The sequence below is a fragment of the Rhinolophus ferrumequinum genome, chromosome 13, assembly GCF_004115265.2.
Source record: "Rhinolophus ferrumequinum isolate MPI-CBG mRhiFer1 chromosome 13, mRhiFer1_v1.p, whole genome shotgun sequence".
In the NCBI taxonomy this organism is placed as follows: domain Eukaryota; kingdom Metazoa; phylum Chordata; class Mammalia; order Chiroptera; family Rhinolophidae; genus Rhinolophus; species Rhinolophus ferrumequinum.
Window position 1 is genome coordinate 17,780,462 of NC_046296.1, and position 288,358 is coordinate 18,068,819.

The 288,358-nt window shown below is 44.9% G+C and overlaps 7 protein-coding genes and 1 pseudogene across 12 annotated transcripts in view; 2 read left to right on the forward strand and 6 right to left on the reverse strand.

Annotated features, from left to right (window-relative positions):
* The window catches only part of MTHFD2 (methylenetetrahydrofolate dehydrogenase (NADP+ dependent) 2, methenyltetrahydrofolate cyclohydrolase), a 10,914-nt gene extending 4,872 nt beyond the window's left edge, over positions 1-6,042 (reverse strand). Inside the window, exons 1-3 of the mRNA XM_033124196.1 lie at positions 5,894-6,042; positions 1,728-1,912; positions 311-433 (exon numbers count right to left, since the gene is read on the reverse strand). Of these exons, the coding sequence (XP_032980087.1) occupies positions 311-433; positions 1,728-1,912; positions 5,894-5,994 (409 nt within the window). The 5' untranslated portion in view covers positions 5,995-6,042. The remainder of the gene's footprint in view (positions 1-310; positions 434-1,727; positions 1,913-5,893) is intronic.
* Positions 6,043-22,793: 16,751 nt separating this feature from the next.
* On the forward strand, positions 22,794-40,156 carry MOB1A (MOB kinase activator 1A). 2 transcript variants are annotated; one of them, XM_033125001.1, is made up of 6 exons: positions 22,794-23,044; positions 26,566-26,732; positions 30,498-30,591; positions 32,357-32,490; positions 36,253-36,416; positions 37,537-40,156. In XM_033125001.1, the coding sequence occupies exons 1-6, from the start codon at positions 23,031-23,033 to the stop codon at positions 37,612-37,614; spliced, it is 651 nt and encodes a 216-aa protein (XP_032980892.1). In that variant the 5' UTR covers positions 22,794-23,030; the 3' UTR covers positions 37,615-40,156. The 2 variants fall into 2 exon arrangements, with proteins under 2 accessions (XP_032980892.1, XP_032980893.1); XM_033125002.1 differs by having other exon boundaries at positions 26,569-26,732.
* A 6,807-nt stretch (positions 40,157-46,963) lies between these two features.
* Positions 46,964-59,333, forward strand: BOLA3 (bolA family member 3). Of its 3 annotated transcripts, none has more exons than XM_033125474.1 (4): positions 46,964-47,096; positions 49,677-49,800; positions 51,602-51,690; positions 56,132-59,333. In XM_033125474.1, the coding sequence occupies exons 1-4, from the start codon at positions 47,043-47,045 to the stop codon at positions 56,156-56,158; spliced, it is 294 nt and encodes a 97-aa protein (XP_032981365.1). In that variant the 5' UTR covers positions 46,964-47,042; the 3' UTR covers positions 56,159-59,333. The 3 variants fall into 3 exon arrangements, with proteins under 3 accessions (XP_032981365.1, XP_032981364.1, XP_032981363.1); XM_033125473.1 differs by lacking the exon at positions 56,132-59,333 and adding an exon at positions 55,549-56,117; XM_033125472.1 differs by lacking the exon at positions 56,132-59,333 and adding an exon at positions 51,911-52,126.
* Positions 59,334-77,350: 18,017 nt separating this feature from the next.
* On the reverse strand, positions 77,351-77,481 carry LOC117033522 (uncharacterized; annotated as a pseudogene).
* A 5,983-nt stretch (positions 77,482-83,464) lies between these two features.
* On the reverse strand, positions 83,465-183,607 carry TET3 (tet methylcytosine dioxygenase 3). Its single transcript, XM_033124410.1, is given in 13 exon segments — positions 83,465-85,631; positions 86,303-86,639; positions 91,114-91,251; positions 91,738-91,827; positions 94,723-94,873; positions 96,039-96,247; positions 100,255-100,348; positions 105,957-106,047; positions 127,958-128,861; positions 128,864-130,099; positions 168,199-168,255; positions 181,943-182,671; positions 183,493-183,607. Coding segments are annotated over 12 exon segments (5,388 nt in total). The 5' UTR covers positions 182,246-182,671; positions 183,493-183,607; the 3' UTR covers positions 83,465-83,853.
* A 22,073-nt stretch (positions 183,608-205,680) lies between these two features.
* DGUOK (deoxyguanosine kinase) lies at positions 205,681-234,607 on the reverse strand. Of its 3 annotated transcripts, XM_033124485.1 has the most exons (7): positions 234,397-234,603; positions 223,726-223,838; positions 216,250-216,437; positions 211,267-211,414; positions 208,124-208,239; positions 207,421-207,520; positions 206,749-206,977 (listed from the first exon to the last, which is right to left on the reverse strand). In XM_033124485.1, the coding sequence occupies exons 1-7, from the start codon at positions 234,536-234,538 to the stop codon at positions 206,951-206,953; spliced, it is 834 nt and encodes a 277-aa protein (XP_032980376.1). In that variant the 5' UTR covers positions 234,539-234,603; the 3' UTR covers positions 206,749-206,950. The 3 variants fall into 3 exon arrangements, with proteins under 3 accessions (XP_032980377.1, XP_032980378.1, XP_032980376.1); XM_033124486.1 differs by lacking the exon at positions 208,124-208,239 and having other exon boundaries at positions 205,681-206,977; positions 211,267-211,323; positions 234,397-234,607; XM_033124487.1 differs by lacking the exon at positions 223,726-223,838 and having other exon boundaries at positions 206,748-206,977; positions 234,397-234,569.
* Positions 234,608-240,254: 5,647 nt separating this feature from the next.
* Positions 240,255-262,710, reverse strand: ACTG2 (actin gamma 2, smooth muscle). Its single transcript, XM_033124484.1, has 9 exons — positions 262,571-262,710; positions 253,649-253,810; positions 252,619-252,747; positions 247,876-247,986; positions 247,536-247,620; positions 245,768-245,929; positions 244,907-245,098; positions 242,973-243,154; positions 240,255-240,476 (listed from the first exon to the last, which is right to left on the reverse strand). The coding sequence occupies exons 2-9, from the start codon at positions 253,772-253,774 to the stop codon at positions 240,333-240,335; spliced, it is 1,131 nt and encodes a 376-aa protein (XP_032980375.1). The 5' UTR covers positions 253,775-253,810; positions 262,571-262,710; the 3' UTR covers positions 240,255-240,332.
* A 19,704-nt stretch (positions 262,711-282,414) lies between these two features.
* STAMBP (STAM binding protein) overlaps positions 282,415-288,358 on the reverse strand; it is a 26,041-nt gene continuing 20,097 nt past the window's right edge. The window contains exons 8-10 of the mRNA XM_033124366.1: positions 285,188-285,300; positions 284,469-284,568; positions 282,415-283,072 (exon numbers count right to left, since the gene is read on the reverse strand). Coding sequence (XP_032980257.1) covers positions 283,016-283,072; positions 284,469-284,568; positions 285,188-285,300 — 270 coding nt within the window. The 3' untranslated portion in view covers positions 282,415-283,015. The remainder of the gene's footprint in view (positions 283,073-284,468; positions 284,569-285,187; positions 285,301-288,358) is intronic.

Consider the following 288,358-nt stretch of genomic DNA (forward strand, 5'->3'; position numbering starts at 1 on the left):
ATGATAGCTCCCTTCCTGGAGCAGGTCCGCTATCTAAATTCTTTTAGGCCATTAGGGGGAAGGTCAAAGGTTTTCCCTGAGGCTTTTGTTTCTTAATAACCAGCTTAAAGTAATCAATATCCAAAAAGGCATATTTTTAGGGTGGCCAACTGCTTCCTTCCCCTCAGTAGGTCTGTCCCATATCTAATGAAATATTCAGTCTCTTGAGTTTCCTTCCCCTTAAGTCAAATTCATATGAGGGGCCAGCTGTATAAAGTGACCAAGTCTGTCCACTCCTCAGAAATTTTAAATGGTGGCGCCCAGAACTCACCTGGAAGAGGCAGCTGAACAAGGAGGCCGTCTACATTATCATCATTATTCAGTTTATGGATTAAGTTCAACACTTCTTCCTCTGAAACTGAAGCTGGTTTCACAATTGTCTCACTGTTGATTCCTATTAAGAAAATTTCAAGGTTAAAAAACATTGAAGCATTTCACGAGCAATGCTATAATATGTTGCCTGCCACAGTCTTCTACCTTTGAAGTTTTCTATTATCACACCCACCCTAGTGGCTGAAAAGCTTGAATTGGCTCAAAAAACAGCCTAAAACAGTAACTTCACAAATATACACACTAGAGAACGCTGGCTTGCCATTTTCTTTTTTAAAGATTTTTATTAAAAATATAGTTAACATATAATATTGTATTAGTTTCAGGGGTACACCATAGTTATTCAACATTTATATAACTGAAGTGATCACCATGAAACATTTTCTGTACATATTCTATGTAATCCTCATTAACCTCCTTTATGGGCAGGAGACTGAGGCACAGCAAAATGGAAACAAAAGCCAGCTAGTGACGAAGCCAATCTTTCCAGTTCCAAAGTCCCTGTTCTCTCCACTGCACCATAGTACCTCCCAATGTCTTAGAAAGTCATGGTTTGCTATAGAGGTTCTAAAGGTTCTCAATGAAAAGGGCAGGAGGTTTCAATCCTCAGTAATACAGAAGAGTACACCAAGGACAGAATCCAGTAACACTGCCCAGCCATGCCAGTGCTGTCACAGCCCTTCAGCAGGGCAGGGCATCTGGCGCTCAGACTACTGACCCACAGAAAGCCCACCCACCTCTGGTCTACCACCACACGGAGTCCATGGCATAGCGAGATCTAGAACACAAACCTCCCATCGCCCAGGTCCACGCCTTCTGCATTCAAAACTCCAACCACTTCTAACCTGCAGAATGTCATTGGCCTTTGAACCAATCGGTGAGGAAATTGAAGCTACTTCACAGAAGTCATTCATTTCCTTCAAATCTGTCTACGTCCTAGGCTACATCACTGAGGTCTCCTCCATCGGCCCCCCAACACTCTGTTAAACCTCCAGTACTGAAACCTCAAGCCTTAAACCTCAAGTACTGAAACACCTCAGTCAGGGATGCTCACATCATGCTTAAAGCAGATGTCAACTGTGTCCAAGGCCTCCTGTCCAACGTCAAGACTAAGAATGGCAGGCAAAGATCAGATAAACTAAGAATTTAGCTTACTTTTCAGAAGACACCAAGAATACCAGCCATGTTCCTTCTGTCCTAGTCTATAAGCCTCCCAACTGATAACAGCCTGATTTCATTATGACAAAGTTTTGGCTACAGTTCAATCACATTAGCCTCCTCTGCTTGGGTTTCTAATCAGAAAAACAGAAATAATAAATTACAATGGAGTTGGCCTGGGATCTGAGAGTGACACATACCCACATCTGCAGCAGCCCTGGTTTTGTTGAGGACATAGGAATGACTTGCAGGATTCTCACCAACCAGAACCACGCTCAGATGCGGCCGTTTGTTGCCCGATGCCACCCACTCATCCACTTCCTGCCGCACTTCCTGCTTGATCTGCTGGGCAAGTTTCTTTCCAGAAATAATAACAGCTTCATTTCTGCAGAAGACAGGAGTCACAAAACCAAATACTAACTTGAATTATTGTAAAAAGTGAAAAATCAGACTACAAAAAAAGTGTTATTAAATACCCGAAAGTTGGGGGGTGGGGGAGGGGAATTGGAGGACGGTGGTCAAAAGGTACGAACTTCCAGTTAGAAGATAAATAAGTACCAGGAATGTAATGTACAACGTGATGACTATAGGTAACACTGCTGTATGATACACAGAAAGTCATTAAGAGAGTGGGTCCTAAGAGTTCTCATCACAAGAAATTTTCTGTTCTTTTTATTGGATCTTGATGAGATGAAAGATGTTAATTAAACCTATTGTGGTAATCATTTCACAATATATGTAAATCAAACCATCGCGCTGTACACTTTGTGTCCTCAGTGTCATGAGGAATGCTCTAACCTCAAAACCAATGAATCATACAATTGTTTGAAACATTGAAACAATCTATTCCACCTTGTGGCACATATTTAGTTCTCAAAGATAATATGTATCATGGTACTGGATGTCTTGTATGGTCAGATATGATTACTTCTCAAGGCCTGTTAATTTAAATGGAATTTAAACGTTTTAACAGTCTTTAAGCCTTCAATGACTGCTTTTTACTTGCATTACAATGAAATATCTACTTTAAACCAAATTTCAATGTCTTAGATATAATGCTGTAATTTTATATCTAACCCTTATATTAATCTGTATTTGCATCTTGTGAGGTATTAAGAAGATAGCATAATTTTATAGCAAACCAAATACTTTTACCCAGATTTTATGTAATGATACTAGCACAGCACAAAATAATAAGAGCATTTTATGTACACCCATGGCACATTAAGGAATGGCAAACATGTTAATATTTACAAATTCATTTCAGAATTAGAGTTGAAGGGGACTTCATCACAAGGGCTTTGTTGCTACAAATACCCATGGCAACATTCCTTATCTATATAGCCCCAGGCCAGAAATACATTCCCAACCCTAGGAAACTATAGAGTGAAAGACTATTTACAGAAGGCTTAGGACACTCACTTATGTTGAATGAAATAACATATATAAAGCTCCAAACACCTATATATTCAATAAAAATCAATTTCTTATTCTCTTTTGTTGGTTAGATTTATATCTACATATACATAAACATGTATCCTTAATACGTATATTTTACACACACATACATATGTATGCTTAACATGCAGGAGATATATTTTATACATTCATAAGGAAAAAACTGTATTAAAATTGTAATACGCAATATATACCAACAAAAAATGAATACAAGTCACGTTTGACTTCTGCAATTACAAGAGGTGCTCAAAGTGATTACCGTCAGTGTCCAGACACTTCTGATTACGGCGAACTACTGCTTGAACAACGTTGACCAGTGTCCACTTGTATACATTTTTTTGGCATCCCTGATATATATATATAGTGTGTGTGTGTGTGTGTGTGTGAGTGTGCGTGAATATATATAATATATATATTCAGTAAGGATGATTTCGCTTGCAATTCATTAAAAAATTCCTTTTGACTGCAATAAACTTGGAGAAAATGGTAGCAGCACATTTGGGCTCAGAATGACACTAAAATTAAGGACACAGAGTTCTGGAAAAATTCAGTGTTCCAAGTCGCAAAGGCAGGTTCTGGATGTTATGCCAATTTGCTTTAAAAAGAAAAAAAAAACTCAAAAGTAACAAGAACCAAAAAAAAAAAAAAAAAAAGCCACAATGCACTGTGCCTGAATAGTTCTCATAATGTAATTATTTTAGACTCCCTCTGCATACCACACAACTTTGTAAAATGTGAATGAAACACAGTCCTGTGAATGAGTCATTACCTAATTTCCCATCATCCCTTTTGCCAAAAGGCAGAAAAAGTAACTATCACCCCAAAACAAACAGAAACACAGACTTAGCTCAGTCCCACAGGAATCCAAAATGTATTAGCTAATAGTTATTTTTCAATTAAATGCTCTCACTGATGTGTTTAGAAAATTTTCCATTAAAGTTATGAACTAGAACAAAGTCAAGAGGATTGTTCAAATAAAATTCAAAACTAAAATCCAAGTCAGTAGCATCTTCACTTTCCTCCTGATGCAAAAGCTTACAGTACCGTAATTTTCCATGAAAAATTAGCATCGGGTGCATTTTACAATTCATGATTATGTTCTTTTAAAAAGAGTTCTGTTATCCACTAATTAATGGAAGCAGATACCAGTAAAGAAAGACACAAAGGGGAATGGCACTAATATCTGTTAAGTACTAGTAGGTGGTTTGCATGCTCTCAGTTACCTTGGGGCTATTATAATAACCCTGTTATTCAGAAGGGGAAACTGAGGACAGTAGAAACAAGATACAAATACAAATCTCTGCTTCCAAATTCCATTTTTCCCTGTACCCCACTGTCTCCTAGACTACAGTACTCTAAGGGCGGATTGAGGTTCCTGAAACCCTCACACCACCTCCCTCCAAAAAAGGAATACATGTAAACTCATATTTAAAAAAAAAAAAAAATTTGTTTTACCAGCCAACAATAATCAAAGCAATACAACAGAACCGTGAATACCAAACATAGGACTGCCCTCAGGTGTGGAAGACTACTTATTCACTCAGAAAGGCAAGTGAAAGGAGGGCAGTAGTTACTGCAGAGTAAGCCAACTGGTCCAGTACTCGAGGTAATGAATTAGAGGATCTTTATAAATCTCTTTTCAGTCATGAAAGCCACAGGCACACGTGGCCAGTACTCAGGAAGTCGGGAAGTGGGAGAACCATCTAGTAATGAGAGATGGGGCTGGAAAAGCAGGTCAGGCTCAGACCAAGAAGAGCCTTGAGTGCCCCCTCCCAGGTCTTCTTTCAAGAGCGCAGATATCCATCCGCATTCTGTGCTTCACCGGCACCTTGGCAATGTATCTAAACACATTTTTAGAATGAGTGGAAATTACACATGTGTTCTGCCCCCTGACTGCTAGGTGAGTTCCATTAAAGAACAGCTTTTATCATCCCTGAATTTGCATAGCCTAGCCCAGCGCCTGGGCGAAAGAAGGCGCTGCTTGTTACAAGGCTTAGGTCTCTGGCGATGCAAAGGCTCTAAAGATTTAAGGGAGAGTGCACAGACTTAGGGAGAGAAACCACAGCCCGCCCCCCCCCCCAGCTCCCTCCCCCGCGCAAAGACTTCAACCTAGATTTAAGAATGAGAGTTGGAGGCCCAGAAAGATGAGGAAAAACCTATTACCTCTCCAGGTAAACTCAACTTCCCTTCTCCTCTCGGGTATTTATCACCTCAATTTACTCAGCCTGGCACTGTCCAGCTGAGTGGGCTGCAGTCAAAGCCCTAGTGACCAGAGCAAATTTATTCTCGTCGGAGGGAAATGGGCAGCGTGAAGAGCAGCGCGAGTCACACTTACCTGGAGGAGGAGGGAAGCGCGGGTACCACGGGAGCAAGCGGGCTCAGGGATTTCATCAGACTGCACCAACCCCCTCCGCCGCTAGGGTCCCGGGAAGGGACCGCTCGCTGAAGGCAGCTCATTCAGAACCCTGCCGGCGCTCACCAAAGCTTCTCAGCTTTCTCCAAGACCGTTCAGCATCACCGCCAAGGGCGGCGGGCGGGTTCTGGCCGGTGACCTCCGTTTGTTCCCGTAAATCGGGGCATCTCAGAGCCCGCCAGTGCCTTTGCTGGGTACCCGTCCCGCCCGCGGACTGGTCACGGCAAAGGGACACGCCGCGAGGCTGAAGGAGACCGGTTCCTTCCGAAAGGAGGGCTCCAGGTAACATCCCACCCCGTCGAGCGAGCGCCCCGGTCCCCGGCTGCGGCCGCGCGGGGCTGCCACGTCGCCCCGCCACACCCTTCCTGGTGGCCACCACCGCCCGCGATGGAGATGCTCAGGGAAGAAGTCCCTCGGCTCCCTCTGGAGCCCAGGCGGCCCCTCGCGCTCGGTTGCCCTTGGTTTCGGCGCTGACCCAGCTCCCGACCCTCTTACCGAACAGCCGAGAGGTGGAAGGGACGATGGCGGAGGCGGCAGTTCTGGGCGGGCCGAAGCAGCCGGGTGGCCAGCGTGGACACGAGGGAGGCAGCAGCCATTGCCCACGCGGGTGTCTGTGCAGGCAGAGAAACGCGGGCGCGGGCCGCGCGATTATTCGGCTGGCGCGTGTCAGGCCCCGCCTCCCGCCGGCACCCATTAGTCCCTGTCCGTAAAGCCCTGCTTGTGATTGGAGCAAGAAGAGCCCGGAGCGAGGCCCTGGAAGGCTCGCAGGCCTCGGTAGCATGCGGTGATTGGCTGAGGAAGGCAAGCCCCTGCCAGACGCAGTTGGTGTTGCCCAAGCCAACACTAGCGTTTGTTCATTCATTGCTTAAACAAATATCTGAGCGCCTTCTGTGTGCAAGGCGCTGTAAAAGAGTGTATGAAAAGATAGATAAAATACCAACTAATAAATGTAGACGAATGATGGAGTTAGAAAAGAACTATTTGGCAAACCATAGTAAAAATTGATTCAGAATCATCAATGGATGTCAAAACAACTGGGTGAAGTTGGATTTGGAACAAGATATTCTCATAGAGGATTCCCAGATCCTGAAAATAAAAATACAAGACGCCCAATTAAATTTGAATTTTAGATAATTTGGGAGGAGAGTCTTACTTACACTAAAAAAAGTTTTCGTTGGTTATGTGAAATTCAAATTAAATTGGACTTCCTGTATTTTATCTGGCTGCCCTATTTGCGTAGTCTCAAAGTGTCTCTTCCACAAAATTCGTACTAATAGAAAAGGTAAATTTACAGCCGAAAAACCTGACAGTCATCACCTTAAACACGTGATCAAAGTTAACACCACCAGTAACGGGACACACACTGGTGTGTGTCCCAAGATATGACGCATTGGACACACCACTTCAGAATCTTAACAAGTCTGAAAATTGAATGAAGTGGTTAGCCTACACTATTGAGTCCCCTAAAAAAATGTTACTGATTTTCCATTTACACATCGAGAGAAGAGATGACAGACCTGAAATGTTAAAACAATCCCGTAAAAGGCCATATTCCTGAAATTTTGAAATATTCTAATAGATCATAATTTAGTCTTGAGGAAATATCAGACTGTCGCTAGAGGCTCACGGGGATGTCCAAGAGAGGACTCGACCCGGAGCAGGGGTGACCAGGTTCTCGTCTTCAGCAGGAGAAAGAACTCAAGAGGGAGACAGACGCGGGAAAGCACAGGAACTTTATTGAAAATACACACTTGAGAGGGAAGTGCTGGCCAACTCAGAGATTAAGATCCGCAGCGGAAATCCTGACCAGGGTTATTTATACCTCTCTGGGAGCAGGTTTTGGTGAAGTCCCATTGACAGGCTCGTCAGTTTCCTCCCAGTAGGTGGGATCCTTAGTTCCCCGCTCTTTCTTCCTTATTTGGCTCCTCTGGAACTGTCACAGAGTCAGATGCATGCCGGGTGTCGTAGTAACTGCAACGTAAATAAGATTATAACAACATAATTAGCTAAAGGTCACGTCGGGTGGGGGATTAGCCTTGCTGGATGAAATTGGTTCTTGTTCTCCAGCTGCAGGTACAGTCACTGACTGCTTGTATAACCAACCAGTGAGGTTCCTCACGTTGTATCCTGGAGGGGGTTGTCAATTTCCCAGGACATCTAGCCTGCCTCAAGAGAAGCCCAAATTGAGAGCTGTTCTACAAGAAAAGTAGCCTGTACTCTTTGAAAATGTCAGTCATGAAAGACAAAGAATGAGGAACTGTTTTAGATTAAAGGAGTCTAGACGCGACAATTAAATGCAATGTATGATTTCTGAATCAAAAAATTGTGCTTTTTTCCTCTTTTATTCTGTTTTTCTCTCTGTCTTTTGCTACGAAGGACATTATAGGACAATTGGCAAAATATTGATAAGGTCTGTAGAACAGCTAATAGCATGGTATTGTCGACGAAAAAACATCCAGGCAAAGAGAAAGTTTATAAGACTTTATTTGAGCCAAACTGACAATTGCCGGGAAGCAATCTCAACAGATGAAGAAAATGCTCCGGAAAATGGCGGTTTTGCCACTTATTTTATACATTAGAATCAAAGGAGGAGGGTTACATGAAATCCATTGGTTGTAAATTAAGGAGGTGGGAGAAAGCAAAATGTGGAAATCTTTGAGATTGGATAAAAAGTAAAATGGAGAGGCACACACTTCTTTTACATTGGTTGGTACAGGATAGTTAATAGCATTTTATAGTACATAGAGATAGTATAGGGGAGGAGATAACAATGAGGGATTGTGTAGTTTCCAGCTCAGATATGGTGAGTTATGCCCTCTGTGGGGTCCGGAAAAAGGGATTACTCTGACATTCCAAGGGTATGTTATCTTAGATGCAAAAACACAACAGGCAGGCTCACTTAAGGTAAAGATTGACCTTTGTCAAGGAAGCTACAGGCCAAGGATGTGACTACTGGCCAGACTCACTTTTAGTTAGGAATTTTTATGTTCAAACCATCTTATGTGGTTATTTTCAGCCTCTTGAGCTTGTCAGGTTTGACCTGTGGTCCCTTTTCTGTCCACAGTATCAGTGTTAATTTCCTGATTTAACTAGTCAATTGTGGTTACCTAAGAAAATGTACTTGCTTTTAGAGACAAAAGGGCATCATGTCTGCAACTTACTTTCAAATGGTTCGAAAAAATATGTGTATATATAATATAATTTAGCATAATAAAATATAAATATTAGTTTGTTAGGGCTGCCATAACAAAATACCACAGACTGGTTGCCTCAAACAACAGAAATTTATTTTCTCCCAGTTTTAGAGGCTGGAAGTCCAAGGTCAATGTATTGGGAGGTTTGTTTTCTCTTGAGGCTTCTCTCCTTGACTTACATATGTCTACCCTCTCACTGTCCTCATGGCCTTTTCTCTGGCAGCATATCTCTGGTGTCTCTCTGTACGTCTTAATCTCCTCCTCTTATAAGGACACCAGTCAGATTAGGACCCATCCTTAAGATCTCATTTTAACATTATTACCTTTTTAAGGCTCTATTTCTAAATACAATCGTCTTCTAAGGTACTGGGAGCTAGGGCTTCAAAATATGAATTGGGGCAGGGGGACACAATCCCATCCATAACAATGTATATACATAAAGAGAAACTGATAAAGTATATGACAAATGTAACATCTTAAAAACTGGGGAATTGGGTGAAGAATACACAAGCATTCTTTGAACTTTTCCCACAATTTTTCTGTGCCTGAAATTACTTCAAAATTAAAAAACAAACAAAAAAAACTTCAGCCCTCATGGTGTTTGGGGATAAGGCAGACATACAGTGAACAACAAAAGAAACTAAGAAAAAGAACCCCCAAGATAGCAGATGTGAAAGGCTGTATAGAGTCAGAGCATTGTCCTGCAGAGGGAAAGAAACCAGAGGTGTCCAGATTTTAAGATACCTAACCCTCTCACCACTCTGCAAAATTTTAAAACTTCTCTTTTTGCAAAACGTGAACTCTCAAGAGTGAAACCATAAGAACGTTGTTATATGTATATATTTTTTAATTTTTATTTATTTATTTTTTTAGGAGGGCGCAGCTCCCAGTGGCCCATGCGGGGATCGGGGATCGAACCGGTAACCTTGGTGTTATTGGCACCATGCTCTAACCAACTTTTATTAAGCATACTAAAATTAAGCATGCTCTAACCTTTTATTAAGCATACTAAAAATATATAACCGGCCACCCCTATAATATATTTTTAGTACGCTTAATAAAAGGATTTGCTTCTATGCTCCCACAGTATTATATTGAAATATCATTTGTTTAACAAAAATACTTCATGGTGCGATTTTTAGTCCAAATTCTGTAGGGGGAAGATGGTCACTCCCTTCTACACTGGGGCCCCAACTAGCCTGCCTTCTTAACTCTTTCTTTGCTCTGCCCCTCTCTGAGCACATCCTGTACTTCTGTCTGGGGTTTGGTTGCCCTTCTCTCTCTGCTCCCCAGACCACTGCTACTTATCCTTAAGGCTGCGCCTTCAGGCTTCCTGACTTATAATAAAAGCTTTGCCTGTAGGCCTCCACTTTAAGTAGCTCCAATGTTTCACTGACACATAAGGGAGAATCAGGATCGCACCCTGGCAAAATAGTATTTTTGCTTCCAACACAACACAGTTAGGCAGAATGAATTGCCCTCTCCTCTGTGCAATCGTAGTATATAGGAATACTCCTATTTCAGCCCTCAGAATGACATCTTTTTTTTTTTTCATTTAAATGTGTTTTTCTGGGACCCATCAGTTCCAAGTCAAGTAGTTGTTTCAATCTAGTTGTGGAGGGAGCAGCTCACAGTGGCCCATGTGGGAATCAAACCAGCAACCTTGTTGTTAAGAGCTCTCTAACCAACTGAGCTAACTGGCAGCCCCTCAGAATGACATCTTAATATTATTCGTGCACCTGTCTATTTCCCCAGTATGATGCAGGGTTATTTAACCAAGACAATTCATATCTCATAACTCACATCAATCATGCAAGCACAAAGCACAGGAATGACCAAACTTCTATTAATAATCATTTTAATATCTAAGCTTTAATGAACACTTACAATGTGTCAGACACGATTTTAAGCACTTTGTGTATATAACACTTTTTTTTTTCTGGAGAGGCAAGCAAGGTTTAAGCAAAAGCAATTTTATTGTAAAAGCGTAAGACAAAAAGCGCAAGAGAAAAACAGCTCTCCGCAGATCGCTGAGAGGGGGATTCGAACGAAATGCCCCCTATATTACCCTATTGAATTCTCACAATAACCCCATGAAATAAATTCTATTATTATCTCCATCTTACAGATAGGGGAAATGAGGCGTAAGGAATGTGTCCAAGGTTACAGAGCTAGTAAGGGGAGAAGGAGGGACTGACCCCAGAGAGGCTGGCTCCAGAGCCCATGCTATACTATTATTTACCATCTATTAAGCACTTATTCTGTTCTAGGCACTGAATTCAACACTATCTCCTTTAATCCCATCAACCCTGTGAGGTAGATATTATTTTTCCCATTTGAGTTGAAAGAAACGGAGACTCAGAGAGACGCTCTTTGCCTGAAGTCACTCACTCAGTAAGATGAGGCTGCGCCCCCAGATGGACCTGACATGAAAGCCTTGCCTCTAGCCTTCCACTTCGCATGGGCCTGAATGTTTCATAGACACATAAGGAGGAATCCAGACCTCACACAGGCAAAATCACCTAAAACTACAAATGGGTAAGAGAACAGTTTCACAAGAGAGGCCATGGTTGTGGAACCCACAGAGTTGAAAACTAAACTACAACAGTGTTCTATGTCTGGAAGGAACCACAGAGTTTATAAACTCCAACCCACCCTACCATGGATCAAACTTCTATTTTAACTGACTAACCTGAAGAAATTAAGGAACATTTATGACCTCAGAGCGCTTTCTAAGCAATGATTATGCCTGGCACCAAAGTTTCACCCCTCATAAACTGGAGCTTATAATTAGTCAACATGCACCAGGCAGGATAGCCACTGCAATTGTGAACATATCGAAGTTTTCCGTTCCAATTGATGAAACTTGCTCTCCCAAGCCCTCTGTCTACCATACCCTAGGACTCCTCCCTAGGGAAATTAATATTGACACCTGGATCATACTCCCATTTTCACACTCGGCCGGCTTGAACCATGTCACATCCCTTCCATAAACCCTGAGTTTCTCTCGTCTCAGAACACTCTAATTCGTGGCCAACATGCCTGCTATTTCAGTTCCACTGTAGCAGCAGCGCTAAAGCAGGACAGCCCAGTCTCTGAAATACCCAGCCAGAAGTAGCTATATCTTTTTTTCTTACTGTAAAAGCAATTCATGTTCTTTGTTTAACACACACGTGCATATACATTGGAAACAACAAAAATGACTAAGGAGCAGAAACAAAATGACACCCATTGCATCACCAATCAGAGACACCCAGGATTAGATAAATGGCATTGTGCTTGGAAGTAAGGATATAAAAAAGTTAAATTAGAGGCAAACTTGTCCTAACCAGGTTTCTGGCCCTGTGGGATGGAAGACAAATCCTGTTAGTGGTTCAGTGGATAGAGATGACACAGGTATGCCCAGAGGGTTTGGGAGCTTAATGGAAGGACCTCTGACTCACAGAAACGTCCTCTCCTTGCCTTTAAACTGTAATCACCTTTATGGCTACAGTGGATGTTTAGGTTGGGAAAGGAAGGGGAGGAGTACGTTTAGCATTTTTGGAAGGATCTTAAGGGAGACAGGAAAAAGGAGACCTTGAGGTTCATAGGCAATGCATGCCAGCTCATAAAAAACTAAGAACTTCATACAGAAGAGCGCACAAAAGTCTTCAGTGATTTTCAGACCCGTTTGCCTATCTCCTTCATGAACCATTGTGGGGGGTTTGGGGGTAACAGCTTATTAAAGAACCTGTGATTGGAAAATACCAGCCTCAGAATTTTTGGGATTTAGGTTCTTCGATTTTTTTCCTTTTGTCTTTTGAACTGAGGGTGCCTTCTTTTTAAGGGGCTCCTCTAGATCTGGGAGGAGTCCTTGTGGAGGAGATGCAACTTAGTTTTCTTCTAATTTCAAGGAGAAGTGAGGACACTTTACTTGTTTGACGGGATAGGAAAAGGCACAGGGAGTGAGAGGGTCAGGAAGAAGGAAACTAAATTCATCGCCCACTTGCCAGGAACCGTGCTCCATACTTCCCCACATTTACTCATGTAATTGGAATGTTCCTGTGAGGTCATTATGTTATTATCTCTGTGTTACAGAAGAAGAGACAAATTCACAAAGGTAAAGTAATTTGCCCATGGTCACCAGCTAGTAATGGTCGTACCAGGATTAAACGTAGATTTGTCTTCATCCAAACGCATGTTCTTCCACAAAACATGATTACCACGGTCGTGTTCGTCCAGACTGAAGACAGGCCTTTGGCAGAATGCAGTGACCGAATGTGGGACGAGGAACCTTGACATGGTTACAGAACATCTAAGAAAATGATTCTCCTTTGAAGGTCGTACTCTAACAAGCCTTCCTTTCTCTCCCTCCTTCTTAAACCTCCTGTCCTCTATTCCTCCCATCCTGCCTTCTTCCCTCCTTTCCCTTCTCCCTCTCTTCCTTCTCTCCTTCCTTTCTCTCCTCTTCTTTCTCTTCCTCCGCCTTCTTTTTCTTTCTTCTTGGCCTGCTAAAAGGAACTTATTAAATTTTAACCATTTACAAAATTTTGTATGATTTTTTAAAAGAATGGAGAAAACTTACTGACAGCAGCACCAAAAATTGTCAAGGAAAATATTGTTTGTCTTCTGAATTTCCGTACTTAGATGCCAATCCATCGTGTTTTTTGCTTATTATCTCTTTATTAGTAATTACATATCAACATATTTACATGTCATTAGTAAATTACAACTTGTGTTTTATCACGAAAAAGATTCTATTTGTCCTAATTTTATTACATACAAGATTAAAGGTGGTAGTAACATTGAGGGAAATGATTTGCTACAGAGGACAACATAACTGCCAGTCACTGTTCTAAATTTTTTGGATTATAACTCATTTAATTCTCACAGTAACCCTATAAAATAGTATACTAGTATCCCCACTTTATAGATGAGGAAACTGAGGCACAGAGAGGTTAGTAACTTCCTCAAAATCATGCAGCTTGTAAATGGCAGGTCTAACTTTTAAATCCATTTCTTTTCCTTTATTTTTTTAAGACACACACACACACACACACACACACATACACACACACCACACAAATAGTTTTTGAACTTTAAGAGAAAAGGAAAAAAGTCAATAACACAAACTTTAGTTTCTGAGACTAATAATAATAGCCAACATATATTAGACACTGTTCTGAGTACTTTCTATATATTATCCAACCCTCTTATCTGTTTTAGTAGTACCCCTATTTTACAGATGCACAGCTAGGTGCACAGCTAGTAAGTTAGCAGAGTTAAGATAGCAAAGGAAAATGGCAAAACATGTAAGAGAAAAGGCATTAAAAATTGTAGGGTTGTTGGGGTCTCTCCATGGCTAAAAGAGATATGACCTAAATTTTTGTCACCATTTCTCACTCAAGAGCACACTTTCAGAGAAGGCCTCTTTAGTGAGTGCTGCAGGACATGCCTGGGCGACAAAGGTTTTCATCAGTACATCTGGTTCCTGCCTGAATCCCTGTCCCCACAGCTGTGACATTTACATGGCTTCCATCCTGACTCACGGCATGAAGAGGGCATGAAGATGAGAACGCTGCCAGAAGACTTCCCCACTTTTACAAACTTTCCCGTTAGTCCTCATCTTACTGGAACTTTCAAGATCATTCCAGAGTCGACCCCTCTCTTATTCCTCAACACTTTGCTTTTGCTTTTTTAACATCCCCTCCTAGTTTCCCTCCGACTTCTCTAACTGTTGCTTTTCAACCTCCTTGGCCAGTTTTTTCTCTTCTATGTGGCCTTTAAATATCAGGGCTCATCAAGTTTCTCTCCTGGCACTTCTGTCTCTCTACCCTCCCCTCAGCTATTTTATACACTGCCATGGCTGAAAATATCTATATGCTGATAACTCCCAAGTGTATCTCCATCCTGTTCTCTTCTCTGAGCCCCAGATTTGTACATGTCAACATTATCGACATTTCAGAGTTAACACATTCAAAACAGAATTCCTGATCTACCCCTAAAGCTGCTTTTCCTCTCAGTCTTTTCCATCTCAGTAATTGACAACAACCAGCTACCAGTTAGTTGTTTGTGCCAGAAACATAGGAGTTAGCCTGGACTCACATCAAAGCTCATTGAAACCTGTATATACTTTCTCCAGAATAGATGTCAATTCCATCTACTTCTCTCCATTGATTTAGTCCAGATCAATTTCATCTCCTGCCCAGACAACTACAATAGCTTCTTAACCGATTCAGTGTTTTAAAGTGTAGATGGCGTCATCTTTCTCCTGAAAACCTTTCAAAGGCTGGCCACCTTGCTTCAAATTAGAGCCAAGATTCTTGGTGGCTGGTTTCAGTTCCCTTCACTTTCCCCCCTGCCTGCCACATTCTCATCACACTGGCTTCTTTCATTTCCTTGATCATAGATCCTGCTTCAAAACCTTTGCACATGGTGTGTTGACTTTGAGTAGAGCCTCTTCCCTCTTTCTTCATTCAGTTAACTCACCTCCTGGGGTCTTGGCTTAAATAACATCTTCTAAGATCTCCCCAATCTCTCAGGTCTCCCCTGTTACACTCTGTTAATGTTTTTAATGCATTCAGTGCTTTTCCTCCTAGGGGTTACTATGTAATTATTTGACTAGGATCTATCTTTTCCAACTGAATGTGAGCTCTGGGATCGCCATGTATTTTATTCACCAATATATATAACTGATAGAGGTCTGACCTTCCACTTCCATTTTCAAAGTGCAAACTTTCCTAAGGCTTCTTTGCTGAGTGTGCTTTCAGCGTCTGATACCTTGATATTTCTTTTTCACAATCTGTGACCTGAGTCCTGAGATAACTGGCAGGGACAGCTTAGGAACCATACTTTTTTCACCCACTGTGACAGGGTCTAAAACACTAGCTGCCCCAGAGAGCATCCACCAGCTGAGAGGGACAGGAACCTTACTGTGACCAAAGTGGGAAGAGGCCCTGCATGGGTGAGGTTGTCAGGGTAAAGCTGGAGTTTCGCAAATGATGAGACAGGACACTTACACAGAATGAAAATGCAAGGTTGCAAATCCTGCTGGAGGGAGCTGGAAAGGAGAATTGTGTGATGAATGGTGTGTGCAAATGGGGGTAGGGTGGGAGAGGTTCAGAAAAGACAGTACTGGTGGCTTTGTAGTTTGCTGCTTAGCTTCTGTTTTCAAGCATCTGCTGTGACCAGATGGTATGCAGTGATCTCTCTGGCCAGCTGAGCCAAGGAAGGAGCAAAACCTGCCCAGTCTTTGTAAGGTATAGGTTTTGTCTCTGGGGAAAAAAATGCCCTGTAGCAATTAGCCATCTTTCTATCTCTAGCTCTATTTCTCTCGGCCTCTCCCTGTCTCTCTCTCTCTGTCTCTCTGTCTGTCTCTCTCTGTCTCTGTCTCTGTCTCTGTCTCTCTCTCTCTCTCTCTCTCTCTCTCTCTTTATTGATATCCTGATCAAATATTGACTGATCACAAATGCCTGCGGCTCCCTGCCTCCTCCCCAAATTTAGCTGTCCTGAAAGATTTTCCTAATACATAGCTGGTTTTTCATATCCTCAGTGACTCTCCAACTTGAAAAACAATACCATTAAAAGGAGGGGTGGAGACTTTCATGAATTCCTTTCTCCCTATGCAGTCTGAAAATATTTTGTATGACAATTATATTATTTAAATAATATAAATGATTATAAAAGTATAATCAATAAATGTCCTTATGTTTGTAGCTTTCATACAACTATCAAATCAGTTATAAATGAAACCCCAATAAAACTACAAAATTTCAAATCAAAATAATAACATTACTTAATGTGACAGATGATTTTTCAGATGAAATAAAATCACCTGCAACATGAATATGGGAATATGGTAGCGACAGGTACAGGGTAAGTTCTTTTGTGCTGGGCATCCTGCATCACCATTTGCTGAGCTGTGATTTGATTCTCCCCCAGTTTTCCTTTTCTTGCTTTCGTCATTCCACCAAGGTGTCATGTGGCTGTCACTTGGTGCTACTATATATCATTTTTGTATTGTATGCTTCTGATAATGTTTCATTAGATCATAACTGTCATGCAGGACAGCCTGCGGGGTCTCTGGTCCCGCTCCCCACATAAGAATGCAGGATATGGTGAGGCCAAAAAGGATCACCCATGGAGCTATACGTAGGGGAGTCATATCACTATAGTCTCACTGGTGGCTGGGTTGGAGACACAGGAGGCAGGAGCCACATTATCCACAACCACTTCTCTCTGCCAACCAATCTCACTTGCTAGCAATCCACTTCTCTGCAATCTGCAATCCACACTCCGCCGCTTGCTAGCTCAGCCACGATCTTCTTGCTGGCCCCCATTTTTCTGCTAGCGAAGCCATGGCAGTTATATTAGTGGCCAATGGCTCACTGGTTACAGCTAACGGCCAACTAGCCACAGCTGATGGCCATCCAATCACAGTTGATGGCCATTTACTACCTGAGCCAGCACCTTTCCACATGAGGCCGAGAGCCTGGAAACTGCTCTCTGGGGCTCTGTTCCCACACTCCACCTCTACAGGGTCTCGCCTCACAATCTACACGACGAGCGTCTTTCGCAAGGAGCCCTGTGCGAGGAGCCTGGAGGTGAATGCAATATCCTGGACACAGCCAGGCTCTCTGGGCACAGCCAGGGTTTCTCAGGGCACCACCAGTACTTCTGGGCATAGCCAGACTTCCTGGGCTTCTTAGGGTACCACCAGTTTCCCCGGGCACAGCCAGGGCCTCTCAGGGCACCACCACTCTCTCTGGGCACAGCCCGACTTCCTGAACTCAGCCAGGGCTCTCAGGGCACTGCCACTCTCTCTGGGCACAGCCCGACTTCCTGGACACAGCCAGGGCCTCTCAGGGCACTGCCACTCTTTCTGGGCACAGCCAGACTTCCTGGGCTCAGCCAGGGTTCTCAGGGTACCACCAGTCTTTCTGGGCACAGCCAGTCTTCCTGGGCACAGCCAATCTTTCTCACATATTCTCCACGGCGTCTGGTCGAGACACAAAAGCAAACATCCGCCAGTTCCACTACACATCCGCCAGTTCCAAACAGACAGTCAAGCGGTCCATTAAATTAGGGATGGAAGGCAATTCCCCATAGTCCATAGTCATTCGCCAGGGCTGTCCTGGGGGTGAGAGACAACCTTGACCTCACCCTCAGCTCCCACGGAGGACTCAGCAAGTGTTTCCTCCTGGGACTACAAGTCCTGCATCCGGGCTGCCTCAGCAAGCACTTCCCAGCCCACAGGGCAGCAACGACCTTCGCTTTCTCCGGCCTCTGCTGGTTGGGGAACCGTCCCTGTCTTTCCACCCCTCCATGGAGGTCCAGCTCTCAGGCAGCTGCTCCTCCTGGTCTTCCTGTGATTGAGTGTTCATACGCACAAACTGCTCTACCGCCCTTCGGAGGGCTTTGGCAGGCACCGTGCCCTGCTCGCTGCACCATTTGTCATACAGGAGACCCTGCCGACTATGCCATGTGTCATGCAGGACGGCCTGCGGGGTCTCTGGTCCCGCTCCCCACGTAAGAACGCAGGATATGATGAGGCCAAAAAGGAACACCCATGGAGCCATAGGTAGGGGAGTCACACCACTATAGTCTTGCTGCCAGCTGGGTTGGAGACACAGGAAACAGGAGCCACACGATCTGCAACCCTCACTCCGCCACTTGCTGGCTCAGCCACCATCTTCTTGCTAGCCCCCATTTTCTGCTAGCGTAGCCACAGCAGTTATATTAGTGGCCAATGGCTCACTGGTTAGAGCTGACGGCCAACTAGCCACAGCTGATGGCCATCCAATCACAGTTGATGGCCATTTACTACCTGAGCCAGCACCTTTCCACGTGAGGCTGAGAGCCTGGAAACTGCACTCCTGGCTCTGTCCCCACAATAACAATTTGGTACTTTGGTACCAACAAGAGCAAGCACAAACGGACTGTGGTACTGAAATTGTGTTTAGAATGAGAAAGTACTCTCTGGGCAAACAGATAAAACTACTCAAGCTACACAAAACTTCTGAAATTCAGGGATTGCATCAGTTAAAAAATTGGTCTAAAATAATATTTAGGCAAAAATCCAATCGCATTCATTTAGCAAATATTTGCTGAGTATCTACTCTGATATAAGGCCCACAAGAGGCACATGTAAAATACAAGTAAATAGGGATTTACTTTCCAAAAGTTGGTCATCTGATAGAGGTGATAAGACATGTCAAAATTTCTTCCTATTAAATACCAAATGTTGATTTAGAGTATATATGTTCCAAGAACTGTCTAAGTGAATTCTATACCTTAAATCATTTAATTCTCACAACCCTATGAGATTGCCCCCCCCATTTTACAGATGAGAAAACTGAGACAAAAGGTTATAAAAATAATCAAGGTCATATGGTTATTAAGTAGCAGTGGCAGGGTTCAAACCCAGACCATCACCTCCAAAATATAAGCTTTTTAGTCACTATTCTATCTTGATTCTCTTAAAATAAAATAAAAAGTAAAAAATAATATAAGTATGTGTTTACTAGAGAAAAAATGGAATTTTCAGAAAAGCAAGAGAACATAAATCCTGAAATTCCGACTCCCTAACACAAGAGCTATTTAATATGAAAATACTACTTTCTAAAAACTTGAATTGTGATTGTACTGGGGGTGACAAAAAAATGTATACAAGTGGACACTTTGGTCAATGTTGCTCAAGCAGTAGTTCGCCATAATCAGAAGTGTCTGGATGCTGATGGTAACCACTTTGAGCACCTCTTGTAATTGCAGAAGTCAAACGTGGCTTGTATTCACCTTTTGTTATCAGTATATATTGAGTATTACAATGTTAATAGTTTTTTTCCTTTCTTAAAATGTGTATACATTTTTTTGGTACCCTCTGTATGTTGTAAGAAGGATATAAAGGTCTATAGAGGAAGGAAAGAGGATTTCTGGCTGGATCTTAAAGGACAGGGTGTGATGAGGATGTTGGGTCATTCCAGCCAGAAAGAATTTCAAGAACAGGAGCAATGATTCAAGGAGGTCCAGGGTTTATTATGGAAATAGGAAGGAGTTGTTTGGCTGGAGCACAGCCTTGAGCAATGAAGCTAGAAAACCAGAAAACTAAAGGCCAAGTCAGAAAGAGCACTGAGTCACTTTGTCTTTCATCTTATCAGCACTGGTAATACTGCACTGATTACCACTTTTCTCTCTCTCTCTCTCTTTTATTGGGGAAGGGGAACAGTGTGTTTTTTCCAGGACTTTGTTGGGCAACAGTGTGTTTTCCCCAGGACCCATCAGCTCCAAGTCAAGTTGTCCTTCAATCTAGTTGTGGAGGGCACAGCTCAGCTCCAAGTCCAGTCGCCATCTTCAATCTAGTTGGGGTGGGAGGGGCCAGCCCACCATCCCATGCTGAAGTCGAACCGGTAACCCTGTTGCTCAGAGCTTGCAATCTAACCAACTGAGCCATCCGGCCACGCCGGATTACCACTTATTTCTGTATCAATCTCCTCTATTAGACTGGGATTTCCAGTCTACATGTCCATTCATTCAATGAGTAGTTTCTGTGTACCAAGCACTGTGCTGAGCATTAGATTAAATGAACAATCTATATCTCTGCCACTAAAGGAATTCACAATCTAGTGGGAAGAAAATGTAAGATAGTTCTGATGGAAATATGAACAGTGTGGGTTTTTGTCACTTGCTACCAAAAACACCTAGCTAAAGCAGACTATTACCAACAAATCTGGCCATGGTCTCCCTTTCTATATGTCCACACTCCCACCATATAGAAGCCAGATCATAGGGAGAAAACAAAAGAGGTTCTTAAAAAAATAAAATCACTGTTATCAAATGAGGACTCTGTTAGGATCGACCAGATACAACTAAGTGGTGGGGGCCGGCCCGGTGGCTCAGGCGGTTAAAGCTCCATGCTCCTAACTCCGAAGGCCGCCGGTTTGATTCCCACAAGGGCCAGTGGGCTCTCAAACACAAGGTTGCCAGTTTGATTCCTCGAGTCCCGCAAGGGATGGTGGGCAGTGCCCCTGCAACTAAGATTGAACACAGCACCTTGAGCTGAGCTGCCACTGAGCTCCCGGATGGCTCAGTTGGTTAGAGCGTGTCCTCTCAACCACAGGGTTGCCAGTTTGATTCCTCAAGTCCCACAAGGGATGGTGGGCTGCGCCCTCTGCAACTAGTAATGGCAACTGGATCTGGAGCTGAGCTGCGCCCTCCACAACTAAGACTGAAAGGACAACAACTTGACTTGGAAAAAGTCCTGGAAGTACACACCGTTCCCCCAATAAAGTCCTGTTCCCCTTCCCCAATAAAATCTTCAAAAAAAAGAAAAGAAAAAACTAAGTGGCAAGTAAGACAATGACTGAAAAATGCCCATTGGATTTAGAAACTAAGACAGTGGAGATCTTGGTGAGAAAAGATTTTGTGGGAGGGTGGGCAGGGTGCAGAATCTGGATGATGGGTGCTGAGGAATAAAGGGATGGTGATGTCATGGAGACACTGAATAAAGACTGTTATTGTACCAGAACCCCTTTCTGAGTTGTTGGATGGTTCTTTGGGAGGGTCTGAGGTAACTTTAAAGTGAGATAAAAATAAATTTGTTTCAAATGGCCAATAAGCACATGAAAAGATTCTCAAAATCAACCAACAGGGAAATGCAAATCGAAATTACAATGAGATACCACTTCACACTCACTAGGGTGGCTGTAATAAAAAAGACAAATAGCAAACGTTATTGAGGTTGTGGAAACATTAGAACCCTCAGATATTTGCCAGTGGGAATATAAAATGGTGCAGCTGATTTGGAAAATAGTCTGACAGTTCCTCAAAAAGTTAAACATATAGTTACCATATGACTGTGGGGGAAGAAAAAATAATTTTCCTCCTACCTTTCTAAGTTCTTTTGGCAGGACTAATAATCGAATTAACATGAGACAGAGTAACAGAAGAAAATGACCAAATTTATTACGTATGTATATATATGAGGGCTCCCTAAGCATGTAGGACCAGAGTACAGATGGACACTTAAGGCTTATATACCATCTTGAGCTAAGGAGAAGAGAGGATTATAGTTGGGACTTCCAATGATATGAAGACAATTCACATGGAGATGAAAAAGCAAAAGTTTGGTAAATAAATGTTTCCTGGGTCATTTTAAACAATGGGACACAAAGAAAACTTTGATCAAAAGGCCTTGCTAGGTTCCTTCCTGTCTATCACACTTGATTCATATTAAATTATCGTTACGTATGATAATAGTTCCCATTTGGAGCAGGTTTTCTATCTAAATTCTTTTAGGCAATTAGGGGGAAGATTAAAGTTCTCTCAGAGTCTTTTATTTCTTGAAAATAACCAGCTTAAAATAGTATCCTAAACGGCATATTTTGGGGTGGTAACGTCTACTTCTCCTCATGACCAACCGGTACAGAAATATTCATAGCAGCATTATTCATAACAGGTAAAAAGTGGAAACAACAGAATGTCCATCAACAGATGAATGGATAAAATAAGGTATAATATATTCAAACAATGGAATATTACTCATCCATAAAGAGGCATGAAATACTGGTATATGCTACAATACAACATGGATGAATCTTGAAAACATCAAGTTAGGTGAAAGAAGCCAGTCACAAAAGACCATATATTGTACAGTTCCATTTATAGGAAACGGCCAGAGTAGGCAAATGCACATAAAAAGGTAGACCAGTTATTGCCAGGGGTTGGGAGGAGGGAGGAATGGCGAATGACTGCTAACGGGTACTGGTTTCTTTTGGGAGTGATGAAAATATTCTAGAATTAAAGAGTGGTGATGGTTGCACAACTCTGTGAACATACTAAAAAAACACAACACTGGAGCATTTTTTTAAAAGTGTGACCTCTATGCTATATGAAATATATGTCAATTTAAAATTACATTTTCACAATTGCAGCATTCATAGACGCTCCATGCTATCCAGGGAATGTAAACCAAAAGCAACAAATACAAGGCCAGCCACTCCCCCTCACAACCCGCACCCCACATACCCCCAAACCCCCATCCCCCCCACGCATACCCCCACCCCGTCCAGGGCCGCAACACTACCATCCCTGTGGGAGAAGCAAGGCCCGGATTGAGGGCTGTGACTGGGAGAGGTGATGACTGGGTGAGCTCTAAAAGAGGGCGGGGTGAAAAGGGGCGCGTCCAGTCCCTGTCGGCGAGGGGCGGGGCAGAGCGAAGCCTTCTCTCGCGAGATTATGCTGGTTCCGCATTTGAGATCTCTTAGGTGGGGGAGGCCGGCGAGGTGGGCGCAGCATCTTGCACCGGCTTATACCGGCTCGACCCCGGCTCGGAGCAGCAGAGGCCAGTGCTTCTGCTGTCGGCGGGCTGAGGACTGTGGGCTCCGTCCCGGTTTCCGCGCCGGCTCCGAATCCTGACCGCGGCGGGGGCCAGCGGCCCCTCCCGTCCCCTCTGAGGATAGAAGATGAGCTTCCTCTTGTGAGTGCGGCTCGGCTGAGGGGTCTAGACCTGAGTGCCGAGGGCGGGTAAGGGGGAAGAGCAGGGTCTGAGGCGAGGGCCGGACCCGGCGTGGCCGGCGCTTGCTTTGCCCCGGCTGGGGGCCACTGGGCAGGCCAGGACGTGGGCCGAGGCTGACGGTCGAGGCAAAGGAAGTGGAGCGAGAAGGCTGGGGAGCAGAAAGGCCCCGAAGCCGGTAGGGCCTCCAAACTTTTCCGCCTGAACGCCCCTGAGGTCGGAAGGACGATCTGGGGGCGGAGCCCCAGGCCCTACCGCAGGCTCCCCATTTCTCTAGGCTGGTGTCTTTTCTAGTAGCGATTCTTTGCTGACTTAGCTTTTTACTCCACCGTTTGTCCAGCTTTATTAACGTCAGTATTAAATGAACCCAGCGGGAAAATGCCGCCCCAGGAAAACGTGGAGTGCTGCAGTTTGAGAAGCATTGCTCTAACACCTTATTCTCAAGCGGCTCCCTCTACGTAGTATATTGCTTAAATATGTGTTGTATGGTTGGATAAATATCCATTTTAAAAAAGTTACGGACATCACCCACATACGTGACATTTTTATTAAACTTTATTAAGTTACATATTTTTTCATAACTAGAATTTATCTACATAGTTCCTTATTGTGAGAAATTTGGATTCTTTCGCTATTATAAAAGAGCACTACTGGAAATATCTTTGTCCAAATCGTTTATCCCCTCCTTTTGATTATTTTTTAAGGGTATAGGCTCCAAAGTATGTCAGAAAGTCTGTATGATTTAGATTTTAATTACAAATTTCTATATTACTACAGCAGTCCCCCAAGTCTTATGAGTTAATGTTTAGTTAGTGGTTTGTTTGTGGACGCACAGTTGCTTGGTTGCTCATTAGACCTAAATGTAAGGCTGTTTGTTTGTTTTAAACCTTGTTTTGTTGATGGACAGTTGAGTTTCCACTTTTGGCTTTTATGAATAATGATGCTATGAACTTTTGTGTACTACAGATTTTTGTATTGGATGTATGTGTTCGTTTCTATTAGCCATATACCTAGAAGTGGAATTGCTGAGTTACATGGTAACTATGTTTATTTAACCTTTTGAGGAACTGCCAAACTTTTTCAAATCACTGCACCATTTTGCATCCCACCGACACTGTTTGAGTTTCATTTTCCCAGCACCCTAGCTAGCATTTGTTAGTTGTCTTTTGGATTATAATCATCCTAGATGGTTGTGAAATGGTATCTCATTGTGATTTTAATTTACGGTTCCCTAACGACTGAGAAGGTTGAACAGCTTTGGGTGCTTATTGGCCATTTGTAAATTTTTTTTTGGAGTAATGTCTTCAAATCTTTTGACCATTTTTATTTTTAATTATAGTTGACAACCTTGGATCATTTTTAAATTGGGTTGTTTGTCTTTTTGTTTTTGAGTTGTAAGAATTCTTTATCCTGGATACAAGTCCCTTATAACATCTATGATTTGCAAATATATTTTCCTATTTTGTGGATTGTTTTCACTGTCTTTTTATTTATTTACTTTTTGGTTTTTCTTTTTTTGTTTTGTTTTCACTGTCTTGATAGTGCCATTTGAAGCACAAAATTCTTAATTTAGATGAAGATCATATTGAATCATAAGCCATCATTCTGTTAGTTTTCCATATGTAGCTTCCTGTCATTCACAGCTTTCTATTTGTGAAGGGTCATTCCTTCTAATTTAGTACTTCCCTATTAAATGTAGGTATTTAGCATGTTAAGAATTTTCCATGTTTGATTTTTACTGTTTTTGTTATTCCTTTTTACTTCTTAATCAGCCTTATTTAAAATTCAAATTACTCGGGTAAAGTGAAAGCCCACAGTTTTTGTTCCCTTACCCCTTCTTAGAAGTAATCACTGTATCTATTCTTTTTTTTTGTTTTAATTTTTTTAAATTTTTATTGGGGAATGTTGGGGAACTGTGTGTTTCTCCAGGGCCCATCAGCTTCCAGTCAAGTCGTTGTCCTTCAGTCTAGTTGTGGAGGGCGCAGGTCAGCTTCAAGTCCAGTCGCTGTTTTCGATCTTAGTTGCAGGGGACGCTCGCTGCCCACCATCCCATGCGGGAATTGCTCACCATCCAATGTGGGAATCGAACTGGCAACCTTGTAGTTAAGAGCTCACGCTCTAACCATCTGAGCCATCTGGCCGCCCCTAGGTGTATCGATTCTGACACTTGCAATGCATTTACAAAATGGGTTCTTGCTATACATTTGGATTTGTGTTTAACCATATCTTGAGATCTTTCCATGTGCATAGATGTAGTTCTATCTTGTTCTTGTATCTTGTTCTTAACTACTATATAGTACTCTATGATACAGATGTATCATGGACATATCATAGTTTTATTCATTCTTCTAATAAACCTTAGGATTGTTTCCAGGTTTTTTACCATTAAAAGCAATCTTGAAAAACGCATCCTTGTTTATATCTTAAGATACCTAGAAGTGGAAGGGACAGATTGAGGAGCATTTCAGTGTTAACATATACTGCCATATTGCCCTCCCCCAAACACCTAACACTTTCACCAATAGTGTATTAAAGTACGAATTTCTCTATAACACATTTAATTAGGTGGTTTTAATTTTTGACACTCAGATTAAGGAAAAATAAATCTTACTTTAATTAAACAGCCTTTCAGATGTTCGTTGCTCAATGTTATTTTTCCTTCTTAATTGCTTGTTCATCTCCTTAACCTGTTTTCCTAAAGGGTTCCTTACCTTTTTCTTAACAGATTATATTTTTATTATTCAGCCCATTGTTATCCAGTTTATTCTTTGTAATATGTGTTGCTAGTATTTTTTTTTTACTCTGTCTTCTTGCTCTTACTGAAATTTTAATTGTTATGATTTGAAATCCATTTTTTTTTTTAAGGTTTCTGGGTTTTGTGTCATGTTAGGAAGACCTTCCTTATGGATAGTGTGAGATAGGAATACAAACTTGTTTTTTTTTCCCTCAGTAACTAGTTGTTTCATTTATTTTTCCTGCTGAAACCTTCAAAATGTGTTACTTCCGCTGTGGTTTGCTTTGTGGCATCCCAAATATTTTAATATAGAAATTGGAGTTTTGAGCTATGTGAACCGTAAGGCTGCCTCCCTCCCAGCACCATTTTTTGCAGGTGGAAATTGAGGCCAAAAGGAAATTTAAGTTTCTCAAGCAGTCACAGAGGTAGTGGCAGATCAAGGACTAGAATCCAGGTTTTTTCTTCTTTTGGTTAAAGTGCCCTTTCTATTACACCAGACTGTTGCATGAGACATAGTTAAATTGCCTTCTTTGTGAAATTGTGCTGCTAATCCTGTTTCTTTGTGAGGAAAGAAATTTAAAGCATTCTTTCATTGTGATCCCGCCACCACCACCACCACCACCACCACTAATTCTGTCACTTTCCAGGCAGTATTTTTTACTTTATTTTGCAGAGCAGTTTAATGCCTAAAATTATGCCATTCTGCTTCTAGTCCTAAAAATTGATACACTTTTTTCTTTTAACCTAATAGCAGCAGCCGCTCTTCTAAAACATTCAAACCAAAGAAGAATATCCCTGAAGGGTCTCATCAGTATGAACTCTTAAAACATGCAGAGGCAACTCTAGGAAGTGGGAATCTGAGACAAGCTGTGATGTTGCCAGAGGGAGAGGATCTCAATGAGTGGATTGCTGTTAACAGTAAGTTTTTCATAACATTCAACTTTGCTGGTTTATAGGAGGATTTTCCTAAAATCTTTCTTTTTAATGAATTTTATTTTACAGGTATAATGGTTGTAATACAGTAGAGTATCTATAAAGGAACATGTACATCTAAAACTGTAGTTCTCTTCAGAGTACTTGGTTGGTTGTAGCTTTTGTGGTTGAGTAGAGAGACCTGAGGAGAAATGAGGAGTGCTTTGGGGTAATTTCTAGGGAGAATGGAGCTGAGTAGGGTCAAATAAAAGATTGATAAATGCAAAGATTCTATCTGTGGTGAACCATGACTTTGCAGGGAATCCATCTGCATAGTTGTGTTCCCACTCCCAGCAGCTCTCATCTGCCTGTGTACACAGAAAAGTCAATTGCAGTTTGGATCACCTGTCACTTGATTGTTGTGAGTTAGGAATAATCACAGGAAATTGAGAGATTGGGAGAAAAAGGAAGGACCCAGGAGCTGAAAGTCACTCGAGTTCAAGAAGACAAAGGCGTGACATGGAAGGATATGCTGAAGCTAGAGATTTGAATGATATCATTTCTGAGATGAGATCAGTTCTGGGCGATAAGGTTTAACTCTATTAAGAATTTCAGATGTTCCAGAATATTTAAAACTTTTTAATGGAAATTTTCAAACATACAGAAGTAGAGAAACTTGTACAGTGAATTCCCAGGTATCCATTATCCAGCTCCAGTAATGATCAATTCATGGCCAATTCATGATTCTTCTATGTATCTCACCCTAATTCTTTAGAAATGAATCCCAGACATATTATTTTATCTATAACTATTTCAGCATCTCTAAAAGATAGCTCCCCTTTTAAAGATAATTACAATACCGTCATTCCTTTGTTATCAAATATCCAATCAGTGTTCACATTTCCCCTGATAGTCCTATAAAATTTTTTTTTTAATGTATGGTTGGTTTAAATTAGGATCCAGAAAGCCTGTACATATGTTTCTTAAATCTCTAATTCCTAGGTTTCCCCTTATTATAGTCTTTTTTTTCCTTGCTGTTTTGTTGTTCTTGAAGAAATCAGTTCATTTGTTCTCCACAGTGTGTTTTGTTGATCGTATCCCCAAGGCATCCATTATGATGTTCTTTTCCTCCTTTTATTTCCCGTAAATGTTAGATCTGGAGCAGCACTGTCCAGTAGAACGCTGTCTGACGATGCAATGTTCCATATCTGCATTGGCCATTTAGCACTGGAAATGTGGCTAATGTGACTGCAGAACTGAATTTTAAATTTAATTTCATTTTAATATAAGTAGCCATGCTATGTGGCCAATGGCTACCATGCTAGCACAGATTTAGAACTTGGATCAGTCAGATTTGATTTTGTTTATAAGACTACTTCATAGGTGGTGGTATATACTTCCAACAGTGTAGATACTCCCATAGTGTCTAGTTGTCTTTTTATGTGGTATTAATCAGCTGTTGATAATTGTTGCCTTCATCAGCACTGTCTGATAGAAATATAATGTGTAAGCTACAAATGTAATTTAAAATTTTCTAGTAGACACAATAAAAAAAATTTTGTTTTTCTCAGCTCACTAAAAAGCCATTGTGCATATTGCTGAGATTAAAAAAAAAGGTGTAGAACTATGTAAGATGTTATTTTTTGTGTAAGACAGGATAAGGAAACAGGGGGCAGGAGACAAAGGGAGGATTTGGAGTGGTTGGAATTCAGATTTTTTTCACAGCACATTTCTATATATTTTGATATGTGAAGTATATATATTCAAAAAAGACCCTTTTTTCAAACCTTACTCAAATTATCATCTTTTATTCTGAAGGCATCTGTTGGCCTTCTTCAGCCTTAGATTTTTCTTTGAGACTTATTGCCCTAGATCAACTGTTTTCAATCCTTTTGGTCTCAGAATCCCTTTATTCTCTTAAAATTTATTGAGAACCCCAAAGAGCTTTTAATTACTGTGTTTCCCCCAAAGGAAGACTTAGCTGGACAATCAGCTCTAATGCGTCTTTTGGAGCAAAAATTAATGTAAGACCCAGTCTTATTTTACTATAAGATTGGGTATAACATAACATAACATAACATAAAACATAACATCATTAATATAATGTAATATAATATAATGTAATATAATATAATATAATATATAACATAATATAATATAATACCCGGTCTTATTTTACTATAAGACCGGGTATTATATTATATTATTTATATTATATATTATAATATAAATAATATAATACTGGGTCTTATATTAATTTTTGCTCAAAAAGATGTATTAGAGTTGGTTGTCCGGCTAGGTCTTTCGGGAAAAGGCGGTATTTAGGTTATGTCTAGTGATACTTACTGTGTTAGAAATTAAAGCTGAGAAATTTTAAATACTACTGATTTTTTTTTGAAAGAATATTATTTAATTGGTTAAAAGAAAAAAGGCAGCTCTTAAAGGTGTAAGTTTTAGGTGTTCGGAAAACTTACTCAAATACTACTTATTTTTTAATTCATCTAAAAATTGCAATAATATACCCATTACCTGTTAACTTTTTTTTTTTAATGAAAATGAGTATTTTCCAAAATAAATCTTAGAAGTATGGCATTGTTTTTATATGTTTGTAAATCTTAATGTCTGACTTGATCGGAAGCAGCTGGATTCTCATGTCTGCTTCTGTATTCAGTCTGTTGTGGTGGAGCCTCTGGACAACTCCACTGTGCCTCCTGAGAGAATGAGAGTGAAAAGAACAATTAAAATAGTTCCAACCTCACAGATTCCTCCCCTGAAAGGGAATCCCTGGACCACATTTGGAGAAGAGCTGCTTTAGACCAATAAGCTGGCACACCATCTGGGCATACTCTTTGTTTTGAATGAATATTGAGTGCTTAGTATTACTTTCTTAGAAACATGACTAAGAGAAAGGTTTACTAAAGGGAGTTTTGTACAAAATTCCTTTTGACAAGTGGAACTTTTTAATCTCATTTTAAGAAACTTGAAGAAGTCTTAGTGGATTTTTAGGTACTCCTTTTTAGACAGGGAACTAAAACATTTTTGAAAACTTGTGTGGTTTTAAGGCTTATGTCGTTCTCTTTGCACAAGAGTGTATGTCTCTCTGATCCCCTTCCTCTTCTATTTTCTTCTAGCTGAAGCTCCTTTAGGAAGTACTCCCTGACACCCTCAACTCATCAATATGTTGCCTTTTCTCTGAACTGTCACACTTATTTTGGCCTTTGGATACTATCTTCTCATATGTTGTGTGATTCATCTCTTATAATTGTGTCCCTTCTGTTAGCTGGAGACTCCAGGGCAATGAACATCATCCCGTGGCTTTTTTATATCCTTAGTATTCATTAGGCCTCAATTTTTTATGGTGAATTAGATTTTTTAAATGCCTATTAATAGCTGATCTACTGCCCCCCTCACAATATATTCTATAACTCTTGTAACAGAGATGGTATTGTTTGGTCCAGATTGATAAGAAGCTATGGATTTTTTTCATTCCCTGGATGGAATCATTCTCTAACGATGTAGTAGGCACCATTAAGTTAGAAGTGTCTAATTTTTATTTTTCTGCTGTTATATACTGGTTAAAAGCTTAGTATATTTGAAAGTTAACTTCACTTGGGTATGAGAACTTACAAAGAGAAAAGAATTTACAGTATCTCTCTGGATTGTTAAATCTCCCAAGGATTTGCATTATCTATTTATCCTTCAACTGAGAGGTCTGATGTTTTGTTGTGCTTACACAGACATTTTAATACAATTCTGCTTTTATCTTTCCAGCTGTGGATTTCTTCAACCAGATCAACATGTTATACGGAACTATTACAGAATTCTGCACTGAAGCAAGCTGTCCAGTCATGTCTGCAGGTCCAAGGTATTTGTTACTGCCTAGTATATAGGTATTTGAATTACTAAATAAAGCTGATCACTAATCGATAGAAATTAAATAAAGACTTTTTGTTTTTCTTATCTGACTGCTTGTGTAAAAACCGTCAAATTTTATGAAGTCTTGAATACTTATGAGCTTTTAGTTATTATTAAATACTTTGGCATTTGGTACTTAGGGTTTGATTTTGTAATTGCATTACAGTAAGTGTGAGTGTTCAATTGTAGAAGTAAAAGGAAAAAAATTTAGATAGGTTTACCTTGCGTTGCAAAAGTTATGTTTTGTTTTTCAATTTTATTACAGTATGGTTCTGTTTCTGTTTTATTTTTTTAACTGCTATTTGTGTAATTCTTTTTTTTCCCCTTCTTCCCCCAACCCCCTACTCCGGTTCAAGCTGTTGTTTCTCAGTCTAGTTGTGTAGGACACAGCTCCCTGGCCCATGCTGGTATGATGAGCCTTGTGGCCCCACCCCCCGGCTGAGGCAGTCGGTCTACAGTCGTTGGCCAGCCGCTCAGCGGCTCACGGCAGCTCTCGGCCGGCTGCGGGCCGCTTACGGCAGCACACAGTCATGGCAGCCTGCCGTAATTTACACCAACGTCTGGGTGCTCACGGCAGCCCAGCTCCAGGGAGAGCTGTTGTTCACAATCTTAGCTGTAGAGGGCGCAGCTCACTGGCCCATATGGGAATCGAACCAGCGACCTTGGGGTTAGGAGCACAGCTGCTGTTTCTGGTTTTTAAATCAATTTCTTGAAAGAGTTTTTAGTTGCTTCTTTAGTATTTGATTATTTTTTTCTTGTGCTGATTTTGTGTTAATTACTTCCAAATAGTGCTGCTTCAGTTATCTGGCTTAAAGATGCTAGAAAATTTTTTTATAACAAATTTCAAGAAATATTTGAGAAAGAGGTGGAACTCTTTGTCATCCTTAATGTTGGCAAAGTGTGATGGGATTAATGTTTCAGTGTGTTTCCATCTAATCTTTTTCCTATAGTAGATGACTGATTTTGTGTGATAATAGATGGTATCAAGATATTTACCTCTTGGGAAAAATTGTCTATTCTGAATTTGAAGTTGGCTACAGGTATAAAGGGTAAATAGGTCCCTAACGAGTTTGGAGTCCTATTTTTATTGTAGTATTTCAGGAGAGATGTTTTTATTTTGTGTTGTTTTAAGTTTCATTTCTCAAACTTTCTTAAAAGAAATTTAAGTAAAATAAGTAGGAAAATTAAAGTTATCTATGGCTTAAATGCTTTACACAGTGAAGTTTGTATAAGTTTTGTTAATCGTTCTAACTCAGCAAAGGTGAGGAGGGGAAAATGCATGCCTAACTAAGGGTGTGTCTTTAACACCCTTTTCACGAAACAGGGTTTTATAATCGTAACTCTCTTGGTGATAACTTGATGGCCAAGGAACTCAGAATGTGTTGATCCATCAGCTCCTTCCCCAGTCCTCTGCAGCTTTTGCCTAACAGACAGGAATGCAGTTCCTTTATTTTTCCCAGGGCTATGTTAGAAAACATCCATTCTGGCACTGCCAGCTGCCACATCGTCTTCCTTTCCTCTTCCTTTCCTCCAGTTATAACCATCACATTTCAGAATCATTCTATAGGAAACTCAATAATCTTCAGTATATGTTTAGGTAATTTACTAAAGATACGCATAACTTCTGTTAACAAAATGTGAACCTACTTTGATTATAAGTTGCACATTTGTTGATGTTTTTGATAACTTGATCAGTAAAACCTTTCTCTCTTCAGATATGAATATCATTGGGCAGATGGTACTAATATTAAAAAGCCAATCAAATGTTCTGCACCAAAATACATTGACTATTTGATGACTTGGGTTCAGGATCAACTTGATGATGAAACTCTTTTTCCTTCTAAGATTGGTGAGTTAAGGTTGTAGAACTGTTTTTCTTTTTAAATAATAAATGTGTTCTTTTTAAAGCTCTGTTACTTTAAGAAAATGTAACAGATTGCCAAATTTCTCTCCAAAAATATTATAAATGTATACTCCCTTCAGACATATTTGTGTCTGCCTATGTTTCTTCACCAATATTGGTAGTAACCATTTTTTAAATCATAATTTGGGTAGATACATTTGTTTTAAGGTACATTTTAAAAATATTGATGAGATTGAACATTTTGTGGTTTATTAATCATTGTGTTTTCTGTTTATATCCTTTGTCCATTTCTTTGTATGTTAAGGATATTAGCTCTCTGTCATACATGTTGTATGTATTTTTTTCCAGGTTGCCTTTTGTCTTGTGTTCATGAAGTATTTTTACTATATATAACTTTTCTTATTTTGTCCTATTAATCTTTTCTTTAATGATGTCTAGAATTTAATCAGTGATTAGAAAGGTGTTCCCTCCTTCAGTATTATAAAAATATTTGTCCATATTTTCATTTTAGTACTTCTTTAGTTTTGTTTTCACATTTAAATCTTCTGTCAGGAATTTTTTTTTTCTCTTAATGTTCCCTTCATTTTTTTTTCCTATTATAAATGCTAGTCAGTTTGTCCAGTGCTATTTGTCAAATACATGTGCCTTTTCTCCCGATTATCACAGTGCTACATATGTTGGAGTCTTTTAATCCCTTTATCTGTTCCTGTAGAAATTCCCCACTGTTTTAATTAACCATGGCCATACATCTTTGAGCGTCTTGTAGGGCTAGTCTCTCTTCCTTGCTCTTCTTTTTCAGAATATTCACGGTTATTCTGGGATATTTGTTCTTCCAAAGAACTTAGAATCATTTTGTTAAGGTAAAAAAAAAAAATCTTTGTGAGATTTTGATTATGATTTCATTCAATTTTTAGATTAACCATAGGGTTTCTTGTTCTCTTGACAATACTGTCTTTCTAAGAACAAGGTATATTTCTTCATTTATTCATGTCTCTTATTATTCCTCTTGTAAAATTCTGTAGTTTATTTTATTCTAATCCTTCAAGTTTCTTAAGTTTATTTCTAGGCATTTAATGTTTTTTTATTGATATCTGGTTTCTAACTGGTTATTGTTTAGTATAAAGATGTTGATTTTTATATAAATTTTATAATTGACCATCAGACTTGGATTGTTTCTGTTGATTTTCTTGAGTTTTTTAAGAATACAGTTACATCATACTGAGATAATAATTTTGCCTCTTCCTTGTGATATGTATACTTCTTGTGTAACTCTTACCTAATTGCACTGACTGGTATTTTTAGAGCAGTGCTGACTAATAGTGATGACAGCAAACATCCTTTTCTTGCTTCCTTATACCGGGGGTGCCAAAAAATGTATACACATGACTTGTATTCATCTTTTGTTATCAGTATATATTGAGTATTATAATTTTAATATAGTTTTTCCTTTCTTAAAATGTCTCTACATTGTTTTGGCACCCTGTGTATGTGAGTGCTTCTAGTACTTCAGCATTAAGCAGGAATCTTGCTTATGGTGAGAGGTGTGTGAATTTTTTTAGGTCAGGTATGGTTGTAGAATTTTGCCAGATACTTTTCCTGTATCTGTTGTTGATGAGCATAAGGTTTTTTCCATTACTTTTTTAATGTTCTCCTGGAAGAGTATTTTTTATTTGCTAATACTTGGATTAAGATTTTGGCATTGGTATTCATGGATGACATTAGTCCTTGTCATTTGCAGTTTAAGGGTGTCTTACGAAGAGCATATTGTGGGATTCTGTCTTGTCTGTTCGCGCCGCTATAACAAAAATGTCAGAGGCTGTATGGCATATAAACAACGGAAATTTATTTCTCACACTTCTGAAGGCTGAAAGTCCAAGATCAGGGCGCCAGCATGGTTAGGTTCTGGTGAAGGTCCATTTCCAGACTGCAGACTGCCGACTTCTCACCTAGTCCTCACATAGAGGAGGGGCAATCTCTCTGGGGCATCTTTCATAAGGGCACTAATTTCATTCACGAGGGTTCTGCCCTCGCGACCAATTCACCTCCCAAAGGCTCCACCTACTAATGTTATCACCCAGGAGGTTAGGACTTCAACATAAGGATTTTGCTGTGGGAGGACACAAACATTCAGACCATAGCAGAGTTCTTTTTTTGCAGTCTAATCAGAGGCTCTTTCGGGAGAAAAATTTACATCATGTCGTTACACTTGGTCTGTTTGCTGTTGGTTAGGTTTTCCGTTCTATTAAACCTTTTATTTCCTTTCTCACTGATTCATTATTGTATGTTGACTACGCGTGACTGTTTCTGTTCAATTGAGCTTGGAAAGTGCTTAGATGAAAACAAATTAGATTGCTTTATTCACGTTTTCCTCATGGAGGATAAAGAATATTTTTGACTTTATTCTCTTTTCAGCTTCCCATTCTACAATAATTTATCCTAATGTTCTGAAATTCTTTTCTACCTAATTATTATCCACATCTACTTATGCCGGTTATTTATTCATATTCGGTGAAACTTCATTATTCATTTTAACTAATATTTCCAAATTATTACTGTTCCTTTCATTAGCAAGATGCCCATTTGTAAATTCTGAGAGAAAAGGAATTTGACTTAGAACCCATTTATAATACAGAAAAACAAAATCCCAGTTCAGAAAAAAATGCCCATAAGTTTCAGAATAAATGTTTGAAAGGGCAGGTTGTCACCCCAGACTGGGGGTGGGGTAACCCCCACAAAAAATCAGCTTCTAAGAGCAAAATATACTAAAGTTCAAGCTATTGAGGACTGATTGAGAAATAAAACACAGAGAAGGAGAAAGGGTTTTTAGCCTTTATCCTCTGAAAGATTAAAGAAAGTTTCTAGAGTAATGTTCTGGAACAGACGTTTAAGGCCAACTAATCTAGGTTAGCAGATGCCTTCTTCTGTGTTTATTTACTATACTCAGTGCCATTTGTCTTGTCTTTTTCCTATCCCTGCCTTCTAAGAGACTTTGGTCTTGTCAACCAAAATTCTCAGCAATGTAACCAGTCACATCCCCACCTGCACTGTTTGGAGAGATTACCAAACCTGTTCCTAATACTTTTTCTAAGGAAGTGTTTATTTTCTTTGATATAAGGAGCTGCCTTTCCTCCTTTTTTCAGGAACAAGAAAATGAAAATAGCACTTTTAAAAAATTAAAAAGTTGGGGACTTCTCGTTTAAGAAAGAAAACTAGCTTTTTGGAGTAATTCAGAAGATAAAATACTTTTTATTTGTGAATAGTAGATTATGATGTCTCAGAGTGTGCTCTGTTTTTTTTTTTTTTCTTTTGCTTAGGAGAGTTTCCAGTCCTGGCTGAGTATGTAAAAAAAAATTTTAGAGTTACAAATAACAAAGAGTAAAAATTTTCTATTTATAGTCAAAATGCTTATTCTTGTTGCAGTTAAGCTTAAGAAGAAACTCTTCATTATTAAACAACTAAAATTATGTTTATTTTAACTTTGATTCAGTAGCAGCTTACATAACTTTTGATACCTGTGCCTGCTATTTTAAGGCAGTTAGAAAAAGTGTGGTATGTGAACATAACCTCATATACTTAGGTTTGGGATTCTGTTTTCCCTTTTCTTTGAAAAAATACATGAAAATATCGGCTTGTATTTATTTGTGAATGTGTGTGTTTCTGTGTTGGAGTTGCTCGTGGCTGTGTCTAAACTTGTTGCTGTTCAATTAGATAAAAGACTAATGGATATATATGTATATTTGATTATAGGTGTCCCATTTCCCAAAAACTTTATGTCTGTGGCAAAGACCATTCTAAAGCGTCTGTTCAGGGTTTATGCCCATATTTATCACCAGCACTTTGATTCTGTGATGCAGCTGCAAGAGGAGGCCCACCTCAACACCTCCTTTAAGCACTTTATTTTCTTTGTTCAGGTAAGTTGAACCTGTTGACTTCTGTGTCCTTTGAATTGGATACATTTGACTTGGTAACTTTATTTAATAAAGAGCAACTTATAGAATCTTATTTATATATGTAGAGCTAAGTATAAGCAGGGTTCTCTTTTCTGCATTGTTTATCTTACCGACGTGTGTAGCAGCATAGAAAGCATCACCCCCCATTTTGGGCTTTCTGCCTCTGGCTGCCCAGATCTCTGGTTAGGATACGACAAGGAGCACTGAAACCCCAAGAAAGCTTGTCCATACCCTTCAGTTCCATTGCTACTGCTGCATGAAGGGATGCTATGAAAAACACTTGCAGTTGGCTTGTTTCATGAGATGTTTATGCCTGGAAGAGAAACTTTTAGAAGAACCTGTTAGCTGCTATCATGGATTGAGTTTCCAGAAGTCCCACCTCAGGCCAAATCTTATGAAATCAGTAGCTAGAAACTTAATAAAGGGTCACCCCTTTCAGAAATGTGGCCCATTGCCTTATGGGCCTTAAGTTGGAATTGGAACTTTTAAAAATCAAAATAAGTCACATTGCAAAAGAAATCAAAGAATTGGGATTTCTTTAGCCTCACTTTAGGGATATATAATTAGCAAAATACAAATGTGTCTAGATACTATTTTTTGGTGGAAAAACCAGTAGCTTTGTAGTAAGTATTGTGTATTAGAATTCTATGTATCACACAAAGGAGAATGTATTGTACTCTTCTCTGTCTTCCTTCTGAGATTGTTGCAGGGCATAGAAATATATATACAATATAGATATAGATACAGATATATGAAAGGAAAAGATTCACTGCTCAGAGGTGGCCACTATCAAAGGTTCAGTGTATAGTTTTCAAATAATTTCTATGTAAATGCAAACATACAGTTTTGATTTTAATGTTTTACACAGTGAGCATTATGGTAATATATACAATTGCTTATTTAGTAAGTTCCTTATATTTTAAAAAGGGGAGTAAAAAAAATCACATTTTAAAATGTTCACAGAGATCATTTCATCATTCTTTCAGATTTCAGAAAACTAGGGTTGAGTCCCTTCTCTGAATGGTATTGACAGAGTTTTAATTTAAGATCTATTTTTAAATTTTATTTTTTCTCTTTTTAGGAGTTTAATCTGATTGATAGGCGTGAGTTGGCACCTCTTCAGGAATTAATTGAGAAGCTTGGATCGAAGGACAGATAAATGTTTCTTCTAGAACACAGTTATCCTCTTGCTTCATCTAATGCTATAGAGCTATCTCGTTGCTATCTGTTATAAACTAGTGATATAAACTTTAACAGGATAAAAAGACACCAATTGTTTGAGTCTACTGATAAAAACTGTCCCGAAGGTTGGTTGGCCTAGTTATCTTCAGAGTGAGAAATGCAGGACACAGCCAAATCTGAGGCACTATGTGACCACTCCTGTTATTGTCACAGAATCACACTTGATTTATGTGATTATTAACCTGTAGTTTATCAGTTTACTTACTATTCTTTTATTGAAGATTTAGTCTTTTTCAGGTTACAGTATAATGGATATTAAGAATTTCCATCAATAATTTATTAATAAGTTTCCACAACAAATTTCCTCATAACACAATCAGATCAGTTTTATTCTGCTTTTATTTTACAAATAGAAGGGATATTTTTAAGTTTCCTTAAGATTTAGAATATTTGTGTCACTTTGGATAAGCTTTTAGTTTGAAGTTGTACACTAGTGTTTTTATAGAAAATACATGTATGTATATTTTTTCAAAATCCACGATTGCAATTTAAATCATCATATGATGTGTGACAGTAACCAAAGTTATTTCAAAAATTACTTTATTTTTTAATCTTTATTTGGGATTTTATTCATATATGAACCTAAATGTTTAGGAGTGTGTATCAGAAATAATTTTTTAAGGCATCTAAGATGGTCTTGTAGATTTTTATTTTGAAATACTTCATTCAGATTAATTTTAATACGCAGCTTCAGGCTGAGAAAAAGAAAACTTGCAAAAATTAATGACAAATTTAGGTCTCAAAACCACTATCTTCATTCACGTTGTCTTTCAGAGGCCTTGAAATTCCAGATGAGAGAATGGAACAAAGTATTCAGATTACTTGATTATTTTGTTTTGAGTTTCCTTTTTTAAAAAAAATCACTCCTATATGTTTTTATTGTGACTTGAGACTTAGTTAAGAGTAGTGTAGAAATGCACAAACTTTATCCCAATAAGGATAAAACTTCAGGAAAACCGTAATTAAAAAAAAAAACCTTGAAAGGTGTACACATTTTATACACAGCTAAAAGTTTGGTGTGTTACCTATTTGTGTGTGTGTGTGTGTGTGTGTGTGTGTGTGTGTGTGTGTTTAAAGGAGACAAAAATGGGAAGAATAAGTAAAAAAAAAAAAAGTCTGTTGAGCCCCCATTGGGGCTTCATCCTGTTATAATTGTTTTTGTATCAAAACTTGAAATTATTCTGTTTCTATTGGGATTAAAAGAATCTTTCTCATTTGTGAAGAAGAGATCTGATTTTCATTAGGTTTCTGACAGTTTAAAAATGTATTGACCACAAGTATACTGAAGACTTGCAATATTGGCGCCACTTTGTCAGCATTCTGTCGCAGAGCTGTGTCTTTTGCAAAGTACTCACCAACTTCCTTGATGGCTTTGACAAAGGTTAGTTTTGACAGGGTTTTTTTGATATTTATTTTTATTATTCCACTAGAGTATAAAGAAAAGAATTGCTTAGAAACTTCATTTTTATAACAATTTCAATAAATTCTTAAACATACAGAATTTTAACGGAAACAACATTTTATTTGATTTAGGCAGAAACCATACCTCATTGTTTCAGGAATTAAAGAGTGGAATAATCAACTATGAAAAAAAGAGAAAAGCCTTCTATGGGAAATTCCACAATCCACAGTTTAAGTTTATTCAAACTTATGTCAGGTGGTTTGTATGTTTATATTGATCATTTACAAACAAGAAAGCAAGTTTCTAAATGCCATCTAGAGTGTTAACTGCCTCTTGACTTTAAACATTGTTGGCTTTAATTAAGTCTGCAAAGAATGAAATTAGATTTAACTACGGTTATACCCTCATCATCATTTCTAGTATTTCAGATATTCTCAACAAAAGGATTCTCACTTTTTCCCATTTATTTTCAGTGATAGAAATCCTCCCTCTCTTTATAACTCAGCCCTAAAACGAACCAAAGATGGTCATGTTAGAATAGTAGTAAAGGCCTCTTATTAATAAAACATAAAATTGTTGGTAATTTGAAAGTCAGAATGTCCTCTTTTTAACAAAAAAAAATTGAAACATTACCAGGTTCCCAAGCTAATCTGGCTTAACCAACAATGCATCTAAACATTAGTGTTAACATTATTTGTTTACCTCCAATGATACGGAGTTGAAGACGGAATTGGAGGAAGGGGAGAGGATGACACTTCCCTGACTTGGCTGGAGAGCCAACCTTTGATAAGACTTGGAAGAAATCAGTCTGTCTTTGACTCCTCTCACTTTTGATTTAGCTCCCTGTGCCCAGGGGTCTCCCTGTTCACAACACTCGCTCCCCTGCCCCCTCCCAATCATAAGTAATCTCTCAGTGTCTGTCTGATTCGCTGCTCCTCACACAATAGTCATGGGGTGGAGAGTACTTTGTAAATTACGCAGTTAATCCTTTGGTGCTTTTATTTCCAGGCCTTTAAAAAAACTTTTGGACAATGAGATGCAAATTTTTGTTTGAATATTGAAACTCCTTGTACTACAGTTTTTGTATTGACAGCCAAATGTATCCTTCTCCAGACTGAATAACGGGATTTTAGAGGGCTGCCAGCTAACAAAGTATTTCCTTTCATTTTAGACTTGTAGAGCCCTAGCTCATGTAGCTGCCTGCTCAAGAAATGCAAATCTGTATTCATCATAACTCTGATAACAACAAAAGGAAAGTTTTCTTAGTGTGAGACAAGAGGAGCAATCCTGGTGGTGATTTGAACTTTCTAATCACTGTTGTGCTTTTCTCAGAGCAGTGAGGTTACACAAGGAGTGGAGCTTCTGAACTTAACATTATTACCTCATAAGCGTAAACAAATCGGGCCCAGAGTGTAAGTCCTAGAAATTTGTGTCCAGGCAGCCCCAGTCGTGGCGCTGGTGTTAACCTCTGCCTGGTTATATAGGAGGCTCTCCTGCCTGTAGAACTCTGGCCTGAAAAATGCCGGCTGGGACACCAAACCACCTTCAACAGGAACATTTCCTCCTCATATCTGTTCAGTAAGTGGATTTGATTTTTACTGTTTTTGAATTCTGACAAAGGGAAAATAGTTGTCCCTCAGTCTTCCTGTGTTTTTGTGATATTTCAGTCTGTTAAAGGCTTTGAAGATATTCCATGCGATAGTAGTAATTTTATTGAAGCAACTGCATTGAAATTCACTTGGGTTTTCTCATCACATTCTGTTCCAAACATACTCTGTAAATCCAAATGGATTGCTAGTGTGCTATAGATTTATTATAGCACAACATTCTATGGTCTACATCAAAAAATAGCTTGCATAAGTGTTTTGGTTATCATCGAAAATATTCTTAAATGTTCTTTACATGAAAATTTATGTTGTATTTTTAAACCTTTAGGGGCTTTATCTATTTTTCTAAGTCAGTTAACTGTACTTTAAAAAAAAAGTATTTTGTATCTACTTTTGTAATTTCATCAGAATAAAATATATTGAAAGAAAAATGACTGATTAAAGTGTCTCAGCACACGTACTTGTGAAACTTCAGATTCTTGCAGCTTCTGTGGAAAGTTGTTTTTGCATATGATTTAGTAACTAAAACATTTTCCTAAATCTTAAAAGAAAGGGAAGTTCTTAAATGAACTAAATACCTTATAATACCAGGACCCCCACCCCCAAGGAACAGCAACTGCCGATTACAGTAGCTAAAACACCCCAGACAAAATATAAGTCGTCTCCTTCCTACCATGCTAAACAAGCTCTTGACTTCTTGTACATTTCCTGGCAGTGAGATTGAGAAAAGGGAAGAAGAGAGACTGGACTCCTTAATTTTCTGAACTTGAATTGAGTACTCAGCATATTTGAAAGACAACTCACCCAGACAGCCATTTTTCATTATTATGGGAAAAATAGTTATTTTTAGAGGTCCAAATTATAGATACCTACTCGCAATTTTAGTTAGGTCTATTCAAAATAGCAGTGCTAGAGATGTTTTGACCTTTTTTGAGTAAAGTTAAAAACTTAATAAATAGTACGGATTAACACTCATTGTGTATAAACTATGGGTAAACTACAATCTGTTTTGGATTTTTTGGACAGTTATATTTCAGTAGACTTAATTAAAATTGATCATAAAAATGTTAAGTTTATATGCGTGTCTAAATGACTAAATTTGAAAGCTATTTGAAACTTTATAAATGAGTAGTAGAATAACCCAAATAATCTTTGGAAGGGCCAGAGTTGGGCTGCAAAGCTGCACAGCCAGAAACTATCCAAACTATGGCTTGGGCCTACCCCATTGCTGTAGGGCTAGGTATGGACACGACATCCTGCACTGCTATCAGTGGGCACTAGATGTCAGTCTCGGTCTCAGCTCCTCCCAAAAGCTACATGTGTCTTGACCAGAATAAAGGATTTTACCTACCACTTCCTTTTATGTGTTTTCCTAATCAAAAACTTGCATGGATGCCTCTGACTGGCAGGTCCTAGGTCACATACCTCTGTCCTGGCTGCAACAGAGGCTGGTTAAAACTCTGGATTTTACTTAAGGGTTCAGAGCTCATAGCAAAATTGTTTAAAAGATGCTGGATGGTCCAAAAGTTTGGACTGGCTGCCGATATGTGAGCTTCAGTGCACTGTTTAGCTCAGCTGATACATATATATATTTTGGGGGGCGTAGTATATTTCCTAAATGAAGGAAGTAGATTATTGATTCGGATTCTGGCCAAGCTAATTATCTTGTGGTTGACCAGCACTTTGAATATCCCTTCCTTAGAGGAACCTACCTGTTTTAGGGGAGTCCTTTAGCATGTTATTTAATCCTTACAGCAACCTGAGGAGTGGGTGGCAATTGAGAGGTATATAGGAATTTTTTGGTGTTTTTAACAGTGTCACGAAACCTCAGACTTCAAATAGCTAGGTCATAGTGAGGCAGGTCTCTCTCTGTTGCATTTGTAAAAATTCTGTGTTCAAGAGTGCTAGAAGGCTCTGAAATTACTGCCATTAATTTTTTAGCAGTAAGGTAAAAGATGTATCTAAGGGGATTCTATCTAAGAAGTTTTCTGCAGTTAACTCAGATGTAAATATAACTGAAAACTGGGAGCGATCATAGACCAATATAGGTGAAGATAAGAGAATCTCGGGGCAGACCGGTGGCTCAGTTGGTTAGAGCGCGAGCTCTGGGCAACAGGGCTGCCGGTTGATGCCCACGTGGGCCAGCGAGCTGCGCTGCAACTAGAATGAAGTCAATGAGCTGCAGCAGAGCTGCCGGAGGGTCTGCCAGATGGCTCAGTTAGTTGGAGCACAGGCTCTCAACCACAAGGTTGCCGGTTCGACTCCCGCAAGGGATGGTGGGCTGTGCCCCCTGCAACTAAGATTGAAAGAACAACAACTTGACATGGATGGTGCTGGTGTAGTCCTGGGAAAAACACATTACTGTTTTACAATAAAGAGTCCTGGAAATACACACTGTTCCCCTTCCCCAATAAAATCTTAAAAAAAAAAATCTCAAGTTCAGGGCATAAAAATAAAATGCAGAAGAGATAGGCCCATTTCCTGGGTCTAAAGGCATTACACTTATCATAACAAAGTAAAACTGGCCTTTTATTTGCTTCTGTCATTTAAAAAAAAAAATCATACTTGAACTGTGAAGTTGGAACTAATTTGGAAGCCCAAGATTGGTGAGATTGTTCTACACATCTTTTCTGAAAAGGTTCAGATTCAGGCTGTGGAAGTAGAATTGCTAAACCACTGTCAGTTAAGTAATCACAGGGCACGCACTCTGTTCCATGGCATGCTGGGCCACTGACATAGATGAATACAGCAGGATCCTGTCTGGAGCTCACGGACCAGTGGGAGAAACAGACGCATAAACTGATAGTACTAAAGGGCCACATGTGCAATAAAAGTTATACAGGAGTCGTGGGCCCTTAATTTACTATGGGACAGTCAGCAGTGGCTTCCTGGAGAAGACAAGGCGTTAATTGGCTTAAAAGATGGGTAGCTACATAACCAAACGTACCATAGCTTGTACAGGGATGTACAAGCAGTCCAGTATTAGTGAAGGGTGGATTTCAGTTGGACGGCTAGGTAGGGGTTAAATCGTGAAAGAACTTGGGGCTTTCCCTATAGGTGATGAAGAGTCTAAAGGATTTTAAGTAAGCAAATAACGGACATATTTTCATCTCAGATGGCTCTGATGATAGTGTGGAAACGGCAGGGGAGGACACGAGGGCAGTGACAGTAGTCCAAAATAACAATGTGAGCAATTGTTAAAAGTATGGGTGGGTGTCATGCAGGGACTCATGCGGGGTCTCTGGTCCCAGTTCCCACATAACGCAGGACATGGTGAGGCCAAAAAGGAACATCCATGGAGCCATAGATAGGGGAGTCACACCACTATATTCTCACTGGCGGCTGGGTTGGAGACACAGGAAGCAGGAGCCACGCCTGACGTCCACTTCTCTCTGCCAACCAACCCCACTTGCTAGCTGCAAGTTGGAGCACAGGTTCTCAACCACAAGGTTGCCCACGATTCCTGTATAACTTTTATTGCAATCCGTGCTTGGTAGCTCAGCCACCATCTTGCTAGCCCCCATTTGCTGTTAGTGTAGCCACAGCAGTTATATTAGTGGCCAGTGGCTCACTGGTTACAGCTGACGGCCACTAGCCACAGCTGATGGCCATCCAGTCACAGTTGATGGCCATTTACTACCTGAGCCAGCACCTTTCCACGTAAGGCTGAGAGCCTGGAAACCACTCTTGGCTCTGTCCCCACAATGGGGAAGAGGAAGTTTGTATATAAGCAAAAGTACTGATTTTCAATAAATGAAAGAAGGAGGAATTATGTAAATGTAGATTAGTGAGTTTAACATAGGACTGTCTCTTAGTTACAAATGACAAACCCAATGTAAACAATATAAACGGAGCCACTTTAAAATGGAGCCAGAGCTGCCATACCAGAGGAACTGCCTTGCATGTCTTATAACTCAAACCTTGGAATATGACCTTCGGACTGGGCCTAAGCAGCCTTGTTTCCCAAAGAACTGTTTGCAAAGATAACAACAACAACAACAACAACAACAAAAAAGTTACTGGACGGCTGGATGGCTCAGTTGGTTAGAGCATGAGCTCTTAACAGGGTTGCCAGTTTGATTCCCACATGGGCCAGTGAGCTGAGTCCTCCACAACTAGATTGAAGACAACGAGCTGCCACCGAGCTGCGGGAGGAGCGACTGGATGGATCAATTGTTTAGAGCTCGAGCTCTTAACAAGGTCGCCAGTTCCAATTCCCACATGGGATGGTGGGCTGCACCCCCTGCAACTAAGATTGAAAACAGCAACTGGACTTGGAGCTGAGCTGCGCCCTCCACAGCTAGACTGAAGGACAATGACTTGGAGCTGATGGGCCCTGGAAAAACACACTGTTCCCCAATAAAAACATTTTTAAAAACACAAAACCCCCCAAAAAAACCCAGTTACTATGACTCCTGGACCAAAAATTAAAAACACTTTAGAATTAACATCACTATGTTATCTGCACCAATAAATACGCCTTCCTTTTAATGATGTAATTGTTCTCCTTCCCTATCATAAATAACTATTGCTTCTGTCTCCTAATCGGAACATTATTTGGGCTTTTGCCTAAATTAATGATTCCCGAATAGCTATTCCTATTGATCTAAAACGCTTGTTTGCCTCTCACTTTGAAAGGTCTTTTTATTTTTAAGTTAACAACTAAAATGACTTTAGTGCTCATTTCTGGCACTGCTGGTTTCCAGTTGCACAAGCAACCTCAAACTTCTGTCTCCTCTCAGCTCTGCTTTCTTCTGTTTCTGTTTCATTTCTGAAGTGGCGCTACCCACATGGTTGCAAAGATGGCCACCAGCAGTAGGCATTCTACCAGTTTAGCAATCCAGTTGCAAATTATCTTTTCTTTAGTTCCAGAGAAGTCCCTAGACCATCTGTCTTTGGTCTGGCTCAAATCATGTGACTAACCCTAAACCAATCCCTATGATTGATTGGCCAGACCTCGGTCTTGTGATCACTCCTAGAACAGGGTTGGGTCTAGCATCAACTGAACTATGTGGTTTGAGGAGGAAGGGAGTGGTTAACCACTGCACCAGCGGATAAAATATTGTTTGGCAGTTTTAATTATTGACATGAGTGAAGAAAAATTAAAAGTTAGCAAATTATCCTTAATTCCACCCAACCATAATTTTTAAGGAATCAACCAAAAATGTGAAAGGCTATTACATTAATCTAAAGGAGAAAGTAATGAGAGCCAAAATGTGGGAGTCACTCAATACATGAGTGGAATGAGCATATTTTTAGTTGATCACTTTAAAGAACAACTAGGTCCAACTAACACATCCATTTGAAACGCTGATGGTTATTGATTGGATAGGTTGGAATGAAATACCAAAAAGACCTGGTAAAGCCCGCAGGGTGTACCAGACCACATGCTACAACTACAGCTAGAGAAAGGGCTCGGTAGAATTTCGGCCTTGATTTCTTTCTGTCTGATGTACTCCAGAGGCGGGCAGGTTAGCTGACAATCTTACCATCCCTCGTGACATCAGCTTCCACTACATTCTTAGGACTTCACGGTCTGTGGAGTCTACACGTCCGATGGGCGGTATCCCGCATGCACCTTCAATTCAGGCAAATCCAAAGCTGAATTTGTCGCCTCCCTTCACGCCCAACCTGGCCCTCCCCCTATTTCGTTGTCCAAGCCAGAAACTTAGGAGTCATCCTAGATGGCTTCCTCACCCTTTACCCACCCCAATCCAGTCACTGCATTCCACTCAGCTCCCAAATACCTCAACCCACTTCTCCCATCCCTCCAGCCGCTGTTGCTCCAGTTCAGGCCTCAAGTCGCACCCGGACCACTGCAATAGCCTCGGAACTTACGTCCTCGGCTCTAACTCCAGCTCCTACAGTCCTCCTCCTCGCAGTTCTGGAACTCTTAATGCTTAAAATCCTGCCCCCCCCCCCCCCCCCCGCTCCCTTTTTCTGAAGAGAGAAACCCAAACTCCTCAGTTGAGAAGCTGGGTTGCAGGTGGAGGGTGGGGAGTGGGGAGTGAAGTTCCACCCAGGGCACAAGGGGCACTGGGACGAGGGAAAGTCAGATCGGAGGGCCAGGGGCCCGGGTGGTGTTTCTAGGCCGAGAGGGAACCGGCTGGTGGAACGAGGTTGCGGGAGTCCAGCGGAGCGCTGCACCGGTGTGGGGGCGGGGGGCGCCCTGTGCGGGCGGTGCGGCAGTTCTCGGGGTGGCACGTATCGGGGTGAGCGGCCCGCGGCCTCCGGGCGGCAGGGGGCGGCCTCGCCAATGGCCGCGGCTCTCGGTGCCGGGCTCCGCGCCTTTCGGGCCACACGGCGACCTCGGGCGGCGGGTCGCGTCGGCCGGGCATGGCGGCGTGGAGCCCGGCCGCGGCAGCGCCTCTGCTCCGCCAGATTCGCCGGGTGAGCGCGGGCAGGCACCGGGTGCTCCCCGCGGGGTGGGAGCTGCGGCAGGGCCGGGGCAGGGGGCTTCCCTTTCTTTCGTTTATTCAGTCGTTGATTTGTTCCTTCAGTGGTACCGGGCAACCGGCATTCGGCGAAGTGTCAGGTCCCGGCGCGCTGGGGGACCTCCCTAGCCGGGTGGAGGTGGGGCGAGAACAGACACCTAAACAGCCACAATACAGAGGGCACGGGAAAAGCGCTGTCGGCCTACCGAGCCGAAGACGGGACTCCTAGCCCAGAGCCACGGCGTGGGTGCCGGGCTCTGTGCCGGGGTCTGGGATCTGGGACTGTCCGCCGGGCCTCCTTGACCTTGACCCTCCCCCAAATCCCACGCACCCGTTGTCGAAGTCCAACAGAGGACACTCACCACGCGTTCTCCTAATTTTCTCTCCCCGTTCTCATTCATCCTTTCCACACTTTATCCACTTTATTTCCTTGCCTCTCACATTCTTCCTTCTCCCCTGATGGTCTTGGACCTGCCTCCCCCAAGCAGTTGTACTGATGACTTTCAGTGTGGACCTGCGGGATCGGGATTTTGTCGGTAGATTGCGGGTTTAAAGGCCGCTGCCCACAAATCTGCTAAGATGAAGGAAAGACTTCTCCTGAGGAATCTGCAGTGCTAACCACCCTCACCTCTTAGTGATTATGTGTCTGCCTGCCCCCTGGTTACCCTCTGCCTTTGCCCTGCAAGGTGCTGTCCTCAAAAAAGGCTCCATCCCAACTCACACCTCGGTCTTACCCAGGTCCTCAACATCAAGTTTCTCTCCCTCTACACAAGGCTCAGACAGCCTAAGTCCGGATCTTTCTACTGACGTGTATTTCAACTGCCTGCCAGACTTCTTTGTGGGTGCCCAGTAGGCATGTCCTGAATTGTGGGGTTCTTCCCCTCTTCCCCTGCTGGTCCGGCTGGCCGTCCATCCATCCATCCATCCATCCATCCATTCCCCCATCCCCCAACTCCTCCAGAGGGCCGGCCCTGAGCTCGACTGGAAGCCTGCAGTGACAGGACAGACTCAGTCTTGGCCTTTGAGAGGAGTTGGTGGAAGAGCCAGTACCCAAGAAAGTGCTCGGAGATTCTATAACATAGGACCCTGCTCTGGGCCATTGGGAAAGGCTTGAGGATGGGCAGGACTGAGGGCAAAGGGGAGGTACCTTCAGCACCAGCTTGATGAACAGCGCTGGTGTTCTCCCACCTAACCCCCTCCTCCAGTCAGGGACCCAAGCTGGTGCTACTCCCTTTGTAACCAGGTATGTTTCCTGACTACCATGTTTCCCTGAAAATAAGACCTAGCCGGACAATCAGCTCTATGTCTTATATTAAGTTTTGCTCCAAAAGACTCTTTAGAGCTGATTGTCCGGCTAGGTCTTATTTTCGGGGAAACACGGTAGCTTCAAAAGGTACTAGCTTCAAGACGTCTGCTAACTAAGTCCAAAATCTTTAGCGTGACATTCAAGACTTGCCATGCTCTGTTTTCAGTCTCCCGTTTCAGTGTCAACCCAGCCAAGGGGCTGCTGACCTGGTTTTCTGCCCCTTTACCCCTAAGGGTTGAGACATGTTCCCCTCAGAAGCACTGGCTCCCTGTGGTTGCCTTTGGGGGTGGAAGAAAGAGTGGCCAATGGCAAATAACCTAAAAATGTTCCTCCTTCAGGTCATTTAATAGAATTCTGCTTCCTTTCCCCGTGAGAATTAGTACATGTTGCCAAGGGTAGCTGGCTTATTGGGCAGTAGGTCACACGGTCGTATCTCACTGGAGAGACTGGAATGAGAATCAGGTCTAAAGGGTGGGTGACATTTGCCCCCACCAGTGCATAGGCAGGGGCACACTGACCCAGCAGGGCACATCTGAGGCAGGCTGCCCAGCCTCTCCCAGCTCTGCATTTTACTAACTGATTCTGCCTTGGACATATTATTTAATGCCTCAGTTTTCTCCCTATAAAACTGCTGTCATGATAGTATTTCTCATGGCATTATCATAGTAAGTTAAACATCAATTGAATAAAGTTTGGGGCCTTGTCTCTAGGGTAAAAAGTGAGTTATTAGGTTGGTGCAAAAGTAATTGTGGTTTTTGCAATTATTATTATTTAAAAAAAATTTTTTTATTGGAGAATGTTGGGGAACAGTGTGTTTTTCCAGGGCCCATCAGCTCCAAGTCAAGTCATTGTCCTTCAATCTAGTTGTGGAGGGCGTAGCTCACTGGCCCATGTGGGGATCGAACCAGCAACCTTGGTGTTATGAGCACTGCACTCTAACCACTGAGCCAACCGGCTGCCTTTTGCAATTATTTTTAACATTTTAAACTGCAGTTACTTTTGCACCAACCTAATATTTACAATCTCCTGACCCCCACCCCAAGAAAGTTTATTCTGCCTCCTGGGAAGCTTAAGTAGACATCTGACACCATGCACACAGCCCCTCTGACTTAGCCCATGGCCATGCTGGCCCTGCCTCGCAAGGGAATGGCAGGTGGGGCCTGCACAGTGGCCCGGCCAGCCTGGGCAGCTTCATCGTACTCGCCATGACTCTTCTTTGTTCTGTGGCAGCTTTCTCTTCCCCACTGTGCCCAGCGGATGTTTGCCTCGCAGACTGAGGGGGAGCTCAAAGTGACCCAAATTCTTAAAAAAAACTTTCCTCGAGCTACAGCAATCAAAGTCACTGACATTTCAGGTAAGGTTTTCTCTCATCTTCCCCATGGAGTTAAGTAGAATTTTGCCCTCTGGAGGGGCAGAGGGCAGGGGGCTTGGCAGAAGGAACTTGCTATCATGGCTTCTCAATATGTGTGTGACTTTTGGGCAGATGTGGAAGTGGGGATACAGAAACATTGAGGGCAACTGTGTGTGGGGACGAGGTCCCTCTCAGTCACCTTGAGGCTCTGGCCCACAGTCTTTAATGTGACTGCAAGATGGGTGGGCTTTCCAAAAATGTCTCCACATTCTTCTGACACCCTTGAATGTCAGAGCTGGAGTGGACCCCAGGAGGATTTTGCGCTTTTGAGGAAAGTAACTGCCTCACTTTCCACATGAGGAGCTGAGCCCAGGGAGGCCAAAGAGCCTGCCCAATCCCGCTCAAGGAGGAGGTAGCAGAACCAGAACCAGGACCCATGGCAGACTCTGGCTTGAGCCCAGTTTCCTACCCCAGCCAGGCCCTGCTTTCTTACATGGCTGCTGGCACCTCAGAAGCTCAGGCTGGCTGTGTGTTAGGAGCAGGCTGGGCAATCACCTTCTACACCCACAGGATGGGGAAGATAGGGCCTTTATCGAGACACACCCGTGGAGCAGCTTGGCCACGGGCGTCTGCCTGACTCCCCACACCCAGACGTGGTCTTTGCCACTCTGCATTGCCATGATTGCTCACTAGCTTCTCTGAAAACATAACATTTACAAGGATTGGGGGAAGGGTTAGAAAGTAGTTTTCATTCTGGAAAACTAAGGAAATGAATCAATATAAAGATCGTTTGGAAAGGCAGGTGGAGTGAGCACTCTGCAGGGGTCTCAGGCAATGCTAAGGCCTGATGTCACCAGTTCTGTACCTGCCCCAGGCCCAGGTGTGGCAGAGCTGGAACGTGACCTCCTGTCTGGCTGCCCAGCCCTAGACCGCATGCAGAAAGGGAATTGAGGCTGGGAACCTTGATTTAACCAAAGCGTGGACTGACTCCTAGAGCCCTTCAGAGAAGCATAACAAAGAACTTCTCATACAGTGGCCTGGTGTTAACAGCACAGGGGACATTTTCTTTCTAGCCCAGGTTGTTTCATGCTAGGGCAGCACGTTTTCTCATTAGTCATCAGCATTAGCTCTCCAGCCTGTGGAGACTTGGTAAGGGGCTGGATGAGTCCACCACAAGCTCTGCGTCGAGAGCTTCCCCGGAAAGCTGCTCCCTCCCTGCAGAAGCCCAGGATGAAACGCTCAGTGTTGCTTATAGAGCAGGAGGTGCTGGAGAGCCCCAGCACCCCAATGAACTGTGTGTCTGCAGTTTTTGAAGTCTCTACCTCACTTCCGTGTTCCTTTCCTTTTCTTTGGGATAGTAGTACACAGTTTTCAAACCAAATTTTAGTGTATTTTTGCACTTAAAAAAAAAATCCCAATTGCTGATATTTTCTGAAGGTGGAACATTGAAATTCAGTCCCTCCCACCCTCTTCCATGGCATTTGCTGGCTTAATAAAATACCAGGAAAGCCTACATTTCCTAGGTTTTTCATGCTTTGTGCCTCCTCTTTCCTGCCCCACACGTAATAGTCCTGTTGGTACAACTGCCTTGCAAAACGAAGAGCACGTTTTTGATCAGGGTAGCCTGCCAGGAAAAGTATGTGGTCAGATTGTCAGCCATGATCTTTGTCTAACAGTCTTAGCAACTTTCTACTGAATAATAATATGCAGACCTTCTTGAGATTGTGCGGTACTTCCAGGACACATGGGACCGTGGCTGCCCTAACTTCGCGACTGGAACACTTTCAAATTGCATTTATTTCAGGAGGCTGTGGGGCGATGTATGAGATCCAGATCGAGTCAGAAGAATTTAAGGAGAAGAGGACTGTGCAGCAGCACCAGATGGTAAATCAGGTTAGTAGAGGCAACAACGCTCCTTTGCCACCGTCTCCAGCCTCCGCAACGGCCTGTCAAGTGGGGATGGTATTTTATCGGTAGTTACTTAGATTGCATTTTTTTTGTATAACGTTACCAGTGTTTACTGTTATTGTCACATATTGAATAGTATTTGTAAATGCAGGAGTATCAAAAGATATATGTGCGTTTTTGTAGATTCGAAGGTTTTTTTTTTTAGCCTCTCTCTAGGACTGCTTTACAGATGGGTAAATTGAGGCTCGGCATCATTAAGAATTGCTCCAGCTGCCCCAGACCCAGTGACAGACAATAGGGGTCTGAAACATCAGCTTTAACGAGACAAGGCCAAGTTTATTCATGATCTACACTTATTTTACTTGGAATTGAGGCCCAGCCTTGACCCCTGGGCCTGTCTATAAACTCACTCCTTTCAGCAGAGGTGTTTGACATCATTCTGGAAGGTCTTGAACACTGTGAACGCTTTGGTCATGAGATTCCCTCTGTGACCCCTCACACCTCGAGTTCAGGTGTCCCAGATTGCTATTCCAGACCTCCCCCACCCTTCTGGGCATGCACCCTCCCTCAGCCTCTGCCTCTTGGTCTCTGTGCATCTGGACGGTTGTCCGGATGAGACCTCCTGCAGGGTTCCGCTCCTCCCTCCTCTGCCCAGCTTAAATGCTGCCTCCGTACCTGCCTTGTGTGGAAGAATGCCCTCCACCCTCTGACACCAGTGTTTTCTGCCTTGTGTCCTGGATACTTACCTCCGTGCCTTCTGTCCCTTGGCCCTGTCAGCCTCGTGTGGGCTGGTTCTCTTCTGGTTCCATCTTCGGATTCTCCTGGAGCCCAGCCCTTCACTGGCATGTGGGCACCGAAGGCATGCTGATGGTCTGCCCGGGGAGTGGGGGTGCAACAGCTTCTATCCCCACGTGATCTCAGGGATTGGAGTCAAGGTAGAGAAGCTGTGACTTACCCAGCTTATCCCCAACTGACCGGACTGGGTTTTGTTCGGGCCACCTCGTACAACTGGACTCCTAGGGGTGCTGTTAATTTGAGTGCATCCTCTGCTGTGAAGCCACAATTAATTACAAGTGGTTAAAGATGCAGGTTCAGGAGTCGGAATCCGCACATTTCAAACGTAGGCTCTGCTACTTTCTAGCTGTGTGACCTTGAGCAAGTTACTCTACCTCCCTGTGCCTCAGTTTCCTAATCTGTAACACAGGGAGAGGAACAGTACTTGCCTCCAAGGGCTGTTTTGAGGATTAGTGATTAAGAACACACAGAGCCCTGAGAACAGTGGTTGGCACATAGTAAACCCTCAATAAATGTCAGCTGCTGCCACTGTCATCAGCATCTAGGACACTGGGCGGAACCTGCGCCAAGTCCCCGGGAGGGCAGCAGTTCCTTCGGTTTGGGGGAAGGTCACCTACATCGTCTTGTGCTCAGGGTTTCCCCTGGGTCCCTGCGGAACGTGTACTCCCCCCACACCTTCCCAGCGGGAGGCATCGCCCTAGAAAGCCGATTCTAGGCTGGGCCTGGGTCTGTTTTATTCACCGCTCTGTCCCCCACCACTAACAAATGACCTGGCACATAAAGGAGCTGAGTCACTACTTGTTGAGTTTGCAGACAGTTAGGAGAGCTGGCCTGGGCTGGGTTATTGGCTTACAGAGAAATGACACGTTCAGTGCCTAAGAAGTGTCCCATTTCATAGAATCGCCCTCTTGGCAATGGTGTACTTTTACCCGGGGATACCACAGCGGCCCCTTTGCCCACGCGAGCACTGCTGGTTATGGAGCAGGTCCTGTGGTCCTCTAGCCAGGCGCCCACAGCTGCCGGAGCGGGGTTGGCAGGGGACGAAGGGCCTTCAGCTGGAGCAGAGGCTCTCGTTAGCCACAGCTGGCTGTTAGGGCTCTGACGTGCTTGTCTCAATGTACTGATGTGCTCGAGGGCATTTGCAGAGGATTAGATTACATGGGCGGGTGTTGGCTGTGGGAGGAGCGAAATAAAATGACTTTAAGAGCGAGTCTGTTGGCCTGTAGGCATCTAGCTGGGACCTGGCGTTAGTGGCCCATCTTTTGAGGTGCCGGGAATTGGGGTCTGACGGGCACCCCACATAGGAGGAGGCCAATCGGAAGTGGAGTGGAGAAAGCAATGGGTCTGTTCCCCGAGTGCTGAGTGTGTGGGTTCTTGGGCAGTGGGTGAGAGTGGGGGGAGGTGCTCCGTCCAGATGCACTGGGTGCCCAGGCTGGCACGTGGGGGTCTGGTGGTCCTGGGCCAGGGTGAAGCTTTCCTCATCAATCTTGCCTGGTCACCCTAGTAAAATTGAGACTCTCAGGCCCAAAGGGGCCAGGAAAGGCCTCCTGGTTCATCTGATGCAGGAATACCCTTCTCATCAGACAGTCCCTCCTGGATTCCCTGGGGACTCCTGGGTGCCCCTGCCACCATGACTCACAGCTGCTCCACCCTCCGAAGCAAACTCACTGTTCCTCTGGGACCTGCCAGCTTGTGGCCCAGCCTCTCCCAGCTCGCATGGTTGATTAGGCTTCTCTTCTGAAATAATCACCGGCATCTGCTTTGGGCCAGTCCCCAGGGATGCCAGGTGACAGGTGTTCCTTCCCCATCCATCCTGTCCCCTCTCTGGGGAGCAGCCATCGGGAGGACAGTGAGCACCGACTTCCCTTTTGTGTTGGACAGAGCTGGGCCCATCTTGGCTCTCAGCTCACAGTGAGATCTGAGCCTCAACTTCCTCTTTGGCAGAGATGGTCTGAGGTATTGACCACACGTGCCCAGCCTTGTGCTGGCGTGTGGAAGGCATTTGGTAAGTAGCAGTTGCCCTCTCCCCTTCTCTGGCCTCTTTCCTGTCTGGTGCCTGTCACCCTCCCCTAAGGGAGTCTCCACCCATGTCTTGCCAGCTCAGAGCCCCTCACTGTGCACCCTGGGGGCCCAGAGTCCAGGCCCACCCTCCTAGCCTGAGATTCCCGATCGTCTGTGAGCTCTGCCTTAGTCTTCCACCCCATATGCCTCGCTCAAAGCCAGGCTTTTCCGGGTGAGTCGTGGTATGTTCCCAGCCTCTCCTCACCTGGCACCTGACACTCCTGGGCCCAGTGCTCTGTCCCTCTCTGCCCATTCCACTCTCAGCTGTCCAGCTCCTGGGCTGTCTCCTCCCTGAACGACCAGTGTGCTAGCAGGCGCTCCCTCCTAGGACACCCACAGCAGTCCCAAGCTGGCCTGCCGTCTGGCAAAGCCCATCACTGCTGAGTCCATTTCTTGTGGACCTGTGTTACTTCCCTTACCTTTCTCGTCATTTCTCCATACCTTTTTCATCTGAGCCCCTAGTACCCCAGCATAATGCTGTGGGCATAGCAGGTGCTGAAAAATGTTTATCCAAAGTCACTTCCCCACTAGGGCCTCCGTTTCCTCAACTGTAAACAGACCTAGGTGATCTCTAAGGCCCTCTGTAGCTGTGAGATACTGTGACCTGTGCTGGGGAGTCCTCAGGGGGCTGGAAGGGAGCTGGGAGAAGGCACAGCTCAGGGCACAAGGCCTTCTGTGTGAAGGTGTGACCTCCCTCAGCTAGCCACGAAGGCTCAGGGATTGTGGCCTTGGCCCAGGCACAGGGACAGCCTCTAGGGAGCATTCTGTGCCTGCAGAAAGCAGAGCGAATTTTTGATTGTTGAGCCAGGTTAGATTCTCACTCAAAAAAAAACAAAAAAAAAGTTTTCCAAGAAAGGAAAAACTGCTTAAAGGAAGTGTGTGCAAAGTCTCCTACAAATATGGAGCTATGTAAAAATACCCTCAGAGGGACTTACTGTAATCAATGTCAAATACAAAAGAAATGATGATTTTCTTTTACTTATTTAGGCCCTAAAAGAAGAAATCAAAGGAATGCACGGATTGCGGATATTTACCTCTGTCCCCAAACACTGACTACGCCTTGGCTGCATAAATACTGCTGCTCAAACCTTGGAGGGACTTGACCAGTCTTTCCTAGGAGTTTGCCAAAAGATTATCTATTTTGTTCATAGACATGTCCATATTATAATTAAAGAAGAATATGTTATCTATTTAGATGGTAATTAAAGGCAACAGACAAGTTAGGCTTTTGAAGAGTCATTAGTAATACTTCTAGTTCCTTGAGTGGTCTCATCTTTGGGTGGTTCTGTCTTGCTGCTGTAGAGACAGAATGGTGTGCAGGCTATTTTTGTGTTGTCAAGAGGTGTTCCTATTTCTCCTCTATAAAACTGCTCAGGCCCCTTAATCTTACCAAAAAGAAAAGAAAAGTTCCTTTGGTTATGCTGTTCCCATAGTTTAACCACTCAATTTCTTTCCCTTCCCCTGCAAACTTCTTACAAGAATGATCTTGGACCCTCAGTTTCTTACTCCCTGGAGGGGCCTCTGAAGATTTGGAGCTGCCTGGATAAGGATCTTTTTCCTTTGTTTAAAGATTCCCCCACCCTTTGCATCTTGGTGAGAAGTGGAGCCTGCCTCCCCCAACAGAAGCTAACAAGGCCTGCTTTCCTAGCTGCCCTGCAGATAAGGCACCGGCATATGGCGGGGATTCAGCCAATCAGACAGATCTGCCCTGGACTTTGAATTGGGAGCAAGTGATGCCCAGAAGCGGGGACAGGGGTGCATTGATTCTGGCGACTGCGGCAGTGGTGTTCTGGGTGGCGGCAACGGCAGTCGGTGCTACGAGCTGCTGTCTCGTGTCCATGGTGGTGGGCGCGGTGTCGGCATCTGCACTACCATTTGCTCTGGCCACAGAGCCTTCCAGTTCCTGCCCATTTTCAGAAGCTGGTTCGCCAGTGTTCCCAGAAATTCTGTGATTGCCCCCATATTCTTCCCTTAAATTCTTTTCTGCTCATATCAGCCTTGCCAATGCCTGTTGCTTGCACCTGAGAGCCCCGATGGGTTCACTGGCAGGGTGGGTCCTGCCCTCCCACCCCCACTGCCCAGCGGTACAGCTTTCTGGAGATCCCAGGGCCACTGTTGCTCTCAGTCCTCGGAGCCCCAGTCACTGTGGCGATGGCAGGTGGGTCATCCATTCCTTCCTCACACTCCTCCTTTGTCTTTCCTGGAACCGACCACCAGTGGTCACTATTGGTCCTGTAGGGCCCTCAGACCTCCCTAAGAAATGAGTATGTAGGTAAAACAACCTTGGGCCGCAGAGTCTTAGAGCCACACAGATTTTAAATACCCTGTTCACATACTTCATCCCCATTTTTTGTCTTAAAAATAGTCTATGTTTTCACAGTAGGGGGAAGGGATTGGTGTTCTGCCAAGGCAGAGCTGCCGCTTACATGGAATAGTCACTCAGTTGTATCAGAACTGAGAAGACGGGCTAAAACAGAACTCCTGAGGGCCCACGGCACCTCTGAAAGAGCTAAACACCCCAGAGCCCAGCTCTTAGGTGGTGTAGTGAGGAGACCCATCAAACGAGTCCCAGAGGCCAGAAGAAGGTGGTGGTCAGAGAGAACAGAGACCACAGAATAGAGTACATGGTGATTACTTGTGTGGTGCCTAATTGTCCAGGGTGGGCTGGACAGAGTGATCTGCTTCTAAAGAACAGAGTAAAGTGGAAGTGACAATGTGCAGCTTCAGAGACGAGGTCGTAAAAGGCACTGTGGCTTCCTCCTTGCTCTGTCTTTTGGATTGCTCGCTCTGAGGGAAGGTGGCCGCCATGTTGTGAGGACACCCCAGCAGCTTGTGGAGAGCCCCATGTGAGGAACTGAGGCCTCTTACCAGCAGCCCATGAAACAGGCCTGCCAGCAGCCAGCTGGGATGTGGGCCTTGTGCCAAGACAAGAGCCATGTGAGTGGGCCATCTTGGCAGGGCATCCTTCCAAGTCGCAGTCAAGCCTTCAGAAAACTGTAGCGTCAGCTGACAGCTTGACTGCAACCTAACCAAAGCCACCTAGCTAAGCCACTCCCCAATTCCTGACCAAAAGATAATGTTTGTTGTTTTTAAGCCATGAAGTTTGGGGGTAAATTTTTATGCAGTGATAGATAACCAATACTTGTACATTGCCAGGAGGACTCGGGTCTTTCACAGATTGAAGTAAGGGTTGAAGAGCCAAGCTGCAGAAAGGACAGGGGTACAGTTAAATGTCAGGAACACCAGTGCCACCAGGTCTCTGCATCTCCTGCCTGCTTCTCTCTGCAGATCAACATTCTTATCTCTCACTCTGGGTTGGTTTCCACCTTATAGCTGTGATTATAGTGCCAGTATTTCTTAATTTTTATATCTGAATTGTCCAGTCCACAAAAAAAGCAGAATTTTCCTTCCAAGATCTGGTTCAAACTGCCAAGGAAGGCCTCTGATCAGCCCCTCTTGAATCAGGAGCCACCCTGGACTAAACAGCTGTCGTGTACTGCAGCCTGTCTCTGGACTCTGGTTTGGGGTGGAGGGAGGAGCAATGCCAAGGGTTCTGTTCTCCAAAGATGGGGCTGGATCAAAGCAACAGGTGTTCTCGCCTGGAGGAAAAGGCCATGTGGCCTAGCAGGCCTCCTAGGAGTCCAGGGACTCTTCCCTCTGCCTCACCCCACCCCCACCCCAGGGGACTCTTCGGGCCCAGTGAAATGTGTCACTCCCACTACCACTTACGTCCATCTGCACCCAAATCTGGCAACAAGAACTTTTTAAAGTAGTCCCCCCTAGTTGTTATTCCCCCCCTCAAATTAAAAGGAAAGTTGGGAGAGGAATCACAGGGTTTCTTTTTAGTTGATTAAAAAAGAAGAAATTGTTATTGGCCAGAGTATAACATTGCATCTGATACAGCCAACTCCTAGCTTTTTGATTAAGTGCTACTTGTGGAAACTGCTGAATTATGATGAAAGATGATAGGTTTTCTGAGCTAAATGTCTTTTTAAAAACAGTGTACAGTTTTCCAGTGGAAAATCCAGAGTCCTGAGGTAGGTGCTTGCTGACTAGGCAAGTCAATCTGAGGGGAACAGCCCTGTCCACAGCCCTCGCCCAGGCCCGTTTTGTTCCATGGGTTCCTGTAGGGCCCTGTCACCCCTGACTAGAGCACCTAACTTCGCAGTCATGGAGCAGACTGGCCTGTAACCTGGGAGGAGACCTGGGGCCACGAAGCCCCACCCAGACACTCACAGTGGCAAAGAATCAATAGATCCAATTCCCTTTCTTGGGAATCCAAACTGGAAAGGGTGAGCAAACGACCCAGGGACAGCCAGCCCGCAGACTGACTAATGGCTGGTGGAAAGCTCAGGGCAAACAAATCTGGGCGTTCAAATTGGGGAAAGATGGACACAGTAGATCAGGTAAGAAGTGGAAATTGAAAAAGACCTTCTGGGAGATGTCATGAGTCGGAATTAAGGGGAACTGGAGGGGGCCTCCAGATGGCTCAGTTGGTTAGAGGGCGAGCTCTGAACAACAGCGTTGCTGGTTCGATTCCCACATGAGCCAGTGAGCTGCGCCCTCCACAACTAGATTGAAGACAACGAGCTGCAGCTGATGGGCCCTGGAGAAACACACTGTTCCCCAATATTACTCAATAAAAATTAAAAAAGAAAAAAGAAGATGACGTGGACACTATAACAAAGAAGGTAGAGTGATTCTCAATCTGGATGTAAGTGAAAACTACTTGGGGTACTTAAAATACCCCTACCTGAGTCCCTCCCAAGTCTAAAATACCCGCGAGTGAGGGGCGGGGAGAGTGGACACACAGGGACACGTAGTCAAATTAAAGTTAGACTCCCCGGGAACTGCCGCCACTCCTTAGAGCCGCACAGGTCAGCGCGCCCCCATCTCTGCCCCCCACAGCCCCCCACCCCACTGTGATGCCTGCCCAGCCCACCCTCTTGTCCCTCCAGGGAGCTGCTGCGCGCGGCATCAGTTTGCGGGCTCACTTCCATCCACCACCTGTTTGGGGGAGCAAGCCCCTAAATCCATAGGGATAAAGGAGGGAGAGCACCCGTGCCCCCTGAGCCCTGAGCCGGACGCAAGCCCCGGACCTGCGATATTAGAAGATAAACAAGCCAGGCCGACACTCGCTGCGATGGTCTCCCGGGGAGCCCCTGGGAGCTGAGCGGTCTGGTCTCCGCGCCGCCTTCTGCTTCCTCGAGACCACGGGGTCAGAAGCGTCGGCATCTATCCGAACCCCTGGCTTGAGTCAAGAGCTGGCTTTCTTACGTGCATCCTAAGGAACCCCAGGCCACACGGCACATCAGCTCCTGCCCGAATGAGCCCGACTTGACATCTTTTATATTTGCATTTACCCTAATGATGCTGGTAAAGTCTCTTCTTAGGCACCTTATTTCAGGATGTTGATTTCATAGGTTGAAAGCTATCTCATCACTGTGAATTTAAAAGCATATTTATGAACTTTAATATTGTTGAGAAAAATACGTTTTTTAGAGAGTCAGATAAAAAGGTACAGCTAAAAGATGCCAGACTTATTCTTTTCTTCTAGAATAAGAATAAAAAGAAACGGTCATGTTGACATTCATCCAAATACAATTTATTCAGAACCCAAGTGTCTGTGATCTTCTCCTGCGTAGCCTCTAGCGGCTGGTCCCCAGCAGTTATAAAAACACAAGTTGGGCAGAGAGCAGAATAACCAGCTCAACAAATAACGGTAGATAAAAGAGTAAAAAGTTAAAAAAACTGAAGTTCAAGTAATAACTTTAGTTTTTATTTATAAATTATTTTTAGAACAGCTTATATAACTCTTATAATTGGTTTTGGAAGTTTTAGATTTACAGAAAAATTGAGACGGTAATACAGAGTTCCTCTATACCCCACACCCAATTTCCCCCTATAACAACTTACACTACTATGGTCCTTTTGTTACAATAAATGAATCAACATTGATACGGTATTACAAATTAAAGCCGATAGTTGAGTCAGATTGCCTTAGTTTTTTCCCTAATGTGCTCTCCCAGGTCTTTTCTCCACAACACCACATTACATTCCGTTGTCATGGTTCCTTAGGCTCCTCTCCGTCATGACAGTTTCTCAGACTTTCCTTGTTTTTGATGACCCTTTAATTTTTAAATAGCAGTATATAGAAATATATCCTGTGGGGGGAATTCTGGATGTGTTTGACAGAAAGCATTTTTAAAAACAAAAACAAGATCACAAAAAAAGTTACAATCCAGTTGGCCAATCGAAAGTTATTCTAAACATTTTGGCTAACATTAAATAATCACATCTCAGACACCACACCAAAAAAGTGCACTGGTGTTACTAAAAACAAAACAGCCCTGAGTTATGGACATCTCCTCAGGAAGTAGCAGCTTTGCCCAGTGGGTTTTAAGGAGGGTGTTGCCTGGGGTGAGGTTTGGTAGATTTATAAACAAGGTGAGGGAGGAAAGGCTTCTACACATGCATTATTAATGTGTAAGTGTGTTACATTTAACCTGAAAAAATAAAGGAAGAAAACTTTATAAATAAGCTGAGAGTTTCCTTCTTTTATTTAACAGAGAGCTGTTGGAAGAAAACAAAGAATGCTTTGGGTGGAGATGGAAATTCCTGATGCGTTGGAAATTGTTTCAATACTTTTTCTAATACTTCAGGCATTGACTAGAGGAACTGAAACTACAAAATAACTTGAACTGTTGAGTCAGTGTCCCACACCTTCATCTGTTCTCAGTGCCGAGGCATAAAACTTAAAATAATGATCATATAAATGTATGCACAACGTGCTCCCCTTGCTCTATACAAACCAATTAAGCTATTTTCTGCATCAAATTTGTCCAACTCTAAAGAAAAAAAAAACTTCAAAGAACAGGATGTTTTTCAAAGCAGGCTTTTTAGAAGCTAATGCTGACTTGCTGTGTTCTAGGCTTTTTCGGTGTTTCTTTGCTCTCTTTGACAGTTAACAGTTTGGAAATGAGCTCATCATCTGATACAGGAAGGTCAGAGTTTAATATCTTTGGTCTCCCATTCGTTTGGCTAAATACCTAAAGCTGGTTATGCACTAGTGCTGAAGTGGGGGGAAGCATTCATGGCTCACTAAAACAAACCCTATGGTTTAAGGGTCAGCTGATACTCTTGCTAGAGTGCTTAAAAAGGAGAACTGAAATCCCTGAAAGAGGTCTGTCTGGATCAAGGTAAGTGGCTTTATCAATATCAGTCCCGTCAGTGAAGGCATAATAATTCAAAAATAATTTTGATCACAACATTTAAAAAATTACACAGTTGTAAGTCAGGCTGTCATTAAGTTCTCTACATTTCACTTAGGTAGCCCTGGTAAAATGTGAAGTTACTCACTGCTGGAACCTTGAAACACTCCCGCCATTTTCTGATCCTCTAATTTCAGTTTATGAAATGAGCCCACAGTGTAGAGGCAAGAAGCTAATTTTCCTGTCTAAAAGTAGGAAGGACACGAATAAATGTTTTTTCAAAGCACATTAGGAAAAAAAAAAGGAGCGTCTCAACTTGACACCTTCCATCTGATCCATTTATAGCTGGTTCTCTATGATCTCTGGGTAAATCTCATTACTGGGCATCATTAATCATTAAACACTGGATTTGGTAGCTGTCTATTCATGTGGCCATATTTCTTTAAAGATGGTGAGAAAATTATTTCATTCTGGCCAACCTTAATCATGTTATTTTCTAAAGTGAGCCTTTACATTTATTGCTTTTAAAAAAATCCAGGGGCCGGCTTGGTGGCTCAGGCGGTTGGAGCTCCATGCTCCTAACACCGAAGGCTGCTGGTTCGATTCCCACATGGGCCAGTGGGCTCTCAAACACAAGGTTACTGATTCAACTCCTAGAGTCCCGCAAGGGATGGTGGGCAGCGCCCTCTGCAACTAAGATTGAACACGGCACCTTGAGCTGAGCTACCACTGAACTCCTGGATGGCTTAGTTGGTTGGAGCGCGTCCTCTCAACCACAAGGTTGCCGGTTCGACCCTCGCAAGGGATGGTGGGCTGCGTCCCCTGCAACTAACAACGGCAACTGGACCTGGAGCTGAGCTGCGCCCTCCACAACTAAGACTGAAAGGACAACAACTTGACTTGGAAAAAAGTCCTGGAAGTACACACTGTTCCCAATAAAGTCCTGTTCCCCTTCCCCAATAAAATCTTAAAAAAAAAAAAAAATCCAGGAAGCTCAAATTTTCGTTCTTAAAAATACCAATGATTTAAAAATCTACCCTTTGAAAATCAATGTGCTGAGTTTTGTGTCTCTATGTGACTAGTTACTGCCACATGCATTCTAGTTATAGCTCAGCCTAGGAAAGTGTGAGCTGAACACAGCTCCTGTTGCCACAAAACCCCCAGCTGATACAAAGCATAGATGATTGAGAAGTAGACGTGCACTGTTTGCATTATGGGCGTGCCTATACAGCATTAGAACATTTGATCTGCTGTGTCAATTTGGTGGAGAGATCAATTGGTATCATATGTAAAAATCAACAGGGTAATTGACCAAACTTTTCCAGCTTTCAATTTGTTATGTGGGATCAAAAATTAAAAAAAAAAAAAGACATGATAGGATAATCATGATAAACTACCCATGATCTTAACCACATTTAAGGAAAAATACAAATGTTTAATACAAGTATTTCTTATTTACTTCTTTGCTCAAGAGATGTGAGCTTTTATTTTGTTCATGATTTCCTCTAAGTGAATAATAGTAAAAATTTAACAAACTAGCATAATTCAATTTATTATTACAAATGTAACATTCTAAAGTACTTCAATTTATGGCAGACACTGTATATACACATAAGAGAGCTGAAGTCTTCTACTCTGTACCCCCACTACTGTGTTTCCCCAAAAATAAGACCTAGCCGACAATCAGCTCTAATGCGTCTTTTGGAGCAAAAATTAATATAAGACCTGGTCTTATTTACTATAAAACCGGGTTTTATACACTATAATTAATATAAGACCCGGTCTTGTATTAATTTTTGCTCCAAAGACGTATTAGAGCTCATTGTCCGGCTAGGTCTTATTTTTGGGGAAACAGGGTATGCTATATATTTTTTTTTTTTGGTATGCTATATTTTTGATTCAGAAATAATGGTGAGAAGGTAGAATCCATTTTTTTTTTGTTATTTATAGATGCTGCCAAAAGAAGAAATGTTTATCAGATTTCAAATGATACAGTTGTAAATTGGTAGTTGGCAGCTTTTGATGTAAAACTTCATCTTAGCAAGAGGAACTTGATTAGAGTCAAAACCAGCTGAGGAAAATTCAGATGTGTGATGCCAATGTCCATGTCACACGGGGTCTCAGCTCCCGCTCCCCGTACAAGAACGCAGGGCACGGTGAGGCCAAAAAGGAACACCCACGGAGCCATAGATAGGGGAGTCATACCACTATATTCTCACTGATGGCTGGGTTGGGGACACAGGAAGCAGGAGCCACACAATCAACAACCCACCCTCCCCTTCTCTGTCAACCAACCAACCACCTAGTGTAGCCACGGCAGTTGTATTAGCGGCTAATTGCTAACCGGTAACAGCTGATGGCCAGCTAGTCACAGCTGATGACCATCTACTATCCGAGCCAGCACCTTTCCACGTGAGGCCAAGAGCCTGGAAACTGCTCTCTGGGACTCTCCCCACAGTCCACTACGTGACTATATGAAGACGTACTGTGGTACTATCCACCCAGACCCTTTTTTTTTTTTTAAAGATTTTATTGGGGGGAGGGAAACAGGACTTTCTTGGGGAACAGTGTGTAATTCCAGGACTTTTTTCCAAGTCAAGTTGTCCTTTCAATCTTAGTTGTGGAGGGCACAGCTCAGCTCCAGGTCCAGTTGCCGTTATTAGTTGCAGGGGGCGCTGCCCACCATCCCTTGCAGGACTCCAGAAATCAAAGTGACAACCTTATGGTTGAGAGCCCACTGGCCCATGTGGGAATCGAACCAGCAGCCTTTAGAGTTAGGAGCACGGAGCTCCAACCGCCTGAGCCACCGGGCCGGCCTCCCATCCAGCCTTTTTGAAGAATTATCTGTAACAGTCACAGTTGTGGGAAGAAACAACTCCAGTTCTGTTTTAAAAAGTTTTTAAAGTGATATTAAACACACATCTTAGCACCGCTATCGTTTTTGTCCAAACAGACTGTGACAAATAATGTAGGAATGTGACCCTTTTCATCTTCATTTCTCCAAATGCAGTCACCTTCATTTTCCTCTATAACATACAATGTTTCTGTTTCAACTACTGAAATCATGCCTTCATGCTGACCTTCAAATACATAGAGAGACTCACAAGTCCCTAATGGTGGAAAGAGGTTTCTTGTTATCAGATTCATTATTAAAATCTGTGGCCAGAACCTTCGCCTCACTCTCCTGACTTTGCTCCTTTATGTAATTGCCAGCTGTGCTCTCCCAGTCTGTGCGTAATTATTTGGGGTTTGAGGTTTCTGTACATTCCACTCTGTTGTCAGGCCTGTTCTCTTGGTGCTGGAGGCTGCCTTCAACCTCAGCCAGCCAGACTTCAAATTTCTGGGCCTCTAGCCACAGTTCTATATTTTTGCCTGACTTTTGTTATCTGTCACCCAAACTGACTGAAGAATCTGAGGATTCTTGAGACAGTCATTCTTCATCTTTGTTATGCCATCTCTTTGCCTCACCTCCATTTGGATTTCTTTATTTAAGTCATTGACTTTATTTTGTAGCTTTTTCCTTCTTTGTTGAGGTGGAAGATTGCTGAAATCCTCTGGTGTGGCATGCCTACACTTTAGTCTTTTGAAGCAGTGAATTTGGGGTTTGGTGATCATGAGCTCACTGAAGTAAATGATTCCCTTTTCTATGTGGGAGATTTATTTATCTTTATGAACAGGCATAACTTTCCTTTGGATTTGCTACCAGATTTGACCTCCGGTTTGCCTTCTCTGGAATTTGAAAGACGATTGTCATACCTAATACACTCCACTGGCTGAGTTGCATCCTCAGATGTCTCCAGGAGGCTCAAACTCCGACGTCAAAGTTTCTGTCACCGGCGGTGGCATTCTTCTGATCATTGTTCAGCTGCCTTTACAGTTCTATCCACGCCTTTCCCACTGATTGCTAGAGCCTGTTGGTCAACCCTTACACGTCTCCACTGATTCTCCAGTTCTCACTGTCCTCCTTTCTTCCATCTCTCGTGTTTTCTGAAAGATGTCGGAAACCTGAGGGTGGTAATACTCATGCAGCTCACGGTTGCATTTCTTGAAGAACTGAGGAGTAATCCGCCTTGCTGTCCTCTGCCAAAGGTGAAGCTTTTGAGCTTGTTGGTGTGCCTTTCCAATATCTGCTTTTTAAAACATTCATGTCGGTGTCATGTTCTCAAAATATTGCTGTGCTCAATCTTTTTGCAATCTCACTCAAGTCTTCCTTTGCTTGATTTAAGGAAGGTGCTTCCGGCAAGTATCGATGCGGGGTGGTGCCTTCTGCGCCTCATGAACGTGCGATTCTCACTCCGGCTCAGGTCTTGCACATAGCGCACTAAGTCCACAGTGATCTGTGAGGGCAAGTTCTCCAAGACGAGAGCATGCTGCCCAGTGAGATTGCTCATTTCGCTCACAGGGTGGAAAGGAAAGCTTTCTTTACATGATGTATTCCTGTATTCTTCTTCCTCCTTCAGTTTTTTTTAGGTTGGTATTTCTTCAAAAGATTCCTAAGTAGTTTTCGCACAGCTAAATTCAATCTCTGCTTTCCCTGACAAATGTGAAGTATTTCTCAAGAATGCCCATTTCCCACTGTGCGTGTTCTTCTAAATCAAACTAATTCCCGAGCTCGGTGCCCTAGTCCGGATGCAGGGGGTCGGAAGGAGTGCCCCGCGAGGTGGGCACGGCTCCTCAGCGACCCTTCCCCGCCCTTCCCCGCCGCAGCCTCGGCCTGGGGCTCTTCAGCGGCCCCTCCTCCCTGTCGCTCCCCAGTAAAACTGCACCCCCCACCCCACCCCACCGCGCGCCCTGCGTGCTTTAATTTGTAAATGACCGGAATATTTGCCCGAATCCAGAAGCGCACACTCACGCGTTCGTCCAGGGGAGGCGCGCCTAGGCCCAAGAGGGGACAGACGGAGAGGTAGGGACATCACCTGCCAATGTCCGGGAAGCTCGCGACCCGGGCCCAGGCCCCAGCAGAGACCCGCCGCCGACAGACCGCCCCTTGCCTCTGCGGAGGCCGTCCCCCAGTTCCAGGGATGGACCACCCCCGGGAGGAGCCTGGATCCTGGCCCCAGGGCTGGAGCGACCCCGGGAAGAAGTCCGACCGATCCGGGGATGCAGCGCTCCGCGGTTGCAGCAACCTGGGGAGAACCTGGAGGTCCAAGAGGTCCTTTCATATGAAAAAGGAGGCCGCCCATGGACAGTCCCTGAGCGCTAGTGGTAACAGGTCCCCTGGGCCAGCAGTGGGCCTTCCTCTGCACCTCCAGCCCTACTTCCTTCTGCCTCCTTCCTTTCTCTGTTGGCCACCCCTAAACCAGACTGTATCCTCCCAACCTCCTTGCCCTCTCTCTGGTAGAAGTGGGCTATATGACAAAATAAATGTTAAGCCAAAGCTAAGCATGGAATGGAATACCATCATCAGAGAATTAACTTCAGGGATAAGTAACTTCAATCATCTGAAATTTTATGTTTAAATATTTTCCTCCTTTTCTTCCGCCTCCCCACCCCACTCCAGTTCAAGCCTTATTTCTCAGTCTAGTTGTGTAGGACCCAGCTCCCTGGCCCATGCTGGTGTTATGAGCCTTGCGCTCCCCGCAGCTGAGGCAGTCGGTCGCCAGTGGGTCAGCCGCTCACAGCAGCTCATGGCAGCTCTCGCCAGCTGCCGGCTGCTCACGCTGGCCACAGGCAGCTCCTGGCAACACACTGGTAGCCCACCGCAGCATAGCAGCCCATGACAGCACAGCAGCCCACCACGGCTCACGCTGACCTCCAGCTGCTCCCGGCATCCCGGCTCCAGGGAGAAGGGTTGTTCACAGTCTTAGCTGTAGAGGGCGCAGCTCGCTGGCCCAGGTGGGAATTGAATTGGTGACCTTGGCGTTAGGAGCTCGATGCTCCAACCAACTGAGCCACCCGGCTGTCCTTATGTTTAAAATTTTAACTAAAAGTTTAGAGTTATGAAGTATGGTGTAGACAATGTCTCAGAAGTGACAGCTGTAGGGGCGGCCGGATGCCTCAGTTGGTTGCCAGTTCAATTCCCGCATGGGAAGGTGGGCTGCACCCCCTGCAACTAAAGATTGAAAATGGCGATGGACTTGGAGCTGAGCTGCACCCTCCAGAACTGAATTGAAGGACAACGATTGGGAGCTGATGGGCCCTGGAGAAACACGCTGTTCCCAATATTCCCCAATAAAATTAAAAAAAAAAAGAAAGAAAAACATGAGAAGTGACAGCTGTAGATCGCTCCTTTGCTCCCTATGCTACACATTTGCCATGTGAAACAAGGGCTCATGGTCACAGGTATATTTATTGCTATCATTAACCTTAATTTAGAAAGGAGATTTTTCAGTAAATTTTTCTAGAAGGAACCTTGTTCCTATGATTCAGTTTGAATAGAAGTAAAAACAAAACAAAACAAAAAAACTTTGGTTTTGCTCAAAAATAGTTGGCATGCTATAGTTATCTTTTGTTTAAATTTTTAGCTTCCTCAAAAAGCTAGAAAAAAAGACAAAAAGTTAACCAAAAGAAAGTACAAGGAAGGAAATAATAAACATGGAAGTATAAATTAATCAGGTAGGAAACAAGAGACAGTAGAAATAATAAATCAAAATGCTAGTTCTTTGGAAAAAATTAACAACAAACCAATAACTAAACTAATATAGAAAAAAGAGAATAAAGCACAAAAACACAAAATAAGAAGTGGCATAGGGAAATAACCATTGGAACAGAAGAAATGAAAAAATATGACAATTTTGTACAACTTAATGCAAATAAATTTCAAAACACAGATTACAATGAATAATTTCACAGGAAAGTACAGTTTACCATAATTGATCCCTGTAGAGATAGAAAGCATTAACATTAACAGACCAGTTTCCATAAAAATAATAAATGCATTAAATAAATACACCATATATAGGGGGATTCTATCAAACTTTTAAATACCAGATAATGCCAATAGTACATAAATTGTTCCAGAGACTAAAAAATAAAGGAAAACTGCCAAATCCTTTTGTAAAGCAAATGCAAGAGTAATATGTAAATCTAATATAGCTAGCACAAAAGTGAAAACTATAAATCAATCTCACTTAAGAACTAAATAAAATATTGTACTCCTAACTCCATAGCCCTTTAAGAAAATTAATCTTAATGACCTAGCTAGTTGTGGGGGAAATAAATAAACAGAGATAGTCATATTTGGAAATCCACTAGTATAATTCCACATATTCTGAAAAGGCTTTTAAAGAAAATTTAATGCCCTTTCCTGATCAAAACACCCAATAAAATAGTAATGTGTGGATTTTTAAAAACATAATATATATGCTTATGTAAGTTCTAAATTCACATCTAACTTAATGGGGGTCAGAAACAAGGCAAGGATGCCCGCAATTTCTACTATTTAGCATTGTGTTGGAATTATTAGCCAATGCGATTAGGAAAACAATCAAAGCATAAGAATTGGAAAAGAAGAGGTAAAACTATCTCTATATGCAGATGACAGCATATCTGGAAATTCCAAAACAATCTATTTTAAAACTAACTCAAACAATAAAAGAATTCAGTAAATTAACAATATACAAAATTAACATACACAAATCAATAGCCTACACATATAAAAATAATAACCAATTAGAATATAAAATGAAAGTGAAAGCCCCATTTACAATGCAACATAAAAAGACAATATACTTAGAAACAAACTTAATAAATGTGCAAATCCTATATGAGGAAAACTTTAAAGCATCCCAAAAGATAGAGAAGCAGACTTAGACAGATGGGAAATGTAACCTTGTTCTTGGATAGAAGAACTCAATAGCATAAAAATGTCAGTTTTAAGTTACTTTATAAGTTTAATGTGAGTTGAATAAAAGTGTTAACAAGTATGTTTTTTTCTGGCACTAGACAAGTGCATTCTAAAGTTCATATAGAAAAATAAACATGCAACAATAGCCAGGAAACTTTTGAAAAAGAAGAGCAATGAAGGGACACCAGTCCTACTAGATGTAAAACTGTACTATAAATATTAATATTAAATACGAATATTAAAATATACTATAAATATAAATATACTATACTATTAAGACAGTGATACTGGCACATGAGTAGACTGACCAGAGGAACAGAATAGAAAGGCCAGAGTATGGAAATTTAGTATATAACAAGGTGGCATCTCAAATTACTGAGGAAAAGATACACATTTTATATTAATTTTATTGAGACAACTAGAGAACTATTTGGGAAAAGGTAAAATTGGATCCATTTCTTACACCAAATATGCAAATGGCTCAGAGATCTAAATGTTAAAAATGTAATCACACAAGTAGTAGAAGAAAGAATATATAAAGAATTCATACAACTCAACAATGAAGACAAATATCTCAATTTAAAAATCGGCAAAAGATTTTAATAAATATTTCTCCAAAGAAATATACAAATGGCCAAAAGCACATGAAAAGCTTCTCACCAAGATTAGCCATTAGGAAAATGAATATCAAAATTACGATGAGATAGCACTTCACACTCATTAGGATTGCTAGAAGCAAAACATGAACAATAGCAAGTTTTGGAGAGAATGTGGAGAAATCAGAACTCTTATATATGCTGGTGGGGCAACTGCTTTGGAAAACAGTCTGACAGTTTCTCAAAAGGTTAAACATAGAGTTACCATAGGACCCAGCAATTCCACTCCCAGTATCTATTCAAGTGCAAACATAGGTCTGCACAAAATCTTGTACATGAATGTTCATAGCTTTGTTCATAACAGTCCAAAAGTGGAAACACTGTATGTACATACAGTAGAATATTATTCAGCCTTAAGAAGGAGTGAAATTGTGACACTCTCTACAACATGGATGGACCTTGAAGACATTACATTAAGTGAATCAAGCCAGACACAGAAGGACAAATGTTGTATGATTCCACTTATATGAGTTACCCAAGTAATCAAATTCGTAGAGACAGAAAATAGAAAGGTAGTTGCCAGGGGCTGGGAGAGGGGCGAATGGGGAATTAATGTATAGTGGGTTGAATTTTTGCTGGAGATGATAAAAAATTCTAGAGATGGATGGTGGTGATTGCACAATGTGAATGTATTTAATGTCACTGCATTGTAAACTTGTAAATAGTTAAAGTAGTAAATATTAATGTGATGTACATTTATAATAAAAAATAAATTTTAAAAATTGCTACGTAAATAAAGCCAAGGGAAAAACCCATTTTAGTAACAACAACAACAAAAATCATGCGGCTGAGTCTGTGTGTCACAGCCTGACTTGTAATTAATTTGCCTGAAGATTATAATGCTTATTAAAGAGTAGTAATTTTAAAATGTGCTAATATGAAGGATACATATTGTTAAAATGGTAACCGCTTCAGACTGACAAAGTTGTCTTCTCAGGGAACCTCTCTAAAAACAGAGACTGGGCCTCAAAATTCCCAGCTGTGGTCTGACTTACTGTTTCTCCCCAGCACTTCTCACAGCCGACCTAGCAGCCAGAGGGATAGTGTCAAAACATAGATCTCATCAGGCCTCTTCCCTTTCCATTACCGCTCCTACCCCATTTTCAACTGATAGCCCTCCTCTCCTACCTGGGCTGCGAGCTTCTGCTCAGGCTTCCCGCTCTGTCTACAAGACACACTCTTCCCTTCCTTTCTCAAAACACATGTTCATGCAATTAAAAAGTGTTCTTTCCAGGGCGGCCGGATGGCTCAGTTGGTTAGAGAACGAGCACTGAACAACAGGGCTGCTGGTTCGATTCCCACAGAGGCCAGTGAGCTGCGCCCTCCACAACTAGATTGAGGACAACGAGCTGCAGCTGGGGCGGCCGGATGGCTCAGTTGGTTAGAGCTGGAGCTCTCAACAACAAGGTTGCCAGTTCAATTCCTGCATGGGATGGTGGGCTGTGCCCCCTGCAACTAAAGATTGAAAACGGCGACTGGACTTGAAAACGGCGACTGGACTTGGAGCTGAGCTGTGCCCTCTACAACTAGATTGAAGGACAATGACTTGGAGCTGATGAGCCCTGGAGAAACACTGTTCCCCAATATTCCCCAATTAAAAAAAAAAGTGTTCATTCCAGTGATAAAAAGAAATGAGCTATCAAGCTACGAAAACACATGTAAATGAACATTGCTAAGTAAAAGAAGCCAATCTGAAAAGGCTACAAACTGTGATTCCAACTATATGACATTCTGAAAAAGGCAAAACTGTGGTGCCAGTGAGAAAACATCAGTGATTTCCAGGAGTTAGAGGGGAGGGAGGGTTGAACAGGTGGCGCACAGAGGATTTTTAGGGCAGTGAAACTCTCTTGTATTGTACTGTAATGGTGCATACATGTCATTATACATTTGTTAAAACCCATAGGATGTACAAGACAAAGAGTGATCCATAATGTAAACTATGGACGTTAGTTTATAATTTTGTATGAATATTGGCTCATCAATCATAACAAACGTACCACACTAATGCAAGATGCTAATAATAAGGGATGAGGTGGGTACGTCTAAAGGAAGTCTCTTTACTTACCGCTCAATTTTTCTATAAACCTAAAACTCTTCTAAAAATAAAGTTTATTAATTTAAAAACAAAAACGTGTTAATTCACTTTTCTTTTTTTGTACTACAACATTTATTACATGGATTGCTTTGGCAATGACATTGTTTAGAATTGCCAGCGCCCGACCTTTTAATGTGGCCCTCTGTTCTGAAAGTCGTGGATGTCTGGGCCTGGTCGCATGTGCCCAGAACCCAGCACGGCACCTGCTGAGAGCAAGACGCGCAGTGCTGGTTGTGGAGTGAGCGGTCTGAGACCTGTGGGCCATGCATGGGGCTGCCGCTTTTGCTCAGGGTTCCAGCTGAAAACATGGCTGAAGAGTCCAGATGTCTTTGCAGAAATGTTTCCCCAGCTAATTAGGAGGAAGTTAATTTCCAGGACTCACTTCTTGATGGGGTGAGCCACCTCTTGCAATGCCTTTGGAGGTATCAGTTCTCATCTGATTGCGCCCAGGACATTTTTTTCCCCACAGATATTTGATTACTGATTCAGAACCACCTACTCTGTGTGCTTTATTGGGAACCCCCAGTATTCTCAAGAGGCATTTTAGTGGTCCGGTCTCAAGGTCTTTTATGTCATCGTGCAGCTTCCTGTATATTCTTTTGTATTAAACAGCTGTTTCCTGATCTGCTTTGGTTATTCTGTTCTCTGCACATCAACTGTGCTTTTGGAAGAGTCTAGTAAGACAGTGCAAAAGTAATTGCGGTTTAAAAAGTTAAAAATAATTGCAAAAACCGCAATTACTTTTGCACCAACCTAATACTTGGTCTGTTTGTTATCTAGTATCTCGCTTTTGTTGATCAGGTGAGATGTTCTTTTTAATCTTTTTGGAAAATAGATTGCAATCATGTCTGACCTCTTATTTCTTGTAAAGGACTCATTGCTAATCTTTGAATTCTTAATATTTGTTATTCTTTGTGCAGTAAATGATTGTCTTTGGTTTCCGATAACTTGGCTTCCTGTTTATTCACACTCCTTTGAGTAGTATCTTGTGGATCTTTTTGTTCTTATTGATAATTTATTTGGAGTTGATTTACAGTTTATGGAAATATTTTAATGGATTTTAACATGAGTGAGTTCTTGGTGGTATTACTTGCGCTACCATTAGCCAGAAAGCCCGTTCATATTTGAGAAGCCACTTAGGGGGTGGGGCATTGAGATAATCAGACAAGCGCCTGCAGTGGTACAGAGGTGGGAGCTGGGGTCAGGTCCTGCAGGGCCCTATGACAAAGGATGTTGTACCTTATCCTGGGAGCTATACCCAATGGGAAGCATTGAGGAGTGTTACAGGGAAATAGCATCATCCAATTTGGTTTTTAGGAAAATTATCTGGGTAAGGTGAGTGGCGTTGGTGAGGCGTGCAGGGAGATCAAATGGGGGCTAGGCTGCAGCCTTTCAAATACGGGTGCCTATTGAAAAATCGCCGAAGAGCACAAGTCTTCCTTCCAAAGCAGAGTCACTTTGTTGCAACCTGTGTTTCTTATGTCCACAGACTCCAGGCTTCCAGCCACGCCCTAAACTCTGCTTGTGGGTAGATTCCTGCTAGTGGGGACAATGCATCTCCCTTGGGGAGATGGCTCTTAAAATGCAAAAGAAACGGGTATATTTGGACTGGGCTCAGGCTTTGGTGTTTGAGTGTGGGCTCTGCCACTTCCTACCTGGATGGTCTTGGGCAAGTCACGTCGTCCTTTTGAAAGGTCTCATTTTTCGACCAGTATGAGAGTCCTCTGCCTCAGGTCCCGGCTTTATAGGGCCCTGCAGTGGTCTTCCTTCAGAATGCTCCTGCTCATGGAGGGAGGAGTGTATCCCAATGACCAAAGGCCACATAATAGTCTGTATGAATTACAAGCTTCCACACTTGTGCAGTGCACAGCCTGTGCAACTGTAGAGTGTGGGCTGCTAATAACAGTGGCAAGGAAGGGCAGGATTGAGAACACTGAAGGGGTAGAATCCAGACTTGGCAGGTGCCAGGATGTGACCAGGAGAATGATGAGGACATCAATGGTCACAGGGAGTTTTGGCAGAGATGAGAGGTGAGTTTTAGATGTGTTGAGAATTTGGCACTGCCAAACAGCCACCCAGAGTTATCCAGCAGCCTGAACTCATGAGGGAGATACAGCTAGATACGGTTTTGGAAATCATCAGCACTGGGGTGGTAGTTGAGTTCTGCTGGCTGAATGAGTACTCTGAGGAAAGCCTATAGGCCGTGGCAAGGACTAAGCCGATTCTCTTGGGGACATCTGTGTTTGAAGAACATGAGTCCGCAAAGGGACCATGAGAGGGGCGGAGGGCTTTAGCGCCCTGGGACAATGGAATGTTACAGGTGGTACAGCCCAGGAGGGTAGGGTTTTGGGGTCCACAGAGTCAAAGAGTGAAGAGTGTTCGAAGAGCGTCTTTGGTCTAGAAGACCGCTCTTTCTGGAGAGAGAAAGGCATGGGCGTGGGTGAGTGAGAGGTGTGGAAGCTGGAGCCAGGAGCCTGTCTACTCCTGCAGAAATGTGGTAGCGATCGTAAGGGGTGAGAAAAGTGGTGAGCCTGAGGGCAGAGTAGGATCAGGCTGGGGGACCTGAGAGCATAGTGAAGGGGAGAAGCTGCAGAAAGCAGGTAATTGATGAAGCCTGTCCCAGAGGAGAAGCAAAGGGTACCAACCAAGAGAACACATAGAGGGTGAGGGGAAGTTAGCCCAGAGGAGTTGGGATCAGTGTGTGTGAAGGAATAAGATGAGACTATGGGAAGATGTTTGAAGTGTAGGGGAGGGAATTCAGGCAAGTTCCCCACTGGGCCTGGGCCTGGGCTTCTTGGTAGACAGAAACAGGCATCTGCCAAGGCCTCCAGAAGTCGGAATGGGGACGGGGCTGGAAGGAGCTAGATTTAGATGCGCTTTGGTGGTGTCGTCTATGTGTGGTCCTCGTGTGTCTCCTACCGTCGTGGATCTTCCAGGAGAACCACCACACCTTGGGGGTATTAAAGGATACGTTTCCTCGTACAGGATGGTGAGTGCCTATTGCTTTCAGAGTGCATGGGAGACATAAAGATGACAGCTCTCGCAGTTAAGACGCTTACAAGAGCGTCAGCAGAAATCTGCGTCGCTGGGGAGGCTAAACCAATATTGACAAAATTAAGATTCCAAACAGGAGGGAGGATGAGTTAAACAGTCCATTTAAGATGGCTAAGTTTCAATTGCTGTTTGAGTAGAATTAAAAACATAAGATGCATTGCGTAAAGGCTGGAGTTGGGGGACCTGACTTGGCAGTAGTTCACATAAGAAGTCACCGTGTGCTCTACAGCTAGTCTTGAAATCTTTAGTGCCCTAAAGTTTTGTATATGCCAGGAGTAATGATAGCTCCTATCATCTGCCATGTCCTGAATACCTGGTACTTTTACTGTATCTTTTTTTTTTTGATACTCATGTCAATCTTACGTGGAATCATCAGCTTGCTTTATAGACGAAGAAAATGACATCGGGAGATTAAATGGTTCCATTCAGGACGTAACTGGGAAGTGAGGGAGCTATGTTCTTTCCACTGAGCCACACAGCCCTTAGCACGACTTAGCTGTTTAAAAAGTTAATAAACCTTGGTGTGCGTTTACAAAACTGGTAAGTCCAGATTGTGGGAGTCCTTGGTGTCTCTGTGCTTGTCTTAGGCCAGCCAGATCCCATCTGGAACAAAGTGCTCATTTCTAGAGAGTCAAATATAAAAAGGATGCTCTAGGTGCGAAAAGATAAGGGCATGGGGGATGGGTAGGACAGGGTCTGGAGCTATGTCACAAGAAGGTTCAGGGAGTTAAGGACATGGTCCGTGGCTGAGGTGAAGGGGGCGCGGGGTCCCGGCCGCCTGCTTCACCCCCCCCACCCCCGCACCCCCGCGGAGCCCTGGCCTCCGTCAGGCTCCGCCTCCCTTGGGCGGACAGGCTCCGCCTCCCTTGGGCGGACAGCTGCTGCTGACCTGCCTCCTTCCACCTGACCGCCACCCCACCGTGGCTTGAGGGGCCCTTAGGGATACCAAGGCCTCCAGGAATGAGGTCTCTGAGCCGCGGGATTAATTGGGATGCTTCTTAAAGGGGAAAGAACTTCAGTGGGTGGGGCTTAGAGTTAAATATTACGTGATGATTAAAAGCTTCTATGTCCACACAATGAAATACTAGGCAACTCTTTAAAAAGATGTAGTTCTATATCACTGATATTTAAAGATAATATATTAAGTGAAAAAGATTACAACAGAGTATTACTGTATTATTCCATTAAAAATATATGTACACATATGGTTATATTTATACACTCAGAAAATGTTTGCAAGCAATATATGGTTCTATTGTAGTGGGACTTCAGATAATTTTTAAAATCTTGTCTTCTAATTTTTCTGTATTTAACACCGAATTTGTATCAGCATATTTATAGTTACCCAATAGTGAGTTGGCCCCTGCTGAAGTCACCTCAGACCCTGGAAATGGGACCAACACAACAAGGGCTGGGGAAGGGGACAGGACTGGGTCTCTTTCAATGCACAGATGTCAAGTGGAAAGAAGCACTTTACCAAACACAGGGCAATCCCACTTCTGTAAAATCTGCAAACATGTATGAGGATCCCTGACAGCCATGCATGCCCAGGCATTTCCAGAGGGTTCTATTGCAAGTGAAACAAAATGGAGATGAAAGCCTCCGAGTCGGTCATCTGGCACCCCATTAGGATTGTGGGGTTTTCACTGTGCTGTCCTCAGGTAGGCACTCCGCTCTGTGTACTGACCTAACGGGATGTTGGCATTCACTAGAAAGAATGCTGAGGTCTTTATGGACGGTAGGGTTGCTTGTCTTTCTGAGACGCTGAACGATTTCAGTCAGATATTTCAAGCAGGAAGGGACAGTTTCCCCTCCCACGTGCCCTTCTCTCTTTTGTTCTCCTGGATTCATAGTTCCCTTTTCACCATCACCCACCACCACAATGTGAATTATGAGAGGCAGCCTCAGGCATGGGACCTTATGGAAAACCTCCTTGCCCCAAGGAAAACAGAATCTAGGGCCCGATATTTGGCCCTCCCTACTAGACAAGGGGTTCAGGCCATGAGACTGGAGCAGGATTCAGTGATCCTTTAGCAAACATAACATCAGAAGTGGACAATTTCAAACTAATTAAAACAGATACTATACTTGATCTTAGCCAAAAGGCTGAGAAGCAATAGAAGTGAACAATTTTAATGGGGGGGAGGGGTGCGCGGGGGGAGAGAGGTTGGTCTCCAAACTGAATGGAAAAAGGGGACAAAGATAAAAGGGAAAGAAAGCAAAAGGAGAAACATAAATGAGAAAAAGACCATCTCTGTTTCCCCTCTTTTAGGCAGCTTTAAAAGCTGACAGCCTTTGCACATTAGTTTTTGCAGGTGGCAGAAGGGGACAAGGACAGTTCTATCACTGCCATTAGTGAGGGCTTCGCTTGTGCATCTACAACCTACAGGGGGAGGATGGGATTATAGTCAACCTTAAATACCCAAAATGGAACTGCGTCAAGGGGGGAAAAGAAGGATCGACACTGAATTTGAGTGCAAAAAATAAATATAAAATTTATTAAAACACCCACAATATTTTAAAGATACCAGGAGTAATACAGTTCACAAACCCAGTTGTTTGTGTAAATTATAATAAAATACAAATCAAAAAAGGATACATACTTGCAATTTCTAGGCACCCTAAATTAAATTTACTGAAACACTGGGGGAGAAGGGAGGGTAAGGAGGGGTAGCTCAGGAGGCAAACCAATAAAGTGGGAGGAAAAATATTAACAAAAAGGTAAAAATTATACAAAATAAAATTATCAGCATAAATTTACTGTACTAAGAATATCTACAGTTTAATAATACACATCCTATTGCCTTGAGACATTGCAAAAATCTACCATTCATCCATCAACCCCAGATAAACTTCATTTCAAGTAGCCACAGTTACAAAGTCAAGACGGAATATTCAAGTATGGTTGTTAAGTTCACCTCCATTGGAAGCCAAGTAACCAAACAGGAATTCAGAGAGAAGAAATAAAACACATCGAAAAGCTACAGGGGTTCTAGATTAAGTCTAACGCATTTATATGCCACAATATGACCTGCCCTTGTTTCTTTTGAAATTGGAGTACATGAAAAAGAAATTACATCACTCCTGTTTTTCTCCTCCTTTTTCCCCCCAAAAGAAAAAAAAAGTATTGGAACCAAGAAAATTTGGATGTTCAAATGAGCCAAATAGTATTTTTTTTAAATCCCCATGTGAATAGTGACAAAGTTATCCCTGAATGACGACGGGTAGTCAAAATGAGAAAAGAGAGCAAATAATACCACTACAAAAAGCATCCCTGATATTAGAATAGAAGCAAACGAGGAAGTAGGCCAAATCACTCACTGATTCTTAGGCAAAAAGCAACGTTAGACCTTGCATTTCTGTGCTGCCGTCTCTGCTCAGGGGAGAAGCCTATTGCTTTGCTGTTGTGGGCAGCTCTGTGGAAGGAAGGCCTGGGAGTGCGGAGACAGGCGCCTCACAGGTAGAAAAAACTGCACACGTGGGTGTAGGACTATAACCAATGTCGGGGGTACGCACCTCAAAAAGTATTCATTTTGGTCCAGGGTATGTTAAAATTGGCCATGTACTACTTACTGTAGATGCAGCTGGCTAATAAAACTAGGTTTTGAAGGAGTCATTTCAAATGCCAGTAACGATGACTGAAAAAGCTCAATGAGATGGGCATAGGAAATTCACATTTTATTGAAAAGCAAAACTTAAGAAGAAAATGAAAGTCAACCATGCTCCTTCCTTTAGACGTTCTGCCATTTTAACTGCCGAAGAATGAAAAAAATAAAATGACCCCAGATTCTTCAAGGTCAAGTACGTCATCAAATGGACAACCTGCAGGTGTCAGACCCTTACGGAATCTACTTTACCCAAGTTGTCATGATGTCCTGTTTTTGAGGTATTTAAAAAAAAAAAAATTACTGTGACAGTGGATGACACAAAATGGAGCTTCCTGTTGAGTTTTTAGAACATCAACTTTTGTGGACCCAAGAAGAAATTTAGAATAGCACCAACTAAAAAACAGCCTCAGTGGGATCGAGTGAGCAAAAACAGCGCCTTCCTTTAGTCTAAATGTGAGGGGTTTACCAATGAGGGACAGGGCCACGCCGGGGCAAAGGCTGTGGAGTCCAGGAAGGAGTCCTTGCCCACCACAGCCCTGTCCAGTGCCAGGTGAGGAAGGAGATCCATCTGGGGCACCTTGGCAGGCAAGGGGCCTTTGGGACTCTCAGAGACATCTACTTGGCACCCTGGGTTGCAGGAGGAGAACGCGTGTCCTCGGCCATTAGAATGCCTGCCATGTTAAAAGAGACAGGAGAACCTGACTCCTCTTCCTCAAGAAAAACAAAAAGCTCTTTACCCTTCCTTTCTCAGTAGGCCTGAGATGACAGATGTAAAATGGAGCACCAACCAAACCAGGCAGGCCCACTCCCATTTGCAGCCAGGGAGCTAGCTGCCTTTGCGACATGCCTTTCTGTGTTTGGCCACCAAGGGAAGAACAAAAAACAAAACAGAAAAACTGCTCAGAGCAGGTTATAGCACGCGGTAAACAGAGGTCTAAGGAGACAGCACCAAAAGAGGGGAGGGGAAGCCAAGAGAGACTGGAGCCCACCTTGTTTTTGGTTGGTTGTGGTTTCAGAACCTTGATAGCACCTCAGCAGGACAGGATCAGGGACAGTCACATGGAAACACCATAGCACCATTTTATTTAGACGATTTCAATTCATAAAAATGCTTCCTAGGCCATAACACACACTTCAGTAACAAAAGGAAAGAGACTGGTTGAGGCACGTCAGGGATGTCATTTTCGTTTTCCACCAGCATTGCCTTGGTTTGAGATCTGGCAAACGTCACTACGTCGAGCTGGATTTCTCTCAGTGAAATCAGGTTACCAACTATTCATCGTCAACTGTCCTCACACACCTATTGCTGTTTTGGTACAAAGCAATTGAGCTCTGCTACTTCTTTCTTTTTGCTTTAGCACTTTAAACATCCCTTGCTCTGCACACTACAGTATCCAAAAGGGGCTGGTGGAAGGACTAAGATGGGGGACAGTATGATCTCGTTCCATGTACACCACTGTCATCTCAGTGAGAAGATAAAGCAGTACCCACAAAGCGAGCGTGTGGGAAACTTAGGCCCTGCCAAAAAACAAACCAAACAACAACAAAAACGACAACAAAAATCCTCAGGATCCATGAAAGACCTTTAGTCAAGATTTCTGATGGTTAGATAATGGTTTCTTGAGCTAGCACCAGTTATTTTGTGAGAACCTGCCACGAAGCGATTTTTACTTTAAAAATCTCTTAGCACAGAACTTTGCAAGCACGTCCCTTGCACACAAAAGGCAGGGAAAACCAAACCAAACCAGAGGAACCAAATGTTTGCGCTGCACGTGGATGGTATTGGAACAGGGCACACTGGGGAGATGACGGTAAGACTCCATTTTCCGTTGCTATAATATTACTCTTAAAACTTGGTCATGCTGTTAGGTTCTTTAGTTGCAATGGCTTTATTTTTCTTCTCATGATAAAAATGTCTGTTAATCATCTTTAGGACTTAAAAAATGATAGTGCCAGTAAAAAATAAAAATTTGATTTTTCTCTTTAAGAAACCTTCAGCAGCAAGGGGGGATAAAGAGCTGTGCATAGTTACTTTTTAAATACACGTCTAAAGCATGCTAATTTTAATGACTGAGATTTGAGGTAGGTTATACATGTAGTGTGTACAAATCAGCATGGGCTTGAGCATGGCAACAGCACCGTCTAATTTCGGAAACACCATTCTGAGGGGACGGGAACGTCCAATGGAGACTGCCTCGTGGCTCACCTCTCAGCAGCCTGTTCGCTAATCTAGAAATTTATGCACCAAAGGCTGTTTGAGCTGGGGGGACAGACATCACATGCTTTGAGCTTGTATTGGATTCTCTTTTCAGCTAATGGCTTTGCTACCAAAGGGTGACAAGGGGAAGAGTATATTTAACATACATCAGGAAGATTCACACATGCCAAGTATCAGAATCACCTGGGTTACACTCGGGACCTTCCAAACCAACAGCCAACCTGGGGCTTTCCCGGGTCATACAGACGGTCACATTCTCCAAATGTTTCGTAAAATATTGTATTTCTTGCTTAAGATCATTTAAAATGAAGTTTTCAAGGCACCCCCGTATCTACCTAAGCACGGAGTCAAATGAGACCTGCATAAAAGTACTGATGCGATAAGCAAAATAGCATTTAAAGGACCCAACTTTTCCTCAAAACTAGAAAATTAGCATGCTCATTAAAGACTCTGCTTCCTTTAGCTTGTCAAACTGAAGGTCAGAGGTTTTCCTATAAATCTGAGTTCTGAATAATTCTAAATCCTGATAAGCTCTTGGGTATTTATTTCAAAAGCAATAATATTTCATTTTTGTCCTGTAAAATAAATGCAACTTTACAGAATATGGTAAAAGTGAAGGATAGACAAAGCACGTTAAATATTCAGCTACTATTTACAATTTCTCCCACAATTACATGTTAAAACATACTTTTTATTTTTCAAGTTGCTGTTTAAATCTAGGCAAAAGTGCTTAAAAAAATCTTTCACTATTTACAGTTAAAACCAGACCACATAAATGCTCAGGACATTTTACAGCGACTCTCCGCCAGGGCTTCTGGAACAGTTACAGCAAACACCCAGCGGGTCGGTTCTCAGCTCTTACACAAGGCACCTGGAAGCTCAGGAACTTGCCTTTAGCATCGTCATCTGATTGTTAAACTCGTTTTACGAAGACCCACATCTGAATAAAACTGCTCAATAAATATCTGACGTTTATCTCAGGGCGTGGCTGTCATTCACTGCGTGGCCATATTCCCCTCTGCGTGTCCTACGAAGCCTCCCAGTCACCACAACCACCTTGATGTAACTGCGGCTAATACCACAGGAAAAACCACCTCTTTAAGAAGTGTGACTTGCTGTGGATGAATGTTGCTTCCACCTGTCAGGCCCAACCTCTCTCAACATTGTGAAAATTAAGCACCACATTCTCGTTTCAAAGAACTGAACAAATGCACCAGTATTTTCAAACAGGTGTGTTAAAGTGGATGGAGAGGGGAGGAAGGAAAGGAGAAACTGACTGAATAGAGAAATGGCACCAATTAGAGAGGAAAATCATAGCTACCTGCTGAAAAAGTTTGACTCTTGAATTTTAAAATTGTTAAGTGGAGGCCCAGTCCCCACACGATAGCATGGAGGGCTGGGCTCGGGTGTGAAGCATGCACCATTCTCCAAAGTGAAAATCCAGGAATAAGGAGAGATGTGTTAACTGCTGTTACACTGGTGTGCTGAGCTCCCGCAGGATGCGACCTGCCCGAGAGTCAAGGAAGTCCCAGCATAATACTACAGCACCAGGCTCTGCAAGCGCTGCACACAGGGCAACGCTGGCTTTTCACAGCTTGGGTTCAACTTCTTGTTTTTAGATACAGTAGCCCTTTTTCGGTATCAGCATGGACTTGGGGGCATTTTTTAGAAAAACTGCCACTAAGACAAATCCCTTCAGCCCAGTATTCACTGGCCTGTCGACTTGGTGGAAAAGGCCCCCTAAGAGCCTCTCAACTCCTGCTCCATCACGAGGTGCTGCCTAGGGAACCACGACATCATGTGACTTGATAAATAACGGACAGAGAGGATTCAGTGTGGAGACTAGCAAGCTTGAAGCTGTCTACTTCCAACCTGGTTGCTGGGAAAATCTACATCAGCCTCTCAGGTGTCTGGCCTGGGGTGAATCTGTCCCCCTCCCCGCCGACTCCAAGCGGTGCCTGGCAAATGGACCCCAGATGTCTTTCTACAGATTCTCCCATCCTACCGGAGAGGACAGAAAGAAGCTGTCCTGAGGACTCCCTCCCCTGAAGGGAAGGCGTATCTGTCCGGAGGGATGGACTGGGTGCACTTACAATCTGCACTTGGCTCATGAGGGGCGGATGGCTGAGAGAACCGCGTCAGCTCCCAAGGGGGCCAGGCTCGCTGGGCCCAGCAAGACGGGCCAGGAATCAGCGCTTCTGGCTTTTCCTGCCCATCCTTTACCATTACTATTGTCGCTTTTTAAAAATCCAATAAATACACATTTTAAATGGAATTTAAAACTACTCCTTTGTGAAAGGACACTATAAACTTTCTTTCCATTATTGTGATATACAAGGATAGAGTTTTAAAAACAAGAGAAAATAAAAGCCCCCCAAACAAGGGGGGGAAAAAAGCCAATGTGGAGATATAAATATTAAGATCACGAAAAAAATCACCCGACAGCCGTAGCTTCTTCTTCAAAGTGCTGGGGAAGTGGGGGGAAGGGAGGGGCGGGTCAGTTCTGAGGTTTGGACCATAAATACATATATATGCATATCTATATATGTATATATAGATAAAAAGACTTCTGCACCCCCAACCCGCCCCCAGGTGTGAGGGCAAAAGCACCACAGAGGCAGCTCGGGCCGGGCCCGACGCTGAGGTACGCTGGCACCCTGGCACCTAGATCCAGCGGCTGTAGGGACCAGTGACCTTTGTGTAGGCGTAGGAGGACACGGTGACCGCTGAGTCTGTGGGCATAGCCAGCGCCTGCCGGGTGGGGACAATCCCCTTCTTCTCCTTATGTTGGGGCTCGTTGACCACTGCGCCGCCCCACTTACGCTTCTTCCCATAGAGCTTGGCCTCCTGCTGGCCCAGGCCCAGCCGGGCGGCCTCTTCCTGCCGCGCCCGTGCCCTCTCCGCCAGCTGCTTCATCTTGGCCTCCCAGAGGGCCAGCCCGTGGTTGGGCTGGTTGAGGTTCTTGTGCTGGTAGAAGACCAGCGAGATGCGGGTGGGGTGGCAGCGGTTGGGTTTCTTGAGGGGCGTGGTGGCATGCAGCTCCCGTCGGGCACACTCGATGAGGATGGAGCCGTGAGCGGGCGCCACGGCCACGCCGCCGATGTTCTCGTCCAGGAAGTTGTGTTCACTGTCAGACCACAGCTCTTCTTCCTCCTCGTCCACGGCGCCCTTCTCCTCCTTCACTGCCCCCTTGTTGGCGGGCTCCTCAGCCATCCCTTCCTCCAGGCTGAAGGGATCCCACAGCTTCTCCTCGGACTTCAGGGCCCCAAACAGCTTCTCGCTGGAGCCCAGGGGCATGCTGAAGGACTGCCAGGCTTTGTCCAGCTGGCTGGCCCCCGGGGTTGGAATCCGTCCCTCCTCCCCTTTCAGGGGGCTCCACAACTTGTCTTGGAACCCAGGACCACCTTTCAGGGCAGAGGTAAAATCCCCTGCCCCCACCCCCCACGGCTTCTCAGTCAGGCTGGGCCCAGCCAAGGCCGAGGTGTTGTTTCCAAACTTGCAGGGGCTCCACGGTTTGCCTCGCAGCCGTCCTCCAGGCTGGGGGGCTGACTGCTGCCCGTCACTAGGGAACAGCCCCCACTGGCCATCTGGGAAGTGGGAAGGGGTCAGGCAGCCAGCCCCAAAAGAACCGAGCTTATCGGGGATGATGGCAGGGCTTTCCCCCGGAGGGAACACACCCCAGCTGCTACCCACACTGTTAGTCCTCTTGGGGGACATGCTTGAGCCTCCTGAGTACTGTCCCCATAGGTGATTGGGTCCCCCATTCTGAGATGCCTCGGGCAAAGGCATTTTGCCCATCTTACCAGGGTCTCTGGGTATGGATTCGGCCTGGACCAGTGGGTCTACTGGCTCTTGCTTGATGGACCTGTTGTAGCAGTTGGAGCTCTGTGCAAAGGGAGAGGGGTCCCTGGACACTGGGTGGATCTGGGGGGCCTTGGGGAGCAGATACTCCTTGGGGCCTGGATAAGCAGGCTGCTGGTGGTGAGGAGTGGGGTGGTGGGTATCTGTGGGAACAGCCTGGCCAGGCAGCTCGGCAAACTCAGCACCACCGTAGGCTGGGCTCAGGCTGTTGTGCAGAGCGTGGATGTCTGGCTTCTTCTCGAAACTGCCACCGCTGCCTGTGTGCCCCCAGGTGCCAGGCCCCAGGAACTGAGAGGGGAAGACAGGGTTGCTGGATGGAAAGCCATAGTAGCTGAACGATGGAAGAGCGAACTTGGAGTGGAAGCCATTGACAGAGGTCAGGCTGGGCTGTGCATAGTAGGAGTGGTACGAGTACACGCTGTTCATGCTGTACGGGTCCGAAGGCCGGCAGTTGCCCAGCACCGAGTAGCTCTCCACCACCGCGTTGCTGCCGTACTTGAAGGAGCTGAAGTGGTTCTGTGGTTCCACCTTGAGGGAGGGCTTCAGGCTCTGCTGGGACAACCCGCCCTTCAGAGACAGGCCTGGGGAGAACAGGAGGTAAGACGTAGAAGGAGCAGGGAGAAGCACAACTGGCCAAGGCCCCGGGCAGGACTGGGGACAAAGCCTCCCTCTTCCCCGCAGAGGCTTCCTCTGCAGGACATGCATGATAAGCGAGGCTGGACTCGCTCTGGGCACAGCCTCCCACACCTGCGGAAGCCCTGGGAGAAGTGGCTCACACAGCCCACGGCCCGTGTCAGGCCTCCTCCCCACCCTCGTGAACGCCACTAGTCCTCCGGGAAGCACTCTCTTCGTGCTGGCCAGGGCAGGGCCAAGGGCCAGCAGAAGGGCGAGCTGGCCCACTCTGCCATCCCCACTGCAGCCCACGTGCCTGAAGCCATGGCACCCTCCGCAGACTCTCAGAGAAGTGGGCAAGCTGGAGGGGTAACCCAGCTCCTCTTGGGAAGGTAAGACGACCTCCTTGCCTTTGCTCCCCAGGTGCCTCCTACTAGGTTTGGTGTCCTGGGGCTGCTGCAGCTATTACACTGACGGACAAAATTAAGGTAATGGGATGGTCCAGATGGCTGAGAGGGGCCCCAGGACTTTTCTGCATGGAGTTCTATCTCGAGGCAGGAAGGAGGCAGTGAGGGAGCCGTCCAGGGCCCCCACCCAACAGCACCAACGCCACCCTGGTGGGCGCCCGCGTCCCACACACCTGGGTCAGTGGAGATGCCAGCCAGCTCCAGGGCCTCCTGCTTGATCTTCTCTGGGGTGCTTAGCTTCTCCTTCTGAATCTTCTTCTTCTCGGCTGCCGCCTTCCTAGCTTCCAGCTGCCGCTGGCGGCAGGACTTGGCGGGTTCTGGCAGGCGCCGGACCTCGCGGGGGAAGGCAGTGAGCACCTGGATGGCCCCGCTGCCCACCTTGGCATTCTGGTTCTCTTCACTGCCAAACTCATCCGTGGTGGCCATCTTGTACAGGGGGAGCACGTGCAGCTGCTCGTCCTCGGGAATCTTGCCCACGCAGCGATTGTCTTCCTTGGTCAGGGTACAGACCTGCCCCAGAAGAGAGAGGGAGGGACGGGCATGGGGTTGGGGGAGCCCAGTGCTGGGAGGAGGAGCTGAGCATCCCTCACAGGTGACCCCTTCCCCACACAGCCCCAACACCAGCCATCTGCGTGGTCCCTCTGCTCCCTATTACTTAAGAGTGTCTGACAGCATGTCCATCTTGGTTCATAGAGGAACAGTATCACCACCATTTAGTCTGCCCTGCAGCTTTCAAAGCATATCCATTCACACTGTCTCATGCGATCTTAATAAGGCTGACAGGGGATGAGACGACTGGCCCAGGTCGCAGGGCTGACCAGGGGCTGGGTCAGGGCTGGGAAGCCCCCCAGCCCAGCATTACTGCCACGGCACTAGATCACCCAGCAGAGCCTCAGAACGCCCACCAGTATCCTTTTTGCCCTGAACACTCGGCCTCCTTTGGCTCTTAAAATACTTTTCCTTTATATTAAAAACTGCATGTGCTGGTTGTAGAAAATTTAGGCCAGCAAAAAGGAAATAAAGATTACCTCCATAATGCTACCACTCAGAAATAATCACTGTAAACATTCTGGTCAATGACACACGTACAGACTCACTTTTTGCTAATTAAATAGGATCATGTTCTGCATGCAGTTTTAGAATAACTTCATTTTTTAAAACATAGTATATTTTCTTATGCATTAAATATTTGCCTTCAATATGATTTAAGAGCCGATTCTGCTGTATCAATGCATTAATTTATTTAACTAATATCTCATCACCAATTTTTCCCTGTCATAAACAATACTTTTATCCTTTTGGCTAAATTGTTAAAGATACTTCATTCCTTAGAATAAACACTGTGAAGCAGAACCACATGCTGCTAAATTACCTTCCCAAACGATTATCATCAGTGTTTCACTCATACTGGAAGAATGTGAGTTTTAATTTTCCTATACTTTTGCCAATAATTTTGCCATCAATTTCTTTAGAACTTTTTGCTCATTATTATCAAAATTTATCTCGTTGGTTTGCATGTCTCTGATTACTAACGAAGTTTGATTTTTTTTTTCTTCAAGTTTACTCTCCACTCTTGTATTGACTATTTTCTTATTTTGTGTATTCTTGATACTCTGGCATTTGGGGCCTTACTTCTAGTGGGACTGCCTCTCCCAGGGCTAGCTAATTACTAGAGATAGCAAATGATTCATTCCCCTGTGAGCACACCTTTGATATACAAACTAACCAATCCAGGGCCCACCCCCGCAATCATCCTCTTTATCAACCTCTCACACACCAAGATTCCCACTGCCCTAAATCACTCCAGGGCCAGGTATGGACAAGTAGGGAGCACTCCTATAGCCCAGAGCCCACAGATATTATTCAAACTATCCAATTCTAAGCTTACTCAGTTTACCTACCCTGCCTCACCCATTCCTTCCCATGAAATCCCCCAATAAAGGCTCTGGGCCAGGCTCTCCTCTCATTCCTGCTTCCTAACGGACCCTGGGACTTCCCCACGTGGCTTGCTGCATCGCCTATTTCTAGAGCTCTGTGAATATAAACTTCTTCCTTCATTTCTGAGTCTGGACAATCATTTCTGAGTCTTCCTGTCTTATCCTACCTGATTAAAAAAAAAAAAAAATCCCGGGTATATTTTAACACAACTCTCTAACGTGAGTTTTATGCCTTTTGCCCATTTTTATACTAGATTATTCATTTGTTATCATTTATATAATCTTTGTATCATGCCCTTTGTCACTTATTACAAATAAAGTTTTCCAGTTTGTATTGGCTTTTCAATTTTGATTATGGTGTTTTATTACTGAATGTTTTTATGGAGTCAACTGTATTCATACTTTCATCTATAGTTTTGCCTTGGGTGTCAGGCACTACACCAAGTGTATTTCTTCCCAGAGTTTGTGTGACTTACTCTGCTCTGACCAGACCCCTGTATACTTTCTGGGTCCTACCATTCTCTAAAACTCAGTGTCATTAAAACAACAGAGAGAAGTAAAAGGCAAAAGATGAGAGACAACAGAAGCTGTGTCTCTCTCCCTGCCATACAGAGATACCTCAAAAACATCAATAGATATGGCCAAAAAAATAACAGTAATAAGGACACAAATAGGATAGTCACAAAGATGATATTAACATGAGCAAAAAAAAAAAAAAAACAACAGGAAAAGATATTCAACCTCTCTAGTAATAAAAGAAACAAATTAAAATGAGGTCGTCCGTTTGCCACTCAGGCAGGTAAAGACTAAAAAGGTTGACAAGACACTGTGTTGCCAAGTAAGCCAGAAAATAAGCATGCTAAGCCTGAAATTGTCCTCAGCCTGGAACCTCAAGGAGAGTACACACCAGTGCACAGGTGTGTGAGCGTGGCCCCTGCCTGTGGTTTACAGAGGGCCAAGTCTGAAAGCACTAACTGTTCTACAAGAGGGGAATGGCCAAATAAACCATACATACAGCCTTAGAACATGAAGTAAACCTACAGCCGCGGACACAGAAAGCTGCCCACCATGTATCCTTGAGTTAAGAACAGCAGGTCATGGAACAGCACGTACACAAATGTGATCTCATTTGTGTGAAGCTTACATACCTGTACGTGCACACACACGCATCCACTCAGGTGTCTACACGGACGGTCATCAGAACGCTAACACTGGTTATCTCGCTGAGATTTCAGGCAATTTTTACTTTATTTATACTTTCTTATATTATTTTAAACATTTTTACAAAGAATACTTATTTACTTAGTAAAAAAATACTATTCATTTTGGAAAAAAATTACTTTTTTTCTCTCCAAACTCTAGAAGCTCTGGGATCCAAATAACCTCCCTGTGCTCCTATCTCCCGGTGCCCCATTCTCCTTCTCTGCCTCTCTCCTAATCCCGGAGGGCTGCCCTTTCTCTCTATTTCAGCTAGCAACCCTCACAACACAGTGTAGGCAGGAGCCTGCCCCGTCTTGCTTCTCAGCCTTGGACATGGAGAAAGAAGACAAAGTGGAGAAATGAAATCCTAGGGTTGGGCCAGCAGTCTCCGTGGGGACACAAGCTACACCAGACTCTGGGAGCCCCTTTTTAGATGAATTGTGCCAGTGTCCCTGCCTCTTCCACAGCCCCCCGGGAGCCCTGGCTGCCCAGGACCCAGGTAGAAAGCAGAGGAGAGAGCTGGCCTCACGCCTTCGAGGGTGTCCCCACCCAAGCACGAACCTCCTGTCTTCTCCATCTACACTCTCTCCGGGTGACCACATCCAGCCTCATGGCTCTAACAACGAACTACATGCTCTCCAGTCCCCAGTCCATTTTTCCAGAACCTCCCTCTCCCTTCCCTTTCCACATCGCCACCTGGCCATTTAGCAGGCATCTCAAAACAGAAGTCTTGATTTTTAACCCCCACCTGGTCCTCCCCCTTTATCCTACATCTCAGTAAATAACACCAACACTTGCCCAGTTACTCAAGCAAACAACTTTAGAGTGGTTCTCAAGTCTTCCCTCTTTCTCATCCTACATCCCGTCCATCAGCAAATACTCTCAGCTGTACTTTCAAACTCATTCAAAATCTGTCCAATTACCCCCCAGCCCCCACCCTCATTCCTGCCCAAGCCCTGTTGGCTCTGGCCTGGACAACTGTCCCAGCCTCCTACCTGGCCTCCTTCCTCTGATTCTCTCCCACCCTCCCTTACCCCCACCTCACGTACTTTATTCTCCATCTGCAGGAGCAAGGAGCATGTCTAACTTTATAAATGAGACCTTACCATTCCCAGCTGAAGAACCCTCCCAGGATTTGCCATCACACTTACAACACAACCCACAGCCCTGCCCGGCCTCCTGGGCTCCCTGCAACCTGGTCCCTGCCCGTCCCTCTAACTCCCATTCCCAAGCCTCTGCCTGTGCTGGTCCTTCTGCCTGGCGCACTCCATCCCCGGACGAGCAGTCCCTTATCTCACTTCATTCACGTCTCAGCTCAGGTGCGCTCCTCGGAGAGGCCTCTCTGACCACTAGATTAAATATTTCATCTGAAATATCCCCTATCACTTCATCCCTTACCCTCCTTCGTCTTTTCCTCCCAGCCTTCCCTGTGTATCCCACAGTATATGACACACTTGGGCAGACCTTTGTCCATTTTATCCCTCAGCATCTAGAGCCATACCTGGGCACAGTAAACATTTTCTCAATGAATGAATCGAGAGATTGTTTGGGTTTCAATCCAAGTGTTCACAGAGACCTGGAGCTATGCTTTAGATAACTGGGGGCTCCAGGTGTCCAAGAGGCTGCAACATCTACCTAACCACAGAAACAAGTCCAGGCCTGTGCACACATCTGGCGAGTTTTCTCAGAGAGGCGGGCAGGAGTAGGCAGGATGGAGGACAGTCCCTGATGCTGAGATCTGTCTCTTAGTCCCTCCCTATTCGAGCCCGCCTGACTGCACAGACCCATTGGCCCCCTCCCAGGATGGTCCCGTGGGTGGGGCTGTGACAGGACACAGGCGTCCTTACCACTGTGCAGCCGTTGTAGAGGTTATGCTGGTCCTTGTGGGCGTGGGCACAGAAGTCCATGCAGGCCGTGACCCCCGAGAAGGGCCGCCCTTCCTTCAGCCCCAGGCGGCAATCGATCGCTATTTCCTCATTGGTCACCTGTGTGGATGGCAAGGAGAGTTGCTCATGTGGCTCCTGAGGTGAGTGGCCCTGATTCTGCACCTGGGGAGGCCAGGTCTTGGAGGAGGGAAGTTAAGGATTACAGGTGCCTTGCCTTTGGGCCAGAGGAGGGAGGTTTTCTGGCTGAGGCGTCTGTAGGAACCAGTTCCTCCTGGGTTATCTCAGGCCCCCCTAGCCTCATCTGGGAGAGGCAAGGCTGGCAAGGGACAGGCACTCAAGCCTCGGCAGTAGAAACCAGACCAGAGGCGGTGGCCGGGAATGCAGACCAGGGATGGAGGAGAGGTGGTCTGGGACTCAGTCAGCGGCGTGGTGTGAAAAATGGATCTTATCAAAGAACTGTATCACTGCTCCATCTCTGGCTGGGCTTAAGGAGATAGAGGAGCCCACTCCCCGATTCCATACTTCAGGGAGCCTGGAGAGGGATGGGGATGACATGTGGGTAGAGAATGGCCCAGGAGCCAGTACCTGGTTCTGGTAGGCCTGGGGGGCCAGCCGCTTGTACAGGGGCGCAACTTCGGTAGCCAGGTCTTGGAAACTCTTTCGGAGCACTTCTTCCTGTGGAGAGAGGAGCAGTCACATATCCAGAGCAGCCTGCCTGGCAAAATGAACACTGGAAATCAGCCACCACTCCAGAAGCTACCTACCGCCATTCCAGAACGACCTGCCATTGGGAAGGTAGAAAGTAAGGTACCACCAGGTAGTTTTCACTGTGTTCCCTCTGTGAGGGGTATGGTGCCGTGTCTGTCTGAAAACTGGAGACACTGAAGCTCACCAGGAAAAGCCCCTGCCTGAAGGCCCGGTCATCCCGACTGCCAAGCGACTGCCCTTCTAGGCTCTCCCAGTGCCGCTCAGCACACATAAAAACGGTTCCTGCTTTCGAGTCCTCCACACCCTGGCTTAGAGGTGCGGTATGGTAGCATGTAAAAGCATGAGCAATCAATGAGGCTCCTTCTTCCCATGTTACAAACAGGTAAATAAAGGCCGAGATGGGTGATCAAGGCTATGCTAGGAATTCCATTGCCAGCCAGGCCCACAGCCTGTCCTGAGCCAGGTACCCAGATTTCAAAGCTTTGTTCTCTACACACACCATCTCACGTGTTAGTCGCAAGCCACGTGTGGCTATTGAAATATAAATTAATTTTAATTAAAATGAAATACAATTCAAATCCAGTCCCTCTACTGCACTAGCCACGTTTCAAATGCCCAGTAGCTCCATGTGGCTCCTGCCCTGGACAGCAGACAACATTGCCATCATCACAGAAAGTTCCAATGGACAGCGCTGCCCTAGACGAAGCAGCAGCCCCCCAACTACACTTGGTGGAAAGTTTCAGGTGTCCACAGCCGAACTCTGGTCCTCTGAGGGTAGCGAGTAGGACTATGGAAGCTCCTAGCAGGCCTTGAAGAGTTTTTGGAAAAGGCATGAAGAGCTTTCAGAAAGAAAGCAGGAGAAAGCGGGGAGAGAAAAAGAACCAACTTCACAGAATTAGAAATGGAAGAACGAGACCAACGGCTCAGCTGTCCATCGAATGGGACTGGCAGAGTTGCCAGCCACCCCTGACGGCACCTCTCAGGCTGCCATCCATATGCTGCCACTAGCACAGTGGGCCCAAAGCCAGCCCAGTATGGAGGTGAGCTCGTGAACTCTGGGAAAACAGGCCTAGGCTGAAACCCTGACTTCGCCATTACTGCCACAGGGCCCTGGGCAAGTCACGTGCCTCACCTAGAAAGTGAGGGGTAATGGTGCCGAGATCATCAGGGTGTCATGAAATTAACTGAGAGGTGCTGGGCAGAGCACCCAGCACTTAGTACGGATACAGGGAACGGCAGCTGATGGAACGGGAAATACCAGTGAGAAATTAAATCAACGCATTTTCATTCCTAGTTTCTGCATTCACCTCTTTGGGGCTCCTGCACTCATTGAAGCAAATGCATTTGCTGCTTCTGGGGAGGGCGGATGCTGTCGTAAATAAAAGTCTATGATCTCACTTATTTGCGGATTCTAAAGAAAAGAATAAGTGAATGAACTAACCAGAAACAGTGTTGGAGACAAAGAGGAAAAACTGAGGGTTGCTAGATGGGCGGGGGCGGGGGGGCGGGTGAAGGGATTGAAGGGCAGTCGGTGACCACAGGATGGCCACGGGGTTTTGAAGATTAATCTGGGGAACGTAATTTAGCGGTTACCAGAGGGTAAAGGGGTTGGGGGTGGGAGTTGAGGGTAAGGGGGATCAAATATACGGTGATGGAAGGAGAACTGACTCTGGGTGGTGAACACACAATGTAATTTACAGATGATGTGATATAGAATTGCACACCTGAAATCTATGTAATTTTAATAACAATTGTCACCCCAATAAATTAAAAAAAAAAAAAAAAAAGTCTAGCGTCAAATCAAACCATTAGACTAGTTCACGCAACAGTCTAAAGCCAGGCTTTGCGGATAAAAAAACGTTCTAAATTTGAATGTGCTTCCTTTGACTTATGAATAGCAAAGTTTGGAAATCTGAACTAGAAGTTTCTATGTGGTATAGAACAAATGTGCCCCAGGGCAGTCCCTGCCCCAGGGAAAAGGGGGAATCTCTTCTGGTTCAAGGAGCTTTGGGAGGTAGGGGCTGGCATTGAGATGTTGCCTAGATTCCAGCAGAGGGACCCAGAAGCCCACCCTCATAGGAGCTTAGGCAGGAGAGAGGCATAGAGGCTGGAGGGGAAGTGACAGAGAGCCCAGCTAGGCCTGAGCCTTCTTTGCATTTGGAACCTCTCAAGATGGCCTTCACCACGCAGACAGCGGAGGGACGGTGGCAGAGGGGGAGGTGAGCTAACCTGATGCTTCTGGTACCTACAGCCTGAGAGGAGCCGACAGTGAAAACCAGAGGCCCCTGTCCTGTTGTCAATGGGTTGAGAAGGAGGCCAGCCCTCTGGTGAGTAGAGTGCAGAGGAAGCCTCAGGCCTGCAGGCCATGCCACGTGACTGCCAGCTCAGTGCCTGAGGACCAGGCCAGGCTCCCAGGGAGGAGACAACTGGACAACTGCACAGAGAGGTCTGCTCAGCAGCCAGACAGAATGAGGGACGCCTCGGGAAGCCCAGCACTGGCCCAGAGAATGATCCAGGACCACAGGCCTCTTCCTGCTACACCTCCCAGAAAGATGTCTTGGGAAGAATGGAGGACAGAAATTACCCTTTAAAAGGGTCAAATTCTGATAAGAAATTCGAATATTTACCTTAAAGAGACTGTTTTAAACTGGAAGAGTCTGACGCACCTGTAATTGGTAAGCCTAATTTTTCACTCATTGCACCTCTTCACACATTATTTCACAGCAAGATAAGCACAGAAAACAACTTCCGTTTTCTGTACATCTGAGTCATGTTAACCTCACCTCCCCGCTGGACAACGAAAGAAAGCAGGTGGGACAGGGCGAGTTGGGAGGGTATGGCGGCTCCGTGAGAGCTCCTCACCTCTTTGGGGTTGTCCCCGGCAAGGCGGAACTTTCGAGGCGTCTTGCTCCGAGCATATTTGCAGCCGTTGAAGTACATGCTCCAGGAACAACCAAAGGAGAAGGAGGCACCGCAGGTGTTGGGGTCTTTGCCTTGGCAAGCGCAGGTCCGGCTGCAACACACATCACGTGTCAGGCACACACTACACTTTTTTGTTCTGGAATCTTCCCTCCTCCCTCAGGGGGAAGTCCTGCTGAGGCCTGGCATCCACTGGCTTCCCAGTGATAAGGACCACATCCTTCCCCACCCTCAACGCCTCTCCTAAGTTTCCTTGAGTAGAGAGCCAGCTCTGAGCACCCCGTTCTGTTCCCACTCCTGGGCCTGGAGGTCTGAGTCTGTTGTTTGGGAAGTGCACGTGGGTTGTTCAAGTGGGAAGAATCTCGTCAAAAAAAAACCAGGAAGTTTTATATTTTGCCTTAACTCTAATATCTTGACCAGCTCCAACATAGACCACACAGACAAGGGAATGAAGTGAACCACGGGGTCTGAACACACCTGCTTCCTGAAGGCCCAGGAGCTGACAAGCCTGGAAACCAATAAACACTGCCATAACAGTTCAACTCTTACTAAAATCCAGACACGACGCAAATGCTCCTCAACTGGGGAACGGACAGACAGTGGTACGTCCGGGCAGTGGAATACTACTGCCCGGCAGTGAAGAGGGCCGGGCTACCGTCGCACATCCGCAGAAGACGTTCGGAAACACTGTGCTCAGGGGAAGAAGCAGACTCAAAAGCCTATACACGGTGTGGGTCTGTTTATATGACATTCTTGCAAAGGGACGGGAAACGGGATTGGTGGTTGCTGGGGTGGGGGAAGGGCCTGCCTATTAAGGGACACGAGGGAAAACTTTTGGATGATGGAACTGGTCTGTATCTGGATTACGGTGGTAGTGGTACATGATTGTGAACATTTGTCAAAACTCTTCTAACTGTATACCTCAAAGGAGGAATTTTACTCTAAGTAAAAACAGCTTGACTTTTAAAAATGGAGGAAAACCCTGTGAGGGTAGTTTTTTTGCCTTATGTTAGTGGGGCACTCACACACTTTCACACTTACTAGCGTCAGTAGAGCCTCAGAGTCGATCAGGGCACAAGAGCAACCCTGAGCCAAGTTCACAGACGCTCCCCAGCCAGGACCAGAACCCGGGTCGGGATCCGTGGGTAAGCATTTTTTCTACCCCAGATCTAACTGTAGGACAAACAGGGCCCTGGGTCTGGGGGCGAGTGATTTCCCAGAGTCCCCTGCATCTGCTGCCCGGGGCCCTGGCTACATACTCATCGTTGAGGCCACATCTCCGGCTGGTGGGGTTCCCGTACTTCCGGAGGGTATCAGTGAGCTCCTGGTAGAGTGTGTCTCCCAGGCTGCGGGGGATGCCCTCCCAGGCCAGGATAAGGATGACGATCACGGCATTCTGGCAGTGGTGGCCCGCCCGCTGCCGCACGAGGCACAGCAGCTTCTCCTCCAGCGTGTGCCTGCGGATCACCTGCAGGGGTGCGGGGCGGGACAGGTGCCGTTAGCCACGGGACCAGCAAACACACTCCTCTGCACAGGGTGCCACACCCCTCACCTCTGCCGACCAGCCCTGAGCATGCAGGTCTTTAGGGCAGTGTCCTGGGGTGTCACACCTGGGTGACAGCTACCACATAGGTTACGAGACCATTGTAATTAGGGAATGAAAAACACAAAAGCTATTTTTTTAAAGAAGAAAATAAGAAATGACTGTTACACAATCTAAGTTATTGGTGATTTATGTAGACTTAAGAGTGAAAATACAGAGATAAAATTCTAAGCCAAAATATATTCAGAGACTTTCATGTTGTCCTAAAACATTTGGGGAGAAAATACTGCCTATCTGTATGTTTTCAGTTAGAAAGCAAAGACCTTGGTGCTGCGAAAAACAGTTTTTGGCAGTTCCTCAAAAAGCTAACCATCCAATTACCACATGACTGGGCAATTCCATTCCTGGATATACACTTAAGGGAACTGAGAGCTGGGATTCAGATACCTGTACTGCCATGTTCAGACCAGCGTTATTTACTCATCTCTAGGTCACGAGTTCCTGCTTGGAGCCATGGCGAAAATGGTGGCCTCCACTCCCCCCATGGAAGCATCAATTATATCATTATTTTTAAATTGTTTTTTGGGATCTGTGACACCTGAACACACACACGCATGTTAGAACTCCCGGTAAGATTGCCTGGCTTCCCACACACTGAGCTCGGCACCTCAGGACAGCAGCACAGACCTGCAGGTACTGGTAAGACAGTGCTCTGTGTAACTAGGATCGCTGAGGCACTATCGTCCACCTCGGCTCAGTGTCCAGGGCAGCTCACTGTCTTATTGCACGCATGGGACATGTGTTCGGAGCATGCAGGGAGACACCTGACCTGTCAAGCTGTGACTGAGCCACATCCTTTTGGTTTCCCAAGTGGCAAACACACACACGTCACTAGGCACAAGCAGAAGCTCGCTGTGGCTGCACTTTCACCAGCCTATGGGTACACCTCAAGAAAATAATAAAGAGGCACTCCCTACCCACACTCTATGAAGGAACCCAGGACGGTATGCACAGAGTGCCAGCATCAAAGGCAACGAGACGCACGAATACAGCAGCACCCGAGCCTGGCAACACACATGGGTCACAAGCCATCACAGAATCACAAACATCTCACCTAGATCCTGGGCAGGAATTCCTACAACACTGCACTGAGAGCAACTCAGCACCCAACAGAACCACAAATCTATCCTCCTGTAATTCCCACCCTTGGTACTTAGTTCCACTCCCCGGGGGTCCCCAGTAAGTCTCCTGCCCCCGATGGGCCTTCACATACCTGCCTTCTGACCTGTTACGTTTACAGACTGGCCCACGCAACATCTCTACAGTTTTTCTACCAAAAGCCCGTTTTTCATTTTCTAGCATGCCCCCGTTTATTCTGAGCCTTCAGAATGCTACGTGGGTCACTCTTTTACTCCCCTGCTTGGTGACTTTCACACTTTGTCTAGGCCACCTTAAAAATCAGCGATTACCAGTGGCTCTCTGGGTCATCCCACTGCTTTCTTAACATACATTTGCTGAGCACCCATGATACGTCTCAACTTGGTTCCCAAGACCCTGGCCAGTCAGCTCTAGAACTTGTCAGGCACACTGCTTTTAGCTGAAGGTTCTGGTTAGGGGTTCAGGCTACAAACAGGGACACGAACCTGGTTGGAAAAGAAAGCCCAGGCTCTAGACATGGGACCAGGTAGGACGGGGAGAGCCACAAAAGGCACGTTCCACTTGCTGTGGCCCCATACCACTGTCCTGGGCTCTTGACACCACTCACTCTGCTACCAAGAGTAATCTTTCCTTCCTGTTGTTTGCTAGTGACTTCCTCAGGGGGGCAGGGAAGGGAATACCTGCCTCTTTCCAACTTCTAAGGAGGGGGTACTCTTTAGATGAGCCCTACCAACCAAAACACATAGGGTGTTTGGTGGCTGTGTAGACAAAAAAACAAGAGAAGTCCATCCCACTATTGGAGATGGTTAGAAAACACACCACACACACACACACACACACACACACAACTGCCATTTTCTTGACACTGTAAGAGCTCTATAATCTACCACCATTTGTTCTTCTCGTAAAAAAACCCAATTTCTTTCTTCTGACCTTTTATCTTCACTCATCAGATACAGGAATTTCCCTACCTCTGGGAACGCTGTCACTATGCATTCCCTGCCATCTGGACTTCTCTTTCAAAGCTAGTGTCACCCACCAGGGCTTGGGGATGTCACCCATGAGCTGCTCCACCCTTTGGACAAAACCTCAAGTTCACAGTGCTCCCTGTGCTCCGTTCTGGGCTCTGTCCAGACCCCAGAGGACACACTGAGGACCAGTTCCTCCCGCTCCATCATTCTACTCTCCTCTCACAGCCCCAGGAACTGTCCTCACACTTTACCTGGGTGCCTCTCTCCTTCCTGCCCAGGTCACCAGCCCTCGGTAGGGACACACATGTCCTGGCCAGGTGTTACCGCTTGATCATGGGTATCGAAGGGCTGGCAATGTATATTCTCTTCTTCAGTGCCATCCACTGAAAATAGCCAGCTGTTTTCTTTCCTTCAAGTGCTATTTCTGAACCTGGAACAGTCCCTAGCTCTACCTGTGCCCTAAGGATCTTTAGTTTCCTGCCCAAGACTTTGGAATTCCTGCACTGCATGAATTAGCTGAAGAAAGGGGCAGATGTCACTTCCGTGATGGGTCCTCTGAGGGGGTAACACCCCACCCTCCCAACAGCCCTAGACAGACATAGCCTCTCACTGAAATGACCATCTCCCATGAGGGTGGGGACAACATGCTTCTTCATACCTGTGAATGCTCTACGTAGTTCCAGATTCTTTTGTTGTATATAATTCTGCAATAGTGCCTGAAAATTGCTACAAACAGACATGGGGTAGTTCAAGTTCGGACACCTTTTATGTTCATTAAGTACAAAGGTGCAAAGGCATGGAGTAGATACAAGATAGGAACAGGCATGTGCCCAGATGGACACAGGCTGACAAAGGGCATTTACTATCGTCCCTCATGCCAAGTGAGCCACGTGAGAGTTCACTCAGCCTTCCTGCCTTTGCGCATATGACTCTCACCAGGAATGCTGCTACCCTCGCCTCAGCCCGCTTAATATGGCCCTGCAAGCACAGCCCCACGCACGGCCACCTCCTCCGGGAAACCTAGCCTGATGTTCCTGTCCCTGAACCAAGTCTCCAGTACCAGGTTGGCCTCTCAAAGTTAAACCTCGATTATTCACGTCGCTGTGATTTCATGTGTCTCGGCATCATAAGCAGCTGGAACATAGGGACAGAGCCTTCGCTTTTCCCCGCATATCTCCCTACCAAGCACCCAGCATAGTGCTGGGCTCAAAGCCCCTGATGACCTCGCTGCTGCCCCTGAGCACTCTTTCTGTGGTGGTTCTAGAACTCTCTTTGCGGACTGGAAGCACCTCTGTGGTCAGAAAACTGTTTGGGTGAAACTGGTGTCTGAGTGACTGACATCTTCCTACTGAGACACTCGGGGAACCTTACAGGAAACAGCGGCTCAGAGGCAAGGTGGGGGCCAGGCTGTCCCTGACCCGCCTAGCTTCGCCCCTTCCAGACAGGAGACAGAAACGCCGGAAGCTCCAGGTACACAGAGGGGCAGAGGAGTCAAAGAGTTGGCACAGTGGGGCCCGTCTTGGGTAAGACACCATCTCCAGCTCCCCCTTTAATTCTCCAAAAAGCTCTGAACCACGGGACGGTATGAGCTGAGAATAACGACTAGAGCAGTTCGGAGGTCAACCCAGGATGCCAGGTGCCGGCATTTAAATAAAAGGAGGACAAAGAGCTGGGGGAAAATGACTGTAACCAAGCACCAGATGCCAGCTCCAAGATTCCCTGGGCAGTAAACATGTCTGCTTCCTCCACACCCCAACCCTGGAGAGTGAGGCCCAGCTTTGGCCATGGGGTCAAGACACTCACCCACTTTGCAATGGGACAGCCACGTGAGCTCTTCCCCTCCTTCCCGGTGTAGATGACCTTCTCGATCCGGATGGCTTTCCCCTTCTCTCCATACCTGGAGAGGGAGACAGAAGCATCACTAGCACAGCAGAGCCCAAAGGAGAGCAACGTACAGCAAGAAGGCAAGCCCCAGTGGGTTTCTAGTTACTGTGGGGGCAACAGAGAAGAAAGAGAAAGATGTGAATGTTTATTCTGCGCTTAGAGCCTCTGGGGACACAGTGGCCACTTCCAGGTTCCCAGGGCCTCTGGTCCATCTGGTCCAGCTCTGTCCCAGGGCAGAGGGGGAAGTCCAACAGAATGTTCCTGATTATTGCCTCTGAGCCTCCAGAAAGGTACTCAAACCAAAGGCCAAATGCAGTCATTTGTATCCAGCGCTGTTGGCCGAGTCACCCCCCGAGTTAGCTATTTATAAATTCAATACACAAAAGAAAATAAATGGGGAAACCCTTATTATTCTCTTTCAACAATCCCCAGCTGACACTTGAACATGATGAGGGCAGCTGAGGCTGGGGGGAGTGACCCTACAAAGCACAGACTGGCTCCGAGATTCCCCCGGACAGTAAACACATCTGGCTCCCGCACAGACTCCTGCCTTGGCCCCCACACATGTGCACACACTCCGGGATTCTGAGACCATCTAATTAACCACAGCACATTCAGAGGTGACGCAACTATGGGCCCCAGAGCTGAACTGATCTGCCCAAGGCCACACAACTACCTGAGGGCCACGATGCTTAAAGTACAGCCTTGGAGGTCAGACAGACTGGGCTCGAGCGCCAGCCCAGCCACTTTCTTGCTAGAAGGACTGTGGTCCAACGACTGCACTTCTCTAAGCCTCAGCTTCCTCATCTGTAAAATGGAGATAAAAATAATTCCTACCTCCTAGGCTTTGAAAAAGATCAAATGAGGTAATCCACAGGGAGTGCATTATTTAAAGTGCTTTGAAGTTCCTGGCATGAGGGAAGAGCCCAATAAATATTAATTAGTCTTAATAATGTAAACAGCCATCTTACTGAATTGTCCTATTTTTTATAGCTTTTTGGTTTCAAGTACAATATTACATCATCTGCAAATAGTGGTCATTTGCCACCTCCCCTTTTCCACTCTTTATGTCTTTATTTCAGTCTCGCATCTCTCTGTACTGGCCAGTGCTTCTGAGGTGCGAGCAAGCATCTTTGCTTATTTCCTGAATTTACCAGTTGTGAATAGTTGGGAACCAGAAATGTTCCCAACTATTCACAACTAAGCACAAAGTTAGCTGACTTTGGGATGGGGACAGAGACTTCCTCATTTTGAAGGGTTCCACTAAGGGTTTCCTGTTCTAAGGATTTTTAATCAAGAATCGATTACTTTTATCAAGTATACTTTTTTAGCATCTAAGGAGATAGACGATTGCATGGTTTTTCTCCTGTGGTCGATTAACATGGCATGCTATTTAAACAGACTGGCTAAATCAAACTGTCCTTAGATTTCTGCAATGAACCCAATTACCACATATTATTTTAACATAACTATTTAATAGAAGGTAATATTATCATAGCTATTGTGATTATACATATTGTTTACATACACTATATAGTTACCCATATGTTCTATCTCATCCACTCCACTTCTAGAAATATCTGCCTCAGAAATAACTGTACAAGATTTAGGAATTAGATTTATTTTGCATCACCAACAGAAAAATCAGAAACAAGTGTCCAGTATAGGGCTGGCTAAATAAAATATAATACATATAACAAATTTCCACACAGTCAATGGCAAACCACGTAGCCATCAAAAAGGAGTTGACAGAATTACACGTACTGACATGGAAGAATTTAAGGGTGAAAGCAGCTGCAAACAGTGGGCATAGTATGATTGATTCCATTCAAAATTTCTTTATATCCATATGTATATGTCTGTAAACGCTTCAATTTTTTGAAAAAAATTGAAAGGTAAGCATCATTTCATTAAAAGTTTCTTCTGGGAAGGATAATTGCTAGAAAGTTGTCTTCACTCTAAACTTTTTTTAAAAGGTCTCTTACAGACATGTTTTATTTTTGTGATTGGAAAAGACAGAAAATATTTTTTAAAATGCTGATCTCAGGGTTCTCTGAGTTCTCTAGTTCACTCAGGTCTCAGTGAAGAGTTGAAAAGTGTTTCTGATCATTACCACGTGAAAATTTTAAGGCTCTGTTAGTCCCTTATAGAGCGTGCTTGAAGACGGGACTCGGGGGAGTTTATATAGCGTGCTCTGGCTCAAGAAAAAGACCAGATAGTGCCGCTTTTGTTTGGGTCCTGGAAAGCTTTCAATTCAACAAGCATTTATCAGGAAGCGGCCCCTGAGTGCAGAGCCGGGGCACTCGGTGCTGGGGTCGCTGTGGGAAGAACAGCCCGAGGTGACCACACTGCTCTCACCAAAATGGACAGGATATCATGTTCCCCACAGGAGGGTGAGCTGAGGACACTGACGCGGGCTTTCTGACCAGGACCTTCTGCACCATCCCACCCTTGAGAAAAATGCTGCCTGCAGTCAATTTCATATTTGAGAGCAAATAAAAGGGCTAAGCACTGAATGACCAGCTAGACTTTTTTTTTTTTTTTAAACCAGAACTGTCTCAATGCTTAAAGACAACCAGCCAACTCTGGATTTAGTTCTTTTTTCTCGCACATGTCACTTCCTGGTCTACTATTAAGAGGCCCTTTTAGAATTTAAATGAATTCTTAGACCCTAAACTACGACTGCAAGGACAGGCTGAAACCTTATTCTCGAGGGGTAACCTGATCATCTTACCCACTAGTTCTTACAGGTGGGGCCAGGGCCACCTGGGAACTCGGGAGGAACGCAGACTCCAAGGTCCCACCCCAGACCTGCTGGGTCAGAAACTTGGGGGGTGGCACCCTGTGATGTGTATTCTCACAAGCCCTTAAGGAGACTGCAGCACGCCCAAGTTTCAGAACCACTGATCTAAAGTGCTGTTTTTTTCGGGGTTACCTCTATCACACAGCAATGAGACCAGCTCCCCCAAACTCTGAGGATTTGCTAGCACAGTGTTGGTTCTTCATTTCTAGAATAAACATTTAATGAACCCCTAGGCTGCAGAGAAGCCCCTTCCAATAGAGGCCACGTGGCACTGTGTAGCACACCATTCTCAGATACGGATTTGAATAACTGACTCCAATTACCTATGGAAACGAGGAGTGGGTACCCAGGAAGTGTGGAATGCAGAAATACATTGAAATAATATTTTAGAATTTGCTTTGACTCCCCCCACTTCTCCAAATCTTTACAGGGAAGTGAAAGCACCAACAGAAGCACACTTCCCCTCCCTGCCTCAGCCAGCTCCTGGCAGTACAGTGGTCCTGCAGAAAAAGGGTCCAGGAGAAGGTCTAGGGCAGAGACAGCCTGACCCATTCACAAACTAGACCCCCAGTCAGGTGATATTCATCAATTGTTCATTTCCCTCCTCGTTTCCAAAAGGAATTTAAAGAGATTTCTATATGCTAAAAATAGCAGTGATGGAATCAGAGTAAAGCAGGAAACAAACATGATGTTGTACACAAAATGTAAACAGTGGGGTCTTGTGTGCGTTTGAGATGAGCCTGGAACATTTCATCATACGAAAACTCAAGGAAGCTAATGAAGACTCCTTAGAATCAAGTCAAAAGGAGGCAGGAGTGAACCTGAACAGGCCCCGATGGGCCGATGATGAGAACTTACATTCCTTCTAACAGGGAATCTACAAATCTGCCTCGAAGCTTACTAACTGCCAACAGAAAGATGGAAACCGCAATCTGTTACATGATTTACAAGGTCCTCAAGATAAAAATAAACCAGTTGCTGAGGAAAAACATGAGTATTCCTGGTCTGGAAAGGAATTCCTCCCTTGGATCAGTTTCTGAAGAATCTACACTTGGCTGTTATTTTTAAAGCAATGAGAGGGAAGAAAAGGACAAATTTCAACTTTATCAGTATCTCTTAATCCTTGTTTCAAAACACACTCTCCTATCACTAAAATTATTTAGACAGCTATCTAGAAATCTTGTAAAATTGTGACCAAGAAACAAACACACAGAAAAACTCTCTCAGATCAAACTTGTATATTTGGACTCCCCCACAGCCCTCAATCTGCACAGATCAGTGCAAGGATTCCTTACAAAAATCCATGGCCAAAATGATGCCTTGTCCAATCTTGAAACTGCCATGCATACACATGTGGGCACATGCACACACAACACGCACACCCTGTTGTAAATCTGTTCGTTCTCGTGGACTCAGAGGTGTCCTTTCAATTAGATCTGAATTTACAGATTGGGTCTTGATCAACTGCTCTGCTGATGGGATGCACTGAATATGACTGTTTCCAGATGGTTTAGGATGATTAAGAGAGATTACAGCAGATCACTGTCCGCCATCCATCTTACCTTTGATTCATTCAGGGGAGTCATTATTCAGTTCAAAATCATGTTCCCTGCTATATTATCATAATGATGGGTTAGTCTGGCTCCCCTGGTCAGACAAAATCTGGTTCCTGAACTCTGAGCCACTTAGCCTTCCTCACATCTGTATGTATGTGTATGAACAAACATGTTTACATCTATATAATCTTTGACTTCACTATTAAAATACTAATACTTGTTATAAAAAAGGCAGCCAGTACATGTGTATGTGAGGTGGACACCCTGTGTGTAGTATTTACTAATAAGCACGGTTTTACATAGAGTCAATTCAGTTTATGCTCACAACCCTCCTGCTATCTTACCTCTCCATCCCTTGTGGACATGTACATAGATTCTAAAGTCTCTATCTACACAAGCTGCTTAAAAAACCGAAACAGAGCTACAAAGTAAAAACCCTATAGTCTTGAGTGTGAATTGGAAATGTCATTATAAACTCATGATGTATTAATATTTAATCACTAAACAATAACAAAAATCAAAAACCTACACACACATCTTAGCGCCTTCTAATAAAATGGCCTAGACACAACGAGCAGCACCCCAGTAGCAATGAACATGCCAAGCACCCAGAGTCTGTTTTCTAAATACTTTTTCCCACAATAAAAGGAACCAGGATTTCTTGGATAAATGTACACATGAGCCCAGAACAGCTTGTCACACGAGAAATCAAGAAAGTGATTAAAAGAGTCCTAGGATCATGTCAAAAGGACTCAGGAGACACCCAGAACAGGCATCCACTGGCCAAAGATGACACAATACATTCCTCCTGTGGGAGGTACAAAATATCACCCATGAAGCAGTTTTGAAAAAAAGGAAGAAAAAAACAATCTGATTCTGATCAAGCCTTTAGATCTAACTACCAATTTATAGGACGTACGGCAGACAACCAGGTTAATACCACAGGAAAGTCAGCAGAGAAATTCAGACCATGGGAAACTCTACAGGACATATAACCATTCAACCACATTTCTTCAATAAAAACTATTTCAAGAAAGAGCGAGAGAGAAAAGGGGGGAAGAGGATAGATGGAGGGCAGATCTACAGCTAGAAACCCAAAAGCACCAGCGGTGAGAATCCCACATTCAACCTTCCACCGTCTGAATATCAATATTCCTTTCTGTTTGTCATCTAGTACAAGGCAATGAAAATGAGAGAGGCTTAAAATCCATATTCTATTAATAACTTGTCCATTTTTCCTTGGACATCTGTACATCACTCACCGCTCCTCCATGAGTTCCCGGATAGAGGCTACCGTGGGGCCAGATCCAAGGTGAGTATAATACGGACCTTCATCTTTCTCCACTATTTGTTCTGCAGAAACACAGAGTAAACATTATTTGGAGACATCAATCCATCAACATTCATTTAGAAAGGCAAACCACCAATAAAAAAATTAACGGGCACATTACAAAACAGGAAATTCAAATGGCTTTAAACATGTGACAATGTGTTCAACCCCATTAGAAATCAGGAAATACAAATTAAAATCACAATGAAATACCATTACACACAGGCCAAACTGGCAAAAATTTGAAAATCTAATAACCACGTGTTGTAAAGACTGTGGTCTACCCACGTTGGAATTCAGCTTCTTATTGTACATAGTCTAGACCACTCCACTCCTAGGTATCTGCCCAAACTAAAAACAAGGGTTCAACAGTTGCTGTATACACATGCTCATAGCATTATTCACAAAAGCCCAAAGGTAAAAAAACAACACAAGCATCCATCACCAGATAAACAAAATGTTCTAGCCATACAATATTTTCAACCATAAAAGGGAAAAAACATTCTGGCACCTGCTTGTAACATAGATGAACCTTGAAAACGTTATGCTAAGTGAAATAAGCCAGACACAAGAGGGCAAATAGTGTATTGATTCCACTTATATGAACTACCTAGGACAGGCAAACTCACTGAGATAGAAATTAGAGGTCACCAGGGGCTGGGAGGAGTGGGAATGGGGAGTTAGTTATTAATGGGTGCAAGGAATTTCTGTTACGGCAACAAAAAGGTTTTGGAAATAGATAGTTACATAATACTGTGAATGCAATTAATGCCACTAAACTGTACACTTAAAAACGGTTTAAAATGACAGATTTTATGTTACGTATATTTTACTACAATTTAAAAAAAGAAAGGAATGAAGTACTGATTCATGCTACAATGTGGATAAACCTTAAAAACATTATGCCAAGTAAAAGAAGGCAGACACAAAAGATCACATACGGTATGAGTCCATTCATATGAAATATCCCGAATAGGTAAATCCACAGAAATAGAAAGCAGATTAGTGGTTTGCAAGAAGCTGGGAGGAGGAAGAAATAAAGGGTAACTGCTTAATGGATACGGGGTTTTATTTTGGAGTGATTGAAAATGTTTTGGAACTAGGTAGAGGAGGTAGTTGCACAACATTGTAAATACATTAAATGTTATTGAATTGTTCACTTTAAAATGGTTAATTTTGTGTTATGTGAAGTTCACTGAATTTTTAAAAAAGGAAGAAACTACTGATTCACACAACAATATGGATTAAGTTTAAATAAAATTTTCTAAGTGAAAGAAACGAGACCCAAAAAAACTATGTACTAGTAACTCTGGAAAACAGTGTTTTGACTGGGTACTATAAGGCTAAAAACAAAACGTACTTCATACAAATACTGTACTACAGTTGGAAAGTTTGTTTCATATCTAAGGAGACAGGACAACTAAATGCAATGTAGTATCCTGCATTGTGCTCTATAACAGAAAAGACATATCAGTGGAAAAATTGATGAAACCAAAAGAGTCTTTAATTAATAGTTTTGTACCAAACAGTAATGTCTTAGTTTTAAATGTACTATTATTACATAAGACATTTTTATTAGGGAAAAGGTGGGTACAGGGTATACAGGAACTCTCTGTACAACTTTGCAACCTTTCTACAAATGTAAAATTATTTCAAAATTAAACCATTAACAAAAAAAACTAGGCAGGAGGCCCAATTTACTGATCCTTCCTAGAGGAAATCTTGGCCACAGCATCGAAAATGTACAAGAATTTTCACAGCAACACTACTTGCAGTAGTCAAAACTGGAAAACAACCATATCTAGCAACAGTGGAACAGATACATAAAATGTGTAGTAGTCATATAAACGGCATACATCCAGCAATTGAAAACTGGACAACTTGCAACGACATGGCTGAATATTAAACACAGTGAGAGAAAGAAAGCATAGCACAGGACAAATACAGTAAGATTACCACTGAAATAATTTCAAAAACCAGGCTCTTAACTCTACTGTTTAGGATCCATAGGTGGTAAATTACTAGGTTGAAAATATGAAATTGCAGATTATTAAAATTTTTACCACAATAAAATGGCAATTTCCATATGGTTTAACTTAATATAAAGAACAAAAAACAAGAGACAAATCATGTTTTTTGGAAAGGAAAGGAAACCACAAGTTCAAGAGAGAGTGGTTAACCTCTGGAGGCATGGGAGAGGAAGGGAATGTGATTGGAAGGGTATACAAGGACCCTCTTAAAGGGCCCGAGCACGACTCACTCCCTCACACACTCACCCTGGGCTCTGGTGGAGGGACAGTGACTTGAGGGGCATCAGAGACATACAGGAAAGACTGAGTTGTGTGGCTTTGGGAAATGACTGGAGGGACAATTGCCATTTTCCCCTGTGGGATCCCTCTTCCCATGCAGCCAGCAGGGGGCGCCCCAACTTTCCTGTTGTTGAGCCCACCCCCCATGCCCCATGGCCAAATCTTGAATCTGCACTGGGCCTGGTGACCTCTGCTCATGCCACCCCAGGTGATCCTGGAAACTCACTCTGCCCCAACGCAACTTGCCCCAACGCCGGAAGCACTTTCTCGATTGAGCAGCCAGTCATGCCCATGTAGTACTTCTGGAAACAAACTCTTGGGGGTTGTTGGCCCCACATGGCAGAGTGACTGGCTTGGTGTGCTCTGAGACATTTGTTGAGTAGCTCCAGGCTCAGCACGGGAACCAAACCAGAATCTACATAAACCTCCTGAACACAACTTGTCCCCCCTTGGTGACTCCCTGAGAAACTTGCCCTCATCAACTCATGTTACATACAAGGCTTTATCAGCCACTGGAGCCTTACAGGAGCAGCAGGTGGCAGCAAACCTCAGGGTTGTTGTCCTGGCTTTTTGCAGTTACCCCAGGGCCTGGTACTGGTGAAAGTGATCCTTGGTTCCAACCTGGCCTCTCCCATGTGCCTCCAGGGTTTTAGAACAGGAGCAACCAACCACAGCTTTGCTTTTTAGCTCCTACCAGGGTAGTCTCTGGCTGGTCACAGCAGTGGGGTGAACTGGGCCTGCACTGGAACCCCTCCCAAGAGGCCCCAGAAACCAACATACTTGGAGGTAGGTTTCAGACCACACCACAGCACAGCACCACCCAATTAACCCTACAAGCGGTACACCCAAAGGGTGGTCTCTCAGTGGGCCATCAGAGTCCACTGGGGGCAAAATCCTGCTAACATGGGGTAAGTACCCCTGCACAGCGCCTGTAAACTGTGGGACATGGCTAACCCCCACAGCCAATCAGCCTGAGAATCAATCCCACCTACTGATGTGCCAAGAGCAACGAAGGCTCAACTATAACAGGAGGGCACACACAACCCACACAAGGGACACTCTTGGAGCACCTGGTGCAGGTGACCAGGGAGACTGCCACTGGGCCCCATAGGGTACGTACTACAAAAGTCCACTTTAAAGACTGGGAGACACAGCAGATCTACCTAATAGATAGAAACAAACACAGAAAGGCAGCAAAATGAGGAAACAAAGAAATGTGTCCCAAATGAAAAAAAAAGGAGAAAACTCCAGATAAAGAGCTAAACAAAATGGAGACAAGCAACCTATCAGATGCACAGTTCAAAACACTAGTTATAAGTATGCTCAAGGAACTCAGTGAGATAGCAAGCATAAAAAAGGACATAGAAACCACAAAAAAGAATGAGTCAGAGTGAAGAATACAATAACTGAAATGAATGCACTAGAAGAAACCATCAGCAGACTGGATGAAGCAGAGGATCAAATCAATGATTTGGAAGACAAGGTAGCAGAAAACATCCAAGCAGAATAGCAACAAGAAAAAAAGAATCCAAAAAAATGAGGATAGTTTAAAGGACCTGTGGGACATCAAGCATAACATTTGCATCACAGGGGTACCAGAAGGAGAAGAGAAGAAAGCAAGGAATTGAGAACTTATTTGAAGAAATAATGACTGAAAACTTTCCTAATCTGGTGAAGGAAACAGACATACAAGTCCAGGAAGTGCAGAGAGTCCCAAACAAGATGAACTCAGAGAGGCCAACACCAAGACACATTATAATTAAAATGCCAAAGGTTAAAGACAAGCAGCAAGAGAAAGGCCATTAGTTACTTATAAGGGAACTCCCATAAGACTGTTAGCTGATTTCTCAACAGAAACTTTGCAGGCCAGAAGGGATTGGCAGAAAAACATTTAAAGTGATGAAAAGCAAGGACCTACAACCAAGATTACTCTACGCAGCAAAGCTATCATTTAGATTTGAAGGACAGATAAAGAGCTTCCCAGACAAGAAAAAGGTAAAGGAGTTCATCACCACCAAACCAGTATTACAAGAAATGTTAAAGGTACTTTTCTTAAAAGAAGAAGGGGAAAAACAGATAAAAAATATGAATAAAAGGGCAATAACTACGTATCTATCAACAATTACTTTAAATGTAAATGGATTAAATACTCCAATCAAAAGACATAGGGTGGCTGAATGGGTAACAAAACCCTTACATATGCTGCTGATAAGAGACTCACTTCAGATTGAAAGACATACACAGACTAAAAGTGAAGGGATGCAAAAAGATATTTTATGAAAATGGAAACAAAGAAATATAAAAGCTGTGGTAGCAATACTTATACCAGTCAATTATATACATACTACTGTGTTTCCCTGAAAATAAGACCTAGCCAGATAATCAGCTCCAATGTGTCTTTTGGAGCAAAAATTACTGTAAGATCCAGTCTTATTTTACTATAAGACTGGGTCTAATATAATATAATATAATATAATATAATATAATATAATATAATACAACATAATATAATACCAGATCTTACATGAAGTTTTGCTCCAAAAGATGCATTAGAGCTGACTGTCCGGCTAGGTCTTACTTTTGGGGAAACAGTATGTATATATAGAGTGTGCCAAAAAAATGTATACACATTTTAAGAAAGGAAAACTGTATTAAAAGTATAATAATATATACCAATAACAAAGGATGAATACAAGTCATGTTTGACTTCTGCATCTACAAGAGGTGCTCAAAGTGGTTACCATCAGCATCCAGAAATTTCTGCTTGAGCAACGTTGACCAAAGTATCCACTTGTATATATTTTTTTGGCACCCCCAGTATATGTGAGTGCATACACACACACAAAGACACACACACTGACACACACACACATCTAACCACTATGCTGTACACTTTAATATAAAATAATATTGAATGTCAAGAGTAACTGAAAAAAAATAATTAAAAATATTTGTGACTAGAAAGAAAATAAATGGATTCAGAATACCAAAAGAAAGCTGTAAGATTGAAACAATGTTCAATTAACTAGTTCAAAAAAATTTCAGTATAGCATGTACAATATGCTAGTTAGTGTACACACAATCCCACATGTGTATATATGTACACATATGCAAGCATAAAAGTGTATATACTATTACCCACACTAAGAATAAGCATAAGAGGAGGCGCCTGGTTAGCTCAGTTGGTTAGAGCATGGTGCTCTTAACAAGGTTGCTGGTTCGATCCCCACATGGGCCACTGTGAGCTGTGCCCTCCACAACTAGACTGAAACAACCACTTGACTTGGAGTTGATGGGTCCTGGAAAAACACACTTAAATAAATAAAAATTAAAAGAAAAAAAATAAGCGTAAGAGCAAGTTTGGCAATGGTGTGTGCAGTCCAGTGAATTGAAGGAAGTTGCCTACTACTTATTGTTCTGCTCACAGAGGCTCTTCATTTCCCTCAACGTCCTGGGTCAGGCTCTTGCCTGAATTATTGTCATGGTCTCCTAACTAGTCTCAGCCCTCCGAGATCATCCTACCCAACACTACCAGTTACAGTGCCCAAAACAGAAATCCGATCTCATCACTTCCCACTGATAACTCCATGCTAGACAGAAGACAGAACCTGAATCCCAGAGCACAGTCCACAAGGTCCCCGCAGAGCCACGTCTGCCTACTTCCCAGTCTTGCATCCTGCAATAGCCTCCACAGATCCTTCCGCATTACTGACAACATCCCTGTGTCGTTAAACATGTTCTCATTGGTAACAGTGCCTTCCTTTATTGCTCTCTTTGTAAAACTCATTTCTTAAGGCCTCGTTTGAATGCCTCCTTTTCAGTGAAGCCATATTGGACTTCTCAGGCTCGTTTTCCCTTGGGATTCCCAGAGCACCTTGCATACAACAAAAATTATCAAAGCACGTATCACAGTCCATTTTTAATGTTAACATGGAACAGCAGAATGAACATGGATTTTGCAGAGACTGTGGATTTTGGGCAACTGTGAGGAGTTACCTTCCCAGCCTCTCTAATCCTCATGCCTTCTCGTGTAAAATACGTCAAGGTTGAAGTGCATTACATGAACTCAATATGTAGCTGCTGTCCAGACTCTGCCAAACAAATTATGTGATTGTGGCCAAGTTACACAACCCTTATGAGCCTTAAAGCAATTAAAATAATGTTTCAACATTACAGAATTGTTGAGTATTACATGACATGTGAGGTACCTAGTGCAGTTCTCAAACTATTAACACTTAAGTATTTCATGAATGCGTGATTATTTTCAACTAAAGGATTAAAAATGACTTGCTCCAGATAGACACTATTTTGCACCATAAAACAGAGAGGATTACAGAAGGATGCATGTGAAGTGGGGGAGGGGAGGAGACGGAGGGGGGTATAGAGAAAGAGAATGTAAGAGTGTGGGTGTTGGAGGCAGTAGTCTGAAGCTCTTTATAGGCATTAGGATACTACACAGTATACAGAAAATAGAACGTAAGAACATGCCAGAACTTCTGGGCTGTATTCCAGTTTCTATTGTCTAGAGAAAAGTCAAAGTAATGGATTGACTGCAGGCTCTTAACACTGGAACTAGAACGTAATGTAGCTCTTGGTAAGTAACCTGTGTCCCAAATCAGAAAAACTCAAAACTTACAGTTAAGGGCAGAGAAAGGAGATTTTCAAGGAGAAGATGCAAACCAAATCTTGGCAACTCCATCCCAGCAGCTAGGAAAAAAGGTATCAAGATCCAAAACCAAGCGAACCTGGACACGGAATGGTCAGGTTTTCTCTGGGGAAAGTCACAAAAACACAAAGGGCAGATACAGCTCCAAGTGCCAAATAAAACCAAAGTTATTCTCTTCCTTACAGCAGTTTACAAGGCAGCTCAAGGAGTCTCTTAGAAGTATTGTTTCTTTTAATTACATCCCTTTCCCTGATATATAGATCCTTTTCTTTGATTATATATATCAGGGAGAAGATATTCTATGGAAAGAAATTGGACTTATAACCAAGTATGCTTATTTATAAAATCAAAATACATTTACAAATTATCCTAATTTTTAAATATATATATATATCCTCGTGTGTGTGTGTGTGTGTGTGTGTGTGTGTGTGTGTGTCTTTTTGTGTGGTAACAGGTTTGTACTCAGTTGTGGCACCAGACAGCTTACAACACTTCGCAAGGTTGTGGTAACGTCCAGTAATATGCAGTGTATGCTCTGAATCAGTGATTAATACATGCTTGTTTTCCCATAAACAGAAATAACGTGTATTAACCATGTTGGTGCTGTTTAATGCTACGAATCTTAAATTCAACACGTGAGTTTACCCTATTTACATTTACGGTTATAACACATGCATAGGGTTTGTTATTTTATGTTTTCCATGTTTCCTTGTTTTCTTTCTTATCTTTTGTTATACATGTTTTATTTTTTACCCCCCCCCCCATAATCTGGAAAATCTGCAGCATGTTCTTAGTGATGCTAATGTGACTTTTAGAGAGAAAGAAGTTAGCACCCTTATAATTCCTCCCACCCTCCTCCTTCACTTTACCTCATGTTTGTTGTTCGTATCGTCATGAACATACCGTGTTTCCCCGAAAATAAGACCTAGCCGGACCATCAGCTCTAATGCGTCTTTTGGAGCAGAAATTAATATAAGACCCAGTATTACATTATATTATATTATATTAAGACCTGGTCTTATATTATATTAAAATAAGACCAGGTCTTATATTAATTTTTGCTCCAAAAGACGCATTAGAGCTGATGGTCCGGCTAGGTCTTATTTTCGAGGAAACACGGTATTTCCCCCTCTGTATTATAAAAGAGCTATTTAAAATAAAATAAATTTATTTCAAGTATAGTGGAAGTAAATATATTACTTCTTGTTTTAGGAAAAAATTATAATTATTGAAATTTGGACTTTATATTTGAATACATTTCGTGTTCACTACCAGACCCTTCATATCACAAGCTCCCAATCTGTTAACTTATTTGATTCATTTCCAGAAAATTTGAGTTCTTGCACATTTGGAAATGTTTTTATGAAGGCTTTATATGTGAATGGTAACTTCACTGAGTACAGAATCCTTAGATCACATGTTTATCTCAGTGCTCTGAGAACTGCAGTACATATATCCAGCAAAGAACTCATATCCAGAATAAATAAATAACCCTTACCAAGCAGTAAGAAAAAGAAGCACAAAAGAGAAATGGGCAAATGACTCGAACAGGTAGTCTACAAAAGAGGACATAAGACAGGCTGCTCAACTTCATTAGTCATCAGGGAAATGTCAGTTAAAGCCACAATGAGATAGAATTACACACCGACCACAATGGCGGGAAGACGTCAAACACTTGCTCGTGAGAAGTGGAGCACTGCTGGTAGGAGTTTACACTGTTATAACCACTTTGGAAAGTGTGGTGACCTACTAAAGCTAAACCTACATAATTTCAGTCCCATGTATACAAGTATACCCAACAGAAATATGTGTATCTATACGTGTGCCAAGAGAGTATGTAAGAACCTCTTACGTCAGCATGATTCATAATAACCTCAAACTGGAAACAATCCAAAGGACTATCAACGATCTAGTAGGTAGTGGTATATTCATAAAATGGAATACTATACAGCAATGAAAATAAATGAACTACAGGTACCGCTACACACACAGAGATGAATATCACAAACACAACAATGAACAAAAGCCAAAACATAAAAGGATACACACACACACACACATGCACACACTCTCATATATGATTCCATATATATAAAGTTCAAAAACAGGCAAAAGTGATTAAAATGTGGTTAAAAGTTAGAATAGCTACCTTAGGACAGGGGTCAGCAAACTTTTTACGTTAAGGGCCAGATGGCAAACATTTAAGGCTTTGCGGGGCATGCAGTCTCATCTTCGCTGATGTAGTGCATAAACAAATGAGCGTTGCTATGTTTCATTAAAACTTATGGACACTGAAATTTGGACTTCACATAATTTTCATGAGCCTTGAAATAGCTTTCTTTTGATTTTTTTTTAACCATTTAAAAACAGAAAAATCAATTTTAGCTCACAAGTGTGGGCCAGATTTGTTCTGCAGGCCATAGTTTGCTTGAGGGGATCAGGTGTCATGACTGGGGGATGGGGAGCCTGAAGGAACTGAGGGGCTGTCAAAGTTCTGTTTCTTGATCTAGATGTGGTTACACAAGTATATGCCTTTTGTAAAACCATATTTAGTTGTACACCTACGATGTACATTATCTCCCTATATGTGTATTTCAATTAAAAGAATGGTTTTAAAAAGTATTTTCTTTAAAGTGAAAAAAAAACTTTAAAAACACCAAGTGAATGTGACCACCTCATTTTTTTGGGTTAATTTATTTATAGGCGATTCTTCATCCTAAAATTAAGTAACTTCATCAGGATCATTATTTGTCCATTTTTCTTCATTTGAATTTCAGACAAGTTTTCTACCCTATCTTTGACGCTGGCCTTTGTTCAGTTTGCTCCATGCTCTACACTGGGAACACCAAAGAATGATCCCAACTTTCCCACAGACTGAATCTGTGGAGAAGATCCCTTCTATATCCCTTCTCTCCACTCTTATGATGTTCATTTCTATTTTCTTCCCATTTTGGAGGGGCCTTTCATGCTTGTCCCCCTTCTTCACTGATTAGCTTCTTCTGTAACTCTGATTCTGTTTTTCACAGCTTGTAGTATAGTTGTAAGTGCTCTCTGTGCAATGGCTTGCTTCTTCTGGAATTTGATCCACACTTCTTGTGGCTTCTCTGTAACTTTATTCTAGTGTCCCATCTTTCCTTTCTGGTTTCACTGTGAACATTTTATTCAACTTCCTTGAAGATATAAATGAGTTGTTCCTCTTGTCTTTCCTAATATAAATCTTCATTTTGAATGGTCTAATAACCCCTATACTTTCCACTCGGAATTTGAATGGATTGCGTGACGGAGTTTTTGTTTGCTTGCTTGTTAATTTTTCAATGAAGGAAGTTTACCTCCAGGATTTCTCCTGCTTGACACTACTGACATTTTGGACTGGATGACTCTTTGTTGTGGGGGCTGTCCCATGCATTGTTGAAGGCTTAGCCGCATCCCTGGCCTTTACCCACTAGATGCCAGTAGTACCACACCAATTGTGACAATGAAAAATGCCCTCAGACATTGTCAACATCCCCTGGGGAAAAGTGATAAAATAGTTCCCAACTGAAAGCCACAGGTCTAGACTCATTTGCCCAAAAAATAGACTGGGTAGAATCTCCTTCCTCTCTATCTGGACATGGCTCAGCGTCTTCTCTTAGAAATTAAGCCAGAGAATTGGGTGTTACAGAGGTTTCAAATTATTAGTTCAAATGTTCAGTAACCTGAGGGCGGATGGGAGTAATTGAAGCTGGCTGTGGACAGCTGCAACTGGGAAATTTCATCTCTGTGCTCTCTGGTTGTTGGGGCCAACACCTCTAAATTTGAGTGTTGAGAGTTGGGTTGTGCTGTCTTGATTCTAGGATTCTCATTTGTTCCCTCATATGGGAGTGAAGTGGTTACTCTGATAAGACATCAAGTTAAAATAAAACCGGATGGTTTGCAGGATTTTTGTCTGGTGGTTCAGCAAGTATTTCTCTCTGCAACAATGGCCTTTGTTTGATACCGCTGGCCCTTGGCTACAAAGCTGGCTCCTAGGATATGTCTTTCCATCTGTCCAGCCAACCGTCCACACCCCACACCTTATCCCCATCAGAAGCTGGAGCAGAGAGGAAAAGGGAGACTTTGCATGCTCAACTTTCCAAAGAGCATGCCTTCTAGGTGGGTGGTCTCTAACCCATCTCTCCAAGTTGTGTGGTCCCTCTGAGCCTCCACTAATGTTTTTCCCAGTACTGAGAGTTATATATATATAACCCATGTCATCCTTTATTTTAATTCAAATTGACCTTAAACTGGCAGACAGCCCTTGTAATTCATGTTTTAAGACGGGATATTTCAAATTTCAGTTGACGAAATTTCTCCTGTATTTTTTTTTTTTAAGACAGAAGCCTCAGTTTTGCCCATATGCCAGGGTGCTTATTTATTTTTTATTGATTATTTCTTATCTATACTTTACATCCCATGACTATTTTGTAACTACCAATTTGTACTCCTTAATCCCTTCCCCCTTATCACCCGTCCTCTCAACCCCCCTCCCATCTGGCAACTATCGAAATATTCTCTGTATGTGTGAGTTTGTTTTTTCATTTATTTTGTTCTTTAGATTTGACATATAAGTGAAATCACATGGCATTTGTCTTTCTTTGTGTGACTTACTCCACTCAGCACACCACCAATGTTCATCCATGTTGTTGCAGATGGCAAGATTTCATTCTTTTTTATGACTGAGTAATATTCCACTGCATATATGTACCACCTCTTCTTGATCCATTCACCCATTAAAGGACACCCAGGTTGCCTCCATATCTTGGCTATTGTAAATAAGGCTGCAATAAACACTTGGATGCACATGTCTCTTTGAAATAGTGTTTTGGATTTCTTCAGATAAATATCCAGAAGTGGGATTACTGGGTCCTCCTTTGTCTCTTGTTATAGCCTTTGTTTTAAAGTCTGTCTTGTCTGGTACAAGTATTGCTACCCCAGATTTTTGTTTCCATTTTCATGAAATGTCTTTTTCAATCCCCTTACTTGCAATCTGTATGTCTTTCAATCTGAAGTGAGTTTCTGTGGGCAGCATATGTAAGGGTCTGGTTTTCCTATCCAGCCATCCTATCTTTTGATTGGAGCATTTCATACATCTACATTGAAAGAAAATGTTGATAGATATGTAGTTATTGCCATTTTATTATTCACATTTATCTTTTTTCCCCTCCTTCTTAAAGAAGTCTCTTTAACATTCCTTGTAATACTGGTTTGGTGATGATGAACTCCTTTAGCTTTTTCTTGTCTGAGAAGCTCTTTACCTCTCTGATTCTAAATACCGTGTTTCCCGAAAAATAAGACCTAACCGGACAATCAGCTCTAATGCGTCTTTTGGAGCAAAAATTACGATAAGACCCGGTAGTATATTAATCATATTATATTATATTATACTATATTATATAAGACCGGATCTTATATTAATTTTTGCTCCAAAAGATGCATTAGAGCTGATTGTCCGGCTAGGTCTTATTTTCAGGGAAACACAGTATAAGCCTTGCTGGGTAGAGTAGTCTTGGTTGTATGTCCTTGCTTTTCATCACTTTGAATATTTCCTGCCAGTACCTTCTGTTGAGAAATCAGCTGACAGTCTATGGGAACTCCCTTGTAGATAACTAACTGCTTTTCTCTTGCTGTTTTTAAGGTTCTCTTTTTGTTTCTGTCTTTAACTTTGGCACTTTAATTACAATGTGTCTGGGTGTTGGCCTCTTTGGGTTCCTCTTGTTTGGGACTCTCTGTCTTCCTGGGCTTGTATGTCTATTTCCTTTGCCAGGTTAAGGGGAAGGTTTCCGTCATTATTTCTTCACTACGTTTTCAATTCCTTGCTCTCTCTCTTGTCCTTCTGGTACCCCAATAATGTGAATGTTGGTACTCTTGTCCCAGAGGCCCCTTAAACTATCCACTTTTTTTTTTTTTTTGGATTCTTTTTTTTTTTGCTCTTCAGCTTGGGTGTTTTCTGCTATCTCATCTCCTAAATCGCTGGTTCAAAACTCTGTTTCATCTACTGTACTGCTGATTCCCTCTAAGGTAGTCTTTATTTCAGTTATTGTAGTCTTCATTTCTGACTGGCTCTTTTTTGTTTTCTACCTCCATTTTTATGTTTCCTATCTCTTTGTTGAATTTCTCCCTGAGATCACTGAGCATCCTTATAACCAGTGTTTTGAACTGTGCATCTGGTAGATTACTTATCTCCATTTTGTTTAGTTCTTTTTCTGGAGCTTTGTTCTGTTCTCTCATTTCGCACGTTTCTTTTGTCTCCCCATTTTGGCTGCCTCCCTCTGTTTGTTTCTATGTATCAGGTAGAACTGCTTTGTCTTCCAGTGTTTAGTGTTACTATGTAGTAGGTGCCCTGTGGGGCCCAGTGGTACAGTCTCCCTGGTCACCTGAGCCGGGTGCTCTAGGTGTGTCCCTTGTGTGGGCTGTGTGCGCCCTCCTGTTGTAGTTGGGCCTTGGTTGCTGTTTGCACGTCTGTAGGAGGGATTGACCCTTAGGCTGATTGGTTGTGAAGACTGGCCATGACTGATAGAGGAACTGTTGTGCAAGAGCTGACCCTATGGAGTAGGATTTGCTTTAGCAGGGCTCTGGTGCCTGCCAAGTCTGCCCTTTGGGTGTGTTCCGTGGAGATAGCCTGGTCGTGCTCCAGCTTGGTCCAAAGCCAGCAACCAGGCATGCCGGCTCTAAGGGCCTCCTCAGAGGGGCCCCGCTACAGGCCAAGTTCAGGTACAGCCTGTGCCCTGCCCAGGGCCACCTGGAATGAGCCACAAAGCCATTTGCAGATGTCTGCCACCAGGGCTGGGATTGAAGGTATTTGGGATAGGCCAAGCTGCAAACCATGGCTGGTGCTGTCAAAGCCAGGTTTGGGGTTGCTCAACAAGAGGTACGGGGCATGCTGAGGCCAGATGCTGTTTGTCTGCAGTTTGTGAACCTTTGAGAGGTTTTAGGAAATTCCGCAGCATGAGCCAAGGTCGTTTGTATGTAAAAGCCACTGGAAGAGGCTTGGGTGGGCCCACAAGTTGGGTGTGGCAGGGTCTCAGGGAATCACCAGGGTGGGGAGACCTGTGTTAGCCAGGTTGATAGAGACTCAGATACGGCAGCCACCTGCATATGCATGCCTGGAGGTGGGAGGGCCAACAAAGGAACAAGGCACCTGCCAGCACTTCTGTCTGGGAGGAAGCTACCTCTCTAGCCCTCGCCCTGAAGCCAGGCAATTCAGTTCCTCCCTGCGTGTCCCTGGCACCTTTTGAGCTGCTGCCCCAGTTCTGGAGCTCAGAGCGAGTGATGCCTTCAGTGAGTAAGTCGGTGCGCCGTGCGCAGGCCATTTAAGAGGAACAGCTGGGACTTCAGCAGCTCTCCATCTCACTCAGTCACAATCTCCACTGGTTTTCACAGCCAAAAGTTGGGGGGACTTCTCTTTGCGACACTGGAACCTTGGCTGGGGAGTCTTGTGTGGGGATGGAACCCCTCGCTCCTCAGGGGGGAGCTCCATAGATGAGATATCCCTCCCAATTTTTAACTTTCACACAAAGGTGTGGGACCAGCCCATTCTGGGTCTCCGCGTCTCAATGTGGCATCTTCTGTATGTCCTTAGTTGTAGGACTTCTGTTCAGCTAGACTTCAGGCGATTCTCAATGATGGTTGTTCTGTAGTCAAGTTGTAATTCTGATGTGGTTGTGAGAGGATGCAAGCATAGCATTTACCTACTCCTCCACCTTGACTGGAAATCCTCTCCCTTATTTTTGTTTCATGGTTCCTTTCACTAAGTTTCAGGAAAGGGATATTTTGGTATCTTGTTGTTAAGTCACCATTTTTCCTTTTAGTCTCTGGTGTAATCTTTCTTTATTTTCCATAGAGGTAAAGTGATAGAGCAAGGAAACAGCTCAACTCTTCTTAAAGAAAAATATGTTTCATGTCTCACTTTGAACTGTGGGAGCAGAAGTGAAGTTTTTTTTTCTAAAATACATGTAGAAAGCTCTGGGGTAGAGCTTTGGAGAGCAAAATACAATTTTTGAGAAAATGCTGGTTATATGGCTCTAGGTACTTTTCTTCGCTCTGTGCATTTAATTTTATACTTATTAAAATAGAAAAATATGCTCTTTCCACTTCTGTACTAGGCTGGGGAGAGAAGGAAATGTATCCTTTCTGCTATCAGCATGAGATACTGCACACAAGAAACTACTCCTTACTGCCTAACTGAAAGAGGGACCCTTAATTTCTAAATGCACCTTCCACCTTTCCCTCTCTCTCTACACGAAGACTAGGGCACCCACAGTTTATCAGTGGGGGATCTCATGGCCAGGTGTACATATAGGCTGAGGAATTTTTTTCTTTATAACACTGATACAGAGAGATGGTTGATAACTGGCATACATTAGTACATAGGTGTCAAGAACACACAAAGCTTTTATAGTAGCTATCTTCTTTTCCCAAACAATCCTATATAATGCCTTAGTTTCCTGATGTAATTTTTGTGAACTTAAAGCTGAACAGCTTAGCTTATGTAACTAATTAGATTGCACTTTATGACAACCAGTGGCTGCTAGCACAATACCTCCTGGCAGCCACAAATCTATGTGGAGAACAGGCAGATGTTTGGCTCCTACCCTGGATCAGGTGTGCCGGATGAACATTTTTGAACTAAAATCTCAGGTCAGTTGCCTGTGAATTCATGGGCAGAATACTGGGCCTGCTGGTAGTAGACAGAAATCCTTTATAACAATGGGCACATTCACTGATGACAAAGATTAAAGGTAAGGGGATCATTCCTAAACTGATCTGATGTCTTTGGAAAGTTTAAATACGGAGGTAGAATAAGGTCGACCAGTTAACTAAAAAATATGTAGAGTACTTACCATATGCTCAGCCCCAGTCTAGATGCTTTAGCAATACAACATTAAGTCCCAATTTTTAAAGAACCTGGGATTTAATTGAAAAGACTAGTGCACATGCAATATATAATGTAAGACAAAGAAGAATCCAGCATAAAATCTTGACCCTTCTTCAGTACTGGTGCTGTTAACTTTCTCAACCTCCCAAACTATCTGTTGGTTCTTTAACCTATTCTCTCCTCAATTTCTTTCCACATCTCTTCCACACCTCCTTCATAGTTTCCTGTTTGAGATTCTCACCCCTAAATGTTAGTATCCTCCATTCTCAGGTCTCTTCTCGAGCTATATATTTGTCCTGGTGAAATGACCCTAACTGAAACTTCAACTGCCATCAGTTTTCTGAAGAACCTCCAATGCACAGACAGATCCAACCAGAAACACACTGCCAGACATCTCAAAGACTGCAGGTCCAAACTTGCTTCCTTCCCAGTAGTTCAAATCTTGTTGACTGGCACCACCATTCCACGCAATCATCTAACCTGGAACCTCGGGAGTTACCTGTGACTGCTTCTTCCTCCTTCCTCCCAAATCCACCTGATCACTGAATCAGTTCATTCTTTTTCTTATTCTTTCTCTTTTCCACCCCCTTGTCTCCTCCCTCCTACTCAATGTCCATGATAGTTCAGGTACCCATTATTTCTTGTCTGAACTACACCTGAGCTTGGAAACTGGTTTTTCCATCCCCGCTTACCTTGAAACTTTCCTCTCTGGCCACTCCCAGTCTTTCATCTAACACACCAGTCACTCCGGAACGACTTGTATTTCCCTGTTTTCTCATCTCCACATCTTAATGTGGACGCCCTTGCCTGGAGCACTCTATCATCTCCCTCTTAATCTATTAAATTTCTACTTATCCTTTAAACCTCAGAGCAGATATCACCTCCTCGAGGGAGTTCTTTCTGATACCCGCCTACCCAGAGTCAGATTCCCCACCTTCATACTGGTGTCCAAATATCCGATCGCCTAAAAAAAAATTTAAAAGATGAAGTTCTTCTTCAACTCAAACTGAATACGGGGGGGGGGGGGGGCAGGGGGACGGGGGCATACATTCTCATAAAAACTGTAGGAAGTAGACTTTACATGAGTATAAAAAGAGATGAGTATCTGTGCCCCCCCTTTCAGAACCATGGTCCATACAGAAGTGACCCAGTGGACCCCACTGTTAACCACAGTTGCTGGAATATCCCTCCTTCACCCAAACTTTTACTACGTCCCAGGCAAAGGAGATGTTTTTCTTGTATTGGTCTTTAGATACTTCTTTTTTAGGGCAGGACGATCAACTGGTTAAAAATACAGAATTTCTATGAAGGCAACCCCTAACATCATTGTCTCCCAATTTGCTTTTGTTATGCTTTAATGTCTCCAGCTGCCTGTAGACTGTGCCTCAGAGACATGAAGACAAGACTTAAAAATTAACACAGACCTGTTTCTTTATCTATAAAACGATAAGCAGATGGTCTCAAAGGATGCTTTTCTCACTAAAACATCATCTGGACTTATTCCCTGTCCTGAACTGGCTCTCCTTGTGAACTTCCCCATGTCTGAGAACAGATAAAATACAGGAGGGCCTAGCCCACAGTTCCTGCAGCTCTCTGTCCTGTCTCTGACCGTGATTTTAGGATGGTTAAGGCGTAGCTGGCAAGATCGCCAATGTGTGCCTCCGAACATTAGAAATATATCAATATTCTCTTCCTCCAATAATTCAATATAGAACTTCAATTTGTACTAAGTTTTCTCAAACTTGTACATGTCGTACTACCTTTTGGAGTGAAGCATTTCCTTTCACGTCTTTTAAATTTATTTCTTTGAAGCCTCAAAGGGTGCTTTTAATTCTAGTATTTCCAGATTCAGAGAACAAGTTCATATGAATTCCATCTATACCTTCAGAAACCCATGGTCTTTATACAAGGATAAAACAGTGCTCTGGGTGTTTGGGGTTTTTTGTTTGTTTTTGTTTTTTACCTGGTGATGCCTATATTGGCCAAAATTGCTTATTTGGCAAAAATCATCACAGAGCTTGAATATTATGTCTCTTTTGCTATGCTATACAACCTTTCTATGCTTTTACAAAGTTGTTTCTCTACCATGTTTCCCCCAAAATAAGACCTAGGGGTCGGCCTGGTGGCTCAGGCGGTTGGAGCTCCATGCTCCTAACTCCAAAGGCTACCGGTTCGATTTCCACATGGGCCAGTGGGCTCTCAACCACAAGGTTGCCAGTTCAATTCCGCGAGTCCCGCAAGGGATGGTGGGCCTGCCCCCTGCAACTAAGATTGAACACGACACCTTGAGCTGAGGTGCTTCCCGGATGGCTTGGTTGGAGCGCGTCCTCTCAACCACAAGGTTGCCAGTTTGACTCCCGCAAGGGATGGTGGGCTGGGCCTCTGCAACTAGCAACGGCAACTGGACCTGGAGCTGAGCTGCGCCCTCCACAACTAAGACTGAAAGGACAACTTGAAGCTGAACGGCACCCTCCACAACTAAGATTGAAAGGACAACAACTTGACTTGGAAAAAAAGTCCTGGAAGTACACACTGTTCCCCATTAAAGTCCTGTTCCCCTTCCCCAATAAACTCTTAAAAAAAATAAATAAATAAGACCTAGCCGGACCATCAGCTCTAATGCAAAAATTAATATAAGACCCCGTCTTATTTTATTTATAGTAAAATAAGACTGGGTCTTATATTAACTTTTGCTCCAAAAGACACATTAGAACTGATGGTTCGGCTAGGTCTTATTTTCAGGGAAACATGGTACTTAATTATCAATCATTTATTATGAGCATTTAATGGCGTCTCCAAATTTTACTATCACGTCTACAGAAATTCTTCCTTCCAGTGACATGCACTCTGCACCCCTCTACCTACCACAGCTGAGGGGTGAGTTTCTGGAATAGGAGATGGTTCCCATCCAACATAAATCCCAGAGTGAGCAGCTTTATTTCTAACCCTTGTCCTGAGCTTGAGTTCACAAAGATAATTCTCCTGTAGCAGCTGATGGAAGCACCTGTCCAGATGTGGGGACCAGACGTTTCTGGAGAACAGGATGGCTCTCCCTCACATAAACCTCAGCACCTCGAAAAACGGATTCCCAGTGAACCCCTTCTTCTTTGGCTCTCTTCATTCCTAATACCACAGTTTGAGTTAGGACTCATTTCTCAACTAAACAATCTCAATCACTGTGTGACATGGGTTAAGAATCCAACTGCCTAGCTGTATGACCTGGGTAAGTTACTTACTGTCACTTTGCTTTCCTCATCATCATTCCTTATGTAATTACAGTCCTGACAGCACCCAGCTCATATAGACGTTATGAGCATTGAATGAGGTGGGGACTGTATAGTACTTGGCACCATGCCTGGAATAGAGCAAGGTTTCATAAATATTATTATTATCAATAGCTTCCTAACCGGTCTCTCGCCACAAGATTACCCCTCTTCACCAATCCATCTTCCATGTGATTTCTAAGATGCACTTTGAAAAATATTTCTTGATTATAAAATACCTATTTCACTACAGAAAATTCAGAAAACCTATGCGGGAAAAGTCACCCATAGTCTGACCGTAGAAACCACCATCGATGTACTTCGTGCTGGAACTCTCCTCTCCCCTTACCTCTTCCCAGGGGCCCTGCCCACAGCCATCTGCCAAGGCAACAGCTCCCAGCGTTGCTCCTGGCGGGTTTCTCTGAAGCTGGCAGTCTACAGCCTGCTCTCTTGCTCACTACCTTCCAGCCGAGACCTGTCTTCTGGTCCAAGGAACGCAGGAGAACACTGAGTGTTCAGGTCCACCGCTGTGCTATGGTCTTATATCCTGCTAGCTTGCGCCTTGCTGCCCCTAAGACGGCTCATGCATTCTACAGCCCGGAATTCCTGCTCGTCTCTCCCCATCTGTGTTCACTACATTTTTCAAGACCCAGCACTAAACAAGAGTTTGTTAAATAAAATATTACCCTCCGTAATGACAACCAAGCCTGGTGTTTCAGCGCACTCTTAACAGTGTAGCCACTGCCCTATGCTAGCACGGGAACCTGGCAGACACCTGCTGAATGCGTGACTGAATATTTTATTGTTTATATTATCTCTTCAAACAAACCACAGGGTTCTTCAGAGATGAACTATTTCTCTTGATTTTTATTCTTATTGGTAGTTAGCACAGAGCTAGGTAATCAATAAATGATTGATGAGTCCAGTTAACAGCCAGCGCTTTTCTTCCTCTATCAGATGTATGTTTTCCCTTCTTTTTCTTGTCTTACTGCATTCAATGTGCTTCATAACAGCCAACACCCTCTGTGCTTACTGTGTGCCAGGTGGAGTTCTAAGTGCTTCACACACAGGAACTAATTTAATCTTCACAACAGCCCTAGAAATCGGGTACTATTACCATTTTCATTTTATACACAAGGAAGTGATAGAATTAGAATTCAAATAAAAGAAAACTTGTTTGCTCAAGTACGATATTCACATAATTGAATAAACAATTAAAATATTTATGAAGGCTCAACTATGTCCTATACACTAGGTAAGGATACTTCCCACCCCGAAGGAGGGGGAGAAACACCTAACAGGAGGCAAATAGGACAGATACCTATAAACACAGAGAGAAAATGGTAAAAGGGGCCCAATTCTATGATCAGAACAAGCCTCTCCCAAATGCTGGGAAGTAAGGGGCCCTCAAGGTCATACCATTAGTCCAGTAATAAACAGTGTTAGCGCTCGCTGGGAACCACAATCCCTGAGCACATCTGTGAGCATCTGGCAGAAGCCCGCACATCTGTTCACACCTGGATAGAAGCCTGGGGCCAATGCTTCCCTGCTCCCAGGTAATTCCTTGCCACCGACCCTTATGCTCTGTACCCCAGGAGTCCGGGGTGGTTGGGTGGGGCAGGACAGCCCACCTCCTCCTCATTGACAAGGACACAGCATCCCAACAAATCACACACTTGACTTGATATTAATGGCTTTTAACAGAGAAGACAGCCTTTTGGTAGGACCTGTCGTGTGTCATAAAATCACAAGAATTCAACATATTCACCACCAGCATCAACATCTGAAACACATGTATCTTTTAGGGAACACCATAAATACCAGAGAACCCGGAGTCTAGAGTGGATCAGGAGCCCGTGTATCAGCGACCCCCAACTCTCGGCCCGAGACAGCAGAAGTCCATGGAAACAGTTCTCACAGGCCTGTGTCTGCTTTGACTCCAGAGGCAAGAAATGGATCTGATTCCTCTGTGATCTCACCTGTACCACACCTGGATGCTAACTATGTCCAAAGCCCTAACCCCGATCTCCAGTCTCTCGGCCCCCTCAAACTCAGCTTGTCCATCACTCCTCCTCCCGGTCTGTGCACTCGGTGACCCCACCCCACCAAGGCAGAGGATGAGCTGTCCTCATCCCCACACCCCCTCCTCCCCAGAGGCCCTCAAAACCACTCACTCTGCGCCCCTCACCCACTCACCCTTTCAGTCCAGACCCTTGTGATTTCTTGTGTGGCTCAAGACACCTTTCTTACAGCTCTCCCCACCCATCTTTCCTCTCCACCACAGGCCAGTATAAGCTTTCAGAAGCACAAGGTGACAGGTCATTACTTGCCTTCAAAGCCCCCGGCGCACCTATGACATCAAGTCAAACTCCCAACCTCGGCTCGCTGTGCTCTGCAAGATTTGACCCCTGCATGCCTCTCAGGCCACCTTTTGTTCATCCCCACAAAACTCCTCCCTTTCTGTTCCCCCCAGACCACGAACAGTCCAAATAAGCCCCACCCTCTCACAGCCACCAAGCTCAAACCTCAGCACAAGCACCACCTCCCACAGGAAGGCCTCTAAGATCACCTCAATCTGTGCAACGAAGCACCTGTGCCCACCTCCACTGATATGCCATGTACCACACAGCATCAGCATTAGTTCCCTTAAATGTCTGTTCCTCTGGCCTGTGAGCTCGTTTCTGGGTCCCCAAGCCCCCGAGTGGTAGCTGGCACGCAATAACTGCCAGATGAAAGAGCCTAGAAACCCAAGCCTACCAGACCACATCCCTTTGCCCTTCCCCAACACCCAGGAGGAATTACCAACGCAGTCGCAGGTGGGGAACTCGGCTTGGGCTCTCTTGGCAGGTGTGTCCAGCAGACTCTTGGTGGGTGTGTCCAGGTACTTAAGAGGGGACTCCAGGAAGCCGCTGAGCGTGGGTGTGAGTGGATGCTCTGCCTTGGTGGGCGTGGCCTCCTGGCCCCCCTCCTCTGAATGGAAGCAGGTGGTTGAGAGCACAGTCACCGCCCCCGAAGATTCGATCTTGATTTGCTTGGGGGAGCGGGTGGCAAAAGGGCTCTCGGGGGCTGGGAGACACGTTGGCTGGTTCTCGGGATCCTGAATGGGAACAGACGGGGGGCCAGGAAGCCCAAAGCTATCCCCAAATTCAGCCTCAAACTGCCGAATGAGCTCTTCCAGCTTGTCATCGGCGGTGGGAAGAGGGCCAGCGGAGCCTGGTGGCAGGGTTGCCATGGGGCTGGGGGATCTCATTTCCTGAGTAGGGGGCAGCAGGCTGTCCCCGGAGGGACTAGGTGCAAATAGCGCAAGAGAAGGTTCTGGGGGCAGGGGAACAGCAGAGCCCTGTGAGGCGGGGACGGGGAGAGGTGGATGTGCCTGCGCGTCCTCAGAGGCTGGGGACCTCAGCCCTTCCAGGACGATTTGCCTCAGAGGTGGGAAGAGAGGCTGCGCTTCCCGCGGCCTGGACTTCTTGATCTGAATGGGCTTCCGGACACTGGGCTTGATCCCAGGAACAACTTTCTCAGTTCCCAGGGGACCTCCAACTGGTGTCAGGGGCTTCTTTTTCTTCTCCTTGGGCAGTCTGTCTGGAGGCCGTGGCACAGGCGAGCTTGATGGTGCCCACCAGCTGGGAGCAGGAGGTTCCACGGGAGCAGGAAAGGAGGCATCGTGGGCCTGGTCCAGGAAGAGACTGCGCTTATGGTGGAGGTGTGCTGCTGCAGGGCGGTCTGGGCCTTCTGGTGGGTGTCAGGCTCAGAGGATGGTGTAGGAGCCTCCCTCTGGAGAATGGGGGAGGGGGATGGAGCTGGGGCTGGGGAGGAAGAGGGCACCTCAACCTTGACCTTGGGCTTGGTGGGCAGGGCCTCGGGCCGCTTGAATACTGACTGGATGTAATCACTGGCACTGCCCAACAACTGCTCCAGTTCAGCCATGGGGTCAGGGCTTGGGCGGGGCATGGGCCAAGAGCTCCGGGGTGTTGCTGGTCGGGTATCAGTGCCCCATGCTTCAGGAAACTCTGTTCTAGGAGTTGCTGGAGGGAAGGCAGGGCTCTCAGGAGCAAAGGATGAGTGCTCTTCAGGAGGGACCACAGGCGACGAGGGGGCCGGGAGGTAGGACTGGGGAGATCTGAAAGGGGCGGGAGGGGACAAGGCCTCAGGAAGGGGGCAAGAAGCCTGGGAGGTGGAGTGAGAAGGCTGGGGGAGGGCAGAGGAGAGCTGTGTGAGGGCTTCGATGGCGATGGCGGTCTGCAGGCTGATGTTTTTCTCCTTGGCAATACTCAGGGCACTCTGGGACAGAGGCAGACCCTCTGGGGGAGGTACCTGGGGGGCCTCGGAGCTGAGGCGTGGCCTCGTGCTTGGTGCTGGGAGGCCAGCCTCACCCGGAGGCAGAGTCCCTGGGAGCCTGGCCCGCTGCTCCCCGCCCTCCACGACCACAGACTTGATCTTCCCCTCCAGCCACTCGAGGTAGTCAGGGCATTCTGGGCCATCGCAGTTGCAGTTGGGTGGTTTCATGCCATGCCGAGCGAGGGCCAGGGCTGTCTGCAGCGTGTCAAGGTCTTCACTGCCAGCAGAGCAGCTCTCGGGCCCTGACCCGGGTCCCCTGCTGTTGTTCCCAGCCTCGCGACTCATCTCACGGTTGAAGGTTTCATAGAGCCGGGTGCTAAGGGCCCCATAAGAGGACACAGCTTCGGCCACAGCCGAAAAGGCCACCAGATCGTGGGCATCTTCCAGGCGAGCAGTGTGGGCTGGGCCTGGGGTAGCGTCCCAGTCGGGCTTCTGGTCTACTCGCCAAGGACCCCCAGCCCCCAGCAGGCTGGGTCCAGCGGGTTCTCTAGCACCATTGACCGGCGCCCCTGAGGCGCTTAGCTGCCTTGAGTCCCCATGGTACACTGGCCCTGAGTCCATCTGACCTGGAACAGGTCCATCAACTGGGCTGAGCTCTGAGCCTGTCTGAAGAGAGAAAGAAAGAGAGAGAGAAAAAAAAATAAGGAAAAAGATGAGCCATAGTATTTGAAAAGCTCGTTCTACTTAATACGACTCAGATGCACCCCTAAAGCCTGCTTTTCTTGTAAACCTTCTCTATTTCTGGTAGCTTGAACCTCAGCTCACCTTCCCACATCTCCTTTCTCAGCTAGCTGTACCAGCAGAAATGGAAGGCAGATCTTTAAGAGCTCCTAATTCTGAATGATGCATAAGTTTTAGAGCCTCAGATCGAGCACACTGATGAGACTCCCCTGAAACAAGTGTTTGTTAAAGATGCACAGAAGGCCTTTCACTCGCCATGATCAAGGGGACACCAAGCCCATGCTGATTTTGTTTTTTTGTCAAGGGGAAAAGAAAGCTACCCAAGTACACCAGGTAACAAAGTGCCATTAGTGTGAAGTATATGTAAGGAACGAGCAGCTTTGATTAACAAATTCAGCTGAGACAAAGAGTCAGCTATAGCTTCTCAGTGGAAAGGAACCCACATTTCTTTTCTCTGTCTGTTACTGTCTTCACTTACACCCAGGCTGAGTTCAGAGTCTGGGACAAGACGACATTCCCACTCCCAGCCCCAGGCCTGAGGGAAACACTGATGATTTGACACAGATCTGTTTAGCCCCATGCTGAGCCAGTCATGCCTATGACAAGCTGGTTACTGCTTGGAAGAAGATCCAGGCCTCTCCCTAAGCCCAGGAAGCACCATTACACAGCTGATGTCCACCAAAGCACAGAGCAGGGGAGGGCACAAGAGGAAGGGGACCAGGGGGCCCAGTCTAGCATGTTAAAAGCTAATGCAAAGATGCAGAATTGAGTATTCAAGATTCATCGCTCCAGAAAGGAAAGCTCTTCCTTACTGTAGAATGCCAATTATTTATATATATATATATATATATACACACACACACCACACACACACGACGAAAAGGAATGATATATATATATAGAAGTCATCAGTAGATGCTACAACTAGTAGGTGAAAGCTTGCCAGGCATAGGATATATACATGGTCCCAAAATGTGTCCTCCAAAGTTACTTAATTACAATAATAACTTCATAGTGGAGAAATCTGGCACACACGACCTTTACCAAATGATCAGTTATCATCACCATCAATATCGGGACAAACCAACATCATGTGCCTCTTGATATGACACAAGAAGAATATATCATCAGTCACACAGAAGTCCAGCCAAAACATAAACCTGAACCTACTCATGAGGAAACATCAGACAAACCTAATGATGAGGAACCATCAGATAAACCCAAACTGAAGGACATGCCGAAAAGCACTTGGATTGCTCTCTTCAAAAAATTCAAAGGTGGGCTGGCTGGGTGGCTCAGGCGGTTAGAGCTCCATGCTCCTAACTCCGAAGGCTGCCGGTTCGATTCCCACATGGGCCCGTGGGCTCTCAACCACAAGGTTGCCAGTTCAATTCCTTGAGTCCTGCAAGGGATGGTGGGCAGCACCCCCTGCAATAAGATTGAACACGGCACCTTGAGCTGAGCTGCCGCTGAGCTTCTGGATGGCTCAGTTGGTTGGAGTGCATTCTCTCAACGACAAGGTTGCTGGTTCGACTCCCGCAAGGTATTGTGGGCTGTGCCCCCTGCAACTAGAAACGGCAACTGGACCTGGAGCTGAGCTGTGCCCTCCACAACTAAGATTGAAAGGACAACAACTTGACTTGGAAAAAAGGCCTGGAAGTACACACTATTCCCCAATAAAGTCCTGTTCCCCTTCCCCAATAAAATCTTAAAAAAAAAAAAAATAGACCCACCCTATTAAAAAAAAAAAACAAAGGCTATAACAAGAGACAAAGAAGGACCCAGTAATCCCACTTCTGGGTACTTATCTGAAGAAATGCAAAACACTAATTCAAAGGGACATGTGCATTCATATTACGTGTAATCAAACAATATGGTGAATTTTTAAATTAAAAAAAAATTTATTATAGCAAAAGGCTATAATCCCCCTCAAAACACTCCCCCTGACTTCGAACACACTTATCCTATTGCTCTTGCCACTTTCTCAAGCAGTTCTGGAAGTCCTCTCTCATGAGTGTCTTTAGTTGCGCTGTCACGGCTGCCTCAATGTCCTGAAACATTTTGACTTTGGGGAAGAACCAGAAGTCACACAGTGCCAGATCCAGTGAATAAGGTGGAAGAGGACACACCATAACATTTTTATTTGACAGAAATTGCCATATATCAGAAGTGATGTGTGACATGGTGTGTTGTCATGATGGAGGATGACTTACGGTACACTTTAAAACACACCTTCTCTCAAGAATAGCTCACACCCAACCAACTGCACCGAACAAGTTGAAACTTGTCACATAGTGTTACTCAGGTTCGACGCACTGCTTCCCATATTGAAGATCCCTGCCTTTCCATTGGATTGCACTCGGCAGCAGCATTCACTGTATTTGTAGATCTCAACAGAAAGGCTCCGTGTCACACATCACTTCTGATATGGCAATTTCTGTCCAACAGAAACATTACGGTGTGTCCTCATCCACCTTATTCACCGGATCTGGCACCATGCAACTTCTGGCTCTTCCCCAAAGCAAAAATGACCATGAAAGGAAAACATTTTGAATCGATTCAGTACATTGAGGCAACCACAACAGTGCAACTAAATATACTCACGAGGAGGACTTCCGGAACTGCTTCAGAAAGTGGCAAGAATGATGGAATGAGTGTGTTGGAAGCAAGGGGGGGTGGGCATTTTGAGAGGGATTAACGGCAATGTGTCTTTTACTTTAATAATTTTTTTTTTAATTTAAACTTTCACCATATTTTGTGATCACACCTCATATGTTCACTGCAGCATTGTTTACAATAGCCAATACCTGGAAGCAATCTGGGTGTCTGTCAATGGATGGATAGAGAAGAGGTGATACATTTATACAACAGAATATTACTCAGCCATAGAAAAGAATTAAATCTTGCCATCTGCAACAACATGGATGAACACTGATGGTGTTGTGCTGAGTGGAGTAGGTTATACAGAGAAAGACAATATGCCATTGGATTTCATTTATATGTGGAATCTAAAGAACAAGATAAACGAACAAACAAAACAGAAACAAACTCATAGATTCAGAGATTTTGATGGTTGTCAGATGGGAGGGGGACTGAGGGCATAGGTGAAAATGGGGAAGGGATTAAGAAGTACAAACTGGTTATTAAAAAGTAATCATGAGGGGATGTAAGGTATAACATAAGGAATATAGTCAGTAATATTGTAGTAACTATCTATGGTTGTCAGATGGGTACTAGATTTATTGAGATGACCACCTTACAAGTTACATAAATATCTAATCACTCTGTTGCACACCTGAACCTAATAGAATATTGTATGTCAGCTGTAATTAAAAAGGTTTTTAAATATAGTTAAATAAATAAAGCAAAACATTTTTTTCAAAGACGAGGAAGACAAACATCTCTCCCAGCTTACACTAAGGAAGCAGGACAGCAAAATGTATGCTCATGGGTCAGACCTGGGGAAAAACAGCTATAAAGGGCATCACTGTGACAACGGATGACATTTGAGTATGGGTGTGGATAAGACCATATTGTGTCAATCTCAATCTTCTTGACTTGGCTCATTATACTATGATTATGTAAAAGAATATTCTTGTCCTTAGGGCACACACACACATACACATTGAAGTATTTGGTGTCAAGGGACATGGCACCTTAACTTATTCTCAAATGGTTCAGAAAAATTAGTCACGTGACATTGAATGACAAGGATACATTCTGAGATGTGTTATTAGACAATTTCGTCATTCTGCAAACACCCCTTACACAAACCTATATGGCACAACCTACTACACACTGAGGCTGGGTGGTATACATTCCTCCATCACATATACAGTGGGGTGTTAACTTAAACGTTATGTGGTGTGACTGTACATACATATATAAAATATATATACACATATAGAAAATGATAAAGCAAATAGGCAAAATGTAAACAATTTTGGTATGTGGGAGTCCCAGGTATTCTTCTTGCAACTTTTCTGTAAGTTTTAAAATTCTATCAAAATAAAAAGTTAAAAAAAAACAAACTAGTCCCTCACGTAGAACCAAAGAGTATTAAACAGATGGCAAAAGGATCCTCGTCCCCAGGCTGTCAGCCATGGTATCATGGGCCCCAAAGTGGTGGTGGGAAGCTGGGATTTGGGAGCAGCCCTGTGGGAATTGAGCTGAGGCCCCAGCCTGTGGTTCCTGCCTCATCCTCGTCACTGTCCCAAATCTGGCCACAAAGAACCTTCATGCTTTTCCGGCGTGCTTCTCTGAACCTTGCCAATGCAGTTCTCATTGCCTGGAATGCCCTTCCTAGCCTCTGTGAGGTCACTCTGGCTCATCCTACAGTGTCTCCTCCTCCCTGATCTGGTTAGCAGAATTACCTGTGGCGGGTTCCCACGGCACCTGGTATGTGCCTCCGTTAGCACTTATCACATACCACTACCATTACTCAAGCAGCTGCCTCCCCCAGCAGATGGTGGTTCCTTCAAGACAAGGTCCAAATCTTCCTGCTCTGTGCCTCCTGAGCATAGCCACTGCAGTAACACATTTTCAGTCCAGTGAAAGGCCTCCCATCCCCCATGGCCACGAAGCCGCCAGCCTTTCCCTGATGGAGGACTATCTTTCTGAACTAGGAACACATACCTTTCCTCTAGGAATGTGGCTGATCACGCAGCACTCCCTTCTTTCTTAGAAACCTAAACTCATGTATTTGCAAAGGCTGCAAACTCTGAAGTGCTCAGTTTCCATGCTTATGTGTAAGAGCCAGAAGGAGCTTGCATAACCAAGAAGAAACGTGGGAGAGTAGCATGGATTTACAAAAACAATGCCAGAAAGACTAATGCTACACGAGTTGAGGCTTCCCCAAAATGGTCAAGATAATGAAAAGGATTTAACAAGTTATTTGCGGTGTGTCAATAAGAACAAGGAAGGGTTAGACCCACTGTTGTGGCTCTGAATTCCCTGGAGAGGAAAATGCTCTTTGTACCAAAATGAGAAGAAAGGGAAGAGCAGACAGAGAGAAGAGGGAAGTGAAACCGGGGAGACTTTAAGAAACTCTAAATTCCAGTTTCCTGGCCAGAGGATCCCACTGATATATTCCTTATACTTGCTGGTGATCCTGGAGGAAACTTGTCATCAGGGGAAGGTGCCAACAGGTGAGAAAAGGGCAAGCGTTATCCCCAACTTTCGGGACAGTGAGAAGAGCCCCAGGTGACATTCCTGAGTGAGTAACTAAAGGAACCACAGGAGTCGGTCAACGAAGACCATCAACCCATCAACGTCCAACTAGTCTTACTTTTTTGTGTCATGTGGTCCTTGGACTAGGAGGTGAGGAGACAACCTGGCTGACGGGCCACACACACACTCAAGGGCTGCAGGCCAAATGGGGCACAGATCAGTTTTGTTTGGCCTATACAGGTATCTCGTTTTCTGAAAGATCGCATTTGCCCTTTACCTTTTATGAAAGACTGACATTAGTACCTGCTTTTGCTAACTGAAAGAAATCTTAAGAGGATTTTCACTTTTACAAAAAAAAAACAAAACAAGTGGAAACAGAATTCAGTGTTCGTTTTGCTGCGAGCCAGCATCTGCCATGAGCAACATAGACCATGAGTGGCAGGAATGGCGCCTCCACGCTCTTTCCCTGAGAACTACACTCAGCATCAAGCGCCGTAACACTGAACTGTGTGTGTGTGAGCATCCCTGTTTTATCTAGATTTATTTTGTGCATCCGTTAGCAAGATGTGTCCTCAGGCATCAGAGAAGCCTAAGAGAGCTGGTAAGGGTGCTATGCTTAGTGTAAAACTGGACTTAATTTAGCATTTTGGGTATGATTTGGTAGATTATTTTTTGGATCTGGGAACACTCCAAAATGTTTCTGTATAAATTAATGATAATTGCTTCTTCACTTTACACCATTTCGGCTTACAAAAAGTTTCATAGGAACACGGTACTTTCAGATAGCAGGGGAAACCTGTGCAGTGTTAGGTTTTTATCTGTTTGTTTTGTCAATGCTAAAACATTAAATTTCACATGAAACCAAGATTTTCTCGAAGATCCACACTTCTGCTTAGCAACTTTGTCTACGACTGAGCATTGGCTACGGCTCCAGCTCACCAGCAGCTTCACCGTGCGGCACTGCCTTCTTGAAACCAAGGCCAAGGGTCAGGGATCACTTATCAACTGCCTGAATTAATTATCACTTCATTCATTTGTGTTACTGCCAAGCCCCCATAGGCATTTGGGTTTGTGACTCAGGCTGTAAACATTCAAGTTCCGCAAGGTCCACTGTGATCCCTCTGAGGGCCAGCTACAGAGAATTACAGGCTGGCTCGGCTGGCTCACCGCTGGCTGAATGACCACGCTCAAAGTACGAGTGGCGTATCTGCTAGGAGGAAAGTCTTTAGTGGTCTGCTACAGGGCTCGGTCCTCAGAACTGCCCTGTTCAACACAGTTGTCAATAACGATAGCGAAGGCACACTTACTAAACAGGCAGATGCTGAAAATAGGAGGGACAAACCTATGTTAAGTGACAGAACCAAGTCCAAAAGGTGAACACGTTGCAGAAAACAAAGAAGTCTAACAGGGTAAGTAGGGTCCTATCCTTAGGCTCCAAACCACATCTGTGCAAATTAAAGATGGAAGAAGCACATGACGATAGCAGTAGTCACATAAAGATGTCTTAGCATTCAGGAGGGGTAGAAGACCCAAAGGTGCACTCAACATGATGAGACTTGGCAGCTTCAAAGGGTCTGACAACCCAGGGTGTTTTCAACCTTTTTTCACTACAATCCATTGTAAGAAATACATTGGATACCATGATCTATTATATACTTAGATACGTGACAAGTTTGCACAATGGTATTTCCCCTTACGAGGCTCATGAATTCCTCCCTCTCTTTCTTGCAGGCTGCAACCTTCTAAGTTGACTTCACAGTCCATTAATGGGTCCCAGCCTACAGTTAGATACACAGAACTGACTAGAACGGGCCCTGTGACAGGCAGTGATAACCCCGTTCTGTCCAGACAGTCCCTACCTAAAACACAGGCTTCTCTTTGGGGCTGTACCCTCTGAGGGGGACACAGAGGACAGCAAGCAGGACAGCTCAAACCCATGAGAGCAATAGGTCCCTTTGGTTCTGAAGAAGAGGAAACTCGAGAAGGTCTTTAAACATCTAAGGTTCCGCCGTTTGGAAAAAGAATTAGACTCGTTTTGAGTGGCCCTAAGAGGTGGAATTAGAAAACAGGTAACGCTTTAGAGAGAACTTAGGCTCAATTTAGGGAAAAGTTTTAATATTGAGAGACACTAAAATATGCATCAAACAAACCCCGCCCCTCTAACAAGCAGGAGGTAGCAAGCTCTTATCAACAGAGAAGTTGAAAAGAAAACCAACCAGTTATTTGGTGATTATTGGCAGGGAGGCAGGACAATGGTGGAGGAAGAGGATGAATGCTAGCCTCGGCCCTTTCAAACTCCCAGCTCAGACATGACCCAACCCTGAAACCCTCCACACTTTCTCCCGCAACCGTCACTCCCCCCTGGGTTCCAACAAATGCCACTCGGAGATGCTCCTCGGTGCCTGCTTTTCGTCTGCCTCCAGCGAACTCCAACCTCTGGAACGTGAGTCGGCTTCCCTAAAACGGAACCGACCCTCCCCCCACCTCCAACAGCTCCTTCTCCAGCTCGTCTGTTTCTGCCACTGTTCTTGCTCTCACCAACGTCCTCAACCCAGCGTCATCCATGTTCTGCCAACGCAGCCCGTCACCAGATCCAAACAATTCTAACCACGGATGCCTCTCCACTCTGTTCTACCTCCTCCCTTTCTGTTCCGGCTCTCCTGATGTCGGCCTTGGTGTGGGTGCACATTTTTTAAATTGTCCAACCTGACGGTGGCTCCTTTAAGCAACTCTACACACCCCAAACACCTGCCACCACCATTCACACGCGTGCACGCGCACACATGCACACAGTCTTTTCTCCACCCTACGAGCCCTGCTGTTGCTATGTGGCCCTCCCTCCAGACTCTCGGCCACCAACTCCATAACTCTTCCTCACATTCCATCCTTGTTCAACCTTATTTTTAGAATGCCATTTGCATACGTCTAGTGTGACAGATTTTATTTTCCAAAGACGGCCACTACAAGCCCTCTATCCCACACGCATTTTTCCCATGGAGAGGTGGGTCAGCCTTCCCTCCCTTTGAATCCAAGAGGGATTGGGACAATGATGGAAGGGACACTACATGGCTTTCAAAGCTCGATTATACAAGGCAATATAGCTTCTGCCTGGGTCTCCTCGGACACTTACTCTTGGAGTCCAGCCACCATGCTGTGAGGAAACCCAGGCCACGTGGAAAGGGTACATGTAGGTGTCCCGCTGACATTCCCAGCTGAGGTCCCAGCCAACAGCTGGCATCACCTGCCAAACGTGTGAGTGAGGGAGCCCTCCAAGGATTCCAGCCCAGTTGTCAAGTTGCCTCTAGCTTTTGAGCCTTCCCAGGTGAGGCCCTAAACATCAAGGACCAGAGACAAACTACCCACGCTGCGTCCTTTCTGGCTTCTGGATCCACAGACTCCATGAGCATAATAAAATGACTGTTGTTTTATGTCACTAAATTCTGGGGCGGCTTCTTAACCAACAATACACCAGACTGTTTATTTCAGGAATATCAAGACGTTTATAAAGTGAAAGGCAAGAAACAGAACTATAAACAAAAAAATGCCCTAAAGCAGATTAGTGCAGTGAAAACAGTCAATACAGGGAGACCTGGAGGGCAGGCTGCGGGGTGGGGTCCATTCCCTCTGGGCAGGTAAACGTGTGTCAATAAAGATTTCACCTCAAAGTAACCTTCAGGATGAGGCTCGAACAACGGGTAAATATTTAGAGGAGGGGGAAGGAGGAGGGATTCCAGATGGAGGGACTAGCAGCATCACAAGGCACAGAATCACTGGACGGCCAGCCCGGGAAGGGTAAACTGTTTAGGGAAGGGTAAGCCGCTGGGCACATCCTGGGCATAAAGTGTGGGGAGGGCAGGTGTGTGGCTCACAGCATGAACACAAAAGGGCAGATTTACGCTGCAGGAGGGGCACTCACACATTCCCATAGAGCTCGCGGGCTGCAGAGTTCAAGGTCAGTGGCTTGAAGACCATTTGGGAGACAATGCCACTGTCCAGATCAGTGATGATAAGGGCCTGAAGTAAGGCAATAGCAGAGACACAGGGATGACGCGAGGTTCTGGAGGCAAATGATTAAATGTAGAGGATGAGACAAGGAACGACAGTCCACCCTTTGCTGATAAAGTCCCCCTTGACCAGTCCTGCCCACTACAAGGTCCGAACCAGATCCTACAGTCAGCAGACACAACCACCATCTATTGAGGATCTTCTCCTAAGAGTGTGTGACCAACCACACTATAAGCTCCTAGACGTCAAGCTCTCCATCACGCCTTCGGAATCTAGCAGAGTGCTCAGTGTGTGTTCAAAAAGCTCTGCTGCATCTTCTTCCAGGGACCTGGTTGGTAGGAGCCTCTTCACCCCTGGACTTTGAGAGGACAGCCTGAAGCAGCTCTGGGCAGCATTAGTGATCCACCCGTCAGTGGACACACAGGGAGGTCTGAAAACGTCCGATGCCGTCTGGCATACCTTTGCCACAAAGGACTCAGGAACCTGACAACTGATCTCAACAGCCTGCCCCCCACCTGCCCTCCAGAGAGAGGTCCACCAAAGGTATCTATCTACTCTGGCCCTTCTTACAGCCACCTTCCAGGTACAAACCCCACCCTGTCCTCACTGGGACACGCACACCCAGCCTTGCCAGGTCTCTTCCCTGCCTCACAGTATCTCTAGAGGGCTCTGGCCCATCCCAGGCTTGGCCTTGCCCTGGCTGGGGGTGAACTCCCCTCATCTGGGGGCAGCAGGGGTCTGTTACTAGAAGATGGGCAGAGTAAACGCCCTTCTCAGATCTGAGAAGAGACGGGGCCCTCACTCTACTTCATGAAGAGATGACATGTGTATACAGCATCACCACCCCCAGTCACAAGTCTCATCTTCCAAAGATTCCAGGGCTTCCCTGGGGGGGGGTCTAGAAACCTCTGCTGGAATCTGTCCCTGCACCCTGCCTGGTCAGGACTCCCGAGGTGCCACCTGCCTCCTGCTCTACAGCCTGCTTCCTTCTTATGCTCCCAAATCCCCACAGTTGGCCCTCCACAGCACTGGAAATCCACAGTGCTCAACAACAGCCTGTCCTCCCCACCCAAGGGGCTCCAGAGCACCCCTCCACACACACCAGGCAAGGTTGGAGAGGTGCTGAACTCCACCCCTCAGATACCTCATTTGGTCGGTAACACAATGAAAGATGCAGATATACCACCAGGCTTTCCAAGTCGTTCCCGACTCTCCGAGGAGCGACACATCAAAAGCAGTTCAGCACCAGTTTAGAGGAAACAGGTCCAGGAAGGTATTTGCAGCCAGCATGAGTAAGTCTGCAGTCAACCTCCACAAGGGCCAGTGGCCAGGAGGCAGGCCAGTGTGGGGCGCATTCTCTCCAGTGGAATCTCCAAGAATGAATTCTCAGGGGACTCCAAGACAGTGGTGGCTGCTCCCCACCCAGCTGGCCAGTAAGTCCCACAGCGCTTTCCCAACCACCGGCACCACCAGCTCCGCTGCTCCACCCCTCCAGCCGCTGTTCAAGGAGTTGGACTGTCCAGCTCCATCCTGTTCCCTAGTCCTAGAGTTCAGTGTTCCCCACACAAAGCCCATTCCTTCTGCTCCTCCCCAAACGGACAGCCCCACCCCTCTACTAGCACAAGGGTTGTATTCACAGCATGCTACATCTAGATGTGAACAATTATTCATCTCCTAAGACGATTCTCCTCTTCTGGGACTTACTGATGAAAAATATGCAGTGAGCGGCGTAAAAACCTTTTAGGGAAACCTTTGAGAGGATGTGTACATCGGCCTGTGTGTGTAAATGTGAGTGTGTGTATGTGTGTGTACACTGGCTAGCCTTGTCCCGTGTCTGCACGCTCCACATCAGGCTCACTCTGCAGACAGCAAACCTGGGAGGTGAGGTCTAACGTCGCGAGAGTGACACGTGTTGGCAGAGGGTGTTCCTGTGTGAGGTGAGGGGAGGTGCTGGTTCCTGTGGTTACTATGTACATAGCAATAAAACATTTTCCTGCTACAAAATGGACAGATAGAGCAGATCTCTCAAAGGCTGGGGTGATGCTCGTAGAAAAAGGTGAAACGAGGCCAAATTCCCTGAGGTCATCATATCTGGCAGAAGCACAGGACTGCGACTGTTCATGCCTTCTGACCCAATAGTAATTAATATGGTTTCAGGGAAAAAAAGAAAAGAGGAGGAGGAACTAGGAAAAGTCTCGACATAACTCTGATGGAACACGCTTACCATGTGCTGAGTATCATGCTAATCACTGCACACTCATTTATCTCCTCCAATCATTACAAAGTCCTACAAGGTAGACAGTTACCTCCATTGGTAACACAGAAAGGTTAAGAAACTTTCTCAAGATCACACAGCAATCCAAAAGAGCACAGCCATTTTTAGCTACTAAGTACTACTCTTAATCTCACTTCAGAAAATGTAAACAAAATAAATAAGACAACAGAAGAAATAAAAAAGTTACATGTGCCAAAGATTTTCCCAGAAGCATTAATTAGCAAAGAATTACAAGTAACCTAAGCACCCCAACAATAGGGGAATGGTTTTAAAATGTTATGATAGTTCATGAAAAGAGAATAGAGAATAAATACATGAAAAAATACTCAACTTCATTAATCAGATAAATACAAGATAAAACCACTGCGATATTCCATTTTATATCCAGAATATAGAATTTAAGATAAGAATGTTTAGTTCAAATCTTGCTCCCACTGCTTCCTAGCTCTGTGACCTTGGGTAAGTTAGTTAACCTCTCTGTGTCTCATTTCATAATCTGAAAATTGGGGGTTAAAAACAGTACCTAACCTCATAGGGTTATCATGAGGATTAAATAAATGAATACATGGAGAGCACTTATAACAGTACCAGTTACATAGCAAGCACCATGAAAGGGTAAAGTTTAATATTAAGTGCTGGTGAGGTTTAGCAGAAACTTTTTCTAAACACCACTAGGAAAAGGCATAAAAGAACAACCATTCTGGAAAGGTCTGTGGTGCTATCTTTTAATGTTGAACATGCATGAATCCTATGGTTCTGCAATTCCACTCCTAGAGAAACTTTGCGAGACGTGCATCAGGAGATGTATACACAATGCTCATAGCAGCATGATGCATAAAAATCAAGTTGTAGAAATATTTTAAGTGTCCATCAATCACAGAATGGACAATGGAATATTTTACAGCAGTGCAAATGAATGAATCACAGGAACACGAATGAATCTCAGAAACTATACTCAGTTAAAAAAAAAAAAAACGAAAAAAGAAAAGCAAGCTTCAAAAGACTACATATAGTCGACCGATTCTAAAAAGCTCAAACAAAGCAAGATTAAATGCATCATATAAGAACACAAACATATGTAATTAAAACTTTTTTTAGAAAAGCAAGGGAATGAGAAACACAAAAGTCAAGGTAGTGGTTATCTCTGGAGGTGTAAAAGGGGAATAGGGTGGGGGAAAACACCCAGGTAGTTTCAGTGAGGTCTTAACGTTCTACCTGTTAACGTGGGTAGGAAGTTCACATGTATTTATTATTATGCTTCATCCGTGTAACATACAGACACACCTCAGAGATATTTCGGGTTTAGTTCCAGACCACCACAATAAGGTGAGTCATAATCTTTTTGCTGGTGAAGGGTCTTGCTTTCATTTGTGAAAACACCAACATCTATGAAGCTCAGTAAAGCCGAACACAATAAAACAAGGTCTGCTTGTATATAAAACACTAGGTCAAGTATATGTTTCATATAATACATAAGAAAATTACAATATATAATATTTTATCAACAGATGTATAACTGCCTAAAGTGATATAGAAGAAAACCATAGAAAAACAGAAGGAAATGTCTTACATGAAAAAAAGGGAACTTGAGATATACTTGTACTCATAATAGATGCTGAGGGTTTTTATGACAGAGCAAGTGTTTATACTATTTGAAGTGGAAAAAAAGAAACAGGATTCAAAATGTCGCCCAATTTAAGAATTCAATTCCATTAACATGCACACATGCAACCTCAAGAGGAAATATGCAGAAATGTTAACAGTACTTGTCTCCAGTGGCAGAGAATGGGTATATTTTGTTGTTCGTGGTCTCCAGAATTTATTGTAGGTATTACATTTTTATTTAGGGGGGCTAAGTTTAAGAATAAAGTGCCTACAACACACCTGAAACTGCACAAACTATGTATGCCTCTGAACAAATACTGGAAGGGAGCCCAGGGAGAGGAATTCGTGGGTGAATTTTCTTCTTGCTATTTCTGTTGCTTGAGTTGTTTGTGTTAACACACACGCGCGCACACACACTATCACACATATGCGGATAGCAAGAAAACTTCTACAAGACGAGCAGCACTCTGAGGGGGGAAGACAGAGTCCAGTTGAGGTGGGGACTGAGCCTGAAATTCCACCCCATTAAAAGTTTTCTGTAACTTGCTGGGCTCCAAAGCAAAGCACTGCAACTCCGACCCACACAGAAACCCCTCCTCCAGAAATTCGGTCCTCCCCTAAGGCAACCCGTGGCAGGAAGGGTGGGGATGGGGGAGCAGGGCCACTGACAGCCCTGCAGGCTCCCCGACCAGCCTCTAGAGCAGCGGCCCGGAGCGGGCGCCAGCACTGTGACGGAAGCCCCTGCCTCAAGCAGCCGGTGGCTGCCTGCCGGCCGGAGGCCAACAAGAGGAAATTGAGCCGACCACATCTGAGGCCTGGCGCAAGGAGCAGCAGCTGCCTCCAAAGCCGCCAGCACACGAGAAGCAGGTCAGGACGCTGAGACAGCTCCTCAGCCAGACAGCAAGAGCCCCGACTCCCTAACACACACACCACACCACACACACGTGTGCACGCACACGCACACACCCGCTCCAACAGCGCTGGGGCCATTGCCCAAACCACGCAGTGCACGTCTCTCAGCCAGAAAAGCCCCCATCGGTTCCCAGCGAGGGCGGGCATTCCCACAGCTCCGCCCACCCAGGGCTCATACCCAGTTCTCACCACCCACCTCCTACCCAAAGTCTAAAAAGCTAAGGACATGAGAAAGGAAACCCTGTCAACGCCACAGTGCACTGACCTTGACTAATGGTGCCATGCACTTTCCCTAAAGGTACCCCGAACCCCACATACTCCAAGGCTCCTAATTGGTGAGTGGCAAAAGCTGAATCTAACATCAGAGCCAATAGTGGATGCCTATGGCCTCCCAGCTGCCAGGGTTCTCATCTATCTTCTGGAGAAGGAATCCCACAGTTGCAGGAGACTCTCAATAGCTATGGATTTCAAGCCCCGCACTTGGACTCTTGCCGAGTGAATTTGCCCCAGTCCATTCCTTTCTCAAGATCTCAAGAGGACTTAAATTTCTTTCATTCAAAGAAATTAATCTTTAAGCCACCACCCAAAATCTGGAGGAAAAGTTAATTTTGGCAGAGCAGCCTTCACCCATCAGTCATAAAGCTGACTTCACTCAGTGGACTAGGAAATGGAAAAGGGGGGAAGCTGCCATTTCGGGAAGCCTGGTGCTGTCCAGAAGGCAGGAAATTAGGGAGTGAGTACATTCTATTTGTCCTAAACCCCTGGGAAAATCACACAATACATTTCAGTGTAAAGTTTCATTATCCACAGTCACTGCTGGTCTGTTTGCCCAGAAACTGAAAGATGCTGGTAATTTGGGTTCTTATACATGTTCATCTGAAAGTCTTATTTACAATGTTGGGTAACAAGGGGACAGGGTCCTCAGCCCCTCCTCGTCCATCACCTTCTCCCTGAGGCTCAGGAGTGACGAGGAAGTCCCTGGGAATCCTGCCCCTCCAGCCTCTCTGTGGCTGCCCCCACTCTCCTGCCCACCCCACACCTCCCGCCATAGGATCCTGGTTCTCCTCCATTCTCTCCTTTTCCTCCTGACTCTCCTCAACAGAGCTGCCCTCCGTCCTTCCCCACCTCGCCCTCACCGCTCTCCTGGAAAGTTCACCTCCACCCAAGGCGCCAGCGCTCAGCCTGCACCTATAGCCACAAAGCTTCCTTTCCCCTGGACTGCTCCTCAAGCTCCTGCCTGGCTCTCCAGCTACCAGACACTTTTCCACTTGGACGCAACTTAAATCCTAATTCAGTACCTGTCCCCCTTTCCCAGCAACTCCTCCTCTGGACATTCCTTTTAAAAAGTTCATGGGGGCCGGCCCGGTGGCTCAGGCTGTTAGAGCTCCATGCTCCTAACTCCAAAGGCTGCCGGTTCGATTCCCACATGGGCCAGTGGGCTCTCAACCACAAGGTTGCCCGTTCAACTCCTCGAGTCCCACAAGGGATGGTGGGCTCTGCCCCCTGCAACTAAGATTGAACACGGCACCTTGAGCTGAGCTGCCTCCCGGATGGCTCAGTTGGTTGGAGCACATCCTCCCAACCACAAGGTTGCCAGTTCGATTCCTCGACTCCCGCGGGGGATGGTGGGCAGCGCCCCCTGCAACTAAAATTGAACAGGGCACCTTGAGCTGAGCTGCCGCTGAGCTCCCGGATGGCTCAGTTGGTTGAAATGCGTCCTCTAAACCACAAGGTTGCCGGTTCGACTCCCGCGGGGGATGGTGGGCTGTGCCCCCTGCAACTAGAAAACGGCAACTGGACCTGGAGCTGAGCTGCGCCCTCCACAACTAGGACTGAAAGGACAACAACTTGACTTGGAAAAAAGGCCTGAAAGTGCACACTGTTCCCCAATAAAGTCCTGTTCCCCAATAAAATCTTAAAAAAAAAAAACTTCATTGAAGGAGTCCTTCTCATGCACATCCTGAGAATGCCCTTCCTTCCCTCACTTCCAATGTGCTTCCCTCCTCTTTGTGCTTCCACATGCAGACCTTAGTCCTGTCCACGCTCTTCTCGAGAGGATTTCACACCAGCCTTCTTTCCGTGTTCTCCTCACTTTTTTCTCATGGGGACAATTGCAGCAGGAGGCTCACTGACTGGCCAACCCCCTTCTGCTTTCACCCCAGCACACCACTGTCGGGAACATATTCAATCCACTGAGCCTCACACCCATGTCCCCCAACTCCCAGGTCAGGGTACCTTCTAATTCACAACTTCAATCTTCTCTTTTGGTTCAAATGGTAAAAATAAACAAACAAATAAATGGTTAAGCAAATAAGCAGATAAATGTATAAAGGGCAACAAAGTCCCTTCCATCTGGTAGTGCAGCTCCTAGGAACTTAGGTTTACAAATCTGCACTTCAAAAAAAATCTTTTCGAGGTGGTAGTGGATGGGGGAGGGGGGTTGTCACTGTGTGAAAGATATAAATGATAAATGTCTAACCGTTACATTGTATTGTGCACCTGAAACTAATAAAAAAAAGTTTTAAAAAAAGACTCAAAAGCACTAACAAATATTTAAATTTAAAAAAAAAAAATCTTTTCTAGGGCCAGCCCGGTGGCTCAGGTGGTTGGAGCACCATGCTCCTAACGCCGAGGTTGCCAGTTCAATTCCCACCTGGGCCAGTGTGCTGTGCCCTCTACAGCTAGGACTGTAGACAACAGCTCTCCCTGGAGCTGGGCTGCCGTGAGCAGCCAGAGGTCAGCGTGAGTTGCCATGGGCTGCTGCGGACTGCTGTGTGCTGCCATGGGCTACCGTGTGCTGCCAGGAGCGGCTGGCAGCCAGCGTGAGCGGCCAGCAGCCAACCGATGACTGGTGACCAACTGCCTCAGCTGGGGGGTGGGGCAGCAAGGCTCATCATACCAGCATGGGCCAGGGAGCTGTGTCCTACACAACTAGACTGAGAAACAGCGGCTTTAACCGGAGTGGGGGGAGAGTGGAAAAACGAGGGGGAAAAAATCTTTTCTATACACCCGTGAAAACCGAAAACCCAGGAAGAGAGCAACAGTTTGGTAAATGATGATACAACTCAGTAGATAGAACATTATACAGTCATCAAAACCCATAAATTATAAGCACCAAGGAAAAGTGCTGGCTATAATGGGAAGTAAAAATTACAGAATACAACACTGTACATGAATGGTATGATCAAAACCATGTAAAACCATACATGCAAATGACAAAAGAGGGAAGGTACTTTTTTGGGGGGAGGGGAATATTGGGGAACAATGTGTGTCTCCTGGGCCTATCAGCTCCAAGCCATTAAACTGTCAACCTTGTTGTCGAGAGCTCGCACTCTAACTGAGCCAGCCATCCGGCTGCCCCTCCGGCAGCTCAGCGGCAGTTCGTTGTCTTCAATCTAGTTGTGGAGGGCGCAGCTCACTGGCCCACGTGGGAATCGAACCAGCAGCCCTGTTGTTTAGAGGTCGCGCTCAAACCATCCAGCCGCCCGAGAGGTACTTTTTTTAAAAAGTGAAAATAGCTGCAGAAGCCCCATAGAATTATGAAATTTCAACTACTGATGCTATCAGCATATTATAGCAATTGTACCTTTCGTGTATGATATACTCATATATAGGTAGGTATTGATTCACTTATCCCTCCAACAAATGTGTATTGAGCATTTACTACCTGAGTGTCCCTTTGAGGCACTGGGGATACAGCAGTGAGCGAGCAGTCCTTGCCTCGTGCACAGAGACTTTCTAAATGTTTAGATTTGTCTTGGGTCCCAATCAAAGGTAGGTTCCTTTAGGACAGACACTGCACCACTATCTCGAAATGTGTGTGGCAGCATGAATCTATCTTAAACACTCTGTGGCCCTGAGTGCGTGATGAAAGCAATGAAACTCATACTAACTGCCCTTTGTGTGGTTACTGACAGAATATCAAAGGCATACTAAAAACCACGACAGCCAGGGAAAACCCCAGTGGATGGCTCAGGACAATAAAGAAAGGTCATTAAGAATAGACTAATAAAGAAGGTAGAGAATAGGTTCAACAAAAGATGCTGAGATAGGAGAACAGGAAGTTCTGTCACTGCAAAGTGGAAAAGAAAAAATAAAAACAAGAAACTCTGACTTCTCAGAAATTACCATAGTTTACAATTGGTGTCTTTTCTTTCCTAGGCAACATGGACGAAATTTACAAAACTGGGGTCATTGTGTATATTTGGGTTTTTTAATGCTAATTTCTTCCCTTTCTGTAGCACAAGTATTTTCCATAGTCTTACTTCTTCTTCAAGCGTTTCGTTTTTAATAGCTGCACTGCTTTCCCTGGTATGTATGCAGCATGTACAGCCCTTGAGGGTGAATGTCTAGTTTCTGTGAAGTTTTGCCACATTCCCATGGCAATGTGGGACTGAGATCGTATTGACTACTGAGATCACTTCTTCCTTCCTTCTCTCACCTCTATCTGTGTGAAGAGGATGGGGAAGCGGATGGAAAAATGGGCACAAAGGCAGGGCTCTGGTCAGCCAAATGGATGGACTCTACCAGCCCCAAAGACTGTGGGTAACAACCTTGATTGATAACAACAGGTAGGATTTTACTCACATTAGCACAAGCATTTCATCTCATTTGGGGGACAATTTAGAAGGCATGTCTCTAGTGTGCCTTTGGGGAGGACTCTTACGCAGCCATAAAAAGGAACTAAGTGCTGACATGTGCCACAACACAGATGACTTTTAAACACATTATAGTAAGTCAAAGACGTCAGACACGAAAGGCCACATACTGTATGATTCCATTGATATGAAATGGCCAGATTAGTCAAATCCGTAGAGACAAAAAGATTAGTGGTTGCCTAAGGCTGAGGGGATTGGGGCGGGGGGGTAAGAAGGGGTACATGCTATTGGGTAGAGTTTCTTTTTGGAGCAATGGAAATGTTCGGAAATAGACAGTGGTGATGGTTGCACAACTCTGTGAATATACTAAAAACTGAATTGTACATTTTAAATGGGTGAATTGTATGCTGTGTGAATTACATCTCAATAGAACTTGAAAAAGAACTTTAGAGAAAATCTAGATTTAAATAGATTTTGGGCGAATTGTATGCTATGTGAATTAATTACATCTCAATAGATTTAAAAAGAACTTTAGAGAAAATCTTCGTCTCCATCTCCGCAAAAAACTTTAAGGCAAAAGCAGAACCTAAACACTTGCTCAAGTAGGGGAAGGCTGACCTGGCGAGCCCACCCCAAAGATGGAGGGAGAAGGACGGGGGAGTGACAGGAACATCAGTAAAAACCTCCTTGCAACTGTCTCACAGGTGTTTACCACTCCTTTTATGTCCCCATTGGGTTACTGGTGAAAGTGCAGACAAGAGGGGTCTTATCTCAGGGAAAGTGGTGGTGGTCAAGGTGAGGAGAACTCCCCCAACTCCACTGCCAAGCTGTGAAGGGAAGAACCCCTCAAGCCAACAGGGCAGCGGCAGGTAACTCCTGAGAGAAGAGAACGAACTGGTGAGGCCATGAGCTCTGACAACGCCTAGGCAGGGGTCCCTGAATTCAAGAACCAACGACATAAAACCCACTGATCAGCTGAGTAGTCACAGATACAGTCAGGTAGGAAATGTAGGTTGGTTCAAAAAGTCCTCATTACTTAAGAAATAAATAAATAAAAAGTTGGGGAGGGGAATTTACAAGATAGTCAATAAAATGAAAACAAGTTAAGACAAGATATGTATTAAGCAATGAGCATGCCCTTGGAAGTGAAATGCAAATCATTTTGTTACAAAAAGGAATCACGGTTTTAATACCCACAATACAAGAGGGTGTTGCTACTGCAAGACAACCTTACAAGTCAATTCTCTGTTAAGTGTCCCCCTTGTAATGTGAATGACCACTTCAGAACCTGCAAGGGAGGACCTGTGGCAGGTAAGCAGGGGACCTGCTTACTCTGGCCCAGCCTAGGGACATATACCAGGCTCCCACTTCTGGCTGGCGATGAACAAGTCCCAACCCCCAAACTGCCAAGGGGTTAATACCCACACCCCCAACCTGTGGATTTCACTTCTCAGAAAGCAGCAGCCCGTGCCCCACCCAAAGCCGTGATCCTTGTTCCTCAGCCCTGTTCTCAAGGGAGAGGCAGTGGCTAGACCAGTTTTAAAGTCCCTCTCTCCCCAGCTATGGCCTTGATCCCCAGCCAACACCAAACCAGCAAGGGAAGGGGTGGAGGCGGGGTGCTGTGGCCTGGCATTGCAGACAGAGGGGCAAAAGGGAAGGGCAGGAGAAGGCCGTTCCCTGAGGAACTGGGGCTGCCCCACCTCTCTGCCTGAGCAGTTGGCTGATGATAAAGACCCGGGAGCTAAGGGGTGAGGGTGGGGGTGGGGGTAAGGGTGGGGTGGGGGGGAAGGGACCTAGGAGAGCACTTCAGCAGAGACCAAATTCCCAGCCCCAGCTCCTCAGACTGTCTTGCTGTAAGCCCTGGACAAGTCATTTTACCTATCTGGGCCTCAAATTCCTCATCTGCTTTTAAAAAATTCTTTTAAAATGTCAAGAAAAACTCAGGCTGTGCTCCAGATTAAAGGAGACAAAAAAGCTGACCACTGAGTATGTGTGGTCCTTAGATCGTTCTCCTATAAAAGAGGTTGTGACAATGGGCAGAATTTGAGTAAGGTCTGTAGAGGGGAGTTCGAGGTGTGCCAGAGGTCTGGAGATTAGGTCTGCAGGTAACCCATGTAATTTCCTGATATTGATCAATGCACTGTGGTGATGTACGTGATTTTAGAAAAGCTCACACTCAAGTATTTGGGGGAAAAAAAGGCATCATGTCTGCTACCTACTTTTAAATGGTTCAAATAAAAATCATAGAGAAAGAGATAGCAAAGAATAAAGCAAACGTAGTAAAATGTTACTACTTGGGAATCTGAGTGAAGAGAATTCTTTGTACTAGTCTTGCAACTTTTCTGAAACTGAAATTATGCCAAAATTCAAAAAAAATTTAGAGTTATGTTACTAGATGATCTCCAAGACTCTTCCAGTTTCTGTGAACCGGTAACATGATCCACATTTTACAGATGAGGAACAGGAAACAGGATGAGGCCGGCTCCTTAGCAGCAGCAGCAGGAGGAGGGCTCTATACTCCTCTCTGACTCAAGTCCCCTCTCCCCCCCAGACCCCAGCTCTTCTGATCAGTGAGGGACAGTGAGCCCCAGGCACAGCCCCAGGACCTCGTCAAGAACGGAGAACCCCAGAGCAATAGGCAAGGAGGAAGGTGGCCTGACAGAGTCCGTGCTGGCTGTCAGGAGAAGGGGAGAACCTCAGAACAGGGAACCCCCTGATCCCCTCGCAAGACCCCTTCCCTCCACGCGCACAGGGCCCAGGCAGCTCCCCATGCACACCCCAGAGGGCTAACTAACCCCAAGGTTCAATGCCACACACGCACAAGCTCCGCCAGAACATGCCAGCCCACGTGGAGCACAGAACCACAGCCTGGAATGACCTGGACAAGCCCTCTCTAACCAAAAGAAATACATCTGGAAATCCTAAGGTAAGTCTCCTAAATCACTCGAGGGTCAAGAGGGGAAAAAAAAATCAAAATCACAATTACATTTATTTCCAATCTGTTTAAGCTAGTTGTGCTTGTTACAGTTGAGTATGTACTTTAAATATCATTAATATGTAAACTGATATGAGTATAAAAATAGAGTTGTTTCTGTGGGAAAAGTCACAATTACAGACTTGAAGATTAATATCAATGAAAACAACAGCTATTAACAGAGAAAAATTCATGCTTCTAAAATACTTTTGTTAAACAAGAAGAAAAAAATGAAGGTTTCAATCCAAGAAGTTCGAAAATAAAAACTAAGAAAGGCAGGAAAAAGGAATCAGTAGAGATAAAGACAGAAGTAGCTGATTAGAAAACAAAATGTAGTGGTATTTATAAATGAATCTAAGAGGAGGTTCTCTAAAAGACCAACAAAATAAACTGGTAAGGCTGATCCTTTTAAAAAGAAAACCATAAATAAACAGTATTAGAAATGTAAAAAGGAACACAACCATCACCAGTGAATACAACATGAAATGCAGCATTAAAAACTTTGAAAATATGGATGAAAGAATGATTTTCTGGAAAATTTATTCAAGAAGAGGTAGAAATATGGAAAATATCAATCACCAGAGAAATAGAAATTTGTCAGAGAACTACCCCCCAAAAAGGGTACCAGGCCCAATACTTGTTTATTAATTTTTCTAGCTCATAAAAAATGTTGACTTTTTTTTTTCATTCTTTCATTATTTCCCCCAGATCCCTACGAGGTAAGCACTCGCTCTCCACTGTATAGACAAAGAGCCCAAGGGCTCAGGAGGGCCAAGGCTGTCTGTCAGTCATCTAGCCAGATGTGGCCAAGCTAGGACTCAGTCCCACACCTGGACATCTCCAGGATACAGCCCAGAAAACTCTGTGTTCCAAAATACTCCTCAAGTACCTCTGTGATCAGCCAGGTTTGGAAACTTCTGGCCCCTTGCTACTTAAAGTGTGGTCCAACAACCAGCATCTGCATCACCTGAGAGCCTTGTCAGAAATGCAGACTCTCAAACCCTGCCCAGACCCGCTGAATTAGAAAATGCATTGGAAAGAGACTCCCAAGGGGTCGGGATGAACATTAAAATGTGAGAAACACTGGCCTGGCCTCTAACTGTCTGGTCTCTTCCAATTCCTCTTAAATTTGCAAAAGCAGTGCCTGTTCTGTTTGGCAAAAACCACACACGCACACACACAAAATCAACCTGATACACTACTAGAACCAGATTTGATCATCTAAGCATGTAAAAAAAAAATTGGCAAAATAAAACCAAAACAAACATTAAAAAATTAAGACATCTGTGATATTTGCCAAGCTATGGCAAAGAGTTAATACCACTAATATATGAAGCTCCGTCAGGAATTCATAAGAAAAAAAAAATCACACAAAAGAAAAGTAGACAAAGCAAATCAAAATATATTCATGAAGAAATGAAGATCACAACTAAACAGAGCAATAAGATTTGTAAATCAAAACGTTTTACACCAATTAAAAATAAATCATTTTTATAATAAACATATTATTTTGATAGTCAAGGGGAAAAGTCAATAGACATGAAAATTTTTTAATATATCTGATTGTTTTAGAAAGAGTTCTAGAAAGGAGTTCTCTCTGAATGGTAAAATTATGGATGTTTTATTTTCCCTACTTGCTTACCTGAACTTCCTCACTTTTCTGCAATGAATTTGCATTCTTTGTAATAGACAACAACAACAAAGTTTTAACTATTTCCTAGCGTTTGATCTTAGGAATTGCACAGCTTTTACACTTCACCTCCCCTGCTTTTTCACATGTGTTTGCATAATGCCTGGCCTTTTCACAACTGTGGCGGCACTTATAGGCATGTCGTTTCAGTCCTCAAGTATTGGGAAACCAAAGAAACAGAGCCCCTCTTACGTTACTTCACAGGCCGACAGTTCTCAAAAGCCAGTGGGCAGAGGAATCAGCTGTAGGGCGCAGGCTCCAGATGCAGATTCCCAGGTCCCATCCTCAGCGATCACCGCTGTGTGTCTATGGTTGTCCCCGGACCGGCCCTTTGAGAGCCTCCCTCCAACAACCCCTGGGGCTGAGGGTTATGCAGGAAAGGGGAAAAACCCGCTGGTTCAGAAACTGGGTGATCTGAGGGTCTTACAGACTGGCAGGGGACAGCAGTCTCTTTCCACCCCCGCCCCCTGCCATGTGCACACGCAGGCTTGACCAGTCAGTGGTCAGCGGCCTGCTCTTTGAAAGAGGGCAACAAGTAGGCGGGGAGGCAGGGGTGGGAGAGGCTTTCTCCAACAGGTGAGCGAAAGCCCTGAGCAGCCCGGCACCGCAGCCTCACTGCCAGAACTCACTCTGCTCCGGAGAAGGCATTTGGAACAACTCCATGGGCTCACGGAGGTCCATCTGTCAGAGTTTCCGCTGGGCACCCTGAGAAGGCAGCTCCCCCAGAGCTGGCACACATACAGCCATGGTTGCCATGAGGCACCCCAGGACTTGGCACCTCACAGGCCGGGCCCACGGTGGCGATCCCCAGACCTGAGGCTGCTCCCCAACCCCAGGTGGGCACTAGGAGAGGGGGTAAGACACGGGTGAGGTGGGGGCTCAGAGCAGCACGTCCACCTCCCTCCCTTGACCTCTTGGATGGATGTACCCTTGGTTCCACTGGTTCCCTGGGCATTTAAATAAACTAGCAGAAGAGCCAGAGAAAATGTTTCTATCCTCTCTGCCGCCCTGAGCACCGAAGGAGAGGAGGAACACAGGCCGCGAACTAAATGAGAACCGTTCACTGCCACAGCCAAAAGTAACCCGGTGACACACTGAACCAGATGCGTGAGGACGGCGCAGAATGCCTGGGATGTGGCTCTCAGCCCACCTCTAACTGGCATTTCTTTTACACATGCCAGCAAAGTTGAGCCCCTTTCCCCACTTATTTCCAGGCAGGACTCCTGACCTCTGCTTAAGAGCAGCCAGCACCCTCACACCTCCAGGTCTGGAGTCCCCCGTGCCCCCGGGATGACGGGGGCCCCTTTTCCAGGGGTCCTGGTGGACCCAGGCTGCTTAGGCAGGTAGAAATCTCCATCTCCGTCCTAGCTCTGTGGCAGCAGAGACAGGGGACCTGCACTATGGCAGGGAGACAGGGCAGAGTGGCCTGTACTAGACAGCGCCATCAAGAAACAGGGTCTTTCGTTCCCCAATTGCAAATGAAAGCTTCAACTACAAACACAGTGAGGAGGAACAGCACACCGAGAGGGATAAACTTCACCTAGAAATGAGTTGGGGGGTGGGGAGGCCAGAGACTCTGGAGAACAGTAGGGAGAAGAAAGCCACTACCTTTGAGAAAGACCAGGCACACAGATGTGGAGCCAATGTCACCAGTGGTCTTTATAGGCTCTGCTTCAGACTCGCTGACTCCTCAGCCTCAAAGAGCAGCGGCAGGTAGGTTTGTGCTTCATGCCGCCTTCAGGTTTCTGGGAACCCAGAAGGCAGCTCCCCCTACTAGTTAGTGCTAATGAAGGTTAATGACAAGTGAGCTGTCAGTCCCAGGGTAATTATGAGGTGTCCATTCAGAGGGCTCCTCCCTGATGTCTGACTGTGGGAAAGTGGCCCAGGAGCTTCTTTTTACTGTGGGGACAGGGCAGGTGCCCCACTTCTGTCGTCCGGCTCACAGCCCCCGGGCTCGGAGCCAGAGCTGCTTAAGCTGCTACAGCCCTGGCCGAGGTTGTCACACTCTGAGGAAGCGAAGCTCATCGTCTCTCTCATCAATCTGATTCCACGCCGTTTATTAAAAGGATTTACTGCGTGCTCGGCTTTGTGCCAGGTACGAGGGAATGAAATTAAGTAAGATGAGTACCTCACCAAGTAGGAACTCATCCCGGACCCTAAGGTATTGCTACACAGGTACAGACAACACATACGGGGATTGAGGGAGCAAAGCGCTGCCTCGGCCCGGGGAGCTGAGTGTCGGAGGTAGCATCCCAGAGCCGCTGACGAAAGCCAGCGCCTTTCTCATATACTTCAGGTAATAGGTTTAAAAGGTGTAACAGGAAAGATCCCAGTCACTGCATCACCACCAAACGAACGACGACGTTCTAGGAAAACACGTAATGGGAAATGTGTAAGAGCCATAGGAAGAAAATTGTAAAACTTTGCTGGACAGACAAAAAGGCTAGAATAAATAGAAAGATGTACTTCCCGACCCCTGGATGGGAGGACTCATTATAAAACTGTCCATTCTCCCCCGAAACCTATAAATTCCATGTGGATTCTAACTGAAAAATCCGAACATTTTTCATAGAACTTGACAAGCTGTTTATAAGCTTATTTGGAAAAGGAAATGCAAAAGAAAAGCCAAAAAACTGTAGTGGAAAAAATGAGTTTTGGGTTTTTTTTTAAACCAAACTGTTATACAAAAATTGCAGTAATTAAAACAGTGAAATACTGACATAGAATCAAATAATTCAATGGAACTGAAGAGAGGCCCTAAAAAAAACAAACCCATGAATATGAGTATTTATAAAATACTTAAGGTACAATTATAAACCACCATTTGGGAAACTATAAATATTTGATGAATAGACTGGACAGAACAGGCTTTCTATTTGGGAAAACTTCAATCCCTATCTTATGCCATATACAAAAATAAATCTCAGCTTAGAGAGCTAAAGATCTAAAATAAAACTATAAGGTAAAATCTTGGGCACCAAAATGTTGATGAATTCCAACTGTATAAAAATCAAATTTCCATATGACAGACACAATGCAATACAATATGAAAGGCTACAATTTTTTCAATATAACAGAGGTTAATTGCCAGTTGTAGACATGGTCTCAGGATGTGGAGTGTTGCATGGGGCGTATGGTCAACAGAACTGTGGCGACTGCTATGTCTGACGGGTGCGGGACCTGTCAGGGTGATCGCTTCACGGGTTATAGAAATGTCTAATCGCTATGTCGTACACCTGAAACTAATATCATATGGTATGTCAATTGTAACTGAAAAATTAAAAACTAGGTAATAGAGGTTAATATCGATAATATATTAAGAACTTTTATGGATCAATACAAAGACAATCTAATTAAAAGTGGGTAATAGATGAATATATGATACACAGAAAAAAAGCAAAATGGCTAATATTTAAAACATTCTCAGGTTCACTAATAAAATAAGTTAATATGAGATATCCTTTATACCTACAAACTGGCAAAAATTGAAGACTGAATTCCTCATTCAGTGTAGGTGGGACAGTAAATTTGATAGACATTATCAAGTTACCTTTTGGGAGGGTAATTTGTTAATGTCAATTAAAATTCCATTTGTATGATTTTGTCCTATACAAACACTTGAAGAAATAACAAAAAAAAATGTATGTATAAGTATATAAATTACCACATCATTAAAATTGCAAAAATTGAAACTGCAAATGTCCATCAAAAGGAAACAAATACAGTAAACCTGTAAAATAAAACACTCTATAGCCACTTAAAGGGCTAAGACAAATGTACTGACATGGAAAGATGTCCTCCACATATTCATGAGCAAATAAAAGAACACCAAAATAAAAACCGTGTGGTACGGACACATTCCTGTGGGAAAGACACTAAGTTCATGTACTCATTTTAAAGTCTGGAAAGATGTATAAATTGTTCATACAGATTACAGTGGGATGGGGAAGAAATACGGATTTTCAGTTTCCAATTTATATACTTCTATATTATTTGATTTATTTAAATGGGTATGCATTACTTTTATTTAAAGTTCAAAAAGTTCTTTTCCATTTTGAAAAAAATAAAGAATATTGCCATTGGTTTCCAGGTTGAACTCAAACTCCGTTGCTTCTCTGTCCCCCGTCCATACCCTCCCCGTGGCCTTTACTGTTCTCTACAGAGTCAAGATCAAGGGTAAGGAAATCTGTCCCCAAAGGTGCTGCACCTTCTCCCTTGAGTGTGGCTCCTAGACCAAGTCATTTCTCTGCTGATGCAAACAAGCTGGGTGCAGAGGGCTCCCCGTACCACACTGGTCCTGCTGGATCCAGACAGGGGAGACTGTGCCTTCCCAGTTGGGATCACTGTTGTCCTACACCCTGAGCTCTGGCGGGTACAGTCATGGATTTTCAGTGGAGCACTGGAGGCTGTGCCCAAGAGATGCCCACACTGTTTTTCCTGGCACTAGGCTCCCTCTCTCTTCTCCTGCTGTCCTCTCCATCCTAGGATACTGTTCCCAGCCTCAGGGACACCAATGGGGCTGTATCTTCTAGAAGTGCATGAAAGTAGCAGGGAGCAAGACTTGAACCTGCAGCCTGGGCCAGCTCAGCTAGACCATGAGCTCTGTGTCAAGCTTTTTTCCCCTCTCTCACTCTCCTTAGCTTGTAGCTCCATTTCCTCTGTTGCTAATGTGTGAGGCTTTTCTAAATGCTACTAAAACTTCCATTTGGGCTTGGGACATGCTCTGGTCCTGGGCAATAAATTCAAACCGATTTTGCTTCGGTTAAAAAAAAAAAGTTTTCCACAGGTCCTGGTTGCTAAGCTGGTAAGCTATTACTAGGTCCCTATCTAGGGGTTTGGAGACAAAGACCCCCAGCAGTAACCAAGCACTATACTGTCTGGTCCTGTATTGTCCCAAGTACCGGGATTCTCCAAGGCGTCCTTGTTGGGAGGAAGGGGAGTCAGGCTAAAGCAGGACTTGGTACTCACACATGGGGTACACCCATCAGCATCTCCCCAAGAGCTCTGTCAGACATAAAATATCAAAACCTGGACAGTGAGGCCACGGTAGAATTTAGAAAAAGGGTCATGTTTTCAATGCGTTTGTGATCAAAGAAGAAAAAAGTAGAAAAACATAGAAAAAAAATAGAGTGTCCTAAGGATCCAACTGAGAATCTAGAAAAAGCGTGTACCAAATAAACCTAAGGACAAGAAGACAATAAACACGAAGCAGAAATTAATGCTTTAGAAAACAGAAATCACAACTGACAAATCTATGCACTTTTAAAGTACATAAAGCTCTGGCAAAGCTAATGAAGGACAACAGAAAAAAATTAATATACATTAGACATTAAGAACGTGAAAAAAAATCAGATACTGAGTGAACTGAAAAGCGGTAACTATACACACATTATGCTAATAAATTTGAAAATAGATCACTTTCATGGGAAACACAAAGTAAACATTTTATACCAATAGCCACAGTGGGGAATAAAAATCAGAAAGCTGCAAAGACCCATCCCTCAAAAAAGAAGTACCAGGCTCAGATGGTTTCACTGGCAGACTTTTTTCAAATCCTTAAGGAATGAAATTATTAAACTGTATTATTTAAATTGCTCCCCAGTTTAAAGAAAGAAAAGTTTCACTATCCATTATCTGAATTTTCTATTATTCTACTACCAACATCTGACAATGAAAACACAAAAGGAAAATTATAGGTCAATCTCATTCACTAATATAGATGCAAAACTCCCACATTAGTAATTCAAATCAAACTGCATGGTCAAGAAAATACCCCGTCACCAAGTATGGTATATTCAAGGAATGCAAAGATAGTTCAATATTAAGAAATGTATTAACAAAATTCATCTCCTTAAGAGGCAAAGGAGAACTATAATTTCATCTTCAAACCACGTTAAATAGATATGACAAAATGGAACATCCATTACAAGAGGAAAACAACACTTCTTGATAAAATGGAATAGGAGACCAATACCTTAACATGACAGAAAACCTCAACAAATCAACAATACCAAGCTTATGGGTGAAACAGAGATTCACATTAAAGTGAAAAGGAAAAAAATCACTAAGAGAACATTATCCTCTGCTCAGTAAATATCTGCCAAATGAATTTAACATGGTAGGATAGTCCTAGGAGAGAGAGAGGCAGTAGTATACCGACAAGGGGATCCGCTCTGACGTCAGAAACCCCTGGTCTCCATTCCAGCTCCACCCCCTTGTGAAATATCAGCCCTTGGTCACATGATTAGCCTAAATCTCAGTTTCCTTATCTGAAAGGCGGGGCTACCACTACCTGTCTTGGAGTTGTCATGAAAACTAAGAGAGCGAACAATGAAAACTTTGCCCCCACGAGCCCCACACATGGTAAGCGCTCAACAAAGAGCATTACAGCTAGTCCTCGTGTAGGGAAAAGTGGGCGACAATGCAGCGTAACTCCATTTTTATAAACAGCACTTAACAACTGTCTGCATGCAGAGAACCAAGTCTGGAGGGACGCTCCAGGTAACTGGTTAAGTAGGTTGTCAAACTACGGGCAAATTCCTCCCCTTCAGTCTATTTCTATTTCCTATTTTTTTCAAAGAACCTATACTATTTATATCATCGAAAAAGAGAACAGAAAGCCAAGAAATGATACAGATTTTTGGATTCAGCCAAGATTAAGGACTGGCAAGCCTAAAGGCCAGGTTGGAAAAGGAGCTAAAGGTGAAGGGGAAGAGGGTGACAACTGGGGCGGGGCTGGCAGGATTCCTTTGCCCTGCGCCCTGTCGCCTTGAAACCCACGCAGCTTCAGGAACGCCCACACAGCGTGTGAAGGTGCTCCTTCCTGGCAGAGGACAGACGCTCTCCAAGCCGAAAGCCAGCACACATGGCTGTAGTACGCAGAGCCTGCCCCGACGGTGGCCAAATGCCACAGAAATTCTGTACAATGGGAATGGGGTGAGGGTACTCATTTCTTAAGCCAGGTGCTGGTTACACAGGTGTGTTTACTTTGTGAAAACTCACCAAGCTGTACACAGTATGTGCTTTTTGTGTGTGTATGCTCTACTTCAGAGATTTTTAAATAATTAAAAACTGAGCGGAGAACACTGCGTTTCTGTCATCTGCTACAAGAGTTTTCCTCAAATTCTGGTTTTAATAAATCTGAACTCATAGATCAGTTTCATGGAACAGAACATTCAATCCAGTATTTCGTCTGACATATTTCACTGTCTTAATTTTTCCAGACTCTTTATTATCACTAAAATTATCAATGGATGAGAAAACAAATTCTGGGGCAACCCAGAGGTATGGGAGACACAGGGAAAGCCTAACTGGATGAGGGCAGTGGCTTCTCAACCCTGAGGGCACATTCAAATCACCTGGAGAGCTATGAAAAATGCTGGGGCCCGGCCTCCACTCCAGACCAATTACATCAGACTCTCTGGGGCTTGGGCCCAGGAATTGATGTTTTCTTTTTTTAAAAGCTCCCAGATGATTCTAATATGCAGTGGAACTGAGAACCACTAAACTAGTTGAACCAGAGGGACTGGCCCCTGGAAACTCTCTCGGCAAGTTGAAGCGTGCGTGGCCCTTGCCCGTCCTGGTGGAGGATGTGGGGGTGGGAGCTAGTGTTTAGGGCTGAAGGGCGCTGGCACCCACCCAGGTCCTCCTCCACATCTCGCTTCCCCCAGACCTCAGCCAGAGACCCGGCGGGGAGCAATGCCCTCCTATGAGGAGGAGGGGTTTCCCAGGGGCTGAACACAGAACCCTGGGCACTGGCTCCCAGCGGGTGACAGACTGCTCTGGACCACTTAGCAGTACAGGCCCAAGACATACACCACTCCAACCACACAACCCCAGAGCTAAGCCCTAACTACTACCCAGGGTCCAAATGATACCACTGGGAACCCACAGCTAGAAAACAGGAAACCAAGGAGAAATAATAGTGGGAAGAAAGGCCACAGGGCAGAGGTCAGTGTACGTCTTAATCATCAGGTAAGATCTGGCTTAGGGAGAAGTGGCAGGGCCAGTGAGGAGGGGATGCCACCTGGCCCACCTGCTCAGAGCTTCCCACACTAACCTCCGGGGCCCCCACGCCACCCTCATGCTGCATCCACTTTACCTAGCTGTGCCACAGGAACCCATGGGTTTGACCCCAGCAGATGGCTATCTGGGCCCGGCAGCTCCTCGGCATTTTACAAGCTTCTAGAAAATTCGGACCCTAGGAGCCCTTGGTCCATGCCCCACAAAGCAGTGTCCTCAAGAGGCCCTCTCTGCTCAGTCGAGAACTTAGAGCTGAGTGCAAAGCATGAGGGGCAGAGGGCGAGAATAGTGGTGGGCTGAGATCGTGATGCGTGCCCCGGAATGGAGAGCACAGGAGAAGAGAAGAGGGAGCATGGTGCCAGGAAAAACAAGGTGGGCATCTCTTGGGCACAGCCTCCAGCGCTCCACTGAAAATCCATGACTCTACCCGCCAGAGCTCAGGGTGTAGGACAACAGGGAAGGCAGTCTCCCCTGTCTGGGTCCAGCAGGGCCTGGTACAGGCTCTGTACCCCAGAGTGGGGGTGCCCTCTGCACTCTCTCCTAACTTGTTCAAGCCAGCAGAGAAGTGACTTGGCCCTGGGGCCACACTCAACGGAGAAGGTACAGCAGAGAGAGAGTGTCTGGGGATCCCGCCTAGGCTCTCAGCTCAAACCCATCCAGGGTGTCTGCCTCTTCCAGGAGTTACTAGCTCCCCACGGTTCTTCCCTCTTCTGCAGAGTGGCCATCAGGAATCAGAGATGGAACCTCCCTCTATGGTACAAGAAGGTGGACTGGCAGGAAACAGCTCCTTCTGTAAACTCCATCTGCTTAGCAGGGCTAGGACCCAAGGCCCACAGGCTAAGAAAGCAGGTTGCTGGGGAGGAGGGTATTGGGGCGGGGGACTCGATGCTTCAGGGGCGGCAAAGCAGGGAAACTCAGTCACAGGGCAGGGAGTTTAGGAGCTCACTGTCAGGGACAAGTTGCAAACCCTTTCAATGTCTTTGTTTCCTTCGCAAAGCCCATGAGGTTAGGATTACACTGAAAAATGCTTGGAGGCGGGGTTGAGAAATCCAATTACTTAAGCACCAAGGGCATGAGTGCCAGGCCACAGAGGTAAGTAACCAGGATTTGCTCGGCCCTAATCTTACTGTCCTCTTAAGGAGTATTTTTGTGGCAAGACTGTTACCCACCTCTTGCCCCCTCCCCAGTCTCCTCTAGGATGAGGCGTCCGGGGTAGAAGGAAATTAGTGTTTTTACTTTTCTGTCTAAGCTTTAGCATCTCAAACGAAAAGGCCAGAAATCCTCAGCAGCAAAAATCTTTGCAGGATGTGTGTTGGGGGAGGGGGAACGAAGTAGGAAGGAGATGCCCAAACTCATGCAATCAAAAATACTGGGATGTCTATCCTTCTGGAAGCCAGGACAGAGTTTGGGAGTCACCCTCAGAGCAAACGGGCTCTACCTCAAGGTCACTGAATGGGAAAAGTTAAAAATGCAAGGTGCCCTTCCTGAGGCAATGGGGCTTTAGTGCATTGCAGAACCCAAGTCCACTCTGGCATGTACAGACCTGGCTTCCCCCTTAACTGTCCTCTCCCTCTAAGTCATGCAGTTTACACATGCGCGCGCACACAAACATACACAAGCAGACACACAGTCCTGCTCCTTGGGGGGGGAGCTCTGCAGGTTCTGACACTTCTCCATCAGAATCGGAGGCTTGCAGAGATCACAGTGCAAACAGGAGGCACCCTTATCTACAGGAGCTGAGATGCAAGGAAATCTTTTGAGGGACTCTGACAGAATCTCTGGGATAGCAAGATCTCTACTCTTCCAAGTGGTACTCTGTCCCCAAGATGGACAGTACAGAAGACAGGGTAAGTCATGTCCAGAAAGGGGAGGAGTGGTCAAAACAGAGACCCTCTGCCCACCTCCCCTCCAGAAGCAAAGTTCAAAAGTAATGCTGTTCAGGGTATGGCCCATGGACTGTTTCCCACCCGTCCCCTACGACATTAACTTAGGAGCCAAGGGTAAGCCTTCAGAAGCCGTCACAGCAACTTGAACCTGCCGCGACATCCAAGAGCAAGGCCACTGACACCTCCTCCAGGGCTCTCAGACCAGTTGGGACGATGCTGAACTTCCGAGCCACGGGTGGCGCAAGCTGAGAACTACTTGTACAAAGTAGGACTGTGAATCAGTCTGCAACATTTTGGAAATCAAGGGGAAAAAAAAAGAAGAAGAAAACTGCCCCTTTGCCACATTTAGTTTGAGAAAAACTAACTGTGGAAGGCAACTCCTTCATTGTACAGAGGAAAGTGAAGTCCAGGGCTTCACTCCCCAAAACTAATGACAGAACCCAAGAATAAGAGCAGAGCTGGGAACAAGGAGGCGAAGAAACGGGACAACTGTACTTCTTGCCCTCCTCATCTCAGGCAGAGGTTTCTGTGGGAGCTCCCGGCAGGGCCCTACGACGCCCAGTGGGTGGAAGGCAATTTCAGGTTCCAGGTAGAACGCCCAGGCACAGCATTTCTATCCAGCATTACCTGAATCTCAAACCCAAAATATCTAAAGCCAACATTTTCCTTTCAGAACTAAGCTCTCTTCCCCTCTATTCGATTTGCAACCCACTTCCCTAATCTGTAATTGTCAGATTCCAGAAACACTAACTTATTGAAAACATGGTTGGCACGTTGATTTTTCCTTCTAAGTCCCTTGATGTCCACTGAGCCAGTGATGGAAACAAAGGTAAAGAGCTAGGCACAGCTGGGGGCAAAGGGTTTGGTCTGCCCTGTGCAAGTTCACAGCCCCAAGCACACAGATCAGGAGCATTCACTGTATAAAAAAACAAAACCTGCCAACGCTGGTTTGCCCACTCCGAGTTATGAGTTTAGGTAACATAGTTAATGTCTTGCTTCCAGTGGTATCGTGAAGATCAAATAATAGTGATTTCTTGTATTTTTCAGGACCCAGTACTGTACCTGAAACATGGTAAATGTTCAGTAAATGTTGAAAGACAAAGAGAAGAAGAGAAGGTGAAGGGGGTCCAGTTCTGGAGAGCGCGATAATCCACAGATTCTCACCGTCTGAGCCACCCCTGTCCCCTATCTGCCCAGAGGCTTCCTAAAGTAACCCACATGGAGGCCATCTCCTTCTCAGAAGCTGCAGACATGCTGGGAACAAGGAGGGAGTCCTCAGCTGACTGCCAGATGCCCAAGTGTGAGAGGAAATGAGGCTGAAAGCCCAAGAGGTCAGGGTGGGAAAGAGGACTTGAAGGGCTGGGAGACCCAAACCCGGAGCCGCACCGAAGCCCCTCCCCACACTCTGTTCCCACCCCCAGCCCGCCAAACCATGTGCTGCAGCCTCGGGGTTGGGGAGGGGACTTGGCAAGACCACAAAGACCGTTTCTAGCAGAAATGTCCATCTGCAGCTGGAAGGAACCCAGGGCCAGGCCCTCCTCAGCCAGCCCGTGGGAGGGATGCAGGCGCCCTCACGGGGCTCCCTGTGGGCCGCACGGCGGAGGACGGACGGCGGGGACGGACCGCGGAGGACGGCTCTCCCTTCGGCTCACTCACCTGTCTATCTAGTAAAGTCCTCTCCCTCGGGTGACATTCAAAAACTGGGAGTCACCAAGGAGATGGAGCTGAGCCGTGAGAGGACTCCAGCTCTTGTTATACATGAGGAAAGACCCCGACCCCTCCCCCAACTCAACTCTGAAATCCTCCTTGTTGGCTCCTTTCCAGCTCTAGCCTGACATGCTCACCTGCTGCGGTATCTCCCCAAGTTCACAACTGCCTGTAAACGTATCTGAGAGAGAAGGAGTTCTGCTGGACCCTTACAAAGGGCTGCAGAACGGGAAGCGCAGGCAAAGGAGGCAAGAAACTAGTAGGAGTCACCCGGTGTGTGTGTGTGAGGTCAGGGATCATAGAGCCTCGATGAAGGGGTGTTTCAGCAGTGGTCGAAGGGAGAGACAGAAAGCAGAGATCCTGGGCACCGTCCCCAAATAGTTTCCAGACATCCTCGGCCAGCTGAGGATTCCCATGGGGCAGCGCATGGGGGTAGCGTGGGAGTCCGAAAGCCAGGCGGCCGGCGGCTCTCAGCGCTGGGCACTCACTCCTGGCCAGGCTGCCAAGGAGGAGGCAGCAGCAACAGTGTGTGCTCTGGCATGTTCCTTGGGATATCATGGGTAGACATGTAACACCCTAGACAGTAAAATGACAACTTGTATTTATCACACTCCACTCCACACACCCTGTATCATGGATGTTCTCGAAACCATGCAAGACTCGGCACATCGTGGATGAGCAAATTCCCACTGGTTGCTGGATACCATTCACCCATGGGGCTCCCCAGCCCGCACCCAACTCACGGGAACACAGACTGTGACACCCCCTGTCTTGTGTCCCAGAGACTTGGCCTGAGTTCAGAATGAGCTCACGCACACCAGACATCTTTCTACACCATGACCTGCTGATGGAAGAGGATCTGGCTAAACTGCCTCAGCCAGGGTATGGGGGACACAGCACCCAACTGGCCACCTAAGTGGGGGGGATGGCACCAGGAACAGGGGTATCAGATCCCTGTGCTTGCTGGCAGTGCCCAAGGCGGGGCTAAAGGAAGCGATGATTCTCTAACAAACAGCTCAATAAAAACAAGCACAGACACAACCTTTAAAAACGCCGCCAGCTCAGGACCCACTCTGAGAAGGGGACAGGAGGAAGACGTGTTTGAAGGGCTTCTTTTGGTTTTCCAAGTAACCTCGCACGCGCCCACAACACGGGCCGTGATACTAAGATTGAGATACTAGGTTGGGAGCGTCTAGCGGGACTGCACGGCCAGCAGAACGCAGGCAGAGAGAAATGGAGAACACACTTGGAAAGAGCTGACGAGAAGCCATCGCTAGGCAGGAGGGAGGGGGTGCTCTCGGGAGTAAACAAACCTGCCAGCAGCCCTTCCTCCCAACAGAGAGGGAAGTTCTGGCTGACAAGGCCGGAGCCACAAAGGAGGGAGAGAGCTGCCTCCTCCCTGAGCCCATCTGTCCTCATCCCCATGTCCTGCTTTCCCCAGGGTGGGGGACAGAACAGGTGCACGCCACGATCTCTGTGCCCACAGCCCTCAAAGCACACGCGTTGATTATAGCTCCCCAGTCAGCAGTGGGAGGCCAGGGGAGGAAGCGGAGGTGGAACCTGGGGTTTCTGCTCCGGAGAAGAGCATAGAGTGAGCTCACAGCTCTCCTCCCCACCCACAGAACTGCCAGTATCAACCACCCTCTGCTTGCCTCAGGGGCCTCCCACGGTCTCTTCCCAGGTGATCACCCACTCTTTCCAGCCTCACTCCATACCCAGCTTCCCAAGGGAGCCAATGCCACCTGGCTCTTCTCCTTCCCCCAGAAGCTGCTCAGAAGCAAAATTCTTGCCCTCCCCCAAGCACTTCCTTCCCTGAAGTTCCTTGGGAGGAAGCCAAGGAACCACCCTGGCTTCTGATCCACCCCGCAGCCTCACCCAGGAGCCCCCATCCCACATGGGGAAGCAGTGCCCCTCCCTGCCAGCATCCCCACCCAGGCAGTGAGCTGGCAGGGTGCCACTTCCAGCACCTCCACAGAGCTTCCCACAGCTTTCCCAGGAAGCAGGAGGAGGATTTCCAGCGAGGAGCGTCTGGGGACAAGGGCAGCTCACCCACCTGCTACCCAAGCAACCAGATTCCCCCAGCTCCCCACAGGTTCCAGCTACCCAAGGGGCAGATGAGGCTGAGGCAGAGGCTGAAAGGGGCTCCCTCCTTCCTAGGAAAAGCCCATTGGGTCCTCTCCCTGCTCACCTGTCCCCACACTCTTTCCCCAGCCTGTCTGCTCTGGACTTGAGAGGCAGCCCCATCGAGCTGCCTCCCACTCTGTTTTCTCCGCCCTGGGCCAGCAGAAGATACTGCTGAGTAATCCCAAACTCACCGCTCACCGCGGGTCCACAGACCTGAACACAGGGGCAAAGCCCAAGGAAACCTACTGATCCTGCTCCTTGTCAACCTGCGAGGAACGTGTGTGTGTGTGTGTGTGTGTGTGTGTGTGTGTTTCCCAGCAATGGCTGATACCGTGCAGACCCTACCCTGCCCCAAATCCCCCAGCCTGGCCCTCAGACAGCCACATGAAGCCGCTCAGCGCCCGCTTCGCTACTTCCCACTCACCTGGTAACATTCCCTTTCCAGTCCCCCAGACACCAAGATTCAGAGTAACAGCAGCCACCCACCAGATTCCCAGTCATGATGTTGCATCAGCCCCCACCCTACCCAAAATATCCTCACCCCCACCACCTCCTCTCCTCTTCAGCCATCTCCATGGTGACAGCAGCATGACTAATGACACCCTATCAGCTTCAGACTCAGGAGTGCAGCTCCCCCTCCTCTTTACCCCCCCCCCACCCGGGGATTTCTGCAGATTGGATGTAAACCAACAGTGCCAGGGACATTTCTCATTTCCAGAGGCAACGGTGGGGAGTGGGTTGCATGTCTTGAAAAAAACACACACACACACACACACACACACACACACACACAGTTCAACAAACCCAATCCCAACTGCACCCAAACCATCCAGCTGAGAAAGCAAAAAGAATCCAAACAAAACCCACACAGGCCTGAGAATTCATTGGCCGCCCACACCCCCGCCGCCCCTCCCCCTCAGCTGCTGCTACACACACAGTGGGAGATTAAAGGATCACCCGAGGAGACCCTTTATTTTTATCCAATCCAGTCAAACACTTCACCCCCACCACACACACACACACACACACACACAACACACACACACACACAAGGTACCTTGACAGCAGCTCCTTGTCCCCACGGCACAGCTCCTTCACCAGCCTTTATTTCCACCTGCAAAAGAAGCCAGAAAGACTGATGAGCCAGGCTGACAGCAGGAGAGAAGCAAAGTCCTTCTGCTGCGCCCCTAACACCGCTGCAGGGGACGCGGGAGGGTGGGAGGGAAGGGGCCTCGGAAAGAAAGGACAGCAAGGACCATCTTCCTGACTCCAGCTGCCGCCCAGACGCTCAGTGAAGGAGCTCATTCGCCTTCCAGTGTGTTTTTATTTTCATTTCTCCTTTTTCCACCCGCCCGAGATCTAGGAGGCCATTGCCCCTCCTCCTGCGTCCGGGCTGGCCTGTCCTTCCCCGCCCTGCCCGCTCTACCTCGGCCGGCCTCCTCTGGTGCATGGGCCGGCGGGCCTCCCATTATCCCCGCCGGAGCGCACGGAGGGAGGCACTGCAGAGGAGGCGGCGGCCAGCTGCCGGCTTGGCTCCCCTCCCCGCCGCCGGCGAGGCTGGTGTGGAGGGGGCGGTACGCTCACCAGCCAATCCCCGCGGCTGGCCGGGCGGGGGCAGGGCCGCCGGGGAGCTGGACCTGCCCAGCCGGGAGGCGGGGGCACCGCGGAGGGTGCCTCGGAGCCGCGCTGGCTGGTGCCCAGGCCCGCGGCCGCTCCCTGGCAGGCCGAGAATCCCGGGGCACCCCGCCTCCTCCGAGTAGGTGACCCTGAGGTAACACCAGAGGCATCCTCTGCACCTCCAGGGTCAGATGACAGACCACGCCTGGGGACAAACAGACATTGGTGGGATTCCCCCTCCCACTACTGTCTAACCCCAGCACACCGGGCCACTGACTGCCTCACCCAGTGCCAGGCTGTGATAAAAGCAGGAGGTGCAATAGCCGCTGCAATCTTCGAAGGAGGAAAAAAAAAAAAAAAAAGCCTTGGCAGTGCCAACCTTTACCCCATTTTGCAGATGAGGAAACAAGACAAGTAAAGTAACTTACCCAAGGTGACACAGCTAGAAAACAGCAGAGCTGGGACTCCGAGTCTGCCCGGCCCTAAAAATCAGGCTCTAAACCCTGTGTAGTACTGCTCCCCACCTCAACCCCTGTCCCCGGCCCCCTTCAGCGCCCACCTCAGAAAATAGACTTCTTGAAGCCCACACGGCCTGTGGCTCAAAGCCTCACCAAGCCAGTCTGGTTCTCCCCATGCATACAAACACCGGCACCTCACCCTAGGCTCACTCATCCCCCTGCCTGAACATACCCCCCACAATGTAGACAGCCTCCCCCACCCCCACCCCACTCCATGATGCCTTCTCTGAAGGGCCACAAAGGCAGCCCCCCAGGCCTCAGGGCTTGCCACACCCGGGGGAAAAAAGGCTGAGGAAGGGAGGTGGGCCCAGACCCCAAGAGCTCTGGCCTGCCATTCCCAAACTCTAAGCCTTTGAAAGCTGCAATGCCCAGGAGGCTGAGGGCAGGAGAAGAACAGAATGGGGTGAGGAAGGCCCTGCACTCCACTCCTGTATTTAATTCCTGGCATCCGTGGGCACGTCCTGCTCCACGCCATCCCCTTTCTGTAACTAAATACCCAGAGCCTCCACCTCCCAGGAAGGGGACCGCCACAGACTCAAGTCCTCATATACCTGGTTCCTCTCCTGGATCCAGCACTACCTAGCTGCAGGGCCCTGGTGGTGAAACCTTCCCTGTCTTAGCCTCACTCTGCTCATCTGTAGAATGGAACTACACAGAGCAGCGACCTCATACACAGATGTGAAGATTCTGTGGAGAAATGCAGCTACCATCACCCTCAGTTTCCAGGAATGCTCATTTTGTGCTACTTCTCGTCTCACAGATGAAGAAGCTGAGGCCAGAGAGAAGTGACTCAGGGCTCGTCAGGATGTGTGACAGCCCTGTTTTGGAGATGTGCTCCGCTACCTGCCACACCATAGATGCCCAATTGCTGCCAGGCCCCAGGGGGGTACGCAGATGGATGAGATGCCTTAGGAGAAACAGCAAAGCTTGCCTCTGGTGGGGAGACTCCAGGAGGCACGGAGGCCCACACCTTCATCACCCCTGGGGACAAAGAGCAGCACTGCTGGGCTCCTCCCCAGGGCAGGTGACAGGCAGGGCAAGGAGCAGTGTCCTGAGCCATGGCTCAAGACAGGAAACTGCACCTCTTAGCTCTCACCTTGGCCAGACCAAGAGAAGTCTCTCCTTCATGCTGGTTCCTAAAACCCCGGCCCCACCCACCCACGCCACACACAGTCTGCTGCCTGGACAGTAACAATTCATACTGTTGCCGCTGAGGCTGCCACCGTTTATCAAGCCCCTGCTCTGTACCAGGCTCCGTGCCAGCCAACCACTCCGTTGAAGCACTGCATCTGAATTACTCCACACACAACCTTGTCTCTTACGGAGAAAGGGACTTAGAGATAGATGTTGATTACTTGTCCACCCAACACACAACTGGTGAGTGGTGAGCTAGAATTCCAATCTAGGCCTTTCTCTCCCCAGTTCTCTAACCAACCCCCCCTGTCAACCTCAGCGAAATGCAAAGAGGGATGGGGTCACCTGACCCCACCCACTTCCCTTTAAGCTATGAGTCTGAGAATAGTATCATTTTTCATGCCTTGGAGACTTCTGGATGCTGATCCTTGCTGGGATCCCCTCCCCTCCCCCACCTGGTAAAAGGCAAAATGCTGGATCCAGTGGTCGGTTACCTCCCTCTGCCGCTTTCCAGCTCATCAAGAGTTCCTCTGAGCATCACCTCCTTCTCCCAGGGCCTCTTCCAGAGCACCCGTCACTACCAAGTGCAGTTATTTATTTACAAGGAGATCTTCCCCACGTGGGCAGGGGCCCTGTCATCCCTACTTTACTAGCCTCTGCACAGAGCTGGAATGTGCTGAGCTGAGTTTCTACACACGCAGGGGGTTGGGTGCTGAGATACGGAGGCCACTCTCCCCGTCGGCTTTCTCTCTGAAGGCTCCAAGGATCGAAGGGTCACCTGCTCCCCTGGGAGGGCAGGACCTGCCACAGCTGAACCGGAGCTGAGTCCCAGCCTTGCTCAGCCCAGCCCATGTGCTCACCAGCCTGCAGAAGCCACCCTGACTTCCTGCTTCACCCACCCCCACAGTGCTAACTCCGTCCTACTGCAACCACAGTTCCCAGCCCAGCCCCATGCAGATAACCTACAGGAACCTGTGGTCCCTGAGGCCGTCCCCCTGTTCCCATCTCTGCCCCACCCTGGCCTCCTGCCTTTTTCTGAGGCAGCTGGAATGCCAGGGCTCCACGGAGTCACAAAGATGGGTGCTGGGGCCACTCTGCCTTCAGCAGACACTCTCCACACCCCACACCCAGCTCCAGCTAATCCCTATCTGCCCCTCTTTCTACCTTTGGGATTTCACAATGACCAACCAGAGGTCCTTGGGACCCCTCCACATGGAGGCTGAGAGTCCCTATGCACCTTCTCTCATGACCCCCAGTCCCCACTACACTCCCAACAGGGCGGAGTGGGGCCACAGCCCTCCCTACAAGGGAGAAGTGAATGGATTCATTCATTTCCAGAACACAGAAAATACCCCAACACCGAGAACCTCAGAAACATGGATATCCACAGGCCAGAACCCACACAGATATAAAACGACTAAGGCATGGGGCCACCTCTAGACATAGACCAACCACCAACCCCAGGTCAGGCCCCATACTGGGAGTAAAATGCCCATGTCTTAGTTAACCCCCAAAACACACCAGTGAAACAGTAATCATTCACGCCCATTCTACAGATGGAGAAATTAGGATACAGAGAGGCTAAGCACCTTGCCCAAGGTCACACAGCTAGAAAATGACTGAGCAGGGCTCTTGCTAACCCCTCACTTGCAGCTATACAGCCACTTCTGTTCTGTGTAGCTCTCTGAGTTTCATACCAACCTACCTCTTCTCGAGTTGGCAGGAGGTAGACAGACTTCTCCGCCCTGGCCATGGCTGTGTCCTGCATGAGGTCACTTCCCACAAAGCTTTACTTCAAAGCTCAGTTCAAGCCCACTTCCTCCAGGAAGCCTTCTCGCGTTACCATGGTCTTCTGCCAGCCAACAGCACTTGTAACATTTCTCACTTGACACTCGGTACTTGCTATTCGTCTTTCTGGGTGTCCTGCCTGTCTAACCAGAACGGCTGGAGTCGTGCCTTTCCAAAGCCCCTGTGGGGTTTTGCCCAACATTCCACACACTGAAGGCACTTGGGCTCGACTGTGGGGGAAGCCTGTGACCTCCTTCCCTTCCTTCTCCATCGCACAAAGGATCCTGCCAAAGAAACCCAACACCCCCTCCACCTTCAGAGCCTATGTTTGAAGTCCCCGGTGTCCACGCATCAATTTCCACCCAAGTAATTGCAGCCCATCACACACATCATCCCCTACATTTGAAACTCTTTGCGGTTGTCATGGGAACTGCCTTTGCCTGCATTCACTGATCAGGCCTCACAATTAGCTTTGGCAGTAGAAGTCTGTGTCAACAGCAATCTCAGGGAGGGGGGAGAGAAGGGGGGGGTAGCAGCAACAGAAGAAAAGGTACTCCTCCTCGAGATACAGCAGAAGCAGACTGATCCCAGCACCCAGCAATGTCCGTGGGAAAACAGTCAGAGGCGGCCAGTAACTCTGCCTGCACGTTCCGGTACCAACAAACAGCACGCACCCGGGCCCACCCTGCTGACAGGTAGCAGAGGCGGCTCTACCCACATCCCACACCCCGCATGCCCTCCACGATGCGTGTGAGGTCTTATAGTCTACGAACCTCAGCAGGGTCTCCCCGTCCCACATTCAACAGCCTGGGTCCACCAAATGTTCCAGGACCCAAGCAAGTAACACGGGACCTTAAGAGGTTGTGGAAAAGGTGGGACACAGGAAGACTGAGTGGTTTAAAAACCTGGGGGCAGCCTCGCGGGAGACTTCCAAGAGGAATTCACACAGTCTTACCTTCCCCCTGGTGGATCCAGGGCCAGCGGCATGTGGCCCCCTGCAGTCTGTGTGTGTCCTTCCACACCCCTGCCACCAGCCAGAGCACTTGAGTAGCATCTCTACACACCTCTGGCGCAGAGATGCCTTCTTCCTTCTGAAAGAACGCTCCTCATCCCTTACGTATCGCTGTGCTGAAATTCTCAAAACATGTCCCTTCCCTTTCCCGCTGGGCTCTCTGGGCCCAAAGGTGACTAACGCAGGTCTCTGCCCTCAGGGCATCCCTCCCTTGTAGTCCTAGCAGACTGCACTGTAATTATTTGTTTCCATGCTCGTCTCCTTCCACAGACTGTGAGCTCATTAGGACAGAGTACACACTGCCTCGTCTTTGCCCACAGCTCAGGCTCCGCGCCGCCTGCACAAAGCTAGTCCCGCCTCACACACAGCCAGTCCCGGCGAGAGGTGCTGAAGGAGGCTGGGAAGGCAGCACACCGCGGGTCTACAAGCCAACGCGGATGACGTCCTGCCTCCGGAAACTGCAGCAACACCAGAGAGAGGAGCTGCCCTCCCCCGGCCCAGGGGACACTGTAGGTGGTGGGGCCGAGGAAACGCTCCAGGAAGGTGTCTGTCTCTCCTCCTCGTCCTCGCACCAGCTCCTCTCCTCCCACTGGCTCCAGACAGGACCCAGCCCTCACAATGAGATCGGCCCTTTCTCTCTCTCCAGGGTCATGCCCGGCACAGCGAGGGAACTGGGACACCCAGAGCTTACCCTTAGAAGGCAGAGCAATTAATAAAAAGTAAGACAGAGAGAAAAAAAAAAATGAAACGAGAGTTACCCAACGTGCTTCTCCCAAGAATGGCTTAGAAGTGGAACAAAACTTTAGTTCAGGACCTTGTTACTTGTTTTGGACCCAGCATTTCCATACCCCTTCCTGAGGCTTCCTGGCCGTAATTAGGAGGGTGGGACGCTATGGGGCACGTGCAGGCTGGCAAATGCCTCCAAATGACTCTACCCAACGCAACTCCCCTTCCATTTGGAGAATCGAGAATTGCTATTTTGCCAGTGGTGGAAGGTGCGTTATTCTGTCCACAAACTCTCTGGCTGGGTGCGGGAAAGTGGGGCACGAGGGAGCTGGAACTTGTACAGGTCAGAGCCAGCAGGGCAGGAATAGAGCTTGTGCGACCTGAAGCGAGTGAGCAGCAACCGTCAGACCTGCGGTCACCTGAAGGCCAGCCAATCATCCCACACTGAGCTGAGGCTTTCTTTTTTCCCTCCCTCAGTGACTAATAAAAACTTAGGTTATCGGATTTCTTATGCAAATGAGGAGACCAGGCCACAGAGGGGTGTGTCCACTCCAGGTGTTCCCACAGCCTCAGCCCTGCAGACGCTCAGGCAGGGGCCACAGCAACCCTCAAGGACTCTCCCCAAAATAGCCAGCCAGACGGCATCAGGGCTCAAGACAGAGGAAGCAGTTCCTTCCTGAGCGTCCAGTCCTCAGTCCACAAGGGGGCTGTAAAGGAGTGATGGGCAGGCCAGTGGGGAATTCGTGACGACTCCTAAGACCCCTATCGTGGTCTTCCAACTCACCCAGCCATCTCGCTGCCTTCTAGAACGAGAGGCCCGCAGCAGAGAGGCGACAATGGACTTGGGGCGCTTCATAGAGAGCCTTGGAGTGGACAGCCACACTTCACTCCTCTTGTTCTTCTTTCCCCATAGCAGACAATGAAAACATGGCCATGCCCACAAAGAGAAGCAACGAGCCCAGGAAAGCACTGTCCCTTCCAGAGCCCTCACCACTTACCTTCCGGTGAAGACAGGGGTCCTAACCCAAAATATCCTTCTGAGTGCAGCTAACCCAGACAGCCATTTCCCCAACCCAGAAAGAGTTCTGGGCAAGGCTTCAGAGACCACGCAGGGCAGCTCCACGTCCCAGAGAACTTGCCACGCTGATGGAATTGTTCTACGCCTTCACTGTCCAGTACAAAAGCCGCTGGCCACACGCAGCTACTGAGCACTTGAAAGACACTTGTGTGGCTGAGTTACTGAATTTAATCTTATTTAACTTTAATTAATTTAAATGTAAGTCGCCACTTGTGGCTACTAGCTACCATACTGGACAGGGAGAGCATGCTTCTTAAATTTGGGGAGGTCATGAATATTCATGAGAATCTCCTGAAAACCACGGACGCTCTCCCCTGATAAAAGATAACCCTACACATTCACACAACATTCAGCTGAAGTTTTCAGAAAGTTCACAGATTCTATTCCAAACTAAGTCTGACGTTAGGTCTATGTATGAGATTGTCTAGAACATAACAAAAACTTTACAGCCTAAAGGAGGTGTTTCTCAAATCTGTAAAAATAGATTTGATATTATACTTTACTTCATCTTAGCAAGAGACGCCAAATGTGGACGCCCCCCCCCCCCATCTTAAGGATGTCCCCTTAAGATCCCTGCCAGTCAGTCAGCACCCACCCTCTACCCTGACACACACACGCACAGGAAACACACCACCTCTTAGCGCTGGCTCTTACGTCTTGGAACAGCTGCAAATGTTACAGTTCTTTTGCTGACACGGGTTCAATCTACCTGCTTATAACTCCCACCCCCTCACAAATGTTCTGCATGCTACTCTCCATGACACAAGTGACTCCCCCTCCCATACAAGATGTGCGTTAGCTGCGTTTCCCTACCCAGTTCCAAGCTGAACAAGCCTGTTTCCTTCAATTGTCCCTCACGTGACCTCTCTGACAGATCTCCTCAATATAGGCGTATCAACATCCCTTTGAGAGTTTCAGCTCTTCCTACCCACGAGGAAGGCAGGGTTCTTACTTGTGCATTTATTTCTTCTATTTTCTTCAAAGAAGTACCAGACTTTGGATTTACCCTGGTTAAATTCCATCAAGTTTGGGCAGAGCCCGTGATTCCAGACTGCCCCAATCTCCTTAACCCCTCGTTCTATCATTCAACTAAATACCTGCACCACCACCACCACCAGCACCCCACCCATCCACAGATGGGTGTAGGCAGGTCCTCCCTACCTACATCTTATGAAGAGGGCACACATGCCTTCACCTGCATAAGCCTCTAGGCCCTCCCATGAGAATCAAGATTCTATGGATGCACCCTTCTCTTCACACCCATCCGCTGATGCTGCTCTCTCAGAGGGAGGGCTACAACATCCCGAGTCGGGGCTGAGCGGCAAACGTCTGACAGCCCTTTCCTGACTAGTCGCAGCACACACAGCGGTTCCTAAAGGCTTTTATTGATAACTCACTAGACTAGCAGAAAATGGACTCGAGAAGAACAAGTATAAACCTGGAATAAATCTCAAGAAGTTCTTGTCTCCCCAGCCTATAGTAGGGTAAAGATATGGATTGGGTCAACTTCCTTACCCTTGTTGGCAACTGCAGTTCTTTTCCCTGTCAATCTATAAGACTTCCTTCTGTCCTGTTCTGGATGCCCCTCTGCCTGCCCAGTCCCCAGCTCTTCACACGTACAAATCACCTGGGAGTCTGGTTAAAGCGCAGATTCTGACTCACTAGGTCTGACGTGGGGCCCGAGAGTCTGCATTTCTAATAAGCTCTCAGGTGATGCCAATGCTGCTGGCCCCCGGATTAAGAAGGTGGGGGTCTGGGTGTGAGCCATTCAGGAGCCCCAAGGCTCAGGTGAGCCATTTGCAGTAGAGGAGTCCAGGCAGGTGCCCATTACCTCATCTCCCAGCGGCATCAGAGGACTTCCCCTCAACCTACACGTTATATACCCTTGGGGAGCCCCAGCCCAACTGGGTCCAGCAGGACCAATTAAACCAGAATCCCTGGGGGTGGGACCCCTGATCCACATAGCTGATAAAAAGATTGCACAGCACAGTGTCCTCTCTTCAGGATGACTTTAAATAAAAAACTGGCCCTCTCTTCTATCCAAGGAGATACCATCATTTATGTGCAGAAATCCAGATCTGTTCATCTGACTGGGCTGCTTTGTGAAGAACCGCAGGGACCCCCAAACCTCACCACTTGATTTTCCTCAAGCCTCACAACCACCTTGTAAACAATCTGCTCTAGAACTGTCAAAAATTGATGTCAAACTTATGCATTTATAATTTCCAAAATCTCTTTGAAAAATTGGACTTTTTGACTGTCTCTGATCTTTTGGCCCCTTTCAACCATCACAATTTGTAAAGATGTCCTTCCACGAGCATATGTGAAGGTGGTCAGTAGGGAGCGAATGACTGACTCAGGTAGGGCAGCTGGCTGGCTCTTCTTCCCTCATCACGCCCGCGGTGGTTCCTCCCCATTTATACCTCCCAACAAGACAGGGACCCAATGGCTGCTCTCTCTGTGTCATTAGCTAAGCTCCCAGAAGTTGTAAGCCTACCCCTTCCTTTTCATTCTTGCTGGGAGTATATAAAAGGCTTTTATTGTCTTGGGTATTTTCCACCAGCCTCAGCACATTCTGGCCACTGGACTTCTGACGCTCCTCTTAAGGGGTCAGACCGCTCTTGACTCTGCCTTTAGCATCACGCACCCCCTTTCCACGGAAGGAGGGTGGTCTTTTACCATCTGTACTCACTAGACAGCAGCCATACAGCCACACAGATGGTTCAGTTCTTCCCCGCTCCCTCCACCTTCCTCCTTAGGGCACCACTAAGGACTGTTCAGTCAGCATTTCCTTTTTAAAGAGCAATCCTATCCCCTCCAGCTAACTTCCCTTTCAGTCTGTGGCCATGGGGTTAAAAACTGTTTGCATCTGAAAAACAACCATCTCAAGTCTATGGTGAACAGCTCTCCTTGCCCAACCTTCTCTCTCTGGCCTCACAAATGGCTGAGATGCGTCCCTTTCTCTAAAGAGCTCATCACTTCTACTTCATTCATCAATTCTCTCTTTGTTGGTGGGAACCGATCCAGCCTGAAAGGATCCCTCCTCACAGGCTCAGTCTTCAAGAAGATAGACCTACCAGAAGGCGAGGCAAGAATCCATCAGGTGTTCTGGTATTGTTGAGATAGCTCCCACTCCAAGGTATCTTGTCTCAAAAGCGGCATGGAGAGCTGTTTCAGCCACTAAATCCACTTGGCTGAGGGTTACACCGTGTCTCACACCGTATGTATTCTCACTTCTTTTTATTTTCACTGGTAACATTCTCAGCCGTGCTTCTACCCTTATGCATACATTTTCCTATACAGTGTTTGGTTTTTTTTCCAAAAAGGGTTTTTTCTCCTACTCTCCCTACCAGGTGTTTGCTTCCGTCACCCACGAGCAACGTTTTGGTCCCGCCCAGGGACACAGCAGCTCCTCGCTCCCGGTGTCCACCTCCTCCCCCAGCAGAGAGAGGCTGGAAACGCCTCCCTCCCTCCGCCTTGCCCCACAATTCTTCTATGAGCAACTTAGAGGATGTCTCGAGATAAACATGCAACTTGAACTGCATCTTTACTATGACAACCGAGAGACTCACTAACGCACAACTGTTTATGCGTAAAGATGAATTCTTTTCTAGATGTCCGAGGAGTGTTCTGTCACCATGCAGATTACCTGTGTGCCAGACTTACGTATACTTTAGCTCAATTAATTCTCCCAACAACCCCGCAAACAAAGGGTCACCCCATGTGACAAATGAGAAACCCAATGCTCAGGAGACTGAGCAGCACAGGGCTTACTTCGGGTTCCTAGGTCACTGAGTCTTCACACCCACCAAATCGGACTTGTCTAATCAGCCAGGTTGTGCTACAAGCTACCACTCAGGTAAAAAGAATGTGGAGGTCGAACAGCCCCAGGCATCAGCCCAGAATCTAAATCCTTCCTGGAACTAAGAAGGAAGACCACAGGACAGGAATGTACCCCTTCAGGCGTGTTACTGCACTTGAGGACCCACAGAAGTAGTCACCTGCCTCTGGTAGGAGGGCCTGCCCTGAAGCTGTCTCTAGTCTTCAAATGCTGAAAACTTCTCATCTGAGTAGAGGGGCTCTGCAGCACCACCACTGCCCTCCGCCCACTGAGAAAAGAGTGCGGAGCAGGGGAGGAGGATGGGAAACCCAAGATAGCATTCACCCGCTTACAGGATGATACAAAGCAGCTGTCAGCAGCAGACAGCTTCCAGGAAGCCCCAAAGGAAGCTGGAGGAGGTGGAGACAGGATGGAAGTAGGGAAAGGGTGCCCAGAAGAGGAAATACCAGGGAGCAGGGATGCAAGAAGATGGTCTGATTCCCAAGAGACACCTGGGATGCTCTCTCGTACCAGCTGAATAGTCAGGACCAAATTCTAAAGTTCTGTTCCTGGCCCCAAACCAAAGAAAACTCAGATGTCAGGAATGTCTCTTCCTTTCCCAACTTCCCCAATCCTGGAACATGTTCCCTCTGCTACTCAGATCTAATGGTTAAGGTCCCAGCAGTCCCCTCAGGGTCTGGTAAATGGTGGGCTGGTTTTGAGGCTCCTTCATTCAGGCAGAGCCTTTAGGCATGCCAGCTCTGCCAGAGTAGAGTATTAAATGCAGTGTAGTCTGGGTGTTGGTTCCCACACTTTCAGCCTTCACAGACCAATAAAAAAACATTGTGAAGACGCACTAATTACCATTTTGTATTTTGCCAAGGAAAGAGTTCTTTTAAAAAAAAAAAATCGATCAACTTTCTATCAACACCTTCATTTCATAAAAGAAAGCACACTTTAAACATCAAGTAGAAAGGACCTATTATTAAAACAAAGTACTCCTCTTAAAGTCAAAGAAAGTTAGCTTTAAGAAAAAGCTCACTCCATTGTCCCCTTTCCATTGTTTCTTCAGAAATTGGGAGACTTTGCCATGGGCCAGCACTGGTCTACACCCCGCCAGCGTGTGGCCCTTCTGTCCTGGGATACCGCAGGCCACCAGCCGCACGTTCCCTGACCCTGGGGGCCTGGAGGGGCAGCCGGCCACATCAAGGTCCTGACGGATGCAGACATCTCTCAGCAGGGTTATCCCCAAGCCTCAGCCAAGCCAGATCCCCCGTATCTTCCCCAGGACCAGCCGGCAGCCCAGGCCCCAGGCCGGCAGCTCACACACCAGGACGCCAGGACCCGGGCCTCACTCCAGCCCTTCTCACTGATGCCTCATCGCTGCCAAAAGAAGACCTTCAACACAGTTCACAAGGGCCACTGATTCCAGGACATCCAGCCTAGACGGCTCAGACCCCACCCCTCAGGTCTGATTAGGGGAGGAATGGAGGGAGACAACGGGGCGGAGAAGGGGGTGAACACTGGAAGGAAGCAAAGGAACCCAGCTTTACAAAGTAGACTGGCAGGTTCTCTTTACCCCAAAACACCAGATCATCACATACCCAGGAGTGAAACTCACCCCTGACCCACCCCCTTTCAGAAATGTTCCACAGGGCACTGGGTCAGCAGGATGCCAACTCCTCTGAACGCGAGCAACTGAACAGGGCTGGACACTGTCTCCTGAGTTGGGATGGGAGCTGCAGATGCGATCCAGATGTCTGCTTTAACCAGAGACTAGGAAAACAGGACACCGAGTCTGCGGTCCCCGGACTATGATATGCTGCTTCCATCGAGAAAGCACGAGAAGGTAAGAAAGGGCAGAAACATCCCAGCAACACCCACTTCCCCACCCCTAACACTTGAATCACTCTTCCCAGCCGTGGGACCACAACCCCACCAGGTCTGCGCCCAGCTCTGCGCTCAGCGGTCAGGAAAATCCTGAGCACAAGCGGCTCCCCATCAAAGCCACAGGTGCCTTAGCTCTCAGAAGCACAGCGGCTCACGGCCCAGCTGGAAAGGGCTTCAAAGGCCATCAAGCACAACCCCTACACTTCCCCAGGGAGAAGATAGGCCCAGAGAGGGGGCCCGAGGTGTGTGAGCCCCTGGACAAATCAGTGGCAGAGCCGGGAGCTCCTCGGACAGCGCAGGCCTCAGGCCCTGTCCAGCGCCAGTCCCGGTGCCTGGAGCAACCTCAGCCGCTACTCCGCGCCTCCCAAGCTGCTCAACTTCACTGGTCCCTACTTCTGCCAACTCTCTGCTGTCGCAGCTGCCACCAACCTTGTGGAAGGGAATGATGGCCAATGCACGGTCACTGCCTCTCCACTTCCCTCCTTTGATCTCATCCCAATTCTTCCTTCCCTCCGTCTACCCCGCTACTCCAAATAAAGGGAGTACTCCTCCCTGGGGTTACAGTGTCTTAAAAGATCGTCATTCATTCAATCAATTAGTATCTGAGTGCTTATGACACACCAAGGAACTGAGCCAGGTCCTGAAACACAGAGATAAACAATCTTTGACCTCAAGAAGTACTAAGTAGGGGAACCCAAATCCTGGGTTTCTCATTCAATTCCCAAACAGTTTCAAGTGGCTCTCCTACCATCTTTCTGAGAAAAATGATGGAACCCAAAAAAAGTTTATGGAAAGAAATATCCCACTCCATCAGGGCAGTATAAAACCACGTGTCACTCCAACAAATTTTTCTTTCCAAACCCATCAGACTCCATCCCCCACCTGACACCATCATTCCCCATATCACCCAAGCATTGGTGTGACCTTGAAATACATCTGAGGCTTCGAGCAGGACAAGACACTTTTAGAGTTAAGGCTGTGATATCACTGTCCAGTGACAAACGCAGGCATCAGAGATGAGAGTGCTACCTCAGAGTCCTCTGCGACCCAGTTACTTTCTTATAAATTGACAGCTTGGCACAGGAGCCCAAGCCAGCTTCCAACGACCGTTAACACTCAAAGTTGGACCAGGATGGGCTTAACTGTCTCTAAGAAAAAACCCTGCAAATACAGCACCCTCAAGGAAGGGACAGGGTAGTCAAGCACAGGCCAGCTTACCTCCTTGAGAAGCCCCACTTTTTTCTTCAGCACCTCACATTTGCGCAGTTTGCAGATCTGGTGTGTGCGGCGATTGGTACAGCTGGTGCAAGCCCCACAGTTTTCCAGCCGCCGGCAGGGCTCACAAGTACCACACCGTTTCCGTTTCTTTCGCCCATCTCCACCCCCTCGGAGTTGAGGTTCACTCGCAGCCATTGGGAGCCCAGGCCCCTGGAAGCCCCCTATCATCACCTGGCCCTGAGGGAAGTCATAAAGACCTGGCAGGTCCGGCTGGACTGCCAGGGGCACCTGAAACTGGCTCATGATGCTGCCAGAAGGGGGGGCATAGGTGCCAGGGAGGAGCCACAGTCCAGCTTCCTGCCTGCCTACAAAGGCCACCAACAGGTCCTTCTCTCCTAAAACAGTCAAAAGTCTACAAGGTGAAGGCAAGTAGCTCCAGTCTCCCAGATGGGCGCCTCTTCTCAACACCTCTTCACCTCCTCTGCAGCAGTCTGATAGGGCTCAGTTGGGGACCACTCTCCCACTTGCTGGGACCCAGGGTCTGAGGGAGGACATCAGCAGCAGTCCCCAGAGAAGGGATCATCTTGGCTGGGTGGACTCTTCACCCTCACCCACCCTGGACCCAGGCATGAGGTGAACAGGTGGGTGTGGTGGGGCAGGGCAGGGTGAGGAGTTTCTCCTCCTGATATTTCTCCTCCTGGGTCAGGATGACGGAGAAGGCAGCGCTGCCTGAAAGAGAGACAGAAAGGGGAAGCGGATCACTGGGGCTCAGGGATAACTTTCACGTGTTACCTCTTCCTGCTTCTGGGAAAAGAGAAAATAGGGGAAGAGAAGGGGCTTGCTCAATAAGTTCTGCCCAGAACCCCTGGCAGGGCGCACCAGTACCCACTCTCTGTCAGAAAGAGGAGGCCGAGGGCCTGACTGGGTGCTAAGAGAGCCTGGAGGAATTTAGGGGGTGGTCAAGGTGATTTCCAAGAAAGTTGTCTTCTACCCCACCCCCCACGAGCCTGGGAGAGTTTCACTCAAATTCCCACACACACCCCTCACTGGAGGTCGCTGGGGCCTCCCCGAGGGAGCAGAGCTTTCAAAATAAAGTTTGCTGAGAGCTGCACTCGGCGGGGCTGCCCGGGCGCCCCCAGCACGGAAGCGGCCTGGAGGGGGGGCGCGCCCGGGATAGAGCGTGCTGGTTGCACCGCCGCGACCCCCGCCCGCTAGCCAGACCCGGGAGGGCTGGCCGCTCCGCCAAGGGTACGCGGGGAGGGGGGCGCGCTGCAGCTCGGGCCGGGCCGCGCGCGCGCCGCCGCTCGGGCTCCTTTGTTCTGGGGCCTCGGCCGCTCGGCTCCGGCGGCTCTGCAGCCCCCGCCCCGCCCCGCCGCCCCCGCCCGGCTCCGCTACACTGTGACCCATAGCACCCCCGCCCCATCCCCCGCAACAAGGTAGCGGCCCCCACGCCGGCCCCCGGGCCGTCCCCTCCCCCCGGGCCGGGCCCCCCATGCCTCCCCGCCGCCCCTCCCCCACCCCGGAGCCGGAAAGGCACCGACTGCACCGACCTGCCCGCCGCCTCCGGGGCGGCGCGCACAAAGGGGCAAAGTTTCCCGGCCCGCGCCGCTGCCACCACCGTCGCGGCCGCCGCCGCCGCCGCCTGGGGCGCCCGCCTCCTGGAGCGCCTGGCCCTGCTGAGCTCGGCGCGCGGAGCCCCCCGCCCAGGCCGAGGAGGGGACGGCTCAGGAGGAAGGAAGAGGCAGCGGCGGCCGCGGCGGCAGCAGCAGCAGCAATGAAGGCGTTCGCGGGACTCCCCGCCCCCCGCGCGCCACGGCACGTGCTCGCCCGGGGACTCCCCCGCCCGGGAGGGCGCGCACGTGCGGCCCGGCCGAGCCCCGCCGGCCCCGCCGCCGCCCCCTGCGCCGGGCCTGGGGCTGCGCGAGGGGGGAGTTCCCAGGGAGAGGGGGTGTACGGAGCCGGCGGCCCACAAGCGGGTGGGGGCAGGGCCCGGTCCGACCACCGCGCCTTTGCACCTGCAGAACCTCCCCACCCCCGCGGTCGGCCCTCCCTGGACCCGGCCTCCCCCGTCGGGCTGGCCGCCCCCACCCTCCCGCGCTTCTGCAGCTCCAGCGGGCAAGGCGGGCCGCACGGGGTGGGGCACGCGGACCTCCCAGCCTAGGCCCTCGCCGAGCTGGCCCCGATGTCCCCACTTCCTGCCACTCCCTGCGGGCCGGAGCGGTCTGGGACGGCCCGGGCGCCCTCGGGAACCCTGAGCTGCGGACCTGACTGACCCTCCCACCCTTTTCCCGGCTGCCACTCGCTCATTCCAAGGCAGCACAATGGGGGACATCGCGCGTTTGCGTACCGAGTCAGCCTGGCCGGCAAGGAGGGGGTGCCTGGGGACAGAGGCCGTTGGCCGGCTGCAGGGCACCCTCGTGGGGGTCACGGCCGAGCGCCCTGCCCTGGCGGACCCCAGGGCCCTGCCATCGCGAGCCTCCCCCGCGCGGCGCTGGGCTCTTTCGCGTCGAAAACAAAGACTAATCCGATACCCCCGCCCTGCCTCCCAGAGGAGGGGGAACGGGCGCGTCGCGGAGGGTAACCTAGGAGGACAGCGTTCAGGAGGGGCTCGGACAGCTTCGGAGGATGGCATGGCGCTACCGAGCCCTGTAACCAGACGCAGACACTTTGAAAAGTCACCCCGGGCTATTTTCCAGGCAGGGGGCAAGGGGCAAGGCATAAGAATATTTCCAAGTTGCCAAACTGCCCGTTCTCTCTGTTGTTTTTTCCCCTCACCTGTTGTGCAGGCCAAGTTGAAATTCCAGGTTAGATTAATTCAACTCCACCCATCTGGCCTGACTGCCAGGCTGGTGCCCGCAGCTGCTTTCCACCTACCTGGGTTGCTGGGGAGAAGGGTGGGTCTCTAATACACACATACACACACATACACACACGCACGCGCGGGCAAGTCCTGGCAGAAACATCCACGGGCCGACTGGCCTGACCAGTTTGGGTGGTGCTCACAGAGCCAGGTACCTGGCAGGCATCCCCGCCAGGCTGAAGCTAACAAGTCAGCCAGAACTGGAAAATGAGCATTCAGCCGGCTATTTAGAAAGAAAGAAAAAAAAGTAACTGATCTCCAGTAGCGCTGTCCAGAAAGCCCTAGGCGGTAGGAGAAGCCCCGGTTCTGTCTGGAACATCCCTCCTCGCAGGCCTGATTTTGACAGCCTGCTCGATTGGCCAGGTTGTCAGCTGTGGGGTGGGTGGTGAACATGGCTAGTGTACCTACTTCCTACCCTGGCCTTTGAGAGAACTGAAGAGTTTCTATTCAGGAAGTAAGTCTAAAACTGAGAAGAGATACCAATAGAGTGTAATTTTCAATCAAACATGAGAACAGGTTATGAACTTGTAATTGTTTTTAATGTTATAATTGTTTGATGTTTTAAATAATTATATTTTTAATAAATTTATGTATATTTTAAAAACGTAGAAAATACAGAGAATTAGAAGACAAACATCTCCCCAAGACAACATTGAAACATTGGCTGTATTTCCTTCTACACTTTTCTATTTTAGATTAGTTTCCTTTTTTTTGATAAAATGGTTGTAGTAATACTGATTATGCAATTGCTGTCCTCTTTTCACTTAACATTTTACCATAAGCATTTCCCTATTTGTTATACAAGCTCCTGAGACGCAATGTGACTGAAGAACATGGCTTAGGAGCCAGAGAACTTTGGGTTCCAGACCTGGCTTTGCTAGCAGAGTGACCTTGGACCAGGTACCCACCATCTCTGAGGGAATCCAAGTAAAGTACTTAACACAGGGTTTAATAAATGACAACAATTATTGTTTAATCTATAGAACAACCTTGTGAGGTAGATACTATCACTAAACCCATTTTATAGATAAAGACACAGATTAAGTAACTTGCCCAAGGTCACTCAGTAAATTGTAGACTCAGAATTTGAGCCTAGCATCTTTCTTCCTATACTCTGTCTCGGTGAGTGGCACCAGCAATTTACTGTGCCAAGTTACTCTTTACCAGCTATCTATGAGAGGGTCATTGCACAAAATTCTCTGGCTTAGGTAACTAGGTGGATGCCGGTGCCGTTCACCAAGACAGAGGACAGGAGGAAAGATGCCAGGGACATGTGTGTGGAGATGCATGTGGAGCTGAGGGCGCAAGGCCTGGCTGGAACATGCGTGGGCCTCGTCAGTGAGCAGATTGTAAGTGAGGCTTCAGGTGTGGAGGAGCTCCTCAGGAGTGAACGTGAAGAGTGAGAGGAAAAGGCAGCCAGGACAGAGCCCCAGGGAACACCAGCTCCTCAGGGACAGCAGCTGACAAGGGGCCAGCAGAAGAGACAGAGAAGGAGCCGCCATAGAGATAGGAGGGAAACCAGGCCCAGGCCTGAGACCTGCCTGTCAAGTCTTCCCTACTGCTTCTCCGCCCAGAACCTTGCACCTTGGCAGTCTTGTTGCTCTTTCGTTCTGTCTGGGGAAACCCCTTCCCACTTCACGCACTCCCAGCTACCCCTTCTACCTGCCAACTTCCCACGCACCTTCCAAGTCTTGGCCTAAATGCCAATTCTTCCATGAAACCTTTTCCTTCTCCTCAGACAGATTCCAGAGCCCCACTCACCCACCCTCCACAGAAGTCTGACACTCCCTCCATAGGAACAGTTATCTTACTGGCATTGTCACTTTGCACATTTCCCTCCCAGTTACTACTACTACTAGTTCCTGGAGGGCTGGGACCTTGTCTTTTCACCTTTGTAACCCTAGATCTAGCACCCAATCAATATGTGTGGAATGAAGAAAGGATGTCAGTAGAACGCAATCAATGAAATAGCCCAGGAACACCGAGGACCCACAGGCTTCCGAGGTTTCTTTTCTGCCTGCTTCCCTACAGGCACAAGCGCTTCAGGGGCCTCCACGATAAAATCCAAACTCCTAAAGCCCTGCCTTCTGGGGTCTGCCGCCTCCTGTGTGGCCGGGTTATTCCCTACCGGCACAGCGCTCAGGGAAGGAGAGCAGCTGGGGAAGGCGTCGGGGTGCCCAGCGAGCTTCTATCTGCGGTCAGTAAGTACCGGTAGTGAGCTAGAGGCGGTGTTTCGCTGAGTGTGGTCCAGGGACTGCAGCATCACCACTACCTGGGAACTTGTTAGAAAGACAAGGTCTCAGTCGCCACCCTAAACCTACTCAAGCAGAAACACCGGGGGTGGGGTCCCGCGATCTGTTTTAACAAGCCCTTCAGGGGATGCGCGCTCAAGTTTGAAAAGCCCTGGACTAGAGGAAGCCGGCAAGAAGCAAGTTCAGCACCTCGGCGGCGGCCAGGATCAGGCCCCAGGCGCTTAGTGGAGGTAGACGGAGGGAGGCTCCTTTGACCGAGGTTTGGCGGCCCCACCCCCAGCGGCCGAGCACTGGGCCTTTTAGGCCACCGCTCCCTTGAGGTCAGGACCTGGCGGCGCAGGTGCCCCAAGGGCTAGAAAGGGAAATCCCGTCGCTAGGGAAAAACCTCCGACTGCAGACAATACAGTGTTGACAGGGAGCGTGTCCCGGGGGTGGAGATGGAGGTGGGGCTGGGAATAAGGAGGGCTTCCAGCTCCATTGATGAACTGCGGTTGATTCAGCACAGGGCCAAGGGCATAGGAAGTATAATTGGATGTGCGCCTGTGGTTCTCCGGGAAGTCACCGCGTGGAACCAACACTGCTGGGTGTTTGCCCAACCTGCAAATGATTGAATGCGACTAACCACCTTTGAGGTACTTGACCCCACTCCTTCTCTCTAGCTAATAAGCAATTTGTCCTATTTGAAGAATGAGCTTTGTACTATGGGACCTTTTGGCAGAAATGTAAATAGGCTATGTTCACACCTGGGCTTGATTGTGAAGATTGAAGGCACTGGGAAGTTTATTTGATTTGGGATGTGTTTCTTCTTCAGTCATGTATTGGTTAAAAATATTATCAGCTAATATTTGCATAGAGCTTTCCCTGTTCAAAGCACTTCCACACACATTATCATTCTGTCTGTACATAGAGGCTAATACACCAAATGTTACTTTCCTTTTCTTTCTATGACATAGTTTTTATTATTATCACCATTATGCAGATAAGGGAACAGGGACTCAGAGGTAATTTGTCCAAGGTTATTCAATATTAAGTGGCAGAATCAGGTTTACAATCCAGGACCTCTGAAGTTAGCCTACCAAAGGCACAGCTGATACGGGGCAGAAGCTGGCATTTTGCTCCTGGGGAAAAGGAGAGTCAAAGGTGGATTGCTTTTTGATGTGTATTGGTTCGTATGACGTGTAGGGTAGCCACGACTATGCTTTTGAGTAACTCAGCAAGTGCTTTCACATTTTATAACTATTTCTGTGACTCCACTTTGAATCTAGGTTAAATCAAATAGACTATATAACTTACAAGGAGAATGCCAGGGTCCCCATCATAATATGAAAGAAATAACTTGAAAATCTTCCAACCAAAGGGAGCTGGACAGGGATGGGAACCTTAATTGACTCAGAGACACAGGCTGCTAAAAACCCAACGGGGATAAAGGCCTTGGTGCCCCCAAACCTTGATTTGACTCAATGTATCAGTCAGGATCAGTTAGGCTGCGCTACAGTAACAAACAATCCCCAGGTCTCAGTGCTTTGACATAACAAAATTTTATTTCTCTATCATGAAATATGTCCACTGTTGGTCAATCGGAGCTCTGCTTCCCACATCCACTCAGGGACACAGGCTGCTGCAATGGACATGTTGCCTACTGAACCCTGAAGGCAGGAAACAAGGATGGGGCAAATGGAGCACTGACTTCGAAAGCCTTTATCTGGAAGTAACACACATCACATCTGTTCTTATTTCTCTGGCCAAAGGGGGCAGGAAAGTGCAATAGATGCACTGCTCCCATGTGCCTGGAGGGAGAAGCAAACACATTTGGCTAACAGCAATAATAACACACAGGGAATGCACGTATGGGTTGTGGATGTGTACGTGTGCATTTGAGGCATATGTAAGTGCAATCAGTCTGTCCATTTCCAGGGTGCTTCTCCCTCCTGGGGACAAGTACTTCAGATTCCCACTCCAATGGGTTATCAATGCTCACCCTAGAGCAGGTTCAGAGATTTAGACCAGGGTGAAAAATCTGAGTGGAGGGAAGTATGGTGGAAGGGGTAAGTGGCAGTGGGGCAAACTCAGTAGAAATTAATTTGTAAATAGAGAAACAATCTAGTCAAGGAAAGGACTTGGAGTATCAGTAGGGGCCTGTCTGCTAAAGGAAACTTCTAAAACAGCACAGCTTTGGAGGAAGCATTTCCTGCCTTGTTGCCATTCCCTCCCACTCATCCTTCCTGGCTAAACTCAGGTGACACTCCAGGAAGCCTTTGATGACTGGGCCCACCAATCACATGGTGACAGTGCGTAGGTTCGTCTCATCCACTGTGCTGTGGACAGGGGCCGCATGTCGCTCGGCACTGGCTGCAGTCTGGGGTATGCCTGAGTAGGGGCTGAGAATGGAGGCAGAGAGACCAGCTGGAAGGCTGTTGCAGGAACCCAGGTGAGGAAAAAAAGGATAGTCTCCACAAGGGTTGTGGGAATGCGGATAGAGAGAAATATTAGGGAGAGATTTGGGGAGTCAGATCAACAGGACAGGGTTGACTGAATGAGGGGGTAGGAAGTTTCTAGAAGAGCAATAGGATGGATGGTAGCACCAAGGGGCCCAGAGGAAGGGCGGGTTGCTGAGTAGGCTCAGCAAGGACGTGGCCCTTTGAGGTGCATATGGGACAAGTCCACAAAGAGACCCAGGAAGCAACAAGTATAGGGGCCTGAGGTTCAGGTGGGGAAACTGGCAGGGCCCAGATCCTATGATCTACCTCTCGGTTAAACTTTAGCATCAAATTCTCCAACAAAGTCAGCATTTTTAAAAGGAACTTGTCAAAGAAAAGAAAAGGTGGGGAGGGGAGAGACGCAAGCAGAGAAAATATGTGTAGTATAAAAACGGTGAAATTCCTGAACTATAAGTCCTAAGAATCCAGTCAGACTAGTGCAAAGGCTTTGCAGAAAGAGCTGAGCAGCCCGGAAAGGCTGCTTCAACTTCAACTGCTTTGTCCCAGTATCTTGCTTCCATATGTTGCTCCCATCCTGTCTCCTGGTGACCAGCAGCTTGCTTGTCCCATCTGAGACCTGAACTTGATATCAACCCCTTTCATCCTGGAGACGCCCCATTCCCCACAGCATTTTATGGGTGAGGATCCAGTCCCGTTTGCAAGAACTGGGCCATCGGGGGGACCAAACCTCAGAGACCTCCTAGAGACCTCATTCTTCTCACTCTGCCATTATGCCCCGCCCCCCACAACGCCTTCCCCCTTCCCAGCACAGTGAGATGCTCCCTCAGGATTCCCGGCTCCGTTCCAGCTCCTCCATGTGCTGGTTTGTGACTGGGGCTGAGGTATTATAATTCCCCCCCCTGACCTCCTTTTCTCTGTAAAAATGGGAGTCTTGATGCCTCCTTTGCAGAGGATCGAATGAGCCCTGCTATGGCAAAGTCCTATCTCAGGCCTTGGGGTACAGCAGGCACTCAAACTGTCCCATTCTGCCATCCCCACCTCATCATCGTCTCCTGAATCCTCTTTCTACTTCACAATATTTTAACCACATGTGGCCATGACCATATTTTAACCATATGTAGCCATGACAACCAGAGTTAAAATCTATACAGGAGTCAATGGGGACATTGTGTCACCTAAGGTAACAGGGATACGATGTCCAGGTGCCCAGGATGAGGCTTGGCACTGAGATGGAGCCCCTACTCAGCCTCCCCAGGGTGAGGTGGCAGTTTCCCAAATGCTTCCCTCCATATTAGTCAGCCTGAGGTCCTGTCAGCTCCACTCAACTGTCCTGAACTTGTCCCCTCTCTCAGCCTTCCAGCCCTACCCGGCTCTGCCCCTGCAGCCTACTTCCTTTGTCCTCACTCTGTGCTCTCCTTTCTCACAGACCTGGATCATACTGCCTTTGATTCAGACCTCCTGGGCCCTGAGCAGTCCTCCCCCTCCCCCCCCCAAATCCTGGAATTGAAAAGGCCAAGTGCCCAGGCCACCCTGCAGCCAATCAGGGGAAAAAGTTTCAGCCTCTTGCTGCTCAAAGTGTGATCACTGGACTTGCAGCTGCAGCACCACTGAGAGTTTGTGTATGTGCAGAATCTCAGCAGGCCCCAGAGCTGCTGAATCAGAATCTGCATTTTAACAAGACTTCAGGTGATTCAGAGACACCCTAAAAACAGAGAAGCTCTGCTTTAGAAGCCTTCAGGGGCAGGGATAAGTAGGCTAGAGATAAAGAGAACACAGGCATCCCCCACAGAGCTGGGAGACGGTTCTTGGAAACACTTGCACTGATGGATCCAGTCATTCAGAGTCACTCTAGCATCATTCCTGGGGAGACATGAGGTCTGACAATTAAGTGGTTTGCAAACTTTTTGCAACAATGTTGCTAACCTCTTTTGATATCAGAGGAATTATTCATTACGAATTTGTACCAACTGGACAAACAGTTAACCAAGTTCACTATTTGGAAGTGCTGAAAAGGTTGCATGAAAAAGTTAGATGACTTGAACTTTTTGCTAACAATTCAAGGCTCTTGCATCACGACAATGCACCAGCTCACACGGCACTGTCTGTGAGGGAGTTTTTAGCCAGTAAACAAATAACCGTATTGGAACACCCTCCCTACTCACCTGATCTGGCCCCCAATGACTTGTTTCTTTACTCGAAGATAAAGGAAATATTGAAAGGAAGACATTTTGATGACATTCAGGACATCAAGGGTAATATGATGACAGCCCTGATGGCCATTACAGAAAAGACTTCCAAGATTGCTTTGAAGGGTGGACTAGGCGCTGGCATCGGTGCACCGCTTCCCAAGGGGAGTACTTCGAAGGTGACCGTAGTGATATTCAGCAATGAGGTGCATAGCACTTTTTCTAGGATGAGTTTGTGAACTTAATTGTCTGGCTTCGTATACTATATCCCAACATTGTACTATTTATCTTCTGAACGATGGAGGAGGTTGTCAGCTGATGTCTCAATCTTTTTGCCATTCTTTAGGACTGCCCTAGTGGTCACATGACAAAGGCCATGACCCACATGCATGTGACATTCGGCCATCTCAAACCACAAACTTGAATTTGAACATCCAGCCTTTGGGAAACAATCTAATTATTACTCATAGTCATAAAAAACCGGAAGACAAAAAATAGGGTGTTAAAGGCAAAAAGAGGCGCAGGGAACAAACAGATCTGCCACTCAAGCAGGAAGGTGCAGGGGGCTAAGGGCACCTGAGGGAGGCAGTGGCCCATGGGCGCAAAAGGAGCCTCACAGCTGCTGGACAAAGCAGGAAGAAGAGCAGTAAGTGCAGGAAGCCTGGAAGCACCCTTGAGGCTGGGATGAAGAGCTTAGGTTTATAAGCACATGCGGATCTACGTAGACAAGTCTACAGAGTGGGATTTTTTGAAACCATCTCTGGCCCAGGGAGGAGGCTGCTTCTTGTGCTTGAGAGCCCCCTTTGGAGGCAGGTAGGTGAATTCCTTCATGTGGTGAGCCAGAGGTGCGGGTCTGTCCACGGCTTCCTGTGTGCACCGCTGGGACGTTGGCCGAACATCAATACTGAAAGGAAACCTGAGGACTAGGGTGGCCAGATTTAGCAAATAGAAATAGAGGCTGTCCAGTTAACGTTTAATGTCAGAGAAACAACAAATAGTTTTTTTAGTATATACAGAGGGTGCCAAAAAAAATGTATACACATTTTAAGAAAGGAAAACTGTATTAAAGTTGTAATCCTCAATATATACTGATAACGAAAGATGCATACAAGTCACATTTCACTTCTGCAATTACAAGAGGTGCTCAGAGTGGTTACCATCAGCGTCCAGACACTTCTGATTACGGCGAACTACTGCTTAAGCAATGTTGACCAAAATGTCCACTTGTGTACATTTTTTTTGGCACCCCCAGTATATGTCCCAAATATTACATTGCCAGAAAAACCCTAGTCAGGACTAGTGTCTGTCCCCAAGGCATGGGACCAGGGCGGGTTTGGGCTGAAGGATAGTCTCCACCTGGGGACCAATGGTACCATCCTAAAACCCACCCTATTTTTGAATACAGAGCAGAAATGGACTTTGTTAGTTTTGGGGTGGGACAGTCTTTTGTGAGAGGCTATGCCATATTATTTGCTTTGAAAATGCTTTGCCCTACAAAGTAGATGGGAACTACCAACATGTTTTTGTTTTTTTTGTGTGTATGTGTTTTTTTTTTTACATTTTCAGTATTGGGTGGGGTAGTTCAAGGAATGTATATTATAAAAGTATTGTTGTCTTGGTAATTCCAAGTCAGGTTCCTGTACGAGGTGGATTGTCCAGAACAACAAAATCCTGTTCAACCAGACAAATTGCCCTTATATATATAAGCATTTATTCACTGAGACCTGCGAAGAAAATGTTGGTGACTATTTACCTGATCAAGTAACCTAAAGGTTATTTCTAAGCATAAAATCAATAAACCCTTCTCTATGTGAAAAACCCCAAATTAAATGTCAAGCCAAGGGAAAATACTTACAAAACAAATGAACAGGAAAAGTGTCATATATGAACTTAATATGTATGTAAGAAAAAAGACAAAAGGGGAAAAAAGGGTAAAGGACATGAACGTTCACAAAAGAAGAAATACAAATGACTAAAAACGATATAAAAAGTCCAACCTCGTTAATAATCATAGCAGATGGACACATCACAAATGAAAATGCCCAGTTTTGCAAAGACTGTAACAATTTTGTTTACCAAGATATACTACTGATGGGACCATAATTGTGTGCACCGTTCTGGGGAGCGATTTAGCAATGTTTGTCAATAACCTTCAAAATATTTATACCCTCTGACTCAATAATTTCACTTCTGGGAAAATGGTGCACAAAAATCTGGTACGAGAATCTTCATTGAAGACTTGTAACAACAAAAAATCGGAAGCAACCTACCTATTCAACATTAAAGAGTGATTCATTTATGAGCTATGAGCACACTGGAACATGATGCAGCCATTATAATGATTTTATTTATTTAAAAACTACAGGTTAATTATAGAAAAATAAGAATATATGAAAGAGCAAAAAGAAAAATCTAAAAAGAATCTGGAGTCCAGTGATAATCACTGTTAATGTTGTGGACCGTATCTTTCAAATCTTTTCTGTCTTAATAATAAAATAGTGTTTTCGAAAAATATTTAAGAACATTGGAAAATATTTACCATAGAAATCAAATAATGTGTATATATTGTGTTATTAAAAATTGGTGTGTAAATATGCATAAAGATTGGAAAAGAATACATTAAAATATTAACACTGGATCTCTCAGTTTTTGTTTTCTTCATACGTTTCTTCTAAAATTTCTACAATAAATGCGTATTAGTCCTATAATTGAGAAACAGAAACTTATTTTTGGCAAAAGACAAGTAGAATGTCAATGCCTTAAAGCAGCTACTTAAGAGAGAGAAAAACAAATTCTGATTAACGGAATGCTTGTGACTTTGCACATTGGAATTATCTGGTAAATTTAAGGGATACTGATGCCCAGGCCCCATTCTCAGAGATTCTGGTTAATGGACCTGGATGGGGGCCCCGGCCTCGTGTCCTTGGCAATATCTAATCACACTCGGGGTGTGTGTGTGGGGGGGGTCTAATGTGCAGCCAGACTGGGAACCACTGCTTACGCTGCGATCACAAGTTTCTATAGGAGTTTAGGGGACTACTGTCCTCTGGTGGAGGAGGAACTATGAGACCTGGTTTCAAGCCCTGAAAGTGACCCTCTCTAGCTGTGTCCTTTAGGCAAGTCATTTAAACAAACCGCAGTTTGTCTATCTGCAAAGTGGGAATATTTAATACCTACAGCAAGCATTGGGGTGTGGCTTCAAGGAAAGGACATATGAGAAAGTGCTGTATGAAATAGAAAGACTACAGAACATGTTGTTAGAAACTAGATCAGATGATAGTAATTATCTTTGATCAATGAAATATCCTTGGCAACATGGGAACCCATGGGAAAAGGCGGGTTTGTTTCTAAGCTGTGTCGGTCTTGTAATTTGATTTGATTTGTAGGCAGGTGCTGTCAAGTGTGGGTGCCTGGGTTGGTCCTAGCCAGAGGGCTCACAAGCAGTGGATAGCAGCCAACAGACTTGGTTTGGTTCAGACCATTTGGTCATCTTGCTTTAGAGGTGGCTGGCCTCTAGGAGCCAAATCCTTGTTCTCATGAAAATGTGTCTTTGCTTTAAACAATCATCCCCAAATATCTACTTCCAAATGGAATGTTCTTATCTGAATTGTCTCCTTGGGAAGTTATGTGACCATTGCTTAAAATGTCTTGGGAATTCCTCTTTTGAGATTGCCTTTTTCTAAGCTACGTGTTTTTCTGAGTATTTTTCAATCAGTGAATTCATTCTCCATCCTTTGAAGAGGAGCTTAATTTTAGAAAGCAGCCAAAAATATCTTTCAGTACCAAACCTGATGATTAAGATGGTATTCAAACCTAGGTAACACATTTTATTTTTTAAGTAAAGAGGTCAGTTGTAAGGTACATGTGTGTCTGTCTCGCTATCCAGTGTATTCCTCTCATCCTGCAGTGCCTGGGGCCCAATAGTTTAACAAACCGTGTTTCCCCGAAAATAAGACCTAGCCAGACCATCAGCTCTAATGCGTCTTTTGAAGCAAAAATTCATATAAGACCCGGTCTTATTTTACTATAATATAAGACCGGGTCTTATATAACAAAACATAACATAATATAATATAATATAATATATACCAGGTCTTATATGAATTTTTGGTCCAAAAGACGCATTAGAGCTGATGGTCTGGCTAGGTCTTATTTTCGGGGAAACAGAGTATTCTTGTTGAATGGTGAACAGAGCCTGGCTCTCTACTGGGACCCATAAACTGTCTCAAAGGTTAAGTCTGAAAAGGTTTTTGAGCAACTGCAGCCTATGTGGGATTAATAATTTCTAGCTTGTATGCCAATTACAGATCAGTCCCTTTCTTTGATAGCTACCGTATTTCCCCAAAAATAAGACCTAGCCGGACAATCAGCTCTAATGCATATTTTGGAGCAAAAATTAATATAAGACCTGGTATTATATTATATTGTACTGTATTATATTGTATTGTATTATATTATATTATATATTATAGTAAAATAAGACCGGGTTTTATATTGATTTTTGCTCCAAAAGACACATTAGAGCTGATTGTTCGGCGAGGTCTTATTTCCGGGGAATCATGGTAGGTATGCTATGTATACTTTATGTATTTGATTTAGGAGAAAATGATGCAGCTCCTTCCCCTTACAAGGGCTAATACTGGATTTAGTCTCCTAAGGCAACACTGATCAGCGACACTGGGCAACTGGAATTACATTTCATGCCAATGCACAAAACATCCAAGCATGGTATTATGAACAAGGGCAATGCCTAAAGCATAACTCACTTTTTCACACCAGGATTTCAAGACACTCACATTAATCTGGACTTGCAAATTAGCCTAGGTCCACACCTCCACACCCTAATGAATTTGGGGAGTGTGGAGTTAGGCGTGGGCCTGAGTCAGAACTCCTGGGCTGTGCCAGCTCTGCCTTTAACTAGCAGTGTGGCCCAGGGGAAACATTTCTTAGCTCCCACCTTGGTCTTTGTCCTTATCTATACCACGATCTTGCACTCTTAAAGTCGTCAGTTCTAAACTGAGAACAATAAAAGCTGATGAGAGGCAAGGAGAACAAGTTGCTAACTGGAGACGCCCCACTGGCACACAATGGAGAGGAAACCGAGGTCCTGCTCAGGTAACGGGGAGACTTTTGGAGGAGCAGAAGCCAGTCTCAGGCTGAGACAAATTCCCTACTTTGATGGAGAAAGAAAGCCAAAGACGAAACTCAACTGCTCCTGGCAAGGGAACAGTTTCCAGCAAGGGAACACACAGGTCATCTGAGGTCAAGTTCAGGGCACACAGCCAGCCGCCGCCTGGAGGGAAGGAAGCTGCAGTGAATGCCTGCCTGCCTGCCTGCTCTCCCAGCCCTCCACGTCTGAACACAAGTCCCGCACCAGCCCCTTTGCCAGGTCGCCCCCGAGATCTCAGAGGTTCCTCCAGACCCAGGCATTCTGGTTCTGGCCTCACAGAGGTGCTGAAGGGACGCAGGTAGAACACAGCATGAGCAACAGAGCTCTGGCCTGTTTTGTCTTTGCCTTGCAAAGAAGAGGGGCCCAAGCACTTCTATTTAAAACATTTGTGCATTCCTCCTCCATTGTTGCCCGCTCCTCCAGCCTCACGACCTCCCCTCCCCCAGACACACTGGAGTTTCTTCCTTAGTACCCTGGCTTTGCCCACAGTGTTTACTCCAAAGCCACTTTCCTCCAACTGTTGCTCTGAAAATCGTACTATCATTTAATGCCCAGTTCGAATGCCATGTGATCCATGAAGCTCTCTCTCAGCTGGAAGTAGCACCTGTTACAGTCTGTCTTGTATCACACATGGGGACATGCTGTCTCTCTCCATTTGGGACCGCACTGTACCCACTCTTCACTATCACATCATGTGTGTTCCTTCCTTTGTTCATGCTGCTCACCTGTCTGGCATGTCCTACCACCCCGCCTGCCAACATGTCAGTACTCCTCCCCTCACCCTGCAAGCTCAGCTCAGTCAGACTCTGTTAAGGACTTTCCAATGCTCTCCAGTCTTTCCATCCACACAGACCTACCAGCTCCCTGTATTGAGTAGCTACTCTGTGCCCAGATGTTTGTCTACAGTATTTCTAATCCTTGGAGTATCTCTCTGCAAAGGAGGTGCAAAAGCTCATTTCACTTTCAGATTCAAGGACAGAAGCTCAGAGAGGTTAAGGCACTTGTCCAAGCTGCACTGCTGGTTAGTGGCCTGACCAGGATTGGAACCCAGGTTTGTATGACACCTAAACCCCAGGCCTCCATCTATTCCATGCTACTTCTTCATTCCTAAGGCAGATCTTTTGAGCGTGTACTGTAAGGACCTTGAAGACCATCTTTCTTGTTTTCAAAGCAAGGAACCTAGAGAGGTCTGATGACTCGCCCAAGGTGACACAGCTTCTCCCTACCCGACTTTCCTCGTTCCTGCCTCGTGCCAGAACTGGTGGCCCAGGAACCACCTATCAACTGCAAGGGGTCCCCAGTACTAGGTAACATTCCCTGGGGTCCCCAGTTACACCTTCTCTGGCCTTGCAAGCAGGGCCCCAAATTAGACTAGAGAGACTGTTGCAACAAGCTCAGAGCCCGTGGATTATTAGCTCAGCTATATATAGTGACAAAATCCCAAACAGTGACTTATTAGAGTTTGTATTTTTCTCTTGTAAAAGAAGTCTGAGGAGGGCAGTCCAGGGCTATGTCACAGTTTTACTGAGTTAGGGCCTGGGGCTTCTCGCTTTGTCAATTCCCTCCTCATGAGACACTTCGGGGTCCACAGTGGCCCCAGGAGCAGGTGCTCCAAGCCCATCTTGTATTCCCGCCGTGTACTCTAAGGATCTCACAATCACACAGTCTAGTCGAGAGCTGGAGAGGCTCTGCTAGCTGGGGCCTGCCTGGGACTCAGCAAGTGTGTAGCTGTCAGCACAAAGGGGAGAAGGTACGGAGGACGTTCCATTGCATAGTCCAAGGCGCCCTTCTCAAGCTCAGCCTACTACTTTTCTCCTTTTCTTCTTTCTTTCCATTTGCTACTCACTCCTGTGTGCCAGGCATTGGCGAGTCAAAGGGCTAAGACATATTCTGAGGTCTGACAAAAACAACAACATCATTTTAACACTATGTACTGAGCGCAACAATGAGAAAGATGCAAAAGGCTCTCGACAGGAGCACAAAGAAGGGCACTGACCGCACTGGAGGGGCCAGCACAGGCTTCCTGAAGAGGGTGCTTGCTGATGAGACAGATCTGAGACATCTGAGGGGGAAGTGGCCCCAGATGATGGCCTGGATGTTGGGGATGAGTGAGGAGTGAATGCTTCTGGTGGTCGGAGGCGTGACGGGGCCACCACTGATGACAGAGAACACAGGGTCTTCTCCCACAGACCGAGTGCTTCATTGCCATGGGAAATAGCCACAGACTCAGATAGACTGTCGCTTCCCCAGGGTCGCCATTTTCCATTGCTGCTCCCAAACACATGCCCATGTGCCCGTTTCACTTTAAGGGTTTTATTAGGTTGGTGCAAAAGTAACTGCGGTTTCAAAGGTTAAAAGTAACTGCAAACACCACAATTACTTTTGCACCAACAGAATAATTCAAGTGCCTTCTGGAGAGGAAGTCCCCAAGACTCCGGCATAGTCAATCAAACATAGGAACATAGTCTGTACCATGCAACCTCCAAGCCAAACCAAACTGGAGTTTCACATGTGTCACCTGAGCCCGATGGTCCCTAAGTGGAAGCTTTGGCTCTGGAAAATCCCCCTGTAGTGAACATCTGCCGCTTTGTGGAGAGCCAGCGAATGAATCATCTTCCCGCATTTGGGCACTTACCCACCTAGGTTGGAAGTAGAGCCCGCCTCCGACAGTGAAAATGAAAAGTCACATACTGTCTTTCTCAGACTCCCTCGAAGCTTCTGGGCAAGTCAGGGACATGTGGCCCAGACTCGGCAAAGTCAGATAGCCCTGCCGGAGTCTCGGGTCCATGAGGAATTTTCTGTGTCAGCAGCCATGGTGGGCCCTCCAGGGCCTTGCAAATGATGAGCCCGGAGGCTTACACTTCATCAGGTTCACAGCAACTTACTTCTGTTTGCAATTAAGGATCAGGACTGATTCTTTGGCGGTGTATCAGTTCATCAGGGTACATGGTTAGGACAAATGCAGGGACAAGGAGAGTACAACTTTGTCCAGAGGACAGTGAGTGAAACCATTTAGTTAGAACAGAGGGTCCTTTCACAGGGGAAGGGGAAGATTAGGTTGGAGGACCCCAAAAGCCCAGTTAAGGAGTCTCCTCAGGAAGCCTTTGCTGCTCCCTTCCCCCCTGGCCTCCACCCCGCCCCCAGTTGGTCAGGTGCCCTGCCCTTGTGCTCCTGTTGAGTGCCTTTTGCATCTATCTTATTGTTGCACTCACCACTTACTGGGGAACCCCAAATGCGTTATTGAATTTCTCCGAATTTCAGTTTCCTCATTGGTAAAAACTGGGATCTAAAACTCCTTTCATAGGTTTATTGACAGGATTGATTAACATTTCAAAAGTGCTCAGTAAGGTAGCTGGCACACAGTAGGCATTCAACAATGATCAGCTTCCTTGACAACTTGAAGGTGGGGTCTGGGCCCCTCCTTTTCTTGCATGTCCTCTTAGTGCTTCACACACAAGACAAACATAATAAACAGACTGCGATATGGAGCTCACAAAGCCAGTGACCTCAGAAAGGGCAGAGCGTGTCTCCAGTTACACCATCCACCTAACAAGTCTCTGCTAGGCACTCACTAAACAGCAATAGGAGATAAATGCCAGCCACTGTGCTCAGTAACCAAGACATGGTCTGTGTCCAGAATGACAAAGCCTAGGAGGGGAGAGATGTCTCCACACGACTTCCGTTCAGGTCTGACACACAGTTCGACAGTTTAATAAACAGAGCGCCCAGGAGCCCAAAGACTGGATACTTCTGTGGGGGACGAGGGAAGAGTGTCACTGAGAGAGTGGTAGACTTGGGAATGACAGAATACAAGTGGGGAGAGGTGAGAGAGAGCAGCATTCCGTCATGTGGGAAACACACAATGTATTCTGGAACCGTGGGGAGTCTTGTGGAGTTTATGGAGCAAGTGGTGGGCGATGAGGTTGTAAAAACATGGCAGCTCTACTACTTCCGCACAGGAAGGGCTGAGGGGCAGCTGTCTGGTGGCAGGGGTGGGGCGGGAGACTTCGACGCTGTGCTTTCACATAGCAGCCCAGTTCCTTTCTGCACATGGTGCAGTTGGGGTGACTTGGGGAAGAGGTGACAACTGGTGGTAGTATGGGTGGCGGTGGGGAAGTGGGGGCAGGCATTCCAGCCATTCCTGACACAGCCATGACCACTACGAAAGAGGAGGTGCAATGAATGAATGTTGGGGAGTCAATCACAGCATCCACTACACCTTCAACTAGAGAAACAGAAATGAGGTACAGAGATTTGAGTCTTTTGATATGAAGAGGCAGAATTTGTTGAGAAAGGGTGTGAGAAGAGAGGTAGAGGGCCCATGATGACGCCAAGGCTTCTGATGGGGTCAGCTGCGTACATGGAGGGAAAGGAGGGGAAGGAGGGAAAACGGGCTTCGTGGGCTTGAGGTGGGGGTGGGATGAGAATACTGTTCCATACACAGTGAGCATAAGGGATATCCAGGTAATGACATCCAGAGGTCAATATGGCTCTAGCTTTAAAAGTCACCTGTTGTCTGGGGTCTGCTTCAAAATAACCTGAGAATGGTGGATAGGCTGTAGGTGAAACAAAATTGGCTATGAGTAGATCACTGGAGTGGGTGAGAAAGTCAAAATTAGCTCAGACTAAGAAAAAACCCTGACATTTCATCACGCTGGGAGGACAGACATAGGGACAAAGTTACCATGAAACAATAATCCTTCCAGGGGCATGCTGCAGCTAAAGTGTCATAGCCACCCCCTTCTTTGCGTGACTACTTTCTGACTCATTTTCTGAGAAACCTTGTTCTCTAAAATGATAGACCATCAGAAACTTTGGTGTCTGAAATTTCATCAGTAAAAATGAAACACCCTTCTGGTGCCACGAGGATCTGTATCGCTTTGACGCAGAGAAGTGGTCTTGGTTTGCAGCCCAGGTTCAGAGCTTCAAATAAGGGGCTTCTGAACACAACAGGCCACGTTTATCTTTGTCCTTTCAACAGAAATGGGCCTGGGTCTCCTGTGCAGTTCAGACCAGGTACCGGCTCCTGCTTTGTTCTGAGCCTATAAAAAACACAGCTACATTTAAATTTGACCTCAACTCTGTCCTTCCCCCCAATGCTGTAACTCTTTGCTTATTTGATGAGACGCCCCATAGTTCCTCACGTATGTAGTCTCCTTCGCTGCAATGAATTAATAAATCTGATTTTGTCAAACTATAGGTTTATTCCCTGTGGTTTTAGGCTGTTTGGGCCAGGGCATGGGTAGTGGGGCTTCGGGAGGTCTTTGTACTATTCCCTCCACTACTGTAAACGATTCACACTTGTCATAACATTTCCAAGTTGTAAAGAAGTCCTCACCCCATAATAGTGCCAGCCATGCCAGTGTTTCGGATCTGTGGGAGGCAGGATAATAGCCCCTCAAAGACGTCCACATCCTAATTCCTGGCACCTGGGAATGTTACCTTAAGAACAAAAGGGACTTTGCAGATGTAGTTAAGGTTAAAGACGACGATCGGGGAGAATATTCTGGATTATCCAGGTGAGTTCAGTGCAATCATGTGGACACTTAAACCCAGAGACCCTTTCCTGGCTGTGGTCAGAGAAGACGACGTAACAATGGAAGAAAGTGAAAGATGAAACGTTGCAGGCTTTGAAGATGGAGGAAGGAGCCATGAGCGAAAAGATGCAGGCAGCCTGTAGAACACACAAAAGGTAAGGAAACAGCTTCTCCTCTCGAATCCCCAGAAAGGACTGCAGCCCTGTTGATAACTTGATTGTAGCCCAACGAGACCCATGTCGGAGTTCAGATGTCCAGAACTCTACAGTAGTTAAGTTCGCGCTGCTTTAAACCACACTGTGGCTACTGGATATGGCAGCAATAGAAAACGAATACAAGATCTCCCAGAGGAGTGAAGCAAGTCAGAAAGGAGCCTGGGGGGGCACCAACACTTCAAGGCGGAGTCAGCCAAGGAGAGAGAAAGGGAGACACCAGGCAGTGGAAGAGCAACGAGCCCGACAAAGGAACAAGTTACAAGGAGGAGAAAGCGGCCCAGAGATTTAAACTGCCTCCTCTTTAAAGTGAGGGCTGAAAGAGGTTGAACAGTCTTTCCAATTCTGCAAGTACGTTACTTCCTTGCTTCATTTTGCCTGTGATTCTAGCATTTGCATATAACAGCCCCTTTCACCCGAAACACCACTTTCTCCCTTCATGTTGAAAGCCTGAGAGTGAGAACTTGCACAACCTCAAACCATGTTATAAACCCATGAAGGTAATAGTCTGGTTCCAGAATAGCAGGTTTTACCACATAGTAAGCCGGAAAGAAATGTAGCTATTTTTATATGCAAATCCAAGTGATTGGACTCTGGGGGACGGCCTAAACTGAGTGAGAAAAGCCACCCAAACTAGCCGATAACACAGGCCTTATCTTGGTATTTCAACACTCCACCCAGACCTAGTCTTCCCGACACTTAAGGTCCAAAAACGACTGCTCCTCACCAAAATATTCTCTCTCTCTGTCTCTCTCTCCAGACCATCTCATGTGGAAAATGGCAAGATATATCACCCAGGTGAGACTGTTAATGGCTTTGACTATCTCAGAGAAAAAGCATTTAATGGAGGAAAACACTGAACTTATGCCTGTCAGGCTTTCGGACTAAGTCAAGAATGGGAAGGAGAGGAACATATTCTTAAATGATAAACTCACTAAGCTCATCTGATTTTCACAGTCTGGGCCTAATGTCTACTTCTCACACGAAGGCCTTGGCACGTGACTTTTTTCTCTGCCTGAACACTCTATCCCATTCATTCTTCAGGAGAGCTGTCACTTTCGTAGGGGGCTGTCCAAGATTACTTGGCTCCTTCTGTAGAGGCCCCCACAGTACTTCTTTTGAAATGCTCCCCACACCTGCAATGACTTGTTCAGTGTCTGTCACCTTCTCTGTTAGATGACAAGGTCTGCGAGGTGAGGACCAGGTCTGCCTTCTGCTGTGTTCACTGTTACCTCCTTGGTCCCCGGCATGTGGCAGATACTCAGAAATGTTTGCCGAAGATTGAATACGTGAGTGAAGGGTAGGGGCCTAGTGCTCTTACCCTGGGTCTCCAGGTGATTTCTACATTAGTGGTTCCAGGAAAGGTAAACGGGAATCAATCATTTGGGCCCCTCAAAGCTAAAGGACCCAAACCATCGAGTTCCCAAAACCCACCCTATTGTTCATCCCTGATCTCGTCCAAAGCCTGAAGCAGTAAACACATACAAGAACAAGTGGGACAGATTTTCGACCTGGTGTCAAGACAATTCAATGGGAGAAAAGATTCATCTTTTCTACAAATGGGGTTGGCACTACTTGATTTGCACATGCAGAAGAATAAAGATGAATGCTTTCCTTACACCACAAAAATTAACTCAAAATGGGTCACAGATGAAATATAAGAGCTAAAATGACACAACTCTTACAAGAAAATGTAGATGTTTGTGACCTTAGATTATCCAAGACTTCCTCAGATGTGACGCCAGAACAGCAAGTGACAGAATAAATTGGACATCATCAAAATTAAAAACTTTCGTGTTTCAGAGGACACCAGCAAGATGAAAATATGACTCACAGGATGGGAGAATATATTTGTAAGTCATGTATCTGAGGACTCATATCCAGAATATATCAAGAACTCTTACAACTCAACAATAAAAAACCAGTTGAAAAATGAACAAAGGATTTAGGTAGACATTTTTCCCGCAAAGAAGATACACAAATGACCAATAAGCACATGAGAAGACGCTCTACATCACAGCCATCAGGGGAATGTAAATCAAAACCACAGTGAGATACAACTTTACATCCATTAGGATGGCTATAATTGAAATGACAAACAGCAAGAGTTGTCAGGATGTGAAGACACTGGAACCGTCGTACGTTGCTGGAGAGAATGTAAAATGGTGCAGACACTTTGGAAAAGTTTAACAGTTCCTCAAAAGTTAAACATGGAGACACCACTTGACCCAGTAATTCCATTCCTCCGCATACACTCAAGAGAAATTAAAACATAACATCTAGGGCTGGCCCGGTGGCTCAGGTGTTTGGAGCTCTGTGCTCCTACTGCTGAAGGCTGCCAGTTCAATTCCCACATGGGCCAGTGGGCTCTCAACCACAAGGTTCAACTCCTCGATTCCCACAAGGGATGGTGGGCTGCGCCCCCTGCAACTAAGATTGAACACGGCACCTTGAACTGAGCTGCCGCTGAGCTCCTGGATGGCTCAGTTGGTTGGAGCGCATCCTCTCAACCACAAGGTTGCCGGTTCGACACCCGCAAGGGGTCCTCTGTTAGTTGCTGCGCCCCCTGCAACTAGCAACGGCAACTGGACCTGGAGCTGAGCTGCGCCCTCCACAACTAAGACTGAACGGACAACAACTTGAAGCTGAACGGCACCCTCCACAACTAAGATTAAAAGGACAACAACTTGACTTGGAAAAAAGTTCTGGAAGTACACACTGTTCCCCAATAAAGTCCTGTTCCCCTTCTCCAATAAAAGAAAAGTCTAAAAAAAAACTATACATCTACACAAAAAATTGTATATGAATTTTCATAGCAGCATTATTCATAATACCAAAAACTGGAATCTGCATGTCTATCAATGGATGGATAAGCAAAATATGGTACATCCATAAAATATTTTGCCATAAAAAGAAATGAAGTCCTAATACGTACCATAACATGGATGAACCTTGAAAACCTTGAAAGTGAAAGAAGCCAGTCACAAAAGACTACATATTATGGGACTCCATTTACATGCAATGTCTAGAACAGGCAAATCTATAAAGAGAGGAAGTAGACTCGTGGTTGCCTAGGGCAGGATGGGGGTGAGTGCAGATTCTTGGGGGTGGGAGATGGAGAGTGACTAATTGGCATGGTACTTCTTCTTGGGGTGATGAAAACATTTTGGAATTGTGGTGATGGCTGCACAACCTATGACTGTACTAAAAACCACTGAATCGTACACTTTAAATGGGTGCCTTGGATGCTATGGGAATTCTATCTCAATAAAGCAGTTACAAATTTTAAAGTAGATATAAAGAAATGCTGTGCTGTTATTTAAAAACATCACACTTGTTAGAAAGCAATCTCTCACTCATTTTGCCAGGCATACAGGGAAACACAGGTTCCCGTCTTCTGGGACAGTCGGGCCCCAGGCTCCTTCGTGTGCCTGTGTGCCCGCACAACCGTCCAGGGCTCAGCACAGGAATTCTGCTCCCAGTGACTCATGGACCTGCGGGCTTCTTGAAATGGAGCACTTTGATTTTATACAGCCATGTGTTTTTCTCTCTTAACAATAAATTCTCCTTGAAGCTTGAAGTGCAGCACAAAAATTTTCTTTCTTTCCAGTGTAGACAGATTCACTCCATTAAGGTTACCTGAAACTCCTTGGGTAAGGTGTTTGGAGCAGGCCACAGTGCCAGGATGACCAAACCCTAAATGTCAGATGCTGACTTTCTGGGCTCCTGATTTGTTCTCTCCCTGCCTCCCTTTCTTTCTTTTATCCAGGTTCTTCAGCTCTAGGACAAAGGTCTGAATCCCCACCCCAACCTCCATACCAAGGGTGCTGGATGGGAAGAGATAACGGAGCTTCCTGGAGTTCGGGCTCCATTTCCTAGCTCTGGGGGCTCATACCTGAGCACCCATCCAATCCTGCTCCATTTACTTCTCATGCTCGGCAGGGCCTGGTTAAGGTCCTGGGAGCACTGCCGGCCCTGGCATGTCGGAGGGAACAAGTGAACACAAGGGACATCCGGTTGGTGAAGGACACAGGAAGAAGAAAGCTAAGACTTTTCTCAGGTGAAAATGGCTCATTTAGAGGGAAGTTAGGAGCAGGCACCAGCAGTTACACACTGAAATATATGAACTGGATTAGCAAAATAAGCAAAACTTAAAACTTTATTTTAGAAATCTATGAGCTATAAAAGAAGACCACGGCAAAGTCTCAGGGTAACAGAAATCATACTGGAGTGTCGGAGCACTCTAGGAGTAAAAAGAGATGGGAATGGGGGTGGAAAGGTGGGTGACTCAGGATTTTTCTAGCTTCAGAAAGTCAGAGAGCCCAGACCACAGCCAGAACACCCTGATGTTGGTTACAGAATCTTTATGAAGGTGTTCACCTGCGGGAAAGAGAAAACCCCAATGTTAAATTTCATATTTTCAGCAGACTACACAGTAGTCCACCCACAATGCATAGGCAGCCAAGCTCATGAGTTTTTTGTGAGGAAGTGAAAATAGGTATGGAGAGGAAATGTGACCTGCCTTGGGTCATATGCTATCAAGTGGCAGAGCTGGGAACAGCATCCAGAAGTCTCATTTCCCTAGTTCTAGAATGCCTTAGAGGAGGAAGTTAGCTGAGAAGCACATATTATAAGCCAATTATTTAACAACTATTAACCCAAAATACTTTAGAAAATAGGGATGATATTTGTGACGTGTACAAGACCCCTTTGGTGTGTAAAATGCAATATGAGGCACGAGACCCATTATATCGAAGTTTGAAGCAAAGATAAAGTGCAATAAAGGAAAACCATTAGAAAGCAGGAGTTCGGGTCTTCCCCACCTTTTTCATGAGTTCCTCTTGTTTGGTTACGTCTTCAGAAAAATCATCATTGACGTCCAACACCAGCACGGGCATGTCCAGCAGAGCCTCAAAGTGGAGCCTATAAAAAACGCAAACATTTAGGGAGCAGAAAAAAGAACGCTGAGCCAAGATGCACATTCTCACAAGGTCTTAAAAATTCCGAGAACAGTTCTGAAGTCATATGACTTCTCAATGAAATGGCGTTTAACAGGAGTTTTAAAAAAGAATTCAATAAAGTTAGTGGGAAAGAGGAAGGCTGAACTTTCCCTTTCGAGTTGAGTCTAACCCTGAAGGTGAGAGTCCTCACATCCTAAGCGGACGGCACACCACACCTGAGGAGCAAAGGCCCGAAGGGGGAATGTCAACTTAGTAAACTGACAAGTTCTCTAAAAATTGTCGCCCTTCCCCCCGAGCCAACTCTATCATCCTCATCATCGTCATCACCACCGTGTTTAACCCAGTGGAACTTTAAAAATCAAAAAAGCTGGAGAAAGGGAATCTCAAAAAAAGTCTCTTGGAATATACAGATTACACCCAATATTAAATTTCTGAGTTGGATAATGCTTGACATTTCCTACCACTTTCCAGTACATTCTGAACTTCGTGGGGCTGCATGTTGAACTTTCTGTGTTAAGGTCTGGTGTAGGGGGCAGGCCTGTGCACTGCTCTCTTTTCCACTTACTCGGTGGTCTTGTGAACCAGCCAGGCTTCGTGCTGACCATGAAGCTGCTCCAGATAAGCCAGCTCAACTCCCCTCTCTTCTTCCCTGGCCCTCTGGTGCAGTCTCTTCAGACAAACCTAGAAGACAATCCCCCAGCCCCACCGAGCTCACTGTTTGGCTGTCACAATGCAGTCTTGAGGGGGCTCTCAGACCCACTGCTGATGTCTGCCCTGGACGCTACACACCACCACACTGCTTCTGAAGCCTTGCTGTCTCATTCCATCACAGGTTAATGGCAAACACCAGCCACCCAGGAACCTGGAATGACCCTTCTTTTTCCTCCTCCCCACCACACCCAGGAAGTCACTGAATGCCCTTTAATCCCTCTCCCGTTCATTCTCTCCCTGCGTCTCTGTCACCTCTGCCCCGGTCGGGTCCTCACCACCTCTCAGCTGGCCTATAGCAACAGCCTTCTGGCTCTCTGCCTCTTGGAAGTGCAGTGAAGTGGACTGAAAAAGACCAGGCCTTCACGCCAGGAAGTACAGGATTAAGTTCCCGTCTCCACCATGCACTGGTGGTGCGATCTTTGTGGGCTTCCCTTTCCTCATCCTCCACTTACCCACAGGTCGCCGTGGGGACTCACCTAGGAAAGGCAGGGCAAGTTCCTGGTAAAAGCTGTTTTTTCCTCCCAGTCTGTCCACTCAGTCCACCCTTCCATAGGACTCCAATATAATGGCCTTACTCTCGTTGCTTAAAATACTCCACAGGCTCCTTACTGCCTACAGCCATCACCCCCAGGTTCAAGGAAGTATAAGTAGTGTCGTATTTACAAAAGGGTAATTTGAAACATCTCTTTTACACCAGAGCAAACACTACAGCAGAATGCAAAATCTGCAGAGGTCAAATATAAAGAAGTAAAAAAAAGCAAGGCTTGGGACTCTCTCTCCTTCCCACTCTCCTTCCAGAGTGTGCACAATTCCATTCTACCTTCATCTGATAGAAAAATGAAGCACATGGCTCGGACTCTGTCACCTTCTCCTTTACCTGTCACAGGAGGCCATTTGCGGAGTCTGGCCACCCCGCCTACCTCTACTAGCAGCTTCCTTAGCTCCTCCCCTGGACTCACGGCTTTGACCTCCCACCTACAGGGCAGACCAAGCTCTTTTACACCTCCAAACTTTTGCTCCAAACGTTTGTTTCACCTGAATTGTCTTCCTTCCTCTCTCTGCCATTGAATAATGTCATTGACATGACATTATTCTATGTCATCTGTCCTGGAAGAACAGGTGGATTAACCCACTGAGTTAGGACTTCCTTCTTTCAAACACTTAAAAAACTATCCCCAAATGTAGTGCAGAATAGTCCCAAAGAGGCAGGGTCTTTGTGTTTCCCTCTTGTCCTATTTTTCCTCTAAGGAGACAAAATCATATAAACAAATTTCATTTATGATCTTGTGTCCAACTTTTCAAATTGATTAACAGAGACAGATCTAACATGTTAATACTTTTAACTCTTATCCCTTCTGGTTTCTCCCTCTCCCCTGAATCAATAATTGTTCCAAATTTAAACGAGGTCTTTATCTTGGGGATCTATAATGTAGTTAGATAATAAGACAAAATATGCAAAACAGTGACTCAAAGGCTACACTGTGGAGTCTGGATCTTAAGCACAGCAGTCAGATAAGGGAGGGAACAAGTGGGCTCCAGCAGTCCGCGTGGTGTTTCCTGGACGGAGCAGGAGCTCCCCCTTTATCTGTGGTACCAGTTCACTAGGCACCACTGTGCGAGCCGGGTGCTATGCTAGGCTTGGGCAAACATGACTCCAGTGGTATTTTAGCTGTATCAGAAGACAAGAGGGAGGTCTGCTCAGGGTGCTCTGAGCGCATAGTGACTAGGGGAGACCCAGGAGCAGGCCAGTCCATCTTGTTCAGGCCTGGGCCTGGCCGAGTAGGTGGTCAACACATATATGTTGCTGGTATTCATTCAACGTTTTTAACATCTGACCTAGTCTTTCTCCATTTTCCCCTACTTTTATCTTTTTCATTCCTACTTTCCTTCACTCTGAACCCGCCTCTTTTTCTTTCCTTCTTTCTATCTTTCTACCCCTACATCCCCACCCTACAGCTGATGGCTTCAAGACATGTCCCTTATTCCCCACCCTCCCCAATCACACAGCTTTACACCCCGGACTTCCAACTACCCAGTTCTCCACCCTGCTGACAACCAACCAATGTTACTTACTTTTTGTACACGTTCAGAAATATTTTACACATTCTTACCCCCACCTTTTTTAAAAAAACACACACATATATAGAGTGTCCTACCATATACTCTGTTTTTGCTTTTGTTCACTTAACAATATGTCTTGGAGATTGTTACATGTCAGTACAGCACTTTCTCATTCTTTCTCATGACTTTAGAGCTTTCCAGTGCATGGATGGAGCATAATATATTCAACCGGTCCCTACTGATGACCACTTGGATTGTTTCCAATAATTTGCTCTTACAAACAACGCTGCCTTGCACATGAGCCTTCTTGCCTGTGTGGGAGCGTATTTATGGAGTAAATTCCGAGGAGCATAACTAATAGGTCAGAAGGTATGTGCACTTGCTAGGATATATGCCAAACTGCCTCCTTAGAGCCTAACCAATTTACATTCCCACCAGCAAGGCAGCTTCAAGATTTTTAAACATAGCAAAGCTACTTAATTTTCCTCTCTGAGAAAAAAATATTGTCAGAATTAATGAAAAGGCGTAATTTTAAAAATGTGACTTTATGTTTTCAATTATACATAAAGGCAGAGCAATTCTTTTTATAAAAACTATATTCATTCACTGCTGGCAGGCAAACATCGATGCTAAGGTCTCTCCTAAAACAGGCTGACATTTCCATTTTTACTATTAATTTGCTTAATAGAGCAAACTTTTCTCCCCCCCCAGAAGTCTAGGTAAACTCCTATTTTGAGCATTTGGCATAATTCTTGCTTTACTGATATGGTTACAAAAATTCTTTTAAAAAAAATCCCATGCAAACAGTGTGCTTTAGTCAGGTCCCTCTTCATCTCAGTACCTTGGGGAGGACACATCTGAATGTAAATAGATGCAAATGGAAGGGAGGGACCCTCAGGGCTCCCCCAGGACAGGCTGCTTTAGGTTCTGCCTTACCTGGGGAGAAGCCTGCAGGTAGATGAGGCCATGTAACTGGACCCGGTTGGCAAACTCCTGCAGGAGAAAAGAATGCCAGTCCTGATAGATATGCCACTCCATGTCACTAAGGGAACCATTTTCAAAAAGATTCTTTGCAAAGATATACCTGGTTGGAAATATAAGTTGGATGGGGGGAGGGGAGAAGAATGGGAAATGGAATGAAAGGCAAAAGAGAGAGAGAAGCAGAAAAATCAATAACCAACTTGTTCCATATCTGTTCAAGCCACTTACCCTTTTTGGCTCCTTACCAATCTTTTAAGAAATCTGAATTTTTTTTTTAATTAAAATTTACTGGGGAGACAATTGTTAGTAAAGTTACATAGATTTCAGGTGTATAATTCTGTATTACATCATACATAAATCCCATTGCGTGTTCACACCCAGAGTCAGTTCTCCTTCCATCACCATATATTTGATCCCCCTTACCCTCATCTCCCACCCCCCACCCCCCCTTACCCTCTGGTAACCACTAAATTATTGTCTGTGTCTATGAGTTTTTTTTTCTCATTTGTTTCTCTTGTTCTTTTGTTGTTTTTGGTTTATATACCACATATCACTGAAATCATATGGTTCTCTGCTTTTTCTGATTTATTTCGCTTAACATTATAATCTCAAGATCCATCCATGTTGTCACAAATGGTCCTATTTCATCTTTTCTTACCGCCGAATAATATTCCATTGTGTATATATACCACAACTTCTTTATCCATTCATCTATCGAAGGACGTTTTGGTTGTTTCCATGTCTTAGCCACTGTAAATAAAGTGCAATGAACATTGGAGCACACGTGTCTTTATGGATAAATGTTTTCAGATTTTTTGGGTAGATACCCAGGAGAGGGATTGCTGGGTCATATGGTAATTCTATTCGTAATTTTTTGAGGAACCTCCACACTGCCTTCCATAACGGCTGCACCAGTCTGCATTCCCACCAACAGTGTATGAGGGTTCCTTTTTCTCCACAGCCTCTCTAACACTTGTTACTATTTGTCTTGTTGATGATAGCCATTCTGACTGGGGTGAGGTGGTATCTCATTGTGGTTTTTATTTGCATTTCTCTGATGATTAGTGATGTTGAGCATTTTTTCATATGTCTATTTGCCATTTGTATGTCCTCTTTGGAGAAATGTCTCTTCAGGTCGTCTGCCCATTTTTCAACTGGGTTGTTTGTTTTTTCCTTGTTGAGTTGCATGAGTTCCTTGTATATTTTGGATATTAGCCCCTTATCAGAGGTGCTGTTTGCAAAAATCTCCCATTCAGTTGGTTGCCTCTTTATTTTGTAGATGGTTTCTTTTGCTGTGCAGAAGCTTTTTAGTTTGATATAGTCCCATTCATTTATTTTAGCTTTTACTTCCCTTGCCTTTGGAGTCAAATTCATAAAACACTCTTTGAACCCAAGGTCCATAAGTTTAGTACCTATGTTTTCTTCTATGCAGTTTATTGTTTCAGGTCTTATGCTTAAGTCTTTGATCCATTTTGAATTAATTTTGATACATGGTGACAGATAGCAGTCCAGTTTCATTCTTTTGCACATGGCTTTCCAATTCTCCCAGCACCATTTATTGAAGAGGCTGTCTTTTCTCCATTGTATGTTTTTTGCTTCTTTGTCAAAAATTATCTGTCCATATTTATGTGGTTTTAGTTCTGAGTTCTCAATTCTATTCCATTGGTCTATGTGTCTGTTTTTCTGCCAGTACCATGCTGTTTTTATTATTGTTGCCCTGTAGTACAAGCTAAAGTCCAGGAGTGTGATACCTCCAGCGTTGCTCTTTTTTCTTAAAATTGCTTTGGCTATTCGGGGTCTTTTGTGGTTCCAAACAAATCTGATGATTTTTTTTGTTCTAAGAAAGCTGAATTTTTGACCTCTATCTCCTTCCTTGCTCAACACTAGGATGGGCAATAGCATCTAGATTTTAGAGGCCCAGGTCACAGCTCTCCAGATGGATTAATCCTCTGGAAGAAAAGGGGCATGGGAAGAGCGTATCTATTATTGGTCACTAGCAATTTTCCCTGCTGGAAACCAGTCAGGACACATAGCAAATGGTGCATGTACACTCAAACTTTTGCGATTTCCTTACTGTTACTGTAGCGAGCCCCCAAACAAAAACCAATCTAGTACAGACCACCCACCACATTTCATTTAAGGACTAAGGGCTTCTGAGTCTCCAGGCTGCTGAGAAATGCTTCTGTTTAACTGAGAAGTAGAGAAGGAACTGTATTTCAGTGGCGGCACCTCTGTAGCAGGAAATGCATTTCCTACTAACTGCTGGATTACCAAGACAGCAGACTTTCTGCCAAAAGCACAGGTTCTTATTTACTTGCTTCATCTGCTGCTGAGCCTCTCACCCAGATATAAGAAAGCAAATATAAAAATCAACTAGTTTTGCCCTTTGCTTACTTCCACAACTTAAGGAACATTCTGGTAAATAGGAAATCAGAGCTAACCTGAGACCATCATCACTTCAGAAAGGTCAATTCTGCTTTCATACCTCAGGCATCTTGGTACAAAACACAATTTACATCCTACACAATAAACTCCAGTTTCTAAGGCAACGTTCAGCAACTGGCCACTTCTGAGAAAATGAAATTCAGAATCCTGGCGTACGAATGGCTCAGGGAGGGAGGTATATACTGCAAGGTTGTGTGTGGTATGTAAGAGAATGGGCTGCAGAGTCACACTCCCGAGTCTGCCGCTGCCTCCAGAATTCACCAGTGGTGTCACCAGGGGCACATACCAAACTCTCAGCCTGTTTCTCCCTCTGCACAGAGAGAACAGTAGACGCCACCTCGCGGAGTTGTAGTGAGGCCCGTATATACTACTCGGAGGCGCTTGGAGGAGTGAATGGCATATAGCAGTGAAGGTGTTGTGGTCGTTATTATAACTACCTCTTTGCTAGGCTATGAAGAAACCAATTTGGGAGTCCAGAAGGCAACTCTCCCGGTCTGGAATGGTTTAGCTATAGTCTAGCTAAAGGCAACAAAGAAAAGAAGTGACTTTTGAAACTGAATTTCTGAAAAACGTTTTCAGCATCTTCACAGGTAATGTGGAAATTAAGATCTTATAAAGAGAAATCAAGTATCTGTTAATAAGCCGTATAAAAGGGGCCCTCGCCATTTCTGAGGATGAGCATTTCTTTATTTCTCCAAAGCCAGTGGTGACGGAGAGTGAGAGTGGAAGGCCGGGACGCTGGTCCCTACAGGGAGGGTACTGCAGTCTGAACGCAGCCGCTGCTCAGAAGAACCAACTTGAGTTCAGAGGCAGCAGGGTCCCTGCTCTTAAAACCCCATGCTATTGTTTCTTTGATCTCAAACAGAGAAGATGTGGATTTCTTCCTGCCTGTCATCCACTCTCCCAAACAACCCGCGTTCCTCCTTTGGGACACACAGCACACGTGAGCATGTGTGCAGGCTCAGAGCTCCCTGGCAGACTAAGGCTGCCGTGAAGGCAAGGACTGGGTCTGTCTTGCTTCCTGCTGCCTGCTTCCTGCTTCCAGCCGGCCTGGTACCTGAACACAGACAGCACTGAATGCATCTGTGCTCACTAAATGCATATGAATGAATTTTTGAGTGGAATCGCTCTAAATTACTATCAGGATTAGAATGCGTAATTAGTTATCCTTTCTGTCTCAAAACTTGCCCCCTTTGAAGAAAACATCTAGAATGTTGTAGCTGCTTATAGTGCAATCTATTTTCATCTCCTCCTTTACAAGTAAATGTTAAGATCTTGTAGCTTCCAACAAAGTATATTTCTGAGGGTTCCCTCATATGCCTAATTCACTAAAGGGCTGGAAATGAAAACATGGTTGGTGAGTATGTTTTAAGTCACTCCGGTGGTTATGTGATTCATCTTCCTAGTTCAGGAGACATAGCTTGAGAGAGGGGAAAGGAAAATAGGAAGTAGTATGCCCAACAGGTGAAAAACACCAGTCTAGAGCCCAACCACTTGTTATCCACAAATTCAGCTCTTACAAAGGGTAGGCTTTCTCGGGGTACAGAGAAGGAATGTGTAGCCCACAGGGTTTGTTTTACATATCTTGCCTGATTTCGAGTAATATTAAAACAAATCACATGACACTTACAAAGGTACCTTTATTTTCCCCTCCAGGAGGCTTTCTGCGAGCACTAAGAAGTAGAACTAGTTTGTCTAACTTGGAATTAAGTGGGCAACTAACTTAGTGTCTTTAGAAGTGAATGGACAATGAAAATGCAGCATTTTCCATTTTGGGAACACAGAGGGGCTTAAGACAGACCATCATGCTTTAAACCACCACTTCACACCGACACAGGTGATTCACAGCCTTCAGATAAAAAAAAAAAAAACACCTTACCAGTGTCCAGATCAAGGAACCCTTACTGTGTCTCCAAATGGCTTAAGTCACAGCCTTGTCTGCTGGCACAGCCAGGAATTCTGGAGTTTAGATGGACTAACGCCCCTGGAACAGATGGACTGAATCCCCAAGCCAGCTACTAGCTTTCATTAAAAGTGCCTCCACATCTCACTCTCTCAGGTGGTCAGGATGACGCCCTTCCCCTGACCTCACACAGGCAGTAAATGTCCATTACAGACTCTGGCCAAATGAATCACCACTGATTCATTGTGTTTCCTAGAACATATACTGCTTTAAGTATCTATTCTGTGCCTTTTAGCATGTAATGTTTATATTAGGTAACTACCAGCTTGCCTCTGTGCCAGAAAATAGGAAAACAATCAGTAGCAATGTGGGAAACTAATGAAAAATAGAATTTCCTTTCTTGACATATATGATAACCCTGTGGAATTATGTCTGAACAAATCTGTATAGAGTTAGTTATCTTTAAAAAGAAGACATTTTTTTAAAAGTACATTTTTTAGTGACCAGAATGGTGCAGGGTGTGAGGAAGAAGAAAAAACATGCAGCGCAGAGCACGGGGCCTGTAACCAATGGAGGGCTCGGGGTCTTACCTGTCACTGTACACAGACCTCTCAAAGACCTGTACCGCTTCCCTGGCCCGTAAGAGCTTCTCAGGGAAGGGCTCCAGCTGTACTTTCAGGCGGCTCATAAAAGAGTATGTCTGGAATGTGTAGGACCATCGTGCTGGCTCCTGGTACATCATATCCAACAAGTTTCCAAGATTTGGGGTAGTGTAGGCCTAGAGGGAAATTACAAAAGAGAAGTCCCTGGAAGGCATATTTACTTCATGGTGTTACCTCCCCCTCTCCCCCTGCAGGTTTACTAATCAATGAGAGAAGCAATTACAAATTTCCTTCTAGCAAAAAGACACAATCACATCCCCCAGCTTAGTCAAAGCTGCATAATCAAGGAAGAGATTTTCCTACTTTATTAGACAGGAGTCTGATAGAGGGAGATGACAAGCCACTTTCAACATATCAGAGAAAAGCAGAGGAAAAACCACACATAGAATTAGCATTTTACTGATTGACAGGCTTGTGGAGTCTGTCTGAGGGAGACTTCACAATCAACAACCATCTAAAACTACACTTGGAAACAAAGTTTTCCATTGTAATACTATGTTGCCTCCCTCTTGAGCTTCCATTTGTGGCTATTTCTTTATAACTTCAACTGAGACAAGAAAGCAACTTATTATTTGAAAAATCCAACCAACCAAATAGAATTCTCTCTCTCTCTTACAAGAAGGGCTACAATTTGTTAAAACAAACAAAACCCCCCTTCTCCATTCTACAGACTTTATGAAAGGCAGCTGACGACCCATTTACTACACGTGCAGTCGGGGAGCATGTGGGGGACACTCAGAAGGAGCCCTGAATTCTTTCCTGGGCTCGACCACTGACTCAGTGCAAAAGTGAGTTCTACACAAAGCACTCTGGATGTGCATTCACTCCGTCACCATAACTGAAGCCTGTGTGGAGTTGGTGCTACAGGGGCTAGGTCTGCTCAGATTTATTTCCATGTTCACTGTGCTATGTCATCTCAATCTTCAAAACAGCTTCATGAGGTACTACTGTCATGCCCACACTCCTGAGGGGCAAATCTACTCAGAAAGGTTAAGTCACTTGGCCAAGGTCTCATGGTGAGTAAGTACCGAATGGGGACTCAAACCTGGCTTCCTATAACTTCTTCATTCTAATATTTCTCCATTCGAGGGCGAGCAAGACATGGTTCCCAAACTCAAGGAGCTCACAATGCAAAAGGAAAAGGGGCGGGGTGACAAGGATATAAAGAGCTAGAATATAAGGCAGAACAGTTCTGAAAGCCCGCTGCACGAAAGCGCGCTTAATGGAGTGGGGTGCTGTGTTAACAGATGCAGTAGATTGGCTGGGTGGGGCTATTCCACCAGCAGGCTTTGAGCAAAGGGAAACTGTTCTGCAACTAAAAACTGCACAGGAGCCTGCACAGTTTCTGAAAGAACCATCTCAGCTACAGAATAAAGGCAAGCATCGCTTCAAACACATAAACAAACAGAGGGATAATCGTTGCATATAAAAATATTCAGCAATTCAAAAAGAGAGGACCAATCTGTGTGCTTAGGACAAACAGCCTCTTAGGAGGCAGCTGTTGCCAGAAACAGGAAAAAACAGAAGAATCTCAATGAGATTCAAGAGATTGCCACATTGGTAAGAACAGGCTGTCATAAAAAAGGAGCAATATGAAAAGAACATTCTTAAGAGAAAAATGCAATTGCCAAAGCAAAACACCCAATGAAGATAAGTAACTAGCAGACTATATACTGCAACGAATCTAATTATTGAATATCACAGAGTATCAGCTCAAGAAATTTTCCCTCAACTAAGAGGAAAAAAAGCAGAGAATTATGAAAGAAATGAAAAGGCATGCAGGTTGGAAAAAGGAGATGCAATATACATCTAATATAGTGATAAGGTTGGGTTTTGTGTTTTTTTTTTCTTTCTTTACTCTGGAAAGACACATCAAGATATAATACCACCTGTGCTCCATCTGACAACAATTAATTAAATTACAACTCAAACAACTTTGTAAAGAGGGGCTAAAATGATCTGCAACTTCACAGTACCCATAACTCAAAGTTACCTAGCCACGGAAACAATTTTCCTTCTCATGGGACAAGAGTCCAATAGGCAGAGGTGAAATGCAACCCCCATCAAAAAAAGAGATGAGCAGAGGAAGGTCATTCCTCCTAAAGTGTGTGTCTCCCTCACATCAAATCTCACCAACACCGAGAATCACTGCATAATAGAAACATTTTTTATCTCTAAGAACAGAACTATAGTTTAAAACTATGGTATAACTAGGAGTTAGTCACAGAGGTAAATGACCTGAAAAAAGCTAAAATCAAAGAAAAAATAAAGAAAGAAAATTTCTGAGATGCAAGACTTACCACCAGAGAAATTCACTGAGTATCAGAAAAGATTTTTTATGTATTTACATATGAAGTGTGCACACACACATACCCACAGTTGGATCTATCCTGGCAAAATGTCAACAACTCACAAAAAACAAAACAAAAACCTGAGGGGAAAGGGAAAAACATGAATTCCTTATATACATATATAAAAAGGATCATAACTATGTAACACTTCTCTACAACAGAAACTACCTGTTACATTCCAGAGCAAGAGAAAGACATTTTTAGACAAGCAATCCCTCATAAATTAGACCACTCACATACCTTTATTAAAAGAAACACTTCTCTAAAATATATTTCAACCACCTGAAACATTAATCAAAACAAAGAATTAAGAAATGGGAAGATGTGATGAGTAAAAAGCGGTCAGCGATCAACCAGCATTCTGGAGCTCTAAAATTTCAGCAGATTTCAACATACCTGGAAGACAGAGTCTGAAGAAAAAGGTAATAAAAAAGTAGTAGAGGTTTTTTTTCTTTCCTTCACAGACTCTATTAACGTTGAGAGATTTAAACATGTATCTTTTTAAAATTTAAATGTTTATGGTAGAATAAAAATAATAAATTTGCCATATGAATGACGGGGACAAAAATAAAACGTCAAAGATAGGAAAAAGAAAAAAAGGCGATGGAAGCACAAATAAGGTGGCAGGATTAATTAAACATAATCATAATAAAAGAGAAAAATTCCCAGGAAAGGCAAATTCTAATATTGGGTAAAAACGAAAAATCCTGTTCATCAAAAAAATACTCAAAACAAGAAAAACCTACAACAAGATGACATAAATTGGTTGGAGACAAAGGGACAGAAAAATCCACTAAGTAGATGCAAATAAAAAGAAAGCATGTATGGCAAAACCGTATTAAGAAAAAAAAAGCATTAAATGCCACAGGAGGGTTTTTTTTTAATACTAATAAATCAATAAAGACTCCACAAAGTTAAGAACCTTTTTACATGAAATAATAAAGCACTGAAATATATACACATATGGCAAAGCCAATTAAAAGTACAAGGAGAAATGGACAAAACACAACAAAAGCACAATATTTTAACATACGTATATCACAATTTAATACAAAAGGTGGAATCCAAAAATGAGAGCTTGGAGGATAAGACTGTAAATCATTTTTTCCCACATATCTAAAGCTGGGATACAACTTAATATGTTCATTAAATTAAACTTAACAGACATTTTAAATATTGTGTAGAAGTGTTATTAAATTCATGATGTATCTTAACGATCAATGGCATCTTAGAATTCAGAAAATACATCCCATCAAACTCCATACCTTATAGATAATACATATTCTTCCTAAAAGTCCATGGCACATTTACCAAAACTGATCATACATAAAAATTGATCATACATAAGTCATGAAGAAAACCTTAGTAAATTCCTCCAATTAGAAATTATATAAGCCACACTGTCTGACCATAACAAAATAAAATTAGAATAGCAAAATAATGCACACACAAATTCTCCTCAGAAAATGTAAAATACTTTAAAAATAATTACTGGGCAAAGAATAAATCAAAACTACAATTACAAACTATTTAGAAATTTCAGTTAAAATTTTATTATGTCAAAATCTAGAAGACAGGGCCAAAGCTTATTCCATGAAGAAAATTTCCAATTGCAATTGCTTTTATTAAGGCAGAAAAAAGGAAAAAATACACAAACTAATCACTCAAACTAAAAAGCTTAAAAAAAAAGAAATTCTGAGAAAGTAATGAATAAATCTAAAGGCAAAAATAACGCAAGCCCCCACGGAATTAAAAAATAAAAACCATTATTTGGGTTTTCTAAAAAAGGACAAATAGATAATCATCTGTCTAATCTATCCCTCCCAGAACAGTCACACAAATAAGCAACATCAGACAAAAGATAAAATAATTCTGGATACAGAAGAGTTAAAAATATAAAAGAATACATGTACTAACTTTACTTTATTAAATTGGAAAATAAAAGGACAATTTTCTAAGAAAAATTATCAAAGTTGACTCAGGAAGGTTAAAAAAAACCCTGAATAATAATTGAGAAAGCAGCAGTTATCCAATATTTCCCCCAAACAGCACTGAATCCTTATCATTTAAAAATTTTATTCCCCTTTGTATTTTCTTAGGGTAATCTAGAACTAGAATTTTGATGTGGAAAAATTATTTATCTTGTTGACACTTTTGTTAGATTTTACAAAATTTTCTTTCAGAAAAGTTGTACCAATTTCCTCATACTTTCAGCAACACTGGATATTATTCTTTCTCAGCCTTGCTAATGGGAGAGTCAAGAAAATGATTTCTATCATTAACTTCAAAGAATAGGTAATTCCTATACTAAAAATGATGCAGAACTTCTCAATTCATTTTCATAACCCTAATGGTAAAACCTGTCAAAACTACATACACAAATAGTAATGCCAATCAAACTTATAAATATACATGCAAAATGCAAACATGTTAGTAAATTCTAAATGGAAAACTAACTGGAGCTCATCACCTAGACAAAGAAATGTAAAATAAGACCACACACCATTTAGCTATTAAAAAGAAAAAAGATGTAGCTCCAAAGATACTCATCATTGTTTATAATAAGGAAAAGTTAGAAAATTAAGTATTCAAAATAAGAGACTTGATCACTAAATGACAATACAGCATATTATGCAGTATACTGCCACCATTAAAATGACATTACTATGAGAGGAAGACCTTGTACATCAAGTTACATGCAGGTAATAATCATAATTTGTTTTAAAAAAGTAAATGTACATGTTTTAATTCGTTTATGCAAGTGTATGTAAATATATGTATTTTCTCCTCTGTAGAAAGAAATCTAAAAAGACGAAATGTTAATTAACCGTTTTACCTCTCAATATCGGGGTTATGGGAGTATTAGTTATCTATTGCTGCACAACAAATTCTGCCAACATTTAGTGGCTTAAACAAAAAAACATCCTTTATCTCATTTTCTGTGAACAAGGAATTTGGGACACACTTAGCTGAGTTGTTCTGCCTCAGGGTTTTCCATGAGGTTCAGCCAGGATGTTGGCTGAGACCAGAGCCATCTGAAGACTTGACTGGGGCTGAAGGAACCTCTTCCGAGAAGACTCACTCACACAGCCATTGGCAGGACTCGGTTCCTTGCTGTGTGGGCCTCTTCACAGGTGGGGATGCTTCACGACATGGCAGCTGGCATTCCCAGAGCCAAAAGTGATCAAGAGAGAACAAGACGGAAGATGCGATGTCTCTTGCATCCTACCCCAGGGAGTCACACTGTTATTCCTGCCACATTCTACTCATCAGAAGCAAGTTACTAAGTCTAGCCCACACTCATGAGGAGAATTAAGGTCCATCTCTTGAAGTGAAAGCGTATCAAACAATTTGTGGACATATTTTTAAACCCCCACAACAGGTGACCTGTGGCATACTCAGAAAAAAAGATACATAATTTATTCTCTAAATGGAAAAGTTAATTTCACAAATACACACACACACACACACACACACACACACACACCCCTACATACAAGAAGACAATTTAAAAAACAAATATCCTCAATAAGCATGGGGTGCCTGCTCAAAAACGTAACACGATCCTAAGTTGGAATAATGGAAACATGGCATCCAGAACAAGTTCTATGGTACTGTGGACCATTTAGATTGCATCCAGAATGTCCCGTTCAGCTCTGAGTCCCACTCTTAGTAATTTCTAAATGGAAAACCAACAAACCGGAGCTCATCACCTAGACAAACTTACTTCAGAATGAGGAACAGTCTGGAGGAAAATGGTGTTTGGCTTGAAAGAGAGAAGACTTGACGGGGAGAAAGAGCAGGTAAATATTTCATCGCCTTCAACTCTCTGAAGAGTTGCCATGTGGGAAAGTTAAAATACTTAAGAGACAGAACTTGAATCGATGAGTCATAGTCACAGGTATGCAAAGTGGCTCACACAAGAACTTTCTAACAATTCGGGTTGTTAAAACCCCGCATGAGCCACTCAGTGACCGCTCCCGGTGGCCGCAGGAGGCATGGCGGGCCACTCCCTCAGCTACCTACCGCTCAGGCGCGCGTCCACACTGGCCCTCCCCGCCTCGCACTGCTGTGGATGGCATTGCGACCAAGCCTGGAGCCTTTCCCAAAGCAGCAGAGCAGACACTAGGGCTGGGCCACGAGGCATAAATGACATGTGCATTGCTTGGCATATGGGATGTGCTTCATAAATGTTAGTTATTGTATCTGCATTGACTCAAAGTATAACTAGGTGCTCTCTAAGGTCCTTTCCAATTTCTAAGACTTCATAAGTAAGTTAAAATCATTATAATTAACTCAATCCTGATGGTTACTTAAGGGTAGGAATGACAAAATTAATCTTCCAAACCAGAATGGCTGGACATGCTGTGGGGACAGAGCCCCAGAAAGCAGATTCCAGGCTCTCGGCCTCACATAGAAAGGTGCTGGCTCAGGTAGTAAATGGCCATCAACTGTGATTGGATGGCCATCAGCTGTGGCTAGTTGGCCGTCAGCTGTAACCAGTGAGCTATTGGCCACTAATATAACTGCCGTGGCTACGCTAGCAGAAAAGGGGGGCTAGCAAGGAGATGGTGGCTGAGCCTGCAAGCGGCGCAGTGAGGGTTGTGAACAGTGTGGCTCCTGCTTCCTGTGTCTCCAACCCAGCTGCCAGTGAGAGTATACTGGTGTGACTCCCCTACCTATGGCTCCGTGGGTGTTCCTTTTTGGCCTCACCATGTCCTGCGTTTTTATGCGGGGTGCGGGACCAGAGACCCCGCGTGACACCCTGCATAACACATGGTGCAGCGAGCAGGGTCTCCTGCATGACACATGCTTTGGGAAACCACACAGAATAGAGGTAGTCACTTTTGTAGGCATGTAAAAACCACAAGAATCAAAAACACATTCAAACAAGTCTTATCCTCTTTGGTGCACATGGTCTGCTTTCTGGAATGAAGGTTATTTTAAAGAGGAGACGCAAACTGGGCTGCTTCAACTACTCAAAGCAAGTTAGATTACTACAATTAGTTTACTCACCCACACCTGCCAACGACCCACACAACTGAAAACTTACTTTTTGTGTGCCAGCAGCCTGGACATTCTGCCATGTTGCTACAGGTTCAGTAGCTACGTGCCATTCTGGGTAAGTTTTCATGAGTAACTTCACAAAGGTGGACTTTCCCACAGCTGCAATGCAAACAGCATGTGTTGGGATACTTCCCACATCCGAGCTGAAGGGGAAGGCGGCTACCAAACTCTGTCCTACTCAAGGGAACAAGTACCAGTTTTTCCCATTTCAAAATGCAGCAGCCATATACCATTGTCAAACTGACAATGGATCAGGCCGTGCTAACCGGTCACCACGATGAATGCAGGCGACGGGGAGGAAAAATACCCCGAAGATTTGATTTGCAGTTTTAATGTCCCAACCTCCCAGAGACAAAGAGTAATAGTAAGAGTTAAAAATGACATAGACCATCAAAAGTAGATGAAATCAGCTACATTGCTTGCAAAGTTTGAATCATAGTCCTATTCAATCTGTGACTAAAAATTGCAAGTTTTTCAAGATAGAAAACGAAGATTATGATTCTCGTTCATTCAACAAATTTGACCAATATTCAGGGAGCGCTGCTACGTGCTCAGGACTGTCTGGCACTAGAGGTACAATGATAAACAAATACAGGATGGATTTTGCCCTCACAGAGCTCGTATGGACAGATTACTAAACAAACACAAAAGCAACTAATAACACATTGTGTTAAAAGAAGCGCTAGAAAAGAAAAATGCAGGATGGCTCTAATATAGCTCAGATTAGGGAAGGTTCCTCGGAAATACACCTGAGGTAAAACCTGAAGTGTAGGGGAAAAGGAGCGGCATGAACAGAGGTCGGGAGAGGCGAAAGAACTGGGTGCACAACAGGACAAAAGAGAAGTCTGTGGCCTTGAAGAAGCCAGTGCAGCTACAGCGTGGTCAGTGAGGGAGAAGAATGAATGACCGAAATATGCGTGGAGAGGCAGGCCGGCAGGTCGGGGCCAGGTCACGCAGAGCCTTGCAGCCATGGTAAGGAGTCCGAGTCTACTCTAAGGGCGATGGGAAGTCAGTGGTGATGGGCTTTAAGCAGGGAAATGACAAACTTCCATCTCATTTCTAAAAGTGCACTCCGCCAGCTGTGTAAGAATGGACTGATAAGGAAGTAGGCAGACCAGTCAGAAGACAATAGCTTGAACCAACATCGTGATGGCAGAGGAGGTGGAAATTAGCAGTTGCTTTGGAAACTACGTTGGAGATGAAATCAACCTAGTACCACAACATCAAGTTATCTTTTCCCATTTACACCAATGTCTGGCCCATACCTTCCCGGGCTCCAGACTCAGCATCCAACAGCCTTCCAGACACCCCTACGTGGATATCCCACAAACCCCTCAAAGTCAATACATTCCCTAAGTGAACTCATCATCTTCCCCACCAAACTGAACTTCTTCCCACATCCCAGACCTCAGGGCGTGGCAGTGCTATCCACTCACCGTCGGAGCTTCCTCCTCTGCCAAACCTCAAGTGGGCACCAAGTGCTTTTGCACCAGCCTTCTCCATACATTTTCCCCATCTGTCCTTTCCTCTCTAGTCCCACCTCCTGCTCAAGACCAGGCTCTCATCTCTTGCCTCGCCAACTCTGGCCTTGCCCTCTTCAAGCCATCATTCATACTGCAGCCACAGTGAACACAAAACAGCATTACTTCAAACTCTCTGACTGCTCCTGACTGCCTTCATGACAAAATCCAAGCCTTCAGCATGGCCTACGAGACACAGTCATCTAGCCCCTTCATACACCTCTCTGGCCTCAGTTTCCCTTCAGGTATCCTGCGCTCCCCTGGACCAAACTCCTTGTAGCTCCAATCACGCCACGTCCTCCGCTGCAAATGGGACTGTGCATATACTTCCGCTTTCCTGGTACACCTCCTCTCCTCACCTGGCCAACTCCAACTCAGTCTTCAAGATTCTGCTCAGAAGTACCTCCTGCGTAAAGCCTTAACGGAACTAGCTAATCCTGCTTCGTGCCCGGGCCGGTGTCTGGGTAGGACTCCACCACTGTCATTGTAACTGCGTTTCTCCAGGGAGAAAAGATGGAGCTCCTCAGGATCCGAGTGGATGAAACACTTAATACATTAATTTCAGTTCCCTCTGAAACCCACTTTTGTTAAAAACCAAAAACTGAATCTTAAGACTGCATCTGGAACTTCATCTCCTCTGTGAGAGATGATCTTTCTCAAGTGAGTTCTACCCTTAGGAGGAACCCAAGTGGAACCAAGAGAAGGAAGGAGGCACACTTCCAGTGATTCCATGAGCCACTCATGGTTATTGATCGAGCGTCGAGATGTCTCAGCAGAAGAGCCCACACATCCCCTGTGACATTTATTACACACCACTCCAACTCCTCCTCTGAGCACAGGAGAACAAACAACGTGAATCTATGCATTGTGCAGTCACACTCCTGTCCCACCCCCACCCTCTTATCAGAGCCTTTGCACATCGGCTCAGCCTCTGCTCTTCCCACACTTCAGTGAATAAATGCCTTCCCCTGCTCTTCCAGGCCTGTGTCTAAATCCGCTCCCCCCCCCCAAACCCAAGGTCCATGAAGTTCAGGACTTCTCTAACTCACACTGAATTCCTTCCATACTGGGCAGCTGAATCAAACAAGAAATATTAACTGCCTGTGGTATGTTTAGCATCTAATTGTTTTGATTGTTTCATGCGTCTTGGTTTTGGTTTTTTAACAGGATCTGAATCTCTGGGGTTGGGCCCCAGGAATTCACATTTTTAGAGTATGCAATGAAGTGGTCCTGGTGCGCACTTATTTTTGTGAAAGCCATCCAGAACAATCTGATCAAAGTCAGAGGTAGCTTTTTAGATTTCAGAACCACATACGAGACTACTAAATAAAACCCCCTGTGCTTGTCAAGACAGGAATTACAAATTGGTTGAGTTCGTGTATTATCAGATACCTGCCTGCTCTGAGTAGCCCACAGTTTAAAATGTCTGGCAGTTACTCAGTAATTAGATTGCAGGTTGTTGACTAAGTCTAAAGCATGGTCCCAGCCTATCAGCTGAAAAGCTATTTTAATTCATATGAAAAGAGGAAGGTAACTGAGTTGTTAGCTGGGTGGGCCTGAATGACTGTTAGAATTACTTAAATTTTTTTGAAGTTAAAAACAATGACCTAAGAAACGACTGCATGTGGAAAGGAAGGGCCCTGGGCTTAGGGAGTGCCACCTGTACCTGAGATCAGACACTATTAGTTCATCTAAGAGCAGTCAGGACTCTCAGAAACTGACTCATGCCATTTAAACACACAAAGCCCGGGATGCCAACAAATGAGATATAATGGGAAATATACAGTTCCAATTACTGGAACAATCACCCCAGGGCAACACCCCACTCCCCATTCCAAAGTTTAGTAATCAGAAACCAGGTTCGGCAAAGAATGACAGTAAGTGGTGGTGCCCTCCATGCGGATGTAGGGCTCGGAGCGTCTGGGGCACGTATGACAGGGCAGTATTTCTTCAACTGCATTCCAACGGAACGTGGCTCTGCCAGGCAGCACTCACAGATATGGAATAATTATTTTAAAAAAGAATTCAAAGTTACATGTTTACATTAAAACCAGACACAGCATAACTGTTTTTAGTGCTGTGATACCTGATCATAACAGTTTTTTCTTCCTGCTTGGGGTTTTTTTTAAACATAAATGTTTTCAGGTGTTCCCAGGAGCCACCGAGTGTCTGCAGTGGTGTTGGCTGCTTCTCCAGTGCTACATTGGCCTCCTCCCAGTGACCAGAGAACTCAGGGCCACCGAAAGCCACTCTTCATGTAACACTGGGCAAACTGACAAATTCCTCCCTTTGGTCTCTATGCAGAGCCCCAGCTTCTTATATCATTAACTTTTGATATACTTTTTAGTATCATGAAAGTTTGGGGGTATCAGATCTCAGCATCAGCCTTCCCTTGGGGCCTTGGCTATCCTTGTACTTTATTATATGTGCCGTGACTTGAAAAGGGGTGGGAGCTACATCCTTAGCGTATATTACTTCAACATGTTGATTTTTATTAGCACCAGGACTGTCATTCCACAAGTTGGACCAAAGAGTTCTGCTATTAATGTTCATCTTTTCCTAAGTCGTGTTTTTTTCCTCCTGCAAATTTTTCTATAAACTACGATGCCTGCTATAACCACATTACACTAAAATCTAGTACTAAGATAATATCTGACGTAACATCTACAGTAATACATTAAACTCCTACAGCTGTATTTCATGGGAGCCTCTTAAATATACAATCACCTCCAAGCATCTTCTTCTCCTAAACAAGATGAAAAGCATGGGGAAAGAAATCAATTTCTGAAAACTTTTACCAAAAAGCAAACAAAGGCAGTAAATATAAAAAAGTCTGTCTTGAAACAGAAAATTCTTCATAGAAAATTAAAGCCTTTACTTCAGGAATTTCATTTTGGTGCTGCATTCATTTACTCAGTCACTCAGTCAATCGTTTAGGGAGTAGCTGCTAAATGGTAGGTACTAAGAACTAGGCTAAGACCCTGCCCTCAAGGAACTTATACCCAACACAGAATCTAAGTACCCAGGATCAGATGGGCTCTGAGGTTACATGCATTCTGGGAAAACTTTCAAAAATCACTTAGCAGGCTTAAAAGAAACTTAATACATTTTTGTCCTGATTCCTTTTATTATTATTATTTTATGAGAAACTACAAAAAAGAGAAAGGGAGGGGGTGGCCCGGTGGCTCAGGCGGTTAGAGGTCCGTGCTCCTAACTCCGAAGGCTGCCGGTTCGATTCCCACATGGGCCAGTGGGCTCTCAACCACAAGGTTGCCGGTTCAATTCCTCGAGTCCCGCAAGGGATGGTGGGAAAGGCGCCCCCTGCAACTAAAATTGAACACGGCACCTTGAGCTGAGCTGCCGCTGAGCTCCCGGATGGCTCAGTTGGTTGGAGCGCGGGCTCTCAACCACAAGGTTGCCGGTTCAGCTCCCGCAAGGGATGGTGGGCTGTGGCCCCTGCAACTAGCAACGGCAACTGGACCTGGAGCTGAGCTGTGCCCTCCACAACTAAGACTGAAAGGACAACAACTTGACTTGAAAAAAAGTCCTGGAAGTACACATTGTTCCCCTTCCCCAATAAAATCTTAAAAAAAAAAAAAAAAAGTTTTTTTTTTTAAAAAAAAAGGGGAGAAAAAAGGTCCTTCACAGCTTCCAGAGCATGATCCAAACTCCTTTGTTTAGCAGGCGACCCTCACGGATCTGGAATGCCCCCCTCCCCCACTGTGCCCACCAGCTGACTCCTCCTTTCACTGTCGCTTTCTCTTTGAACTCTCTCCTTCCTTCATCCCTAGGCAGCGTATCCCAAGGTATTACGCCACAATTATTTGATGACCCATCACTCTCTCCAGCCAGACTGGGAGCTCACCTTTTTGAAGACACAGACTGATCTTTTGCCCTTTGCATCCTGAGTATCTAGCCAGGTACTAAGGCTGGAGATGGACGGATGGATGGACTGAGGTGAACCACAGAAAGAGTGACTCTAATTTCCAGTATTTGTAATAACCAGCTCTTTCCCGCTAGGATTCTTGGCCTGATTGTTTATACTCAAAAAAAGATGCATATGAAAGCTCTTCACTCACTCCCCTTGGATGCTGGAGGAGAAACGTCACTAGGGAAGCCCTCCCCTCTTTCATGTACAAGTCTCTAGACTGTCAAACAGTTTCCCCTTCTCTGGTGGGGTGTTTAAAACCAAAGTGAGAAAGGTCTGAGACGACTCACTGACAATATTTCAAATGGCACTCCTGTCTTCAATTTAGGTTTGTAATCATCACATAATTGTTTTTGGAAGGCGATTCGACACTTTAGTGATGAATACTTTTAAAAATATAGGCTATTTTATTTTTGAGATTTTAAGGGATTCTAAGTACCAAGCTTTTCTCTTTCAATCACACACGGCGTATGGCTTAACAACTCATGCTAGGTGCCATTAGTTGTCACTTCACCGATCCATTTTCCTTACACATGCTGCGGTCTACACCTACAGGATCAGACGAACAAGACTCAGAGCAGTCTGACGACAAGACAAGTCGCTCTAAGGAGCTCTAACTTCAGTTAGGACAGGGGTTCACCTTCCCCTGTTCAGGTTTCCTGAATAGGTAGGTATTCTCATTCTGGGTTGTCTGGAGATGCCACCTGTGATTAGAGAACAAGATAACTCTTGATTTGATTACAACAGCAGTTTTAAATATTTCCTTTGTGGGCCCAATGACTAACTTCCATGTGGCTATCGCAGCACAGGATTCAGGCCCTGGTAAACAGTGAATGAGCACAAGGGGTCAGGCAGGGGGTTAGGTGCTGGTGACACAAAGATGAACAAGACAAGAAGTGGCCAACCCAGGGAAGAGGTTGGATGTGCAAACTTTCTCAACAGAACTCAAGTGCTTGCAGCAGCTGTGGGTACAAAATGTGATGAGAGCACACAGAGGAGGCCGTGACTAATTCTGTCTCGGGAAGAGTCATCACAGTGTGTGGGGTGATGGAATGATGGGAGATAAAACTAACAAGAGCCAGATTAAAGGACTCCAGTCCACTTCTCATTAGTCACTTTCCTTGGGCAACTGCATTTACTTGCCAGGATTCGACAACTACCTCAAGTCAACAACTTCCACAGCTGAAATCTCAACTCCCATCTCTCTTTTAACTTCAGGCACATACTCTAATCTATCTCGGAACACCTCTCTCTATATACCGTGTTTCCCCGAAAATAAGACCTAGCCGGACCATCAACTCTAATGTGTCTTTTGGAGCAAAAATTAATATAAGACTCGGTCTTATATTATATTACATTATATTATATAAGACCCGGTCTTATAGTAAAATAAAACCAGGTCTTATATTAATTTTTGCTCCAAAAGATGCATTAGAGCTGATGGTCCGGCTAGGTCATATTTTCAGGGAAACACAGTATTTCAGAGGCACCTCCTATAAAATACATCTCTCTTGCCTCCCCGGACTTCCTCTTCCTTTTCATCTCCAGTTTTCAGAGTCAATGTCTAAACTAGAAACCTCACTGTCATCTTCTACGAGTATGGCTCCTCATCCCTCACCTCCAATTGGCCACCAAGTCCTGCCAATTCTACTTCCAAAATCTCTTTCAAAACATCACTTCTCTGTCCCTTCATTCCTGCATCTTCTCTCCCCCCAACTACTACGACAGCCACAAAACTAGTTTATCTACTCCAAACTCTGTTCCTATTTATTCATTCAACAAACTGGATGCAAGGCACTATGGGTACTACAGCAAACAAGACATGCAAAGAAAGTGCCTGCATTATGGACCTTTTTATTTGCTCATTCTAGCCAATTTCCTTTTTAAAATTAGTCTGGTCATGGCACATACTGGCTTCATGCTTTCAGTAGCCTCCCACTGCTTATAGAAGAAATTCCTAGCATGGCCCACAAGGCTTTTCAGTATCTGGCAAATCCTCCCCTTCCAATTTCTTGTTCTGCCATCCTCTCCCAGGCGCTTTTAATCCAGGCACATCCAGCTACTTCCGTTATTACAACCGCATGTTCCTTCAGGCTTTGCCTTGGCAAACGTTACTTCCTGTGCCTGAAACACGCTTTCCTTTCCTCCGCCTTGGGAGTTCCTACCCCAGAGACTCTGAGTTTCCAAGCCCAAACATGGCACTCATCTCATGGTACACCAATTATGTTTAGAAGCCTGCTTCTCCCACTTGTCTTGGATCTCCCAAAGGACAGGAGCTGTATCACACATGAGCCCACCTTGTAGCAGGTAGTCAGTGAGCCTCGGCTGCATGAGAAAGCAAGGAAGAAGCCTAGCAATCTGGAAAGGTTAAGAAGCAAAGGTCAGGAAAATTGGGAGCGGGATCTCACACCTCATCTGATGGCCTCTCCAAAGTTCTTACTTTGTGAAGTACTTTGTACCTCTCTGGGCTCTGAGGACAGAGCTTTCTTTAGGGACGTGTTTCCCAAAGTACAGGACAGGACATCTTTGAATAACACTATCAGGCACCTCTCTTCTCATTCCTTTCAATGTTTCTGATCTGGCTGGAAAAACACACCCAGCCGTGGTGACTGGTCTTGCTTTAAATTCACGACCGCTAAGTCCAAGAGCCCCGCAGTTCTACATTGCTCCCCTTCACTCACTAGAAACTTCATGTCTCTCCTCTGTTCTCACTCACTCTTTCCTGATCTTTCTTCCTATTTCACTGAGAAAACATACAACCAAAAGACCTGCCCTACGTCCCCACTCCACCTACTCGAGTCAGTACGCATTTACTCGCCATGCTCCCCGTTATGAGAAGTAAACTGCTCCCCGCTAAGGCCAACCACGCTCCACTTGGGCTACAGGGGCCATTCCTTCTTGCTTACTGACATCACTCCAGCAACTCTGTCTTCCCTCCTGTCTCACCAAGTTCTTCCTCTTTACCAGACCATTGCCACCAGCTTACAAATGTAATTAAATTTCTCTTACAAAAAGAAAGAAAAAGTAAAACCCCTCTCAAATCCTCTTCTCATTTCACCCATGTCTCCCCTTTCTAGGAAAATTTCTAAGCAGTTGCTTAACCCACGGGCTCCAATTCCTCACCTGCCATTCTCCTCGAACCCACCGCAATCAGACTTTTACCCCTCCTGCTCCTAGAAGTTGTTCAAGTTCACCAAAGAGCTCCATCACTTAGACAGCATTACACAGCGGACCATCCCCTCTCACTCAACAAGTTCTCCACGTGGCCTCAGGAGATCATCCTCTTTCGGTTTCTCAGTGTCATTCCTTCTCGGTCTTTTGTTGGTTCCTTCCCATCTTTCCAATTTCTTGAACATTTGTGTGCCTCACGGCTTAGTCCTTTCCATCAACCCACAGTCTTCTGGCTTTAAATACCATCTGCATTTATAACTCCAGTCCAGGGAGATTCTGAACTCCAGGCTCATAGAGCCAACTGCCTATTCAACATCCCCACTTAGATATCTAAAACCATATCAAACCATACACACCTAAAAACAAAATAGTGAAACCACTCCCTGCCCCAAGTCTGCTCTTCCCATTCTCCTCCACTGTAAGATAATAGGAACTCCATCTTTCAAGTTACTGAGTCACTTACCCCTCTCTGTATCTCACACTCCACATCTAGTATTTGTTAACAAATCTAGTGAGCCCTACCTTAAAATATAACTAGAATCCAATCACCTCTCACCACCTCCACTATTACCACCCTGGTCCAACTCACTAAAGGTCATCATTGCAATAACCTCCAGACACTTTCTACCTTCGATATATCAGCCAGTGTGGTCTTTTTACAATCTAAGTCAAATCATGTCACTCGACTGCTCAACCCTTCCTATGGCTTCGCATCTCAATCACAATAACATCACATCACGGACTCCAAGGCCTGCACACTTTGACCACCTCTGGCCTAATCTCCCCCTTGCTCATGCCACTCCAGTCACAATGGCTTCCCGCCTGTTCCCTGAACACACTTTCCACCTCAGGGCTTTTGCACTGGGTTTTTTCTCTGCCTGGAAGATTCTTCTCCCAGTTATCCACACGGTTCACTTCCTCACCTTCAGGTTTTCAAGTGAGCTGTCTTCACTACCCTATTTAAAATTGCAACTTCCCTCAATCTCTCATCCCTAAAATTTCTCTCTCTCATCCCTAAAATGTCTCCATCACACTGATACTACCTAACACATGGTTTACTTTGCTTAACATATGTTGTTGATTGTCTATCTCTATCTACCTGAGTTCCATGAGAGCAGAGATATTAGTTCTGTTCACTGCTGCATGCTCAGAGTCAAGAACAGTGCTGGCATGTGGAAGTGGCTCAAAGAGTTATTTGTTGAATGAATAAAATAAGAAATTCTCAGTTTACTGCTGGCAATGCAACACTTGCTAACCCCCTTTTAGGGCTCAGCACCTTAAAAGGTAAAAGTATCAAGTCAGAATTTAGTAACATTAAATTGAAAAGTTTTGCTTTCATTCGGTTTTAATTACTGTTAATTTAAGATACTAGGTTTCTATCTGCTCTCGGTAACAGGTCTTTTTAAGTTAATACATGTTTTTAGGTTTAAAAAGTTTCTCCTAAGAAAAACGTTAAGAAATTATAGTGGGGCTAGCAAAGAGCCATGGCAAAAATAGTGACAGTGGTATCTGAATAAATGAAATTTAGAAACTCTCTTAGGGTAGAGTTGTCAGATAAAATACAGGACGCTCAGTTAAATCTGCATTTCAGATAATGACTTTTTTAGTGTGTGCCCCAAATATTGTATGGCACACACCTGCACTAAAAAATTACTCGTTGTCTGAAATGCTATTTGAAACGGGCATCTTTTTTTCCCCCTAAATGTGGCAAACCTCTCTTAGGAGAACAAAGAAATTACACCCAGCTCCTTGTCGCTTCAATTTCGATCTATCCTACCTACAGACTAAGTGGCTTTTATAACCCAACAGATGTGGGAGAGTACTGAGGCCTGAGCTCCTGAAAATCAAAGAGGCAATGGCCCACAGTGTTCTTTTGGAGGGGAATGGCCCTGGCAGCTCAGAACAAGCAGTCCCGCCGCATCAAACCGGGGGAGGAGGCACGAGGAAGGGGGGTGTTCCGGGCCCAGCTCCCTTTCCCAGCTTCTCAGGCACCTGCTCAGCGGAGGCCAAGGCTTGGCAGCCACTTTCCGGCCCTTACCAATGTTGCCTTCGATGGAGAGCCTTCGGGGCCCGCGCCCCGGGTGCAGGCCCCTGGAAAGGGGCACGCCCTCGAGTGGGCTCTGAGCCATGGATCTGGCGGGTACTCGCAGCAGCTTTAGAAAGAGCTTGCCTGCAGCCATCCCACCCACGACTAGCACAACGAGCACTTCCGCCCAGAACACTTCCTCCGAGAGCACTTCCGCCCCCGCTATGGCCTTTCACGAGCTCCGGCGCGCCTCTGACGTCAGGAGGCCGCCAGGCAGGAAGTGGGTGGGGTTAAGCTGACTGGGAAGGAGAGGCCAAAGGCACCGCTCTGGTGTCGCGATGTTTGTGGAGAAGCATTGCGAGAAGGAAAAGTCGTCTAGTTTGGGACTTGGGAGAGTTTGTTGGTAACTGAAGGTGGATGGGTGTGATTAGCCCCTCAGTATTTGTTCATGGGATAAATAACATTTTGAAAAAGATGTAATAATTCCATCACTTTTGCATTTTTGTATAACCTTAAATTTCATAACTAAAGACAAATCAAAACATTGTAATTTTAAACGAGATTTCTTTATTCCAGGTGTTTGTTGTCTGGTTTTTATTCTCATATGGGATAAAATTGGACGGTTTTAAGTAGGAAAATGACGCAATCTGATAATTTACACAAATTAACTTTTCCCCATTCCCTGCAACGCGCAGCGCAACGCTGGCACGTTATTGACAAAAATCAACAAATTAGTTCAGTTACACCCCACCTCTTCCTTTGTCTCTTTTATGAATAAATAAACGTTCGCTCAATCGATTTGCATAGTAACCCTAAAATCCCATTAGGATCAAGTGTAGGAGGCTTGGATGTGACTGGAACTCGTTTAAACTTGATGCATTGGGTTCCATGGGCGTGAACTATGGTGGGGGGGTGAAGAGTTTATGGGGATGCTGAATGGGATTTGTAAAAGGAAAAGAGCCAGGGTAGGGAGAAACTTGCTAGTGTATAAAACTAGAGTCCTGCGGTCGGTGGAGAATTGCTGTGCACCGGGGCGGGGACAGTTCTGAGCTGCCGCCACCGCCACCGGGTGAGGCCCTGATTGGGTTGTCCTGCCACACCCCAACGTCTTAACGACCTCAGAACTAAAGATTAATGAAACGTTGTCAGGGAGTGCTTCCACCTTCCAAGTTTAAACCGCAAGAGTCAAACCAAGAGTTAACAGGTAAATCCGTCAGTCAGGCAGCACGCTTAGAGATGGGAGCTTTTAGGAAACAGCGACCTGGTTGCAAGAGGGTGGGTAGGGGTTTGTGGCTGGGACACCTGTCTAGAAGCTGCTTGTATAGCAAGCACAAGGCCTTTTTCCAATATTGGTGTTTATATGGGATGATTGAAGTGATATTTGTATATTATACACATTATTTTTACAAAATCCGTTGTAAATTTATTTAGGATAACAGGTGGAAGGCTAATGGATATTGGAACAGTTAAACTCTGTCCCATCCCTCACTCCCACAGCCACCTCTATGTAAATATACTGCTTACATTTATTTATGTAAACTCAGACTTGGAAAATATTTGTCCAAAAATGTTTGAGAAGCTCTCTGTACCCCCAAGGTCTAGCTGCTTCATTGCCCTCAGGTTACTGTGAAGGTTGAATGAGGAAGTTGTCAGCAGGTTTCTGTACAGACAGGCAACTAACCTGCTCCTAAAATTATTTTTAAAAACTTTATAGTGAAGTATATTATGTCATGAAGAAAAGAGCATGTTATCGTTAAGTGTACAGTTTAATGGAATTTTCATAAACTGAACACACCCCTAGTACCTGGATTCAGATCAGGAAATAGAACATTACCAGTATCCCCCAAATCCATTTCCCCTGCCAGTTACTATCCCCCACAGGTAATGAATAGCTTGAGTTCTAACAGTAGACCTTAGTTTTGCCTGTTCTTTATATAAATGAAATCATATAGTAAGTACTTGTTTCATTCAACATAATATCTGTGAGATTTATATATTTTATGTATGTAGTTGTTCATTCATTCTCATTGCTGCATAGTATTTTACTAATGTCACTATACCACAATATATTTTCTCTATTCTACTCTTGATAGACATTTGAGAGTTTCTAGATTTGAGCTGTTAAGAATAGTGTTGTTGTGTCTTTTGGTAAAGTTAAGTATGCCGTTCTCTTGGGTGTAGAGTTACAAGTGGAATGGCTATATGATAGGTGGTTTGTATGCTCAGCTTTAGTTACTATTCCCAAATAGTAACTCCACAGTGTTTGCACCAGTTGACACAGCCACCAGCAGTGACTGAGCGCTCCGGTTGTTCCACATTCTTATCAACAATTGGTATTGTCAGTTTTTGGTGTTTTTTTTTTCCCATTTTATCCATTCTGCTATATATAATGATGTCTTGTTGTCGTTTTAACCTGCATTTTCCTAATGATTCATGAAGTGGGACCCTTTTTCATATGTTTATTGGCCATTTCAGTAACCTCTGAAGTGAAGGACCTGTTCAAGTCCTGTGCCCATTTTTCTAGTATTGATTGTCTCTTTTATTTACTATTGTTATTGTTCTTAATATATTCTAGACATGAGCCTTTTGTGAATATTTTTCTCTCACTCTGTGCCTTGCTTCCAGAAGCTTAAAATTTTTTTTGATGTATAAAGAAACTAAATTATCTTTTGCCTAAATTGCCTATCAGTTATCCCAATGTTAGTGATGATCTTTCTATTCCCCTTTATTTCTTTATACTTGTTTTATTATGTTACACCATGCATAAAAATTCAATATCTTTCTTGGTAGTAATTCCAAATTCTCAGAAGAGAGAACCTGATTGGCCCAGCTGTTCCCAAAAGATAGTGTCTCATGGAACAAACGTTGAGTATGAGGCCCCCCCCCCATTGCGTATGAGGAAGGAGGGTGATAAAAGGACTGTGGTGAGCAAGGAAGGCACCTAAGGTGGTGATCAGTTTCTCCTGGAAGTAGTAAAAGGTGTTTTCACGCCACCTCAGGTGTTGGCCAGAAGATAGTAAGCAGTGGCATGTTGGTGAGCAGAATTATGTCCCACTTGCCTGGAGGAATGAGGCCACCTCCTGCTTCTGGGAGATTGTCAGATATCTGCTGGGGTTGAGTAAGCGCTGATTGCCCTACTTGGACTCTAGCCATTCAGCATACATTCCTTCATTCGATATTTGCTGAGCGTCTACTATGTACTAGGCACTCTGCTTAGTTCTTGGAGTGCAGCTATGAAGGAATTAATTATTTTCAAATATTTGTAAGTGCTATTGTGACAAAATACTGGCTCATATTACAGAAATGCTATGCAGCTATTAAAAACGGGGAAATAAACATACACAAATGTGACCTTGACTTTCTTCTGCTGCTTTCATGTCTGGTCAGTTATATTCTCATCTGTATCAAAGCTATTCGAATGTGCTAGATTGTGCTAACTCAAGTTGGTGAAGCTGGGAAGCATGCTTCCAGAATCCCCTCCTGACGGGGCTCTGAGTTAGAGGTGGCCAAAAGAGGACCCAGTGTCAGATTTGGTAGGCAGAATGGGGGCCTCAACCACTCCTCTGGGGAGTTCTCCACCGTCAGATACTGTGACAGACAGACATGCCCACAGATTGATCCCAGCTAATCCTCAAGACCTTAGTGAGCCACTCTGATCATCCCGCGATTCATTCCAGACCTTCACTTTTGCAGTTCCGCCCACCATCTGGGACAGTCTCATTCCTAGAACTCCCTGATTTCCACAATGAGCTCTTCTCCCCTGAGTGAACTCCGACTGATACACCTGGTCACAAAGGGAAGCATATAGGAAGATGGTTAAGAGTGTGGGCTCTGGATTCAGCCAGCCAGGGGTGAGGATTAAGAAAGATGATCCACATGCAATTTTTAGCACAATACATGCCACACAGCTACCACCCTACAGTATGGTAAGTAATGGCTCCTGCAGGTTGGCTCTGTGTCTGGGACATAACTTCTATTTACCTTTAGTTGACTTCCTGTTGGATTTCCACTCTCCTCAAGCCATTGTAACCAATCCACTGAAGAATTCTAGGACAGCACTTCTTGAAGTGGGGCAAGACTGGGTGGGGGAGGGAAGGGAATGACCAGTCAGCCTCCCTTTCTTCCCCCAGGTAGAGATTCTAATATGTCCCTCTATAGCAGGGCATGTTAGTTCTCCACATCTCCATGGGTCCGTGTGTGCGTGCACGCGTGCACATGCCCTCTGATTTCCTCCCTGTGCTTGTCTCCCAACCGCCAGCGCTTGCAGCTCTTCTCTGCACGAGTGCCCTCAGCCTACTGGAGCACTGTCCCTGCACAAGAGAAAGCCTGAGACTTTATGTCCCCCAGGGTTCTCTTTCACCAGTCCCTGCCAGGCGACTGTGAAAGCCCAGCTCATTGCCTGCAGTCAGGCTTACACTCCAGAGCTCCTTGAGGACCAGGCTGAACCTGTGCCTGAGAGGTCCCCTGCTGCGCCTCTCGCCTTTCCTGTCCTGCTTCTCCCACTCTGCTCGCTGGTTTCCCCTTAGAACACTTCCTTAATAAATCACTTGTATGTGAATCCTCACTGTATGGTCTGCTTCTGGGAAACCCTTCCAAAGACATAAATCTTCTAGGGTTTTTTTTTTTTTTCTAAAACATGCTTCTCCACCCTACCTCCAGAGGGAGAGTGCGGAGATGGTGGAGGAGGAATGTCTGATGTTGAGGTTCCTGCACTTCCGCTTGGCTCTGCTGTCTCCAAATAGGGGTGTCTGGGAAGGTTGATGGACCAATTAGGATCTGCTGGGGAGCATCAAGCATGGGACTTGGCTAGGTGGAGAGAGGAAAGGGTATACCAGGCAGAAGTGAGGACCTAGCTCCACTGAACACTAGCTGGTGGTGAACTAGTAAACTAGCTATAAAATGCGAATGACACTGTTTTATAGTATTCGATACTATTTCATAGGGCTGTGATGAGGACTAAATGAGGAAATCCATGTATAACTCTTAACCTAGCGCCTAGCATATTGTAAGCACTCAATCAATGTTAGCTGTTATCAGTACCCCTTATTTTCTCATAGTCCTTTGTGGGTGCTTGTTTCGCCTCACATCATAGCCGTGTATGTATGTGTGTGTCTCCCACTTTATGCAGGGAGCCCCGATGGGTGGGAGTCACCTATGTGGAGTACATAAATCAATGTGGCCTTACCCATTATAGATGCTAACTATTCAGTAAATACTGTGAAATTAAACAAAACTGACCACGGGCAGGGATGACAGGAGAGAGAGAGAGAGAGAGAGAGAGAGAGAGAGAGAGAGAGAGAGAGAGAAGAGTAGTAGTGGAGGGGGGAGTAAAAATATTTTTCCTAAGGATGCTGCTGGTTTCATTCGTCTGGGGGTAAAATACAACCCAATCCTCAATGACAAAGGACCTCATAGAGATTTTAAGCCCACTGCGCCCCTCCTTCACCTAAGTTCAAATAACACTGTATTTGCACCACACGTCCTATAAGCCTGTGTTTCTCCTCCTCTTCGTGTTCTCTGTGCATCACCTTTGAGTATAAGGACTAATATCTCTGAAAGCTCTTGTTTCCTAACCCCCCTCCCCAAGAGTCATCTAGCCCCCATTCTTACTCATGTTCAAGGGAAAGGAATCAAGGTAATACAGTAGGAGTACTAGCTTTAGAGTCAGCTACACTTGGATTTTAATCTTGGTTCTGGGTGCTCTTCAAAAAATGCTTAACTTCTCTGAGCCTCAATTTCCTCATCTGTCATGTAGGTAATAATGGTACCTATTTCACGAGGTCATGTGTGGGTTAGAAAGAAGATGTGAACAACCCTTCACACTGTGAGACACAGTCCAGGGTGGGAAAAAAGAGCCCCACCCAGAGAAGTAAGGCTTGCAGGTTTTAATGTTTCATGGTTGGTAACAGAGCAGTCTCAAGGAGATCCCCAGAGAATGTGTTCTGACTTTAGAAGCACTTCCTGTGGACAATGGAGGGCCCTGCCTCGTCATACTCCGGCTTGCTGATCCACATCTGCTGGAAGGTAGAGAGAGAGGCCAGGATGGAGCCTCCGATCCAGACTGAGTACTTCCGCTCTGGGGGAGCAATAATCTGGAAAGAGTAAATGTGGTGAATGAAGCATGATTGGTCCCCAAGGGAATGGGGGTGGGCGGCAGTCCAGGCGCCATCTCGTCACACTGCCGGGCTGGGCTGGAAACGACAGCCTCCACGGTCAGAAAGGAACAGGGCAAACCTCGTGGTAGACTGCATTATTGCTCAAATCTTCACTCCCCCTCCACCCTGCCCCCCTCCACAGGAAGAGTGTACTGTTCCACCCTGTCACTTAGGGCCGGGCCAACGAAATGGTAGCAGACATGACCCCAACAGGAGCTTGCAATGTGCTTCAGGCATGCAGTTGGGCCTGTTCTCTTGTGCCTCTGCCATCTTCCTGAGAAGAGCTCCCTTGAGGAGCTGCTGGGCCTTCCGCCCGGGTCCCCTAATGAGAGATGTGGACCAGCCCTGAGCTGGCTGGACCTGCAGAGCTGTGTAGCCACGCCTGACCTGGATCAACCGACTCCTAGCTGGCCTACAGATACATGAGCGATGACTGCTCCTTGTTATGTGCCCTGAGATTCAACAGCTGCTTGTTACTCAGCAGTAGCTGAACAGCACAAACATCTACAGTGGGAGAGCTGTTGGGTTCTTGCCTGGAGTTTGGCTGCATGGGCAGCTCAGGCTGGGCCTCCTCCATTCCTGAGTCTGAGCCAGTCTACTCAGACCGTGTCTTGAGCGTCATCTGTCAACAGCCACTCGTATCTGAGAAATTCTCAAATTCACACAGACATTGCTCCTTCTTGCCACTGGGAGTCCTTAGCGTAGCCTTTAGAAATTGGTTGTCCTGTCAAACAACTTTGAACTCCACCTAAAAATGGGTCTAGAAGGATTGCGATTCTTCAACTAAGTTCCCAGTTTCTGAAGGGCCTAAGATTTCAGTGCTAGAACAAACTAGAAACTAGTTTTTTGTCTCCTTAGACCCTCTCTACATATTTCCTAATTTACAGAGCTCATGGAATTGCAGAATAAGAAGGGTCTTTAGAAGGGTATCTTATTCAGGCCGACAAAAGTTACCCCATCACTCCTTGGACAGATACCTCAGGGACTGGCAGAGGCACTGAGAAGGTAACAGATTTTTATGGCCGGGCAGGTCTAGTTGTGAGAAAACTCTGGCTTGTCTTGGGCTGAAGGTCCTCAGTCTCAGCCCCACCCCAACCCCACATTTCTTCTTCCGTATCCTGAGGCTTGCCTCATCTCCCCCAATGCCTCTACACAAATCGTGCTGTTCAATTTGTCTCAGGTGCCTGTGTACACACACACACACACCTTTGGACACCTTTGCTCGCTCTATTGCCCGAAGTGCCCTTTCCCCTCTTCTCGTCTCACTTAAGTTACCCTTTCTTTGATCACGTCTACTAATTACACCCTAAACCCTGAAGGCTGGTATGTGATGTTAAACTCAGGCAGTGGCTCACAAATAGGGATACGCATTGAACCACTGGTGTTCGTTTATCAGTGTAGGTGGTGAGACTTCCTTGGACCTGATGAACCAGAATCTGGCGGTGAGGCTAGGTGTGGTATCCTGACACATGGTCCTGGTAGAAAGTCCCCGTTCCAGGCCTGGCGCGATGCCCCCCCCCGGGGGGGCAGGCCTCAGTAAGCGAGGCTGCTCCAGTGGCTCTGGGTGCAGATAAGAACCGACACGTTCTCATTTGTTTTCTGGGGAAAGCTTTGCTTCCCTGTGCTGAGCACCCTCTATCTGCTAGGCCGGAGGGTGGCCTGGGGAAGCCTTCCTCTGTGAAGAGGGTTCTCAGAATACTGACACAGAGAATATACTTCCTTAGATCAGGCCTCCTTCCCAAAGACCAACTTGATTGTGAGACTTTGTAACTTTCAACCTATTTGTTATCTCCATTCTATTCCCAGCTCTTTTTCTAAACCTGCTAGCAGCAAAGCGCCTGCAAGTTCCTCTTATTGATAGCTTGGGGACGAGAGGCTGGGGAGAGGCAGTAAGACAAGTGAGCTCCCATTCCACCGAGGCTATCAGGTGAGAAGCCCTGGAGAGAGGCAGTGTGGGGAGGCTGTGGCTGAGCTGGGACAACAGGCTGTCTAGGAATCACGGATGCCCCTGTGAGTTCAAACCAGCAGCCTGCCCCATGGCCAAACTTCCTCTCTTTGAAATTTTCATCCTCCTCGGGAGTAACACCCAAGTCCTTTTTAAAGTTTAGAGATGCTGTAGTATTGCTTCCTTCTTTTCTTCACCTCTAGTTCCCTCCTCCTGATTTCTTCCTCAACCCCCTCAATATTCCCTTCACCCCAAATTCTTTCACCCCCTTGTCACATGATATCATGTGATTATGTCTGAGAACCCATGCTAAATGTGCTTCCAGCTCATCAGTGCCCAAGGAACACAATTCTCCCAGGATGAAACCTGGCCCGTACCAGGATGAGCGGAACCCAAGAGACCCCTGAGCTCCAGGCCTGGCAGTGTGACTGAGCATCTGGTGGCTCCCTGTACAAAGGACAGGATGAAGGAACTGGGTCAACACCCACCTTGATCTTCATGGTGCTGGGGGCCAGGGCTGTGATCTCCTTCTGCATCCTATCAGCAATGCCGGGGTACATGGTGGTGCCGCCGGAGAGGACATTGTTGGCGTATAAGTCCTTGCGGATGTCAATGTCACACTTCATGATGGAATTGTAGGTTGTTTCATGAATTCCGGCAGACTCCATGCCTAGTGGAGAGCATAGTATTTGGTCAACGTCCATCACTCATGAACATCGGCACCCCCAGCTCCTCAGGTGGCCTTTCTGGGGTTGCAGACCCTTAATCACCTCCCAAATGGTTTTCAAGATCAGACCCTCTTACTGGTTATTGCCCTGCCTTTCATTGCCCCCTGTTCTGATTGATCTTTCACATTGCTGCCTGAGGTATATTTCTGAAGGCACACTTTCATCTATTTTCACAACTTACTTGAGATATAATTCACATGCCATGAAGAAGAGTACCTCTTGAAAGAGTACAGGTTAGTTTCTAGTATATTCACAGAGCTGTGAACATTGCCACAATGTAATTTTAGGACATTTTTAACACCCTCCAATAGAAACCCCAGGCCCATTAGCAGATACTCCCCTTTTCCCCCTTCTCCAGCTCTAGGCAACCACTAATCTACTTTCTGTCTCTAGCTTTGCCTACTCTGGGCATTTCATATAAATGGAGCCATACATTATGTGGCCTTTTGTGTCTGGCTCCTTTCACTTCGCATGTTTGCAAGCGTCATTCATGTCATAGCACGTGTCAGTACTTCCTTCTCTTTTATTGCCACAGAGGCCTCCCTCGTGTGGACATACCCATGATGTCATCTTCAGCAGTCCCCCATTCCCTGCAGGTTGACATTTAGCTACCTTAGCCTGACACCAAGATCTTCCTGTGTGCCAAACCAGTTCATACCCACCTACCTGCCTCCCCCACCTCTAGTCTTTTGTCCATGTGGTATAATGTCACACAGTAGATAGAAGAATCCTCCTAAAATACAAACCTGACCTTGCTACTCTGCGGCCTAAAAGCTTTCAGGGGATCTCCACTGCTGATATGATTAACCCCTATGTTCTTTGTGTAGTCTAGCCATTCTCCCCCATTTCCCCTGTGTGCAAACATGACAAACACACGCACACAAACACACGCACACACACACACAATTCTTTCATCATATCCCAAATAGAACATGACTTTTCACACCTCCATGCCTTTGCATATACAATTCCATCTGCCTTGTATGCTATTCCCCACTCTGCAGTGCTTCCATCCCCAGATACCATAAAATGATATTCATTCTTCAAGGTCCTGCTCAAATATTCACCCTCTCAAAGAAGGCTTTCCCGATTTCTTAGGCCTGTAACACACTGTCCAGTTTGCTCTTTACTGCTGCACTGTGTATCAACATTTGCTTATAGGCCCATCTTTTCTTACACAGTTCTCAAGAAAGTAGTTGTCCTTGTACTATTCTCTTATTTAATCCTTGTCGCAACCCTATCTGGTAGGTACTATCATTATTTCCACTTTATAGATAAGAAAACTGAGATTTGAAGAAGGTAACATTTCCAAGGTAACAGGGCTTGAAAAGGTAGAGTCAAGACTTAAAACCAGGTCTGACCCCCAAATCCATCCTGTTTATTGCTACAAATTTCAGCCCCATGACCTAAATGTTGAGTGATCCAAGAAGTGTTTTGTTTATTAAGCTCATTCTTAGTTTCTTGTTATATTCCCTCTCCTGCTTTTACTTTATCTTGATTTCCTTACCCTGTTATTTAAAATTAGATTTTATCTACTTGTATTGTTTATGTATTTTTGGCTCTTCCTGGAAAAATATGGCCTATGTATAAATAAAAAACAAAGTTTGTGTGACCCCTGCTGTTTGTCTTTCCATCTCTTACCCATCCCTGCACCCTGCCCTCCCAGCTGGCAGGGGCTGGGGGCAGCACCTCACCAATGAAGGAAGGCTGGAAGAGGGTCTCGGGGCAGCGGAAGCGCTCATTGCCAATGGTGATGACCTGCCCGTCGGGCAGCTCATAGCTCTTCTCCAGGGAGGAAGAGGAGGCCGCTGTGGCCATCTCATTCTCAAAATCCAGGGCCACATAGCACAGCTTCTCCTTGATGTCTCTCACGATTTCTCGCTCGGCTGGAAGGAGTAGAAGGACAGAAAATAGATACTCAGTGGGAAGGGGGAGTTCAAAGCAAAATGTCGCATGGGCTTTTCTCCTTGCTGTTTTCACTCTGCTCTGACAATGCTGCAGACCTTCCTGAGGGCCCTGCAGGACACATTTCTTGTCTAGATGGAGGCTTGTATGTGTGATCTTATAGATTCTAGGACGGCCTCTATCCCAAAGCCCCTTTTGCCCGGGTGCCCACTGAGGCATGACACCTCCCCCTTAGCCAAACCATAAATGCCCCCAGGTAGTGAAATGCATCACGCATTACTACCATTCAGGGCTGTTCAAAACCAGCTCTGATAGGGTATGTTCATGGACAGCGGTGGCAGGTTCCTGGGGAGGGCGGGGTGCTGTGAAAGGGCACGTCTGGAGGCCTCAGCTGAGCACCGTGTAGGAGAAGTAAGCCTAGGCCTGTCTCCCATCGCGGGGCATTTCGCTTGGGAACCTTCCTCCCTAAATAAGACGGCCTTGACTATCTGGTTTTGTCCGGAGGCCCGGCCGCAGCCGAGGGCTTGCCTGTCTATCCTAAGAGAGTTTGAGCACACAGAGCCACGACTTCTCATCATTCCTAAGAAATTCTGGTCCTAGATCAGATTCGGTCGTGAGCTGCACTCCGAATCAGGAAAGGGGCTGGATACCTGTGGTCACAAAGGAATAGCCTCTCTCTGTGAGGATCTTCATGAGGTAGTCTGTGAGGTCGCGGCCAGCCAGGTCAAGGCGCATGATGGCGTGGGGCAGGGCGTAGCCCTCATAGATGGGGACGTTGTGGGTGACGCCGTCCCCGGAATCCAGGACGATGCCTGTGGACAGAGGGGATAGGACCTAGGAAAACCTTTCTGGTCTTTCATCTGTCTCGTCCGGGATCCATTACCAATATCTCCAACTATCATGTTTTCCTTTCGCAGCTGAGAAAATTCACCCACCGTGCAATAATCAATCATATTTTTTGTTTACATCAATTTATTCTCCCAAATCATACTGCAGTCTTCTGGAAAGTGAGTAAGATGTCTCGTCTTCTTGTATTCCTTGAAACATTTTTCACGATAACGCACACTTGTCAATTTGCATCTAGACGGCACGTTCTTTAAGTGAGACTGGATAATTTGCACATCTTTCATGCATCAAATTAACACATATGCACATGCAATTGGAATGTTTAATCTGAAAGCGACTATCAAAACCAAGCAATTTGAAAAAATTAACATTCTCTACTGATGAAACTTTTAGGAAACCATGAAGAGAAATAAGCTTCCTCAACATGAAAAGAAATCTTTCTCAATCCTACAGCCACATCATAATTGATGGGGAAACACCACAAGGTTGTTATTTTATTACTATTATTTAATATCGTCCTGAGAGTTCTAGCCAATGCAATAAGGCACAAATGGAGATAAGAAGTATTATTGTCAAAAGGAGACAGAATTGTTGTTATTTGCAGATGATGTGGTAGGTATGTAACCCAAGAGAATCAACTGAGACATGATTGGAGCTAAAAAGATGGTTCAGTAAGGGCCAGATGTAAAATAAACACCCAGGGACCACCAGTTTACTCTCGTACAAGGATGCTGATCATAGTACATTTTATAACAAAAAAGAAAAATTGGAGACAACCTAAAGATCCAGCAATAGACAAATGGTAAAATAAATAAATAAATTATGGAACCATCATATAACGACTACCGCGTGGCCATTAAACATGATGTTTACAACATAAAATCAAGTGCAAAGCACAGGACATAAAACAGTATACACCCTGTACTTCCCTATTATTGTCCTTATTTACCTTCAGTGAAATACCTTTTACTTTTGTCTCTCCCCCACTAGACTTTATCTCCATAATAGTTGGAACGGTTTTGTTTGTCAGTGTGTGCTCACGGCCTGGTACAATGGTTGGCACGTGGTAGACAGTCATGGAAAATATCAAATGAATGAAGGAATGGACAAATCAATGGATACATGAATGAATGTTTGAACACTATTCATGGAAGTTATCGAGCCTCTATTAAAAATGGCTTTATTTTAAAGGTCTCTCTGTTTCCCTGATCACTTTTCTATACCAAGGGCACATACTTTCATATCCACCATCACAGGTTCTGCTGTTGCTGCTTCATGAGCAGAAACGTTCCAGCATTGTTGGGAAGTGTGGATAAGCTCCAGGTCTGGCCACTATGAGGGAAATGGCCCTTGCTGGATATACTAATCATGGTTTGTTTATGCGAACTCTTTCCAGCTATACTGGGCAGACTCGCCTCTGCATGGGCTTCCCTTCTGTTATCCCTATGCAAGGTTTTCCCTGGACTTTGGCTGTCCCTTTGATTCTTCTGAGCAGGAACCTCTGCAGGAGCCCAGCTTCCCCTTCCTCCCCTTGAAATCAGAAAGGGCATGGATTACAGCAGGGTTACTCACCTGTTGTGCGACCAGAAGCATAGAGGGAGAGCACAGCTTGAATGGCAACGTACATAGCAGGGACATTGAAAGTTTCAAACATGATCTGAAAGGGCAATGCAGAATTAAAGACCGTCTGACAGAAATCACAGCACCTCTTAGCCCAAAGAATGGCTTGTAATCTTATTAAGGGCAGGAACTATGCCTATTTAACCTACTCCCACCTACCAGAGGGTTTGGCATGGACTACACACATAGCAGGTCCTCAAAACATTTCTGTTGCATTAATGCATGAATGGGAGAGAGGATTTGGCCATCGTGTCGCATTCTCGTGCCAGTGCAAGTCTGTCTGGCCTCTTACCTGGGTCATCTTCTCCCTGTTGGCCTTGGGATTTAGGGGGGCCTCCGTGAGCAGGGTGGGGTGCTCTTCAGGTGCTACCCGCAGCTCATTGTAGAAGGAGTGGTGCCAGATCTGTTTGGAAGAAAAGTCAGATGAGTCCAGCAGACTCCTAGTGGACTGGAAAATTCCAGTTGACATGTGCACGCTGCGGGAGTATGGCTCAATGTTCTCAGGATGGGCTGGACCTGGAGAGAACTGTCAGCCCTCGAAATTTCTGATGGACCTTTAGAAGTTATTATATCCCTTCTCAAGAGAGCCCCAGACAGGACTCAGGCCTGGGCCATTATACTCAGTGTATTGATTATTTCCCTCCGATCTTCCTTTCTCTATCCTTCTCCCTCCTCACCCCTGCTTTGTATGTTCCTTGCTTTTTGGCTTCTGACTACACGTGTGTTTGGCTAATGGAAGATAACAGCAAAAAGTTGGAGAATGGGAGGAAGGAGAGAGGTCAGGGTGTTTCTCCCGGCAATGGTGTGGCCCTCTGTAGCACAGTCCTGTTGGGTGGCCCCTCTCCCAGGGCTCCAGCTCTCACCGAGTTCTAGTGACATTGTGCCCCCCACCCCCCAGCCTAGTGGTGTAAGACCTACCCTCTGTTCTTTCTGGTTCCCTAACTCTGCTCACACCTCTGTAAGTAGTTCTTCCTTAAATTAACTCCCCAACCCTAGCTGAGTACATATACTGTCTCCTGCTGGGAACCGGACAGATAGGCTTGAACTGCTACTGTTTTTAATTGAGCAAGCTGATGCGTTAGAGCAAGGCTTCTCAACCTCAGCACTTTGACATTTTAGGTCGGATAATTCTTCATTGCAGGGGTGCTGGCCTGTGCCTTGTAGGATGTTTAGCAGCATCCCTGGCCTTCACCCACCAGATGCCAGGAGCACCCCTCTAGCTGTGTGACAAGTGAAAATGTCTCCCGACATTGCCAAATGCCCTCGGGGAGGCAAAATCGCCTCAGTGGAGAGCTACTGTTTCAGAGGAAGTTATTTCTTCCCTCTGTGTCCAGTTCCCTTTTCAGTGATCCAGGACCACAACACAGGAGTTTTTCATTTTTCATTTCAGAGGGATTCAGCAAAGAGTGTCAGGGACCTAGAGCTTTTTATCTCCTCAGAGGCGGGGCACAGGATCATTTGATTCCACCGTACCCAAATATTTACAGGCCCCCGGCTTTGTGCTAGGATGGTGCTAAATGTGAAAAGGGCAGACATAAACCAGACATGGCACCTAGACCTTAGTTTCAAAGTCTGGAGAGGAGAAAGACAGACAAAAAGACAAAACACAAAGACACATTAACATTTTAAGTCAAGCACTCGGCAGCCGCAGCTCATTTCCTGGGGGTTACAGGTGGGCTCTGGAGGCAAAGGAAGGTCGTCAGAGGCCGGAAGGCCATCTGAGGCAGAGCAATTGGCACAAGCCAGGGCCCTGGACTGTGAAAGTGTCACAGGAGATGGCAATCAGTCTGAATAAGTAATGTTAGTCTTTCTTCAAACGTGGGCGTCAGATGCCTTCTAGTAGCACCAGCTGGGCTGTTACAGGAGGCACAGGTCCCCAGACCCACGACTCAGAACCGTTGGGTGTTGGGCCCAAGGAGCTGCATTTCATTTTACTTCATTTTTTGGAGTTTTTATAAAGTACTTTAAAAATGAAAGATATTGATAATGTTAAAATTAGAAAAAATGTTTTTAAGAGGAATAAAAATCTTCCATATTTCTATCACTTAATAATAAACAGTTAATATTTGGCTTTTTTTCTTCTTCCCAATCTTTCACCTTTATGTATTTTCAAATGTATCACTATTAGCATTCATTTATTTCATATACTTTTATTTATTATTATACTATTATATTTTTATGTTCATTGCTTCTTGCTACTTTTCAGTTAATGTAACATAATTTCCTTTTTGTAGTAAATATCTTTAATAAGCTCAACAAACATTTGTGTGTAATGCTGACACATCATTTCATCAGATACCAATATATATTTAATCACATGACTATTCTTGGTATCTTCAATTTTTGTTTTCAAATAATCCTGTGATAGTTATCTTTATGCATATTATGTTTTTTTTTCCTTTCAGAATATTCGCCAAAGAAAAGAATTTTAACAGTGCAATTACTGGGCTAAAGAGTATGGTAATTGAAAGACTTTTTGACTTTTATTACCAACAAAGAGGCTAAATTACTCTTTACTCCAGAATAATAAAGTGCCCATCTTTTCTTAACCTTCATATGTGTTCTTGCTCTTAAAATATGAAATAGTTGGATAGATAGAAATAGTACCTAGTTGTTTTACTTTGAGTATTTTTGTTTCAAACGAGTTTAATAATTTCTATTTGGTAGATTGTCTGTTCATAGGCTTTATTTGTCTCATGAAGACTGTATTTTTTCTTTTTTTTTAAGGAGGGCACAGCTCACAGTGGCCTATGCAGGTATCGAACTGGCAACGTTGGTGTTATTACTAGTACCACGCTCTATCCAACTGAGTTACCTGGCCACCTGAGACCATATTTTTAATTATCAATTTGCACTAGCTGTTTATATTAATCCTTCATTGCACTTGTTATGAATATATTTTGCAATTTGTTGCTTGCATTTTAAATTTGGTTTTATTTTTCACATGCTAGAAGTTAGGATTTTTAAGAAATCACATTTGTTATTTTTTTCTCTATGACTTCTTTCACCAGAAATTTGACGAATACCATGTTTCCCCGAAAATAAGACCTAGCAGGACCATCAGCTCTAATGCATCTTTTGGAGCAAAAATTAATATAAGACCAGGTCTTATTTTCAGGGAAATACAGTATAAGACCTGGTCTTATTTTCGGGGAAACATGGTAGTTGTGGAGAGTGCAGCTCACTGGCCCATGTGGGAATCAAACTGGCAACCCTGTTGTTCAGAGCTCGTGCTCTAACCAACTGAGCCATCCGGCCGCCCCTCTATATTATATTTTAATATTTGGATATGGAAAGTCTCCTCTCATAGTTTTTCTTATTCATTTTGTTCTCATACGTTTAGCCTTATTTTTTCTCTAACTACACTTTTAATTATCTTGCATAATTAAAAATTGTGATTTTTTTTTTTAAGTCAAAGTCACAGAAGTGGAGAATAGAATGGTAGTTGCCAGGAAGTGGGCAGAGGGAAAAATGAGGAGATTTTGGTCAAGGGCTGCAAAGTCTCAGTTATGCAAGATAAATAAATTCTGGAGATTTAATGTATAGCATGGGGACTATAGATAACAGTCCTGTATTACATACTTGAAATTTGCTAAGAAAGTAAATCCTAAGAGTTCTCACAAGAGAAAAATGAGTAACTATGTGAGGTGACAGGTATGTTAATTAGCTTGAATGTGGTGATTGCTACACAATACATATGTATATCCAATCATCAAATTGTACTCCTTAAATGTATACAGTTTAAAAATTATGAGATTTTTATTGGAATGGCAAACAGCCCATAAATTAATTTGAGAAGATTTGACAGCTTTATCTTATTCAGTTTTTCTCTTAAGGCACAAAACATATTTTTGGGATTTTTAAAAAAGAGTTTGTATTGTTACTGCTGTGAATAAAATGTTTTTGTCTGTTATATTTTCGAATTAGATATTCTTAGATATATACAAGCACTCTGTACCATTTATTGAGCATTAAGTATGTTCCATGCCTTGGGATTACACTAAATATTTACCTAATTCAATCTCCAAAGCAACCTAATGAAGAAAGTATTTTTATCTCCACAAATGAGGAAACTGAAGCTTGGAGGGAAGGATTTGCAACAAGATCTCCCTCTCACTGACTCCAATGTCTGTGCTCTTAACCATTACATTGTGTGAAATGAAAGCTATTGCCCTTTATCTGTTTATCTCACACCCAGAGTGACCCAATCTAGGAGTTAGAGAAAAGTATAGTGGATTATAGATTTTGAACCAACATCCTTTATGCCCAGGGGCGGACTGCTCAATAAGCCCTCTATAACATGTCAAAAGGCATTCACTGCAGAAACAAGAACTCTCAGCCAACTGTCTGAAGAATTTATCAAAAGAATATTTAGAAGGCTCTATTAGCATTTTGCACACATGATTTTGTTGATCACACACTACCATTTAAAAATTGCTCCCTCCCACATTTTCTCACACAAAAACAAGCTTCCAAAAACCCCTATAAATTCCTACTTAAAATTTTCATTAGAGAATCGTCATAATAATATAGCATCAATGCATTACCTGAGGTCATGACAGGGAAAATACAAAGAAGAGAAGCTATTTGCTTCTCCAGAGGCGGTAGCATTTGAAAGAAGGGATAAGCACTGGCTTAGAGTGAAAGCATGTGAAAGGATGATGCGGGAATTAGGCAAGGCCAGGTCCTCATATGCCAGGCAGGGAGTTCGGAACTACTGTTGGTTAGTGAGGAGCCATTAACCTCAGGAAGATTCCTGAGGAGGTTGAGTGACATGACCTGAGCTGTTTTTAGAGAGATGTGCTTTGCAGCAGTGTAAATTTAATTGCGTGACTGAGGCAGGAGACAAATCAAGGAAGCCACTGCAATGTCCAGTGGGAGACGTTGGCATCCTTGATTGGAGAAGAGCCAGGGGATGGACCGGAAGGAAAAAAGGATGTAAGAAACATTTTAGAGGAAGAGTTAACTGGGCACAATGGGTCATGATGATGGATTATTAGCAAAATGAGCATGTGCAAGGGGGAGTCCGCCATACCTTCTCCATATCATCCCAATTGGTGATGATGCCGTGTTCAATGGGGTATTTGAGAGTCAGGATCCCGCGCTTGCTTTGAGCCTCGTCTCCCACGTAGCTGTCTTTCTGGCCCATTCCCACCATTACACCCTGCACAGCAAATGAAGAGAGATGTGAATTGGCTGAGGGCTTGCATCAGAGGGACTCAGGCATCAGAGGGCCTCTGAAGAAAGATAAAAAGAGGAAAAATGTCCTTCTTCTCCAGGAAGCAGAACAGCAGGAGATAAGGGTAAAGCAGATGCCAGTGGACGAGAAGGTGATGGGGAGAGAAGGTGGAGGGTTTCTTGTGGGCTTGTCCTTCTTCTCTCTCCCAAGACAGTATCATTTTCTTAGATAGAACAGGGACCATCCATACACTTCCTCCCCTTCTTTCATAACACACGCTCACACACACACACACACACACACCTCGTATTTGTTCTCCTCAAATACCCTGTGCTCATACTATACCGTCAGGTCGTACAGCTCTCCCCACATGCTGAGATACTCCTTAGCCTCACTTATCCCTTTTTCTACAGTCTTCCCCTTCCCTAGTCCCTCCATTCACATTTAATCTCTCCCTCCTTTGTGCTTGCTTGGTAAAATATTTTGCCTCTATTCCAGACTGTGATCTTAAGTGTGTTATGGGTATATCTTCATGGAGTATAAATTTCTAAAAGGCAAGAGGCTTGCTTATTTGCATATATTTTTAACAGGTTTCTTCAAAACCTAGCAACCCCAAAGACTTAAGCCAGACATGATACCATCATTGTGTGCCTGATGGATGATTTTGGTTCTGGATATTTCTATTAAAAGTCTTCCTCTATTAGTTAATCAGAAGAGAGAACCCTACCCCCAAAGTGCGTGTGTACACACACACACACTCACTCACTCACACCCCCCTTCTTTCCCTCGCCCCCGCCCCCCCACAGCTCTGCATAGTCTCTGCAATGCAGCGCTTACTCCGCTTACTCCGAGTGGCTCAAAGCCTTGTGTCCCGATGAGCACACACCTGGTGGCGAGGACGGCCCACGATGGACGGGAAAACAGCCCGAGGAGCATCATCCCCTGCGAATCCTGCCTTGCACAGGCCAGAGCCATTGTCACACACAAGCGCAGTGGTCTCCTCTTCACACATGGTGAGTGTGGCTGAGTGAACCTGGGGCTGGAGCACCTTGGGGGTTGGGGAAGAAAGGAACTAGTCAGCCACTTGTCAAAATCAGGTTGGAGATGGTCTACTTGACTTTGGGGCCTGCCCCCACCTGCAGCCAGGGCCCAGCCTGGAGGAACAGCGTGCATCTGGCCTCCCAGTCTCTGGCAACTGGGCCTCTTCCCTCTACCCTGCTGTTATGGGATGAATTGTGTACCCCCCAAATCCATATGTTGATGTCTTAACCTCTACTACCTCAGAGTGTGACTGTATTTGGAAATAAGGCGTTTTCATCCAATATGACTGGTGTCCAATATGACTAATCCAATAGGATAGGTGTCTCCATAAGAAGAGGAAATTGGGACCAGATATGCCCAGAGGGAAGAGCATACGAAAACACAGCAAGTGGGGAGCCATCAGCAAGCCAAGGAGAGAGGCCTCGGAAGAAATCAACCCTGCCAACACCTTCATCTTGGACTTCTAACCTCCAGAACTGAGAAAAAATAAATTTCTCTTTTTTAAGCCACCCAGTCTGTGATACATGGTTATGGCAGTCGGAACAAACGAATCCACCTGCCTGTTAAAGACCCGAAGTGGCTACAGAGCTTTTATACAATGGAGAGAATCTCTAAAACAACTTGAAGGTTAGGAAAGGAGTTGAAAAAATGTTCAGAATACATAACAAAAGTCTTTTATTTACTATGTATAAAGAACTCTTACAAATCAATGAGAAGGAAACAGCCCAAAAGAAAAACAAAGACTATGAACAGATAGTTGACAGAAAAGGAAGCCCAAACACCCAACGACTATATGAAAAGATGAACAACCTCACCGGTCACCAGGGAAGTGCAAATGAAATAAGACCATTTTCACCCATCATAGTATTAAGATTCAAAATTTCATAATAGGTGTTGGCAAAGGTGTGGGAAAACTGGACCTCTTTAACTAGAGAAACACACAAACACACAATTTGGAACTACCCCAAGGTCCAAATTATAGGATATTTACTGAAGTTAAGAGAAGAGCCAGGCCCATCTATATGGACTAATGTGGCTAGATTTCTAAATGGTTCTACTGAGTCAACAAAGCACGTTGTTGCAGAACAGAATGGATAGCATAAAACCATGTATGTGAGTTCTTTCTAAAACAACAAAAGAAAACCAATATGGTGTATGTTCCATAATTTGCTATTTGTGGATATGAACACATAGCAAAATGGTCTGGAAAAAAGTCTAAGACATATAGTGATTACGTCCGGAGGTGGGAAGAGGAGGGGCTGGGTTATAGCTGCAATATTTTAAATGTTTACAAGGAGACTGTGTTCTCTAATAGTTTATCATTAAAATCAATATAAGATAGCATTAAGGAAAAAAGCTGCAGTAGTTACAGGGGAAACATACAATCCTAAGGGTAGAAGCACCTTGAGGAGGAAGGGGCAGCCTGAGAGGAGAGCAAAGCAAGGGACTGACGGTGGGACTCACTGCCCCCTGCCGCTTCAGATGGAGAAAACTGAGAAGTCCCTCTTCCATCACAAATATCTGAATTGGGACGGCTGCAAAGTGAGGAGGGAGTTAGTTTTTCCAACATCTATTGCAGGTTTTCTTTCTTCGGGGGAAGTTAAAAGACAACTTCTGAGACATTTTTGGCAGTACATGATAAAGGAGACGCAGCAAACAGTCAGGAGCCGGTGAGCTGATTCCCTCCTCACCGGGAAAGGCCTGGGTGGGTCAGGGGGGATGGAGGTGGGAAAGGTCCTAGCTGAGGGGTTGGGAAGGTCGGCTTCCAGGAGTCCACAGAAAAAGAGGCAGGAGGCATGGAAAGAGCAGGTGGTCACAGTGGAGAAAGCCCCACCCAAGCTTCATTCAGAATGTACAAGCACAGAGGGGAAGGAGATGGGTATTCTGGAAACACATGACCTTGGCCCCTCAGTGCCCTCAGGCTGAAGATGGACAGGGAAGACGATGATCAAAGCAAAGAGGAGACAGAGTCACAGGCCTGTCAGAAACGCTAAGGAGAGACCGAGCGGAAGCCTATTAACAAAATGTGACAGCTAGAAAGCCCTTCTCTGTTGTGTTCGAAGCAGAGGGCACACTAGGGGAGAGGCTCACTGGGATTCCTGGAGCCAGCTCTGCTTCTGTCTCTGTTGATCCTCGTGACCCTCTGTGGCCATGGAAATCAAGTCCTAGCTCTCGAACTTGGCCTCTAACAGGGCCCAACACGGCCTGGTCCCTGCCTGTGTCTCCAGTCTCATCCAGCCCCCTCTTGGCCTTCTCACTCTGGCTCTGTGGAGTTTCTCTCCATTCTCTGAACTGTGTCACTTCCTCTCCCTCCTGGACTTTTAGATGCAGGGTGTGGAACGCTCTTCCTCTCACCTGTTTGCTACTCTTAACTCTGATCACCTGCCAGGTCTCTGTGTTGACACTGCATTCTCATGAGGAATCTCTGGCCACTTGTCTTAGTTAGTGGCCCCACTTCTTTTTCCCACAGCACCTTGAATTTGCCCCAGCAGTGATCAACCCTGCATATCCCGGCTCATTCATAGCTCTGTAAAGGCAGGAGCTGGGTCTGTTGGTTCCCCAGTGATTCTTCAGTGTACCTACCCTGTTTCCCCAAAAATAAGACCTAGCCGGACTATCAGCTCTAATGCGTCTTTTGGAGCAGAAATGAATATAAGACCCGGTCTTATTTTACTATAATATAAGACCAGGTATAATAAAGACTGAGTCTTATATTCATTTTTGCTCTAAAAGACACATTAGAGCTGATTGTCCAGCTAGGTCTTATTTTCTGGGAAACACAGTAAACAGTGTCTGGCACAGAATGGGCTCTTTAAATGTTTGTTATCAAAATGAATGAGTGAATGGATCAATGTCTGTCAAGGAGAAAGGTATTCAGAACAATGAAGGGAGGACAAATATTGGTAAGAGGAAATCAAGATTTGAGGTGAAGTGGAGATTGAAGGAAAGCACTCAGCTGCTCTGGGTCTGGATTGCAGAGAAGACCCTCAGCCTCCCACCATACTGGAAGAATGGAGAAGGAGAGAGATGCTAGAAGACAGGAGATGGGCAAACATTCGACGTCCAACGGAGAAAAAAGGCAAATCGCTAAAACCTCAGATAATCTTGAAATGTAAGGTAAGTAGGTTTCCAGAGGCATTATTCAAAAGCAGTGATTTCTTAGAACTGGTCATGATTTACCAAGAGCAAATGTTGTCAGAGTAAGAGTCCTCCTCCCTTTTCTCTCAGGACCACTGGGCAGGAGAAGGTGGGAGACAGTGAGCTTAGCTTGATCTTGGCATCTGACAAGGTCTCCCGTGATGTCCCTATTGATAAAGCCATGGGGGCTGAACAAGAAATCAATTAGGCATATTTGTAGCTGCCTGAATTACTGTCACTGAAAGGTGATAATTGATGGGTCGACCTGGAGACAGCAATGTGCCCCAGGGCTCTTCTCTCGGTTTTTGTCTCATGTGACAATTTAATAAGTTGGATGAAAATATAGAGCATATGCTGATCAAATTTCCAGATAAAACAGACCCAGGGAGAGAGTAATATCAAATATGTTGGATGGAAGAACCAAAACCCAAGGAGATCTCAAAAAGCAGAGAAAATAAGCTGACTCCAATAATATTAAGTTTAATAGGATAAATATGAGGTTCTGTATATGAGTCTGAATAACCAAACCATGAAAGCTTTGTTCAGCATCAGTGAGCAAGACCTGGGGGCTTGTTGGCAGTCGGCATTGTGCTGGGGCCAAGATAAAACCTAACCCTATCTCCGGCTGGAGTACTGTGTCCGGTTCTTGGGGTCACCCTTCCTGGAAAAAAGGGGGCTTGCATTCACTGCTGATGTGTCAAATTGTACTACATCTTCGAAGGGGAATTTTAAAATACTATTCAAATGCCTTAAAATGTATATATCTATATCTTTTGTATATAATGTATATATCTTTTGACTCTACAAAGGCACTTGTAGGGATTTATCCTTGGAAAACACTCATGGGTGAGTGCAAAGATTTGGCCGAGAGCTAGTTTATCACAGCTTTAAAATACCCAAAATCAGAAACAACTTTAATATTGAGAAAGTTGTTGAATAAAACATAAACTGGTTTATAACCTAATTGCCAGAAACGTCCATACAATGGGAAGAGCAGCACATCTAATTCAATAGCAAAGGCACAAGCTGCTTTGTTAGGTGACTATATTCCGTGTTCCAGTTTTGGTAAAAAAAAAAAACAAAACAAACAAACAAAAAAAACCCAGTAATTTTAATTTTAAAAAATTGGGGGCCCTTCACATATATTATCTACTTAATCCTCACAAAAGCCCTGAGGGAAGATATTTTTCTTTCCATATTACGGATTGAAAAACCAAGTCTCACAGAAGTGAAAAAACTTAGCCTGAGGTCTCTTAGCCAGGAAGAGGCTGGGCTGGCATCGGCCCAGGACAGGTTCCAAAGCTTGAGCTTGTACCTTCGTCACCACCACTATCATAACGTCTCCATGTTTGGTGTTTTTGCTTCTGCTTCTCTGTCTCTCTAGAGCTGTTGGCAGCAAAAGCCCTAAAACAAAAGGGTCTATGTTCTTTTCTCTCTCTGAGCTTCTGAATCCCTCCTACTCCACGATTACATCTAGATTTGTTTATAACTCCTGCCCCTGTCTCACTGTTTAGCACATAGTAGGTGCACAATAAATGTTGGATGGCAATCCCACCGCCTGAGTGGCCCCTTCCCAGACGTGGTCTGCGCTGCCCCCAGTATTCCCAGGTCTCCCCAGTCAGGTCTCATGACAGCTTGGTCACGTTGCACGGGCCGAGTTAGAACCACACAGAGACAGTTTTCTCATCACAAGCTGTTCAGCAAACAGTTATGCTTCCCTGTTCTAGCAGGAGGCCCACCTTGAGAGGAAAGCAACCTTGGAGGCTAGAAGGTGGCTAAGAGGCAAAGCCACACCTCTTTGATTATCTCGCTCTAGGGTCCCCTCAGCATCTCTCTCTCTCGTGATTTATAGCTCAAGCCTGTCGGGCTTTTCAGTGAGCCCTTTTGTCTCCCCCTACGTTTCCCACACACAGAAAGAGAGCATTGGACTTGTTTCCCAGGGACAAGCCACAAAGCGACTTAAAGCTGTCAACAACGCCATTCTGCAGCACTCTGGGTGGATTTAAATCTGCTTTCTTGAAGGCGGAACCAAATGAGCAGCGAGGGAGCCGTAGGCGGGGTCAGGCCTGCTGGCTGGGAGTGGAGCCTCCGCGGGGCCCCAGGCTGCCCCCGGAAGAAGGGTTTCACCGAGCACGGAGCCAGACTCTCCTGGAATGTCTCTGCCGAGAGAAATACTACACCCTCCTCAGCTGCTTGCTGGTAACTTGTGGCTAGACTTGAGCGTGTCCGCTGAGCCACAGCCAAAATCACTGTGGTTTCCAGGGGTCACAACCGCTTTGCACTCGCAGAAAGCTGAGTGGCGTGCTCTGGCTCTGTCAGCACGTCCTACATCTGGGCTTCATTGAGGAGTTCACAAAGTTAGAAACACAGTTCACCCCACCCCCAAAGGTGGCCTAAAACCAAAGACAATAATGAGTGCAAAGAATTTGCTCACTCACTCATCTCTCGGGCTGGCCCCCAAGCAACTATGAGGACAGAGGCATTAACGCCCCTCCTGGTCACTCTGAAGGTTTGGCCTCAGACTTTCCTCCACTTCTCCCTTCTTTGCTCTTCTCCTCCCAACCGGCTGCCTCTTCCCATGGCTCAGTCCCATGCCTCCTTCTCTGGCCCTCAGTTTCCTCAACTATGAAATGGAAACCATAACATCTATTTCCCAGGGGTGATGGATCAAATAAAACAATGGAAATGAAAGTGCTTTGTAAATTGTAAATCAGGATTGGTAAACTAAGGCCTGTTTTTGTGCGTGTGGTCCACAAGCTAGGAATGCTTTTGACATTTTAAAATGTTTGCCAAAAAGCCCAAGAAAAATATTCCATGACCCCCCAAATTACAGGAAATTCAAATTTCAGTGTCTACAAATAAAGTTTTATTGGAACACAGCCATGCCCATCATTTGTTCACAAACTGTCTATGGCTGCTATTACTATAGTGGCAGATTTGAGTCATTGCAACAGAGACCTTTAGGCTCACAAAGCCTAAAATATTTACTATCTGGCCCTCTACAGCAAAAGTTTGCCCATCCCTGTTGCAAAAGACTGCAAAAATAATAACTCTTATTATCTCTGTTACTCTTTTCCATCAGAACTTGCTCCTAGGATGAAGTCTGTCATATTGGAAGGAGTTGAATGATCCACTTCACGAATGATTACTGAAGGTTGAATTTATGCCAGTTCCCAAAGACATTTTGGAAATAAGTGGGAAGGTTAAGTCCTAAAAGGAAAGCCTTTCAGATGGTGAGACTTCAAATAACAGTTGGGGAAGTACTGGGGGTGAGGGCTTCAAATGACCTATAAGCAGCTGCCTATTATAATTTGCACACGCACATATATTCACATGATCAAAGAGCCGGGGAGAGAGAAATCATTTCACGAAAAACATTCTTTCAGTGGAAAATTCTAGTAGTACCTCTAATTAACCTCAGGGTATTTGGACTTGGCTGATGTCTATTAATTAAATTTAAAATGATTCCTAATTAGTGATATTTCTGATCCTCAGGATTCTGCCTTTTGGACCTGTTCTGCCGGCTTCTACCTGGGGCTCTCATTCACACCCCCAGCTATGTCCAGACCCCTCTCCTGGGCTCCAGATGTGCAGAGCCAGCTGCCTACTGCGCCTCTAGCCCCACGCCCCCTGGCAGCTCAATTCTAGCTCCAGGACTGCTCTCCACATCACCACCCTCTAAACGGAATGACCACTCACCCCGGAGCCTACGCCTAACACCCTGACTCCTCCTGCCTCCTTGCCAACCAACCCCCGAGTGTCTTAATTCTATCTCCATGCCACCCTGCATGACCAACTCGGTACCACTGCATTCTCACCCTGTTCCAGTCCACTCTCCTCACAGCTGCCAGAGCAGTCCCTTCGAAAGGCAGATCTCTTTTGTCACCCTTCTGTAGTCCCCGATTGCCTAATCCTTTAGTGTAGTACATAAGGCCTTAATAATCCAGCCCTGCTCGCCCCTCTGAACTTAGCTCTCCCTACTTCCTGCCTTGAAGTCTAAATTCAGTAGAGTGAGCCACTTTAAGAGTCTCAAAGGCCATGCTTCCTTACTACTGGGATACGCCCAACAAAAGGACCCAGCTTGGGTACCCTTTCCTCCTGGAAGACTTCCCTGATAACTCTTTATCAGGGTGAGGGGCTCCTGCTGGAGCCTTTTCATACATTTATTTATTCCTTGGTTCTCATGTTTCTCTGCCTTTCCCAATGATTTCAGAAGCCTCTACACTGTCCCTATGGAGCCAGGACAGTGTTGGCACATAGTAAGAGCTCAATAAATATTGGTGGGATGAACAAAGGGAAGGAAAAAAGAAATTGTTCCTCAAGGTCAGGATGTCATACTGCCTATCTTGGTTTCCCAGGCTTGGCATGTAGAATCTCTCTGTCCATTGAAGTTTCTCCAGCACCCATTCATCTCTGTCACAGGAAGGACATTTTTCAGCCCAAGGGATAATCTCAAAGTCTAAACCCATTCAAATAATAAAAGCAAAAGCAAGCGCTTAGTTAGAGCCTCCCTATTCAAAGTGCAGTCTCAGACCTGCAGAATTAAGCATCACCTGGGAGGTTATTAGGAATGCAAATTAGCAGGCCCCACCCCAGTCTCCTGAATCAGAATCTGGGTGGGGTGTAGGACAGACTGTGTTTTAACAAGCCCTCCAGGTGATTCTTAAAGTTCGAGCACTCAGGGCCAGGCCCTGATTGCGCTAAGCCAAGCACTTTATACATGTACTATCTCGTTTAACCCTCACAACAGCATTGCCAAGTAGTGTTACTATTACTCCCATTGTACAGGAGAGCAAATTGAGGTCACTCAGTAACTTTGGTAGCCAAATGGCAGCCTGCCTCCAATGCCTGCAGTACTACACCAGCCTGCCTCAGCCATATAGAGATATGAAGACCTGAGGGGAACAATGGCATTGGCAGGGTGTGAGTCTCGGACAAGTCACTAACTTCTGTAGGCCTCAGCGTCCTCATCAGAGAATGACTTAGATGGTTCCTATATTCCTTCCAGGCCTAAAATTGCTTGATGCCACAGAACACTCATCCCTACCCGACTCCTGACTTTCCACCTCCCCCGTTGACCCTGAGGCCTTCAAGGGCTGAGAAAATTCTCTGTTCATCTCAGCCAAGCACAAATCACAGGACAGGAAGACCCACAGGGGACTGAAGAAAATACACTCTTATTCCCAACAGAGACTTCTCGCAGACACTGAGACCGTCGTTGGCTTGGATACAAAGACCCTGAGAAGAAGCCGGCTTTCTAAAAAGCATCTGCTCCCTTAGAACAGCCTGCCAGACATTCGGAGCCCGGACAAAGCACAGGAGAGTGTGGATGGGCACTGCCCCTAGTGAACAGGGCGAGTAGACACCACGGGTGTTATTTCCCACCCCCACCCAGTGAGGGGTGCAGGGAGCACTGATCCAGACTGCCCCTGCTCCCAAAGGCTCCATGGCCAGAAACGCCTGGTGCTGGCAGGCGGCAGCGTGCTTGCAGGCACCACTGCGCACCCAGCGCCTTGTTGTGTGACCTGGGCCAGCGTCATGGAAGCCAGGCCAATCTGGAGGCGCTCCTGCACCCAGGGGGCCAGGCAGCCCTGGGAAGGAAGAGCTGGCAGAAGCTGCAAGTACTCACCGAATGTATGAGAGGTCCTTCTCCCAGTGTCTGAGGGCTGGTGTGTCTTTGGCATAAATACCAGAGCAATATAAAACCCCAGAGGCGGATCTTCTTTAAACAGAGTCCCTAAAAAGGCCAGCTGACGGTGTGTTAGCCATATTGCCATATAAGGTGGTTTTTTCAATAAATCGGCTTTGGGGGGTGGGGGAAGAGATTGGGTAGAGTGAATTATCATTTGAAAAATGTATGCAAAAGGCCTTCAGTGGCAACAGCCCCAGTGCTGGTGGATTTGTTCCTTTTATGCTGCACTCTCATAAACAAAACTCACACCAGGCCTTATAAGCTGCCCAGAGTGAGGCCAGATGCAGCTCGGCTCCTGGAAGGAGAACCATACCAAGAATGGCAGTGGGCCTCCTTCCTCCACACCTCCTGCCTCAGGCCCTGCTGCCTGCCATCCGGGTTGGCCTGGGACGCCCATGCAGTGGCCCAAAGTGGATGCAATTTGTCCCGGTCTGGTGCAAGGCCAAGACAGCTCAAAATGGAAGGGAGACGCTATGGTACCTGGGAAAGTAATCCCCTGTATCCTACTCACCTGCTGCCCCTCGCACAAGCTCCTAAGCCCTAGGCTGAGTCACCTGGGGCCCCAGGCCAACTTAAGCTGCCTCTGGAACTTCACTGTCTCCTATCTTTCTCCTTTCCTTACTGGATTTCCTCTACCAGTCCGTAAATATTGGGAATTACAGACCAAGGAGATGTCTTTGGGTTGAGGCACACCTAACAAGACTCACAAGCCTGGGGCAGCTGGTTGGCTCAGTTGGTTAGAGCACGGTGCTCATAACACCAAGGTTGCCAGTTCGATGCCTGCATGGGCCAGTGAGCTGTGCCCTCCACAACTAAATTGAAACGACTACAGTGATACCTCGGTTTTCGAACGTCTCCATTGACCCACATTTTGGTTTATGAATGCCGTAAACCCGGAAGTAAATGCTTCGGTTTTTGAACACGACTCAGACGTCGAACATGTCACATGGCTTCCGCTGAGTGCAAGATCCTGAGGCCTAGCTGTCGGCTGTTTTCGAATGTTTCAGAACTTGTGGATTACGTTTGAAAACCGAGGTACCACTACTTGACTCGGAGCTGATGGGTCCTGGAAAAACACATTTAAAATAAATAAAAGTTAAAAAAAGAAGACTCACAAGCTTGTAGAATTTTCCACAGTCCTGTGGTTCTTGCTGTTTTCATAATTCATGTACTCTCCCTGTGTGGCTATTGCGTTTTCTGCACCATCAGCCACAAGCTGTGTGGCAAGGACCTTCCTCTCCACATTCCCAGTCCCAATACCTCATGTCGATCACAGTCTCAGATTACTGATTGCCCACTAGACACACACTCCCAGAGGACGCTCCAAAAACAGAACCCTGTCCCCGGCCCTCAGTGCCGATGTGCCTCCTGGGTGCCCTACCTCGGAATCCTACCCCTCGGCTCTTCGAGCTAGAAACCTCCGCGTCAGTGTAGACGTCTCTCTCCCCTTCATGCTTCTCTACCACCTGGTCACCTTTTCTGGTGGCCGTCTCCTCAGAAACGTCTCTCAGCTCTGTGTTCTCTCCTCTGGCCCTGGTCGCCATGCCCTATGGGCCCTGCCCTGCTTTAGGCTCTGGCTCTGTCTGGCCTGGAGCCACCATAGCTCCCTGACTGGCTTTCTTGACTCTGCTTCATCTACAAATCCAGTGGTTCCCAGAGTGCTGTCCCCAGTCCGGCCCTGTTAGAAATACAGATCCCAGGCTTTGCCCGGACGGATTGAGTCTGACACCCTGGGCGAGGGGCTTAGCCATCTGTGTTTTATAAACCTCCCCCTGCCCAGGTGCCCAGGATACCTATCCTTCACCAGAAGGAGCATGCATCATGCGTGGAACACCTGCTTCATGTGACCTAGGACCCCAGGTGACTCAGCCCAGGACTTAGGAGCCTGCGTGAGGAGCAGCAGGTGGGTGGGGCACAGGGGATTTCTTTCCCAAGTATGGGTGACATTCCCCTTCAGCTTTCAGCTGTCCTGGGCTTGCACCAGACCCGGATAATTGCATCCGCTTTGGGGACACTGATGGGAGTTCTGGTGGTTTCAGCTGTCCTGGCCCAATGGCTTGGTACAGGTCCGTCTTCCTCATTAACTGAGGATTGAGGGGGGTGGCGACGTGGATAAGGAGTGATCGCAGCTGAGAGAACCCCCTGTAGGGAAGGGGCACTGTAGGTGCACTTCCTCCTCCTTGGACGACTGTCCAGAGTGCTTAGCACTAAGTCTTAATTTCTAAGGCTCCTGGGCAGCTTTCCTGAATCTTGCAGAGCCCTGGAAAAGTCCTCCTGCGGTTGGTGGGGGCTTGCAAAGCAGCCGCTGAGGTGGGAGCTGTCCAGCAGGGACGGAGTGCTGTCAGTCCTGACTGGCAGAGGCCACTAAGAGCTAGTGCCCAGACTTCCTCCCGTGTCTCCCTCTCTGGGCAGGGACAGGGTGCCAGTCTCCCTTACCCTGATCAGGAATCCGGAGGGGCATCGTTTCCCTTCACTGTGGCAAGGTTGGCTCCACCCCCTTCTAATCATTCAGCACCGTGGCCAAGTGGATGTTCACACCTTGGTTGGCTCATTCAGCTGATAAACAATAAAGAGCGTGTCATTAAAGAGGACTGGTTGTGATTCAGGGTCCACAGAGCCCAGAGATCAGAAAGGAAGGCTGTCTGAATAAACTGAAGCCCTTAGGAAATGCTTAGGGAGGTGGAGTCTCCTCAACTTTAATAGAGAGCCAGAGATGGGGGAGGCGGCAGGCTAACCTCGTGCCAGAAGCACTCATTTTTTTATAGTATGAGCAAACCCACCCTCAACATTTCTTTCTTTGTTCCCCTCCCCGTTTCAAAAATCAATGCAAAGAATTCAAAACACACAAAAATGTTTATTTTGGAAAGCAAACGTCCCTTACAACCTCACACAGACCTGAGTCAGATATGGCCGCTGTTAACAGTATGATGTGTATTCTTTCAGATTTTTTTTCAGTCTTTTCCTATTGTTTGTATATTGCTTTGTAAAAATGGGATTCTGTTATAACATGTTTTTACAACTGTTCTGAAACTTGCCATGTTCTCGTAATAATACTCTTGGATGTCTTTCCAAATCAGTTTATGTAATTTTTAAACTCTACCATCATTTTCCACCATAGAGAAACACCATAAATTACTTAACCAATATCCTATTGATGGGCTCTTGGGTCATTTCTAATTTTTTACTTATGCAAACATTGCTGAAATTAATAACATTTTATATGTGCCTGTGTGCATGTGTGAGTATATCTATATGGTAAATTTCTTAAAGTGTAATTTTTGGTTAAAGCAAGAACATTTGAAATAATGAAACTGCCAAATTGTCCTCCAAAAACTTTGCACGAGTTTATACTTCTGCTAGTAGTGTATGAGACCACCTTGCTCTTCATACGCTTTCAGACTCTGAACATCAATGTTTTTTGTTCAGTACATTTGTTTATTACATTTGGAAACGTTAATTTTCATATGACTCACCACTTAAGAATTGTTTAGCTTTTTTCCTGATTATAAAAGTAATACATTCAATGGTTTCAAAAAAAAAAAGAAAATATGAAAATAGGTGCCAACTGAGCCATCGTGCTTTCCTTGTGCCCAAAAGAACAATGTGGAACATTGGCCATTACCCATCTTTTTAATTTTTCTTAATCTAATACACTTTGAATCTTGTTTTAAAACTAAAAATTTAAATTATTTGGTAACTAATTAGAACGAACACATTTGGCCTTTATTAACCATTTTTGTTTTTTGTTTTTGTCTTTCTCTGAGAATGGCTGGATCATTTTCCTGTTATTAATAGATTGTTTACCCTTTCTTCTTGAGTTATAAGCGTTCTTGGTATATTACATTAGTGAGACGAGTAGCTTTTTGCCTGTCACAGGGGTTGCAAATATTCCCCTGCCGGTTTAACTCTGCTTTTTGATTTTGTTTGGTAACATTTGCCTTACTGAAGTTTAATCCAATGTCTTTCCCTTTTGGTGTCTGTGTTTCATAACAGCCTTAGGAAGGCTGAAAACTTTTTTTCATTTTATTTTTAATTGTGGTAAAATATTAATACACATAACATAAAATTTACCATCTTAACCATTTTAAGTGTAAAGTTTAGTAGTTCTAAATATACTCACTTTGTTGCACAATCTCCAGAACTTGTTCATGTTACAAAACTGAAACTCTTATTGCCACCCTCTCCCTTCCCCCAAGCTCCTAGCAACCACCATTCTACTTTCCATCTTTATCACTTTTGCTTCTTTAGATACTTCTTTAGAATCATACAGTATTTGGCTTTTTGTGACTGGCTTATTTTACTTAGCACAATGTCCTTAAGATTCATTCATATTGTTTGTGTCAGAATTTTTTTCCTTTTTTAAGGCTGTGAATAATATTCCATTACATGTATATCCCACATTTCATTTATTTATTCATCCATTGAGGGATGCTTGGGTTATCCCCTTGACTATTGTGAATAATGCTTCTATGAACATAAGTGTACAAATATCTCTTTGAGCCCTTGCTTTCAATTCTTTGGGGTATAAACCCAGAAGTGGAATTGCTAGATCATATGGTAATTCTATTTTTAATCTTTTGAGGAACACCCATACTGTTTTCATAGTAGGGATATATCATAAATCATTTAACCAGCAATTACATCATTTCACATTCCCACCAATGTGCACAAGGGTTCCAATTTCTCCACAACCTCACCGACACTTGGTATTTTCTGTTTGTTTGTTTGTTTTCTATAGTAGACATCCTAATGGGTGTGAGGTGGTATCTTATTGTGTTTTTTTAATTAAATAGATTTTTATTTTTTAAAGTAGTTTTAGGTTCATAGCAAAATGGAGCAGCACGTACAGAGATTTCTTATATTCCCTCTATGCTCCACCTCCATGCACAGCTTCTCCCACTATCAACGTCCCCACCAGGGGTACATTTGTTACAATCGATGAACCCACACTGACACATCATTGTCACCCAAAGTCCATCGTTTACACTGTGGTTCCCTCTTGGTGTCGTACATTCTATGGGTCTGACAAATGTATGATGACACGTGTCCACCATTACAGTATCATACAGACTAGTTTCACTGCCCTAAAAATCCTCCACCTCTGCATCCCTTTCCACTCCCACCAGCCCCTAGCAATCACAGATCTTTTTACTGTCTTCATAGTTTTGTCTTTTCCAGAATGTCATAGAGTTGGAATGTTCCTTCATGTCTTTTTATGGTTGAATAGCTCATTTCTTTTTAGTGCTGAATAACATTCCATGCATTGTCTGGATGTATCACAGTTTATTTATCCATTCACCTACTGCAGGGTATCTTAGTTGCTTTCAATTTTTGTCAATTATAAATAAAGCTTAAGCAGGTTTTTGTATAGACCTAAGTTTTCAACTCATTTAAGTAAATACCAAGGAGTGCTATTCCTGGATCTTACATAGTGAGAGTATGTTTAGTTTTATAAGAAACTTTCAAACTGTTTTTCCAAGCGCCTGTACCATTTGCATTCCCACCAGCGATGAACAAGAGTTTCTATTATTCCACGTCATTGTGGTTTTGATTTGCAGTTGAGCACTTCTTTTTAATGTCAAAAAATTTGTCTCACCTGACAGTTGTTGATCTTTCAATTTCTTTGGGGGAAAGAAATAGCAAATATCAATTATTCAGATGCTCTTTAAATTAATTTTTGTCATTTTATTTTGTCAAAATAGAAATTCATTTGTTTTCTTCTGATTTAAAGGGAATACTCATTCAAAAAATATGAAGTAGAAAATTTTTAAAAACCCCATCATCTAGATAAACACCATGAACTAAAAATTCCCAGACATTTTTCAATGCAAAACACTTTTAGAAAAAACAGTCTCATACTGTATATACTGCTTTGTATGCTACATAATTTATGTTACTTTTTATTAGCTTTCATTTGCCACTAGAATGTCAGCTCCTGGAAGGCAGTAATTTTTTTTTCTTTTTTGCTCACTGTTCTATCCCTCAGGCCTAGAGAAGGGCCTGACACATGAGGCCACTCCATAAATGTCTGCTAAATGAAATAAATAAATCGTACTTTTACCACTTAAAAAGGTCTTGGAATTTCTTTTTTCTGTGTTCATTAATTTAGATTTTCAACATCATCTATTTTATCAACTGCATATATTTCAATGTATTTATCCAACCAGTCCTTTACTGATTAGCTGTGTAAGTGGTTTCCAATTTGTTACCATTATAAACAATATCATAATGAATTGTGTTTTTACTTATGTTTGCATACCTATGGGATTATCTCCTTAGCGTATTCTGAAAAGAGAAATTTCTTGGTCAAGGCACATTTGAATTATAAATCATTTTGCTACACCAAATATCCAGAAAGTAACTGCAGTTTATTCTCCCACTCACGTATGAAGTGGGAGAATTTCCTTATAACCCAGCTAGAGAACATCAAACCTTTTTTTTATGTTTGCAATCTAATATGTAAAAAATAGTGCTGCACTGGGTTCTAATTTGCATTTATTTGCTTATTAGTGAGTTATGCATCTTTTCTTATTTATAGTTCATTTGTATTTTTTCTTTTGTGAATTGCCTGTTTGTGCTTTTTGCATTTGTATTAAAGAGCTTAATCTTTATATATTAAATATTAGTTCTTAGTTCTTTGTATATTAAAGATATTAATTAACCCTTTCTATGTCATAAATGTTGCAAATATTTCCTCCTAGTTTACTTCTTTTAAAATTATTTTCCAAACAGAAAATGTACTTGATTTCTTAAATTAAGGGATAACACACATACAGAAAAACAGACAAATTTTAAGTGTGTAATGAGTCTTTAAACCCACCTCATTACCCCAATCATGTTTCCATGCAACTCTCCCAATCAGTAATCTTCCCAAGGGAAACACTACTCCGATACATTTTTAACTTTTATCATAATAATATCTGTCTTATCCTTCATTGTATCCATCTTTAGAAAAGCATTCCTCAACACAGAATTATGTAAATATTCACCTACATTGTATTCTGGCATTTTGATTATTTAATTTATTATATTCAAATCTTTAATCCAGCTGAAACGTATTCTAATGTATTTTAAATGTATTCTAAACCATGAGATAAGGATTAAACTCTCCTGTCTTCTCTGTTCCTTCAAGGGCTATGACCCAACATCACTGATTAATTAGCCAATATCATTTGTAAATTAGTCAATACCATCTCCATGATTTGAAATGTTCCCTCTTTCTATACTCTGCTATCTTCATTTGTCTGTTTGTTTCTGCACCAGTCTCTCACCATTTTAAATATAACTCTAGATTTTTAGTATCTGCTGAAATAAATATTGCATCATCACTCTCTTTCTTGGGTATTATTGCTTGTTTATTCTCCCAGGAAAACTTTAAAATCATTTTGTGAAATTCTGTCACCACATTCCCTGAAAAAGTTGAGATCCTAATTGGATTTACATTGAATTTATAACTAATTTAGAAATGTTTGTACTTTTACATTGTTGGACTTTCCATTTGTGTCTTTCCGTTTACTTAAAAGTTTATGTTCCTCAGTAACATCTCAAAGTTTTCATCATATAGATCCTCCACAGTTCTAGTTTTTTAACTAAGTTTTTATTTTATTTTTTTGTTGTTGCTACGGTATTAACATTTTTGTTATATTTTCTAACTGATTACTGACATATAGGATATATATATGTGTGTGTGTGTATATATATATATTACATATATATTATACAAATATATGTATAATATGTTGTTATATACACAAATCTAATCATCTTGTTAAACTCATTAGTGAGACATTTTTCTTTTTTAGATAGATAACATACCATTTGAAAATAATGTTTCTTTTAACCAAATTTCTACCATTTATTTATTTTCTTATTTGTATTTCACTATTTAGAACTTTCAGAACAATGTTTGACATTTTGCCCTTACAGCTGGCACCCTTGTCTTTAAGGAGAATGCCTCTAGTTCAGTGTTCTAAACCCTTACAACCCCCACAAGTTATAATTCATTAAATCTGGGCTGAGACCCAAGCAACTCCGGTCTGTGAATTACACAGATAATATTGAAGCATGATCTCTCCCACTACACCGCTGAGGAGCCTCCTCTAGTGTGTCCCCATTAAATATTATTCAACACAATATGCATTATTTTATATTAAGGAAGTATTACTTCATTCTAAGTTTATTAAGAGTTATTAATTGGGAGTTGCATTTAATAAAATGTCTTTTCAGCATCTCAATAGTCCTACCTCTAGGATAAAATATGAAAAAACACCTGTTTGAAGGCACAGAGAACTACCAACGCAGACAGGATGCGAGAGGCCAGAGAGAAAACTCATTTAAGTGACTCTGACATTCTAAGCCATTTTCCTCCTGAAACATCTTTCAGCGTTAAAGCAGCACAGAACAGAGGCCATGCAGTTGAGCAAGAAGCAGTAACTCAGAGGCTGAGAAGCTTCTCAGTGCTTTTGGAGGACTTATGGGATTGGGAGAAAAACACTGGTGTTAATAGCCCACTGTGGAGGAGGAGCCTGGCAAACACTCCTGGCTTTCCACTGGGACCCGTGATGGTTCGTTTTATTGTCAACTGGTCTACAGTATCCAGCTATTTGGTCAAATACTAACCTATGTGTTTCTGTGAAGGGATTTTTCAGATGAGATTAACATTTAAATCAGTAGACCTTTGCGTAACACAGATTATTCTCTAGTATAATGTGGGTGAGTCTCATCCAGTCAGTAGATGGCTTTAACAGAAAAGGACTGATCTTCCTGGAAGAGGGAATTCTGCCTGCAGACTGCCTTTGGACTGAAACTGCAAGTCTTCCTTCAGTCTCCAGCCTGCTGGCTCTTTTCTATCTTTGTATCTATATATCTATGTATCTATGTATCTATCTATCTGTCTATCTATCTATCTATCTATCTATCTATCTATCTACCTACCTATCTATCTTTCTATCTATTCATCTATATTCTAAACCATGAAATAAGGATTAAACTCTCCTATCTTCTGCCAAAAAAATGTATACACATTTTAAGAAAGGAAAACTGTATTAAAATTGTAATACTCAATATATAGCGAAAACAAAAAATGAATACAAGTCACGTTTGACTTCTGCAATTACAAGAGGTGCTCAAAGTGGTTACCATCAGTGTCCAGACACTTCTAATTATGGCGAACTACTGCTTGAGAAACGTTGACCAAAGTGTCCAGTTGTATAAATTTTTTTGGCACCCCCAGTACACACATATATATGTAAAATTGAAAGATTGAAAGTAAAGTACTAATTAAAAAAAAAGTTATACCATCATCAGACAAAGTAGGTTTTAAGGCAAGGAACAGTCCTAAAGATAGAGACATTTTATAATATAAAGGGTGAGTTCACCAAAGGAGATAACAATTCCATATTTGCATGTACCTAATAGCATATATAGAGAGATTTATATCTATCATCTATCTATCTGTCTATCTATCTATCTATCTAATCTATATCTATATCTATGAAGTGTTCTATATCGATCTATAGAAGATATAGATCGATATAGAGAGAACAATTGTCTAAAAAAAAGGAGAAATAGAGAAATTTGCAATCATATTGAGAGATTTTAACACGACTTTCTCAGTAATTGATAGAACAAGGAGACAAAAAATATCAGGAAGGATATACAGGATTTGAACAACAGGATTAACATTTATCTGTGTACAGAATGTTGAGTGAACATTTTTCTGTTTCCCTGAAATTGTCTCTATGGTCGCAGCTGCAAACAACAAGCTCTAGGAAATGGCCCAAAATGGAGCCCACCACCTCCTGCAGGGTTTACTGAGAGGAAGCTTCCCTGGCTGGTCCCCTCCCCCTCGGTGTCTACACAAGACTGAGTCTTCCTGTGGGGTCCTCAGCCGGTGGGGAGAGCAGTGTGTTGGGAAGAGGAGATTCTTTCCTTTCACTGTGGGGAGGGCTGCACCCCCCGCCAAGTAAGGAGGGATTCCAAGAGGGCCCCTTCCAATTTGGAAGATCCAGGTTCCCACAAAGTTCTCCTGTGCTAGGGCGTCTGCTGGTGCGGCAGCTGTACCGATCTGCCCCAAGCCCACCTGACAGCGGTCGGGGGAAGGCGATGAGCGAGGGGCAGACAGTGAGGAAGTCTGTGGGGGCAGGCTGACCACCTCCCAGTGAGGAAGTCTGTGGGGCGGCTTGAGCCTTCTTGCCAATACCCCACCCAAGCAAAGGGCTATGGTGTCCCCCTGGAGGGGGTGGGGATAAGAGAGGATGAAAGCGCTTGAACTAGGCCAGATTTCCCATATGAAGGACGTATGCAGTTTGGGGGCTGAGGGTGCAGTTTGGGGGCTGAGGGTACAGTTTGCACTGGACCTGCATAAAACCCCACACGTGATCGCTACAAGAAAGCCAGCATTTGTACAGTAAGTGCTAAATGGAGAAGTGACAGCCAAAGGGGAGAACTCTGAAACCTATCTGCCAGCTTAGTAAAAAGACGCAGGTCCTTTTTCCCATCAGTCCTCTGGGATGACACCATCCCTGGAGCAGCTAGAAGCAGACTATACTCCTCTTCATTTTCCAAGTGTTCTGAGCCTTGGGCTGGCCTGGGAGCCCAGCTCCTTCTTACTTAGTATCAGGCAGTTCCCTCCCCTCACTCTGCCACCGGTGCCACCTGGCAAGCCCTTGGGGGTGTGGTGCCCCAATGCCTGTTCTAACCCCTCCCCCTCCAGAGACAGGAATAGCTTGGGGGCAGGGTGGGTTGGTAGCCTCCCTGTTGGCCAGCTCTTTTAAAAGTCAAGCTCTCTCTGACCTCAGGCCTGCATACCCAGAAAGGTGGCTTGTCAGTGAAAGTTTTTTATGATTAGTGGTTTCCCTAGGAAAGGCCTCAGCTGGACCGTGGCCTTTAGGATCCTCTGCCCATCTTCTAGGCAAGACAAGAGGGTGATTTGGAGCATCCTACTGACTGGGGGGCCTCATTATTACTATTGATAGCTGCCATTTATCGAGTTGTGTCTATGTGCTACACTTTGTACTTAGCCCTCTGTGTGCATTTCCCTATTTAGTCCTGGTATTATTCACATTTTATAATTGAGGACTTTGAAGCTGGGGAGGATAAGACACTTATTGAAGTGACATAGCCAGTAAGTGAAGAAGCCAGGAATCCATCCCAGGCCAGTCTAGCTTCAGAGACTGTTCTTATAACCTCTGCATCACGCCCTCTCCTAGTTAGTACTGAGGGAAAAAAATACACTTGTAACTTGGTAATAGCTGAGAACTATTAGAAGCATCAATTGTACTGCCCTGAAGGGGAGGTTCTCCCACAAAATCATAATGCAAATAATTTAGATTCAATCTTAATTTCAAAATGTTACCGTAAATGCAGGTCCTGCTTTTCCTGTATTTGGCGTAAGAATTCTTGGGTTGTTAAAATAACCTTGAACAAGTCAAACGAGGAAGCTGTAAAAACCAAAATAGGAAGAGGCCGTTCAGGACCTCATAAAAGTTAGAGTTTAGAATATATTTTTCACTGTCTTAAAAATACTTTACTTTGATAACACCTTGTGGTGAGAATGGAATCTAGCAACAAGGGCAGACTCAGGAAGAGGCTTTTAAGCAGTTATCCTGGAAAGTGAGTTCGTGTGGGACCAAGTACTGGATAACCCCTAGGAAGTTCACTTCCGGTTTTCTCCGGTTTTCACCAAACAAGTCAACTGCCCCAATTTTTATAAATATGAGGCCAGTCTCTGACTAGAGCCTGGTTATGGTCCTTCAAAGCCCAATTTTAAAACTTGAGCTAAATAAAGCACTCATGGGAGACTTTTTGACGCTGGAGTTGTTAATACTTCTCCTGAATGGTGGGCTTTGATCCCCAGTTTTATTTATTAATTATGCTTATTATTTAGTTTTCACTTTGTGGACTTAGCTCTGTTTGGCTAGATCCAGAGTCCAAACCTGTGCCTCCCCTGACTCAAATTAAAGGTCTACTTGTTTACAGACCAATAAACAAATAGAATTCTACTCAAATTCTATACCAGCTCTTTAACAAGTCGTGCAGATCCAGGATTCTCAGATCAACATTTGACATGAGGAACACATGGGCTTCGAACAATAATTCCACGACAGGTCACGGCCATAATTTTTGCCTGACAGTGGCAAGAATAACATCAAATTGCTTGTAACTTTCACTGACCTTTCCTCAGTCTTGCTATTCTACTTCATGGGCCAGAGCAGGGGAAAACAGCTTTCCTAGGACTGATCCAGGCTGAGTTCTGGCACCAATATTTTCCACTTGTCAAGAAAACAAAAAAAAAAATCTGATACTATCTCTGGATAAGCTGTCTGTATGGCCTCTTGCCATCAAAAAGGGGAGATATTCTTTTTACTCTGATGCTATGACTTTCTTAGACAAGGAATGGTCTGTATATACAGTATACCCTGCTAACAAATTAGGACAGAAAGAAGGACTACAGATCAAAACTTCTAACATTAAAATCATTACCTAGGTAAGTATTCCTGTATTATTCCCAAGTTCATAAATAAGGCGACAATCCCATTGTCCATAATTTGATTCCCCAAATTTGCTTGTACAAAAATCCTTTGTGGTTACTGCAAATTCCTTTTCTGTTGTAAAGTGGGAATCAATGTAGTAAGTGGGCCAGGGGCTCTCTTACTCCACCTCGGTGAGCTGTGTTAAAACAAAACAAAAAATGGTTTGGAAGTCGAGAGCCTTGAATTGTACTCGGCCACCAACAGAAAAATGGCAGCCGCACCCCAGGCACTTGCAAAGATTACAATTCCAAGTTCACTGTCACTAGATATTTATTAAAATATTACCAAAGAGAAGCTTGGAGTTGTTTATAATCCATGCAGTCCATCTGAGCTCTCAGATATGGTAAAATACATTCCTAGGTTAAACCAGATTAGCAGCCAGCTAGGATCTGAGCTATACTACTCCACCACCGTGCCCACCTGAGTGCCAGAATTACTTTTACCGTATATTGTGCTTTAGTGAGATGCCATCTTTTCTATGGAAAAACAAACCTCTCTATGTGCTGTCTGGGTTCATAATACAAATGTTTGTATTATTTATGACATCACACATCATGTGGCCCATCCATAGCGGGAATGTAAGTGATCCTGGTTTACATTCTTGGCTCTATTATTGGATCCACTCTGTTGTATCTTTGTATTCTATATTCCTTTGCCCTTACTTTTAATCTGTTTCTTCTTTGTGATATTTTACATATCCTGGAAAACCTTTCTACAGGTGTCCAGAGTCTAGCATGGGGCTTGGCATTTAGTAGACATGCAGTGAATATTTGTTGAAAAAAATTAAAAGTGGAGCACAAATAAATTGTAATTATAAATAAAGAATATAAATTAAATGATAGAAGTGAAGTGTAAATTAAAATGAAAACATTCACTTCTCGCTTACGTGGGTTCCCTCAACACTCAGGCAGAAAGTTGGTGCTCATGCTGTGTACATGCACCAATTATGAAGAAATTACTCTTGTTGAACAGAGCTCTGCACACAGTGTGTTCAATAAATGCAAATTAAATGGATGAATGACCCATGGCCAGGATATGTGACCCACTTTCTTGGGGAGTGAAAGGGTTATACCGCATAGTTCAGCTGCTATTATCTAAAGCCAGTAGCACTTGGTGCTCCAATTTATATTATCTTAGCTCGCTCACCTTGGGTCATACTACCCAGAGTGGTGACGGTAGGCCCTAGCGTTTTCTCCTAGACACCTGTTGTAGACGTCTATCGCTTCAGCCTGCCCAGCATCCACACACCCTTCTACTGTTAATGCCATCGTGATTTTTCTTTGGAGAGTGAATGCTCCCCCATTTTCAGTGCATACGGTTCAGATGGGGTGTAGACATGTGACTCAGGCCTGGCCAATCAAAGCATTCCATTCCCCTGGCCACAGTGATTGGAGCTAAGATGAGTCATGACCAAAGCCATGTCTCAATGACTCAGTTCCAGGACTTTTGTTGATATTGTTGGACATAGAAATTCTTTTTCCTGCTGGATTTACCACAATAGGATATAAACCTATAGCTATCAAAGGTACCGTATTGGGAAATACCTAATTAAATGAACAAACACTGCGTATAGAAGAGCCAGAGAGGAATACAAAATGAGTCTTGATGACAATGGGCACTAGATTCAGCTGTGCCTGAATACCAGTTTGAATTTTCTGTCAGTGCAACGAAAATAATTCAAACATAGCATTCTGTTCTCATTATATGGTCTCTTCCTAGGCCACGCTGAAGTCACAAGCACCATAATTAGAGGCCTTGTGCTTACAGAGCAATGCTGGGACTCAGAACTAAAATTTTTGTGTCAACTTATCCTGAGCTTACCATGGTTCAATGAAAAATAATTTAGAACTCCACAGCCATGGGAAAGGCATATGCTACTATGTAGGCTAGGTGAGAGAAGTTCTAGACATAGAGGCTTAAATAGGGTGGCCAGGGGTGTTACCAGCTGTTCAAAGTGGCAAAAGGGCCAGTGCTGTAGATGGCACGGACTTTATTTTGATGGAATTGTGCTTGGTATGATGCCGCTGGCTTTTTTTAAGGCGATGAGAGGTGAACAGAGGAGATAGCCAGGGATAGGGAAGCTGACTACAGGGAATAACTTAGGAATATCTAAGAATACCCTTCTTTCTTTTCGTCTCGGTGATGTTTCCACTTCCTTCACCCACCAATAACCCATTACTATTTGTCCAACACAAGTAACATCCTACATTCTCACTCAGATCCAGGGAAAAGATAGAAATAACCCTGGGAGTTCTTTTTTGGAGGAGGGTGAGGTGGGGGAAACTAATCCTTCCCTAGGAACTGATCAGAGGAGACTGGCTAAGCCCAGATGGATACACTGGACTTCTCCAGGCCATAAGCCCAGTTCTCTCTTCATTAAGTCGGTTCTTTCTTGGCTCTTCACCCTTTAGGTTTTGTCCAAAGAACTCTGCTAGCTCTTGCAGGCAAGGTTTACGTTGACTAGGTTCCAGTGGTGAGGTCATTCTCATGGAAGGTTTCCATATATGACATGCCTCCGCTGCTGTGCCCAGAGCTTTCCCAAGGCCCTTCCCTGATGCTGTCCAAGAATAAGGTCTTGGCTGGGTTCCCACATCGAAGGGGCAGTGGAGCTTTGGTTTCTGAAAATAGTAGAATCGTCCTTTCTGTTCAATTATAAAAGCAATTATAATGTTCTCTGTAGAATATTTGGAAAATTCAAAAAAGTATGGAGGAAAAAAAATCATGCCATTTATATCACCTACAGATAACTAATATTAATATTTTGGTATACTTACTTCTCATGGTTTTTATGAATGCATGTATCTCTGTGTATTTTAGGAGGGCAGTATTGCCTTGCTGTTAAGAATGTGTTTTGGAAGTCCGACACCACTCATTTAGAGTTCTGTGGGCTTTGGCAACTTAATCTCTTTAAGTCTTACCTCCTTCAACAATAAAGTTTGTGAATTCCTCATCTAGTCCTCCACCAGCATGATATTATTTTAATTTATAGGTTTATAATAAGAGTTAGCTGGTAATAAAATTTCCAACATTGTTCTTTGTTCAATTTTTAAAATGGTTATTTCACTTATTCCAATTTTAGAATAATCTTTTCAAGTTAAAAAAATAAAATTTTTGTAGACTTGCTTTTAAATTTATGGATTAAAGGATTAACATCTTTACATCATTAAGTCTTCCCTCATGGAATACAGCATATTTGTCCTTCCATTTATTTTCTCTATGTCCCTCTGTAAATCTTAGTAGTTTTCTTCATGTAAGTCCTGTTAATTTTGTTCCAAAGTAGTTTATAGCTTTGGTTGCTAGGGGAATGAGATTTTTTTCCCTCCAAGCACAACTGGCTATTACCTATAGTAGAAAGCTGTTTTAGAAGTTTTACATATATCTTTTACTGGACAACCTTGCTGCTTTCTTGTTAGGTCTGTTTTTCATAATTATCTTCAGATTTCCAGGTAGATACTTAGTTTGAGCCAAAAACTGTGTCTCTTTATCCTGCTTAATTACAGCAGCTAGCTATCCTTTAAGGAAACTATTCAGTAACAGTATTTAGAATGGGTCTGTCTTATCCCCGAAAACATTATTTCTTTATTAAAGATGATGCTGGGTTTTGTTTCAGAAGTGTATTTTATCCTGTTAACAAAGCTTCTTACTTTCTTAATTTATTAGGGGAATTTAAAAATAAAGAATAGATGTTGATTTTCATCTTCTAATACTTTATTATCTATGAGAGATTCTTGGGTCTGTTTTTTCCCTTTGACCTACTTCTGTGATGTATTATGTCAGTGGATTTCTTTCATGGGGCCACCACTACCTTCTCAACAAACTCACCATCCGCATCAAGGCCTTTGGAGTCAGGCACACCTGGGCGCCTTCCTGGCCCACCACCTACCAGCTGGGGGGTAATGGGCAAGTTCCAAATGGGATGCATCATAAATGCTGGCAGTTATGATACATTATTCCTTTAATATATTGATGAATTTGTTAGTGCTTTATTGAGGGTTTTTGTATCTATATTACTGAGAGTCGTGCGAAGTGTGTGTGTCATGAGTTATTAGGTGAGTTCACAAAAATGAATTATGTTGGTTTTCTTATTTTCCTATGCTCTACAGCAGTAAAACAGCAAGAGATACTTATATATCCCCATCCACAGCAGCACTATTTACAACAGCCAAAAAGGGCAGGCAACCCAAGTGTCAACTGATGGACAAATGGATACACAAAATGTGTTATATACATACAGTGGACTATTGGCCTTAAAAAGGAAATCCTGACATGCTACAACATAGATGAACCTTGAGGAATTATGCTAAATAAAATACGCCAGTCACATAAAGACAAATACTGTACGATTCTACTTATATATCTAAAGAAGTCAAATTCATTGAGATTCAGACAGAAAACAGAAGGGAGGTTGCCAGGGCCTGGGGGTAGGAGGAAAAGGGAAGATGTTGGTCAATGGGTACAGTTTGTTTTGCAAGATGAGAAAGTTTTGGAGATATGTTTCACAATAATGTGAGTATGCTTAATACTGCTGAACTGTACAATTAAATATGATTAATATGGCAAATTTTAGGTAATGTGATTTTTTCTTTTAAACAGGACATAATTGGGGAACAGTGTGTACTTCCAGGACTTTTTTCCAAGTCAAGTTGTAGTCTTTCAATCTTTGTTGTGGAAGGTGCCGTTCAGCTTCAAGTTGTTGTCCTTTCAGTCTTAGTTGTGGAGGGCGCAGCTCAGCTCCAGGTCCAGTTGCCTGTCGCTAGTTGCAGGGGGCGTTGCCCACCATCCCTTGCGGGAGTCAGACTGCAAACTTGTGGTTGAGAGGACATGCTCCAACCAACTGAGCCATCCGGGAGCTCAGCGGCAGCTCAGTTCAACGTGCCGTGTTCAATCTTAGTTGCAGGGGGCGCTGCCCACCATCCCTTGCGGGACGCGAGGAGTTGAACCGACAACCTTGTGGTTGAGAGCCCACTGGCCCATGTGGGAATCGAACCGGCAGCCTTCGGAATCAGGAGCATGGAGCTCTAACCGCCTGAGCCACCGGGCTGGCCTTAATGTGATTTTTTTTTAACGATAAAAAATGGCATAAGAATTATCTGTTCCTTGAAAGTTTGAAAGAACTCATTCATAAAAGCATGCGGAGATAATAGTTGCACACTTTTTCCCCCACTTCTTCATTGAATATTGATTTTTCAAGTTTTCCACTTAAGATAATTTCGGTTTCATTCATATGTATAATTTTTTTTTTAACCAGAAAATCATCTATTTCATTGAGTAACAAATTCATTAGCCTAGTTATACATGGGACTTTCTTATAATGTACATTTGTTCTATACCCTTGTTCACTTCTAATTTTCATTTTCCTCTTTGACTACTTTATTGCTTTCTCAAAGAATGACATTATGAATTTATCTACAAATTGTCTTATTTTAAAATGTAGTAATATCTTCGTTCTTATTTCTTTCTTCCTGGCGTTTCCAGTATATTTTGTTATTCTTTTTTCTAATTTGAGTCAAATGCTTAATTCATATCTTTTGATTCTTTCTTATTAAATAATTAAAGCATTTAAAGTTCTAAATTTCCTTCTCTGTACAATTTCTAGAAAGTCCAGAAGTTTTAATTTGTGATATTGCATTATTATTCATCTCTAAATAAAGACAAAAGCTATATATGTAGTATTTATTTTTTCATGCTTTCCTTCTTTTACCTCCTAAAACGTAACCTTCGATAACTGTGAATTTTAAATTATGCAATCTAAATCATTATTTAAATCGTGCACATTTACTACTCTGTTTCCCCTGCTCCCCCCCAAAAGACCCAAAGCTAATTAATTGGGTGACTTTGGACAAGTCTGTGCATTTATAGTATCTTATGAGTGTCAAGCACTATTATGAGAGCTGAGAATTACAAGGGTGAATAAGAGAGACAACCAAGATGGCACAGTAGGTAAATGCTGTGTTTACCTTCTCTCACAAGCACATCTAAATTACAACTGATCTACAAAACAACCATTATAGAGAATCACCTAAAATCAAGCTGAACTGAAGCCTTTCAACTAAGGACTTGCAGAAGTAGCCACCTCCAGACTGGTACGAAGGTCAGAGTCGTGGAACAGGCTGGTCCCACACCCGCGTGTGACCACTAAAGATCGGGAGGGCTATGTCAGTGGTGGGGGTATGCCCCATCCCATAAAGGAGCGAGAGATACCAGCCCCATCCCTGCCCAGGGTTCCAGTGCTGGGGAGACAAGTCCCCATAATTTTTGGTTGTGAAAAACAGCGGAGTGGCCGGCCCGGTGGCTCAGGTGGTTGGAGCGCCGTGCTCCTAACGCCAAGGTCGCCAGTTCAATTCCCACATGGGCCAGTGAACTGTGTCCTCTACAATAAGATTGTGAACAATGGCTCTCCCTGGAGCTGGGCTGCCATGAGCAGCAGAAGTCGGTGAGGACTACCATGTGCTGCCAGGAGTGGCCGGTGGCCAGTGTGAGTGGCTGGCGGCCAGAGTGAGTGGCTAGCAGCCGGGGTGAGCGGCCTTGAGCTGCTGTGAGGGGACGACCGACGACCGGCGACCGACTGCCTCAGCTGGGGGGTGGAGGGGAGCGCAAGGCTTACCAGCATGGGCCAGGGAGCTGTGTCCCACACAACTAGACTGAGAAACAACGGCTTGAACTGGAGTGGGGTAGGGGAGGCGGAAGAAGGGGGTGAAAAAAAGAAATCATCTCTCTCCTATCCACACTATTTACTTGTCTGCCCCCACCTGAGGGATCATGCACAACAGACCATGAGCAACACCATCTTTTCTAGGCTGCCTTAGAACACTAGGCTCAGCTCATAGAAAGAAAAACACAGGATCGACTACAGCTTTAAACACCTTCCTAGATGTGGCTTAAGTCAGAAAAGAATAGCCAACACAATAAAATTGGTAGGGTGAGGCGACATGGGAATGTAATCATTTCTTTGGAGTATAACCTGGCACTCCAAATAAAAGCTCTATTATCTTCACCTGAAAGCTTTTAGGGCACAAGGAGGAAGTGAATGGGATGACCCACTTAAAACAGCACCAAAAGAACAGGTGACTTCACAGCCCTGGACGACGGCAACAGGCAGGCAAAAAACACTGAACAATTAAAAGTGAACTGGGACACACCTTCGATGGTAGTACATCTCAAATTCCATTTTCCCCAAACAACCAGACCTTTTAGTCAGCCTGTTTAGACAATGCTTGATCAAACAGATCACTCTAGAACATACACAAACAAGTTAACTGTTATTTTATTGTAGAGAAAAAAATATCCTGAAATATTTGTTAAATAACAATAATTCCTGACACAATCATTCTTCAGGGTTTTCAAGCCTCACCATTTGGTCACACATACTGAGCTGTCCCTGGCCCTTGTAATAAACTTCATTAATATTGCCATAAACCACAAGAAAACCCAAAGATTTTCTGAATGGCTTTCAAATTTCTGCATAGATGCCCTTAATTAGTCCAAAGGTAAACAATAAACAAGTTGGCAGAGAAATTAGGTGAGCTGAAAGAAAAAAACTGTTAACTAGTAACTCGAGAACAAAGAATATATAAGTGTTCACTATACCATTCTTTCAACTTAACTTTTTAGTTGCAGGCAGACTGAAAAGTTGCTTTAGCATGATAGTGCCATTTTCCAGACTTGCCTAAACATATATATTCAATTATTTCTTTTCAAGCCAGAAATGGAAAGTCAGTTCTCCCCCAGATGATACTCACTTTCTATTCTGTCTAAAACAGCTTTCAGAGCTTTCTGAAAAGTTTAAATTAAGGGGCTACAGTACACTGATGCGGTTTTATAGTTCTTGACAGGTGTCTGAGTCAAACTCTCATCGAAGGTCTGTGATGGTCACTGCTCTGTCCACAACGGTCACGTGGCTGCAGCTCTGCAAGAGGGAAAAAGGGAAAGTCCTGGAAAATTCTGGAAAGTCATTTTTTAAGACTGCTTACTTAAAACACTCATTCTGGCTAGTCTCGTTCCCAGTCTGGAAGCCAGGCTGCTTACTTAACTGGCAGTTATGGTAAGGGGTGTGGAAATCATTACTTTCGCCAATCCCTATCTTAGCCTGAATCAACATGGGCCCATATATTCTCATTTATTTTTAAAATGCATCTATATTCTAGAATCATTCATAAAGTATACATTTATCTAAAAGAACCGCTGAATTCATTGCAGTTTTTTTTGGTTACTATGTGAACCAGATAATAAATCACACCCACTCTCACATGGGAAACGATAACTTTTGACATGCAAAGGGGTCTTCGTAACTGAAAACCTCGGCCTTTTGGAGGGATTGTGCAGCCTCTGTTTCAACATTCTGGTACTTTGACATTTATTATATTCTAAGGCAGACTAACCTATTTGAAGAGATGCATCAGAAAGTTCTTTCTCATGATCAGCTAAAAACTGTCATTCCACGAGGTCTTAGTTTTATTTCTGGGAGTCATTGGAACTACCCCCAACACCTTTTCATACAACAATTCTTCCAACACTTAGTTAATTCTCAGATCCTCCCTGGGGTTTCTCTTCTAAACGTCCCCAGTTCCTTTTATGAGACAAGGTTCTGAGTCCCTTTTCCATATTGGTCACTTTTCAGTGAACCCAAAAGCAATAATAATACTCCATGGCCAGCATGGACTAAAGCAATGCTATAATATTAGATTTTTTTTTTTAATCATATTGGATTTGAGAAGCAAACTGAAACATACTGATCTTATCACCAACTGAAACTTTTTATTCTCAGAATACAACTTAGGGGAGAAAAGCATCCTAAGAAAGTTATAAAAATCCCTATTATCTAAGCAAAACTCCAGAATCAAATATACTTTACCTATCTTAAGTGGCTTTTTTCCTTTGATTTCAAATCTCCTATCGAAGTATAGGCTTAGCAACTGATGTTGATAAAAAAAAAAAAAAACAACTAACATTTAATAAGCCACCTTACTGCACTAGGTACTTTCTGTACATTATTTCATTTAATCCTCTCGATAACCCTACAAAATAGGTATTCTTATCATCCCCACTTAGAGATGACAAAGCTGAGGCCCAGGAAGGTTAAGTAGCCCAATCAAAAACACACAGTCCGTAAGTGGCAGAGCAAAGACTCCTAACAGCTCCTATCCCACACTGCTTCCCACGTTATATCCTTATTAGGAAGATTTGGAAAGATAGGTGACAAGGCTAGGCTTCTATGTGGGTCAGGAAGTGTAATGCACCTCATCAGCCCTGACTGTCCTCCCTGCTTGAGGCACAGCCCTGCTGTCTCCTACACAGATACATACACAGAAGAGAGGTGGATCCTTGCTGTGTGGATGAAATCCTTTCTGGCGACAGGAAGAAATCTCCTCAAGTCCATGGTCAGTTAGTTTAAAAAATCCAGTTCTGAAATAACAAAAATCAGGCCCAAAATCAAGCAAAGGTGGTCCTGCAATCCTGCGCGCGCGCGCGCGCGCGCGCACGCGCACACGCGCACACACACACACACACACACAGCAACAGGGCAGAGCTCATTTTGAGACAGATTCAAAAGTGTTCTGGCTCATAGGTCTCTTCCCCGCGAAGGAATCAGAGTTAGGGAATGACTCATTGCTGCCACCACACTAACTTTGCTGGGAGAAATCATAGTAAAGAACAGGTTTAAGAATGAAAAAGAAGTTAACATTGAGATAATCTTTTCACTTTGATATTCTCTAATCTGACATCAATCTCTTAAAATTCCTACAGCTTCACATCAAACATTTCAAATTTCATATGTCCTTTTCTTAGAAAAGCAACTAAATTATTGCTTGGATATCTTTTTAAATAAGTATAACAGATTTATCAGGATATGGGGCTTAAAAGGAACTTTTAGAACAATCCTTTTAGAACTTTAGAACAATCCATTAATACCACAATCTACATATTTCACAGAGAACAAGGCCTTAAGAATAGAGAGCTTGTCCTCGGAGGCTTTCCCCCACTATCTCCTTGTGATGCCCTGAGCCGCGTCCTGTGTACTTACTCCTGGAACTTGGGGGAGCAGACAATGGCTATCGACTCCGGCAACATCAACTGGTAGGAGCAGTGAGTGTGCAGGTCAACACTGGAAAGGAAGGCAGTCTGTGTGGGATGAGTCTGAGAAGAGAAAAACGGTGACAGACCCCCCTCATGAGAATACACAGCCATGAAGGAAGGTAGAGTCAAATAGCTCTCAACAGCTGGCACAACGGCCTTGTCAAGTACAAAGCCATTTGCAGCCATGAGGGTTACACCTGAAGTTCATAATAAGTAAAGAACTTCCTTTCCAGCATTGTAAATAAGTACAGTTTAACATGAGTATGTGAAGAGACTTATAATTTCTAATTGACCATCAAGACTTATTTAGCTCCTCACAAGCTCTCTCTATACAATGGAGAGTTGGCCGTTATGGAACAGAAGGTAGATGCTGCCCAATACTGCAACATGGTAGAAGTCAAGGACTTAACAAACCACACTTAGATGAATGATTCTTCTTCCTGATAGAGGCGTTAAAAGGTCAAGCATGAGTCTGGGGCTCTAAAAGAAAAAGTGGCAAAACCTGTCCTTTGGTTAAAGCGTAACATCCACGGATATGAGAGGCAGAGGGTGGCTGGGATTTCAGCAGGTAGTTAAATCACACAAAGGACACTGTCTTATTTAGGAAAAGGACCAAGATATTGAAATGTAAGGGTAACACTTAAAGCACAATCTAAATGTGCATTCAGTTTCTCTCATTTGTTTTCAATTAAATATATAATGTCTTATCCAGCACATACCTTGCATACAAATAACAACTATATAATGACTTATGTTCATCATAGAGGGGGTGTGATCTTAGATAACAAGAATGGGAAAAGAAAGACCCAATATGACTCGGAAAGACCGCCACTGTTCACTGCAGAAAAGCATAGAAAATAAATACGTGTACTTGACCAGTGTTTTTAAATCTGCTGTGCAAAACAGGAAGCTCCTGAAGAGCTTGACAAAAGCACAGGCTGCTGTGCTCCGCCCCTGGAAATACCCCTCCTGAGAGGGAGCTCTTCTTTTTTAAAAAGCTCACCAAATGATTCTCATGTGCTGCCTTGTCTGAGGAGCACCACTCCGCAGAACGCTGTGAGCAGCTCAGGTGGAAGAGGGCTGCAGGACAGGAACGTGGTAGCTGAGTGCTGACAGGAAATCCACACACACGTCCTCACAGGCAGGTAACAACTTTGGTGACCACAAGGGAAAAACAGTTTCTACCTGATAATAATATGATCCTATAGACTGCGAGGGACAAATGGCCCGTGCCAGCACATTTCATCCCACGGTTAGGAATTCTAACTGGGAACAAACGAGGCCAACAGAAGCCAATCTAGGCCTCTGATCTAAAGTTGGGTTAGCTAGAAAGACAGTGTGGAGACACATAGCAGGGGCTCAATAAATAACTGTTAAACTAAATGAAAAAAACTTGGCCTTGAGCCTCTGTCTCCCTCTAACTACTATGCCTTCTCTCTCTCCTTCCCTTCTCAGTTTTTTTTTTCAAATTATCACAGTTATGAAATTTAATATTTATACACTACTATTATCTAATGCTCAGTTCACATTTTAATTTTAATAATGTCCCCAAAAAGGAGCTTTATGGTTTGTTTCCATCTTTTTACATTTTTATTTTATTGACTTTTTCTTAATAGTTTCAGGTGCACCATTGCTGTGGTTAGGCATTTATATAATTTATGCAGTGATTCCCCCCGATAAGTCTAGTACCCATCTGACACCACACATAGTTTTTACATTATTGGCTATATTCCCCATACTGTACTTCATACCTTCACAGATTCTTGAAAACATAGTTATGCCCACTGTGTCCCTCATGCTGGAGACAGAGGAAGGCATTTTTATGAAGAGAAAACAATACACCAAAGGAACGGAAATGAGCAAGGGGAGTGAATGCTGAGGGCGGCCTGGGCCCTCAGCGGGAGTGGAGCGGCCACAGGAGCGCACTGCTGGCTAAGTCAGGCTGAGACCACATGAAGGCGTGCCTGGAATATTGGGTTGGAGGTAACACAATAGTTGTGATCAATACACAACCATACAAAGCTTTCGACCAGGGAACTTGGTTTGTATAATAGGTAGCAAGGTGGAGAAGGAAGAGCTGATCTTTTGCATTCTCCTCCTGCCAATTGGAAGATATGAATACACTGTTGGGTATACTTTTTGTTTGTTTATAATCCCAAGTTAGGAAGGAATAGTACAGAAATATCATGGGGGAAAAATATCAATTTAGGCCCTAAATTTGTTCCCAGCTGGGCCCTCACTGCTATTAGAAATCCTTTTATTCATTTGTGACTAAGTTCTACCTAAAGTCTAAACAGTAATTACTTCAAACTTTCCCCCATCTCCAGTTCCTAAACCCGTCTCCCTCCCGTGGGGGAATGGGTCTAGACTCCGACCTTGCTGAAATCAAGGTCACCTAAAACCAGTTTCCTCAACCTCCCCAAATATAACCCCGAAAGTCTCTCTGGATCTTCCTCTCTTCTTTCAATTCTGTCTCTGAGAAATGCATGTTTGCTCCCCCACGTGAAGATGAGCGCCCCTTTTGTATTTTTGATTTGAGACGTTCCTACCTCCACATTACCTATCTGTCCTGCCCCTACTGGCTCACCGGGCAATGAAAATACTCAGACAGCCACACACAAGAATGTACGTAAGCCTTAAAAATGTTGAACAAAAGAAGCCAGACACAAAAGAATACATACAGTGTTTCCCTGAAAATAAGATCTAACTGGAAAACAAGCCCTAGCATGATTTTTCAGAATGACATCCCTTGAACATAAGCCCTAATGTGTCTTTTGGAGCAAAAATTAATATAAGACCTGGTCTTATTTTTGGGGAAACGCAGTATTATGTACTTATGGTTATATACCTATGAATACCTACTGTTGTTATTTAAGATTTATGAAAATATTCATATGTATGGCTACACAGCCATATGATGTACACAGTTATTCTATTACTTTCATATAAAGTATTTCTAATGGAAAAAAAAAGAGTACATATTATATAATTCTATTTACATAAAGTTCAGAGCCAGGCAAAACTGTAAGCTATCGCATGTAGGAAGACACATTTAGGTGGTAAAACTGAAAAGGCAGCAAAGGATTTCCAGAAGAGTCAGGAGAGGGATTACCTGTCC

Bases quoted from the DNA above. Each gene is read 5' to 3' on its own strand.
- MOB1A (XM_033125001.1), top strand. The intron at 30,592-32,356 runs GTATTTGTTACT...TTCTCTCTTCAG, and splicing joins GTCATGTCTGCAGGTCCAAG to ATATGAATATCATTGGGCAG. The intron at 32,491-36,252 runs GTGAGTTAAGGT...ATTTGATTATAG, and splicing joins TCTTTTTCCTTCTAAGATTG to GTGTCCCATTTCCCAAAAAC.
- BOLA3 (XM_033125472.1), top strand. From the start codon at position 47,043: ATGGCGGCGTGGAGCCCGGCCGCGGCAGCGCCTCTGCTCCGCCAGATT. The intron at 47,097-49,676 runs GTGAGCGCGGGC...GTTCTGTGGCAG, and splicing joins TGCTCCGCCAGATTCGCCGG to CTTTCTCTTCCCCACTGTGC. The intron at 51,691-51,910 runs GTTAGTAGAGGC...TTTTTTTTTTAG, and splicing joins AGCACCAGATGGTAAATCAG to CCTCTCTCTAGGACTGCTTT.
- DGUOK (XM_033124485.1), bottom strand. From the start codon at position 234,538: ATGGCTGCAGGCAAGCTCTTTCTAAAGCTGCTGCGAGTACCCGCCAGA. The intron at 208,240-211,266 runs GTAAGGCAGAAC...ATTGTCTTCTAG, and splicing joins ACCTGCAGGCTTCTCCCCAG to GTTTGTCTGAAGAGACTGCA. The intron at 206,978-207,420 runs GTGGGGAAGACC...TCTTTCCCGCAG, and splicing joins AAGAGGAACTCATGAAAAAG to GTGAACACCTTCATAAAGAT.
- ACTG2 (XM_033124484.1), bottom strand. From the start codon at position 253,774: ATGTGTGAAGAGGAGACCACTGCGCTTGTGTGTGACAATGGCTCTGGC. The intron at 247,987-252,618 runs GTATGGCGGACT...TCTTCCAAACAG, and splicing joins ATTGGGATGATATGGAGAAG to ATCTGGCACCACTCCTTCTA. The intron at 245,930-247,535 runs GTGAGTAACCCT...CTCTGTCCACAG, and splicing joins TGCTTCTGGTCGCACAACAG to GCATCGTCCTGGATTCCGGG.